The sequence below is a fragment of the Bos javanicus genome, chromosome 25 (assembly GCF_032452875.1).
Source record: "Bos javanicus breed banteng chromosome 25, ARS-OSU_banteng_1.0, whole genome shotgun sequence".
NCBI classification, from domain to species: domain Eukaryota; kingdom Metazoa; phylum Chordata; class Mammalia; order Artiodactyla; family Bovidae; genus Bos; species Bos javanicus.
In genome coordinates, this window is record NC_083892.1 from 12,958,327 (window position 1) to 13,246,684 (window position 288,358).

Genomic DNA, 288,358 nt, shown 5'->3' on the forward strand with positions numbered 1-288,358 from the left:
CTTTGCCACTTCTAGTAGTGAACAGAGAAGCAAGCAGGCTATAAACTAACTTTACCTTGGTCACCAACTCTTATTCAGTGTGATATAATAAATATGTATGGGACCACTCCTGGGGAGACAGAGAAAGGATGAGTCCTGAATGCTATCTTCACAGTCTAGCAGGGGACAGAGACCAATTCCTAGGTAACTGGTCCCTGGATTACCTACATCTCATAGCCTGGGGTTTCACAGGCTAACTGTTTCAGAGTCTGGGCAGGGACAGAATCCCAGCTCCACTGAGCATGTTCCTGGTCCCTCAGGAGTGGACAGAAGACATTGGCCATTCCTAGTATCCTGACACGCCGGGCCAGCCCCTACCCCACCTCCAAACACTCTCTAGTGCTGAGTAGCAGCTGCCTCCTTTTTACTGCACCTACTGAGTCCAGAGAAGTTAATGATTGCCTCAAGCTTACGCTAACAAATCATCTTTCTCTTTCTCTCTCTTACTTTTTTCTGGAGATTCCAGAAATCTGGCTTTTTATGTGAAATGTCCTGACGTTTTCATGCTAGCAACTAATTAAGATTAAAAACAAAAAAGCAACAAAAGCCCACTGCTGAGACCAAACAAAACACATCTGCAGGCCAGATGTGGCTGGTGGGCCACCGCTTTTGCCTTGGAGTCAGACGGGCACGGCTCTGTCCCAGCTCTGCCCCTCAGGAGATGAGCGACCACGTCATCGTTGGAAGCCTGGGTGACCTTGTCTGCAGAAGGGCAGTGATGATCCCCACTTCCCGTGATTGAGTCTGAGTGATGGATGATTCGTGTAAATTACCTGACATGTTGCTGGCGCTCAGGAGGTGGCAGATGACTGTTATTGTTATGGTAATGACATGAAATGAAAGTCAGGGCTGTGGTAGACAGATATTTCAAGGGAAGCTGATTTCATGTTGAGCTTGTCAAGTTTTAGCTGTTGGGGAGCCCCCAGATGGTGTTGTCCAGAGGTAATTGGAAATGTGTGTGCAGGAAGGAGATTTTTATGTGGGGGAGGGGTGTCTTCTATTGAGAGAGTTTCTCTTTCCATAGAGGTGAGACCTTTTTTTTTATTACCTCTTAATATACTTTTCTGAATTCTGAAAGTTCATAACCTTCAGGCCACCATCTTCACGTTGGGTGCTCTAAAGCTTGTCATCATCACTTCCTGGAAAACAGTACAATTCTCCAACTGGCTGCTCTTCTGATGGGAGGTGAACCTGGAATGAGAAAGTCAAACTAGAACTGGTTATTGGAAATTGCAGCCCATGAGGCAGAGGTGACAGAGACTGAGAGCAGTGGGTTCATCATGAACATGGAGCTCAAATGATGCCAACAAGCATTTTCTGAGAATTCTCACTTTTTGGAAGAAGCCATGGACTCCAGTTAGGAGATATGGGCTCTCATTGCTGTTCTGCTTTGTATTCTCTCTGTGACGTTGGTCAAGTCACTTCCACTCTTTAGATCAAGGGTCATTATTTGTAAAGCAAATATGTTAGGCTGTGTTTCAGTGTGCTAGGACTACCAAACAAAGTACCATCAATAGAAAGCTTAAACAACAGAAAAAAATTTTTAAATAATTCTATTTATCTTTGGCTATGCTTGGGCTTCATTGCTGCTCAAGCTTTTCTCTGGTTGTGGAGGGCCAGGGTACTGCTAGTGGTGGGTTGTGGGCTTCTCGTGGTGGCTTCTCTTGTAGCGGGCTACCGGCTCTAGGGCTCGTGGGCTTCAGTCGTTGCAGCTCCTGGGTTCTAGAGTGCCAGCTCAGTAGTCGTGCCCCAGTTTAGTTGCTCTGTGGCATGTGGGATCCTCCCAGACCAGGGATCAAACCCATGTCTCCTGCATTGGCAGATAGATTCTTTATCACTGAGCCACCAGGGAAGCCCCCAGAAATTTATTTTCTCACTATTCTGGAGTCTGGAAGTCCAAGATCAGGGTGCCATCATGGTCAGGTCCTGGTGAGAGTTCTCTCCTTGGCTTGTAGATGGCCATCTTCTCCCTGTGTCTTCCCATGGTTGTCCCTCTCTGTGTGTTTGTGTCCTAACCTTTTTGTAAGGACACTAGTCATACTGGATTAAAGCCCACCCTAAGAACCTCACTTTAACTCGATTACCTCTTTAAAGACCCCATCTCCACACATAGTACATGCTGAGATATTGGGGGTTAGGATTTTAACATATGAATTTGGGTAGGGGGCCCAATTAAGCCCATCACAGACCAGATCAGTGTTTCCCAAACTATGAACTCCTGCTGCTGGTTGAATTAACTTTATATCAAATGCAGAAATAAGCCTTAAAGAACAATCAATTGTTCTGATTACTTAAGGAAGAAAGTATTTGGCTCAGTACTACTGTGCCTCTAATGCCTTTCTGACATTTGCCAGAACAAACAGAAAGCAGGCCTCAGGCACAAAGCCATAGGCGTGAGACCATATCTGTATTAGCTACCTGTCACTGTGTAACAAGCTACCCTCAAACTTAGTGGGTTAAAACAACTCACATTTATTACATTATAGTTTCTATAAGTCAGGAATTAAGAAACAAGCTAGCTGAGAAGTTCAAGTCCAAGGTTTCTCATAAGCCATTGCCTAAAGGCGTGACTGTCACTGGTGGATATACATCTTGAAGGTGAATCAAGTTGTCACTGGCTATTGCAGGGAGCCCTCCGTTGTTTGTCATGTGGCTGCTTGAGCATCCTCACCGCATGGCGGCTGGCTTCCTCCAGAATGAGCAATAGAGAAAACAAGAGAGCAAGGAGGAAGCCACAGTGTCTGGTGTCCTAGCCTCAGAAGCCATCCACTGTCATTTCCACAGTGTCCTATTAGGAGACTGTGGGATGAACGGGGCACAAGCCCGCCCTATTTCTTGTGGGAAGGAACCACACAAGGGCATGAGTCCCAGCAGCCAGGGATCACTGAGGGCTAGCTCGGAGACTGACACAGTCCTGGTTACCTTATCTATATCTGTATACAGAGAAAATAGATATTGATGTTTTGTGTTCATTTAAATTATAAGTGATGTGCTATTAATGCGGAGGCTTCCCTGGTGGCTCAAACAGTGAACAGTCCACTTGCAGGCGACCCGAGTTTGATCCCTGGATCAGAAAGATCCCCTGGAGAAGAGAATGGCAACCTTGGAGAATTCTTCCCTGGAGAATTCCATGGACAGAGGAGCCTGGCAAGCTACAGTCCATGAGGTCACACAGAATCAGACATGACTGAGCAACTAACACACACATATTATTAATATACATAAATATATAATCTGCTTTTTTCCCCCCATCGATAATTGCTTGAGGTCAATCTGTATTGCCCTAAATAGATCTTGTTCATTCCCTTAAATTACCAGGTGCGTTTTCATTTATCCACTCCCCTATTAACAGCCATTTAGATTGCTTCCAATTTTTTGCTTTTATAACAATGGCTAAAACATCTTTATACATGTCTTAGGATAGATAATGAGAAGAGAAATTGGTGAAGTGTAGCATATGTGTGTTTCATATTTTGCTAAATGTGGCCAATTGCCCTTTACAACAGTTAAACTGATTTTACTGAATGACACTCCCTCACAAAAGTATTTCCACTGCCTCACGATATTACTAACTCTTGATGTTGCCAGACATTTTCATTCTTTAAAAAATTTGGGCTGCACTGAGTCTTTGCTGTGGCAAACAGGCTCTAGAACACGCGAGCTCCATGGGTTTACTCACTCTGAAGCGTGTGGGATCTTAGTTCCCCTATTAGGGATCAAACTCATGTCCCCTGTATTGGAAGGCAGATTCTTCACCACTGGACCACGAGGGAAGTCCCCCAGACTTTTTTTTTTTAATTTTTGCCAATCTAATGGATAGAGAAATGGTATCTCAATGTTTTAGTTATGATAAGAAACACATAAGGCTTCCCTGGTGACTCAGTGGTAAAGAATCTGTTTGCAATGCAGGAGACCCAGGTTCAATCCCCCTGGGTCAGGAAGATCCCCTGGAGAAGAAAATGGCTACCCACTCCAGTACTCTTGCCTGGAGAATCCCATGGACAGAGGAGCCTGGCGGGCTATAGCCCAGGGGTCACAAAGAGTCAGACACGACTGAGCAAGTAACACACACACACAAGAAACACATAACATAAAATTCACCACCTTAATTATTTTGTGTACAGTTTGGTCATGTTAGTTCTCTTCACATAACTGTGCAACAGCTGTCTAGAACTTGAATTTCACCTTGCAAAACTGAAACTCTACTCAGTTGGCCAATAGCTTCCTTTTCTCCCTCCTCCCAGCCCCTGGTACCTGCCATTCTACTCTGTTGTTTTGAGTTTGGCTGCTTTAGATAACTCATTTAGGTGGAAGTATACAGTATTTGTCTTTTTATAACTGGTTTATTTCCCTAGCAGAGGTCCTCAGGTTTCATCCTTGTTGTAGCATATGACAGGTTTTCCTTATTTTTTGAGGCTGAATAATATTCCGTTGTGTGGATATACTAAGTTTTGTTTGTCCTTTCATCCGCAGATGGATATGTGGATTGCTTCCACCTACAGGCTATTGTGAATAATGCTGCTGTGAACATAGACATATACATATCTCTTATTTTAATTCTTTTGGATATATACCCAGAAGTGGGACTGCTGGATCTCACAATAATTTTATTTTTAATATTAATATTTTACGGAACGTCCATTCTGTTCTCCATGTTACATTCCCCTCAACAGTGCCCAAGTGTTTCAAATTCTCTACATCTTTACCAACACATGTTATTTTCTGTTTTTTTTGATGGTGACCATTCGACATTTTAATTTTATACCTTCCTGAGTTGAGAGAAGCTGGACATTTTACATAATCCCACTTGAGCAGTGGAGAAAATATAGTTCTGGGAGATTAAGTCACTTGCCCTAAAGCCCAGGGCTAGTCGGTAGTGAAGCTGAGCCGGAGCCCAGCGTGGTGGGTCCATAGTTCCATGCTCTTCTCAGTCTGTGACCTGCCTTTAAACCTGCCATGCTTCTTTAAGAAAAGAAAGGAAGGGGGACGAGCAGCTCCTTGTTTCTGAATTCCTGCCTGTTCTGCCTCTGACAAGGGGGGAATCTACAGAGCAGTATTGTTCTTGGATCCCCAGGCCGAGTGGCGTTACCTCCACCTAGGAGGAAGCGGTGTCTCAGCTAATACCCTGGACGGGAAATGTGTGCCCAGAAGATTAGCTCCATTGTGTGAGGCTGGCCGCTTTCCACCGACTTTGTTTATGGGACAGATTGTTTTTGTGAAGTTGTTTGCTCCGGTGAGTCTCCAGGCTCTTGAGGCCTCCTGGCCGTGAAGAAGGTCAGATTTACGGGTAGCCCGGAGTGTGGCCAGGAAAGGCCACAAAGGCACAGGTCCCCTGGGGACTTCTGGAGTCTGTCTGAGGCTCCCTCGAAAAGCAAAACTGTGGCTCTGTTTTGTTTTATTTTATTTTACCTTCATTTATTTTTCTTTACCTTACTTTTAATTTATTTTAATTTAATTTTAGTTTATTTTGTTTTTGTGTGTGCGCGCGTGCTCAGTCTAGTCTGACTCTTTGCGACTCCATGGACTGTAGCCTGCAAGGCTCCTGATCCATAGAATTGCCCAGGCAAGAATACTGGAGTGGGTTTCCATTTCCTGCTCCAGGGGATCTTCCAAACCCAGAGATCTAACCCCAGTCTCTTGCATCTCCTGCAATGGCAGGCAGATTCTTTACCACTGTACCACCTAGGATGCCTTACTTTTATCTTACCTTACCTTGTTTGTATTTTAATTTACCTTTATTTTATATTACTTTATTTTAATTTACCTTACTTTATTTTTATTTTGTTTTTACTTTATTTTAAAAATTGGCTGTGTAACCGGGTGCTGGACTTCTCTCCCCTCTTGGCTCTTGGTGCTGATATTTCTGCATCACTGGCTTCCACATCAGCTCACCTCCACACACTTCCATATGTTTGTGATTTCGAAGTTGTTTTCTCCCCCGAATTCTTTCTGCCAGAAGCACCACGTATCTAACAGCACACACTCCCTTGCACCCATTTGTTCCAAATCAGTGAGCAGATGGCGCCTGTGGGGCACGTGGCTCACACTCCTCGTGGAGGCCGCCAGGCAGCTCTCCCGGGTGGTCTGGGAGGACGCCTGGTGTCTGGCCGGCACAGATGCCAATTGCTAACATGTGCTCCTTCTTCATTGTTCCATCTTCCATTCATTGTTCCTTCTTCCTACCCACCCAGCCAGCCACCCACCCAGCCAGACTGCCCCGTCACTCTGAGCTTCCATTCTGTTCCCCAGACCTCAAGAATTTAGGCCAGGCACTCTGGCAAAGAAGGGTGCAGAATGAGGAAGAGACAGAAAGCTTCTTAGCTCCTCTGAGCCTCCACTTTCTTACCTCCTCTGAGCCTCCACTTTCTTACCTGTCAAGGGCAAGAGAAGGCCACCCTGGCTCCTGGGGTTATTGCGAGTCAAGGACATTGGCCTCTAAAGCACGTTAGTGCTTTGTACTTGGAAAGCACTCACTAAGTGGTTCTTGTTATTTCCTGAGTACCCGCCTGGGGCCAGACTCTAGGTTTTAAGGACACGGAGAGATGAAGGGAGACAGAACCTTGTCTCTAAGAATTCACCTTCAACTGAGAGAACCACAGCTTAGTATAATAGTGCAGTGATAGACAGGAGCACAGAGGAGGTGCCTAACAAGCTGGGGGTATCAGGGAGGTCTTCCTGGAGTAGGTAACATCTGAACTGAGCCCGAAAAGTGACTCCCTCTGCTATTTAGGTGATCCTGCCAAAAGCATGCCAGAGCCTCATATGACATCAGTTAGTGGAATGTCCATGGAAGGCCTTTCCTATCCGCTCCAGCAATGGCTGACCTCCTTTCTTTAAGCCCCCACAGCTCTGTGCTGGAAAAAGAAACCTACACTTAACTGTTTCTTCTCTCCTATAATATGTTTTCAATGCATATGACTGTCTCTAAAGACACTATCTTTTCTTTTTTTGGCTGTACTGTTTCTTCATTATGGTGCGGGGGCTTTCTCTAGCTGTGGAGCATGGGCTCTAGAGTAAGCAGACTTCAGTAGTTGCACCGCAGGGGCTTAGTTGCCCTGCAGCATGAGTGATATTTGCTCCCCGACTAGGGATTGAACTAGGTTTTGAACTCATGTCTCCTGCATTGGCAGGTGATGCTTAATCATTGGACCATCAGGGAAATCCCTAAAGATAACATCTTAAAGGTTTCCATGACTCCCATCAGCTCAGTTCAGTCACTCAGTCGTGTCCAACTCTTTGCGACCCCATAAACTGCAGCACGCCAGGCCTCCTTGTCCATCACCAACTCCCAGAGTCCACCCAAACTCATGTCCATTCAGTCAGTGATGCCATCCAACCATCTCATCCTCTGTTGTCCCCTTCTCCTCCTGCCCTCAATCTTTCCCAGCATCAGGGTCTTTTCAAATGAGTCAGCTCTTTGCATGAGGTGGCCAAAGTATTGGAGTTTCAGCTTCAACATCAGTCCCTCCAATGAACACCCAGGACTGATCTCTTTTAGGATGGACTGATTGGATGTCCTTGCAGTCCAAGGGACTCTCAAGAGTCTTCTCCAACACCACAGTTCAAAAGCATCAATTCTTTGGCACTCCGCTTTCTTCACAGTCCAACTCTCACATCCATACATGACCACTGGAAAAACCATAGCCTTGACTAGATGGACCTTTGTTGACAAAGTAATGTCTCTGTTTTTTAATATGCTATCTAGGTTGGTCATAACTTTCCTTCCAAGGAATAAGCGTCTTTTAATTTCATGGCTGCAATTACCATCTGCAGTGATTTTGGAGCCCAGAAAAATAAAATCAGCCACTGTTTCCACTGTTTCCCCATCTATTTGCCATGAAGTGATGGGACCGGATGCCATGATCTTCATTTTCTGAATGTTGAGCTTTAAGCCAACTTTTTCACTCTCCTCTTTCACTTTCATCAAGACGCTCTTTAGTTCTTCTTCATTTTCTGCCATAATGGTAGTGTCATCTGCATATCTGAGGTTATTGATATTTCTCCCATCAATCTTGATTCCAGCTTGTGCTTCCTCCAGCCCAGTGTTTCTCATGATGTACTCTGCATAGAAGTTAAATAAGCAGGGTGACAATATACAGCCTTGACGTACTCCTTTTCCTATTTGGAACCAGTCTGTTGTTCCATGTCCAGTTCTAACTGTTGCTTGCTGACCTGCATACAGGTTTCTTAAGAGGCAAGTCAGGTGGTCCGGGATTCCCATAGTTTCCAGCAAAGACTTTCGCTATTCATTCACTCATTCATTTATTGTGTTAATCAATCTACTGATTCTCAATCCATACTGATTGGTGACACCAGCAGGAAGTCAGGTCCAAGTTCATTCAAATGAAGTCTGTCTGTTCCTTTCCTGTCACTGAGATGCCATCGAGGTCCCAGTGGCTCCAGGCATCCTTCATGGCAGCATCCATGACAAGACAGAAGGGGGAAAGGCGGCTGAGTTTTGAGGGCCCATGTTTCGTGTGTGACCTTTTTTATGCTCCTTCCTGGCTCTGACCCTCCATTTATGCTCATAATCCTGCAAGGTAGCATCTTTTATTCCCATTTTGCTGGTCACTCTCCCAGCAGGCCGGGATTGGGACATTTGGCAGTCAGCTCAGTGCACTCAAGGTGCGTGTCCAGCCCTACCCCAGCCCTTTCTGGTGCTGAATTTCCATCTGGGGTCTGGTTGCCACACCCGTGTGCCCCTGGTCTTCGCTGGTCACCTGGTAACTCTCAGTCTTGGAGCCACTTCATCTCTCCCATGGCAACTCCTATCAATCTCACCCAAGAGAACTGTCAGCTATTTTCTGAATCCTCCCACAGGACACGTGGAACTTTCTGGATGCAAAATTCAAACCTTCCCTCTACCTAACCAATAGGGTGTACTGATTTTGTTTTAATGTCATCTCTTCTCAAAGTCATATGGGAAATGTTGCTTCTTCTCTCTATATATGAGAAATGAAGCAAAATTCTTCTGCTCTGGGCTTTTTCTGCACCCTATCTAACAATCCTCTCATATGGGTCCTGCCTAAATGGACATTCCAGCACAGCTGATGGCTTCTGGCCTCTGTCCCTCTTCTACAGTCTGCACTCCACTGGATTGGAAGAGGGTGACCCTTAGGAGTAGACAGGTGAGTGGCTCAAGGAAGGAAGCCAGTTGACTGATAGGAGATGTAAGTCAGTAGATAATTGAAAATCTTAACTGTTACTCTGGGCTTCCCTTGTGGCTCAGCTGGTAAAGAATCTGCCTTCAATGCAGGAGACCTGGGTTTGATCCCTGAGTTGGGAAGATCCCCTGGAGAAGAGAAAGGCTACCTACTCCAGTATTCTGGCCTGGAGAATTCCGTGGACTGTATAGTCCATGGGGTTGCAAAGAGCCAGACACGATTAAGCGACTTTCACCTGTTACTCTACCTACCAAGGGTCTTGGGAGGGTTAAATGGGAGATGTATATACATGCTAGGCTTCCCTGGTGGCTCAGATGGTAAAGTGTCTGCCTACAGTGCAGGAGACCTGGGTTCCATCCCTGGGTCGGGAAGATCCTCTAGAGCAGGAAATGGCAACCCACTCCAGTACTCTTGCCTGGAAAATCCCATGGACGGAGGAGCCTGGTAGGCTACAGTCTATGGGGTCGCAGAGTCGGACACGACTGAGCGATGCTCTCTGTACACACGGAAATAGATTTTAAAAGTACAGAGTGCATAGGTTCTAGAATCAAACTGACCAGGTTGACATTCTACCCCATCAGCTGAAAACTGTATAACCTTCGGGAAATCACTTAAACTCTCTGAACCTCAGTTTGCTCCACTGTATAAAAGGGATAATATTAACTCCTACTTCACTGACTTGTGAGAAGTAAACAAAAGAATGCCTCGTATTCATTAGGATGTGTGTTTGGGTGCTAATAGCAAAAGTTGGGTGCCAATTTTATTTGAGGATATGTGCTCTTTGTTGTTACTCTGAATAAAAATGAGGGGTTTTTTAATTACTAGGGAAGAAGAAAGTGGGTGTTCAGTAGGTTTCTAGCAAATGAGTTTTGCTGTGCTTAGTAAAGTGGTCTCAGCATAGTGCTTAGCACTGAAAAGTGCTAGGTAGTGGTTATACTGGTCATGCACTGCAGTCAGGGGACCCGAAATTTGGACTGGCCACTACATGGTTACAAGGTAATTAGGGAGGAAACATTGTGGGGTCTTTTGGAAACACCCTGTTGTCATCACTGCAGGCAAGGCAGGTCTCATTGTTTCCTTGCCAGATCCCTCACTACAGGGCACAGAGTAGGTGCTTAAGAAGCATTTTGTTGTGCGAGTGAATGAATGAACGAACCCCTTTGGTTATGTTGAATCTCTGTGCGCAGAACCTCCAACTGACCTCTGAGTGGCTTTGCTTGAGCACTGGTGGCAAAGCCCAGCTCTGTTCTTCCCACGGTGTACAACAGCAAACTCTCATCTTAGATTTCATTTCCAGCATTTCCTGGCCTGAACTTTGGAATATGCCAGGCTTTATGCACTCTACCGTTTTGTGTGCCAATGTCTCTCTCCCACACCACCCCCTAAAGGTGCTAATCCAGTTGCTCACAGTAAATGGTGTGAATTTCTTCCAACCGCCACGGTCATGTTTCTTAATCAATAACCTGACTTGTCAGCACCAACTAAACACAGCTTTCATTTGAAGAGGAGGAAGCCAAAGGACAGTGCTGCAAAAGCATATCGAGAAGGAATCCTTTCTTCCGTACATTAATTAGTTCATTAAGTCAACAAAGAATTGGAATCCTTTGAGCGATGATTACGTGCCAGGCCCTGCTCTGAACATTATATGCGTTTGGACCCAGTTAATCCTTACAGTCTTTCAAGGTATTATGACTGTCCCTATTTTATATGTGAAGGAACAAGTAGCTTAATAGTTTTTAAAATATATCACAAGTCAGGCACTGTGCCTAGGGGCTGAAGATGTAGTAGTGAATGGGAGGAGACATGAACTTCTGTCTCTTGGTACTTAGAGTCTAGCGGGGAAATGTGAACAAAAAGAAAACAGCAAAGTCAACACAATCGTTTCAGACAATTGTTTCAGCTATGATGCTTTTGACTGCAGGTACCAGATAACCCAGTGGGTTCCCTGGTGGCTCAGACAGTAAAGAATCTGCCTGCAATGTGGGAGATCAGGTTCTATCCCTGGGTCAGGACTATCCCCTAGAGAAGGGAGTGTGTTACCCACTCCAGTATTCTTGCCTGGAGAATTCCATGGACAGAGGAGTCTGGTGGGCTACAGTCCATGGAGTCACAAAGGGTTGTACACGAGCAAGTGACTAACACTTGCACCAGATAACCCAATACAGTGGTGTAAACCCTAGGGATTTATTTTTCTCCCTGGAAAAGATAGTAAGAGATTGTTGGTACTGGTTATTTGGCTCAAGAATTCAATATTTGCCTGGTCTTTCCTTCATGGTCACAGAATGGCTGAACAGCTCCAGTCATCACCCCCGTGATTCAGCAGGAAGATGGGAGAGGGGCAGTACCTGCATCTCTCATTGCCCAGATCTGGGTGAGATGGCCAGCTCCACCTGGATGGTCACTAAGGAGAAGGATGCTGCCAGTGCAAGTCAGGTCAGCCAACCACCAATGTATGACGCAGGACGTGGCACAAAAGAAATCAAACAGGACAGTGAGAGGGAGGGCTCCTGGTCAGAGCAAGGGACATATGAACAGAAAGCTGATAACTAGGGGCCAACACTGCAAAGATCTGAGGACAGCGCAAAGCAAAGAGTCTTATTTGGAAATGAGCATGGTGCGATCTTGGGAGAGAGAAAAGTCTGGAGAGGCTGGAGCAGGAGAATCCTGGGAAGCAAGGCAAATGAAGGGCGAATAGGAAGCCAGGAGTTAGATCACACAGAGTCTCTTAGGTCCTTTAAGGAGTTTGGATCTTACTCTATATGTGATGGGAAGTTACTGGAACCTTTATTCAGGGGGCTGAAATGATCTGATTGTCTTCAATTACTGGGGCAGAAGAACTGTTGTGAGAGTCACGAGGCCTAAGGAGACTTAATTCTAGTGATGGTATAGTTTTCCCCAGCTCCCTCTTCTTGGGTTTACTTTTTCTGCCTCTTGGACCTCTTCTGCCTACTTCTGACTTCACAGCAGCTCCTGGAGAGCTGGACTGTGTCATCTCTGTGCCCCCAGCACGTAGGTCAAGGCCAGCACTTGGTAAACATCATCTGAGCTGAATGGGATAGAGGCAACCACTATACTCCAGGGTTCCCAAACTTCTGCCTCTCACACTTTGCTCTTGTGATTTGGGCCGGAGGAATGGCTCTTCACCGGTGAGTTTGCCTTCCAGGGGGCCTTTGGCAATGTCTGGAGGTATGTGTGGTTGTCACAGCCAGAGGGAGGGTGGGATTTGTTTCTGGCGGCCAGTGGGTAGAGACCAGGGGTGCTGCTCACCATTCCACAATATAGAGTTTTCCAGCCCCAAATGCCAACAGTGCTGAGGTTGAGGAAGCTCGGACTCGATCTACATACCTATTCTATTATTTCTTTAATCTTTGCTTTTACATTAGTTCACTTTAATTAAAAAAAAAAAAAAACATTTAGAGAAACCATGTATTACTATACAAGTAAGAAACCAGTGTCACTGGCCGTATATAGAAGATAGCCGGAAAGAAAAATACTCAGAAAACAAATATTATTACATCGTAGGTGGACATTGTTGCTAGTCAAGGCTCTGTGTTTTCTCTTTTGTTGAAACGGGAGTTTGGGGAATTCCCTGTCAGTCTAGTGGCTAGGACTCTGTGCTTCACTGCAGGGTATGTGGGTTAGATCCCTGGTTGGGAAGCTAAGGTCCCACACACAGAGATGTAATAAAAAATAAGTAGGGGCAGAGTTTGGTCCAAGTCATGAAAGATCAAGGAACTGTCTCAGATTAAATGGGAGTTAAGAGAAATAACAGATAAAGGTATATAATTCTGGGATGGATCCAGGACCCGAACATCAGAAATTATAGAAATAACTTTACTAGGACAATTCACTAACTTTGACTATGGACTATATTTTAGATACTTGTTAGGTAAGGGAATGTTCTTATTCTTAGGAGATATATGAAATATTTATGAATAAAAGATCACACACACACACAAAAGGTCATAACATTGGCAATTTATTCTCAAATGTTTTTTTAAAAGGTGTGTGTATGTGCATATTTGTGTGTGTATATATATGTATATATGTATGTGTGTGCATATATACACATACATATGGGCTTCCCTGGTGGCTCAGATGGTAAAGATCTGCCTGCCATGCAGGAGATCCAAGTTCAATCCCTGGGTCAGGAAGTTCCCCTGGAGAAGGGAATGGCTACCCACTCCAGTATACTTGCCTGGAGAATTCCATGGACGGAAGAGCCTGGTGGGCCACAGTCCACGGGGTCACAAAGAGTTGGACACGACTGAGCGACCAACACACACATACACAGAGAGAGAAAGCATAAATGACACAAATGTAAATGGTGATAAATGTAGATGAAGAGTCTAGGAGAGTCTGTTTTACTGTTCTTGCAACTGTGCTATAGGTTTGGATTTTTGCAAAATAAAAACTAAAAGCAGGGACTTCTCTGATGGTCCAGTGGCTAAGACTCTACATTCCCAATGCAGGGGACCTGGATCCACTCCCTGGTCAGGAGCTAGATCCCAGATGCCCCAACTAAGAGTGTGCATGCCACGAGCAACTGAAGATCCCACATGCCACAACTGCGACCTGGCACAGCCAAATAAATAAATATTTTTTAAAAACTTAAAAGCAAGGAGACAAACGAAGCATCTCTCCTGGATGTACCTCCGATATCACAACATTCTTAAATTTTTTAAAACCGCAAAAGGGCTTCAATGTTAATTTCTAATAAGTTGGACACTTCCTATTTCACTTCCAAAATAGGTAACAAAGAGTAAGATGTCTACCAAACGGGAAACTGACACTTCCCCTGCCATCATATTTATGTTGATAAGATAGACAAATTAACTCAAAAATGGTGCTAGGATTAGGGTGGTGTTCTAATGTGACATCACGTTTCTGGAGAAGTTAGTTATGTAGAGCTTTGAGACTGTGTTCTCAGTCAGTGTGCCTGATGAGGCTGTGATGTTCTGGGTACCCATTGATTGATTAGTAAAGGAAAAAATGTTCTTTACAAAAATATTAGTAGGTGTTGCCCAGGTGTTAAAGGACTACCAGCTAGAGACTTCTTCTGCAGAAGGACTGACAGTGGAGTGCTCTCCTCCCTCGGTGATTCCAGGGTTTCCAGCCCTGGGTGAACCATCCAGAGGCCTCCGGAGGTTCTTTGGTGCCATGAAAGTAATCGTGGTGAGACTTGGTTTTCTCAGCTGCAAAATGGAAATAACACCCAACACGCCAGGTGTCGATTTGGAGGTAGGTTGTCCTGCCGTCTGAACTCTCTAGACAGTACTGACCTGACTTGCCGCCCCCACCCACATTCCAAATCCCAGAGCAATTCCAGTGTCCTCGCAAAGATGTCATCGGATTCTCAGGGCCTGACACTGTCACCTGGGCCTCAACTGCCTCCTGTCACAGCAGACTTTTCGTTCTCCCTCTGGGTCTTGTGGCAAATCCTTTGTCTTCACTCTGCAGGCACTCAGCCCCTTGCTGTGATTTCCAGCATTCACATATACACAAAAGCACACACAAGCACAATCCGAGGCACATAGAAACAGACACGCCTAAGCACAGTCATAGAGATACACATAGACTCAGGTAGTCTAGACACACATACAGCTACACGCATGATGGACACACAGACATGTATCCAGACACAGATCTGAGTGTGTGGTAGACTTTACAAGGGTCTTGGGATGTGGAAGCAGTTTTCAATACAAACAACTGATAAATGTGTACCCGGTGTCTTCCATCCAAGTCCCCTGAACATCCTTCTCTTCCCCTCTTTTTCCTCCCATCCCACCCCCAATATTCTTCTCTATTTTTTTTTTTTTTTCCGGCTGTGCTGTGTGGCATGTGGGATCTTAGTTTCCTGACCAGGGATATTACCCATGTCCCCTGCATTGGAAGCACAGAGTCTTAACCACTAGACCAACAGGGGAAGTCCCTTCACTTTTTTTTTTTCTTTAAAAGAACAGCTTCTTCTTAGCTTCCTAATCTCCAGCTCTGCTCTGGATGTTGCCTCACGTGTCTCTTCTCTCACAGACATGCTCTGCTAAGGAACAGACCTTCCAATCTGGCCTCTTCCTCTCAGATCAGATTTTGTGAAGGAAAAGAGCAGCAGAGAGATTGATTTCACCACTGATGTGAAATATGTCCCATGCCCTCACACAACCTTACTATACTGTCTTTGTCTGTCCTGGCCACTATAACAAAAATACCATAAACTGGGAGGCTCCCAAACATTTACTGCTCACAGTTCAGAAGTCTGGAAGTCCAAGATCAAGGTGCTGGCTGATTCAGTGTCTGGTGACAGCCCACTTCCAGATTCACAGACACGGACTTCTCACTGTGCCCTCACGTGGTGAAAGGCGTGGGGGAGCATAACAGGGTCTCTGTTATCAGGGCACTAATCACCTCCATTGGGGCTCCACCCTCATGACCTAGTCACCTCCCAAAGGCCCACTCCCTAACAGCATCCCACTGAGGGTTAGTTTCAGTGTATGAATTTGGGAAGCAGGGGAGACATGCACAGCACATGATTATACTCTGTTGTCACATTTTGTGGGGGTGGGGGTTGGCCTGGTGGTAGAGGTGCTGATGGTTTTATTCACCAGCACTGAGTAGGGGTATTGGGATGACCAATGTGAAACGCAGTGGTAGTTGCAGTGATGGAGGATGCCGTGGATTTAGGGTTCTCTTCCAAATCAACTTAGGATTCTCTTCCAAGTCCTGGTGGTCGGTGCCCCATCTCCTCAAACACCCAAGCTCTCTGCCGGCTCAGGGTTTTGTACATGGTGTCCCCTCTGCTTGGGGTTCTTCTCCATTTTTAGTGTGTTTATCTCCTTCTCATCCTTTGTAATTAGTAAATATTTGGAGGGAAATACTTTGAGACCATCCTGTTTCTCCTCACACTTTTGCCTGGTTAAATTTTAGTATCCGTCTGTGGACTTTACCTGAGGAAATTATTACTGTGGTATTCTTTTTTTTTTTTTTTTAACAAGGAGTTTAGTTTAATTTTCTCTGGGTATTTGCAAAACACTTAGGGCCAACATAGAGGAAAAGAAAAAAAATGAAACAAAACCTCCTGTGAAAAAAATTATACTTACAAAAGCAAAGCCTGAGAGGGATTAGTGCCTTAGCCCCTTGAAGCTATAGCCACTCTGATTGGTCCAAGAAAGTGAATAGATACTGGGAGGCTACAACAGGAGGAAAGACAATGAGAAATCACTGGGGGAGAGGGCCTTGTAGTGGGCCTCAAGGGGGAACTAGAGGCTGGGGAGTGGGTCTGGGTGGAAGGAAGGTTCCCCGCTGGTAGCTGTAGGGTGGAGGTTGTGGAGGGCCAATGTATCCGTCAGTGGAGGAGGTCCACGCATACCATGCAGAGGCATAGGACCTGAGTGACCCATGGGAGAACCAAACAGAGGCCCTCGGGGCTGGGGGGTCCTTGCCCACTGGAGCAGGTCCAGGATGAGGCATTCCAGATGGTGGTCAAGGTGGTGGCTGCCCCCCAGAGCCAGGGGGCCCAGCGTGGGGGTGCCCTAAGCCATGAGGGCCATGGTGGGCCAGCTGCCTCTAAGACATCTCTGGATGGGGCATCCCACCCAGTAGGAATGGGTGAGGATGTGAGTGTCTGTGTCCAGGATATCCAGCTCCTGTGGTTCCTGCTGACTGGGGGCCATGTCCTCCAGCCCCAGCAGGCATAGGTGGTGGTGGCATGGCTGGGGGTATCTCAGGTGGAAGGGCTCCAGGAGGCAGTACTGGGAAGGAGGAAGCATGCCTGGTGGAGGAAGCCCAGACCCCAATGATAATATCACAGGATTGGGAGCAGACAGAGGAGGGGTTGCATCTGCAAACAGCTGATGAGGGCGGTCAGCCTGGGAGAGTGGGTTCTGTGCTGCCAGAAGTTGTTCAGTGCCTGAGCCATGACGCTCGCCCTTGGAGTCCTTGAATGCGTGGGACACAGTGATTAGGTGGTTACAGAGGTACTGCCTGTTCATGGCCTTAATCGCTGCATCCACAACATCACATGAGACAAAATTAATAACGGCATAACCTTTGGAGTTGCCTGTGTCAGGGTTCCGCATAATCCTGGGGGTTTGTAAGATGACCCCAAAGGTGCTAAAGGTATCATAAAGCAACTTACCAATCTGTGGGTCCAGGTTCCCAATGAAAATGTTGGCTCCCACATCCAGCTTTTTGCTGTGAGCTGATGCCTTATTCACCCTTGTTGGCTTCCCATAGCGTTTGATCATGTTCATGATCTTAATGGCATAGTCAGCATTTTTCTCACTCAAGAATTCCACAAAGCCGTAGCCTTGGTGCTGCCCCACAGTGACGCTATCCTTTGCCATATTCGTGTTCACTACTAGCCCTGCCTGGAGAAATAGTTCCCACAGCAGTGGTTCTCTAATCTTCTCATCGGGGCCCCCCACGTACACAGCGGCATCCTGGTTCCACTCAGAGATCGGCTGACTGCCATGGCAAAAACCCTCCCACCATTTCCAGGCAGTGATCCCACCCCTGACTATTACTGTGGTATTCTAGTGGTGGTTTTTTATCTCCCTCATTCTTTCTACATTTATTAATTGTAATTCATCTTTAAGGTAAGACTCCCTTCCTTCCATCAGTATGGACTCATGGGTATTTATTTTATTCTATGGCTTATAATCCAATACTATCATTATTTTGTTGCTCCGATCATTCCAGCTTTGACCACTGAGAGCTCCTATATCCTTAATAAGCCCCCAGCCTTTTTTTTTTTTTTTTTTTTTTTGAGCAATTCTCTATTTTCTGGCAATACATGGTGTTCCAGGCTGATCTTGTATTTTCCTTGCTCCAGCTTTGGAATCAACCACTTCTCCAAGGAGCCCTGGTTCCTTTCATTGAAGAATGGTGTTTAGAAACCAAGATCTGGGTGGTAAGTGTGCTCATTGCTACTGGGGATTCTTTGCTTCTAGGTCTTTTCAGTGTTCAGAGTTTGGAGATATATTATGTATACTAATCCAAGAACACACACTTCTATATTTATATTTGTATCTATTTTTTAAAACTTTAGTTCATACTGATACTACTGATTTCAATTCATCACTGTAGGGTCATTCATGTCTCCCTCCTTATTTGTAACTTTCTTGAGTTGTAACTTCATTTGTTTTTTGTAATCAAGGAGCTTGATAAATTGTGTAAAATGTTCCCTTTTCATCCCTGCTCTCTTCTTTTCTCCCCTGGAAATGACCGATGTGAGAATACAATACTGAATGCTAGATGTTGCTGTCAGAAGCTAGACCAAGAGATCAGATCAAATCAGATCAGTCGCTCAGTCGTGTCCGACTCTCCGCGACCCCATGAATCGCAGCACGCCAGGCCTCCCTGTCCATCACCAACTCCCGGAGTTCACTGAGACTCATGTCCATCGAGTCAGTGATGCCATCCAGCCATCTCATCCTCTGTCGTCCCCTTCTCCTCTTGCCCCCAATCCCTCCCAGCATCAGAATCTTTTCCAATGAGTCAACTCTTCACATGAGGTGGCCAAAGTACTGGAGTTTCAGCTTTAGCATCATTCCTTCCAAAGAAATCCCAGGGCTGACCTCCAAGAGAACCCAGTAGAATTCATGGTCCTTTTTAATGCAAAAAGCGCTAATTACACACTTTATCAGCAGTGGGGTGCAGGAGGCTCTGGAATGTGACCTCATTGTTCCTATGAAATGAGTCAGATGGGAATGCAAATTTTATTCAAGCAGCTGTATATCAACATGGTTCTGGAGAGGAAAAAAAAAAAAGTTTGCCTATTTTTTTTCCCCTCTCTGGAGAAAACGCTCACCTTGTGGTCCTCCTACCCTGACCGCCGTCCTTGCTCCTGGAAACCCTTTGCCTCTTGTGGGCAGCCCTCACCTCCTCACTGATTTCTGCCCCCTGCCCCTCCCAACACACAATGCTGTCCCCTTTCCCTCTGACTTCTTAATCTGTATTTCCACTTTCACAGACTTTGTGAATTTTCACTTACATGCACATCCCAGCAGAAACCATTCATGGCTGGGTCTTCAGAACCTTCTCAATCAGAAAAGCCAACTTTACATTTTTAAAAATTTTCTAGTCTGAGGTTTGGTTTTCCTCTTCCGTTCTCTGTTCCTGTTACACGTCGGGTGTGGGGGAATGTTCTGTTTTTCCGTCCTTTCATAACAGCCTGGAGTTGTTCAGCATGAAACCTCAAGGAATTCTTTGCTGAAAACCCGTGTTTTGCCCTCCACCCTCCGAACATGTAGGAAGAGCAAGGGTGGCTCACTCTGATGGCATATGAAGCACTTTTTTATTTGAAACTCAAGAGCCTGACTCTTTTAGCTCCCTCTGGGGAAAAACAAAAGCCTGTTGGAAGTATTATTCCTTTTGGTGTTATCAACAATTACAGAAGCCCACAGGCCTATTTGACTGGGATTCTGCCAATCTCACGGCCAGAGGAGGGAACACCTTCGCAGCGGTCTGGTCTAACCAGAAACGAACCCGGAATGAACCCAGAGGGGGATGATGTCAAGTCAGTGAGAGAGAGCCTCAGTCTAGCCCATATTTTCTTACCTATATCCAGGAAGCCTGGATGAAAAGGTACTGGCAGCCATAGACTTCCTCAAGAGTTGACTAAGCAGAGGGTGCCCTGGATGCTAAGTCATTGCGGGCACTGAACCATCAATGGGACAATGAAGAATCGCTTTCAAGAATTCTAAGGTTACTGTCTGTTCTTGGAAGGAATGCTCAGCAAAGACACTTAGGGCTGTTGGGAACGGAGGAGGATGTGGTGACCAATAATATTAACAATGATAGGCATGGGGGCATGCTGAGTTGTAGTAATAGTAGTAACAAGATGATGACGACAATGGTAACAATATGAAATTGACTGGAAATTAATCCAGTTCTTCCTTATGAGCCAGGCGGTATGTGTACATTTTAAAATTTTGTTTATTACTATTATTTTTTAAAGTTTTGGCTGTGCTGGGTCTTCATTGCTGCATGGGGGCTTTCTCTAGTTACGGTGCTCAAGCTTCTCATTGTGGTGGCTTCCCTTGTCGTGGAGCAAGGGCTCTAAGTCACTCTAGCTCAGTAGGTTTGGCTCACAGGTTCTAAAGCACGGGCTCAGAAGTTGTGGTGCAGGGCCTTAATTGCCCTGTGGCACATGGGATCTTCCCAGACCAGGCATCAAACCCGAGTCCGCTGCGTTGGCAGGCAGGTTCTTAACCACTGGACCACAGGGAAGCCCAGTTGTGCATAAATTTACTGTACACATTGTATCTCATTGAATTCTCACAACTATGCGAGGCAGGTACTGTCATTAGTCCCAATTTTCATCTGAGAAACTGAGGCTCACAAGATATTACAGATGGGGATTGCAGTCACAACACTACAAAGTGGCTAGTTTAGAACCCCAAACCTGCTTCCTGAAATACTTTGCTGTGTGGTCTTCTTTGGCCTGGCTTGTAAGCTGCAGGGCTTTGATTTCCCTGAGCTAGGTATTCAGGTGGTTGTGGCTGAAGCTTTAGCACAAGGGCCCACAATGCTAATCAGACAGCCTCGGGAAAGGAAGTGAAGGGTCCTCCTTCCACAGGCTGCAATCAAATGGAGGAGGCACTTGCAGGGCCATATGTAGTGCCACGCTGTGGGGGGTGGTCAAGCGTGGAGGCTGGGTCCTTCAAACTGAGGATGCAAAGAGTTGGCCAGTATTGGGAGACAGGGTGGTTGGAAGAGAGGAAAGGCAAGCCAGGCAGAGGGACCAGCAGGAGCCAGACCACCAAGGTGTGAAATACAGAGTTGGGTTAGCATGGCAAGTAGTTTGGTGTGGCTAGAAGCTAGGGTTCTAGGGGAAGGGGAAGAGAGTTCTAGATGAAGAGCTATAGCTGGAGAGACAGGCAGAGGCCTTGCGTGAACCAGCTACACCAGCGTTTAAGAAGGCGGGGTCTAGATACAGAAGAACCTGGGTGTTGATTCCAGTTCAGCCTTGTTACTAGCTGTGTGACCATGGGCAATGTTTTAGAACATCTGAGTTTCGATGTTCATATTTGGAAAACAAATAAGCAAATAAACGGAGACAAATAATACCGTATATATTAGGATGAGGAAATAGGGAGTCCAAGTACCCCCATCTTGGGTCACACCATTGATGGATGAATTTGCCAGGATGCACACTTACTTTCTATTACACAGACAACTGTCTAGTTCACGGTGGTTTAGTCACTGAGTTGTGTCTGACTCTTTGTGACCCCATGGACTGTAGCCCTCCAGGCTTCTCTGTCCATGGGATTTGCCAGGCAAGAATACTGGAGTAGATTGCCATTTCCTTCTCCAGAGGATCTTCCTGACCCAGGGATTGAACCCAGGTCTCCTGCATCTCCTGCACTGCAGCTGGATTCTTTACCTACTGAGCCACCAAGGAAGCCCCCCTAGTTCAGAGAGTTCCTAAATATACTCATTTAATGTTACAGATTTCAGGTCACAAAACCATATTTGCATTGTTAACTTTTCTGTCTGTAGCTGTCATCTCTAGTCTGTGTGGCCCTCAAGGGTGAGGACCCTGCCCTACTCTACTATCATACGGTGGGGCAATAGTAACGCAAGGGTCTCAGACTTGCCAGGGCATCAGAATCACTGGGGGGATAAAAGCAGAGGACTGGGCCCCCTCTCAGATGTATTGCACTAGAACCTTCAGGACTGCTGCCTATGCTTTCTTTCTTGTCCATTTGGGGTTTGAACCACAACAGAGAAGTGTTTCTTGAGCAAATGAGAAAATGACTGTACTGTATGTATCGATCAGTATAGGCTAGTATGTGCTTTGACAAACATCAGTTCAGTTCAGTTCAGTCGCTCAGTCGTGTCCGACTCTTTGCGACCCCATGAACCACAGCACGCCAGGCCTCCCTGTCCATCACCAACTCCCAGAGTCCACCCAAACCCATGTCCATTGTGTCGGTGATGCCATCCAACCATGTCATCCTCAGTTATCCCCTTCTCCTCCTGCCCTCAATCTTCCCCAGTATCAGGGTCTTTTCAACTGCCAACAATAATAGTTTGGTTTTTGCTCACATCATGTGTCCATGATGGACAGGCTGGGGGCTCTGCTCAACAGAACACCATGCCAGAAGTGACACATATTCCCGCCATTCACATTCTTTGGCTGGGACTACTCATGTGACTCCAACCCAGGGGTCCAGGAAGTGGGTTCCACTGTGTGCCCAAAAGGTGGGGAGCCAGAGGTCGTGGGTGAGTCATACAGATGACTGCCAGATTCTATGAGGTTGGCATCATTAACTTCATTTACATCTGAAAGTAAGTATTAAGAAGCTTGCTCAAGGCCATATAGCAAATATGGAGCTGAACTTGAGCTCTTCATCTGTTTTTTTTTTTTTTTCCTGGCTCAAGGCCACACTCTTTTTTTTTTTTTTAATGGAATGAGACTGGATGGGGTATGGCATTAAACATAGTGGTTAAAAGTCTGGGATCTGGCTTGCCTCCAGACCTTCAGCTCTGCCACTTATCAGATGTGTGAGCTGGGCAAGTGACAGAACCACTTGGTGCCCTTCAGAGAGACAGTCCAAGGCTGGGAAGGGCAATGTAAGAATGTGTTTCCTGGAATGAAGTGTTTGGGGCCAGGTTGGTGGCTCAGCTAGTAAAGAATCTGCCTGCAATGTGGGAGACCCGGGTTCGACCCCTGTGTTGGGAAGATCCCCTGTAGAAGGGAACAGCTACCCACTCCAGTATTCTGGCGTGGAGAATTCCATGGACTGTATAGTCCACTGGGTCGCAAAGAGTCAGACACTTCTGAGCAACTTTTACTCACTCTCACTCAGGGCTCGCCTGAGTGGGACTGATATTGGGTGGGGGTGAAGGAGGCTGGTAGACAAAGGTTCCCTGGATTTGGGTGGTTCCTGACAGACCCAGAAAAGATGCATGTCTATTCTCCATGCTCCTGCTGCTAAGTCACTTCAGTCCTGTCCAACTCTGGGCGACCCCATAGACGGCAGCCCACCAGGCTCCCTCGTCCCTGGGAATCTCCAGGCAAGAATACTGGAGTGGGTTGCCATTTCCTTCTCCAATGCATGAAAGTGAAAAGTGAAAGTGAAGTCGCTCAGTCGTGTTCGACTCTTAGCGACCCCATGGACTGCAGCCTACCAGGCTCCTCCATCCATGGGATTTTCCAGGCAAGAGTACTGGAGTGGGGTGCCATTGCCTTCTCCGCTATTCTCCATAAGTTGCTTCTTTCTTCCTGCATCATTGTGAATGTTTGGGCTGCATTCACAGAGAAGCCAACTCAGGTTGATTTGACATCATGCATTAGCTCAGGGAGGGGCTTACCCAGGTGGCTCAGTGGTAAAGAATCTGCCCACCAACGCAGGAGCTGCAGTTTCTATACCAGGATTGGGAAGATCCCCTGGAGTAGGAAATGGCAACCGGTTTCAGTATTCTTGCCTGGGAAATTCCACAGACAGAAGAACCTGGTGGGCTACAGTCCATGGGGTTGCAAAGAGTTGGACCCAACTGTGATGAGCACCATTAGCACAGAGAAGGAGATGTCCAGGGCCTTACAGGTCTGATATCAGTCTAGCAGCTTGGTGATGTAGTCAAGGATCCAGATCTTTTGGTTTCTCTGCTGTGCCAAGCAGACTTTATCGTATCCCTCAGTTGTGGAAACCCTTGATGGCAACTGAGATTCCAAGCCAGGCAGGGAGTGTCAGCTACAGGTTCGTGATCTTCAAAGGGAAGAATTCACTCTGGGATCAAAGGTACACAGTAGCTTGGGTCTTTTCAGCAGTTTAACAGTTGTATTTAAAGTCAGAAAGTAACAGAGACAGCTTCTGGCACAGACAACCAGAAGAGACCCACATGCCCAAGACATCTTATTATATACCTTTTGACCTGTTACTAAAAAGAGCTTTTGTAGAGGACTGGACAGTTAACATTAGGTCATTTTGTTTCCCTTAGATCTTGGGAGGTCTAATGAAGGTCAAATGAAGGTCTTCATTACCAATGAAGGTAATGAAGGTCAATCTCCTGACAACACCACGGAGACTGTTCCTATGACTCCTTTATTCTCAATTAACCACTTCCCCAGCTCTCGCTTCTGTTGTGGGTAAACCAGCCATAGATTCCAAATGGCCATACATTCTAAGACATAGGTGACTACATGAATGGGTCCGATGGACTCCCTGCCGACCTGCCTAAGGAATGCTATCAAGATCGAGCTGGTTTCCTGGGGCTCTTTCTTCCAACAGAGAAGGTTCCTCTCACCACGGCCCCAGCGAATCTCTCTCCAAGTCTCATTGGCTCCAGCCAGCTTCGGGCTGTAAGAGGTCAGCGTTCTTGGTGGAAATGCTGACTGATTTAAGCAGAAAGGGGAATGTAATAAAGGATGTTAGGTCTCCCACAGAATCATTGGGAGGGCTGGAGGAAAGAAATTGAGGCTAAGCTTCTAGGAAAAATGCCCCAAACCACACTGCACGCCTGGCCCAATCAGCAACCCGTGAGCCCGCCTGAATTTGCCGTCACCACGACCACCACTGCCATCAGCTCTCATGTGGCTTCTCCATTGGGAGCTCAGCCCTGCAACTGCCACCCCAAAGCCAGTCACTTTGGCCACCAGTCACATCAACAGAAATGAGGCTCAGCTTCACATGATACCTCTGGCCAGCAGAGCCTGTGTCATACCCCTTGTCCTGCTTGCGAGGGAAGCAGGATATTTGCATCCTGATTTCTACACTCCGGTGGTGGGATGTATTCATATGATGTGAGATTTCCTCAAATACAGATTGGCTGGAGGTAATGAGCTTGGATTGCCCAATGGGGAAGGATGGGTATGTGGAAACCAATGGCATTGTCCATGACACGCTCTCATCTCCAGTTGGGTTCTCTTCTCTCCACTGTCCCCATGTGCTCAGAGTATGTACCTGCCTGAGATGCCTTTTTAAAAAATATATAAATATATATTCATTTATTTGGCTGTGCTGAGCCTTTGTTGGGGCATGCGGAATCTCTAGTTGCAGCATGTCTCGTAGTTGTGCCACGAAGGATCTAGTTCTCTGACCAGAGATCGAACCCAGGGCCCCTGCATTGGGAGCATGGAGTCTTAGCTACTGGACCGCCAGTGAAGTCCCTGAGATACTTCATATGGCCCCAGTCCACCCTAATCTCCCAGTTTCCCACCCTCTTCTATTCCTTGCTGAGCCATCCCTATCTCCTATTCCTTGTTCTCTTCTTTCCTCTTTGCCTAGTTCATGCTAATGCACCCTCCAGAACTCAAATTCAAGCCAAGTTCTTTCCTACCCTTCCATTGAGGCTTTCCCCCCACCCCCGCCCCCCGGTCATTTGCTCTTCTTTTTCATTCTATTTATCACATAATATTTCAACATTTATTGGTTCCGTTATTAAATTAACATCCCTCTTCCCTCTAGGCCATCAATGTGATGAGAACCTGGACTGTGTCTTGCTCACAGCTACTAACACAGTAATTGGCACTTAAGTGCTTACGTTTTTATTGAGTGAATGAGCATGAAACAAATCCCATTATGGGCATTTATAAAGTTACTCTTGAATCAAAAACGTTTTAATAGTGCTTTCTGGAAACCACAGGTTAAACCCTTAGAGGTGTAAATATTTTAGAATCACCCAGAATTTTTTGGTCCATCTGTAATGCCCTCCACGGATCCTGTTACATCCATCCCTGCCCTTTGAGGATTAGTTCGGGGTGAGCTGAGCTGTTGTCATTGATGGGAACCTGTGACGTGTCTTGTATCAGGGTAGAAACCTAACCTAGGGTACTGTGGCTGAGGGTGGTGGCAGCTTCAATTCCTATACAAACTTTCCTCATGACATCATAGTACTTATATTAACCCCCAACCTCACAAAATTCTCTTACCAAGTTTCAGCTTAAACGTTTCTTTTTTTATTTTGATAACAACTTAAAAATATTTGGGTGGCTTTTCCTGTATAAGGGGAGGCTTTTATAAAACAGGTTGCCAGTCACCCAGGAAACTGGGAGGGGAGAGCACATCAAAGCTCCAGGAGAGTCTTCAGGTCTCTTTCCACCATCAGGAGGAAGGGTGGGGGTAATTTCATCCACTAAAAAGCAGTGGATTGTTTCAGGTGTGTTAGAAACTAATTTTATTCCCATGGCTGAGCAGATAAGGCCACATCCTCCAAATTGATTTGGAATTTATATTGGGAGATGAGGAAAGAATAAAATAAACAGCCTACCAATGTAATAATAGCTATAATTTACTGAGTGCTTAAGGCACTTTTTGCACATGCTTCACATATATTAACTGGGTGCATATTCCCAACAGCCTATTTACATCTTTATTTTATATAAATGGTATCTGAGATTGGAGTCTTGATCTTAGGAGATATCTAACTTTTCAGCTGTATGAAGATACAGGCTTTTGAGTCTGGAGAGAAACTTGTTGGTCACTGAGGCCAAAGTTTATTGGCCTGGGATAGACTGACTTGGTGGGAACCCCAGCCCTCCCACTTAGCACCTGTATGTACCCTTAGGCCCTTGTTTCCTTATCTGCAAAATGGGAACACATACCTCCCTCCCAATGGAAATTACCTAATGAATGGACAGCACCTGGCACAGTGCTTGGTAACTTGTCACTGCCCATGGTCTGTGATTTCCCTTCCTCTCTTTCATTCATTTCATTCATCAGGTGGATTTGGTGATGTTTGAACCTGGAGGGTATCTATAACCTCTGGACTGCAGTTCAGTTCAGTTCAGTCGCTCATTTGTGTCCAGCTCTTTGCGACCCCATGAATCACAGCACGCCAGGCCTCCCTGTCTATCACCAACTCCCGGAGTTCACTCAAACTCACGTGCATCGCGTCAGTGATGCCATCCAGCCATCTCATCCTCTGTCGTCCCCTTCTCCTGCCCCCAACCCCTCCCAGCATCAGAGTCTTTTCCAATGAGTCAACTCTGCATGAGGTGGCCAAAGTACTGCAGTTTCAGCTTCAGCATCAGTCTTTCCAAAGAAATCCCAGGACTGATCTCCTTTAGGATGGACTGGTTGGATCTCCTTGCAGTCCAAGGGACTCTCAAGAGTCTTCAACACCACAGTTCAAAAGCATCAATTCTTTGGCACTCAGCTTTCTTCACAGTCCAACTCTCACATCCATACATGACCACTGGAAAAACCATAGCCTTGACAAGACGGACCTTTGTGGGCGAAGTAATATCTCTGCTTTTTAATACGCTATCTAGGTTGGTCACAACTTGCCTTCCAAGAAGTAAGCATCTTTTAATTTCATGGCTGCAGTCACCATCTGCAGTGATTTTGGAACCCCCCAAAATAAAGTCTGACACTGTTTCCACTGTTTCCCCATCTATTTGCCATGAAGTGATGGGACCAGATGCCATGATCTTAGTTTTCTGAATGTTGAGCTTTAAGCCAACTTTTTCACTCTCCTCTTTCACTTTCATCAAGAGGCTTTTTAGTTCCTCTTCACTTTCTGCCATAAGGGTGGTGTTATCTGCATATCTGAGGTTATTGATATTTCTCCCAGCAATCTTGATTCCAGCTTGTGCTTCCTCCAGCCCAGCGTTTCTCATGATGTACTCTGCATATAAGCAGGAAGCAGTGTTATTTTCAGAGGGACTGGGCAGGCTTGCAGGGTGGGCAGGCCAGCGTTTGCTGAGATAGATTTGACTGTCAGGTGGGCTGGGCAAGCCCCTGCAGACCCTCATGCAAGGTAAAGGAATAGCTAGAACCTCCAAGGCTTTCGATTTTACAGCAGCTTGTTGGCCCAGACTTGCTAGTTCATGGGACTTTAGTGCGAGGCAGTACTGGGTTCTGGACTAAGATTCAGGTTCAAACCTCATCTTACAGTGGAGACTTGAGCCAATTTCTTCATCTCCTTGAGTCTCCATTTTCTTATGATCTGATTCAGAAGAATATTGGTAGTGACCTTGAAATGCCCTCAATAATTGCTAGCCCGTCTTTTTTTAGAAACAATTATATAAGGTTAAGATTTTATCCCAGGAAGAAGTCACACCTTTCTCGGAGCACCCTAACATCCATGTAAATACATTCTGGTTCTATGTCTTGTGTCCCATCCTACCGTGCTATCATCAAAACGCCACCAGTCTAAAGAGGAGACACGGTCTGGCACAGGGAGGCCTTAGGAAGTTTGGGTAATGAGAGAGAAGCATTTTCCTGACTGCAGCTTTATAAAACCAGAGGGACTGTAGCAACTGCCCTCCTAGGAGAGCTTGAACCGTGGGAGGGAAGTAAAGAAGGGCTGAGATTTGGCGCCCTCAGCGGAAGAAGGAACAGGGACAGGGCCTGGGGATCGTCATGGAGGCGGGAAATCAGGGCTTTGGTTTGAGTAACAGACAACCCCGGATGCCCACTCCTAGCTGCGTGACCCAGAGGTAGTTCTTAACCTGGCCAAGCCTCCGTTTTATCGCCTCTAGAAAGGAGAGCATGGTAATACCCACTTCATGGTGGAACTTGTGAGGACCCAGGAAGTTTTAAAAGTACTCGGTACCCAGGACGCATTCCAACACTGGCTGCAGGGATCACTGTTGTCACTCTGGTCAGAGCTTTTGCAAAGGCTCGAAGGTCCAGGGCCCGGGGCGCGCGCATGCGCACGCGCACCCGGCCGGCCAGGTGAGGAGGAGGCCGACCCGCACCTGGCATTTAACCCTTCACCTTCACGGAGGTGGGCGGGACGGACGCAGGGACCAGGACGCGAGCCCGCCTAGACTTAACCCGGAGGCGAGGGGGCCGCTCCCGAGGAAGGAGTCCAGCAGTTTCCAGGCCGGGGTCCGCGCGCGGCGCGGGGAGGGCGGGGGAGCACCGGGGGGAGTGAAGTCTCGCGAGATCGCGCGCGGCGGCGGCGGCGGTGGCAGCGGCGGCGGCGGTGGCGGCCCGGGAGGTGAGCTGCGGGCGGCGGCGGCTGCCGTTTGGGCTGAGGAGCGGGTGAGAGCGGCGGAGACCGAGGGCCAGGCGGGGGACCCGGCCGGGCGGGCGGGCGGCCCGCGTTTTGGGCGGCCACCTCCGTCGGCCCCGCGGCTGCAGCGGAGTCGCCCGGTCCGCGCTGTCCCGGGACCCGAGCGGGCGCGGCGGGGCGGGGCGGCCGGGCTGGGGCCGCGGGGCGGCCGGGCCAGTCCCCTCGTAGCCCGCGTCCGCTCGCGGGTGCGACCGCGGGGCGCGCCTCAGTTTCCCCCGGCGGCGCGTTGGCGCGGGAGGACGCGGCGCTGCCGGGCGCGGCAACACCGTTCAGTGAGCCTTAATCGTCTGCCGGCACTTAAGCGGTTCCGCTCGGGGCTGCACGCAGAGGTGAAGCGCCCTGCCCAGGGTCACGCCGCTGGGACGCGGTGGAGTCGGGGTTCACACCCGGGCACGGCGACTCCAGCGCCCCGCCCCGTCCTTGCCTCCCATCCTTCTCCCCGCCCCCACTCGCGGGGTTTTAGGGCTCGAATTCTCAGGTTCCGATTGAGCTGCAGAGGGTGTGTCTGGGGGGGCCCCTCTCCTCCTAATTGAATGCAGCATGGCACAGCAGTTTCTTGGAGGAGAGTCCTCGGCCTTTGTCAGCTTCCCCAAAGGGTCCCTGTTTCCGAAATGGACAAAAACTTTTCTTTGGCCCTGTGTGAGGGCAGAAGTGGGCTTAAAAGCAGCAGTGTGTGTCTGGGATAGGATGTCCGATCGAATGGAAGTGGAATATTGGAGCCCAGGGCTTGCTTTAAGCAAAGGAAACTTTTGTGTTTTTTTGTTCGGCACGTGATTCCAGTCTTTGGAGCGGTAGTGCTCAACTTTGTCAGAACCAAGGCCCCTCCCCTTTGCAGCAACTGTTTGTAAAGCCCCCTTTACAGCTCCAATGAAATTCATCAGACATAAAAGCTACCTACGTACGTAATTGAAAACCACTGTGATGCTCCGATTTAAATGTTAGAAATAAAAGAACAATACATGACATGCATTGCCACATCACGTCTAGCACGTTACTGCTGTGCTGCAGACTGGAGTGCTCCTACCTGTTTCTAGTAAATAAGCTTGGGTTGAAGAGAGGTAAAAATGTCAGGAGCTATTTCATACAAGGAAAGGAAAGATTAGAGGTCTAGGTAGACACGGGAGTGGAGGACACCTTAAGTATTGGAGTAACTTATTTAGGATTATGAAGATACACGCCTAGATTGAGTTAGGAGTAAACAGGACAAGACAAAGTACAGACTATCTCAGTCAACATAGAAATAATACTAATATAGCCCTTCCGTGAATGCCAGACTTCAAACAACATTGTAGGGCATCTTTTGTGCCGCAAGCTTTGAAGTACTGCTGCTTTGAGGCAACATGCTGGATTCCTACTGCTTCTCTCTGATAATAAAATATTAGCTAGATTGAAGGGTTTTTGTTTGATTCGGTGGCAGTATCTCACATAGGGTAGATAAGCTCAGTGTCGTGACACTGCAATTGTATGTTGAGTTAATGCTTGGTGTGTGGAAATAGTCACTAATTTTCAGACCCTAGTCATTCAGTCTTAACTTGCTTTAGCTACCTTCTCTTAAATTCCTAGGGTTTTTCCATAATTTCTTGTAAAGTATTTAGTATTATGTTCTGAAGTAAGGCCAGTTAAGGTGATTAATCTGGCTGGTCATTGAACAGTCTCAGGACCAGGATAAATCTTCATTATGTGGATCTAGTCCATGCATTGTGAGAAGTTGGAGCATCTTGGCTCCCAAGCTGTAAATGCTAGTGGTGTACCCCAATCACTTTGGTAACTAAGCATGTCAGAGGACCTCACATGTCTCAAGGTCTAGCTCCATTGAGAGTGCCTCTAAATTGTAAACTCAGTTATAGCAGGGAAGAGGGCAGAATTTAACTGACAGTTTTTGTTGGGAACATTTTTTCCCCTGTTCTTTCTGCATGTGTGCTAAGTCACTGCAGTCATATCCGACTCTTTGTGACAATATGGACTGTAGCCCGCCAGGCTCCTCTGTCCATGGGATTCTGCAGGCAAGAATACTGGAATGGGTAGCCGTGCCCTGTTCCAGGGGATCTTCCCCACCCAGGGATCCAACCCGTGTCTCTTGCGGCTCCTGCATTGCAAGCGGATTCTTTACTGTTGAGCCATCGGGGAAGCCATTCTTTCTTTCTGCTTACTAATATCCATGTTAGAGAATTTGGCCAATACATATTGAACAAGAGTGAAAATTAAAATGAACTATAGTTACATTGTCCTCTGTGCTCCTGATAGGATTCGTTAGAAATTCTGATTTCATTTGAAACTGAGTTAGTCTTACTGCCATGGGGAAAATGCAAATTGAGTTAAGATAGTTCAACTCCAGCTCTTATACAGCTATAGTGTAACAAGATGAATTTCTTCAACTTTTGTTAAATCCACACAGGAAGTTTATTTTTCCTTTCTGTTGGATAGATAAACTGACTTCTTTGCTGGAAGATGTTTGTTGTTCATTTACTTGTTACTTTTGAAAGGTGCTATGGAAACAAACATGTAAGGTTGTTGTCAGAATAGAAGGATGTATTTTAAATTGCCTAGAGATAGATACATTGAATCCTTCCAGATGGGAAAATTATCCAAATTAAGAATGATTACTTTTTATTACTTTGCACAAGCAGTATTATGTTTCAGGGTAAAAAGAGGTCACTCCTTTTTTGTCTTTTTTAATCACTACCTTTTAAAAAAATACTCCTGTACAAAAATGAACCGAGTCATATTATGTGCGTGTTGGAACTTTTCACTGTTTTAGGTATGGGGACAAATTGTTGAGTGAACAAAAATCCATGCTTCTATAGATGAAAATGCATAATTTATTATGTACATATCTCTGAGATTTATAATTAAGCCATTTCATTGATTTTTAAGATGCATGTCTGAGATAGACTCTTGTCTTAAATTGACATGTCAGGGCTTCATTGGCAGCTTTTGTTCTTAGTGTTACACTGAATAATAGTGTGTATGGAAATGATGGTGTCCTAGATGCAGTGAGGTAGGGATATGCGGAAATGTCAGCACTTTGATTCATGTTTAACACCAAAACCTTTGTCCAAAGAATGACTTGCAAAATGCAGATACATACCAGTTCCAGGTTCTTCCATCTAAATTAGAATTCTTTACTTGGAAGATTCCTATAAACATTTCTCCCCCATGTAAAGCAAATGGAGAATTAGTGTTTGTAAGTATAAGAACCATCTGAAAATATGTTTAGAAGGAAACAAACTGCTTGATCATTTTTCATGGAGAGAAGATGGTGTGGCTAATGTTTGAAGTAAAGGTAATCAGACAGTATAACCAGGTGGATGTATGAACGTGCCTTCTTTTTTCTTCCCCCATTCTGAAAGATTCCTACGTCCACTTATAAATGAAAGTTGTCTCAAATGAGACATCCTTAAGTTGAATTTCAACAATTCACTGTTATTTTAATAAGATATAGTGGCTCAGATGGTAAAGAATCTGTCTGCAATGCAGGAGACCTGGGTTCAATCCCTGGGTCAGGAAGATCCCCTGGAACAGGGAATGGCAACCCACTCCAGTATTCGTGCCTGGAGAATTCCACGAACAGAGGAGGATGACTGGCTACAATCTGTGGGCTTGCAAAGAAGTCGGACACGACTGAGCAACTTTGACTTTTTTCACTGAGTGTATTTATTCTGTGTTAAAGACAGAATTTATATGGGAGGCTACGTGGTGTCCCCCAGCCTAGAAATCTGTGTAAGGACCCTACTGAGGGCAGGTTTCATAGGAAACTCAACCACTGAAGACTGCATACCTTCTTCCAAGTGGATTTGAGCTTTTCTTTGTAAGTATGCTCCCTCAACCAGCTGCACACTCGCAGCTTCCTGGAGCTTGTTTGAAATGCCAGCTCTGGGGCTCACCCCAGACTACTGAACCAGAATCTGCTTTTTAATAAGATTCTCCTCAAGTGATGCATGAAGATGTATATCGAGCACTTGGCCAGATCACTGACTCTCAGACTGGGGTGCTTATCACCAGAACTGCTCCCTACCACTCCCAGAGTTTCTAATTCAGTGGGTCTGGACTGGGGTTTGAGAATTTGCACTTTTAACAGCTTCTCAGATAATGCTGATGCTGCTGGCCCAGGGACCATACTTTGAGAACCACTAGGCGAAAGCATCCTCGTTATACTTTTTCTACTCTTTTTTCTGATTTCTTGTCCTCCAAATAGTGCTTTTAGAGATTACTAAAATGTGCTTTAGCTTGATTAAAGAAAAACTTAAAAATTGTCTTGTGTGATTTTTAGTGATGGTCACACTAAATTTGCTTGTTAACATCTAATTCATAGAAAAATTATTTTATTTTTATTATTTTTTAAATTGAAATGTAGTGCTTTACAATGTTGTGTTAGTTTCAGGTGTACAGCAAAGTGATTCAGTTATACATACATACATATATATATATACACACCCACACATATGTATTCTTTTTCAGATTCTTTTCCATTTTAGGTTATTATAAGATATTGAATATGGTTCCCTGTGCTATACAGTAGGCCCTTGTTGTTTATCTTATGTATAAAAGTGTGTATCTGTTAATCTCAAACTCCTAATTTGGGAAAACATTCCCTTTTAATGTGTGTTGGATTTTGACTCTAGGTGATAAGTAGTTCTCTTTCTCTTTCTCCTATGAAGTACATTTTTAACACTTTAAAATTCTTTTTGTATATATAAAATGTTCATGTGATTCAAAAACTAAAAAAATCTATTTTGAGGAGTCTAATTTCCAGTATTGTTTTGGTTTAACATGCTGTCTCCAGCCTTAGAGAATGTTTTCTATTTGTTTCCTATAGATGTCTGTTGTTTCTTTGTGTAGATACAAGCAAATACTAGTATACTGTATATACCCACTCCTTTTATATGTAGGATGCTACATAAATTATTCTGACCCTGTTTTTTTTTTTTTTTCCAGTAGTGTACCTTTAGCATCTTTCCACACTAGTATATAGAAAACATTTATTAACAGATGCAGGATATACTATTGTGTGGCCTGTGCCATAGTTTATTGAAGTTAACCCCCATTGATGGATAGTTGAATGTTTTCCAGTCTTCCAGTCACAGCCTGTGGTGACGTTGTGCACACGTCAGTTCATATATGTGAAGTGTATCTGTGGGATACCTTTCTGGAAGTGGGATTGCTGGGTCCGTGAGCAGTGCGTTTATACATTTTGATAAATGCTGCCCACCTTCAGGGTTGTACCATTTTGAACCCTTGCAGGTATCTGTCTCCACAGCCTCTTGTAATAGGCTGATTTACCAGCCTTTGGATTCGTATCAGTCCAATAAGGTGGAAAGTAACTCATTGTGGTTTTAATGTGCATTACTTTGATCATGAAGGAGGCTGAGCATCTTTTCACATGCTTAAAGGCTCTTTCTTTCTTTTTTTACTTTACAATATTGTATTGGTTTTGCCATACATCAACATGCATCCGCCACGGGTGTACACGTGTTCCCCATCCTGAACCCCCCCTCCCACCTCCCTCCCCTTACCATCCCTCTGGGTCATCCCAGTGCACCAACCCCGAGCATCCTGTATCCTGCATCGAACCTGGACTGGTGATTCGTTTCACATATGATATTATACATGTTTCAATGTCATTGTCCCAATCATCCCACCCTTGCCCTCTCCCACAGAGTCCAAAAGACTGTTCTATACATCTGTGTCTCTTTTGCTGTCTCGCATACAGGGTTATTGTTACTATCTTTCTAAATTCCATATATATGCGTTAGTATACTGTATTGGTGTTTTTCTTTCTGGCTTACTTCACTCTGTATAATAGGCTCCAGTTTCATCCACCTCATTAGAGCTGATTCAAATGTATTCTTTTTAAGGCTGTTTCTTTTCTGTGAACTATTTGTTCATGCCCTTTGCACATTTTTCTTTTGAATTTTTTTCTTAACAATTTCTAGGAATTTATAAAATAGACCTTTGTGATGCAAATTCCAGTTTCCTCAAGCTTGTCATTTTTCAAAAGTTTACTTTAATGTATTTTGGTATAGAGAAGGCTTTAAAGTTTTTTCTTTAAATTTTAAGCAGTTAATATTTTATGGATTTTGAGTCATGAAAAGGCCTCCAAGAATTTGGATTTTGCCCATGTTTCTTTTCTTTAAGGATTTTTTTCCCTTTATGGTTTCATTTTTAAGCTTAAATCTTTGATCCGTTTAGAATTTATTCTGGTATTCAGGGGTGATATATAGATTCAGCTTTATCCATATGGCTACCACTAATTTTTAGCGATTTGTTTCAGAACATTATAGTCCAGATTTCCAAATATATTGGGAGACCTCTCTGGGCTTTCTGGTCAGTTCCATTAAGTCTTTCTGTTCCCGCACAAGCACACATTATTGGATTTATAAGATGTCTTAATGCCTGTAAAACTAGTTTTTCCTGTTGCCCTTCATTTTCCTGGCCATTCTTGCTTGTTTATTTTTCCATGTGAACTTTAGAATCATTTGTCAGTTCCAGAAAAGAAAAACACACTTTAAAAAAGTTGAGATCATGTTAAATTTATGAACTAACATAGGGAGAATTGATATCTTTCTGATATTGAATTTTCCATTCCAAGACCATGATGTATTTTTTTCATTTGTTTGGTTTTACTCCTGACTTCTAGAGCACAAATTTTTCTCATACAGGTTTTTCCCATTTCTTATTAAATGTATTATATGTGTGTATATTTATGTGAATTGGAGAAGGAAATGGCAACCCACTCCAATATTCTTGCCTGGAGAATTCCATGGACAGAAGAGCCCAGTGGGCTACAGTCCATAGGATCACGAAGAGACAGACATGACTAAGTGACTAACTTTCATTTTCATTTCATATTTATATATATGCCTATATATACATATGTGTATGTTTTTATAAGTGAAGTCTTTATCTTTTTTTAAGTGGTTTTGATTGTATGAAGGCTATTTATTTCTGTGTAAGTACAGAAGGTGATATACCTTGAAATTCTAATTAGTTTTTAACGAGCATCAAATTCTGCGGAATCCCTTATCCTTTTTTTGTCTGAAGAGAAAGAAAGCCTTGGAAGTCAGGCTTGCAGTTAAATTCTATAGCTGCATTTATGAGCTCAGTGGACATCTGGGGATCTGTTTGACTCCTCTGAGCCTCGGCTTCCTAATTAGTAACAGGAACAATTCTGGCTTGGTAAGAACATTTGGAGAATTAAGAAGAATGTGAAGTTCATCACTTAGTGCCTCTTCTACCACTGTCACTGCCAACAGCAGCTTGGATTGAGGTTGCTGTTCTCTTTTTTTCTTCCTCTTTCCCCTCTCACCTGTAAAAGAGAAAGACATTGTGAAGAAAAGTAATAAAACAATAGCAGACTTGAAATTAAAAATAAGCTGTGATTCACTCCGAGCAGGATAATCAGTGTCCTTGAGAAAAGAACAAACTCGACCCAGCATTTGAGGCCCCTCCTGCCTCTCTCTCTGACCTTGCTGCTGGTTGCCCTCTCGGATGCTCCCTGACCAGAGGCTGCGTAGCCTTCCCCAAAGGTCCCACGTTTCCTATAATGCCATCCCTTCCACTTAGGATGTTTTGCTACCTAATTCTGCCAGGTCAAACACGTGCTGCCCCGCACCCAATTAAAAACAGGATCTGTCTCCTTGTGTTGCTCATCTGTCCTATAGCTTAGTCCTGATAGACTGAAAGCTATGAGGAGAGAAAGTGTCACGTCCACCAAAGAATGCAGAATACCTGGAAAAGAGCAGACACTCAGATGTTTTTAAATAAGTTAATGGCTAATTGATTTAGATCTTTCTTTGACTCGATGGACATGAGTTTGAGCAGGCTCCGGGAGTTGGTGAGGGACAGAGAAGCCGGGCGTGCTGCTGTCCATGGGGTTGCAAAGAGTCAGATACGACTGAGCGACTGAATTGAACCTGCCTTGTGTCATATGCCTGGGTAATTCTGTCACGCACTACATTGTAAGCACGTTGAAGATAAGGATTATGCCATTTCTCAATAATTATAGTAAAGTAGGGAAAACCATTAGACCATTCAGGTATGACCTAAATCAAATCCCTTATGATTATACAGTGGAAGTGAGAAATAGATTTAAGGGACTAGATCTGATAGAGTGCCTGATGAACTATGGGCTGAGGTTTGTGACATTGTACAGGAGACAGGGATCAAGACCATCCCCATGGAAAAGAAATGCAAAAAAAGCAAAATGGCTGTCTGGGGTGGCCTTACAAATAGCTGTGAAGAGAAGAGAAGTGAAAAGCAAAGGAGAAAAGAAAAGATATAAGCATCTGAATGCAGTGTTCCAAAGAATAGCAAGAAGAGATAAGAAAGCCTTCCTCAGCGATCAATGCAAAGAAATAGAGGAAAACAACAGAATGGGAAAGACTAGGGATCTCTTCAAGAAAATTAGAGATACCAAGGGAACATTTCATGCAAAGATGGGCTCGATAAAGGACAGAAATGGTTTGGACCTAACAGAAGCAGAAGATATTAAGAAGAGGTGGCAAGAATACACAGAAGAACTGTACAAAAAAGATCTTCACGACCCAGATAATCATGATGGTCTGATCACTCACCTAGAGCCAGACATCCTGGAATGTGAAGTCAAGTGGCCCTTAGAAAGCATCACTACGAACAAAGCTAGTGGAGGTGATGGAATTCCAGTGGAGCTATTTCAAATCCTGAAAGATGATGCTGTGAAAGTGCTGCACTCAATATGCCAGCACATTTGGAAAACTCAGCAGTGGCCACAGGACTGGAAAAGGTCAGTTTTCATTCCATTCCCAAAGAAAGGCAATGCCAAAGAATGCTCAAACTATTGCACAATTGCACTCATCTCACATGCTAGTAAAGTAATGCTCAAAATTCTCCAAGCCAGGCTTCAGTAATATGTGAACTGTGAACTTCCAGATGTTCAGGCTGGTTTTAGAAAAGGCAGAGGAACCAGAGACCAAATTGCCAACATCCGCTGGATCATTGAAAAAGCAAGAGAGTTGCAGAAAAACATCTATTTCTGCTTTATTGACTATGCCAACGCCTTTGACTGTGTGGATCACAATAAACTGTGGAAAATTCTGAAGGAGATGGGAATACCAGACCACCTGACCTGCCTCTTGAGAAACCTGAATGCAGGTCAGGAAGCAACAGTTAGACATGGAACAACAGACTGGTTCCAAATAGGAAAAGCAGTACGTCAAGGCTGTATATTGTCACCCTGCTTATTTAACTTCTATGCAGAGTACATCATGAGAAACGCTGGGTTGAATGAAGCACAAGCTGGAATCAAAATTGCCAGGAGAAATATCAGTAACCTCAGATATGCAGATGGACACCACCCTTATGGCAGAAAGTGAAGAGGAACTAAAAAGCCTCTTGATGAAGGTGAAAGAGGAGAGTGAAAAATTTGGCTTAAAACTCAACATTCAGAAAACGAAGATTATGGCATCTGGTCCCATCACTTCATGAAAAATAGATGGGGAAACAGTGGGAACAGTGTCAGACTTTATTTTGGGGGGCTCCAAAATCACTGCAGATGGTGACTGCAGCCATGAAATTAAAAGACACTTACTCCTTGGAAGAAAAGTTATGACCAACCTAGATAGCATATTTAAAAGCAGAGACATTACTTTGCCAATAAAGGTCCATCTAGTCAAGGCTATGGTTTTTCCAATGGTCATGTATGGATGTGAGAGTTGGACTATGAAGAAGGCTGAGCGCTGAAGAATTGATGCTTTTGAACTGTGGTGTTGGAGAAGACTCTTGAGAGTCCCTTGGACTGCAAGGAGATCCAACCAGTCCATTCTGAAGGAGATCAGCCCTGGGATTTCTTTGGAAGGAATGATGCTAAAGCTGAAACTCCAGTACTTTGGCCACCTCATATGAAGAGTTGACTCATTGGAAAAGACTCTGATGCTGGACGGATTGGGGGCAGGAGGAGAAGGGATCAATGGAGGATGAGATGGCTGGATGGCATCACTGACTCAATGGACCTGAGTCTGAGTGAACTCCGGGAGTTGGTGATGGACAGGGAGGCCTGGCGTGCTGTGATTCATGGAGTCACAAAGAGTGGACACGACTGAGCAACTGAACTGAACGATAGTGAAAACTAACGTTCATCGAACATTTTATTATGTCCCAGAAACTGTTTTAAAGTCCGTGATGTGGATAATCTATCATAACCCTCAGCCGACTTAGGAGTTGAGTCCTATTATTAGGTACTCGGGGAAACCCAGGCACAGGGGCTTATGGACTTGCTCAGGAGCAGACAAGCAAGGACGTGGTAGTGCTGAGGCTCAGGCAGGTGTTCTTAATCTAGCAACCCAGCTTTTCACCTGCTGTGAGGTTGACTATAGTTAGGTATAGGTTCTTGAACCATTTAGGGAAAGTTATTCAATTCCACTTGAACCTGCTCACTTTTCTGCCCAATCTTCCCATTTTAGTAACTTCTATTTTATTCATTCTGATTCCTCTCAGACTTGATGTTCTCCGAGATACTTTCTCTGACCACCCTGCCTGGCATGCCGTAGATGTTGAATAAAAAGTAATTTTAACTTTTTTTCTCTCTAGGTTCCCAGTAAAGGTGCTAAGAAAGAATGTGAGACAGGAAAATAATTAAACATTTTTACTGAGGTAAGTTTTTTATGATTTAATTTTTTTTTTAAAGAAAATGTCTCTTATTAAAAAAAAATTTCCCTCCATACCTGGTTTCTGAAGATACAAGAGGGAGATTGTTGTTTTAGGAGTGTGTCAGTTGATAGAACCTGGGGTTCTTAAGGTGGTTGCCAGAAATGTGGGCTTCTGATTAAGGTCATTTGGCTTCCTTACTTCTTTGACTTGAATCTTTAATAAATTTCCGTTATCTCCTTGTTTTAAAGCCTGGTGCTGAGCAGGAGATCTCACAGGTGGAAATCCATAAGCTGTTTGGTGATTATACATACTTGCAATGTTCAGTGAAAACTTTTGATTTTAAAATAGGGAGCTGAAGGGATTTGAAGCCACTTGGTGAGATTGCAACACTTCATTTTCTTAAATGAAAATGTGTTTTTTTTTTCTTGCAGTAGTGAGAAAAAACTTCCATTAATGACACCTAACTCCTGCCACCCAGAAATGACTGCCATTGTTATTTTGATGAAACTCCATTTAGAAATTTATGAATATAGAAGTATTTACATATAAATCTTTAAGTAAATTGGTCTTTTATTTAATACAACAGTATATTCTATGTATCTTTGCACATGAATTGTAAAAGACATGTATAATTGTATACAGTCATTTTACTGACAATATTTGATTGTTTAGAGGCACCATACTTTAATTGAATCATTCATTTGATGACTGTTCGGATGGTTTCTAGTGGATAATAGTGTGTCAGACAACCCTGTACCTACATCATTATATGCTTGTTCATTTATCTTCTTTGAAGTGTAACTACTGGGTCAAAGATGATACGCATTTTAAATGTAGGTGCTTGTGGCTAAACTGCCCTCTGTAAATAAAGGCCCCTTCCCAACTGAAATTTACCAGAGTCCTGTTTTCCATGTCCTTACCCACACTGAGTTTTGTTCATGTGTTTAATGCTTACCCGTCCAATAGGAGGAAAAAATGGTGTCTTTTTGAGATAGCAGGGCTTTCTTGTTTTTAATTGTATTTGTTTGTTTTGGGCTGTGCTGATCTTTGTTGCTGCACTCGGGCTTTTCTAGCAGGGGCTACTCTTCAATGCAGTGTGCGGGCTTCTCGGGGCAGTGGCTTGTCCTGTGGAGCACTGGTTCTAGGGGCGTGGCCTTCAGTAGTTGTGGCATGTGTTATCTTCCCAGACCAGGGATTGAACCTGTGTCTCCTGCACTAACAGGTGGATTCTTTGCCATTGGGCCACCAGGGAAGCAAGATAGCAGGGTTTCTGACTGGAGTAAACCTTTCATGTTTAAAGACCTCTTTCATCTGATAGCCTTATTTACATAAAAAATTTCCTTGTTAAAAACATACATGTGATTCTTGTGTGTATGTGAAACACTCTTGGACTTTAAATGTGATGAAAATGTTGGAATATGTTGAGATCTTTGTTTTTAGGTCTATTACCCTGATTGAAAGTGAAAGTCGCTCAGTCGTGTCCAACACTGCAACCCAGGCCAGGATACTGGAGTGGGTAGCCTTTCCCTTCTCCAGGGGTCTTCCCAACCCAGGGATCGAACCCAGGTCTCCCGCATTGCAGGCAGATTCTTTACCAGCTGAGCCACAAGGGAAGCCCAAGAATACTGGAGTGGGTAACCTATCCCTTCTACAGGGGATCTTCCTGACTCAGGAACCGAACTGGGGTCTCCTGCGTTGCAGGTGAATTCTTTACCAACTGAGCTATCAGGGAAGCCCATTACCCTGATTAATTCAGTATAAATATTTTTAAATTGTTGTTGTTCAGTCACTAAGTTGTGTCCGACTCTTTGTGACCCCATGGACTGCAGCACACCAGGCTTCCCTGTCCTTCACTATCTCCTGGAGTTTGCTCAAGCTCATGTCCATTGAGTCGGTGATGCCATCCAACCATCTCATTCTCTGTCTTCCCTTCTGCCTTTAGTGTTTCCCAGCATCAGGATCTTTTTCAGTAAGTTGGCTCTTCACATCAGGTGACTAAAGTATCGGAGCTTCAGCTACAGTGTCAGTCTTGCCAGTGAATATTCAGGGTTGATTTCTTTTAGGATTGACTGGTTTGATCTTCTTGCTGCTCAAGAAACTCTCAAGAGTCTTCTCCAGCATGACAGTTCAAAAGCATCAGTTCTTTGGAGCTTAGCCTTTATGATCCAACTCTCACATCTGACATGACTATTGGATAAACTATAGCTCTGACTATACGGACCTTTGTCAGCAAAGTGATGTTTCTGCTTCTTAATATGCTATCTAGGTTTGTCATGGCTTTTTTCCCCAAAGAATAAGCATCTTTTAATTTTGTGGTTGCAGTCACCATCCACAGTGATTTGGAACCCAAGAAAATAAAACCTGCCACTGTTTCCACTTTTTCTCCATCTGTTTGCCGTGAAGTGATGGGATCAGATGCCATGATTTTAGTTTTTTGAATGTTGAGTTTTAAGCCAGCTTTTTCACTCTCTTTCACCCTCTTCAGGAGTCTTTAGTTCCTCTTTGCTTTCTGCCATTAGTGTCATCTGCATGTCTGAAGTTGTTGATATTTCTCCCAGCAGTCTTGATTCTAGCTTGTGATTCATCCAACCCAGCATTTCACATGATGTACTTCAAATATAAGTTAAATAAGCAGGGTGACAGTATACAGCCTTTATGTTCTCCTTTTCCAATTTTGAACCAGTCTATTGTTCCATGTCTGGTTCTAATTGTTGCTTCTTGACCTGCATACAGGTTTCTTAAGAGGCAGGTAAGGTGGTCTTATGTTCCCATCTCTCTAAGAATTTTCCACTATTGGCGACTAACTAATATTACTGAGTTAGGTGACTATGCATTCACATGTATACATATGAATGCCAATGTTGAGTTTCATCTGTCCAGAGGATTTTGCCAGTTTCTGATATGAATATGAGCTCTAATTTTATGTTTATTTTAGATTTTATTTCAAATAAAAGTTGCCTAAGGAAGGTCTCACATGAAACAAACATGTACTTTGTCATCGGCTTACTGTTTCTTTTTTGACTTAATTGAAAGCCAGTTAAAATTCATCTTTTTCCTTGATATAGAATGCATCTTCTTATAGATTGCCTTTCATGTGAAGGCTTTTCTTTTCACTCCAAGTTAACATTGTTGAGGCTTGGACCTAGTGTGTTTTATGCACCAGCTTATATCCAGCAACTGCTGTGATACCTGGCACGCACATGGCAGATACTCAAATCATTTTTGTAGGAATTAATGATTGGTCAGTATCATCATTGTTAAGTTAGAATTAAGAATCAAATGCGATGTGCCTTCAATTTTAATTAAGAAATTTAATTTCTTGGAGAAGAAAACTAGCACCTGTGATGTTTAAATGCACCTAAATCTAGATGTATATAATTGTGACATTTGCTACCGTAACCTCTTGTGATGTTTTGTTTGGACTGTTGATTTGGATTCTGTCCAATTTCTTCGCAGAATTCCACATACAACTGCATTTTAAATCTGCTTTTTTGTTTGTTGCTGTTAAGGGGAAAGTAACTGTCTAAAATAGGTAAAGTACTTGATCTACTATTTACGATATGTTTCATATTATACAGATGGGAATATCTTTGAGTTATTTGAAGACAAGGATAAAGTAAATTATAATGGAGAGAAATTGAGGTATATTTTAATTGTGTAGTTCAGCATTTGTTAAAAGTAGAGAAATGGATTGCCAGCCATTAAGAAGAATGTGTAAATCTTTGTCCAGTATCCTGCCTATTAAGCGTTTCTGACTCACAACCAGTTTTTCACAGCCAAAATAAACAGAGAGAATGGAACAATTATCTAATAGATTTAGGCAATGTTGAGGATTCTTGTTTCATACACTTTGTTTCCACTGGAGTATGGGATTCTAAAGAATGCATGTGCTAGCTTTAATTAGTATTTTAGCAGCAGCTATTTGCATGTAAAATTTTTTTAATTTATTAAATAATCCCCTAGCAATTTATTTGTACTTTAACTTTCTTAGCAGCTCCTTCCTTAATAAATCTAAAGTTTTTAATAAATCTAGGCAGGCTTGAAAGGAAATTATTGAGTCTTCATTTAGTAAGGTCTAAATTAATTATATTTTCTGGACTTTACCCTCTATCTTATTGTGGCTAATGGTATGATCCTGTATTTGTTTTCTAAAATAAGTGAAGTTCTATGTTATTATATCTCTTTTCTCCAGTAGTATAGGAAGTTCCTTATATTATAGCTTTCATTTCACTGATGACTTACTTTCTTTAATTGCATGCTTTAAAACTCTAATTCTAAAAATACTTCTGAAAAGTGAGGCATTACTAGTAGCAGTTAAACTGGAGTCTTAATTAAACTTAAGACTATCATTTATTTCTCCTCTGAGCTGCGTTTGTAAAAATTTTTATACTGTATTTAAACAGATTTTAAGACATTCTTATGCACTTAATGGGTTGGATTTTATGCATTTGCAACAGTTTCTTCCTATTTTAGGCATAAAGCTTAAAGTTTAGACTGGCAGTGTAAGTGGTTATTTGATTGGAAAGTTGGAAAGAAGAGAAGTTCTGTCTTCATATACAGGATTTGTGGTGGTAGAATATTCACATGAAACTGTTTCATGGTCAGGGTGAGAGTACTGAACCGCAACAGGAGGGCAGAGTAAGTGCTGATGTGTGGTATAGAGAACATCCCCCCAGCAAGGGCAACACTTGGCCCTCCTTCTGTAGCATTTACAGTGAGTTAGTCCCTCACAGAGGTTTTATTAAATTCGGAGTCTTAGGGGGAGGGTTTGGGGAAGAGGGATAGAGAACAGAAGCTTTGGGCTACAAGTTCCATAATGAACGTAGTGTTTGGTGGAGCTCCCCAGGGGTAGGCCTCTCCAGCCTCTTAACATCCCATCCCCCTTGAGACCCTGGACGCTTTGTGCTGTGAGAGAACTTGATCTGGAGCTGGGCGGAGGGAGTCTACCATCTACCACTGCAGAGTCTCAATTCACTTCAGTTCAGTCACTCAGTCCTGTCCGACTCTTTGCGACCCCGTGGTCTCACTGCAGAGTCTGGATGCAGAGTCTCTAAGTAGACTTCCGCCACGCAAGTGTGAGGTAGTGGTGTAATGACAAACACGAGAATTCCACACAAGCTTTACCTCTGTGCCTGTTTGTTCAGAGAGGACACCTAATTCATGGTGTGGCTTATGTTTGTGTCTGTTAAACCCAGTAAGTTTTGTTGTAAGTAGATTTCAGTCTGTTTTAATGTAACAAAGTTTTTTGTCTGAATCTTCTGGCAGCCATCTCTCAAATGTTAATGGTAATAGCTGTCAGTAGGAAGGGTATCCGCCTACATCTTTTCTGCAGTGCTTGAAACCATCCCACTTCCTTTTTCTTTTTCTTTAAGAACTGATTACTGACACTTGGGAATTATAATCAGATTTCATCAATCTTTATGGAAAGGTTACCAATTATTGCACTGAAAAACAGGCATTTGTCTCTAATAGTAAGTGTTTCTTTTGGTATGTCTCTCTCAGTTCATTGCTTTTAAATACCTCTTAGGTGAATGAATGCTTTGTGTCATGCCCTGATTTAATACATTTAAAGCAGACTTTATTGATGGCTTTCTTACTTTCAGTTATATGGGAGGGGGAATAATTTAATAGAGAATTTTCATAGGATCTTTTGGTTGCTTAGATGTCCTTGGGGTAGAAAAGAATGACTGGTGTCAGTTACTTCTGTTGTGATGCAAGCTCCAGAATCAATATTTGCGTTGAAGAGTTGAGAGCAGTGAGGGTTTTTATGGTGGGGATGTACATATTGAGCGTTGGGCTGTACCTTCGGTGTGTATTCTTTGATTTTGTTCTCTAATGACTCTCAGAGGCTAGATTCAGTCACTCCAGTTTTAGAGAATAGAAGGCTTGGTTATGAGATTTGTCCTTGGGCACTCAGCTAGTACATTAAAAACAAAACAATAACTTGAATCCAGATCTCTCTGGCTTTTCTTGTCACAGTTCTTAGAGTGTTTCCATTATCGTAGATGAGTGAAATGTTGGGCGGAACGAGGATACAGCCGCTTTATCAGCACCATCACCCTCGTTCTTACCCTCCTGTCTGTTTCTAATGTTCTTCAGCATTAACTGGCGAATTTTAGGAGCCTGCCAAGGTGTCTGGCTCATTGTGTTCAATACAACATAGGCTTGTTTAATTTAGCAGTGCTCTGAGATGAAAGGTTCATGACGGCCAAGTACAAACAGACCTTCTGTGGGATGTTAATTTTGTTATAGGAGAGAATACTTGTTTTTCCTTGCTCTGTGTTAATAAAGAAGCTGGCACATTTTCTCATCAGTTAAAAAGGACTTGAACTTGTTTAAATCTGTGTAATCAAAGGGAAGCGAGTGGTTCTGATAAACATTTTTCTTTGTGCAGTTTTTGGTTAATTCCATTTTATACCTGCCAGCAAATTGCAGTTTGTGTGCTCTTTTGTTCTTTTCTTCTTCTACTTTGAATTTGATTTTATGATTGGTCGCTGTGGGGATTTGGTGGTAGGAAAATAAATCATTTCCTCATTTGAACAGATTGTGTGTTTGTGTGTGTATGTGTGTGTTTACGACAGGTTATCCTGTAGTAGGCAGAGTGATTCAGTCAGGCCCCTGCATGGAGGTGTCACTATATGATTTTGTGTAGTAATTTTTTTTCATAACAGCTCTATTGACATGTAATTCACATACCATAAAGTTCACCCATTTAAAACATAAAATTCAGTAGATCTTTCTGTATTCACAGAGTTATGCATGGATCCCCAGTCTCATTCCAGAACACTTTCATCACCCCAAAAAGAAACCCCAGACTGAGTAGCAGTCACTTTCCATTCTTCCCTCTCTTTAGTCTCTGGCAACCACCGTTCTACTTTGTGTGTCTCTGAATTCAGAGTGTGTCATATAAATGGAATTATACAGTACGTGTGACCTTTTGTGTCTGACTTCTTTCACTTAGCATGCTTTTGAGGTTCGTCTGTGTCATAGCATATGTAAGAATTCATTCTTTTTTGTTGCTAAATAATATTCTACAGCATAGATAGATAACATTTTGTTTATTCATCCGTTGATGGCCACTTAGGTGGTTTCCAGGTTTTGGAAGTTGTGAATGCTACTGAGAACATTCATGTCTAAGTTTTTTGGGTGGACATCTGCTGTCGTTTCTCATGGATATATACCTAAGGGTAGAATTGCTGCCTTTCATGGTAACTCTATATTTAACTTTTTGAGGGACTGCCAAACTGTTTTCCAAAGTGGCTGTACTATTTTACGTTCCCATCAGCAGTGTTAGAGGATTCCATCCTGGCCAACACTTGTTATTTTTTGTTTTGTTTTTCATAGTAACCATCCCAGTGGGTGTGAAGTGGTCTCTCATGGTAATTTTGATTTGGATTTTCCCTAATGGCTGCTGCTGCTGCTAAGTCGCTTCAGTCGTGTCTCACTCTGTGCGACCCCTTAGATGGCAGCCCACCAGACTCCCCCGTCCCTGGAATTCTCCAGGCAAGAACGCTGGAGTGGTTTGCCATTTCTTTCTCCAATGCATGAAAGTGAAAAGGGAAAGGGAAGTCGCTCAGTTGTGCCCCACTCTTAGCAACCCCATGGACTGCAGCCTACCAGGCTCGTTCATCCATGGGATTTTCCAGGGAAGAGTACTGGAGTGGGGTGCCATCGCCTTCTCTGCCCTAATGGCTAATGATGTTCAATATTTTTTCATGAGCTTCTTGGTCACTTGTATATTTTTTAGAGAAATGCCTATTCACGTTCTTTTCCCATTTTAAAAACGGGATTGTCTTTTTATTGTTATAATGTTTTTGTGTATTCTAGATTTCTTTGCACCCCTCTGCCCTCCACATAGGTCTTTATCAGAGATATGAATTGTAAAATTTTCCTCCCTTTCTGTGGATTGTCTTTTCACTTTTTAAAAAGAATGTTCTTTGAAGAAATTTTTTAATTTTTGAGAAGACCAAACTTCTGTTTTTCTTTGGTTGCTTATGTTGTCTTGCCTCTGTTTGAAATTTTCTGCAAGTTAAAAAAAAATTGCACCTTATTTCTATACATCTGATTTTAAAAGTTGCTGCAAAATTAAATGATCAGCTGTTAACTATACAATGGATAGAGGTATTTAAACATCTTTCATATTTTCAAATATTCTCTTACAAGGTGAGAAGACCAAGTTTCCTAACCTAAAACTCAGTGTGCATTTTTTAAGTTAGAAAAAATGTCTTTCAATGTTCTGCCTAGCTCAGAATGCATGGGACATTCTGTGAACATTTTCAGTGTCTTGTATGTACTAAGCCCTTGACTAGGCTTGGGGATCCGGAGGTGACTGGGCCATGGCTCTATCCTCAAAGAACTAGAGCTCACATGCCAAGCTAGAAGTATCCACAGACAGTGGAGACCCATGGAAGGGAGGAAGGAGTACTCTTCTATATCTGGGTGAGAGTGCCTCACTGAAGAGTGGATACTTGAAGCAGCTCTATTGAGATATAATTCATGTACCATGAAGTTCACCCATTTAAAGCCTGTAACTCAGTAGATTTCAGTATATTCAGAAGAGTTGTGCTCAATCCGAACACAATGGCAATCAGGGTGGCAATCAGAACTTTTTGTTAGGGTCTTTGATTTTCTCCTCCAGTTTCTTGCTACTGTATACAGCGAGTGTCTAGACCAAGCATCTTGTAGCCATGGTATTTAGAATTCTTAGTGTAATAACATGTAGAAATGGATGTGACAACTTCGATGCCTAGATGTGAACCTAAACAAAACCACTTTACTTTCTTCAGGTTTTCCAGGTTTTCAGAAAGGAAAATTTCCTGCTTACCAGTCAGTTTAGCATTGGGCGGGGAGGGTGTATGTCTCTCTCTAAGCTAAAGCCCAAGTAATTCCATACAGTCAGAGCATAAAATGTGAGGCGAGGAGTAACAGGTGCGTGGCTGCAGAGGAAGATTGATTGTAGAGAGCTGGGTGTGTCCTGTTAAGGAGTTTAGATTTTGTCCCTGTTGATTCTGGAGCCACTCTCCAGCAGGGGGAGCGTGATATAGTCACTCTGGCCACTGTGTTATGGATGCTGCCTGCGGGGGCAGGACTGGAGACCAGAGTCCCATTAGGCTGTTGCGTTAGTCCAGTAAGAGTCAGTGAGGACCTGAACTAGGGTATTTGTGGCAGAGTTGGATAAGACCCAGGCTGGAAATGTTTAGGAGCTATCAGTCAGGAATCCTGGCTACAAGTAACAGAAATCCTCCTTAAGTTTAAACTATCTTAAGTTAAAAGAGGAATTAATTGGAAGGTTCTTGGAGAAGGTTGTAAAAGATATGAAATGCTGCAGAAACCAGAACAACCCAGGGTCCTTGGGGATTGGAAGAGGTCTCATCATCACAGGGACTCTTTCTCCCAACTCTGGGCCCTTGGGCTTCTGCATAGGGCAGGGGCTGTCTTCTTACTCTCCTGCCAAGAGGAAGAAAAAGCTCCTCTCTCCCAGCTCATTTTTAAAATCCCAGGGGCTCTCTTGGCTTTGAGTTTTTTGCCTTCACCAGGCATGGGGGTCTTTGAAAGCTGTCTACCACCATCACGTTGGGAGTTCCCAAAAAGAGGAAGGTTGTTGTGGGCAGAGCCAACCCTGCACACATGCTCGGGGAGTACTGAGATGGAGGAGATCTGAGGAGGAAGAGTGCTCCCACTTGTGTGTCTCTAGTAGCCTGTGATGGCGCCATTGCCACCGAGAACGCAAGTTCAGGGAGCAGGCAGACCGGAGTGCCATGAGTTCAGGTTTAGACCAGCTTAGACTGGGGCCTGGAACTAATCACAACTTGTATGTTACATATTTTTATGATTATTTGACCGGTTTGGCTTTCTTCACAATTAAAAGTCTCATGAGGACAGGAACTGTCTTCTTTTCTTCATTCTGAACTTCCAGAGCCCAGCATAGTATACTTGACACATAACAGGTATTCAGTGAATATCTGTGTGAATGATTCAGGTGAACACGTTCAGCAGGCAGCTGAGTGTACAGTTTGGATCTCAGTCGAGGACAGGAAATATAGATTTGGGAGTTATCAGTGTAGGGCTATGTAGTGGACATAGTGGCTAAGGAACTGTTATGAAAGTTCAGATACTGTGTAGACCTGAAATTTTCATGTCCAGGTAATGAAATTATGCCTTTTTTCTTTGCCATGCCAAGTATTATCAGTAATTATCTACTGACAATCCTGCTACTTAGTTTTTTAAATTTCGTGACTAAAATTAGATTTGTGATAGGTAGGGAAATAAAGGTGATAAAGACAGATTCTGTTTCCGTTTAAGAATAACTGACTCATAGGATGAAACCTTGGATATGATTTCAGATCACTCCTGTAAGCTCTCACAAAAGATGTTTATAAAAACACTTGGAACAATACAGATTGTACTAAGAAAATGTGCTTTGATCAACTCTGGAGATACAAAGCAGGGAACTTAATAAATCAAGTCCTATTTGTGAATGGAAAGGACTGGAAGTTCACCTTAAAAGTAAGAACTGAGTTCACAGCAAGACCTAAATTTTGTATTCTGAATAGCAGATGTTAACTTATTTTCATCTTTTATATATTAAAAAAAAGAATTGCAGGTTTCAGATTTTGGCATCTTGAAATCTGACTCCTGATTCCTATCTCTTAATAGCTTTTGGAACACTAGTCTAGAAATGGAATTTGACTTTGGTTTTTTACCCTTTAATTTTGAGGTGAATGTGCTGCCAGCTCTGTCTTTCCTCTATATTCAAGAAAACCAAATCACAGGTAGCTTGGATATGGTATAATTTTTATTATTTAAATATTAGAAAAATAGGGTCTTGTTTATGTAAAGTAGTAATGTTACGTTGACACTTGGGAAAGATGGTTTTTTGGTTTTTGTGCTTTTTTTCATTTTAGTGCATAAATAGAATTGTATTACTTTTAGGGCTAAACGCTCTCATCCTACCACCTTGCCATATGACAAGATATTATAGTAAATTGCATGTATTTTAAGTGTCTTTGTTTATTGCCTAGATTCCTTTCTTACCCTCCTAGTAGAAATGTGAGCCATATTTGTTTGTTTAATTTTTTGCCAAAGAACTTTAACTAAATTTGCCTGACTCCCAGTGCAGGCAAGTGTCTTTTAGCAAGTTAATTTAAAGGAGCATTTCTAAAAACTCAAATTGCATAGATTATAGCATTCCAGCTTTTTAAATTACTGTTAAGATATATGTTTAAAATATGACACAGATGATTTTCTTTTGGTTTATAGATTAATGCTTATTCTTTCAAATAGGTTCAACACATATCTGATAGACTAAGACTTTGTGCCTTCTGAATTTTACCAAGGCTCCTTCAAGACTGGGAAAGAGAATACATTTCAGTTCTTAATGATAAAGTCAAAATTATGAGTTTGACTCCTGCGTAAGCTAGTTAAGTTATAAATGGGAAAATCTCCATGCTGAGACCCCAGACCCCAGCAAACTGTATCCTTTTTGAAATCAGTTAGAGCTGAAATGAAAGAAGGTTGATTTCTGGAGGCTCCTGGAGAAAAAAAAAACTTTAAATACCTCTAATATAGTTTAGCTTATTCTGTATTCTGAAATGATTTTCATCAAGAGGTTCTTACCTTCATTCTTTTCTAGTTAATTTTTCAGAGGTAGAATCATTCAAAATAGAAAAGTTCACAGCCTAGATGTCAGAGGGGTTCGTCAGCAGCCCTTACGGATGGTGGTGCACAGTGGCCCTTGGGAAGAGGCCTGACTCGCTCGTGCCGCTGGGCCCGGGGCTCATCAGGGCCACTCCTTTGTTGCATCGCTTTCACATATGCCGTATCTCCACTCCTTAGTTCTTGGATTTTTTTGGTAACTAATAAATATAATTTTATCATATATGATAATATTACTTTGTCATATAATTTTATTACTGTATCATTCATGATGAAAGTGAAAAGGAGAGTGAAAAAGTTGGCTTAAAACCCAGTGTTCAAAAAATGAAGATCATGGCATCAGGTCCCATCACTTCATGGGAAATAGATGGGGAAACAATGGAAACAGTGAGAGACTTTCTTTTGGGGTGCTCCAAAATCACTGCAGATGGTGACTGCAGCCATGAAATTAAAAGATGCTTGCTCCTTGGAAGAAAAACTATGACCAACCTAGACAGCATATTAAAAAGCAGAGACATTACTTTGCCAACAAAGATCCACCTAATCAAAGCTATGGTTTTTCCAGTAGTGATGTATGGATGTGAGAGTTGGATTATAAAGAGAGCTGAATGCCAAAGAATTGATGCTTTTGAACTGTGGTGTTGGAGAAGACTCTTGAGAGTCCCTTGGACTGCAAGGAGATCCAAGCAGTCCTTCCTAAAGGAAATGAGTCCTGAATATTCATTGGAAGGACTGATGCTAAAGCTGAAACTCCAATACTTTGGCCACCTGATGCAAAGAACTGACTCATTGGAAAAGACCCTGATGCTGGGAAAGACTGAAGGCAGGAGGAGAAGGGGATGACAGAGGATGAGATGGTTGGATGGCGTCACCGACTCGATGGACCTGAGTTTGAGCAAGCTCTGGGAGTTGGTGATGGACAGGGAAGCCTGGCATATTGCAGTCCATGGGGTTGCTAAGAGTCGGACACAGCTGAGCGACTGAACTGAAAAATAATTATAAAAGGAACATTAAATAATGGGGGAGGAGGAACATCCAAATAGTTTACCTTTACCCAGATTTAGTCTAATTAAGGAAGGATTTGTCTGAGTTATGGAAAGTTTAAAACAATTGAAATGCACCTCTGATTAAGTGTGTGTAGAATTTAGGCTAATGTGTTGCTTAGCAGTTGTAAAGACTGGTGATTCTAAATAATATATGCATACTCTGTATGTAAACTGACATTTCTAATGGACTTTAGGTGTGGTTTCTGTAGTTTAAGTAGCTGATGAATCTTGATTATGCTCTCAGTAAACAGTCTTTCTCACTAGACAGAGAACGCAGACACTTTTCAACCAGCACGTGCTTCTGTGTTTGTCACACCTGAATTTAATAAGTTTTATTCTGCATCTCCGAAGTAGTGAAATAGTGTGCAGAAATGCTTTTAAGGGTGGAAGTGTGTGGTTTGTAGGCTTCTTTTACAGATGTGTTGCCATGAAACCTTGTATATAGAACAGCTCATCTTCAGATGACAGTAGAGGTCTGGACTGGCCCTCACACAAGCTCGAGGAGCTCCATTTGAAACCGTTGTTCAGGCTGTCGTGAATGAAAGGTCGAGTCTGGGGAGGAATGAAGGATAAATTACTTGTCTGTATATCCTATTTGTTAATACTTTATACTGTATTATTTACTTACGTGAAAAACACGGGTGCAATTTAAAATGTTTGACACCACCATACACATGGTCAAAAGTAATAATCACACTGGCAGCTACTCTACCTCATAACTTTAAGGCAGTCTTTTCCTCTTAGAGGAAAGACCTTGCCTGACTTGCCAAGATTATGATAATGAAGGGTACCCAAAAGCCAAAGCGAGGAAGAGAAATTATCCTATATACCTAGTCCTGTCAACAGTGTTGTTCTCTCTTCCGTGTTAAGACATAGTCCGATTAAAGTGAGTTAGAGAAGAACAATCACACTGAGAATAAACCACCAGTGCTCAAGGTTGTAACAGTCCCCATTCTCAGACACGTGTGGTCCCTGTGGGGGCCTGGCTGGGAGACTCACTGCTAAGGAGTTTACGGTTTCTTCTCTTCATCATGGGGAATAGCTCTGTCATCTTGGGCAGGTTCTTAAGGTCATTGGTGCTCTACCAGTCTGTGAAATGCCTCATCACAGAATTGCCATGAGGGCAAGTGGAAATGGCTGCATCTGAAGTGGTTAGCACAGTGCCTGGCTGTTATAAATCGTCAGTAGGTGTTAGGTGACGGACATTAACAAGGCAGCAGTAATGGACGGAGGAGATGCTGTGAAGAAGCACAGATTCGGCTCTCAGCTTTAGTGGACTCCACTGTGACAGCTGTCATTCTACCTTTTAAATTAAAGAAAATATTGGAGGCGAGTTGGAAAAGCTTCATAATGAAAACCTTGTTTACTCTAAGCTGTTGAATGTCTCTCCTTTTTTGGACATGTCTTACCCGTTTACCTTAAAAATTTTTATTTTCATTTTTACAAATCTGAAAAACAAAAATGAAAAGTTAAAATTACAGAATATGCTGGTTGGTTTTTCGTGTTTCATTTTAATGGTCATTGCTTCTCTACAGGAATGAAAATATTCACAAACTGTGCTCACAGAACTTGTGGTCTGGAATGCCGTGGTTACCGAATATTTAGGAGCCACCAGGGAAGTCTGTTTAGGAGATTAGCAGTGTTTAATGTGGATGTGAGTTTGGATATGATGTGTTTAGAACATGTGACAGAATCAGTGTCAGTCAGAATTTACTAAAAGCTTATCACCTGATAAAATTGTTCCTTTGAGAACAGAAAACATGATAGTTCAAAGACAGCTTAAAATTTTTAGGAAAGGAATAACAGTTTCTAGGGAAATCTGAAACACAGTACATCAACGGTTTTCTCTAACAAGGGATATTTATTGAATTTTTTTGTCCATTGCATGAGTTCATTGGATTCTTTTATTAAAAAAATCCTAAACGAGGAGCACCACTGCACAAGAGAAAATATAGTATAGATTTTCAAATGGATGCCCTTGATAAGCTGTAAACTGTCGTATATATTAATGGCAAGAGGTGTGGACCTATTGAGTTCTGTTTGTGATGAATAAATAAGCTTATGTCTTCTGTCAGATGTGAGTACCAGCTTTGGTCCAATTGACACGGCATTCTCTAAAATCAGCAGAAGAGAATGCGCTATGGTGCAGTATCTCGTCTGACACTAACAGGGACTTGACTTAAAGCTGCCTAGTTGTTATAGATAGTTAATTAATTAATTATGGGTCTTGCTATGTGTTTTTCACATCTTTTTATACTTCTAAACTGCCAGAATCTCTTAGAGATGACAAGTTCCACTCTGTGTATGGAAGTACTTTTTTTTTTTTTTTTTTAACATTTGTCCTGAATTCACTTAGGTTTCAAAAGATACCTTTGTTCTGGAATTTTAAGCTGTCAGTGTATAATTCTTTATTCATCTTATCACTGGCATTTATTATTTTAACTTTATATTAGAAGAAGAATCATCCTGTTTCCATTGATATTCTTTAGTTGTATTATTTAAGTGCAGTGACTAAAATCTTACAGACTAGATGCAGAATGGCTTTGTAATTTGCTGCTGACCGTGCTGCCTGAAACCCAGAACGTACAACAATGACAGACAGAGTACATGTGCAGTAAATGTTTATTTGAATTAATGAATTGCTCTAGGCTAACTTGCGGTTATAATATTTTCAAAATTGAGTGACCAAGCATTCAGTACTGTAGTTTAGCTAAACATTTGGGCTTTGTTTGAAGCCAATAAACAGACCGCCGTGTAATCCAGGGAGACCAGTCTGTTCACTTTTCCGTCCAATAGTAATTTACTTTTACAGTTGTGTTTATATAGAGTAAAGGTCAAAAGAAAAGATGTATTTGAGGCAGTTATATCAATTGCTTCACTACAATGAAAGATTTTCAATATGCTAATGAAAAAGGGGCAATTTAGAATGGATATTGTAAAATATAAGCAGCTATTTTTTCTCCAGCTTTATTGAGGCGTAATTGACCTGCAGTAAATGGCATGTGTTTAAAGTGTACGATTTCATCTGTTCTGACAAACACAGACACCCTTGAAACCATCACCACAGTAAGAACATTGAAAGTACCCATGGCCGGCGAAAGCTTCTCTGTGCTCTTGGTAATGCCACCCTCACACCCTTCTGCTTGTATCTCCATGCCGCCACTGACCTGTTGCTGTAGATTAGTTTGCCTGTTCTAGGTTTTATGTAAGTGGATTTATGTACTCTGTACTCATTTTTGCCTAGCTTCTTTCACTCAGTGTAACTATTTCAAGGTTCGTTCATGTTGCTGAGTGTATCAGTAGTTTTTTCCTTTATTCCTGAGAAATACAGATACTCCACAGTTTGTGTATGTATTCACTGTTGATGGTCATCTGGGTGTTTCCAGTACAGGCTATTATAAATAAAGCTGATCTGAAAGTTTATATACAAGTCTTTGTATGGACATGTGCTTTCTTTTCTCTTAGGCAGATACCTAGGAGTGGGATGGCTCTATCCTGTGGTAGGTTATGTTCAAGTATTTTAAAACCATCAAATTGTTTTTCAAGTTGTCATGTCCTTTTACATTTATCACCAGCAGTGCATGAGAGTTCCAGTTACTCCACATCTCTGTCAGCAGTTAATATGGTCAGTCTTTTTAATTCTAGTCATTCTAATAAATGTGTCGTGGTATTATCTCATTGTGCTTTTAATTTGCATTTTCCTAATGACTAATGTGTTGAGTACTTTTTTATGTGCTAATTTGCCATTTCTCTGTGAAAGGTCAGATCTATTATTCATTGATTATATTTTTTGTTTTCTTATTGCTGAGTTTTGAGAGTTCTTTGTATATTCTATATATAGATTCTTTATTAGATAAATGATCTGCAAATATTTTCTCCAAGTCTGATTTGTCTTTTTATTTTCTTAACGGTGTCTTTCAAAGAGCAAAAGTTCTTAAGTTTGACGTTCAGTTTATCAGTTTTTCTAATTTATGGGTTATGCTTTTGGTATCATATTTAAGAAATCTTTACCTAATCCTTGATCATAGAGATTATCTCCTGTTGTCTTGTAGAAGTTTCGTAGTTTTAGGCTTTTACATTTAGGGATATGATCCATTTTGACTTGATTTTTGCATGTGATACAAAGTGTGATCAGAGTTCGTATTTTTTGCATATGGATATCTGGTTGTTCCAGCACCATCTGTTGAAGTGACCATTCTCTCTTCACTGAATTGCCTTTGCACCTTAGTCAAAAGTCACTTGTGGTCTATTTTGGAGTCTGTTTTGTTCCATTCGTCTTTTGTCTGCCATTATGCTTCTACTATCTGGTCCCATCACTTCATGGGAAATAGATGGGGAAACAGTGTCAGACTTTATTTTTTGGGGCTCCAAAATCACTGCAGATGGTGACTGCAGCCATGAAATTAAAAGACACTTACTCCTTAGAAGAAAAGTTATGACCAACCTAGATAGCATATTTAAAAGCAGAGACATTACTTTGCTAACAAAGGTCCCTCTAATCAAGGCTATGGTTTTTCCAGTGGTCATGTATGGATGTGAGAGTTGGACTGTGAAGAAAGTGGAGCACCAAAGAATTGATGCTTTTGAACTGTGGTGTTGGAGAAGACTCTTGAGAGTCCCTTGGACTGCAGGGAGATCCAACCAGTCCATTCTAAAGGAGATTGGTCCTGGGTGTTCTTTGGAAGGACTGATGCTGAAGCTGAAACTCCAGTACTTTGGCCACCTCGTGTGAAGAGTTGACTCATTGGAAAAGACTCTGATGCTGGGAGGGATTGGGGGCAGGAGGAAAAGGGGATGGCAGAGGATGAGATGGCTGGATGGCATCACTGACTCGATAGTCATGAGTTTGAGTGAACTCCGGGAGTTGGTGATGGACAGGAAGGCCTGGCGTGCTGCGATTCATGGGGTCGCAAAGAGTTGGACACGACATAGCGACTGAACTGAACTGAACTGATGCTGTCTTATGGAGAAGAAAATGGCACCCCACTCCAGTACTCTTGCCTGGAAAATCCCATGGATGGAGGAGCCTGGTAGGCTGCAGTCCATGGGGTCGCCAAGAGTCATACACAACTGAGCGACTTCACTTTCCACTTTCATGCATTGGAGAAGGAAATGGCAACCCACTCCAGTGTTCTTGCCTGGAGAATCCCATGGACGGAGAAGCCCTAGTAGGCTGCAGTCCATGGGGTCGCACAGAGTCGGACACGACTGAAGCAACTTAGCAGCAGCAGCAGCATACTCAGGCTTGAAATTTGGTAGTATTAGTCCTCCAACTTTGTACATTTTTTTCAGAGTTGTTTTGGCTATCCATATAAAACTTAGCATCAGCCTATCAACATATACAAAACAGCCTTTGAGACTTTGTTCGGGATTGTACTGAATCTGTATGTCAATTTGGACTTCCCAAAATGAAAAATGGAAACAGTGACAGACTTTATTTTCTTGGGCTCCAAAATCACTGAAGATGGTGATTACAGCCATGAAATTAAAAGATAATTGCTCCTTGGAAGAAAAGCTATGACAAACCTAGACAGCATGTTAAAAAGGAGAAACATCACTTTACCAACAATGGTCTGTGTAGTCAAAACTATGGTTTTTCCAGTAGTTGTGTGAGATGTGAGAGTTGGACCATAAAGAAGGCTAAATGCTGAAGTATTGAACTGTGGTGCTGGAGAAGACTCTTGAGAGTCACTTGGATAGCAAGATCAAACCAGTCAGTCATAAAGGAAATCAACCCTGAATATTCATTCAAAGACTGACGCTGAAGCTGAAGCTTCAGTACTTTGGCCAACTGATGTGAAGAGCCAACTCATTGGAAAAGACCCTGATGCTGGGAAAGATTGAGGGCAGGAGAAGAAGGGGATGACAGAGGATGAGATGGTTGGATGGCATCACTGACTCAGTGGACATGAGTTTGAGCAAACTCCAGAAGATAGTGAAGGACAGGGAAGCCTGGTGTGCTGCTGTTCATTGGATTGCAAAGAGTTGAACAAGACTAAGTGAACGACAAAAAACAGAGATGGCACTAGTGGTAAAGAACCTGCATGCCAATGTAGGAGACATAAGAGATGCGGGTTCGATTACTGGGTCAGGAAGATCCCCTGGGGGAGGACACAGCAACACACTCTAGTACTCTTGACTGGAGAATCCCATGGACAGAGGAGCCCTCGTGCGCTACAGTCCTTAGGGTCTCAAAGAGTTGGACACTACTGAAGCAGCCTAGCATGCTTGCATTCGTATGTCAGTTTGGAGAGCATTGACTTCTTAGAACAGTATTAAGTCTTCCAGCCCATGAAGATGTTTTATTTCTCTCCTTTATGTCATTAACTGCTCTCAGCAGTGTTTTAAAGTACAGATCTTGCATATCTTTTGCCAGATTTAGGCTTATTTTGTGTATTTTGGCCTTATTATAAGTGGTATTTTTAAAAATGTCAGTATAAAATTGTTCATTACAATTCAGAAATACAGTACAATTTATGAAAATACAATTTGATATGTATATATTGGGATAGCCAAAAGATTCATTGAGTTTTTTCCATAAGATGACTCTGGTAATGCTTAATTGTCTTTAACTTCATACAAAACAATTTTCTTAGATTGTATTTTGATAGCTATCATCAGTGTGCATTAAAAAAAAACTTAAATTGGTGAATTTTTGTGTAGTCATTTTAGTATTTAAGATGGAAGGAAAAAAAGCAACATTTTTGGTGTGTTATGCTTTATTATTTCAAGAAAGGTAAAAACAACTGAAATGCAAAAAAAAACATTATAGCATATGGAGAAGATGCTGTGATTGAAAGTGTCAAAAGTGGTTTGTGGTTTCATGCTGGAGATTTCTCACTGAATGATGCTCTGCATTCAAGTAGGCCAGTTGAAGTTAATAATGATCAAATCAAGACATTAATTGAGAACAGTCTGTGTTACACCCTTCTGGAGACAGCTGACATACTCAAAATATCTGTATCAAGTGTTGAAAATCATTTGCATTGGCTTGGTTATGTTAATCACTTTGATGTTTGGGTTCCACGTAAGTTAAACAAACAAAAACGAAAAAACCTCCTTGACTGAATTTCCACATGTGAGTCTTTACTAAAATGTAATGAAAATGTTCCATTTTTAAAACAAATTGTGATGGGCAATGAAAAGTGAATACTGTACAATAATGTGGAATGGAAGATGACGGGACAAGCAAAATGAACCGGCACCAACCACATCAAAGACCGGTCTTCATCCAAAGAAGGTGATCTTGTGTATATGGTGGGATTGGAAGGGAGTTCTCTATTATGAGCTCCTTCTGGAAAACCAAGCAGATCCAACAAGTGCTGCTCCCAGTTAGACCAACTGAAAGCAGCACTCGAAGAGAAGCATCCAAAATTAGTCAACAGAAAACGCATGATCCTCCCTCAGGATAATGCAAGACCACATGTTTCTTTGATGACCAGGCAAAAACTGCTATTACAACTTGGTTGGTAAGTTCTGAGTCATCTGCCGTATTCACCAGACAGTGCACCTTTGGATGTCCATTTATTTTGGTCTTTACAAAATTCTCCTAATGGGAAAAATTTCAGTTCCTTGGAAGACTGTAAAAGGCACCTGAAACAGTTCTTTACTCAAAAATATGAAATGTTTTGGGAAGATGAAATTATGAAGTTGCCTGGAAAATGGCAGAAGGTAATGGAACAAAATGATGAATATGTTGTTCAATAAAGTTCTTAGTGAAAATGAAAAATGTGTTTTATTTTTACTTAAACTGAAGGAACTTTTTGGCCAGCCCAGTAGATCTTATATCCTGCAACTGTGCTAAACTCACTTATTTTCTAGGGTCTGTTACATTCTCTATATAAATTATTGTTATTCCTCATCTTAGAGGGAAATTATTCAGTTTTTCATCATTAAGTGTGATGTTAGCTGTAGTCTTTTTGGGATTCTCTTTATGAGATTGAGGAAATTCTCTTCTTAGTTTGTTAAGAGTTTTCTCAGGAATGGATTTTGTTAGGTATGTTTCTGCATTTATTGGGATAATTGTATAATTTTTATTAGTTTGTTAATATGGTAAATTACATTGAATATATTTCAGATTGTAAACCAGCCCTGCATTCCTTGGATAAATCCCATGAGGTCATGATATATTATCCTTTTTATATATTGCTGGGTTTGATTTGCTAAAATTTTGTTTGCAATTTTTGCATCTGTGTTCATGAGGGACATAATAGCTTCTTGTAATGTCTGCTTATCTTCAGTATTAGGTTAATGCTGACTTCATAGAATAAATTGGAAATTATTTCCTCCTGTTCAGTTTTCTGAAAGAATTGGTAATTTTCTTTTCCTTTAGTGTTTGTTAAGAGTTCATGAATAAGGCCATCTGGATCCAGAGTTTTCTTTGAGGGAGGATTTTAAACTATAAATTAAATTTTAGAAATAGATTCAGGGCAAAAAAAATAGATCTGGTTCTATTCAGGTTATCTGTTTCTTTTTGAGTGGGTTTTGGTATTTTGTATTTTTCAAAGAGTTTGTCCATTTCATCTGTCAAATTTATTGCCATAAAAGTTTTTATTGTAGTCTCACATAATCTTTTTCATATCTAGAGTGTATGGTGATATCACCTCTGTCGTTCCTTATATTGATATGTAATTTGTGTCTTATTTCTTTTTTTCCTGATCAGTCCATTTGGAGGCTTATCAAATTTATTTACCCAAAGAATCAGCTTCTGTTTCCTTTATTTCTCTTTTTAGAAGTGTCATTGATTTTCCGCTGTAATCCCCATTCTTTTCCTTCCTTCTCCATACTGTGTGTATGTGTAATTTTAATTATTTTTCTTTTTTGCTAAATTTTTCTAATTTTATACAATCTGGTTCTTTAAGGTCTTGATTTAGGTTGTTTCCTTCCCAAGATAATTGAGGATATTTAGGCTCAGAGAAGTTGAGACAACAGTTAAAATGCACAGCCCTCTATCCATTTTCTTAATGTCGTAAATGCTGTGATAGAGACAAGTAAAAATGCAATGGGAACATACAAGAAGAGAGATGAACCTGTGGAGAGTAAGAAGGCCTCTCTGGCGACTTTGATGTCCCAGGAGTTTTATTCTGTCGAGGTCTAGGATAAATCTGTAAGACCAAATGCAAAGTATTAGTTCCGACAGTTTATTCTGCATTGGTTGCCAATCTCCCTCTTGGTTGCTGTATTTCAAAAAATGAGTTAGAATATTCCAAGAGTAACTCTGTATATACCTAATACTCCCTTGGGGTTAATCGACAGATCTGCTTTTTATTTCTATTAAGACTGTTTGCAGTGGTCATGGTAACTCTGGCTGTAACAGTGGTGGCAGGTGTTGCTGACAAGAGTGTGTTGAATAGGAGGAAAACCTGGGGGCGGAATGTGAGGGGATTGTTAAAAAGATTTACATCGGTATCTCACTGCGAACTTAGTAACACATATTTCTCAAACTATTCCTTATTTAACAGGTTATAACTTTTTTAAAAGTAATTTTATCATTAAAAAGCCATAATTCTATAGTTATTTTATAAATGGAGTGAAACCAGCATAATGTAGTAACATCTCAGAGTCCATATTACAAGGTTGAGTTCTCCAATCTGAATCAAGGTCCTATATTTAGGGATTTTGAAAAATACATAACAGCTGTTTGCTGGGAGGCACTAATAGAACTTGTGGTCAAATGTAGGGAAGAAACAAAAGGGAAGAAAGTGGAGTTATTTTCAAGTGGCCACGAGGGCCAAGAATTATGTGTATTATTTTATTTTCTCTTAAAAAAAAAAGCAATGTGAACCTGAGCCTGTTTTTTTTTCTTTTTTTAAATTATGGTTGGAAGCACAAGCTACTCCTTTAACTGGTTGCTTCTCAAAATTGAAAAGTTTTCCATTCCATAAGTTTGTAGAGCAGAAAATAGCAGTGGGATTAAGCAGCTAGTTTTGATAGTGTCAGGACCGGAACCCAGACTCCTGAGTCAGACACCTGGATTCTAACACAGCTTCCCTCTTTTGTACTCTGTATAGCCATGAGTTTAGCTTAATGGTACTTTTCCTCTGGTTGTGGTTTAAATGAAAAACTGAATGAGTTATCACTCAGATGTTTAATACTATTTTGGGTAGGGGACCCATTTTCCTCTTCTCAAGGATAGAGGAAATAATTAAGGGTCATGCAGATAAGAAGCTACTTAGAGTTCTTGTGTCTGAAAGTGATTCCATCTCATCCACTCCATCTACTTTATTTTTTTAATTGACATATAGTTGATTTAAAATGTGTTAATTTCTGCTATGCAGCAAAGTGACTCAGTTATATACATATATACATTCTTCTTTATATTCTTTTCCACTATGATTTATCCAGGATATTGAATATAGTTCCCCGTGGTATACAGTCGGACCTTGTTGTTTACCCATCCTGTATGTAATAGTTTTCGTCTACTAACCCCAGACTCCCAATCCTTCCCTTCCCCTGTCTCCCTTTCCCCTTGGCAGTCGCAAGTCTGTCCTCTGTGTCTGAGTCTGCTTCTGTTTCGTATATAGGTTCATTCCTGCCATGTTTTAGATATAAGTGACATCATGTGGTATTTATCTTTCTGTTTCTGACTTCACTTAGTATGACAATCTCTACTTGCATTCATGTTGCTGCGAATGGCATTATCTCATTCTCTCTTTATCCACTTTTAGAATTACAGGTCTTTTTTAATTGGACAAACATAACTGAATGTCCATGCATTGTCTGTCTTCCTAAAAAAATTTAAAGTCAGGGAATTGATCATGTCCATACCCCAGCACCCAGCAAAATGCCTGATTGCAACTCCATCTTTATCCATTCATCTGTTAATGGATACTGGGCATTGTCTGTTTATTCGGATCAAGAGGAATCTATAAAGGCCTAGTTTGTGCAAATTATCTGGGCTGAGCATATTTTCTCATTCTTTCCTTTTCACCATTTCGTAGAGATTCTGATGGATACTTCAGAGAGCTATAGGACACAGCCTCCTAATTTATTCCCGAAATTCATGTTTGTCAGATGCAGCAGCACCCTGATGAGTGAACATGATGAATGAAGTGCATTGAGTAGGTGGATGTCTTTATTTTTCAGCAGGACAACGTAGTGAAGTTCTATTAGTCTATTCAGCTAACTGAATCTTAGCTTCTAAATGTATCAGCTATTTGAAGTCTTTGTTAAAAACTAAATTGTTGGGCTTTCACCAACAATTACAAACCGAAGAGCATCCAATTTGTCAAAAAGAATAAAAACAAAACAAAAATGAAAATTGTTTTTGTTAACACAGAATTATTTCCAGTGGTGAAGTCTGAAAAATACAGATTTTTAAATGTAATCTTTAAGTGAAAGTGAAAATCACTCGGTCATGTCTGACTCTGTGACCCCATGGACTATATAGTCCCTGGAATTCTCCAGGCTGGAATACTACAGAGGGTAGCCTTTCCCTTCTCCAGGGGATCGAACCCACCCTGCATTGCAGGTGGATTCTTTACCAGCTGAGCTACCAGTGAATCCCATAATCTTAAAGACACTTAAATGAGCTTTTCCTTTAAGATTTAATTAACTCATGAACTTAGACTCCACAGTCCATTTTTTTGCATAGCTGTCCCATTCACTGGGCAGCTTTCCCAGTTAGGATAGGTGATCACTATATTTCGTGGCCTCCATGATGTAGAAATTATAGTTGAGTGTGGTTAGCCCACCCTGGAGCTGAGGTGTTTTACGTTTCTACTTTGTTTCCTTTAAGGACTTGGGGCCATCACAGTGGCACCAGTGCTTTTGTTGGTCAGATAATAAGGGGTAAAGGTAGTAGGTGCCAGGAGGAAGGGACCTTGTATTTTTAAAAAAAAAGAAAAAAAATGAGATGTGAATGAATGCTCAGACATTGAAATTTAATATTATAGAAATCAGCAAACTTTCAGAAAGTAAGCAGCCTCATTAAGAATGAAAATTGAACCCATTTTTCCTTTCCTTTGAGTTGAAATGCTGAGCTCGGAGAGGCCTTGAGAAGGTTGTCTTATCCTACCACCAGCACCATGCCCCATTGTCTCATGGAGGCCATGTTTCAAATTAGCCCAGAGGGGCCTCTCCTCTAATCTCTCTATATACAGAATTGTCCATGACATATTTTATAAAAAGGCAGTTGTCAGGAAGGAGTGGCATTTATTACTTTAAAAATAAAATGTCACAATTTATATCTTTTGGGCTATGGGAGTCTGACATACAGCTATGACCTGATTAGGTGTATTGTTCTTGAGTAGACATTTTAGATTTGTTAAGTAATAAGATTCTGTCCTTTTGTTAATGGAAATTATGGTCTAGTTATGTTTGAAAAATTAAATTTCGATTTATCGTTAGTGGTAAAGCTAGAGTGTTTTTAGAGAGGAAGTTACGGAAAGTTAAATGCTGTCATTCTGTCTCTTCATACTAAGAACAAAAGCAAATAATTGTGAACTATTTCAGTGAGTTGAACCTTAAGTCAGAACTTGCCTTTTCCGGTATCATAAGAAGCACTTTGCTAGTTGCTATGGAAACACATTTAATTATTGAGTTGGAATTTGTGATGTAGATCCTCTATACAAATCTGCTGTGAAAGATAGATGTTGCAGACTAAGACTCTTAATGCTGCTCCTACGCCTGGGTCAAGAACAAACACTGACCACGCACTTGCTGTATGGAAGGTCCTAGGTGTACCCAAGAGACCTGGGTACACAGATGGGAAGACAAGGCTCTTAGCCTCGAGGAGCTCAGATTCTTGTAGGGAAACAGTGATCAGCCATGTGGACCCGAGCTGGACCCGTGATAGAATGCTGGTGTGTGCAGAGTGCACTGGGAGGGAACATGTGAGGTGACTTTGAGGATGTGTGAAATTTCCTGGTAGACAGGGAGTTGAGATGAACACTGTGCCCACAACGGAACTGCCTGGATAGGGGCTAAGAGGTGAGGAGTTTTTGGTTGTTGTTTTTAGTCACTATATATCTCCATAGCTGTACTATTGGGAAGTATTTGGGGAATCTTAAATTTTTAAATTCATGAGCCAGTTGAGTGTAGACTGTGGAGTCACCTTGCCAGCTGCCCACTTGACTGTGCCACTCTGAGATATTTAACTTCTCCAGTCCTCGTGAGGATGAAATGAGAGACTATTGGTGAAGGGCCTGGTTCAAAGTTTGACATTTAGTAAGCTCTGAGTAAATGTGAATTGCTTTTTTAACAGCATTAGCTTTATCATTGTTCATTCTAGCCTCCTGGTAATCTTGAATGTTTTTTGTAACAGTGAGGGGTCTGTATTTGTAAAACATGTTATGCTTGCTTGTCTTTTGGGTGTCTCACTGTGTGTCCTGTTGAGTACTGACTGTGTGCTCAGCACTGGGCTGGGACTCGATGTTGGGGAAGTGTGCCAGCTCCTGTCCTTCGGCAGCTTACAACTTAGTTGACAATGAAAACAGGCAAACCTGAGCTAAAGCAAGTGCGCACTGAACTGTGCTGCGTGGCGGCCTGTGCACACACCCCGAGTGTTAGAGTACAGGCCTCTTCCGTTTTGCTGCGCTTCATTCACTTTGAAAATCCTGCATGTTTTTACCACTGAAGGTCTGTGTCCAGCCTGCATCGAACAAGTCCACTGTTGCTATTTTTCCAATAGCGTTTGCTCACGTAGGTCTCTGTGTTGTATTTTGGTAATTCTCACAGTATTTCATACTTTTTCATTACTGTTATATTTGTTTTGCTGACTTGTGATCTGTCACCTTTGATGTTATTTTACTCAATGAATGCTGAGATGATCGTTAGCGGTTTGTTTTTTTTTAAGCAATAAAACATTTTTAAATTAAGGTATGCCCATTGGTGATGGACAGGGAAGCCTGGTGTGCTGCAGTCCATGGGGTTGCAAAGAGTTGGACACGACTGAGCAACTGAACTGAACTGATTGTTTTTTAGACATAATGCTACTGTGCACTTAATAGACTACAGTATAAAAAAAAAAATAGACTACAGTATAGAATAAACATAAATTTTATCTGTACCGGGGCCAGAAGATTCATGAAACTCACTTTATGATGATGCTTGCTTTATTGTGATGGTCTGGAACAGAGCCCTCAGTGCGTGTGTAGCCCGGTTACTTTTCCAGAGGGTCCACAAGAAGGAATAGCAACCCACCCCCGTATTCTTGCCTGGGAAATCCCACGGACAGAGGAGCCTGGTCATGGGGTCAAGAAGAGTCAGACATGACTGAGCGACTAACACTTTCAGGCATAGTTACCAGAGAGAGCCCAGGGGGTAGAAATAGGAATTAGGCAGAATCAAAATGACTGATGACTCGGGAAAAAAAAAGCCAAACAGAAAATCTCTGCGTGGTGGACGCACTAGATGTAAGAGGGAAGCAGTTGCCCCCGTGTGTGATCCAAAGCTGCCACCTGGGTTCTCTTTCCTGTTCACATCTGTGTAATTGAAACCTCCTCATTTTGCAGGACCCCTTAGGAGGTCAACCACGTATCTGTCATGTTTCTTTTAGAATGAAGGGATTTATTATATCCTTTGCTGAGAATAGTTTTTGATCAGGTATAGGAATGAGCGCTAACTATAGAATAGGAGGTGGGTGCAGTTGAGGGGGGTGAACACACCAGAAGACAGATTTCATTTTGGTCTCTAACAACTCTCCAACAAAAAGTTCCAGAACAAACTGCTTGCACCATCTGCTGTGCTAGAAACGAGGGATAAACACAGAGACGAAAAGATGAGCAGTTCCTTACCTCAGTGACCTTAGAATCTTACAGACTGGTGAAAAGACAAAGGTAAACAGATAAGTTAGCAGAATGCAGCTACCGGAGAGGAAGGTGCAGAAAGGTCAGTGGCAAAGTGCACCAGGAAGAGGGCACAGCAGGGGACGTTGGGCAGACTCCCAAGACACATTTTCCTTTGTGGTCCTCTCAAGTGTCTGATTCCAGGCAGGGACGGGATGCCCTGATCTCTCATTCCAGGCATCTGCCCCGACTGCCTCTCTCCCGGGCCTCCCTTTACTTCACGGGGGCCAGGGTGCAGCAGCGGACTGCAGCGCTTCCGCATGGGAGCTTACAGGGAGTCAAGCTGCTGTCCACCAGGCTTGGTCTCCTCCACCAGGGCCGCGTGCTTCTCTGAGCCCTGGATTTGCAACAGTTGCTGGGCCTGATGTTGGGTGCAGTGAAGGGGTACGGCCGGGACAGCTTAAAGAGTATCCAGGGAACCGTAGTATCTACAGTGTCGAGTGGCTGTATTGCTGTCTCCTACACAGTCCAAGTGTTTGGAATTCTCTAATATACTTGAGTCTTGAATATTTGTATAAGATGAAAGGCTACTATTCAGGAAATAATACTGTGAGAATGGGAGGTTGAATTTCATTATAAGCTTCAATTCACTTAACAGCTTCCCTGGTGGCTCAGCTGGTAAAGAATCCACCTGTAATATGGGAGACCTGGGTTCGATCCCTAGGTTGGCAAGATCCCCTAGAGAAGGGAACCCACTTCAGTATTCTGGCCTGGGGAATTCCATGGACTGTATAGTCCATAGGGTCACAAAGAGTTGGACACAACTAAATGACTTTCATTCACTTAACAGCCCTTGATAAAAATTCCTAAATGTATAGTAGTAACCTATTAGACTTAGGCACAGAGGGATCTTAGAGCCGATGGTCCTTAGGCACACCTTTCTGGCTACGTACTTGAGGGCAGGAGGAGAAGAGGGCGACAGAAGAGATGACTGGAGGGCATCACTGATGCAATGGACATGAACTTGGGCAAACTCCAGGAGATGGTGAGGGACAGGGAGACCTGGTGTGCTGCAGTCCATGGGGTCTCTGAGAGTCGGACATGACTGGGTGATTGAACAACAGCACGTGTGAGCTGATGAAATCCGTGTGAGAGAGATTGCCATGGAAACAAGGCTCCGTGGGTGACTGGGCCACTTCATGGAAATTTGGGAGTCAGTGTTCAAGGCCTGAATCCCGAGGAGCGAGCTTCTCTCTCCCCTGAGATTCAAGATTTTAAATGCATTTTATTTTTAAAGAGACTACTCAGTGATCTCTAGCTCAGAGTCTGAAAAGCCGTGTTTAATAATAAACTTGGTGTGTGTGTGTTTGTGTGTTTCAGTCAAAACAGCTTCATAGCAATAGCAGCAGCTACACCAACAAAGAAAAGCTTTGTACTGTCATATCTATCAAGTACTACAGTAGCATCACGTTCTTTGGGACTTTTAAAGCCAAAAGTCTTAATATCCGTTATTTACTGTACAAAGACATGAACTCCTTATCCTAATCTGAAATACGTATAATCCATTTTAAACTTTGTACCACATTACTATTTTATTAGTCTCTTCTGTTCCTGGCTTGTTTTAAATATAAAAATTATTGGAAGAAATTGTTTCTCTTTAAAGGATTTGAAGCTTAACTGTCTAAAGGCTTAAATATAATTTCTTCATTGTTCCTTTGCAATTTCTATAAAAATACAAAATTATTTTCATACAGGAAGCTGAAAAAGCGGGCTGTTGTAAAGGAAGCTGCTGTGCAGTTCCTTCCTTTCTAAACTTCAAGCTGAATGCGTTTCCTCACTCCAAGTTCAAGGGCTTAGTTTACGTGCCTGAAGATAAACTGAACAGCACCTGCCTCTTAGTCACAAAGGGAATGTCTTGAAGCTGCGAAGCAATCATGTGTACTCAGTTTCAGCTTTTGAGATTCTCAAAGCATGTGGAAAAAAAATAAATTCAGTAACGAATAGTATAGGACATTCCAGGGTTTCGGCAGCTCACCTTGGGCTTCCCTGGTAGCTCAGTAGGTAAGGAATCAGCCTGCAATGCAGGAGACCCAGGTTTGATCCCTGGGTCGAGAAGATCCCCTGGAGGAGGAAATGGCAAATCACCCCAGTGTTCTTGCCTGGAAAATCCCATGGACAAAGGAGCCTGGTAGGCTACAGTCCACAAGATCGCAAGAGTCCGACATGACTTAGCAACTAAACCACCACCATAGGAAATTAAATCAGAAGAAAGTATAAACCAAGGGGTCAGGTTTGATGCCTAAATTGTGTACATGTTAATCACAGTACTGTCATCACTGCAGGGACTAGTACTTGGAAAATCTGTCCTTGAAAACATGAAATTGTCACTGTTTTCCCAGAGAAGGATTTGGCATGTTTTATAGCTTTTTTTAATTTCTTTTAAAAAAAATTTGTTGTTGCAATTCTGTGGAATGGCAAGAGGAGAAAAAATAAACAATACTAAATACTTCTGCTATAAAATTATTCAGAGTTATCTATTGACTTCAGTTAGTTCAGGACAGACTACTCTAAATATCTCTCTTAATGTGGACAGCTTGCTGAAGTCCATGGTGGCTTGTTAAAATTTTTCTTGACATAGAAGAAATGAGATAGCCAACTTGTCCATATTTTTTTAGTGTAAATAATTGTGCTTGGTTTTCATAAAATACTGGAAGCTCTATTCATGTTAACTTCTGTCAAGGCTCAAAGTTCACTAGCAAATTACCTAGAAACTCCACTATTTTCTAATTGGGAAAATATGTAGAAGCCTTGCTAGAAATACTAGTGGCTGCATTTTGTTATCAGCAGAGTTCTGTGAGCTGACAGTATGAGGAATAACAAACACAAATTCCGGTCTTTGCCAAGGAATCATACAAGATTTCCATCACAGATGAGGCAAACAGCATCTGAAATTCTGTTACTGAGTCAGAATAGGAGGGGAAGAAGGAAACAATAAGGGTCAGTATGGTTTACCCTTTAATTTCCAGATCAGTTTAATGACCCTTAGGGCAGGACTTGTGTCTTGGTTACTCTGTTGCCCTGAGACTTACTAGAAACTTCAAAACTGTGCCTGAGCTGGGCTCCCCATGAAAGGACAAGGCAGGCTTATCTTCAGGAAGGTCCTGGATGGAGGCAGTCCAGCAGCTTTGAAGCTCTGATGGTTAAGAGCTAGCTCTCCTGGACCGGATACATGCGGAGGCCAGGCTCAGGCGGCCAGTTCCACAGTGCAGTTTTTGTCACTGAAGTGTGGCCCTGAGGGTCTCTGGGCAAATCGGGCTGTTGTGGAAGGCACTGCAGAGGTGAACAGGAGACAGGGGTCCCGTCCCAACCCTTGCAGCGACTGGTTTTGGGACTTAAGACCAATCACCTCACTTCCTTGGGCCTCTACTTCCTCATTTGTCAAGTGAGGGAGCTGAATCCTGTGCTCTGAGGTCCCAGCCCCTCCCGGCCCCCAACTGCTCTGATTCTGAGAACTTCACAGTGCAGCGTCCTGTCTTCCATCTTGTGAGGAGTTACACCCACCCCCTCTCCTGGAGTTGGGGTTGAAATTGTTTGACAGTATGTGGTCCATTCACCAGGTTCAGTTCATTTCTTTCTGGGAAATGTCTTTTTTCCTTTCCTTTCTTCCTTCTCATTGCCTTCACCTTTGACCAGGCTCTCACCATGCACATCAGGAATGTTTGCCTTCCTCTCTTGCCTTTCATCCCCCGTCCCTCCATCCCCAAGTGTAAATCCGTCCTTTCTCATCCCCCCTCATCCCACGCTGTGAGTCTTATCTCCCTTAAATCCTACTTTCGTCACAAGCATTTTCTTGTTCAGAAGTCATCAGCCTGACACTCTGTGGTAAGATTCTCTGTAATCTTGTCCCACCCTATCCATCTAACTTTGTGACTTCTACCACTTTCCAACACACCATGCTGTGTAAAAGACTGGTTTTAGCACTGTCATAAGTATTCCATGCTCTTTCCTGCTTATTTAACTTGTTCATTTTGCTTCTTTCATCTGGAATACTTTTTTCTTTTCATAACCTATACTTTTAGCAAATTCAAGATGCTCGAAAGGGGGATATCTGAATAAGGTGGCGTAGCTTGTGGTGGGGAGAGGTGGGTTAGCTGTAGCATGAAGGAAAGAACATTTGGGGGCCAGGCCCAGAAGGACAGTAGATGTTAAACACACACAGGTTTTGAGTCATGGAGACAGGAAGTTTTAAAGAAGCTCGCTCACATCAAGTGGCCTTTGCCCTCAATAAAATAGAAGCCACGTTCATCTGCTCCGAGTGACGGGGGGAGGGTGATGCTGGAGACTGAAAGAAAGTAGAAAACCACCGCTTGCCGTGGGCTTTGGATGGGCCTTATCAGAGGTAAATAAAGGATTTACTGAAAAACATTAAGAATCCAGTTGAAATGAATTAATGAGTTTGTGGTGGGCTCATTTCAGTTTTCTGAATCCGTTCAGTGGGGAAACCCTGACTTGCGTCTTGCAGTTGTTGAATGGGGGGGTATCCCACCGCTCCCCTCTGCCCCGTTCTAAGCTGGGTGCAGAGGCAAGTGAGGGCAGATGGGCTGGTGAGCTTAGCACAGGAAGGGCTGTGGCCTCAGAGACAGGCCGCATCGGTTCATCCTCTCACTCTGCAGTTTCTCCTTTCAGTCCTTGAACACTTCTTTCCTTGCCTCACACTCACTTGATGGCCTCGCTCCCATTCACTGAGAAGCAGCCAGAAGAGAATGTCCTCAAGCCTTTCCTGCGCAACGCACACCTGGCCTTTCCTCCCCACCGCCCCCCCACCCAAACCCTGCGCACAGTTCTCCGCTCACTTCGAAGGCATTGCTCTGCTAGCTTTCGGCTCCCCACCCCCGTCATTTTTCCGTGTTCAGGGCTAGAGTCGGGGTAGCATGAGTTTAAACAGCATTGAGGATCTCCTCATTGGAGTTGAGAGACTGACTGTGGAGTAGAGGAGGGGAGAGACCATCAAGGAACGAAGGGCAGTAAGAAGGCGGTGGGTCAGTGGTGTGGAGACCCCAGGAGGTGAATGGATTGTTGGATTCAGAATTAGAAAGAAAGTGAGCTGGGAGTCTGGGAGGCAGTGGCCAGGGGGTAGGTGCAGGGAATTGCGGTGCTGAAGGCTACGTCCTGGTCTGGTGAGTGATTGTGGGGGCAGGTGGCTGAGGAAGAGTGAGGAGATGTTGGATCACAGCCTCAGCAGTCGTGACAGAGTCTCAGGATATGACATTCAAAGCCGAGGGACCTAGGGAGGAGGGAGAGAAAGGTTTGGGAACCACAGTGATAAGCAGGATGGTGCACCTCAGTTCCAGCCCAGGAGCAGCAGGGCTGTGCGAGGCAAGCCCGGCACTACTTGAGAAAGCTGCAGGGGGGCCAGGTAAGAGCCCGGTCTGCTTCTGCTCTCAGCCCAGAGGCCAGAGCTGAGGTTTCCCAGAAGAAGCCGCTGTTCTCATCCCCATCTTACTCAGGGCACTTTTTTTTACTTTGACCTTCTTCTCCAGGGCTGGGTCATTCAGGTGTCTCCTTCTCTTAGCATTTCTGACACCCTCTTTGAAATGGTGACCTCTTGCCAGACAGTCAACCGCCCTTCCCTGCCTTTCTGTTTTTCTCTACAGCACTTATTACCATTTGACAGGAGATATTTAACTAACTTACTTTCTTCTTTGTTCCATGATGGCATCTGGAATAGCACTGACTCAGTGGACATGAGTTTGAGCAAACTCCAGGAGATAGTAAAGAACAGGGAAGCCTGGTGTGCTGCAGTTCATGGGGTCGCAGAGGCAGACGCACCTTAAGTGACTGAAAAATGAACAACAAGACTCTAAACTTCTTATGTCTTGTAATAACAAATTATGGCAGAGAGTTCATATGTGCTATTATATTTTAATTTGTGATGCTCCTTTCCACCCTGTACCTAGAACAGAACTTGGCGAAAGGCAGATAGTGAAGAGTAGTTGAATGTAGGATGGATGGAAGGAAGGAGGAGAGATGGGACAGGTACCAGAGGCTTGAGGAAGAAGGAAATGATGTATTCACAGGAAGCTCTTCCAGAATTCAGGTTCTGAGGTGGGTCTAGGATGTGATTGTTCTTGTGGGAGGTTGGAGAGAATGGGAACGTTCCTGTTACAGAGGAAATTGAATTACTGGGCATGATGGCAGAGATTACCGAGAAAGAAAAACTACAAATCAGATCCAGTCAGTGAAGAATTTAGGAGTGTCTGGGTGGTCAATAGATGATCATCAAAAATTGGGGAGGAGAGGATGTAGGAAAAAAAAAAGGGGTATCTGCAAAGAAGCTGAGTAACAGTTGTGAAATATTACTGCTTTCTCTTATATCAAGCTTGGTTCCCCCCTGCCCAGATTTTCACAGGTGCATTTAGTCAAATGTAAGCTCCTTTAGTTTTTCCAGTAGTCATGTGGATGTGAGAGTTGGACTGTGAAGAAAGCTGAGCGCCGAAGAATTGATGCTTTTGAACTGTGGTGTTGGAGAAGACTCTTGAGAGTCCCTTGGACTGCAAGGAGATCCAACGAGTCCATCCTAAAGGAGATCAGTCCTGGGTGTTCTTTGGAAGGAGTGATGCTAAAGCTGAAACTCCAGTACTTTGGCCACCTCATGCAAAGAGTTGACTCATTGGAAAAGACTCTGATGCTGGGAGGGATTGGGGGCAGGAGGAGAAGGGGACAACAGAAGATGAGATGGCTGGATGGCATCACCAACTCGATGGACATGAGTTTGAGTGAACTCTGGGAGTTGGTGATGGACAGGGAGGCCTGGTGTGCTGCAATTCATGGGGTTGCAAAGAGTCGGACACGGCTGAGCGACTGAACTGAACTGAAGCTCCTTTAGTAAATCTCTCAATGTTTTTAGGATAAAAAATATTACACAGAACTAAAATGTGCTAACACGTTACTCTGGCATGACATAATGAGTCTGTCGGTAAAAATAGCTACTATGGATGGCTAGTTCCTTTGGGTCTTTTGGGGTAGAATATTAGCATCTGCTTTTCAAGCTGTCATAGGTTCAAAATATAGCATATGATTTATACTGATGCATTTGTGGTTGGAAACTTTAATGTTGCCAAAGTCTTCTCAATTGATATCTGAATATCTCAATTATGTTTCTGGTAAATTTATTATTTAAAAATACCCTGCCAGACCATACTGCTTTACAAAGTTGGCAGCATATTGCTGATGACCTAATTTATTATTTAAACTCATTATAAGTGTTCTAAATGTTTCAATATACAACTATTCAATTTATCTGTTTGAGTACATTTTTGGTGTATTTTATTACATAGAAGGGTTGTTTTCCTCTAAACAAGCATAAAATAAATGTTTAAGTATTTTAAACCCCGCTTCCCACATTTGTTCTATTTTTAGATGCAAAGTACTTTCCAGAACATCAGAAAGCATAGTCCAGTTTCCAGTAGGATTTCTTCAGGGTAATAGCTTCTTTCGAGTCTACACTCAGGCTTCAATTTTCCCTGTTTCTGCTGGCTCTGAACTTCACTGAATTAAACCTGGTCTCTGGTTTCCTACAATTTTCTGGTTTGCTTCAGTTTCTTATTCTCCTCCTAGTCCCTTTAGATCAATAATTTAAAATGATCTTGTAGTCTTCAGTGTCACTTGCTTAGAGAGGCCTTTTTAGATTCTTTTCTTGCTGCTGCATTTGGCCCCACTGCTGTATGCTGTCGTCATGCTTTCCCGTCCTAGCTGTTTACACCTGATTGTAATTATGTGCTTCCTGTCTGTGTGCCCCTGTAAAATCCGCAACCTCTGCAGGGTCACATTTGTCTGCCTTACGCTTGCTGCATCCTCATCTGGAATAAACAGGGCCGGGCGCACAGAAACCTCTTCACAGACCGGTGTTGAATGAAGGAAGGAATGAATGAGAGTGACGTCCCCCTTGCCACCGCAGCTGTAGCCTGTGCCCACTTGACACAACACAATTGCAAAGCAGCCTGGTCTCCTTTACTAAGAAACGTCAGTCAGGGTGCTAATGTGTTTGTGGCTGTGCGAACAGCGATTAGGAAGGTGACCTCAATTCTCTCTGAACTCCTGACTGACTTTACTTGGAATTATTCTGCTAAACATGAAGATCTGTTTCTACTGATTATACCTATTTTTCTTCTGTGTGGCAGTCCCACAGGGGGAAGTTATGAAGTAAATACATTACTGTGAAATAATTTTTTAAAGTTCTTTCCCCAAATCCCACTACTGTGAGTCTGCTAGGGTCGCTTGCCAGATTTCTAGGGTGTTTTAAGGCAACATTCCATAAAATGAATTGTGTATGTGTATATGTGGTATCTGGAAGTTTCATACTGTTGTTAGAAAAATACTCCGAACAAATTATAGTGACCTGCTTTGCCTAATTTCATGTAGTTTGACGAAAATTTATTCAGCACCTTGTAAGGTCCACAATCCCTTATCTTAAACCCTGGGGCCCAACTGCATTTTGGAATACAGACTTCTTTGAATTTTAGAAAGTGAATATGCCACACAGTGAGGTCTGGGGCAGAGTCTTGAATCAAACATTAATCCTCTGACTTGAAGCATTCATATAAATGGGATAAATGTACTATAAATAACTGCAAGTCAGTTCAGGTTCTGGTTTTGCTGCCACATAATTCTAGTTAGGTTGGGCCACAGATGAATTGCAGAAAACTTGGCTTTTGGAATTTGAGAGCTTCGCAATAACTGGTTGGAGAACTCTGATTGGTACACATCACAACCTGTGTCCGAGCATCTCTTAAGTGCCTCCCTCTGTCCTCAGAACCACTGTGAGGTCAAGCCACGGCTCTGTCACAGGAGCTCCCTTCTGCTCAGTTCCCTGGCAGTTCATTCTCCTAGGCGATTGTCCTAAAACAAGTTTTGTTCATATCCCTCCTCTGTGTCAGTCCTTTCAGTGGCTTTTTATTGCCCTACAGTCTGCATTTCTAAACACATCACACAAGGTCAGCGTGATCTGGGCCCATTGACTTCTGTAGCCCTTCCACAGCAACTCCCCATGTTTGCGTCAGGCCAACTCTTTTCTTCCCCTCCATCGTGCCCTGCCTACTGGCTGTACCTCCCATCTGGAAGCTGCTTGATCCTGCTTCCGTCCTTCCATTCCATCCTAACTCATTATTTTTCGTGTTTTGAGTTAGATGTCTCTTCCCAGGAAACCTTTCTACCCCTGGTTCTAGACTAGGACCCTCCTCGCCTTGGTGTGGAACACCTTGTATTCCTGTTGCATTGTGGTGTGGTTACATTGCTGATTCTCTGGAGCCCGTTTCTCGACTGCTGCATGACTGACTGTTTTTCTTTTAATACACCTAAGGCCTGGCGTTTAGTACTCTCTGAGGCCTCTGGCACCTGACCCACCTGGCCTCTGGCCATCGTCTGCTGACATTTGTTCTGCTCGAGCAGTCAGCTTCTAGATGTGGTTCCCTGTAGCCTCTACCAGGTTTCTCTACCTTGGTGTTACTGACATTTGGGCCAGATAATTCTTTGTTTGGGGCTGGGGGGCTGTCATTGTAATCATCATATAGGATGTTCAGCATCATCCCTGTAGAGACCAGTAATGCCCCACTGCCCTCTGCCCCATTGTGACAATCAAAAATGCCTTCAGACATTGTTAAATGTCCCCTGGGGGACACAGTCACCCTAAGTTGATCCACTTGTCTAGAAGGAAAGCTCTTTTAGGCAGAGGTTATGCTTACGTGGATCTTCATAAACTTAGCTTGTCACACATAGTCCACTTAAATGTATTGAATTGGGTAAATGAGGATGAAGATACTGGGCAAGGAAGGGGATGGGTGGGAGAATGAAAAGAAAGGTTAGCCTTTCACATGAGGAGGATGAGAGAAGAGAAGGAAATGGCAATCTACTCCAGTACTATTGCCTGGAAAGTCCCATGGACAGAATATAGCAAGTGCTTTGTGAGGAGTTGAGTTACTACACAGTGGACTCATGCTCTGTTTGGCCTCTTCAAATGACCACTTCTTTTGCCTTTTCGGCCATCCCCTAAGGACTTCTTTCCTGCCTTAGAGCTGATTGCTCAGAGCTGTCTTAGAATCAACCAGGAAGCATTTGTTAAAGCACCATGAAAATCATGGGCACAGATACGGGTCAGAAGCGACCCTGTCCTGTTGCTTTAGGCTGGTGGGAAAGACACTGTCCAGAGGCCCTTCCACCCCTCCCTTCCTGGCATGTCCCTATTTCTCCTTTCCCGTGTAGATTGTTAGGCCTTTCCATTATGTCGTCCCATGGCACCTCTTCTTTTCCTTCATAGTATTCCTCACAATTTTAATTATTTTTTTCTTTATTTAATGTTTCTATTCTTTGAGACTAAACTCTATGGAGGAAGGAACGGTGTATGTTTTGTTCATTTATCTTTCTGTAGCTCCTGGCATAGTATCTGGTGCATAGTAGGCATTCAGTACATAATTTATGTGAAAAAGAGAATGTGTGTGTGGTGGGTCCTCCAAGAACCCATATTCCGGTAGAGGAGACAGTGCATACTACAATGTCAAGTTCTATACCAAAGGAGCAACAAAGTACAGTGCTGGTTTGGGAGTAAGATAGGAGAGTAAATTGGACTAGAAGTATCTGGGTTTTGGGGGAAGAAACTTATAAAATACAGAAGACCTGGAAAGAAAGAAGAAAAGTCATTCATGGCTAGAGGCTAATGTTGTTGTTCAGTTATTCAGTCATGTCTGACTCTCTGCAGCACCATGAACCGCGGCACACCAGGCCTCCCTGTCCTTCACCATCTCCCAGAGTTTGCTCAAACTCACGTCCATCGAGTCGGTGATGCCACCCAACTATCTCGTCCTCTGTCATCCCCTTCTCCTCCTGCCCTCAATCTTTCCCAGCATCAGGGTCTTTCCCGGCATGGGCTTCCCTAGTAACTCAGCTGATAATCTGCCTGGGGAATGCAGGAGACCCCGGTTTGATTCCTGGGTTGGGAAGATCCCCTGGAGAAGTGATAGGCTACCCACTTCAATATTCCTGGCTTCCCTGGTGGCTCAGATGGTAAAGAATCTGCCCGCAACGTGGGAGATCTGGGTTCAGTCCCTGGGTTGGGAAGATCCCCTGGAGGAGGGCATGGCAAGAGGCTCAATACCAGGAGACAACCATTTTGATAAATGTCGATGTCTGTTTCTCTTAATATTTCTTTAAAATACAGTTACTTTATGCTTTGAAATAGTTCATGAATACAGAAAAATATAGAGAATAATATGATCTTTGAACCGTTTTAGTCAAATCATATCATTTTACTACCACTGCTTTACATTAAAAGCTTAAAATTGTATAAAATAAAATATTGCGCATACATTTGATGTCCCCTGTGTAACCTCCCAGCTGCTATTTCCCCACCTTCCTTCTGCAGAGAACCATCGTCCTACAGTGGGTGTGTATCATTCCCATGCTTAGCTTTCTTCTTAATTACATACATATGTGTTAATCAACAATGTTTGTGGATCTTGAACTTTGTACAGTATGGTATCATCATACTGTGTATGTATTTCTGCAACTTGCTTTTTCATTTACCTTTGAGATGTATCTGTGTAGGAGTGTGTACCGGTAATTCTTCCTTTTTGCTGTATGTATTCTAGGATTAGACTATAGTTTGTTCCTTCTCTGTCAGTGGAAATTTGGTTATTTTCATGCTTTGCTACCAAGTGACGTTACTGTGAACATACTACCTTGTACGCATTTAAGAGCTTCTCTAAAGTTTGTAGCTAGAGGTGGAATTGCTGGTGCACAGGGCATGTGCCTCCTTGACTTCGCTAGCTGTTGCCAGATCATTCTCCAGTGTTGTACAAACTTCAGCCCTCAACAGCACCCTCTGAGAGTTCCTGTTGTTTTGTATCCTTGCTAATCCCTGGTATTGCCAGGTTTTCGAAGTTTTCCTAATTTCAAGTTGTGCATTTCCTTGATTTCTGGTGTGTGTGAGCATCATTTCTTATGTTTATTTGGCTGTTTCAGTTACATCTTTTGTGACTGGTATGGCTTTCTATTGGGTTGCTTTCTGCCCCCCCCCCTTATATCTTTAATTATTTGTGTATTCTATTTATCTTAGTTGGTATTTTTGCATTTCAAATATGTTCTGCCAGTAGCTTATCTTTCCACTTCATTTCTGGTGTGCTTTGTTGTGTTTAAGTTTTACATTTTAGTCAAGTCATACCTATTAGTCTGTTCATTTATGGTTGGTGCCCTTTAATACCATATTTAATAAATCTCTCTGTACTCTGAGTACTTTGGGATCATAAAGAGATCCTACCATATTTTCTTCCAAAAGTTCTGCTCTTCAGTGTAAGTCTAATACACATGAAATTTATTTGTGTGTGGGTATGAGATAGGGTTAGGAGACAGGTATCAAGACCATCCCCATGGAAAAGAAATGCAAAAAGCAAAATGGCTGTCTCGGGAGGCCTTACAAATAGCTGTGAAAAGAAGAGAAGCGAAAAGCAAAGGAGAAAAGGAAAGATATAAACATCTGAATGCAGAGTTCCAAAGAATAGCAAGGAGAGATAAGAAAGCCTTCCTCAGTGATCAATGCAAAGAAATAGAGGAAAACAACAGAATGGGAAAGACTAGGGATCTCTTCAAGAAAATTAGAGATACCAAGGGAACATTTCATGCAAAGATGGGCTCGATAAACGACAGAAATAGCATGGACCTAACAGAAGCAGAAGATATTAAGAAGAGGTGGCAAGAATACACAGAAGAACTGTACAAAAAAGATATTCATGACCCAGATAATCATGATGGTCTGATCACTGACCTAGAGCCAGACATCCTGGAATGTGAAGTCAAGTGGCCCTTAGAAAGCATCACTACGAACAAAGCTAGTGGAGGTGATGAAATTTCAGTGGAGCTATTTCAAATCCTGAAAGAGGATGCTGTGAAAGTGCTGCACTCAATATGCCAGCACATTTGGAAAACTCAGCAGTGGCCACAGGACTGGAAAAGGTCAGTTTTCATTCCAATCCCAAAGAAAGGCAATGCCAAAGAATGCTCAAACTACCGCACAATTGCACTCATCTCACACGCTAGTAAAATAATGCTCAAAATTCTCCAAGCCAGGCTTCAGCAATACGTGAACTGTGAACTTCCAGATGTTCAAGCTGGTTTTAGAAGAGGCAGAGGAACCAGAGATCAAATTGCCAACATCCGCTGGATCATGGAAAAAGCAAGAGAGTTCCAGAAAAACATCTATTTCTGCTTTATTGACTATGCCAAAGCCTTTGACTGTGTGGATCACAATAAACTGTGGAAGATTCTTCAAGAGATGGGAATACCAGACCACCTGACCTGCCTCTTGAGAAACCTGTATGCAGGTCAGGAAGCAACAGTTAGAACTGGACATGGAACAACTGACTGGTTCCAAATGGGAAAAGGAGTTCGTCAAGGCTGTATATTGTCACCCTGCTTATTTAACTTCTATGCAGAGTACATCATGAGAAACGCTGGGCTGGAAGAAGCACAAGCTGGAATCAAGATTGCCGGGAGAAATATCAATAACCTCAGATATGCAGATGACACCACCCTTATGGCAGAAAGTGAAGAGGAACTAAAAAGCCTCTTGATGAAAGTGAAAGTGGAGAGTGAAAAAGTTGGCTTAGAGCTCAACATTCAGAAAACGAAGATCATGGCATCCGGTCCCACCACTTCATGGCAAATAGATGGGGAAACAGTGGAAACAGTGTCAGACTTTATTATTTTGGGCTCCGAAATCACTGCAGATGCTGATTGCAGCCATGAAATTAAAAGTCGCTTACTCCTTGGAAGGAAAGTTATGACCAACCTAGATAGCATATTAAAAAGCAGAGACAAAAAAAAAAAAAAGCAGAGACATTACTTTGTCAACAAAGGTCCATCTAGTCAAGGCTATGGTTTTTCCAGTGGTCATGTATGGATGTGAGAGTTGGACTGTGAAGAAGGCTGAGCGCCGAAGAATTGATGCTTTTGAACTGTGGTGTTGGAGAAGACTCTTGAGAGTCCCTTGGACTGCAAGGAGGTCCAACGAGTCCATCCTAAAGGAGATCAGTCCTGGGTGTTCACTGGAAGGACTGATGCTAAAGCTGAAACTGCAATACTTTGGCCACCTCATGAGAAGAGTTGACTCATTGGGACAACCCTGATTCTGGGAGGGATTGAGGGCAGGAGGAGAAGGGGACGACAGAGGATGAGATGGCTGGATGGCATCACTGACTCGATGCACATGAGTTTGGGTGAACTCCGGGAGTTGGTGATGGACATGGAGGCCTGGCATGCTGTGAATCATGGGGTCGCAAAGAGTCGGACACAACTGAGCAACTGAACTGAACTGAACTAATGAGATAGGGAACGGTTTTCCATGTGAATCGAAACAGTTGCACGAGTCTGTGTCTTTGATTGCAGAGTTTATTTCCCCCAGCTGGTTTGTGATGCCACTCTATCCTGTTTCTAGTTTGCTCAGCGCACATGGGCTCTGCTCCGTCAGTCTGTAGTGCATCCTTGTGGCAATTCTACACTGTCCTAGTTACTGTGGCTTTCTCTCTGTATATATTATGGATGGCCCCGTAGTAAGAACCTTCACTGATGGCTGTGATTGGAATTTCGGGTCTGGTGGTTGCATTAGGAAAGTAGATGGATGTGATGCTGTGGAGGGTTTTGAGGAGGACTTTAGGGCACAGGTTAGATCTCCCGTGGGACCTCATGGGTCACTGGATGCTGATGGGGATTCCAGCAGGGACTGGGGTTGCGATTTTCCATCAGTAGTTAATGGTTTTTCAAAGGGGACTTGGAGTCTCCTGTATGTGGTTTTACCTGTATATTCCTTATGAACTTATATATGTGTCTTATTTTTTTCTCTGGAGACCTTTTCATTAACTTTTCATTTAAAATGTTATTCTCTTAAAATCTCACTAGATGCTTCAAACTTCTCTTACCTGAGAAAGCCCTGAGGAACTGGTTATTATGAGCATTCATTGCTTTGGTGTTACAGCCTTCATTTCAAGACTTGTTCTTAGCATTGCCATTTTCTTTTTCAGTTAAAATGGCACTTTTTTTTTAAAGCTTTAGGCTTGTTTTTCTTCTATACTTTGTACTGAATTGAATCAGGAAAAAAAATGAATACTATTTTTAAATGCTATTATTCTTTTGAAGAAAACCTTCAATTTAAATGTTTGTCTAAACTGCAGAGGGTTTCTGTCAACTGTGTTTGCTTCTACTGAGAATGAGTAACATGACCTTTTTTAGATGTTACAGAGCGAGAGCAATATCACGATGCTTCAAATTATGACATTGTCTTCCTTCTTTTGGTGGCATCTGAAATCTTGTTAAGTAGAACTGAATTGGTAAGAATTAAATAGCTTAGAGAAAATTGGCCGAATAAAGGTCATTATGGATATGAGAGTTGGACCATAAAGAAGGCTTTAGCACCCAAGAATTGATGCTTTTGAACTGTGGTGTTGGAGAAGACTCTTGAGAGTCCCTTGGACTGCAAGGAGATCCAACCAGTCCATCCTAAAGAAGATCAGTCCTGGGTGTTCATGGGAAGGACTGATGCTGAAGCTGAAGCTCCATTACTTTGGCTACTTGATGTGAAGAACCAACTCATAGGAAAAGACCCTGATGCTGGGCAAGATTGAAGGCTGGAGAAGAGGGTGACAAAGGATGAGATGGTTGGATGGCATTACTGACTCAATGAACAAGAGTTTTAGCAAACTCTGGGAGATAGTGAAGGATAGGGAAACCTGGTGTGCTGCAGTTCATGGGGTTGCAAAAAGTTGGACACGGCTTAGCAATTAAACAACACAAAGCTTCTGGTGCTTCTACAGTGTTCAAAAAATAACTTATTAAAAGAGATACAGAATGGGGAGAGGGGGGGACCAAAACCTGTTTTTTTTCCCCTCCCAAAGTGGAAATATCTTTTTTCCTTTGAAAAAATATCTTTTTTTTCTCTTGCTATAAAGAAATTTATACAATGCCAAAGAATACAGAGTAGCACTGCCCAGGAGCACGTTGGGCAGTGATGGGGATGTTCTGTTCCGTGTGGCTAGGCCAGTAGTAATGAGTCATGTGTGTCTGTTGAGCACCTGAAATGTGACTGGTGTGACTGCAGAGCTGAATGTTTAATTTTATTGAAGTATTCAGTTGCTCAGTCATGTCCAACTCTTTGCGACCCCATGGACTGCAGCACACCAGGTCCATCACCAACTCCCAGAGTTTACTCAAACTCATGTCCATTGAGTTGGTGATGCTATCCAACCGTCTCATCCTCTGTCATTCCCTTCTCCTGCCCTCAATCTTTCCCAGCATCAGGGTCTTTTCAAATGAGTCAGTTCTTCGCATCAGGTGGCCAACGAATTGGAGCTTTCAGCTTCAGCGTCAGTCCTTAATGAATATTCAGGACTGATTTCCTTTAGGATGGACTGGTTGGATCTCCTTGCAGTTCAAGAGTCTCAAGAGTCTTCTCTAACACCACAGTTCAAAAGCATCAATTCTTCAGAGCTCAGCTTTCTTTATAGTCCAACTCTCACACCCATACATGACTACTGGAAAAACCATAGCCTTGACTATATGAACATTTGTTGGCAAAGTGGAATCTTTGCTTTTTAATACTTTGTCTAGGTAATGCCGGGGTCCAGCCCCAGCTGATCCAGGGTATTCGAAGCGGGGACGGCGTCGGCGAGGATCAGGATACAATAGCTTCAATTAGATATTAATTAAAGATGTAAAGAGTAATAGAATGAGGATAGCTCAGTGGGAAAATTCAGTGGAGAAAAGAGGCTGAGTAGCTTGGTTTACGCGGGAGACCAATAAAACTTCAAGACAAGAAGTCTGCACCACTTACGTAGGCCGCAGGCGTCCTTCTGTTCTCCCGAAGGAGAGGAGACACTGAGGCCTCCCCGGTCGGATCTTAGAAGCCCAGGCATAATTAGTAAGCATGGCGGGTTCCGCGCTCCAGATGGAGACTCAGCTCGAGTGAGAGAGAGAGCGACATGGGGAGACCAGTATTTCGAGAAACTGATCCCAATTCTTTATTTTCCATGGTCTACTTTTATACACTGAGATGTTATGCAAAAGTCACGGGGGGTCAGCAGTCCTGACTTTTATCAAAGTTAGGTGCTTCATACAAATGTATACAGAGGTCTTAGAGGTGTTACATCATCTTCTGGCCAGGGGCCTGCTGACAATTTATGACCCTCTCCTTGTGACAGTGGTCAGTCAACCAGGACACTTATTTCTCCAGGGGTGATTATTCTTAAAATAGACGCCACCCAAATAAAGTTACATTCCTATAGGGTGAGGGTGTAGTGGGTTTTAGTTAAGGAAAGAATTTACTTAGCCTAAGGTCTAACGTGATTAATATCAAAGGTTAATACTTATTTCTTCTATATATTCATTAATGTGTGTAAGGGCAGGGGATATGGAGACTTAGCAACAAACATTGGCTCAACAAATGAAAAACCCTTCACCAATACAATTTCTAATCAGCCCACTATACTTACACTTATAGTTTTCTAACTTTTCTAAGGAACCTGTTTTTAGAAGGTTTAAAGCATCTCGTGCCTCTCACGGTTGGGAGGCTGTGAGCAATCACATGTGGCCAGACGAGCCTGTCAGGCAGGCTAGAGAACCTTCAGAGGAGTTTGTGGGTTAAAACACTCTTGTCACGCCCAGGAGTTTTTATTAACTGGAGCTCTAAGTTAACTCCTTCTCCGAAAGAGGTGGTGGGGGACAGCCCCCCGTAAAGTCAGAGGTGTAGGTGAGAGCACAAAGTAGTAAAGTAGGCAGGCTCTGGTTATGGGGGTAGATGCTCGAGGATTTCCAGGGGGACTCCTGAGGCTCGATCCCGCCTTTGCGTATGTCGAGCCTCCTTCCTCATGACCTTTGCCACGGGCAGAGTACCTCACTCTGGCCCCCAATAAGGTTAGACATAGCTCTTCTTCCAAGGAGCAAGTGTCTTTTAATTTCATGACTGCAGTCACCATTCACAGTGATTTTGGAGCGCAAAAAAGTAAAACCTGTCACTACTTCCACTTTTTCCCCTTCTGTTTGCCATGAATTGATGGAACCGGATGCCGTGATCTCAGTTTTTTGAATGTTAAGTTTTAAACCAGTTTTTTCAATCTCCTCTTTCATTCTCATCTTCACCTTTTTAGTTCCTCTTCATTGTCTGCCATTAGAGTGGTATCATCTGCATATACAAGGTTGTTGATATTTCTCCTGGCAGTCTTGATTCCAGCTTGTGATTCATCAATGTGGCATTTTGCATGATGTACTCTCAAATATAAGTTAAATAGGGTGACAGTACACAGCCTTGTCACACTCCTTCCCTAATTTGAACCAATGACTTGTTGCATTTAAGATTTTAACCATTGCTTCTTGACCCACCTACAGGTTTCTCAGGAGACAGGTAAGTTGGTCTGGTATTCCCATTTCTTTAAGAATTTTCCATAGTTTGTTGTGATGCATACAGTCAAAGGCTTTAGCGTAGTCAGTGAAGCAGAAGTAGATGTTTTTCTGGAATTCCCTTGCTTTCTGATATGATCAAACGAATGTTGGCAATTTGATCTCTGGTTTCTCTGCCTTTTCTAAATCTAGGTTACATCTGGAAGTTCTCCATTCATGTACTGCTGAAGCCTAACTTGAAGGATTTTGAGAATAACCTTACTAGCATCCAAAATGAGCACAATTATACAGTAGTTTGCCCTTCTTCGGGATTGGAATGAAAACTGACCTTTTCCAGTCCTGTGGCCACTGCTAAGTTTTCCAAACTTGCTGACATATTGAGTGCAGCACTTTAACGGCATCATCTTTTAGGTTTTTAAATAGCTCATCTTTTAAGTTTTTAAATTTCATTACCTTCACTAGCTTTGTTTGTGGTAATGCTTCCTAAAGCCCACTTGACTTCATACTCCAGGATGTCTGGCTCTAGGTGAGGGACCACACCATTGTGATTATTCCTAGTTATTTTTTGTATAGTTCTTCGTGTTTTCTTGCCACCTCTTCTTATCTTTTCTGATTCTGTTAGGTCCTTACTGTTTCTGTCCTTTATCTTGTCCATCCTTGCATGAAATGTTTCTTTGATACCTCCAATTTTCTTGAAGAGATTTCTAGTCTTTCTCATTCTATTGTTTTCCTCTACTTGTTTGCATTGTTCATTTAGGAAGGCCTTATCTCTCCTTACTCTTGTCTGGAACTCTGCGTTCAGATGGGTATATCTTTCCCTTTCTCCCTTGCTTTTTGCTTCTTTTCTTTCCTCAACTGTTTGTAAAGCCTCCTCAAACCACCAGTTTGCTTTCTTGCATTTCTTTTTCTTTGGGATGGTTTTGGTTACCACCTCCTGTACAGTATTATGAACCTCCATCCATAGTTCTTCAGGAACTCTATCAGATCTAATCACTTGAATCTATTTGTCACCTTCACTGTATAATCATAAAGCATTTGATTTAGGTCAAACCTGAATGGCCTGGTGGTTTACCCTATTTTCTTCAATTTAAGCCTGATTTTTGCCATAAAGAGCTCATAATCTGAGCCATGGTCAGCTCCAGGTCTTGTTTTTGCTGACTCCATAGAGCTTCTCTGTCTTCGGCTGCAAAAGATATAATCTATCCGATTTCGGTGTTGAACATCTGGTGATGTCCATGTGTAGAGTCTTTGCTTGTGTTGTTCAAAGAGGGTGTTTGCTAAGATCAGTGTGTTCTCTTGACAAAACTCTGTTAGTCTTTGCCCTGCTTCATTTTGTACTCCAAGGCCAAACTTGCCTGTTACTCCAGGTATCTCTTGACTTCCTACTTTTGCACTCCAGTCTCCTGTGATGAAAGGACATCTTTTTTTGGTGTTGGTTCTAGAAGGTCTTCAAAGAACCGTTCAGCTTCTTCAGTATCACAATATTACTGTGATATTGAATGGTTGCCTTGGAAACGAACCGAGATGATTCTGTTGTTTTTGAGATTGCACCCAAGTACTGCACGTGAGGCTGCAGACAAGTGTGTTGAGTACTTCAGTGATGTGCATGGGGTTGAGTTGTTAAAAACTGAGAAATCTGCGTTTTGTTTTGTCCTGTTGGAATTCCCTGTTCCAGTCACCTGGTGGAATTGCCTAGGAGATCATATAAAGACCTGTCTGGAGTCACTTCCCTGCAGCCTCAAAGACCATTTAAGGCTGACAGGCTTTACTAGTGCTTTGTCTAAGGAGAGGGAGCTGGATGTCATGCTAACAGGGGTGTCTGCCCTCTGCATGACACCTTGGATAGGTTGGTGGTGGGGGCTGCCTCTAGCCTACCTGAGGGGCAAGTGTGTGAATGGCTACATGGGCACACTCTCTGACTTACATCACCCTCTGCCCAGCCCTTCTGGAAAGGCCATCTTTGCTTCATGGTCAGAATTCCACTGGGGATAAATACTTGGGGCTCTCTCTCATTTGAAATGAAGTCTTAATTCCTACCCAAAGTTTAATGGAAATCCTGGCTTGGCAAAGAGAGAATGGTTATGTCAGCCAGGATCTCCTAGAATTCTCTAAAAATACTCTGTTGTTGCTCATCTGATAGTCTTTTTCTTCTTAAAATAATTTGATTAGTAATCCCATGTAACTAGTTGCTTTTCTCATTTGGCAAATGAGTTTTCATGCACTAAATCTGTTTTAGAAGGTTTATAATATGCTGAGGTCATTTCCATCATGTTCCAAATGATGATTAAAGGTTTTTAGTCTTTATCTGAAAAATATTTTTCTTAAGGACATTGATGTATTTACAGGAAATAATTAAAATGATGCTGCTTGAAAAACAAAGGTCTTATGAAACACAGAAACCTGAGCTCCTTCCCCTTCATTGGTTTAGTCATTTCCAGTACAGAAATTGTAACCCTAAACAATTACTTTCAAGGCCTAAATTCAAAATCCTGAACTTTTCTGGCTACTTTAGGAAAAAGCTGAAGAGATAACAAGGTTATAAGAAATAAAAAGTATATAGAGTGTTTTTGTTTTATTAATTGTACTTTAAAAAAAACTTGGTAAATTCTTAAAATCACTGAAATTAGTTTGAGTACCTAGTTTTTTATTTTTTCAGAACAACCCATATATATAGCCATGTTATATTGCCAAATATCTAGAAATCTAAAACCTGTTAAATCCCAAATATTATAGGAAACAGTATAGAATATGAATATTGATTTCAACCTCCATTACTTTTAGAGCTAGCTTGTGTATGCCTGTTAGGGAAATTTAAAAAGCATATTATCATTTATTCATCAGAATGTTTTTGTATGTGTGTCACAACATGTGGTAGGAATAAACTCTTTTTTGCTTGGAAGTTTGAAGTAGTAGAAGGTCAAGACAAGCTAGAAATGAGGTTTAACATGAAGTTTTTACAAAATTCCCATAATAATTGCATTGGGAGACCAGGAGTTGCTAATATTTGTTGACTACTTAATATGTGCTCAAAGCTCTGCTCTGCACCTCAAATCCATTCAATTGTCCTTTTAATCCTGTGACATAAGTACCTTTGTCACCCTATTTTTAACTAAAGATCCCGAGGCTTTGGAAGTTTAAGTGGTTTGCCCACCAGCTAGAAAATTTCAGAGCTGAAATTTGAACCCAAGCAGCTTTCACCGTCACAGGTCTCGTGTGACAAGGTCTCTCGTGAAATGTGGGCTGAACACTGTGACAGTTAGGTGAATACATCTGCCAGGAACCAGCCATACCTAAAAACAAAGCCAATGTGCAATTACTGAATACCTGCTCAGTGCCAACCTTGATTCCAAGCACTTGACGGGTACTGCCACATTTAATTTGCACCCCGACTCAGTGGACAGATTTTGAGTCAACTCTGGGAGTTGGTGATGGACAGGGAGGCCTGGCGTGCTGCAGTCCATGGGGTTGTGGAGAATCAGACACAACTGAGCAACTGAACTGAACTGAAGAGAGATATCATTTACACCCATTTTACAAAGAGGTTTAGGGAAGTTAAGTAACTCGCCCACAGTTGTGCTTCACATAACTCATGAAGTTAGGATAGCGTGTAGTAATGGATTAACATCAGTTTAAGAAAGATTTTTATTAATTTATTGCAAGGATTTCCCTAGTTCTCTTCAGTTTTGATTTTAATCATTGACTAAGATGAATATGCAATAGACAAATTTCAGATGGCACAGCACTGAGTGTGTATATATTGGAAGATGGAACAATATTCAGAAACTGATTTTTGTGTTAATTTGTTTCTTTTTTTACCATTCATGTCTTCAGACATCCCTGGAGAAGGAAATGGCAACCCACTCCAGTATTCTTGCCTGGGAAATCCCACAGACAGAGGAGTCTGACAGGCTACAGTCCATGGGCTCGCAAAAAAGCCAGATACAACTTAGCAACTAACCAACAACAAAGTTCAAAGATAATAATCAAACAGCACTAGCATCTGCTCTCCCCTCTGACCGCAGGCACCCTGTTGCACATGCCGTTCACACTCACGCAGTTGGAAATGGTCCTACTGCTTTCTTGTGTCTTTATTCAGAGTTTCAGTTTAGCAAAATGAATATGTGTATATTCTTCTTTTTTTCTAGTTCATTGTTTCACTTACCAACAAATCATATATCTTTCCATGTCAGTATTGTGAGAGCTTCCTCGTTCTTTCTTATAACGGTGTAGCAGTAATATTTTGTTTGGGTGTACAATAATTTAACTCATTTCTTATTGACCATGACTGGCTGCTGCTGCTAAGTCGCTTCAGTCGTGTCCGACTCTGTGCGACCCCGTAGACGGCAGCCCACCAGGCTCCCCCGTCCCTGGGATTCTCCAGGCAAGAGCACTGGAGTGGGGTGCCATTTCCTTCTCCAGTGCATGAAAGTGAAAAGTGAAAGTGAAGTCGCTCAGTCGTGTCCGACTCTCTGCGACCCCGTAGACGGCAGCCCACCAGGCTCCCCCGTCCCTGGGATTTTCCAGGCAAGAGTACTGGAGTGGGGTGCCATTGCCTTCTCCGACCATGACTGGAGTTGTTTCTAATTGGTTGCTATTGAAAATCATATGCAACAAATACAATATCATTGTTTTAAATTTATTTTTAATATTCACATGATAACACTTTTTTTAAAAAGTATTTATTAGGACTTCCCTGGGTCTTCGTTGCTGCACTTGGACTTTTTCTAGTTGCAACAAGCAGGGGCTACTCTGTAGTTGCAGTCTGTGGGCTTCTCATTGTGAGGCTTTTCATGCTGCACAGCACAGGCTCTGTGTGCTTGGACTTCAGTAGTTGCTGCACTCAGGCTCATTGAAGCTCATGGGCTTATTAGTTTCTCCAAAGCACGTGAGATCTTAGTTCCTGGACATGGAATTGAACCCATGTCCCCTGTATTGACAGGCAGATTCTTAGCCACTGGACCACCAGGCAAGTCCCACAGTCACTGTTTTTGACATACAGTTCTGATTTTTGACAAATATATAGGGTTGTGTAACCACACCCATAATCAAGATACACAACAGTTTCATCTCCCCAAAACTCCCTTGGCTTCCTGTTTGTTATCAACCCCACCTCTGCCAGCCAGGGATCTGCTCTCTGTACTTTCCCACAGTGTCCCTGTACCGAAGCCTCTGAGGGCGGCTTCTTCGACTTAACGTAATGCATCTGAGGTTCAGCCTTCTTGTTACAGAGGATGTTGCTCATCCCTGTTATTGCTCAGTGGTATCGTATGATATGCATGCACCACAGTGTTTTATTCTATCCAAACCGAAGGGCTTTGGATTGTTTCCAGTTTTTTAGACTTATGAATAAAGCTCCTATAAGCATTCATACGCAGATTATAGTATCTTTTTAAAAGCAGCCTTATTGAGGTATCATTTACATACCTTAAGATTAACTCATTTAAACGTGTAAAATTTAATGGATTTTGGTAAATTTACAGAATCAGGCAGCCATCACTATAATCTGATTTTACATTTCATCACACCAGAAAGAAACCTTTGCCCATTTACAGTTAATCCCTCTTCCCACCTCCAACCCTGGAAAACCACTAGTCTGTTTTCTGCCTCTACAGATTTGCTTTTTCTGGAAATTTCATGTAAATGGAATCATGCAACATGTGGTCTTTGGCATCTGTCTTCTTTCATGTAGCATAATGTTTTTTAGTTTTGTTCGTATTATATCAGTGTTGCTTTCTTTTTGGTGGCTAAATAATATTCCACTGGAATGTATATCACATTTGGTTAATCTATTCACTAATTAATGGACATTTAAGTTTATGGTTTTGAGTTACTATGAACAATGCTGCTATGAATGTATGTTTACAAAGTTTTGTGTAGATTTTATGTTTTCATTTCTTTTGGATAGATAACTAGGAGTGGAATTGCTTGATCATTATGAAATTTTATTTAACACTTTAAGAAAATACCAAGTGGTTTTTCAAAGTAGCTGTATCATTTTACATTCTCACCAGTACTATGTGAAGGTTCTGGTTTCTCCGCACCCTTTCCAACACTTCTGATTGTCTTTTTTGTTATAGCCATTCTAGTGGGTGTCAAGGGCTGTCTCATTGTGGTTTTAATTGCACTTCCCTGTGCAAGTGACTGATGATACTGAGCATATTTTCATGTGTTTATCAGAATTTGTATATCCTCTTTAATGAAATGCTTATTCAAATGTTTTGCCCATTTTTAAATTGGAATTTTTGTCTTGTATTTTGAATTTTAAGAGTCCTTTACATACTGGATCAAGCAGTTCATTACCTGATATGTGATTTGCAAAATGCCACAGAATTTTTTTTTTAAAAGAAGATACAGTAGATTTTTTTATTGAATAAATATTTCTGCACTTGTTATATGCCTTTGGTTAGTTTCTGGAGTTTTAAAAAGGTTATTTTTGGCAGTGTTGTCTTGTTTTGTCATTGCCTTTGGGGAGAGGACTTTCTGAGCTCTTTTCTCTGCCTTTCTGAAAGGCCCACCTACAGTTTCATCTTGAACATGTAAATTCCCAGAAGATAAATTGCTGGATCAAAGAGTTTGTGTATTTGTAATCTTAATAGGTGTTGACAAATTTTATCCGTAAAGGTTATATCACTTTATAAAGGTATATTTATTCCATAAATTAGAATTATACCTTCTAATTTATAAGGTAAGGCTCAATTTCGCCAATCTGTGTTATTAAACTTTCAGAATTTTGCCAGTCTAAATGAAAATGGTTTCCTGTGGTAGTTTTAACATTTCTTTCTTTGTGAGGAGGGTTGGACATCTTGTCATATTTTAAAAGAACATTCCTTTTCTGTGAGCTTTACTCATATCCTTTGCTCATTAAAAAATTTCGATTATTGATCTTTTCTATTTATAGGAGCTTATTCCTTTGTGTGACAAGTTGCAAATACAGACTTCCTGGTATGTCATTTTGATCACTTTGATCTTGTTTATGGTTTTCCTGGCATGTAGATGTTGATATGAATATACATATAAATACATATGCATATGTTTAGTTGTTCAGTCATGTCTGACTCTTTGCCACCCCATGGACTGAAGACAGCCAGGCTCCTCTGTCCATGGGATTCTCTAGGCAGGAATGCTGGAGTAGATTGCCACGCCCTCCTCCAGGAGATCTTCCCAACCCAGGGATTGAACCCAGGTCTTCCCCATTGCAGGCAGATTCTTTACCGTCTGAGCCACCATATATAATTATATAATTTATTCATCTTTTTCTGTGGCTTCAGGAGTTGGGGTAATAGGTCTCCCCCACTCCCAAGACAATGGAGGGGCAATGGCATTGGCAAAGAAACGGCAATGGCAAAGAAATAAATTTTCTTCTATAACCTTTATGATCTCTCATTTTAACCATTAAATCTCTGATTCATGAGCAATTTATCCTGCTGAACTATGTTAAGTTTTTCTCCCCCCTTTCTTCAAAAAGTCCATCTCTTAAGCTCGTAATTTGCAATTCCAATACTGAATTTCCATGCATAGATGTATCAATGTTTAGACCTTCTCTTCTGTATCATGTCTTTCTGTCTCTCACTTCAGACACTAATGTCATACTGTTTTAATTATTGAGGTTTCATAATATATTTGCGTATTTGCTAAGGCTAGTAGCACTCTTGCCTCTCTTTCAGTGGTTTTCCAGGCAACTTCTGCTTTTTTTTTTTCTTTTCTTTTCCTTAAGGGCTTTAGCATTAGCTTGCCCAGTTTCCCTACTCCACTTCAAAGGAAAAATGATCCTTTTTGTACTTTTATTTCAATCATTTAAATTTTATAGGTTGAATTAGGCAGAATAGACATCTATGTGATATTGTCTTCCTGTCCAAGAATATAATATATTTCTTCAAGTCTTCATTGCAGGTCTTCAGTAATGTGTTAAAATGTTCCTTATAAAGATTCTGTACATTCCCAGTTACATTTATTTCTAGATATTTTATCTTTTTCATTGCTATTGTTAATGGGTGTTTTCTTCCATTACATCTTCTATTAATGGTTATTTGTTTAAAAGATAATAAATGAAGCAATAAGTATAAGAAGAGCTTTTTTAATAGAGATAATTGTGAGGCTCTGACCTGGAATTAAAACAAGCAAAAAATCAGTTAAATAGGAAGAAGATGATTGGAGAAACCATTATAATAGTAGCTACTTATATGCTGACATTTAAACTTTGTCATAATCTCATTAATTTAAACTAGGGTGACCTGTTTATAAGTGAAAGAATGAAGCTTTATTGAGTTAATACACCTTGCTCAAGGTTATATAGCTTCTTAGTGATATTGCTGAATTTTGTCTCCATATCTAACTCCAGAACCTTAACTCTGAACTGATATCCTGTAGTATACCATTCCCTGCATAAAAGGATTTTGTTAAAGGTTCATACTTATAAATTCACAGCAAATTAATAAAAGCCTCACCAGTGAGTGAAATAGTCTTCCTTCATTTTTTAGCAGTTCATGTGTACCATCATTGGAAAACTGGATTCAGTTCTGGGTCTCATAATTAAAATGTAGATAAGCTATCTTTTAATTAGTTCATGCTAGTATGACCAGAAAAGTGAAACTGTGATTTAAAATAACATTGTCCCAATAAAATTTTTTTTTATTAAAAAAATTAACACTGTCAAATGAATTGATAGTAAGCTCACAGAACACTGAGAATGAGCTATGAATTTTTTAGTATTTCCACTGTTCGAAAATTAATTGAATTTTCTCTTCCTGGTGCCAAGTATAGACCCTGGATTAAGGAGTACATGTTACCTAGAGTTAAGTATTCAAGTTACAATTGTTATGTAACATATCACCCGAAACTTCCTGGCTGAAACCCACAGTAGTTACTTATTATCTTCTATGGGTAAGGGATTTGAGGAGGGCAGTTGTGGTTTCGTCTCCGGTTTGGTTGCAGTCAGACAGTGGCTGAAAATACAACAGCAAGGGGAGATGACTGAAATAGGGGGGCTACCCAGGCATTTCTGTCTCTTCACCTCATCTCAGGGCTGGTATGTGTTCTTCATGGGCTAGTTTTGGCTTCCTCACCATGTAGCAGCCTCAGGGCATCTCAGCAGCTCCAAAGATGAATATTCTGAGACCTAGGCAGATCTATTATGACCTAATCTTATAAGTCATGTACCACCCTTTACCCTATAGCACAGACTAGCCTAAATACAAGCAGAAGCAGCTTAGGCCTCACCTTTTGATGGGAGGAATGCCAGAGTCACGTTGTAATAAGAAGATGTAGGAATGAAGATAGTGTCATGTCTTCCTTTTGAAAATACAACCTGCCACAGTGATGGTTTCCTTTCAGTACAAGAAAGGAGCTTGTGATAGAATTCTGAGGTGAAAAAGGACTGTTTGTGGAGGAATAAGATGTTTTCCTTATCGGGTATGTTCAGAAGAAGTCAGGGTATCCATAAGGTAGTATGGTTGTAGTGTCTGAAATTATACTCCAGTGTTGTAGAAATGATTCTGGGAATGTTTAACCTTAACTACTTTGAACATAATAATAAGTGTTTTTTTTAATTTATGAGTGTGGTTACTGTGCATTAAGATGCATATTATATCACTTTGTGAAAAGTTTAGAACTTTTCTAGATAACTTTCTTTTCTAGTTTTCTAATTTTCCTCCCTAGTTTTCTAGATAACTTTTTTAGATAAGAATATCTTATCAAAAGAACTAAATCAACAACCTAGCTTTCCATCTTAATAAAACCAGAGAAGAAGAACAAACTAAACCTAAGGCAGACAGGAGGAAGGAAGTAATAAAATTTAGAATAGAAATAAATAATAGAGAAAATAAATAATAGAAAAATCAGTGAAACCAAGGGTTTTGATTAGAGTTTTTTGAAAAAAGGGACAAACCTTTAGTTAGACTAAGAAAAAAAGAGGAAAAATTCAAATTACCAGAATCAGGAATGAAAGTGGGAACATTACTACTAACATTACGAAATAAAAAGAATTTTAAGGGGATACTGTGAACAGTGAAATGTCAACAAATTAGGTAACTCAGATGAAATGGACCAATTTTTAGAAAGATGCAAATTGCCAGAACTGATTCATGATGAATTAGAAAATCTGAGTAGACCTGTAGCAAATAAATTGAATTAGTGATGATACAACTTGCCAAAAAGGAAAACCCAGAACCAGATGGCTTCACCAGTTTAAAGAATTAACTCCAATTTTTTGTAAACTCTTCCAAAAAATAGAAGATAAGGGAATATTTAACTCATTATTTGAGGCTGATATTACATTGATACCAAAACCAGACAAAGAGAGCACATGAAAAGAAAATCACAGAATATCCCCCTTGTAAATAAAGGTTACAGCAACCCAAGTCCAGCAGCTTATAAAAAGGATCATGTACCATGACAAGTGGGATTTATCACAAGAATGAAAAATTTATTTAACATCTAAAAATCAATGTTATACACTATATAGCAGAATAAAGAGGGAGGGACCCACAATTTTCTTAATAAATACAGAAAAAGCATTTGACAAAATCTAACATCGTTTTGTGTTAAAAACACCCCAAACACTAGGAATACAAGAGAGTGTTTCCAGCCTGATAAAGGGCATCTGTGAAACACCTGCAGCCAGCAGCATACTCATGGTGAGAGACTGAACGCCCCCGCACTTGGATTAGGAACAAGAAAGGACGTCCGCTCTTGCCACTTCTGCTCAGCATTGTACAGTGTCTAGCCAGGGAAACAATGCAAGAAAAGAAATAAAAGGCATCTAGATTAGAAAGAAAGTAAAACTGTTTAAATGAAATGTCTAGAATATAGGCAAGTACACAGAGACAAGAAAGTGGTACCAAAGGCTGGGGGAAAAGGGGGATTTAGGAGGTGATGGCAGAAAGTGAAGAGGAACTAAAAAGCCTCTTGATGAAAGTGAAAGTGGAGAGTGAAAAAGTTGGCTTAAAGCTCAACATTCAGAAAACGAAGATCACGGCATCCGGTGCCATCACTTCATGGGAAATAGATGGGGAAACAGTGGAAACAGTGTCAGACTTTATTTTTTGGGGCTTGAAAATCACTGTAGATGGTGACTGCAGCCATGAAATTAGAAGATGCTTACTCCTTGGAAGGAAAGTTATGACCAACCTAGATAGCATATTCAAAAGCAGAGACATTACCTTGCCAACAGAGGTTCGTCTAGTCAAGGCTATGGTTTTTCCTGTGTCATGTATGGATGTGAGAATTGGACTGTGAAGAAAGCTGAGCACCGAAGAATTGATGCTTTTGAACTGTGGTGTTGGAGAAGACTCTTGAGAGTCCCTTGGACTGCAAGGAGATCCAACCAGTCCATTCTGAAGGAGGTCAGCCCTGGGATTTCTTTGGAAGGAATGATGCTAAAGCTGAAACTCCAGTACTTTGGCCACCTCATGTGAAGAGTTGACTCATTGGAAAAGACTCTGATGCTGGGAGGGATTGGGGGCAGGAGGAGAAGGGGACGACAGAGGATGAGATGGCTGGATGGCATCATTGACTTGATAGACGTGAGTCTGGGTGAACTCCGGGAGCTGGTGATGGACAGGGAGGCCTGGCGTGCTGCTATTCATGGGGTCGCAAAGAGTCGGACACGACTGAGTGACTGAACTGAACTAATGGGGGTGGGGTCTCTTTTAGATATCATGAGATGTTCTGAAATTAGGTAGTGATGGTTGCACACCTGTGACTGCTGAAGATCTTAAAATTGTACACATTAAAATGATGGATTTTATAGTATGTGAATTATATCGCAACAACAAAAACCACTTATCTACAACTGTTGTTTCACAGCTGTTTGAAATTGCAGTTTTATAATGTATGCTAAAGTGTTTAATGGAGAGAATTCACAACAATTTTGAAAGGACCATGCTACAGTGAGAATAGATTATTTTGTATTTAACTAATGGCATTAGAAACTTAGGTAAAATTATACCATCTGCTAGAGTGCTGTTGCAAAACTCTGAATATTAGCTTTCATTTGGTTTGTACTCTGAACTGTTGTCTCAGAGTGCAGTATTAACACATTTTGCATAAAGTTAGACAGTGATGAAATAATATCTAAGAAGTAATTTGTATTAACAGATTCCTGAAACCTTGAGAAGACCAAGTTTCCAGTATGAGGTGCCCTTGGCATCAACATCAATTTAAAAATGTTTCGTGGTTGAACCTGCCTTATCCATCTTCCTCTTGCTCAGCTTGTGGGATGGGCAGCCTTCTCCCACTCCTGGACACACTGAATGGGCATGTTGAGGAGGTGACACTGAAGTCTAGTGATGGATTTCTGCCCTCACTAATTATTAAGTTATGTGCTAACCAAAGTCAGCTGTGTTTATTCTTAAATATGTTTATTCCAGTAGTAGTAGTAATCATAATTATGTAGTTTAACCAAATATTATGTAAACTGATGAACTGTGCATGCAAAAATGTTAAATGTCTGGGACCACAAAGCCATGTTACTTAATACTTTTAAATTGAGTGTGGGCAAGAAACTAAATTGGCTTCAGAACTGTAAAAATATAGACACACACTGTGCTCAAAATCCTTTAAATTTTTGTTCTACTTTAAATAAATGGAAACTAGGAGTCATAGACAGTGGTGGTTTATGCCAGAGAGCTGACATCTACAGAGAGACGGCCTTGACTCTATATTGGAAGACTGGCAAACACATGGGTCTTTCTTTCTGCACTCCGACTTAAAGAAAATGTCTGACAATTTATGTATATCAGTTGTAATGATTCCTCTGTTAACTGAGTTTTTCATTTTACCCAGTATCTAGTGTGGTTGCCTCAGACAAGAGGGTTGCTCTTCTGAGTACTGGATTATAAGTTAGAGGACTTGTACAGAGGACTCGTGGTTCCCAGCTATGCTACTTAACTAGTCAAGATAGCTTGGATAAGTAAATTAAGCTTCATCTTTTTTCATGTATTAATATTTTGCAATACTTTGTTTAATATCTTTGCTTAAATTGAAATTCAAATTCTACTGATTTCTGATATCAGAAAGAGTAAAGAGCTTAGAAAACAGCAAAAAAAAGACCACCCTCCTAAAAGGAGGAGGGGCCCTTACTCGTCCCCTTTCTTTCTGTTTTTCTCTTTCTCTCTTCTCTTCTTCCTTCCCCTCACAACTCCTCTCCCTGCCTTATAGAACTTAGAAATAGGAGTACAGTATATATTTTTTATCTGTTAAGTAAAACATTTGTTTAATCTGTTTATAAATGTTTACTTTTAGCTTTTAAATCAAATGCCAATTTATGGTTCAACAAAACTAGAGTTTGTTTTTAACCTAGTGTTTGATAAATGTGGAAATCATTTCAGCTTAAAATTAATCCTCCAATCAGTTCTTATTCTCTGAGAATCATTCATTTTGGATCAACTTGGAAAATGTAATTGTTCAAGCTAAAAAGATTTGGGTTTTGGCTGTTTTACTTGTGGAACAAATAAAATTTTCTAGCTTTTTCTGTCTTTTTATATAGTGATTTAAAAGCCACATGTATTTTAAACTTTTGCTAATTCAAATTTTTATTTATAGATTATAATGAATATTTCAGAAACACTCTTTACATAAATGTTAGGTACAGTACTTCAGAATGCATTTGGAGAGTGTTAAGTATGCACTTTGCTCCATGTTCTGTTCATTTGAAACATGTCTGCAGTAAACAAGTTAAAAAATAAATCACCATGTTGGCATTTTTACAGCTACAACAGCCACTTGAAGCACAGAAGAGCAGTTATGTAACCTTTTCTATACAGTGTATTGTCAGTGTTCAGTATATTTGTAGTACATTTCTGCTATGTATTTAATAGCTGCACATAAAACTTCAACTGCTACAAATGAAAACCCTGCCTAGAAGTTGTTTATTTGAAAAAGTTATAACCTGATGTCAAAAACATGTCTTGTTTATGTGCAGTACATCTACAGCTTTAGATTTCATTTTCTTCTGCTCTAAAGTTTAATTCCGGCTACACCTTCAGGGTTTGCTAAAGTGGAACAGTAAGAGGAGAGAGTTTCCTTCATCCGCCCTGAAGCAGATGAGGCCACTGGCTTCTTTCCAGCGCTGATGTGTCATAACTGCGTGCTCGACAAGGTCTACGCACAGAGGTCACGGAACCCAGGTGCCCAGCACAGTGCCTGAGGCTCTGGACCTTCAGTGTGTGTGTGAAGAACGGTGCACGAGGAGCATTCCACAGCTGCCTTTCCCTCCTCTGCACCACTGCCTTCTCCCACAACATCTGTCTCTCCCAATTATTTGCTCCAACTTACTGCACTTTGGCACGTAAATGTTGTGTTATTGTGCAAGGTATATGGGCTTTAAAGTTGGAATCCTGGCTTTTATGCGAGTCTGTCCATTTGCTTCATTTTTCCAAGCTTTGATTTCCTCATCTGTAAAGTGAGAGTAATAACCTACCCACAGGGAGGGTGTGAGAGCAAAATTAAGGAGAGTGTAGAGCAAACTTAGTTTCAGACTGAGTAGAAATGTAGTAGATATTCTTCCCTTTCCTTCGTTTTGTCATTTTCAGAATTAGAAAACCAGATCCCTGAGAGGTTAAGTGATGGTGGTGGTGTAGTTGTTAAGTTGTGTCTGACTCTTGTGACCCCATGGACATGCCTGCCAGGCTTCTCTATCCATAGTCTTTTCCAGACAAGAATACTGGAGTGGGTTGCCATTTCCTTCTCCAGGAAATCGTCCTGACCCAGGGATCAAACCCAGGTCTCCAGTACTGCAGGCAGATTATTACGGACTGAACTATCAGGGAAGCCCAGTGATTTACTTCACTAAGTAAAGAAAGTGAAAGTGAAGTCTCTCAGTCATGAGTGAAAGTGAAGTATCTCAGTCATGAGTGAAAGTGAAGTCGCTCAGTCATGAGTGAAAGTGAAGTCGCTCAGTCGTGTCCGACTCTTTGCAACCCCATGGACTGTAGCCTACCAGGCTCCTCTGTCCCTGGGATTTTCCAAGCAAGAGTAATGGAGTGGGTTGCCACTTCCTTCTCCAGGGGATCTTCCCGACCCAGGGATTGAACCCGGGTCTCCCACGTTGTAGGCAGACATTTTACCGGCGCAGCCACCAGGGAAGCCACGAGGTGGATCACTGGTTAACGGATTTACTTCAAGTCAAATAGCTCTTTCTTCAGCCACACCCTTTTTCCAAAGTGCCCTCGGAGGGGCCTGCGGTTTCTCACGGTGAACACTCATTCCTGCTTGCCAGCTTTTCCAGCTCTCCAAATCAGCCGCCCTCAATTCTTTATTCTCCCTTACTTTTCGTATGAACTCATTATGAAGCCTTGACATTTTGTCTCTGAAGTATTTTTAAAATTTATTCCCCTTTCTTTATTTCCACTGTCTTAACCTAGTCCATCAGTCTTTCAGCCTGAGATTTTTTTTTCTTAACATCTTGAACTAATCAGTAATCATTTTATTTGCTTTTTTATTGAGGTAAATATTGATTTACAGTATTAGTTTTAGATGTACAACAAACATTGTGATTCACAATATTTATAGATTATACTTCATTTATGTGTGTTAGTTGCTCAGTCGTGTCTGACTTTTTGCGACCCCATGGTCCATCCATAGAACTCTCTAGGCAAGAATACTGGAGTGGGTTGCCATTCCTTTCTCCAGGGGATCTTCCCCACCCAGGGATCGAACCCTGGCCAGTCCTGCACTGCTGGCAGATTCTTTGCCATCTGACCTACAGGTGAAGCCCGTACTTCATTTATAGTAATTATCAAATATTGGCAGTATTCCCCGTGCTGTACAACATATCCTTGTAGCTTATTTTCTTGTAGTAGTAGTAGTTTTTATCTTTTAATCCCTGACTCCTGTCTTGCCCCTCCCCCCACTCCTAACCTGTATCTGTGAGTCTGTTTCAGTTTTCTTGTGTTCACTTGTTTTATTTTTCAGATTCCATCCATAAGTGGTAACATACAATTTTTGTCTTTCTTTGTCTGAGTTACTTCACCAAGTGTAATACTCTCTAGGTCCATCCATGTTGTTGCAAATGACATTTTCCATTCTGTTTTGTGGCTGAGTAATACTCCATTCTATACATATACTGCATTTTTATCCACTTGTCTGTTGATTGGTCCCTAGGCTGCTTCCATACCTTGGCTACTGTAAATAGTGCCGCTGTGAACATTGGTGTACATGTATCTTTTCAAATAAGTGTTTTCATTTTCTTCAGATGCATACCCAGTAGTGGAATTGTTGGATCATATGGTAGCTCTGTTTTTAGTTTCTCAGGAGCCTCCATGCTGTCTTCCATAGTGGCTGCACCAGTTTACACACTCACCGACAGTGAACAAGGGATCTCTACATCCTTGCCAACACTGGTTATTCCGCGAGATTTTTATCAGTAGCATACTTGTGCCAGAATGATCTTTCTAAAATACACATCTGATCATATCACTGTTTCTCAGAATCCACGTTTCTTGACAGTTGTGCTTTAACTCGCTTGTCTTTGCACAGCCTTGTCTTTGCTTCTCCATGTTTTGCTCTTTCTATACTGGCCCTGTCAGACGTTTTGGTATTAGGTGATAGCTATTCATGCCATTGCACTCTTACTAGTGAGAAAAGAACTTCTGTGTCTGCAAAGTCCTCTTCACCCTGGGAGACTTTCCTGACTTACCCAAATACAATTAGACATTTAATTCTTTTGGTTTCCACAGCACTTAGTACCTACTTATATTCTATTGTTTTTTACACATGCTATAATAATTTGCTTCTGACCTCTCGTCTCACTCATTGGGCAAATGATTTATCCTGTCTTTAAAATTAGGGAGTTCCACTAGATCAGTGATTGTCAGCACTGGCTGCACATTAGAATCACTCTATTCGAGCGGTTGTATCAAAATCTCTAGAGATCCTCTCCTTTATCCTACCTATTAGGAATTTTAAGTTACTCAAATGATTATCATATTGTGAAGAAGATTGAAAAGCACTTATATTAGACAGATTCTAAGATACCTTTCAGCTAAAATGTTCCGTTATTCTGCAAACTTGTATAGTCTGAAAATATAAATGCATTCAACTGATCAAAACAGGAATTAAATTAGAAAAAATAAGGGAACAAAATACTTTTCATGGTAAGAGTTAATGAAAACAATATGTAGTGAAGTAATATTTGTATTGAAAAATGTGCTTTTAGAACTCTGATTTTCTGGTTTCATCCTAATTGCTAAAAGTGACCATGGACAGATGGGATAAAATGTTCTTTTTTGTGATTCTTTTTTTCCTCGGTTATAAAACTGGAAGGTGAGTGTTACTTACACAAAAATGTAAACAGACTTGATCCTAAATTCTTGAGAACATTAAGGAATTTAACGTTTAATGTTAAGGAATTTAACAGTATAGAAACAGCAGCATAATATTTAGAAAGCATCTTCACATATACAGTTGACAGCAGCTGTATATATATTTTCTTATATTTGTAGATAAATCTTGAGCTCTTAACATTGTATGTTTAGCAAATTGCCACCAGGAGCTTTGAAGGAAAAATTGATAGCATAAAATAACCCAGGGTTGCTACCACTAACTTAACCAGTACAGTGACTCAAAATTGTGTTTCTCAGAAGTCATTTGATACGAAAATTTCAATTTGTTTGATCATAAGACCTCATAGTAAATACTCTTCTAATGCAGAGATTACTTTTTGGTCAACTTTGTCTTTGAACTTCTTGGTCTAAGTTTTATCTTATTTGAGTTTAGAAATTTATGTTTGCTATCTATTAGCCAGTGTTTCCCTAACGTTTGTAATTTGGGGGCTTTAAAGGGCAGGGACAGCAGTTTGCTGTCACTAAAACATTTTTCTGTTGTTGAGTGTATTTGGATATTCTACCTGTCTGCATTTGGCTGATTATATGTTAAACTTCTGAAGTTTGATATTCTTTGAACCCTTTATTATTTTGCATTTCTTTTATATAGCAGTGATTATATACTACTTAAAATCTTTCATTTGAATTAGTCATTATGAGCAATAAGGTACAGTGAAGAGATACTTGACTTTGGACTTTGCTTGATTCAAAACATATTTGATTGGGGAACTACCTTAGCCCAGCATCTTTAAACTATATTAATAAGATCATTATTGGTGTTATTTTGACTCCATTGAGAAAAAAAGATTTGAGTGAATCAATAGATGAACAAATGAGAGTAATGCCTCTTGTTTTTTTCCTGTATTATATTCTGTCTCTGGTGTAGTATCTGACAATAAAGAGGTTTGGCTTTTGAGAGCAGAAGCCATATCCCAGCTTGATCTTGCTAGTGTTTTGTGTGCTTTGACCTGGTATTGGATAAATGTTGAATTAGTTTCATTTTGGAATAAAGTTATGTATTAGGATATGTCAGATAGAAACTCCATGCTCATTCATTCTGTCAGTTCTAGACAAATTAATATTTTATCACAGTTTGTCTTATTAAAGTGGAATGATTGCTTTACTTTCATAACTATTAATAGATTATGACCCAATGAAAGAATTCATTCTAAGGCCGTTTCTTTCATATCTCAATTAGATACTATTGGACAGAGAATGTTTCTTTATGTATGATATTGGATTTCAATTTCAAAAGAAAATTATCAAGCATTTAAGTAGATACTAGATGACATCCTGCAAATTTGGTAGTAGAATTTCAGAATAGAAAGAATATGTACTCCATCAAAAATGTTCATGAATATTAAGTTAAAAATTTTGAACACTTTCTTTTGCTACATTTTGTTAAGATTTTCTTAACTTATAATTTTCTTAATTTGGAGGAATGTGTGGGAGTTTAAGGTGAGCATAATGTCAAGATATAATAAGTTTGAAAAAAAAAGTTTAATATGAGGAACAGATAATAGTGCATGAAAATATTTTAAAACTTTATGTTTAAAGAATTTTCCAAATCATTAGTGCTGATGTTCAGAGTTTGTACATCTTGCCATTAAAAGGGCATTATTGTACTTGTGTCTTAGAATTAATTTGCTATTAACAGATCTTATTATATGAATAAATAATTTGGAATGAAAATTCATAATTTGGAAAAAATCTGAGTCATTTTATTATTCCATAGCAAAATAAGTCATTTTATATGCAAATTCACCTACCTAACACATCCTTTTTTAAAAACTTTCTTTATATATTTTTTAATTTATTTATTTTAATTGGAGGCTAATTACTTTACAATATTGTAGTGGATTTTGCCATACATTTGCATGAATCATCCATGGGTGTAGATGTGTTTTCCTGAATCCCCTAACACGTCCTTTTGAGATTGGCTTTAATTGATGTAAATGTAGTTATTCCAGCCTTTCTGGGCATTTTGTTGTATGACCTGTCTTTTTCTATCTATATACTTCCACCCTATTTATGCTTTCATATTTAAAAGTGACATTTCTACATTTTTAGACTTTGAAAAATCCATTCTGTCAATCTGCCTCTTAATCATTGTATTTATTAGTTCATTTACATTTAATATCATTATTGATAAAGTTGAATTTAGGTCTCCTGTTTTACTGTTTGCTTTTGTTTGTCCCATCTCTTTCTTGTTTTTCTGTTCTTTCTTAAATTAAGTGAGTATTATATAGAATTCCTTTTTAAATATTCCTATTGGCTAAAACTGGGTTTTTTATTTTTAAATGTTTTTCCAGAAATTATAATATACAACCTTAACTTCTCAGTCTGTTTCAAATTAAAATCATACAACTTCCTTATAATGTATATAGAAATATAAAAATGTTGTAATGTGATTATCCCTCCCCCATCTTTTATACTATAATTGTCATATATGTTACATCTACATACATTATAAACCCAATAACACAGTGTTATAATTTTTACTTAGAAAGCTAATATTAAGGAAATCAAGAGGAAAAAACTAGTATATTTATCTACACGTTTACCACCTCTGATGCTTTTCATTCCTAAGATCCAAGTTTCTATGTGGTGTTACTTCCCTTCAGCCTGAAGAAATTCTTTTAGCATTTCTTGTAGTGTGTATCTCCTGGTGACGATTTTGCCTTCATTATTAAAGGGTATTTTTGTTGGGTATGGAATTCTGGGTGGACAGTTGTGGAGACTCTGGATTCTCTAGAATAAGGTTCCCTCTTAGAGCATTATTTTATTTTAGCAGGCCGTTAACTTTGCTAAACTCACTTTTGCAAACTCTTATCTTTCCAGTGGTGAGCAGCAGGTAAAATCTCAGCTCTTTCCTTTTTGCTTTAATAAAAGGAGTTAGGAGTTTGTCCTGCATGTGCATAATTTACGCGTCAGCCAGAGAAGTGGGCAGTTAATACACAGAATTTAGAACCTCCTCCTCTATGGGTCTCTCCTTTTTGGAAACTCTTTTAATATACAGTGTGTCAAGAGGTGGATCTGCATGTCCACGGTCAATTGGCTTGCAACAAAGGTGCAGAGACAGTTCAATGGAGAAAAGATAACCTTTTCAACAAATGGCGCTGGAACAAAAAGATACCTATGCCAGAAACAAAAAGTTATAATTCATATATTGTAGCAGATATAAAAGTTAACTCAAAGTGGATCATGGACTTAAATGTAAACTATTAAACTATAAAACATCTAGAAGAAAACATAGGAGATCATCTTTGTGATCTTGGGTTAATCAAAGATTTTTATGTGATACATAAAAGAAAAAATTGATAAATTTGGCTTCATAAAGTTAAAAAACATCTGTTCTCTACCAAGCACTGTTAAGAACACACAAAGATAAGCCATAGACCAGGGGAGAGTACAGGCATACCTCAACCACACTGCAGGTTTAGTTCCAGACCACTGCGGTAAAGCAAATACCGCGAACAGCAAGTCATACAAATTTGGGTTTCCCAGTGTATATAAAAGTTTACACCATACCGTAGTCCACTACATGTGCAAGAGCATTATGAGTGAAAAGACAATTGATATATCTTCATTAAAAATGTTGTTGTTGTTGTTCAGTCTCTAAGTCACGTCTGACTCTGCCACCCCACGGACTTCAGTACACCAGCCTTCCTTGTCTTTTACTGTTTCCTGGAGTTTGCTCAGACTCATGTCCATTGAGTCAGTGATGCCATCCAACATCTCATCCTCTGTCGTCCCCTTCTCTTCCTGCCCTCAATCTTTCCCAGCATCAGGGTCTTTTCCAGTGAGTCAGCTCTTCACATCAGGTGGCCAAAGTATTGGAGCTTCATCATCAGTCCTTCCAATGAATATTCAGGATTGATTTCCTTTAGGATTGACTGGTTTGATCTCCTTGCTGTCTAATGGACTCTCAAGAGTCTTCTCCAACACCACAGTTCGAAAGGATCAATTCTTCAGTGTTCAGCATTCTTTATAATCCAGCTGTCACATCTGTATATGACTTCTGGAAAAACCATAACTTTGACTATACGGATCTTTGCCAGCAAAGCAATATCTCTGCTTTTTAATACAAGGTCTAGGTTTTGTCATAGCTTTCCTTTCAAGGACACCTTCATAGATCACAGCCTTGTTGTGGCGAAGGGGCTTGCATAACTCAATGAAACTCTGAGCCATGCCATTCAGGGCCACCCAAGATGGATGAGTCACAATGAAGAGTTCTGGCAAAGCGTGGTCCACTGTAGGAGGAAGTGGCAACCCACTCCAGTGTTCTTGCTTGGAGAACCCCATGAACAGTATGAAAAGACAAAAAGATAATATCAGAAGATGGTCTTCACACGTTGGAAGGTGTCCAGTATACTGCTGGGGAAGAACAGATGGCAATTGCTAGTAGCATATTTTAGTGATAAGTATTTTCCACAGGACTGGAAAAGGTCAGTTTTCATTCCAATCCAAAAGAAGAGCAATGCCAAAGACTGTTGAAACTGCCGTAGAGTTGTGCTCATTTCACTTGCTAGCAAGGTAATGCTTAAAATCCTTCAAGCTAGGCTCCAGCAGTATGTGAACCAAAAACTTCCAGATGTACAAACTGAAGTTAGAAAAGGCAGAGGAATCAGAGATCAAATTGCCAACATTCGTTGGATTTTCCTGTAGAAAAAGCAAAGGAATTCTAAAAAAAGACCTGCTCCTGAGAAACCTGTATGCAGGTCAAGAGGGAACAGTTAGAACCCTACATGGAGCAACAGACTGGTTCGAAATTGGAAAAGGAGTATGTCAAGGCTGAATATTGTCATCCTGCTTATTGAACTTCAGTACAGAGTACATCAATGCAAAATACCAGGCTGGGTGAATCACAAGCGGCAATCAAGACTGCTGGGAGAAATATCAATAACCTCAGATATACAGATGACACCACTCTAATGGCAGAAAGTGAAGAGCCTCTTGATGAAGGTGAAAGAGGAGAGTGAAAAACTGACTTAAAATTCAGCATTCAAAAAACTAAGATCATGGCATCTAGTCCCATCACTTCATGGCAAATAGACGGTGAAAAGTGGAAACAGTGACAGATTTTATTTTCTTGGGTTCCAGCATCACTGAGGATGGTGACTGCAGCCATGAAACTCTTACTCCTTGAAAGGAAAGCTATGATAAACCATACAGAGAGAGAGAGAAAGAGACCGAGTAATGGCCATTGCTAAAGCCATCAGAATGTATAACATTTATCAGTGAAGGTGGCCATCTTATGTGGCACCCCAGAATAGTTTCAACAGTAATATTGAAGATCACTGACCACAGATCACCATAACAAATTTAATGATAAAAAAGTTTGAAATGTTTCAAGAATTACCCAGCACCACAAAGTGAGCAAATGTTGGAAAAATGGCGCCAGTAGACTTGCCTGATGCAGGGTTGTCATAAACTTTCAAGATTTGTTTTTTTGTTTTTAAATGTAGTATCTGCAAAGTGGAATAAAGTAAAGCACAATAAAACAAAGTATGCCTATGTTTACAAGTCACATGTCTGATAAAGAACTTTTGTCCAGAATATGTAAAGAGTTCTTGAAACAATAATAAGAAAATAAAACCACCTATTTAAAATTAACTGAAGATTTGTTCAGATACTTACCTCAAGAAGATATACAGATGCCAAATAAGCACATTGAAATATGCTCAACATCATTAGGGAAATGCAAATTAAAACAAGATACCACTACACACCAATTAAAAAACTAAAGTTTTTAAAACTGGCCATAATCAAGTGTTGGCAAGGATGTAGACCAACTAGAATTCTCCTCACTGCTGGTAGGAATGCACAGTGGCACAGCTATTTTGAAAAACAGTTTCTTTAAAATTTATACATGCAGCTGTCATACAATCTAGCCGTTTCACTGCTATTTATCCAAGAGAAGTGAAAGCATCTATACATATAAGAACATTGATAGCATCTTAATTTGTAAGAGTCAAAAACTGGAATTAACTCAGATGTCCATCAGTAGGAGAGTGGATGAACACACTGATACAGGATGCTGCTAAGCAGCAGCCTGTCAGATGCTTTGCCATCACTTGATACGGACCATCATCCTTTTAGCTTTCAGCTTTCTATACAGTTTTCTTTTTGCCTGCTGCCCAGCCCCTAAGCCAGTGTCACATATTTAGGGTTTTAATTGTGGCTTCAGTACTTCTGTTACCCAGTTTCTGTATTAGTCAGAATGAGCCAGGTTATGCTGTGATAGTAAATAATCCCAAATCTCACTGACTTAGTTTGTCTCTTTGATGTGAACTGTATGTCTATTGTGGGTTGGCTGAGAGTTGTGTTCTCTGTTCTCACTCTGAGACGTAGGCTGATGGAGGAGTCTTTTATCCGAAATATTGCTGGTTGCTGGGAATGTGGACTTAAGTATTAAGTCCGTTGATAAAAGTATACAAAATACCTTTCAGTATTTATTTACCTAGGTAAACATGTTTTTAAATGGGAGGTATATTATTCCTGTATGTTGGACAAGGAACCTGAATCCAAAAAGGGTAAATGAATGGCAATTGCCACACAACAGTGAAACGACGAGAACTCAGGGTTCCCATTTTAATACTTCTGTGCAAATCAGAAAAAGAAATGTACCATCTATTCACACGTTCTTTATTTTGTCAGTCTCTCCAGCAGACCACGTTTAAGAGGCGTCTCATACCCGCTGCTGCCGGTGGCCGGGACACAATGGATCACACAGGGGCACTGGACACCGAGGATGAGCTGGGACCTTTAGCCCATCTCGCTCCAAGTCCTCAAAGTGAAGCCGTTGCCCACGAATTCCAGGAACTCTCCTTGCAGTCCAGTCAGCACCTGCCTCCTCTTAACGAAAGGAAGAATGGTGAGTTCAGCGTGTGCTTCGGAGCTTGCCTTTTTGTGAGCCAGTGTATCCCTCTGGTAGTAATTTGTTGGTCAGTTCCACTGGGCAGCCTGTTCCTGAGGAGAGAAGCTCAGAGGGGTGCCGGCTGGTTTTGAGTAGCAGCCAGGGTTTCACGTGCCATTCAATTCTTTAATCATTTCCCCAGCATCTCTGGTAGTAACATTATCTTTGGAAATAAGCTTTAGGTTCAACCACTTTAGCACAAGCAGAAGGTCTCAGGCTAGCATAGCATTGGAAAGCAGCTTTCTGTGCTGACTCCAGGGAGAATAGACCAGACTGGACTAGATTGTCCTGCCATGTTCCCTGTCTCCAGTGTGCTGCACCTTAACTGTAGAATTGCCAGCATTTGTGCTCTCAGTGATCACTAAGAAAACAAGAATTTCTTGAGTATTTTTTATATTAATGAGGATAGGATATGGCCATATTCTCAGTCTTCAGCTGGCTCATACTTGTATACAAAATGAATAATTTCTGTTCTTTGTTACCTGTTCAGAAAATTCTCTTGATTAATCAGAGACTTTCTGGAGTCTCCAGAAGGCACAATACTGTCAGTTTTTAACAAAAATGAATAGAGATAGATGAGATACATCTATTTTATAATACTTAAAACATAAAAACTAACAAAGTGTTAAAATTTACAAACTCACTAAGCATATATATCAAAGGGCAGAATTAAGAATTTCAACTGGATTTGCCACACTTCCATAGTTCTCATGAATCTTCCATTCTCAAATGTGTATTTTAATTAAAAGCCAGAAGAAATAAAACTTGCCCTGTGGAGCACTTCCTTATGTATCTTGTTATATCTTTCTGGGTTCTAAGTGTTTCCTGATCCTTTTCAAATAATTGCCTTATCTTATTCAGGAAAATGGGTTTAAGACACTGCTATTCTCAGCTCTTCAGTACCTGGTTTTGGGTGGGGTGTCCTTATTCTCCCTTCTAACAAGATATCTGATGGGTATTGGGCACAACCCTTGTCTGTGCACTTGGTATAAAGCAGCGTCTTGCTCAGGCCTGTCAAAGCCATCTGGAGGCTATGGTTAGGTGGTAATGGCTTTAGAACCTTCAATCATTTGGGAGCCTAGCTTTGTCTTAGACAGTAGGGTAGAATATAACCACATTTACTGAAACATGATAAATTGACCACATTTACACAGTATACTTAGACCAGTATCATATTCAAATTATTTCCCTCAAAAAAAAAACAAAATGAATTGAACTTGTATAAAATTTCAATAATATACAGTTGCTCAAGAAAATAGTCATATGTAGCAGAGGAGGGAGGTGTAAGGGGAAAGTTTTTGCTTTGTGGGAATTTTACTTAATACAGCTTGCTGCATTCCCTTGCAAGAGTGTTCTCTTGAATATTTATGCCTGAACATAAGGTAAGCCCCAGATATGAGCTGGTTTTCCCCTTATAAAGTTTTAGAGTGAGGGAGATGAAATGGTAAAAATTTGAATTTGTTAATTTAGTTACATGTATATAATTAACACCACATATTATGAAGCAGTGCAATAATATAGAGGATTTGTTTTGTCCACACTCATATTTCATAAAATCATCTTGCCTAAACTCTGTGTGTCTGTGTGGTGTTTTTATCATCAGTAGGAACCCCCCTGCATCATTCGTGCAGCACTGAAATCCAGGGTGTATCTTCATTTGTGTCTCTCTTGTTTGAGTTACACCGGTTTTTAGATACATGCACGATCTGACACTGAAGGTTTTATGTCTAAACCGCAAGTACCATTCCCAGAACAGTGGGGCTGTTTTTCATGTGTCCTACAGTGTTGTGTTTGTAATCACTCATGTTTGATTTGCAATTGGTCATAACATTTTATGAGGCTGTAATTTCTGTTATAGAATTTAATCATCTTTTTTTTTTTTTTTCTGAGTGGGTAATACATGTAACTGGTTTAAAATGTAGGGGATACCAGTGACTACACAGTGAAAAGTCAGTTACCCTCCCAGTCTTGCCCGTCAGCTACGCAGTTACTTCTCCAGAATTAATTGCTCTTACTTGTGTCCTTTCTGAGAGAATGGTGTTTGACTACCTTTTTAAAAGCAGTGTCTGAAAATCTTTCTTTGTAACAACAGCCAACACTTCATTTTAAGGTTATCTGGAAATAATGTGTTGGTTCTTTTCTTCCTTTTTTTTCCTGATTCTATTAAAACATTTCTATAAACAGACTAAAACCAGCTTCTAGGGAAGTTGATTTTTAAGCTAACGTGTTTTCGTCAAGTACTTTTTTGTTCAAGATTAAGTAAATGAAAGAGCATCTCATTATACACTGTGTAAGGACTCAAATATAGACAGTCTCCTTCAGAAAGTTAAAAATCTTACCTTATATTCAGGCATATTATACTCTAATTTCAAGCTTAGGAAATGTTAGCCTAATTTGCATATACCTTCCAAGACATAAATGAATTGTTGTACAGCTGTCAAAAATACAGGTTTTTGGATATGGGAATGTGAAGAGAGTAGAACAACATCAAACAATCTATAGGTAGAAAAACTGTAACATTCTTACCTTGGTGATTTTTTAATGTTTATTCTTCATCTTTTTAGGTCTTCTTAATGCTGTCTTTAAATCATACCGTGTACAAAATGTAGACGTTAGCCTCAAAATTAATTAATAGAAAGTACTATATTGGGCTTCCCAGGTGGCGCTAGTGGTAAAGAACCCGCCTGCCAATGCAGGAGACATAAGAGATGCGGCTTCGATCCCTGGGTTGGGAAGATCCCCTGGAGGAGAGCATGGCAACCCACTCCAGTATTTTTGCCTAGAGAATCCCATGGACAGAGGAGCCTGGCAGGCTACAGTCCATAGGGTTGCAAAGAGTCGGAAACGACTCAAGCGACTTTAGCATACATAGCACAGTACGTTTAGATATTTTGAAATAATCAAATATAGATTTTTTGTGTGTGTGATTATGTTTTATTGTTGTTTGCTAAGCTTTTGAATTTTGCTTGTTAGAATTACTTTCTTTTGGAGAGGAAATGAAGATATTTCAATTTGGGGTTGGTGGTATGTAGACAGATTGTATCACTAAATAGTTTGTAAATAAACTTTATAAGGAAAATGAAGTTGATACTTAAGTACAGTAATGAGTCTAGGGTCTTCCCTTATTTTTGATTAAAACTTACATTGGCAGTGGTGGTGGAGTGACAGAATATTCCCACTGCTGGGGTAAATATGAAAGATGTTTAGTAAAGGTAAGCTAGGGCTTTCCTTTACCCTTGAATGTGGGCAAAATATTTCTCAAGGTAATGGCATTTCAGCAGTAAGTGTACCATTTAGGCAATTAACTCTTCCCAACAGGACAGTCTTCCATAAAGGAAGGTAGATATACTTTTACTAAATAACGTACCTTTCTAAAAGAATGCATGTTGTTCAGTTGCTAAGTCATGTCCATCTTCTTGCGACCCCATGGACTGCAGCATGCCAGACTCCCCTGTCTTTGACTGTCTCTCAGAGTCTGCATACACAGGAAAACTGAGCTTTGTTTTGACATAATATATACATAATAGATCCATTTTCACGTTTCCGTGTCAACATTCCTTTAGATGGTTAACACTGAGAAAAAGAGGGATTTCAGTCAAAGGGAAAGTTAGTTCTTTTATTGTTTATAAAAGAAAGCCTTAGGTGCTCTAAGGTGAATTTCACTTATAAAAGCAGGGAAGGGCAGAATAGATGGAAACAACATGCCTGAAAGAGCTACAGCTCTTTGTCTGTGCCCACGCTTAGATGAGACCATGAGGAAGAAGCTTTTCATTCATGAGGTCATTTAAGACTGATAAGTGTGCTGGTTGGTGAACTTAAGCTTTTAGCTCACTACCAGCATTATCACAGAGTAAACCAGTAAGTTGACATAGATTCCCCCCTCATAAAGAGTTCCTGATTTTGGTACTTCTTTGCACGTCTCTGAAGATCTCATCATGTTAACATGACTGTAGACATCCCACAGGCCAGCTGTCCATGTCACGTACTGGGAAAATGGGTATCTGCCACCTTTCCCTTTCCGTATTAGCGGGCTTTTTGAAACTGTATATACTACTGAGTAGTCACTGTGTTTTAGGCCTTCATAGAGAAGAGTGACTTATTTGTTATTCTTTCTTTAAACTTTGGTATCATTGGTTACTGCACTTATTAGGTCTTTGAGCTTGTGGGCCCATCTTGAAAACTTTTTAAAGATTTTCCGTCTGTTAAATAGGTCACACTGAACAGTTTTAGACTTCACTTGTTCTGTTCCAGGTGACCACTTATTAGAGAGAAAATAATTTATTCCAAAGTTTCTTACATGCAGGGAATTCAAGGTGGCTCTTTACATTGGATCCAATAGAGGTGTATAATACAGAGGCAAACAGTCTGAACTTGGCATGGAGCCCAGCAAAGGAAATTGTGCGCCTTGTACCATAGAAAGTAAGCTGTGTATGTTCACAGCTGATCTTTTCTATGGGTTTTACTTTGAAAACAATTCCCCACACCTCATTAACCTTTAGACTTTACTGTCAGTCTAGGTGTTTGGAAGAGCACAAAGGTGCTCAGGATTTGTCTTGTGTAAAACCCTGTTTTGTAGAATATGCACCAGCTGATATGGACTAGTAAAGGTTGGTGAAAGAGAAGATAGTTCTATTTTTCTCTGGAGCAAACAGCGAGACATGAAATTCTCATAGTGTCACAACTGGGAATGAAATAATTGGATGCTGAATAGCCAAGATGTGAAACTGTGGGATTCTTGCTTTCCCTTTCTATAACTAGAGGTAATAGAAATGAATAATTTTATGTAAAATTGTTTTGTCATTGACTTTATAATTAACATATTTAGGTTCTTCAATATTTGAAATAATTCTCAAGGATATTGATAAACATTCTGATACATTTAGATAGTAGATTTCTTTTCTGACTCTCAAGAGTTACTGAGGAGTACTTGGACTAAGAGAAATATGTACTCTGTAACTGTAATTTTCCTTAGTTTTTATTATATTTTTAAAATTAGTCTTTAGGAATTAAACTAAACACAATTAAAAGTTTTAAAATTAGCTACAAACTTCTGGGCAGCTGCAAATGAAATTCTTGATTAATTGTGGCAGCTCTCATTCTTTTTGTTTGTGACAATTTCTTGGAGCCTTCAAAATGAAAAGGAAGCCATGTAAGTAGCTTAAGGGTGAGGTTGTCTCTTCCACAATGGTCTTTATGGTCTCCTATTAAATAGCATGTTTTGTTTTACAGTATAAATAAGCACCTGTAACCCTGTCCACCTTCCTTTTTCTACTGTGGACTTCTTATTTGGATAGTTTTGCTGTTACTGAGAGTTTGGTTTGCTTCAGTGCATTGCTGGACACACCCAGACAAAGCATATGTGGAGGGAGGGTGGAGGCTGGACGTGAACTCACGGCCTCCCTTTGTAGCCGGCAGTGTCAGAACACTAACTTAGGAGTGCTTTAGTTATCATTATCACCGAGGGGATGCGTGAGGCTTACTACAGTTTCAGAAACACATCAACAAAACCACAGGCCCCAGTTACAGTGCTCTTGAAGCCTCATTTTGAGTTATTGTTCCAGTCTTAAAAATTGTGTCCTCTTGCAGAAATTCCTTTGAAATGTCAACAGTTAACATTTATTATAAGTAAGCTTTGGAACATAATAGTAATTAGCAGTTTAATCCAGTATGAGACTTCATTATCTTAAACCACATTTATGTAAGATTTTTATAAGACTTTTCTAGAGTCATATAAGTACATTTTTTATTATATAGGTTTGGTAATTTTTGTAAAACTAGAGTCCACCATATGATGTATATTAGTCACTGGAGCAGTGAATAAACTGAAATCAATTTATTAAGAAACAGTCTCTCTCCTGTCCCTCAGAATGCAATTTTTAAAAAGAACATATGTAATATGAATGATTAGTTAATAAATGTTACTCAGTTATAATTCCCTATCTACTTAGGCCTTTCAAGGCTACTTGGAATTGAATAGTTTATAATCAGACCTTTTGCTGGGCTGAGAGACTTTGTTGAAATTAAGTCAGGGCTCTTCTCACTTAGGTCTGACCCTAATCCAACCATAGGACCTCCTCTAGCTACAAAGGTAGAGAAGGGGTAGATAAGGGATGCCTGCTCTCTACCATAACCCAATAAATATACAGAGTATACTAGAAAAAAGTGACCTATGATTTTTTTCTTTGTTATTATATTTTATTTTAAGGCATCAGTAATGAAGTATTATTGTGAAAGAAAGCAAAAGGACAAATATGTTGGAGTAGCAAATGAGCTGTAATTTTCTCTTTGATTTATAGTTAATAATCACCCAGACTAATTAGCAAATATCCTATCCAGTGTTTATCTAACTCCTTTAAATTAATCCATACTGCTGGCTACCCTCACCTGCTGCCCTCACTATTATTAACAGGAAGTATAGTCTTTTGGGAGTCAGGACTCCAGTCTCCTCTGCTGACTCAGTCTGTGAGCATGGGTAAGTCTCGAGCTCTCTATGTTGCGGTTATGCCCATTGTAATTGTAATATTCATATGGTAGCTTTCAGCCCATGTGTCTTTCTCTGGCTGCCCTTCCTCGTTACATCATGTGTTCTTATATCTCATCTATCACTTTCGCCTTGTGCTGTTCATTGGGCAGCAGAAACAGAAAGAATGGAAGATAACTTCCATCTCAGTTAACCAATGAAATTTTCCATAGATATGAATTAGTGATGTCACTGTTTTTAATATGTTCCTCATAGATGTATTATTAAACATACATGCCAGCTCATTCAGTTAGTCAGACTCCCCTCCCCCCATGTTTAAAGGGAAAGAGAAATTGGCTCAATTTGTGTTATCCTAAAAAGATTACATCTAATGTGGAATATGCAGTGTCATTCTATTCATGGTTTTCAAGGGTTGGCAGGTATGTGTTAACATTTTTATAACAGGATCAGACTCAATTAAAAGACAATATTTTAACTTTATATTAAGCCCGAATCATTCATGTCCTTTTCTGGTTGCTTATGTTGTTGTTTTTATTAAGAAAATGCTAATCGTTGGGTATCTATTTGATTAACTTAAATTTTTGATCTATGACCTCTGTGTTTAGTAAAGTCTGATCATAGCCTTTTGCCTTTGGTTCTTATAAGTTAAGTTTAAAAACTGACAAATGTTAGAATTTGTCAGTACTCTGCAGAATTGAGATTTATAGCTACAAAATAGGAGACGTTCTTTGACAATCCTTGTTCCTGACACAGCAGTTTAGAAGTGTATCGATTAGAGCAGCCGTCATATACTATATAAGAGAAAAGTTTGCCATATCAGAATGCTCAGCTTTCCCAAAATATTAAAAGAAATTTGTATTTCAAGAGTAGAAATGGGTTTACTTTTTATTATTAGAAAATATTGATTGAATGAACATTGTGTCTCTTACCGTAAATAATTCTTAGATCTTAGGCTTCGGTACAGTGTTGGCAGTTCAGTAGGAAATTCTCATAAAATTGTTAGACTCATAGATCTTTCAAAGTAGTTCCCTTAGCTAAAGAAATTAATTTAGAGATGATTCTCTCAGATAACTGGGAGGAAGAAGAACCTAATTTAAAAGAGCGAGTGCAGAGATAAGCCTGCTCTGTGGCACTAGATGTCTGGTCTGAGGGCACACAAGCGTGTGTCTGTCATGTGTGAATAGGAGTCAGGTTAGGTGTGCAGCCCAGGTTACTGGAGGCTTGAATGAAGTAAAGCACTGATGATAACTCCATGTACATGACACAGTGTAAGTACTGAGTACACGCCATAGGCACCCAGCATTGCATGCTTGATGTTAAAGTAAAATACCGTGAAATAAGCAGCGAAGCATGCACAGTAGGTCAGGGCACCAACTCTGGAGCCATCCCGTCTGGTTCACCGTTACTAGCTGTGTATAACTGAGATGAATTAATTGTCTGCTTTTTGCCTCAGTTTCCTCCTCTGTAAAATGGGGACCATATAGTACCTGCCTTATGGGGGTTGCTGTGGGGGTTGAATAAGTTCATATAAGTCAAGTATTTAGAACAACATGGTCATATAATTAGCACTTTATAACTATTCATTATTATTGTGTATATTTTGATAAATTCATACTTGGGAAATAGTTTTTCAGGGTTCCATCATGGTGTTTGATACCTTACTGTTTCTTGCAATAGTCCCAGTAATTTTGGCCCCCATTTGCATACATATTTCTTTTTAAAAATGTCAAAATGACGTGCAGTTTTTGAATGTTTCGCTGTGTACCTACATGACATTTGAAGAGCACTTATGTTGTGGGAGCTAAGCAGGCGAATGTAGTAGGCACGCGTTTCCCATGAAGTTTGTCTCCCTTGTTGGTACTGCCAGTTCCCACAATCCTAGCATTCCCTGGGCATCAGTCAGTGTCTGCAAGGAATGACTTTCAAATATTAAAGCATGTGAAAAGACAAACAGGCCAAAACTCAGAGCTCTCTAGGGACTGTGACCTCCAAAACAGACTCCGTTCTGACATTTTCACAGGCCGCTTGAAGGAATTCCAGTAGGGTCATTCCATTTGGTAAACTCCTAAACAAACCCTCTGTCATCAAAGACTGATTTATAGATTTTTCTTCTTCTTACGTAGTTGTTCTGAAGAGATTAAGACAGTAGATATGATTGCCGAGACTCTTTCAAGCCGTCTGATGGTATATGATAAGTACTGTACAGAAGACTTTTGGTATTTTGAAGTAATAAAACAGTTATTTGTTATGTTTAAAGAGAGTTCTTGCTCTGAGTTGTCTCTTAAATTTTTTTCTTTTTTGTTTTGATTCCAGGAAATCTATGTCTTAATCACATCTCTAAATTAAAATTCTTTCATTTATGAGCCCAATTATTTAACAGCAAAATTAACTTCAGAAATGATCTTTTAAAAAACGAATGTATGTATTAAAAATATGTATATAGTGACTTGTCTCACAATGACTTTTGAAATATGTGAAAACAGAAACAGATCTAGTGATGTATAATGTTCTTGGTTGTGATGCTTCAAGGTCATAGAGTGGGGGGACAGATCTGTAAATTGTTTTTTAATTAATCTGAATTCTGTTAATATATTGTGCATTATGAGGCATTTCTTTTAAAAAATAGTGGTAAACATAAATGAGAAGGGCAGAACCCAAGAGATTTGAAGGCTGGACAACTTAAGGAAATGGGTAATTAGGTTTATTTGGTTTATAGTTGACCTTAAATGCTATAGCCTCACGGTTGTCCCGGTCTGAAGTCTAAGCGGCATGTATGAAATTCCAGGGGTAAACAGCGTTTCACATATGAAGGATCGGGTTTATTGGGGGACTTTGTGTGATTGGTTTCCTCCTGTGCATGTTTCTTTTCAGTGAGTTAATCCTTTAACGCACAATCAAAAATTGCTTATGATATGATATCTGAGTCTGTTGTAGGATTGTAAAATGTTTTAAACAACTTTAAAATGGAAAAAAAAAATGAAACACAGGAAGTAAATTGATATATGACCTTAAACTGCTTCATACCTTAACAGCTTCACACAGGACACATTTATGATCTGAACAGTTTCTGTGGATCAGGAATTCAGGCACAGCTTAACTTGGTACCTCTGCTTCACAAGCCTGTAGTCAGGTTTCAGGCAAGGCTCTGGTTCATCTGAAGGTTCAACTGGGGAATGATCCACTTCTAACCTTAGTTAAGTTGTTCTTGGCAAGATTCAGTACCTTGAGGGCTGTTGGACTAAGTGCCTCCGTTCCTTGCTGGCTGTTGGCTGGAGGCCACCCTCAGTTCTTGCCACATGGGCCTCTCCAGCATGGCAGCTTATTTTATCAAAGTCAGTAAGAATAATGCTAGCAAGACAAAAATGATAATTTTTTGCAACATTTCCTTAACATTGTCCTGGTATATTGATGGGCTTCCCTGATAGCTCAGTTGGTAAAGAATCCGCCTGCAATGCAGGAGACCCCAGTTCGATTCCCAGATCTGGAAGATCCGCTGGAAAAGGGATAGGCTACCCACTCCAGTATTCTTGGGCTTCCCTTGTGGCTCAGCTGGTAAAGAATCTGCTGCAATGCGGGAGACCTAGGTTCGATTCCTGGGTTGGGAAGATCCCCTGGAGAAGGGAAAGGCTATCCACTCCAGTATTCTATTGATTAGAAGCAGATTGCTCAAGGGGAGAGGATTATTTAAGACCATAAATATCAAAAGGTTGGGATCATTGAGGATTGTCTTAGAGGCTACCTACCACAATTGAGTTTGAATCTATTATTTTGTTGTATGTAGAACTGAACTGAACTGAACTGAATGTTTGTCCATTCTGTTCTTTATTCCTCTCTTCTTGCCTGTTTAAGTTATTTATTTTTTTTTTTTTAGTATTTCATTTCATTATTATTTTTACATCATCTTATTAGTTGTGCTTCTTTATTCCCCTGAGTTTACTGATCTTTTCTAATGCAGGTCTAACATGTTATTAATGCTATCCAGTAAAATGTTTATCTTAGCTATTATATTTTTATCTCTAGAGGTTCCTTTTTGCATTGTCCATTTCTGTTTTCATTATATTCCCTTTTTGCTTTAAATATTTGCACATGGTTGTCAGTGTAAATAGTTCCTTTTTTCTGTCATTTCTGGGTTTGTTTTTATTGATAAATTTTTCTCATGTTCAAGAAGTGTTTTCTTGCCTCTTTGCAGGTAGCCTTGTAATTTTTTATTGGAGATCAGTTCAGTCACTCAGTTGTGTCCAACTCTTTGCAACCCCATGGACTGCAGCATGCCAGGCCTCCCTGTGCATTATCAACTCCCAGAGTTTACCCAAACTCATGTCCATTGAGTTGGTGATGCCATCCAACCATCTCATCCTCTGCCATCCCCTTCTCCTCCTCCCTCAATCTTTCCCAGGATTAGGGTCTTTTCAAATGAGTCAGCTCTTTGCATCAGTTGGCCAAAGTATTGGAGTTTCAACTTCAACGTCAGTCCTTCCAGTGAATATGCTGGTTGGATCTCCTTGCAGTCCAAGGGACTCTCAAGAGTCTTCTCCAACACCACAGTTCAAAAGCATCAATTCTTCGGCGCTCAGCTTTCTTCACAGTCCAACTCTCACATCCATACATAACCACTGGAAAAACCATAGCCTTGAATAGACAGACCTTTGTTGGCAAAGTAATGTCTCTGCTTTTCAATATGCTATCTAGGTTAGTCATAACTTTCCTTCCAAGGAGTAAGCGTCTTTTAATTTCATGGCTGCAGTCAGCATCTGCAGTGATTTTGGAGCCTCAAAAAATAAAGTCTGACACTGTTTCCACTGTTTCCCCATCTATTTGCCTTGGAGTGATGGGACCAGATGCCATGATCTTCATTTTCTGAATGTTGAGCTTTAAGCCAACTTTTTCACTCTCCTCTTTCACTTTCATCAAGAGGCTTTTTAGTTCCTCTTGACTTCCTGCCATACGGGTGGTGTCATCTGCATATCTGAGGTTATTGATATTTCTCCCAGCAATCTTGATTCCAGCTTGTGCTTCTTCCAGCCCAGCGTTTCTCATGATGTACTCTGCATAGAAGTTAAATAAGCAGGGTGACAACATGCAGCCTTGACGTACTCCTTTTCCTATTTGGAACCAGTCTGTTGTTCCATGTCCAGTTCTAACTGTTGCTTCCTCACCTGTATATAGGTTTCTCAAGAGGCAGGTCAGGTGGTCTGGTATTCCCATGTCTTTCAGAATTTTCCACAGTTGATTGTGATCCACATAGTCAAAGGCTTTGGCATAATCAATAAAGCAGAAATAGATGCTTTTCTGGAACTCTCTTGCTTTTTTGATGATCCAGCGGATGTTGGCAATTTGATCTCTGGTTCCTTTGCCTTTTCTAAAACCAGCTTGAACATCTGGAAGTTCATGGATCACGTATTGTTGAAGCCTGGCTTGGAGAATTTTGAGCATTACTTTGCTAGCGTGTGAGATGAGTGCAATTATATAATAGTTTGAGCATTCTTTGGCATTGCCTTTCTTTGGGATTGGAATGAAAACGGACCTTTTCCAGTCCTGTGGCCACTGCTGAGTTTTCCAAATGTGCTGGCATATTGAGTGCAGCACTTTCACAGCATCATCTTTCAAGATTTGAAATAGCTCCACGGGAATTCCATCGCCTCCACTAGCTTTGTTCATAGTGATGCTTTCAAAGGCCCACTTACTTCACATTCCAGAATCTTTGGCTCTAGGTGAGTGATCACACCATCATGATTATCTGGGTCTTGAAGATCCTTTTTGTACAGTTCTTCTGTGTATTCTTGCCACCTCCTCAGCATAGGTCCCTCCTTTTCTGCACTGCAGCTTCTGGCTGCCTTAGCCTCCCAAAGCTCTCATCTCTGTCTCAGTTCAGCAAGTGTGTTTGAGTTTCAGTCTAGAGATTGCCTCCAGACAGAAAGCTAGGTTAACTGTAAGGCCCATCTCCTTTGTTTCCCTACTCCTGGGGGCCACAGTCCTAAGTTGCGTGCTCTATGTAGGAGAGCAGTCGTTTCATGTATTTTGTCCAGTCGGGCTACCTAGTTTCTTACAGTGAGAGGTTAAGAGTAGTTCTGTTATTCCATAATAGCTGAAGATGAAGTTGGGAATTGGGATTTTAACTTAAGGCCGGTGCTTTTCCCGTGAGGCATGTTTCCTCTTTGGATACAGGTAACCTGGCTTTCTGATTAGACTGCAGCTGCAGTGTCATTTTATTTTCGGATCCCACCAAACATTCCAGCCTTATTGGACACACCAGGGTGCTCCTGGCTGTTTGATCACTGAATGAATGAAACCAGATTTTTGGTTAAAAACTAAGTCTGAGTTTCGGTTGGTTCTCATGACAAGTAGCTTTCCAGCTTCTGCTCTTGGCATGAACAGTCAGTTAGCAAGGTTATCGTAAAGATATATGTTAGAGCTTCTTAGATAACAAGGAGCCAGTGACACAGTTATTCATTTGGTTCAAGAAATCACCTTTTTTCCTGAACACCAGTGTTCATAGCAGCATTATTTACAATAGCAAAGATATAGAACCTGTGTAAGGGTCCATCAACAGATGAATGGATATAGAAGATGTGATTATATGTAGTGAAATACTACTTGGCCACAAAAGAGAATGAAAATTTGCATTTTCACAAACATGGATGGATCTGGAGGGTATTGTGCTTAACAAAATAAGACCGAGAAAGACAAAGACTTTATGTTATCACTTATATGTGGAATCTAAAAAATAAAACTAGTAAATATAACAGAAAAGAAACAGGCTCATAGATACAGAGAATAAGCTAGTTGTTACCAGTGAGGAGGGGCAAGATAGGGGTAGGAGAGAAAGAGATACGTACTACTTGTAAACTAAATAAGCTATAAGGATATATTGTATAGCACAGGGACTATAGCCAATATTTTATGAAAACTATAAATGGAGTATCATCTGGAAAAATTTTGGATCACTGTGTTATACACCTGAAAACTACTATAATAGTGTAAATGAACTATACCTCAATTTAAAAAAATAAAGAATCATTAAAATTTGGGCACCTCAAGGAAAAAAGTTTTCATTGATGGCAGAATTCATTCTTTGTTAATAAAGAAATGATTACATATTATTTTCTCCTTAAAATATTGAAATTTAGAAAAACTCTTTTTGCCTCAGTATTCTAATTTGATTCAGCTTGGCAATATGCTGTTTAATGGGTAATATCAAAGTGATTTGATAGCTCATGGTTATGTAAACATGAGTGAGATTCTACTTAGAGCTAGCCAAACTTCATGTTGAATCTTCACAACACATCATAGACCCTCATCCTTTGTTGACAATCAGAACTTTAAAGGAGAATTTATGTTGATAAAGAACTTTATCGTGGTGGTAAGGTATAAATAGAAATAAAGCACACTATCATCTAGGAATCACAGAAACACAGTTTAATCCAAATCTCTGTAGTCTGGCTCCCTGTAGTCAATCCTTCCTGCATTTCCCTGGGGCTCAGCGGTGGAAGGCTCCCACCTCTGTTCACAGGGCCACGCTTGCTGCCCATCTGTGGCCCGTGTGGCTGTCTCAGTCCCTGGGAAGCCTGAGGGGTTAGGAGACAGAGAACAGAAGGGAGGAGTTGGGAGTGGGTGGAGGGACTGAGGCTTATGTGTCAAAGCTGGCCCCAGAGACCCAGACGAACAAGGCAGGGTGCTGCCCTTGTCCATCTGCCCTGAAGAGCTGCTGGGGTTGGTTGTCACTCTTACTTCGTCCAGGTGACCTGTTGACCACAGGTAGAAACCAAATATATGATAGTACTTAATACCAGGAAAGTAAAAAGACTATTACATTTTTGAAAATTAGAATTGTCAATATATACTCATATGTATATATGTATATATACTCATATGTAATATGTACTTTAGAATATATAATACTTTTTTTTTAATCAAATAAGTTTTTTTTTTAAATTTTTGCTTGAGTTTTGCTTCGTTTTTCTGTATCTTGAGAGACAGTTTGGGTGGAGCTATCCAAAATAAAGTTAAGAGTGGTGCCTTAAGAATTGCTTTGTAAATAATTAACTTCAGAGAATCCCTGAGCCCAGAAACTCAAAGATTGATAGAAGTCATGCCTTTGTTGTCCCTGATCCGTCTGTCACCAGCTGAAGTTTGCCATTTCACAGTACCATTGGCAAGAAATGCTATTTTTTCTACTTCTTATATGATCATTTTAAAGAGAATGAGACAAAATGTTAATGACCCTGAGGAAAGCCTTTCACCCAAACTCTCCCTGTATCATCAGAATCACTTCAGAGTACTAACAGTGAGCTTTCCTCTCCAGATGTCTTTTCCATTTGTCAAGTAAGTTTCATGTATGCAACTCCATTTTGTTGTCCCAAATGTTTGAAAACATAATTATTTGAAATAATGTTTTAAGTTATTTAAATATGCTAATGCAGATTGTTTTTATGCTGGAATTTTTATTTTTAAGCTGCATACTCTTTTTTTTTTTTTTTGCTGTATACTCTTTATCAAGTGTTATTCCTTACCTTTGCTTTTTTAAGGAATATAATCATGTAAATTAAATGATGACAACCTGACCTTCTTGTACGCTGTGTCAGAGAAACAGAACACTTGTTGGCCTCCCTCCCTTCTGTGCTATAACCAGTCAGTTTATAGTTTTACTCCACCTCCACCGAGGCACTGTGTGTATTCTTCCACATGCTTCTTCTACACGTCACTGCACTCTTCCCCCTCGCTCACACAGTGGGCCTGGAACCCAAAATGGTAAACAGTCAAGCTAAAGTGCTGAATTCTGACAGTAAAGAGAGGTTTTCTTCCCAGAATAGGTAGACATTTTACCTTATTTGGTACGTTTTAATTGTTCCCATTTTATAAGACCAGTAAACTGAGAGTCAGAGGGCTTAAATAACGCACAGGTAAGCAGCTAAAAAGAAAGTTGTAAAGATCCGACCTCAGGTCATGTACGGATGTGAGAGTTGGACTGTAAAGAAAGCTGAGCGCTGAAGAATTGATGCTTTTGAACTGTGGTATTAGAGAAGACTCTTCAGAGTGTCTTGGACTGCAAGGAGATCCAACCAGTCCATCCTAAAGGAGATCAGTCCTGGGTGTTCATTGGAAGCACTGATGTTGAAGCTGAAACTCCAATACTTTGGCCACCTGATGCAAAGAGTTGACTCATTTGAAAATACCCTAATGCTGGGAAAGATTGATGGCAGGGGGAGAAGGGAACAACAGAGGATGAGATGGTTGGATGGCATCACCGACTCAATGGATATGGGTTTGGGTAGACTCCGGGAGTTGGTGATGGACAGGGAGGCATGGTGTGCTGTGGTTCGTGGGGTCGCAAAGAGTCAGACATGACTGAGCAACTGAACTGAACAGGTTATAAAGAGCACTGTTACAATAGGAAAGCTAGAGTGTATGGCATCCCACTCCAATGTTCTTACATGGAGAATCCCCATGAACATAGGAGCCTGGTGGGCCACAGTTCCATGAGGTCACAAAGAGTTGGACATGACTGAGCAACTAAGCACAGCACAAGTTTTATTTAGAAGAAAGACAGTTAAAAATAAAGGTATTTTTAAGATAAATTATCGTTCTTAACTTTGTATATAAAGAAAGTAGTTACAGAAGGTATACTTGCTAAGTCATGTCCAACTTTTTGCGACCCCTTGATCTGTAGACCACCACATTCCTCTGTCCATGGAATTCTCCCCTTATGCAGGGGATCTTCCCAACCTAGACATCAAACCCAGGTCTCCTGCATTGCAGGGAGATTTCTTTACTGACTGAGCCACCAGTTCAGTTCAGTCACTCAGTCATGTCAGACTCTTTGCAACCCCATGGACTGCAGCACACCAGGCTTCCCTGTCTATCACCAACTCCCGGAGCTTGCTCAAACTCATGTCCATTGAGTCAGTGATGCCATCCAGCCATCTCATCGTCTCTTGTCCCCTTCTGCCTTCAGTCTTTTCCGGCATCAGAGTCTTTTCCAGTGAGTCAGCTGTTCGCATCAGTTGGCCAAGATATCGGAGTTTCAGCTTCAGCATCCGCCCTTCCAATGAATATTTAAGACTGATTTCCCCTAGGATTGACTGGTTTGATCTCCCACAAAAGGTATGCATGTAACCGTGTATAAAGCTAAATTAATTTTAAGCTAAAATTTTAAGATTTTACTTGAGCAGATTTACCTAAAAACTTGTTGAAGATTAAAACATTCTATAGTCACCATCAACCTCTTTGAGTCTGTCCAGACTGCCTCCCATGTCAGCTTACCAGCATGTGTAATGGGTTCTGGGAAGTTCACTCATGTGGACATTCATACAAATAACAAAAAACTCACAGTCATGTTCAGTATTCCCTTCTCATGTCATATTTCACTTTATACTCTTTCTTTGAAAAAGGTAAACAAAACCAGAGAATTTACATTACCAGATATTAAGATCTCCTATAACATTATAGTAGTTTAGACAGATAAACAACCTGACCAATAATAGAGAAATCAGACAATATTCTGTTACCTGATTTGTTACAAAAGTGCCATGAATAATACATGCAGTGAGGAAAAAATCATCTTTTTAAACAAATGGTTGCAGGTTAGTTAAATATCCAGTGGAAAGAAATTAATCTGGAATTTATATTGTACACAGAAAATTTCAGCTCTGAAAGGTAAAGCAATAAACCTTTTGGGGGAAGAAATTCTCCATAACCTTAGGGTGATCAAAATATCTTAAATAGGACACAAATAGCACTATTCATAAATGAAAAATCTGATAGACTGTGCTGTAATTATATGGATTACTCTTCCGCACCTAAAGACATCATTGAAAGAGAAAAGGCAACCCACGGAGTGGGAAGAGATAATTCATAATACATATATTTAACAAGATTCCTCTCCAGGATATATAAAGGTCTCCTATAAGCCAGTATGATTAAATGGGCAAAAGCCTCAACACAGACTTCACAAAAGAGAAATACAAATGGTATACATAGATATGGATATGGATTTATTAGGAAGGAATGATGCTAAAGCTGAAACTCTAGTACTTTGGCCACCTCATGCGAAGAGTTGACTTATTGGAAAAGACTCTGATGCTGGGAGGGATTGGGGGCAGGAGGAGAAGGGGATGACAGAGGATGAGATGGCTGGGTGGCATCACCGACTCAATGGATGTGAGTTTGAGTGAATTCCGGGAGTTGGTGATGGACAGGGAGGGCTTGGCGTGCTGCAATTCATGGGGTTGCAAAGAGTCGGACACGACTGAGCGACTGAACTGAACTGAACTGAGAGCTATGCAAATGAAAACCACAGTGAAGAATTATGGCAGCTAGAATGGACGCATGGAGAAAGAAAACATCAGTTACATCAAGGATATAGAGCAATTGGTGGACATGTAAACTGGTATTAAACCATTTTAGAAAACTGTTTGCTTAACCCGAACTGTCAGCAATTCCACTTCTAGTATTTACTCAACAGGAATATATACATATGTTCTTTGGAAGATGATGTATTAATTTGAATGACATGAAATTGCCATTTTTTTGTAGGTACTATCAGCAGTTTCAGTCTACTGGAATGTAGACTGAACCATTCAGCAATGGTTCAGTGTACTGGAATGTTCATAGTAGCACTACTGGTTATAGGAAAAGACTGGAAACTCCCCCAATGCCCATTTGCAGTCGAATATTCTAATTGTGATGTGTCACACAGTGGAAAATAGCCGCGAGAATGAACAGGCTACAGCTGCATGTAAGAACATGCACAACCTCACAAAATTAATATTGTGTGAAGGCAGCCAGCCACAGAAGAGTACATACTATATAATTCCACTTATATAAAGTACAAAAACAGGCAAAACTAGTCTGTGATGTTAGAAATCAGGGTAGCAGTTATCCTTGCTGTTGGACAAGGAAACGGGAAACAGAAAGCAGGAGTCTGAGGGTATGAGAAATGTTTGGTTTCCTAGTGCTTGTTGCATGGGTGTGTTCAGTTTGTTGACACTCAGCAGATTGTACACTTATATGCACGTTTTTTGTATGTATATTACATTCAAATTAAAAGTTAAAAAATAAAAATCCTAAACCTAACTTCAGTCTTAATACCATTGGCTTCTTCCTCTCTTTTCTCCCATTCTTACTTATATATTCTTTCTCCTTGATTCCTGAAATATTTATTTACTCACTAGCTCAGTCCTACATGTATGAACTGATTTCAGGATTACACTCCAGTACGTGTACTAACAACAAACATAAAATCCTAAATTTCTTTGTAGTTTGTTTTGTTGTTATATATTCCATTGAAGGTGGATTGTTATGACTGTGTTTAAAAGTTTCTTAGATTCTTTTCCTTCTTTTGTGATTTTATCAGTTTGATAGATAATTAGGTTCATTTCTTTTTGCTTGTATAAAATTTTAATTTGTTGCCAACTCTTATTGATTTAATTTCATTTTTTTAAACATGCAAAAAATGACGATGGTCCACAGAACAGTATAAAAAGGATACTCAGATAAGACTCTTTTCTTTCTGTTCTTCTCCTCTACTCACACTTATCCTTTTGCTTTTTTTCATTATTATTCCTTGCTCATTATTATATATTGTTATTGAAATAGGTAACATTTCATAGTGTACCATTTTTTATACTTTCATATCATTTGGATAGATTTTCTTGGAACTCAGTTGGGAACAAATCAAGCATGACCATTTTGAAGAAACTTTTTACAGAGGTGGTTCACTTCCCAAGGAAAAGAAATATTTCAATTTTCAGGGAAATCAGTAGTCATTACAGCCTTGATTTCTGTTAACACATTTCCTAATATTTAGCATTATCTATCAATTTATCTAAGCCCAAGCTAGATTTTAATTTAATGTAGGCATTTACTTTTCAGTAATGTTGTTTATTGAGAGATAAAGCCCATGTAAAAAACATTTTCCAAGTAGTTCACACATGTTTATATTGTACTTGCAAAAGCAAACTTTTATCTTCTTTTCTCTTAGTTATTTTCACTGGAAATCGTAGGTAAGAAGAATGGAATAGGCGCCCGTGTTTATTGGCAGCTTCTTATAGTGGGGGCACTGTACCAGGTGTTGTACTTGCATTACTTCATTAAATCCTCCCTGCAGTTGTGCTAGAGAGGTAAGAGTTCTCTCTCCTATTCTACAAATAAGGGACTTACCTTACTGCTGTTGTTGTTCAGTTGCCCAGTCATATCTGACTCTTTGTGGCCTGCGACCCCATAGACTGCATCAAGCCAGGCCTCCCTGTCCCTCACCATCTCCGGGAGTTTGCCCAAATTCATGTTCTCTCCATCGGTGATGCCGTCCAGCCATCTCATCCTCTGACACCCTCTTCTTCTGCCCTCAATCTTTCCCAGCATCAAGGACTTTTCCATTGAGTTGTCTGGGTGCATCAAATGACCAAAATACTGGAGCTTCAGCTTCAGCATCAGTTCTTCTAGTGAATATTCGGGGTTGATCTCCCTTAAGATTGACTGGTTTGATCTCCTTGATGTCCAAGGGATTTTCAGGGGCTTTCTCCAGCACCACGGTTCGAAGGCATCAATTCTTCAGCGTTCTGCCTTCTCTGTGGTCCAGCTCTCACACCCATACATGACCACTGGGAAGACCATAGCCTTGACTATACAGACCTTTGTTGGCAGAGTCCTGTCTCTGCTTTTCAACACACTGTCTAGGTTTGTCATTGCTTTCCTGCCAAGAAGCAATCGTCTTCTGATTTCATGGCTGCAGTCACCATCTGCACTGATTTTGGAACAAGGCAAAGGAAATCTGTCACTACTTCGTTTTCCCCTTCTATTTGCCATGCAGTAATGGAGCCGGATGCCATGATCTTAGTTTTTTTAATATTTAGTCTTAACCTGGCTCTTTCACTCTCTCCTTCACCTTCATCAAGAGTCTCTTTAGTTCCTCTTCACTTTCTGCCTTACTATTACCTTATTAATATTTGGAAATTTCCCAAAGTTAAATGCTTGGAAGTGGCAGGTTGAGATTTGTCTCAACCCAGATCTTGATGCCTTCAATGAATTAGCTATGGGACTTAGTTATGGGCATCTTTCCCATTTTTAGAGTTGTTGCTCTGTTGCTAAGTTGTGTCTGACTCTTTGTGACTCCATGAACTGTAGCATGCCAAGCTTTTTTTCCTTCACTATTTCCCGGAGTTTGCTCAAATTCATGTCCATTGAGTTGGTGATGCTATCTAACCATCTCATCCTCTACCTTCCATCTTTCCCACCATTAGGGTCCTTTCCAAGAGTTGACTCTCTGGGTCAGATTTTAAGGGTTTAATCATTTTTAGTTGAAATTTAGGATTGATTTCTGTATGAAAAAGAAGAAAACTGAAGACAAAAATAAGATTTTGAATTATGTCTTCTTTTCTTTTCAAGTTTCAGGTTTGAGATTTTAGCATTTTTTTCCAGTCTAAAAAAGATCAGACTGTTGCTCCCTTGGCTCCAAATATAGTTTGTATGGTACTTGCTGATCTTTTGTCCCAGTATTGAGTTTCCTTTACGTTAAGGATGTATCTAGTATGAGTAAGTTGTCAGTATAGATAATTTAATTAGTGCCCTAAAGTCTAATCACCACCACCATTTGAGGATAGATCATGTGGTCAGTAGAAGGCCTGTCTGAGAAACCACAGGAAAATGACTTCTGATCTGTTCCTCCTCCTCCGTCTTTGCTGCCTTGGAGAGCTTGCAGTTAGCTGCTAGTTGTCTGTTCGTCCTCCCTGCCTCATAGCTGCCAGACCATGTTTCCACACACAGGTGTGACACCCTTGCCCACGGCCAAGTGACTCCACATTGTCTTTAGGATAAATCCCAGACGCCTTATGGACTCTCAAGTCCTTTTATGGCCCAGCCCTTGCCTAGGCATCCCACCATCTCTTGTGCCCTCCCGTACCCTGTGCTCCAAGCTCTGCTGAACCGCTGGCTCTCTCCTGTACCTTGTCTGCCACTCTTGGGACTCTCTGTTGTGCAGGTTGTTCTGTCTGCCTTGTACATGTTCTCCCCTCTCGACTGCACAGCCTTGTTTGTGTGGCACCATCTTCTAACACTCCTACTTCTTGTCCTGTACCATAAAACACCTTTCATCCAACTACATGACTCAGAGTCAACTGCTGTTGGTCATTCTAAACCATGAAATGGTTAACAGTCTCTGCCTTGAGTATTAAACCTGAGTTTGTGAGTCTTCTCAGTTCTGGTATACTTTGTTATATAAAACATTCAGTGTTAACTGGTTTTTTAGGTACTACTTTGTAATTTAACCTTCTTTGAATGCTTTGCTTTTAAATGACAGGAGGCTTAGTTTTTCTGCAGTTAGAGCCATTTGTTTCTATTTCTCCTTCCCCATAGTTGAAGCTAAGAAGTAGAGCATAATAACTTTGAAGAAAGAAATGTGATAATATTTGCTTTCTGTGCAACAGAGCAGCTGTTTCCAAGTATGCATGTCAAAAATTAACAAGAATAGGATGGCATATTCTCTGATTGTGGAAATTAAAAGATACCCTAAGGTTTTTATTTGGCTGTTGGCCAACACTTTATTTTGAAAAACTTCAGTAATCCTGAAAAGCTGAAAGAATTATATATGAAATATAACAAATACCTAAATTCTATATTAACATTTTTCTGTATATCCTCTGTTCATTTACCAATCCTATCACATTTTTCATGTACTTAAAAAATAACTGTGGATCTTAGTACACGTCAACTCTAAACACTTGAGAACGAGCATCATTATGAAAAGTTCAGTAGTGATTTACATTTTCTGGTGCAAAATACATATTTATACATGGGTGTGATGAAATGCACAAATCTAAAGTACACCATTATGGCTCCGTGATAAAGAATCCGCCTGTCAAGCAGGAGACATGGGTTTGATCCCTGGGTCGGAAAGATGCCCTAGAGAAGGATATGACAACCCACTCCAGTATTCTTGCCTGGGAAATTCCATGAACAGGAGCCTGGCAGGCTGCAGTCCATGGAGTCAAAGAGAGTCAGACACAGCTTAGTGACCAAACAGCAGCAGCAGCAAAGTACACCATTAGGTGAGGTTTTTCATACGCATAGTATCCCAGACCCTAACCAGTCAGGATACAGAGTGTTGCCATCACCCCAGAAAGTTTCTTCATGCCTCTTCCCAGTCAGTCTTCACCCCAGCCCCTCAGAGACAATCACTGTTCTGGCTTTGTTCACCACAGATGAAGTTTGTCTTTTGGGGCATTTTGTATAAATGAAATCATAAAATAGGTACTCTTTTTAAGACTTTTTGCACTTGGGATTCACAGTATGTATCAGTACTTCATTCTTTTTCTTGCTTAGTAATGTTCCAGCCTGTGCCACAAAAGTTGTTTATCCGTTTTCCTTTTAATGGACACCTGAGCTGTTTCCAGTTTGGGGCTGTTATGAATAAAGCTGCTATGAATATTCTTGTATAAATATTTATTTCTTTATATATGTGGGAGAAAATTGCTGGATATTTACTACATTTTATAAAAAAGTATACCTTTTTCAAAAGTGGCTGTACATTTTGCACCCCCAAAAATGTATGAGAGTTTTAGTTGGGCCACATCCTCACCAACATATGGCAAAGTTAGTCTTTTTAAGCATTCCAGTGAGAATGCAGCAGTGTCTCATGGTGGTGTTAATTTGCAGTTTTATGATAGCTAATGATATTGATCAGTTTTCAGTGTACTTATTGGCTGTTTGTGTGAAAGGTTTTTTCCAAACCTTTTGTGCATTTTTCTAAGAGTTTTATAGTGTACTCATATATACACCACCCAAGTTCTACCATTAGTATTTCTCCGTGCCTGTTTTATCTCTTGTGTACTCATCGGTCTTCTTCCAACCATCAGTCTTTTTTTCACATGTTTCAAAATAAATTGGAGGCATCTGTGCATATCAACTTGGAGCTCAGAATCTGTTTAAAATGTCCTTGTTTTGAGAACAAATTGTTCGTGCCTCTCTTCCCACTTTCCTTCACCGCCGTGCACTGCCTGTCTCAGGCCAGGTGTGCTCTGAGATGACAGTCAGCCCTGCTTAGGCCTGATTCTAATTATGACTTAAAGCACAATAGTACTTCCTAAAGCACATCTGTCCATTTTTAACCTGCTTGTTTGTCTTTTTATTATGAGATTGTTGGAATTCTTTATATATGCTTAATACGTGTGAAATATGTGTTTTGCAAATATGTTCTCCCAGTCTGTGGCTTTTTCATTTTCTTAAAATGTGTTTTGATGAGCAAAAGGCTTTATTTTTGATGAAGTCTAGTTTTTCAGTTTTTTATGATGTTTGTTTTCTCTGTCCTCAGAGACCTCTGCCGACCCCAAGCCATGGAAGTATTTTCCTTTATGCTCTTCTACAAGTTGTATCGTTTTTGATTTTATGTTTATGTCCATAGTGCACTTCACATGGACTTTGATGTCCAGGATGAGGCCGGGGTGAGACATCTTTTCCCAGTAGATTTCAGGTTGTTTCAGCAATGACTCTTGAGAAGTCTTCCATTCCTAATGGGGATGCTTTGGCATCTTTGTTTAAAATCCAGTCATCATTTAAATGTGGATCTGTGTCTGAGTGCTTCATTCAGTGCCATTGATCTATTTCTTAATCCTTTTGCCAGTCCTGTCCTGATGACTATAGCTTTACAGTCAGTCATGAAATCAGGTAAGGTAACTCCTCCAACTTTGTTCTCCTTCTATAATATTGCTCTGGATATCCTAGTTCCTTTACATTCCATTTCTGTTTTAGAATCAGCTTGTTTTAAAAGAAAAAAGTATCTAGCAGGAATATGATTGAGATTGTGTTGAATCTATAGATTAATTTGGGCTTAATTCTAGTCCATCAGTATAGTAGCTATCCACTTAGTTAGTTGTTCCTTCATTTCTCTCAGCAAAGTTTTCTAGTTTTTATTGTAAAGACCTTATGCATAAATTTATTTCTAACAATGTTGCCAGTGAAATAGTCCTCAAATTTCATTTTGTTTGTACTCTGACTTATGACCTAAACGCTGCTTTCTATTCCGCTTTGCTATGATTTTGTAGACTTTTGATAACCCTTTGTTAACTAGTTGTCACTGAGGTGGAAAGTTATGTATTAATTTATATTTCTGTCAAGCATAAGTTGAAAACCCCTTTTAAAGACAATTCATTGTGCATCAATTCAGATTAAGATGTATTTTGTTGAAACTGCTAGAAGCCTCTAAGAATGAGTTTATTTGTGCCTGTATGTTAATGGCCACTTAAGTGTGTATGGATATCTTAAAGAAAAAAGAATAGATTGCTGTTAATTACCATCCTTGTCAGTGGATGCATTTTGACCTAATTGGTTTTATAATTATTGTTTATTCATGTAGCAGATTTATTAAGTGTGGGACGATGTGCTAAATGCCAGGGTTACAAAGGGGGAAAGAAGCAATCCTTGAGTTTAGTTCATTCCACAGCCATTGGTAAGTGTTATTGGGGTTGTGTTTGCTATGGAAACAGATCAACCAAATATAAAAACACCGAAGAAAGTTGGCTTAATTTTCATCATATATTTTTGAAAATATTATTTTCAAAATGCTAAAAAGAGGGCTTCTGTGTTATTGCTAAGCAGTATACTTTTATCTTTAATTTGTTTCAGTGCTTAAGTGTATATATATATATATATATATATAGCCATTTGTGACTGAAAATTTCTGTCACTGAGCTAGCATATACTTTAAGAAACCTACCTTTTTCCCCACTCTGGCTCACAGCACCAGCTCCAGACTCTGGGAATGAAAAGTTCCTGCTTGAGCCCTAGAGGATATTCATCTGTTCAGATTGTGTGATGCTTGTGAAGTTCTATGCTATTATGAACATGGTGAAGTGGTAATGAGCCTCATTTTGAAAAAGAATTGTTGATTACTGGGAACATTAATATCATTCTGAGCTGTATGTATTTAATTATACACAATTTAGTGCTTTACAGATCTCTGTGTTCAAGAATTTGCCCTGTTATTTTAAGATTTTTTTCTAGAATATTCTGGTTTCCCAGTCTTTTTATATTGGTTCGTTTGAAAATTGTGTGTAGTCTAATAAAAACAGAGATGTACTTGGTCATGGTGTTTCCCAAGGTTTCTTATCCTTCCTTATTAAATTTATGCTTATGTGTATGTGTAAAATGTTCATAGTACATCTAGTATTCCCACTTCTTATTTTCCTCTTTTTTGTTTATATTTGTATTCTGTGTATAAATAGTCTCTAACATTGTGACTTAAGAAAATGTTTCTGCTTGACAGTGCCTTTGGTAAATTTGCCCTATTTCCTATTTTCTTTCCCGTTTATCTTTTCTCTGTGAGAAGTTCTCACCCTTCTCTTTGAAACTTCCTAACTCTTCTTAAGTTCACATGTAAGTAGTGTTCTCTAAGGTTTAAAAAAAAAAAAAACTACTTCATGTTTCTAAAAATAGTATCTAGGGGGAAAATTTAAAGCGCAACAAACACAACACTGGAAAAGAAACCATTGTGACCTTTCATAACTAAAAAGCCGGTATCAGTTTTTAAGGGAAGTGTTCTTATTGTCAGTCATTGTTTGCACTTCTCATTCTTGGCTTTGCATTTTCTTTGGTTTGTGTGTGCACGCGTGTGCACACGCACACTGCTTGGCTACTTGTTAGTGCTTTTCAAAATAGTTTGACTATTCATTATAATACCACTTCAGTATTCTTGCCTTGAGAACCACTTGAACAGTATGAAAAGGCAAAACGATAGGATACTGAAAGAGGAACTCCCCAGGTTGGTAGGTGCCCAATATGCTACCGGAGATCAGTGGAGAAATAACTCCAGAAAAAATGAAGGGATGGAGCCAAAGCAAAAACAATACCCAGGTTTGGATGTGACTGGTGATAGAAGCAAGGTCCAATGCTGTAAAGAGCAATATTGCATAGGAACCTGGAATGTTAGTTCCATGAATCAAAGCAAATTGGAAGAGGTCAAACAGGAGATGGCAAGAGTGAACGTCGACATTCTAGGAATCAGCGAACTCAAATGGACTGGAATGGGTGAATTTAACTCAGATGACCATTGTACCTACTACTGCGGGCAGTAATCCCTCAGAAGAAATGGAGGAGCCATCATGGTCAACAAAAGAGTCTGAAATGCAGTACTTGGATGCAATCTCAAAAACGACAGAATGATCTCTGTTCGTTTCCAAGGCAAACCATTCAGTATCACAGTAATCCAAGTCTATGCCCCGACCAGTAACACTGAAGAAGCTGAAGTTGAACGGTTCTGTGAAGACCTACAAGACCTTTTAGAACTAACACCCAAAAAAGATGTCCTTTTCATTATAGGGGACTGGAATGCAAAAGTAGGAAGTCAAGAAACACCTGGGGTAACAGGCAAATTTGGCCTTAGAATACGGAATGAAGCAGGGCAAAGGCTAATAGAGTTTTGCCAAGAGAATGCACTGGTGATAGCAGACACCCTCTTCCAACAACACAAGAGAAGACTCTACACGTGGACATCACCAGATGGTCAACACTGAAATCAGATTGATTATATTCTTTGCAGCCAAAGATGGAGAAGCTCTATACAGTCAGCAAAAATAAGACCAGGAGCTGACTGTGGCTCAGATCATGAACTCCTTATTGCCAAATTCAGACTGAAATTGAAGAAAGTAGGGAAAACCACTAGACCATTCAGGTATGACCTAAATCAAATCCCTTATGATTATACAGTGGAAGTGAGAAATAGATTTAAGGGCCTAGATCTGATAGATAGAGTGCCTGATGAACTATGGAATGAGGTTCGTGACATTGTACAGGAGACAGGGAGCAAGACCATCCCCATGGAAAAGAAATGCAAACAAGCAAAATGGCTGTCTGGGGAGGCCTTACAAATAGCTGTGAAAAGAAGAGAAGCGAAAAGCAAAGGAGAAAAGGAAAGATATAAGCATCTGAATGCAGAGTTCCAAAGAATAGCAAGGAGAGATAAGAAAGCCTTCCTCAGCGATCAGTGCAAAGAAATACAGGAAAACAACAGAATGGGAAAGACTAGAGATCTCTTCAAGAAAATTAGAGATACCAAGGGAACATTTCATGCAAAGATGGGCTCAATAAAGGACAGAAATGGTATGGACCTAAGATATTAAGATATTAAGAAGATATTAAGAAGAGGTGTCAAGAATACACAGAAGAACTGTATAGAAAGGATCTTCACGACCCAGATAATCACGATGGTGTGATCACTCACCTAGAGCCAGACATCCTGGAATGTGAAGTCAAATGAGTCTTAGAAAGCATCACTACAAACAAAGCTAGTGGAGGTGATGGAATTCCAGTGGAGCTATTTCAAATCCTGAAAGAGGATGCTGTGAAAGTGCTGCACTCAATATGCCAGCACATTTGGAAAACTCAGCAGTGGCCACAGGACTGGAAAAGGTCAGTTTTCATTCCAATCCCAAAGAAAGGCAATGCCAAAGAATGCTCAAACTACCGCACAGTTGAACTCATCTCACACGCTAGTAAAGTAATGCTCAAAATTCTCCAAGCCAGGCTTCAGCAGTATGTGAACCGTGAACTTCCAGATGTTCAAGCTGGTTGTAGAAAAGGCAAAGGAACCAGAGATCAAATTGCCAACATCCGCTGGGTCATCAAAAAAGCAAGAGAGTTCCAGAAAAACATCTATTTCTGCTTTATTGACTATGCCAAAGCCTTTGACTGTGTGGATCACAATAAACTTTGGAAGATTCTGAAAGAGATGGGAATGCTAGACCACCTGACCTGCCTCTTGAGAAACCTGTATGCAGGTCAGGAAGCAACAGTTAGAACTGGACATGGAACAACAGACTGGTTCCTAATAGGAAAAGGAGTATGTCAAGGCTGTGTACTGTCACCCTACTTATGTAACCTATATGCAGAGTACATCATGAGAAACGCTGGGCTGGAGGAAGCACAAGCTGGAATCAAGATTGCCGGGAGAAATATCAATAACCTCAGATATGCAGATGACACCACCCTTATGGCAGGAAGTCAAGAGGAACTAAAGAGCCTCTTGTTGAAAGTGAAAGAGGAGAGTGAAAAAGTCGGCTTAAAGTTCAGCATTCAGAAAACTAAGATCATGGCATCTGGTCCCATCACTTCATGGGAAATAGATGGAGAAACAGTGGAAACAGTGTCAGACTTTATTTTTGGCGGCTCCAAAATCACTGCAGATGGTGATTGAAGCCATGAAATTAAAAGACACTTACTCCTTGGAAGGAAAGTTATGACCAACCCAGATAGCATATTCAAAAGCAGAGACATTACTTTGCCAACAAAGGTCCGTCTAGTCAAGGCTATGGTTTTCCAGTGGTCATGTATGGATGTGAGAGTTGGACTGTGAAGAAAGCTGAGCGCCGAAGAATTGATGCTTTTGAACTGTGGTGTTGGAGAAGACTCTTGAGAGTCCCTTGGACTGCAAGGAGATCCAACCAGTCCATTCTGAAGGAGGTCAGCCCTGGGATTTCTTTGGAAGGACGGATGCTAAAGCTGAAACTCCAGTACTTTGGCCACCTCATGTGAAGAGTTGACTCATTGGAAAAGACTCTGATGCTGGGAGGGATTGGGGGCAGGAGGAGAAGGGGCAATAGAGGATGAGATGGCTGGATGGCATCACTGACTCAATGGACTGAGTTTGAGTGAACCTCAGGAGTTGGTGATAGACAGGGAGGCTTGGCGTGCTGCAATTCATGGGGTCGCAAAGAGTCGGACACGACTGAGCAACTGAATTGAACTGAAGTGATTCATTATAAAAATGGCAGTGGTATGTACTATGGCAATTGGTGAGAAAGAACGGGAGAAACAAGTTAATATGTATTCCCACTCAGATACCACTCTTAAATACTCAAATGTACTCAGGTAGCACAGTTAAATTTTTTAGTGGAGGCTAGTTTGGTCTTAAAATGTGGTGTCATTTATATAAATTTGTTTCCTGGGTTTGTTCATTTTCATACGTTTTTGGTAATTTTTAATATTTTATTTTATAAACATCAGTTTAATCACTGCATATCCTGTCAAATAAGTGCATCAGATATAGTCCAGTTAACCAGATCCTCACTCTTAGACATTTAAATTGTTTTGATTTTTGTTTTTTTGCCATAGATTAAAATGTTTGTATATAGTAATATACTACCACTTTAAAAATGGTTAAAATACATTTTAACTCCATTAGTTAATGTATTCCTTAATTAATTAGGTCATGTAAAGTCTTCAGATGTATCCTGGCTGAGACCAGGGAATTTGGGTGCAGACAGCTCTGAGTTTAAGAATCCCAGCCAATTACCTTACCACTGTTTTGGTTTCTTCATCTGTAAGTTGGGATAAAAGTAACATAAATATCATTATCTGTTATGGTGGTTTGAGGGAATGAAATGAAATGGAGTTCTTAGCATTATGTCTTTCTGAAATTATTTATTTATTTTTGGTTGTGCTGGGTCTTCGTTGCTGTGCAGGCTTTTCTCTGCTTGTGGAGAGCAGGGGCTACTCTAGTGCTGTGCCTCGGCTTCTCGTTGCAGTGACTTCTCTGGTTGTGGAGCCCAGGCTTTAGGGTGTGCAGGCTTCAGTGGTTGCAGCCCATGAGCTCCGGAGTTGCAGTTCCAGGGCTTTAGAGCACAGATTCAGTAGTTGTGGCACATGGGCTTAGTTACTCTGTGGCATGTAGGATCTTCCCAGATAAAGGATCAAACCCATGTTTCCTGCATTGGCAGGAGGATTCTTTACCACTGAGCCACCAGGGAAGGAAGCCCCATAGTGTCTTACATACAGTCAGTCCTCAATAAATGTCTGTAATGATTATTATCATTGAATTGTTTCTGTTTACAGGAATAAAGGAATTAGAGATTTAGTCTTATTTATACATTATGCCCTATATGGTGAAAAGGACATCTTCTTTTGGTGTTAGTTGTAGAAGGGCTTGTGGGTCTTCATAGAACTGGTCAACTTCGGCTTCTTTGGCATTAGTGGTTGGGGTATAGACTTGAATTACTGTGATGTTGAGTGGTTGCCTTGGAAACGAACTGAGATCATTCTGTTGTTTTTGAGATGGCACCCAGGTGTTGCATTTCGGACTCTCTTGTTGAATATAAGGGCCACTCCATTTCTCCTAAGGGATTCTTGCCCACAGTAGTAGATATAATAGTCATCTGAATTAAATTCACCCATTCCCATCCATTTTAGTTCACTGATTCCTAAAGATGTTGGTGTTCACTCTTGCCATCTCCTGCTTGACCACCTCTAATTTATCTTGATTCATGGACCTCACTTGCTGGGTTTCTGTGCAATATTTATTGTTCTTTACAGCATAAGACTCCTTTCGCCATCAGACACATCCACAGCTGAGTCTCATTTCTGCTTTGGCCCTGCCTCTTCATTCTTTCTGGAGCTATTAGTAATTGCTCTCCACTCTAACCAGTAGCATATTGGACACCTATATGTAGAGTACATCATGCGAAATGCCAGACTGGATGAATCCAAAGCTAGGATCAAGATTGCTGGGAAAAATATCAACAACTTCTGATATGCAGATAATACCACCCTAATGGTAGAAAGTGAAGAGAAAATAAAAAGCCTCTTGTTGAAGGTCAAAGAGGAAAGTGAAAAAACTGGCTTATAATCCAACATTCAAAAGCGAAGATCCTGGCATCTGTTCCCATTACTTCATGGCAAACAGATGAGGAAAAAGTGGAAACAATGACAGATTTTATTTTCTTGGGCTCCAAAATCTCTGTGGATGGTGACTGCAGCCACAAAACTAAAAGACTCTTGCTCCTTGGAAGAAAAGCTATGACCAACCAAGACAGTGTATTGAAAAGCAGAGATATCACTTTGCCAGCAAAGGTCCGTATAGTTAAAGCTATGGTTTTTCCAGTGGTCATGTACAGATGTGATAGTTGGACCATAAAGAAGGCTGAACGCTGAAGAATTGATGCTTTCAAATTGTGGTGCTGGAGAAGACTCTTGAGAGTCTGTTGGGCTGCAGGGAGATCAAACCATTCAATCCTAAAGGAAATCAACCCTGAATATTCATTGGAAGGACTGATGCTGAAGTTGAAGCTCCAGTACTTTGACCACCTGATGGGAAGAGCCAACTCATTGGAAAAGACTTTGATGTTGGGAAAGATCAAAGGCAAAAGGAGAAGGGGGCAGCAGAGGATGAGATGGTTAGATAACATCACCTACTTAATAGACATGAATTCAAGCAAACCCCAGGAGATAGTGAAGGACAGGGGAGCTTGACATGCTGTAGTCCATGGGGTCACAGAGTCGGACATGACTTAGAGACTGAACAACAACAACAAATATGGTATGCCTAAAATGTCATCTTCTCTCTTTGATGTTCGTCAGAATATGTTTACACTGTAAACAAGAGAGTTTCAATTTGTGAAATGGTAAAAGTTCTCTTGTTGTAAATTAATTTTGTAGCTCAGAATTCTGGGATGCTTGTTCTTATATTTTAGCCTTCTCATTAAAATATTTTTCCTCTAATTAGCATTCCTAGCCTGCTTTACTGAATTGTGGCTGTGGGGTTGGTGGCAGGGGTGTCATCTGCCCCTCAGACACTCAAGCTGGGTGCAATCCTCCATAATTTATAATGGAAGCATTTTTTTAAAATCTTGTTAATTCTTCTCAAGTGGATTCATTTTTAATGTTTTTAAAGAAATATCAGGCATAATTTATTTGCCAAAATCACAGAGAATGATGATAGTGTTTAATATATGAGTCATTTCCTAGAACAATATCAGAATTATATGAGGTAAGAAAATACCTATTTTGCAAAGAGTCAGAATACAATGATTTGCTGACAGGTCTGATGAAATAAAACACTCATTTCTTTCCCATTTAGAATCTGTAGAAGTTCTTTATAACTGTAATAAGTATTTTTTCAATGGTTGTCTTGCTCCTGTTTATAGAAGTCTCTATTTGCTTATCTAGAATTACAGTACCTTAAAATTTAAGTGAATTACATACAGACTGCTATTATGAGGAAGCAGCTTAGATAACCAATTCAAGATATTTTAATATAAAAGATATTTTGTTAATAAGGCTTAGTTTTTTCAATCATAAATATAATGCATAATCATTTTAGACCACTTTTGAAATTTGGGAGGATAAAAAGCATAGCATGTATTAATAAAATTAGTAAGTCCTATCGCTCAGTATTTTCCCCTAAACTTTTTTTTTCATTCATAGAATTTTTAGAAAAACAAAATGGAGACCATACTGAGTATCCATTTGTATGGCCCCCTTTTCTCCCCTCATCTTCACAGTATACATTCTCCCATGTTATTAAATATTCCTGTGAAAATGAAATCAACATTTTACTTCTTTGGCTCACTGTGGTGTGTGGTAGTGTTCGTCGCTCAGTCGTGTCCAATTCTGTGTTGTGTCCAACTCAGTGTTGGCTCACTGTAAACAGCCAATAATTATTTTTTTTATTTTGAAGCCATTATTTCAGTGGCTGTACAATTTATTGTTATATATTTGCCATAATTTAATCACTCCTTATTGGTTAACTTTGAAGATCATGTCCTGGGCTTTGCTGCTGTAGTTAATGCTAAGATGAATAGCATTGCACATAAGTCGTTTTACTTCTATATTTATTCCAGAATATTTCTTTAGAATAAAGTCATAAATATTGAATTACAGGGCCAAAGAATTTAGATCTCTTTCTGGTTTCTTTAACATGTTTCCAGGGACTCTCTAGAAACATAATACCAATTTATACTTTTATTGGCAGTGTTTGACAGTATTCACAGCATTTTATCTATTTGAAAAATTTTTGTCATTAAAATTTTTTAAAGTTGAGTCATGTTTTGTGTTGCATACACTGAAATGCACAGCCCTAACATGTACAGTGGGCTGTTTTTAAACTTTATTTTGAAATAATTTCTGATTTAAAGTTACCAAAAAAATACAAATCCTTTATACCCTCCATCCAGATTCCTCAAATGTTAATGTCTTAATTAAACTTGCTTTTTCATTCTCTTTCTATATCTATACATAATGTGTTTCCCTGAACATGTGAGAGTAGGTTGCAGATGTGTTGCTTTTTTACCTGTAAACAGTTAGGTGTGTGTTTCCTAAAAGTAAAGATATTCTCATTTAAACAAAGTACAATTATTTAAATCAGAAATTAACATTGATACAGCATTATTGACCAATCCCAGACCTTATTCAAATCAAGCCAGTCATTCCAGTAGTATCCTTTGTAGCAAAAGAAATAAGGTGAATTTTCCCTGTTTCACAATATAGTCCAGGATCACATGTTGCATTTAGTTGTCTGGTCTCTTAGTCTCCTTTAAAAATGGAATCTTTTCTGTAGTCCTCTACTTTTTCTTTTTTTGTCTTTTATAAAGTTTTTGAAGAATACAGGTCAATTATTTTGTGGAATGACACTCCATCTGGGTTCATCTCTTTTGACTCCTCATGATTAGACAAGGTTGTTCCCCTTTGGCCGGAAGATCACAGAAATGATGCTCTGTCTTCTCAGCTTTCTTTTTGTAATTTTGTAATTAATATTAAGCTGGTGCAAAAGTAATTATGGTTTTTGCATTGTTGAAATTGCCGTTTAATACCTGAGTGCATTTTATTTTTTTTTATTTTATTTTTTTTTCTGAGTGCATTTTAAAATATGTGGTTATGTTATGCATCATTTTAATACACATTTCTCACTTTATGTTTTTTTGTTAATGACTTATTACTTACTGCTTATTTTATATTTACTTTAGGGAAATGATGTTAGGCAAAAAGCAGTTTCGAGAAATTTTCTTATTTGAGTTCAACCGTAAAGTGGCGGAGACAACTTGAAATGTCAACAATGCATTTGCCCCAGGAACTGTTAACAAATATACAGTTCAGTGGTTTTCTAGAAGTTTTGTAAAGGAGACCAGAATCTTGAAGATTGACAATCAGAAGTTGACAATGACCAATTGAGAGGATCATTGAAGGTGATCCTCTTACAACTACATGAGAAGTTTCCAAAGAACTCAGTGTCGACCATTCTATGGTCGTTTGACACTTGAAGCAAATTGGAAAGGTGAGAAAGTTGTATAAGTGAGGCCTCATGAGATGACTGCAGTTTAGAAGAATCATTTTGAAGTGTGGTCTTCTGTTACTCTGTGCAACAACAGCAAACCATTTCTTGATCAGATTGTGATACACAACAAAAAGTGGATTTTACATCGACCAGCTCAGTGGTTGGACTAAGAAGATGCTCCAAAGGACCTCCCACAGCCACACTTGCACCAAAAAAGGTCATGATCACTGCTTGGTGGTCTGCTGCCTGTCTTATCCACTACAGCTTTCTGAATCCTGGGGAAACCATTACATTTGAGAAGTATGCTCAGCAAATCCATGAGATGTGCCAAGAACTGCAATGCCTGCAACCGGCATTGGTCAAGAGAAAGGACCCAATTCTCCACAACGCCTGACCACACATTTCACCACCACACATAGCACAAGTTGAACAAATTGGACCACAAAGTTTTGCCTCATCCACTATATTCACCTGCTCTCTCACCAACCAACTTCTTCAAGCGTCTCAACAACTTTTTGCAGGGAAATGGCTTCCACAACCAGAAGAAGGCAGAAAATTCTTTCTAAGAGTTTGTTGAGTCCCCATACACGGATTTTTACACTACAGGAATAAGCAAACTTATTTCTCATTGGCAAAAATGTGTTGATTGTAATGGTTCCTATTTTGATTAATAAAGATGTGTTTAAGCCTGGTTATAATGATTTAAAATCATGGTGCAAAACCACAGTTACATTTGCGCCAACCTGAGTCACCCTGCTTATTTAACTTCTATGCAGAGGACATCATGAGAAACGCTGGGCTGGAAGAAGCACAAGCTGGAATCAAGATTGCCGGGAGAAATACCAATAACCTCAGATATGCGGATGATACCACCATTATGGCCGAAAGTGAAGAGGAACTAAAAGCCTCTTGATGAAAGTGAAAGTGGAGAGTGAAAAGTTGGCTTAAAGCTCAACATTCAGAAAACTAAGATCATGGCATCTGGTCCCATCACTTCATGGGAAATAGATGGAAAAACAGTGGAAACAGTGTCAGACTTTTTTTTTTTTTTGAGCTCCAAAGTCACTGCAGATGGTGATTGCAGCCATGAAATTAAAAGACACTTACTCCTTGGAAGAAAAGTTATGACCAACCTAGATAGCACATTGAAAAGCAGAGACATTACTTTGCCAACAAAGGTCCGTCTAGTCAAGGCTATGGTTTTTCCTGTGGTCATGTATGGATGTGAGAGTTGGACTGAAGAAGGCTGTGTGCCGAAGAATTGATGCTTTTGAACTGTGGTGTTGGAGAAGACTCTTGAGAGTCCCTTGGACTGCAAGAAGATCCAACCAGTCCATTCTGAAGGAGATCAGCCCTAGGATTTCTTTGGAAGGAATGATGCTAAAGTTGAAACTCCAGTACTTTGGCCACCTCATGCAAAGAGTTGACTCATTGGAAAAGACTGATGCTGGGAGGGATTGAGGGCAGGAGGAGAAGGGGATGACAGAGGATGAGATGGCTGGATGGCATCACTAACTCAATGGACATGAGTCTGAGTGAACTCCAGGAGTTGGTGATGGACAGGGAGGCCTGGTGTGCTGCGATTCACGGGGTCGCAAAGAGTTAGACACGACTGAGCAACTGAAATGAACTGAACTGAGTCCCATCTTGTCTGTCACCGTATATATTAAAAATTAGGCATCCCCACTGCTGTCCCCGTTCCCACCAGCATCACAGGTTCAGTTTAGTCTTCTCCCTTTCCATATTGACTTTTTTTTTAAGAACTTTCATTAAAAAATTAGTTTATTTTTGGCTGTGCTGGGTCTTCGCTGCTGTGAGGGCTTTCTCTTTAGTTGTGGCGAATGGGGGCTACTCCCTAGTTGCAGTGCGCAGGCTTCTCACTGAGGTGGCTTCTCTGTTTGAGAGCACAGGCTGTAGGTGCACAGGCTTTAGTAGTTGTGATGCATGGGCTCCAAAGCATGCAGGCTCAGTAGTTGTGGTGCATGGGCCCAGCCGCCCCACAGCGTGTAGGATCTTCCCAGACCAGGGATCGAACCTGTGCCCCCTGAGTTGGCAGACAGATTCCTATCCATTGCACCACCAGAGAACTCCCCATTTCCATATTGTTAACACCATTCTCCGACAGTGAGACCCTCCTCCCATCATCTGCAATATGTTTTCTTATATATTTAATTCTTAAATTCACATAGTTTCAAAATCACTAACTCATACCACTGTAAAAAATAAATTCACAGTGTAAGTTTAAGCTGTTCAGCATGATGATTTGAATTACATACATCATGAAATGTATAAGCATGTAAGTTTAGTAAACATCATCCCATATAGATAACAAAATGAGAGAAATAGAAAAAAAGGTTTTCCTCTTGAACTCTGAGGAATTACTCTCTTAAGTTCCATGTATAACATAGAGCAGTGCTAATTATATTTATCATGTTGCACATTACATCCCTAGTTCTTATTTATCTTACAAGTCGAACTTTGTGCCTTTAGACCAGCTTCATCCAGTGCTCTTCCCCTACCCTGACCTCTGTTAATCACAAATCTGGTCTCTTTTTCTATGAGTTCGTTTTTAAAGTATAATTGACCTACACCACTAGGTTAGTTTCTGGAGCACAATATAGTAATTCAGTATTTCCGTATGTTTCAAAGTGATCACTGTACAAAGTGTAATAACCATTTGCCACCATACAAAATGTTACGTAATTATTGACTCCATTCCCTACACTTTACCTTCCACGCCTGTGACTCATTCATTTTGTAATAGGGAGTTAATACCTCTTAGTCGGAGAAGGCGATGGCACCCCACTCCAGTACTCTTGCCTGGAAAATCCCATGGACAGAGGAGCCTGGTAGGCTGCAGTCCATGGGGTCGCTAGAGTCGGACACGACTAAGCGACTTCACTTTCACTTTTCACTTTCCTGCATTGGAGAAGGAAATGGCAACCCACTCCAGAGTTCTTGCCTGGAGAATCCCAGGGACGGGGAGCCCGGTGGGCTGCCGTCTCTGGGGTCGCACAGAGTCGGACACGACTGAAGCGACAGCAGCAGCAGCACCAACACTTACTGTTTTTGTTTTTTTTGATAATAGCCATTCTGGACAAATGGGTGGTGATAATCTCATTATGGCTTTGATTTCCATTTCTCTCCTGATAAGGAGTGTTGAGTATCTTTTCATGTGTCTGTTGGCCACTACATATGTTCTTTGGGAAAAAACATATATTCAGGTCCTCTGTCCATGTTTTTCTTGGGTTATTTTGTTGTTGTTGTTGTATCTTTTTGCCATGCTGTGTGACACATAGTATCTTATTCCCCAACCAGGAATCAAACCTGTGCCCCCTGCATTGGAACCTCTGGACTGTCAGGGCATTCGCTGGGTTGTTTGTTTTAATGTTGAATTGTATGAATTCTTTGTATATTTTGGATATTAACCCCTCATCAGATACATCATTTGCAAGTATCTTCTCCCATTCCATAGGCAGAATTTTTATTTTGTTGAAAGTTCCCTTTGTTGTACAAAAGCTTTTTGGCTTGAGGTTAGCCCCTCTTGTTTACTTTTGCTCCTGTTGCCCTTGCCTAAGGAGACATGTCCAGAAATATTACCAAGACCTATGTCAAAGAGCAGACTGCATATATTTTCTTCTCATTTTATAGTTTCAGGTCTAACATTTAAATCTTTAGTCCATTTTGAATTTATTTTTGTATATAGTGTACGAAAGCAGTCCAGGTTGATTCTTTTGCATGCCTCTGTCCAGTTTCCCCAACACCATTCATTGAAGAGGCTGTCTTTCCCCCTTTCTGTATTCTAGCCTCCTTGTGGTAGTTTAATTGGCATATAAATGTGAGCTCATTTCTGGGCTGTCTGTTCTGTCCATTGATCTGTGTGTTTTTGTGCCAGTACTCTAATGTTTTGATTACTGCATCTCTGTAGTACAGTTTGAATAGGGAGTACTATACTTCCAATTTTGTTCTTTCTTTAGATTGTTTTGTCTATTCAGGGTTTTTTGTGTTTCCGTACAGATTTTTAGAAGTAGTTGTCCGAGTTCTGTGAAAAATGCCATTGGTATTTTGATAGGAATTTCATTGAATCTGTGGATTGCCTTGGGTAGTGGTCATTTTAACAATACTAATTTTTCTAATTCATGAGCACAGTATATCTTGCCATTGATTTGTGTCTTCTTCAATTTCTTTCAGTTTCTTTATCATTTTCTGAGTACAGGTCTTTTACCTCCTTAGATTTGTTCCTAGGTATGGGATTGTTTTCTTTATTTCTTTCTGATAGCTTGTTTTTAGTGTATAGAAATGCATCAAACTTATTTGTATTAATTTTGTATCCAACAACTTTACCAAATTGATTGATGGAGCTCTAGTGGTTTTTTGATGGCATTTCTAGGATTTCCTGTATATGGTATCATGTCATCTGCAAACAGTGATGGTTTTACTTTTTCCTTTCCAGTTTGGATTTCTTTTATTTATTTTTTTTCCCTTATCTGATTGATGTGGGTAGAACTTTTTCAATACTATGTTGAATAAACGTAGTGAGAGTGGGCATCCTTGTCTTATTCTTGATCTTACAAGAAAGGCTTTCAGCTTTTCACCATTGAGTGTAAGGTTAGCTGTGGGCTTATCAAATATAGCTTTTATGATGTTTAGTTATGTTCCCTTTGTACCCACTCTGTTGAGTTTTTACCATGAATGGATGTTGAATTTTGTCAGTAGTTTTTTCTGCATCTGTTGAGAAGATCATGATTTTTATTCTTCAGTTTGTTAATGTGGTGTATCTCATTGATTGATTTGTGATACTGAACCATCCTTACATCCCTGGAATAAATTCCACTTAATCACGGTATGGTCCTTTTTAATTTATTGTTAAATTCAGTTTGGTAATATTTTGTTGAGAGTTTTACATCTGTGATCATGAGTGATGTTGGCCTATAATGTGTGTGTGTGTGTGTGTGTGTTACATTCATCTAGTTTTGGTATTGAGGTGATTCTGGCCTGGTAAAATGAGTTCAGAAGCAATCCTTCCTTTGCAGTATTTTTAGAATAATTTTAGGAGAGTAGGTATTAACTCTTCTTTAAATGTTTGGTAGAATTCACCTGTGAAACTGTCTGGTCCTAGACTTTTATTTGTTGGGAGTTTTATTATTACTGATTTATTTTCTTTCCTGGAAATCAATCTGCATACTTTTTTTTCTTCTATATTCCTTCTTGGGAGATGGTGTATTTCTAGGAGTTTGTACATATATTTCTTCTAGGTTGTTCATTTTATTGGCATGTAATTCTTCATAGTCGTTTCATATGATCCTTTTTATATTTGTGATGTTGATTATAATTTCTCCTTTTTTATTTGATTTTATTGATCTAGGTCTCCTCTCTTTTTTTTTTTTTTTTATGAGACTGGATGAAAGTTTATCACTTTTGTTTATCTTCTCAAAGAACCAGCTCTTAGTTGCATTGATCTTTTCTATTTTTCATTTGGGGTGTTTTGTCTTTTTCATTTATTTCTTGTCTTGTCTTGTGCTAACTTTGGGTTTTGATTGTTTTTTTCTAGTTCCTTTAGGTGTAAGGTTAAGATGGTGTGTTTGAGATTTTTCTTGTTCTGAGGTAGGCTTGTATTGCTATAAATGTCCTTCTTAGAACTGCTTTTCTCATCCTGTAGATTTTGGACTGTTAAGTTTCTGTTTTCCTTTGTCTCCGAGATATTTTTAAATTCCTGTTTGATTTCTTAAGTGATCCATTTGGTGGTTTAGTGGCATATTGTTTAGCCTCCACGGGTTAGTATGTGTGTGTGTTTGTTGTGTTTTTGCAGTTTTTCTTGTAATTGATTTCTAGTCTTATAGTGTTTGTGGTCAGAAAAGATGCTTACTGTGATTTCAGCTTTCTTAAATTTGCCAGTGCGTGTTTGTGGCTCAGCATGTGATACAACCTGGAGAGTGGCCCATGTGCACATGGAGTGAATGTACATTCTGCTGCTTTGGGTGGACTGTTCTACACCTGTATCTGTTAAAGTACATTTGGTCATTAATGTGTGTTTTAGGCAAGTGCTTCCTTATTGATATTCTGTCATGATGGTCTGTCCATTGATGCAAGTGGGAGTGTTGAAGTCCCTACTGTTGTTTTACTGTCATTTTCTCCCTTTATGTCTGTTAATGTTTGCCTCATGAATAAGTTCTCCTATTTGGGGTGCAATATTTTTACAATTTTTTTATAACTTCTTCTTGGATTGATCCCTTTATCATATGTAACATCCTTATTTATCTCTTGTTACAGTCTTTGTTTTAAAGTCTATTTTTTTTTAATATAAATATCACTATCCCTGCTGTCTTCGTTTTCAGTTCCATGGAATACCTTTCCCCATTCCCTCACTTCTCTCTGATTGTCTTTAGATCTGAAGTCTCTTGTAGGCAGTTTATATATGTGTGTGTGTGTCTTGTTTTTTTAGCCATTCAGTGTTCTGTGTCTTTTGATTGGAGCATTTAGCCCATTTACATTTAAAGTAATTATTGATGTATATGCTATTTGCCATTGTGTTAATTGTTTTGGGGGTTGTGGTCTTTTTTGTAGTTCTTTTTTGGTTCCTTTTTTCTTTTGTTCTCTTGTGATTTGATGACTGCTTAGCATTATGCTCAGATTCTTTTCTCTTTTGTGTGTGTATCTGTTATAGGAGGAGGGCATGGCCACCCACTCCAGTATTCTTACTTGGAGAATCCCCATTGACAGAGGAACCTGGCATACTGCAGTCCACGGGGTCACAAAGTCAGACACTGAGCGACTAAGCACAGCACATCTATTATAGATTTTAATTATGCTTAACCGTGAAGTTGTATATGTATATACACACATATAATTATTTTAAGCTGTTTATCTCTTTTGTTGTTGTTGCTTATTTTTTAATTTCAAACTCATTTTAACAGCCCTGCATTTTTATTCCCCACCACCACCACCCACACTTAGTGTTTTTTACCTCATATTTTACATCTTTTTGCTTTATATGTCTCTGCTTATTGTGGATATAGATGATTTCACAACTTTTGTCTTAACCTTCCAGCTAACTTTATAAAGTGCCTGATGTTCTGCCTTTACTGTATATATCCCTTTACCAGTGAGATTTTTTTCTTTTGTAATTTTCATATTTCCAGTTGTGGCTTTTCTGCTTAGATAAGTCCCTTTCTTGCAGAGCAAGTTTCATGGTGCTGAACTCGTCTTTTGCTTGTCTGTAAAACTCTTGATCTCTCCTTCAAATCTGAATGATAGCTATGCCAGGTGGAGTATTCTTGGTTGTAGGTATTCCCCTTTCACCACTTTAAACATATCATGCCACTCCCTTCTTGCCTATAGAGTTTCTGCTGAGAAGTCAGCTGTTAGCATTTGGGGAGTTCTCTTGTAGATAACAAGCGGCTTTTCCCTTTCTATGTTTAATATTCTCTCTTCTTATTTAACTTTTGCCATTTTAATTACAGTGTGTCTTTGAATTGACTTCTTTGAGTTGATCTTATTTGGAATTGTTTGTGTATTTTGGACCTAGACATCTATTTCTTTTACCAGATTATAGAAGTTTTCAGCTGTTATATCTTCAACTGTGTCTCTGCCCCTTTCTTTCTGTCTTCTCTTTCTGGTACTCCAATAATGTGACTGTTAGGACATTTGATGTCTCAGAGGTCTCTCAAACTGAACTCATTTTTCCCCACTTTGTTCAGCTTGCATGATTTCTCCTGTTCAGTCTTATAGTTTCTTGATCCATTCCTCTGTGGCATCTAATCTGTGGATTCCTTCTAGTGTATTTTTTTATTTCAGTTATTATATTCTTCAGCTCTATTTTGTTCTTCTTTATAATTTCTAACTCTGTTAAACTTCTCATTGCGTTCATCCATTTTTGTCTCAAGTTTTTTGAGCATCCTTATGAGTACTGGCGGAGAAGGCAATGGCACCCCACTCCAGTACTCTTGCCTGGAAAATCCCTTGGACGGAGGAGTCTGGTAGGCTGCACTCTGTGGGGTCGATAGAGTCGGACATGACTGAGCGACTTCATTTTCACTTTTCACTTTCATGCATTGGAGAAGGAAATGGCAACCCACTCCAGTGTTCTTGCCTGGAGAATCCCAGGGACGGGGGAGCCTGGTGGGCTGCCATCCATGGGGTCGCACAGAGTTGGACACGACTGAAGCGACTTAGCAGCAGCAGCATGAGTACTGGCAACCCACTCCAGTACTCTTCTTGCTTGGAAAATCCCATGGACGGAGAAGCCTGGTAGGCTGCAGTCCATGGGGTCGCTAAGAGTTGGACACGACTGAGCGACTTCACTTTCACTTTTCACTTTCATGCACTGGAGAAGGAAAGGAAATGGCAACCCACTCCAGTGTTCTTGCCTGGAGAATCCCAGGGACGGGAGAGCCTGGTGGGCTGCCGTCTATGGGGTCGCACAGAGTCGGACACGACTGAAGCGACTTAACAGTAACAACATGAGGGTTACCCTTTACTGCCTATCAGATAGATTGTTTGTCTCAATCTTGCTTAGTTCTTCTGGAGTTTTGTCTTGTTCCTTCATTTGTAGCACATTCCTCTGTTGCCTCTTTTGGCCTAATTTTGTTATTTGTGTCTATGTTTGGTAGGTTGGTTACATTATCTAATCTTGGAGAAGTGACATTAAGTAAGAGATATCCTTTACAGCTACATGCCCTAGGGCCCTCTATGTGGGCTTCATGGGCCCTTCTGTTGTGGCGAGTCAAACAGTATAGGCATGATGGTAGAGGTGATTGGCCCCTGACCTGATTGCTTGTCTGGCCTTGCCTGGTATGGAGGCTGCCAGGCACTGATAAGTGGGACCGCGTCCTGACATGGCTGGATGCACAGTCCAAGGAGCCCTGGTGCTGGTGGGCAGGGCTGGGTCACAGGGTGGCTGGCTGCAGGGCCTAGGCTTCCTGGATGTGGTGTCATCTGCCCAGGTGGGCAGCCTGGGCCCAGGGCTAGTGCTGGAGATGGGGCTGGATCCCAAGGCAGCTGGTTGAAAGGCCTAAGGTGTCCCATAGCTGCTGGCATAGGCTGCTGGCAGAACCAGTGCCCAGGAGGTTCCTAGGGCTGGTCCCCACCCACTCATGGGTGAGGCTGGGCCCAGGAGCTTGTGCCAACCCACTGATAGGCAAGGCCAGGTCCTAGAGCTAGTGCTGGCTCACTGGTAGGCCAAGATCCTGGGGTCTCTGGTTATGGGGCCTGGAGGTCCTGGAGTTGGTCCTCCTGGTGGCCAGGGCCAAGTCCTAGTGTAATAACCTACAGGGAGGACTCCAGAATGGTGCTTACCAGCACCGGTGTCCTCAGGGAAGAATGAATTCCCTGGAACGGCTGTTGTTGTGTCTGTACCCGCAGGATGAGCCCCGTTGCCTCATGCCTCTCTGAGGGGCTTTCTAGGATCAGCAAGTAGGTCTGACTCAAGCTCTTTTCAAATTCCTCTTTCTGCCCTGGATCTTGGAGTGTGTGATATTTTGTGAGCACTCTTTCAAAGTAAAGTCACTGTTTCCTTCAAAGCCAAGTGTTCTGGGGTCTCTTCTTCCCAGTGCAGGACCCCCAGGCTGGGAAACAGTGCAGACCCAGTACTCCTTGCGGAGAACCTCTGCATTGTGATTATCCTCCTGTCTGTGGGTCACCTCCCCAGGGGTCACCGCCACCTCTCCTCCTTATGTTGTGTTTCCTTCTTTGTATCTTTAGTTGTTGAAGATCTTTTGCTTCTTTAGGTCATTGTCATGGATAGATACTTTAAACAGTTGTAATTTGTAAATAGTAATTTTGTTTGTAATTCTGTTGTGCCCATGGGAGGAGGTGAGCTAAGGGCCCATGTTATTTATTCAAAATATAGTTTAGTGCATTTATTGCATTTGTATTCAAATTTGGGTGTTCCTGCATCCTTGCAGATTTCATTAATTTATTTTTTTGACTATCTGATGTATTAACAAACAGAAAAAAATCTATTTCTGCTTTATTGACTATGCCAAAGCCTTTGACTATATGGATCACAATAAACTGTGGAAAATTCTGAAAGACATGGGAATATAAGACCACCTGACCCGCCTCTTGAGGAACCTGTATGCAGGTTAGGAAGCAACAGTTAGAACTGGACATGGAACAACAGACTGGTTCCAAATAGGAAAAGGAGTACATCAAGGCTGTATATTGTCACCCTGCTTATTTAACTTATATGCAAAGTACATCATGAGAAACGCTGGGCTGGAAGAAGCACAAGCTGGAATCAAGATTGCTGGGAGAAATATCAATAACCTCAGATATGCAGATGACACCATCCTTATGGCAGAAAGTGAAGAACTAAGAGCATCTTGATGAAAGTGAAAGAAGAGAGTGAAAAAGTTGGCTTTTAAAGCTCAACATTCAGAAAACTAAGATCATGGCATCTGGTCCTATTACTTCGTGGCAAATAGATGGGGAAACAGTGTCAGACTTTTATTTTTTTGAGCTCCAAAATCACTGCAGATGGTGACTGCAGCCATGAAATTAAAAGATGCTTACTCCTTGGAAGGAAAGTTATGACCAACCTAGATAGCATATTCAAAAGCAGAGACATTACTTTGCCAACAAAGGTCCGTCTAGTTAAGGCTATGGTTTTTCCAGTAGTCATGTATGAATGTGAGAGTTGGAGAATAAAGAAAGCTGAGCGCCAAAGAATTGATGCTTTTGAACTGTGGTGTTGGAGAAGACTCTTGAGAGTCCCTTGGACTGCAAGGAGATCCAACCAGTCCATCCTAAAGGAGATTAATCCTGAATATTCATTGGTAGGACTGATGTTGAAGCTGAAACTCCAACACTTTGGCCACCTGATGCAAAGAGCTGACTCATTTGTAAGGACCCTGATGCTGGGAAAGATTGAGGCCACCAGGGAAGCCCATATGCCAGAAGTTATTCACTACAGCAATTTGTTTGTAACTGCTTAAGATTGGAAACAACTTAAATGCCCACACACAGGAGAATGGCTGAATAAACTGTGGTACATCCACATCATGAATATGACACGGCTGTAAAAAGGACCAAGGAAGAGCTCCATGAACTGATACCAGAAGATCTTCAGAGTTTAAGTGGGGGAAAAAAGCAAACAATGAAACAGTAGCAGTGTTACTTCTTATTTAAAAGAGAAGGGAAAATAATAAAATGTGTACTTATAGCTCTGGAGAAGGAAATGGCAACCCACTCCAGTACTCTTGCCTGGAGAATCCCAGGACGGAGGAGCCTGGTCGGCTGCAGTCTGGGGTCGCACAGAGTTGGACGCGACTGAAGCAACTTAGCAGCAGCAGCAGCATACTTACAGCTGATTCAGGAGAGAAAAAAATGAAAGGAAGGGTAAACTAGAACCTAATGAGATTAATCACCTTTCGTGGTTAAGATTTAGGGGATGACAGTGGGATGCGAGAGAGAAGCAGGCAGCAGCACATTTCTGAGAACATTGCTTTTGGTATAGTTTTGACTTTCAGAACCTTGTTAATATAGCACATACTCAAAAGAATAAAATCTGCAAGGATGAGGGAACACCCAAATTTGAATACAAACACAATAAATGCACTCAACTATTTTTCAAATAAATAACATGGACCTTCAGCTACCATTTTATAATGTTGGAGGTATATAATTAAGGTAAATTCCTAGATATGGAATTGCTGAGTCAAAGGTAAATGCTTTTGTAGTTTTGTTAGATATTGCTAAATTCCTCTTTCAAAGGGCTGTACCAGTTTCCATTCCAATTAACAATGTGTGAGAATGTTTATTTCCCCGCAGCCACACCTACAGAATGTGTTGTCATACTTTTTTGCCATCTGGTATTTTGATGTAATTTTAATTGCATTTCTCTAATTATAAGTAAGTTTGAACATCTTTTCATATGTGTAACAGCCATTTTACAATCTTTTTTTTTTTTAGAAGAATGTGAATTTTCTGTTCATTTCTCTGTCAGGTTTTTAAACTTTAATTTTTAAAGAACTATGTATTGAAGCAATTAGCTCTTCCTCTTCAGTATTTTTGTTGTGTTTTGCACATGGCCAAAATTTATCACTTTTCTTTTTATTGTATTTGGATACAAAGTCATAGAAAACTTTTCATTATGTCCAAGGGTCATCAATATTTAAAGTACTCAGGGGTTGATTTTTTTTTAGTGTTTTCATTCCTTATCTTCTTGGAGCTTATTTTTATCTAATCAGACTCTTTCTCCCTCCTCTGTGTGGCCTTTGTGTGTGTGTGTTTTCCCAGTTCCCCTCGGGTGTTTTTACTTTTTCCAGATGTACTTAGATATCAACTTGTCTAGCTCCATTAAAAAGCCTTGTGATATTTTCATTGAAATTGCATTAAATGTGTAAATTTACTTAGTGAAAGCAAACATTTTTATGATGTGGTATTATCTTATCCATGAACAAGGTCTGTCTGTGTGTTCAAGCCTACTTAAAGGTTTTTTCTAATTTTTGCAAATTGCTTATTAAGCTAATTCAGAGTTTTTGTCTTTTTGCTATTATTAATGAAGTTTTCTCTACTATTATGTTCTCTAACCACTTGTTTATATATCTGAAGGCTATTGGTTTCTGTATGTGTTTGAATTCACACTACTTGGAGTTTGCCAGGTTTCTTAAATCTGAAAATTTATGTATTTCATCAGATTTGGGAAATTTTCAAGCATTATATTTGCAGTTATGTTTTATGCCTTGTTCTATCTCTACCCTACTGAAACTCCAGCTGCACAGAACCTTATGATATCATCTCATGGGTCACGTGGGTTCCCGTTCTTTGTTTTCTTTATTCTTTTTTTTTCTCTAAGGCACATAATTTATTTTCATTCGTTAATTTGTATTGATACTATGATTTATGGATTTGAAATTTTTTCTGCTCACTGCTTTAAATATGTGCCATAATTTCTGACTATACCCAAAGAACTGTCCTTTTTAAAACAACTTTCATTTCATTTTGTGGTTTTCCTCTTTTCTGTGAACTAATTAGAAGACGTTATTAATTTCCAAGTAGATAAGCCTTTTTAATTTTTTACTTTATGAATAATTTTTAGCATTATTACACTGACATCAGAATGTTGTTTATAGTATTTTTCATGTTAGGGAATTCACTCAAGTGTTTTTGTGACCTAATATGTGATTGTCTTTTGAACAGTCCATGTGTTCTGTGACGGTGTCTTCACTGTCATTGGGTGTGAAGTTGACTATATAACAGTGAGATCTTACTGATGATGCTGTTTGGCCTTATATACCCTTACTTATTTTTTGTCTGCCTAATCTGTCTTTTTCTGAGGTTGGGAGATTAAAGTCTCCTGTTATTTGCATGTTTTGTCTGTGTCACATTGCATCTCCTGTCCTTTTTGTTTTATAACAGTAGTTATGTTTGTTTTGTATTATACACAGTCACAGTGATTATCGTCTCATTGTTGATCATGGCTTTTAGCAGTAAAAGATATCCTTTGTCACATAAAACATATTTTACTTGAGTTTTATATTTTCTATGTTCAGGATCATTCCCACTTCACCATCTTCATCTGTAACACACCTCAGTCCACCAAAATCCTGTGGGCGCATCACAGTGCACCAGGTCACACCAGCACCACATGTGTGAGGTATCATGCAGTTATTATACATGAGACTTATTTATTTCATTGGTTTGCTGGTTTTTTGTTTTTGTTTTAAGATTCTCTAGGATAATTCTGCTGTTCAGTTGTTTTCAGAGTTCAGACACCCAGGTAAATAATCTTCTATTGCATTAAAATTTTGTAAATAGTAGAGAGACTGTTTGAGAGTTGTTGTGTTACATAAAGGAATTCGTCTGTTTTCACAAGTGCCATTGCCTTTATAAAATAACAACAACAAATTTATTGAAATCTAACTAAATACAATAAATTGCACAGATTTAAAGTATTCAACTTGAGAAATTTTCATTTCACTGTAATCAGGACAGCATTTTCATCACCCTTAAAAACTTCCTCATGCCACTTTGTAATCTTTCTTCTTTCCACCACAGTCTTCAGGCAACCACTGATCTGCTTTTTTGCTTCTATAGATTAGTTTGCATTTTCTAGAATTTTTTTTGTAAATGGAATCATGTATGCATGTGTTCTTTTTTTGTTTGTCTTCTTTGCTTCAGCCTAGTAATTTTGAGATTTATCCGTATTGTTGTTATTCTTTTTTATTGATGGTTAGTATTCCATTGTATGGATACACCAAAATTTACTTATTCATTTACCTATGTATTGATGGTTATTTGCAATTTCTAACTATTACAGATAAAGCTATGAATAAAGTTCTGTTGAAGAAACCATAGTTTTGAAAGCTAAGCATACACCTACTATATGACCAAGCCTTTATTCAAATGAAAGGAGAATAATTACCTACACAAAGGTTTATTAAAAAAAATGTTCATGACAGAATTATTCATAGTATCTCAAAGCTGAAGACTACCCAAATGTCCACTGACAGATGAATGGATAAACAAAATGCAGTCCATCCATACAGTAAATTATTGCTCGGTAATAGAAAGGAACCAACTGCTGATGTATGCAGCACCGTGGATGACTCTCAGAATTGTTATGCTTAGTGTAAGAACTCAAACACAGGAGACCACATGGTATAAGATTTCATTTTCTTGCAATTCTGGAAATACGAACTATCCCATAGTGATAGAGAGCAGATCAGTGATTCCTGAAGCAGAAGGATGTACTGCAGAGGCGTAAGAAGAAATTTTGGAAATGATGACAGTGTTCCGTACCTCAAGTGGGACCGCGGCTTCACCTGTATAAAACTCATCAAATCACACACTTTCATTGGACGTATCTGACTGTCTTTATACCTCAGTAATCTTGATTTTTAAATTCCTGTCAGACACAACCAAGACAGAACAGGTAGTTTCCGTTGTTAGTTTCCTGTAAGGAAGATGCTTGTCAACTAGCCTGGACTACTGAGTGTAAGAGTTAGAGAGAAATGTGACCATGTGACGTGGTTTAAACATTGGGATAGATCTCATAGGGACAAAAAGGTGAGTGAGATCCAGTTGCAGCTTTTAAAGACGGGAAAGTTTACTAAAATGGGGCAAGGGGTATCAAGAATGGGAAGAGCATCCAGACGTGCTGAGAGAAAGCCCGGCGGAGCACCCGCTGCCCCAGAGGAGTTCCCTCCGGCTCTTCCAACGAGAACTGTTTACATGGAGATACTTGCTGTTCATGAATACACTTGATTGTCAAGGATTAAGACCTGCGGAACAGTTTTTACTTTTCTAATTAAATTTTTGGCTTAAAAAAATTTGTTTTCAGCCAAGTTTATGTGAGAAAATTAATCCCTACAGATGCGATTAGAGTGAGTCTTTACTCAGTTATCCCAAGGATGACATAGCTCATACTGTTTTAGACAACAGGAGAGAAGTTAGTTTCATACAGTGGATGCCTTTGTGCATTAGGGCTTAATTCTCTTGCAGACCTCACTGAGAAAAGCTAGTAGTCTGCATATGTACTGCCTAGGTTACAGATCTCTCCTCTACTCCTTACAAGCTTTGTAGCTGGACAAGTTACTTCACCTCTCCATGCTTCAGTATAAAAAAGAGACAGTAGTAGCCAGCAGAGAAGGCAATGGCACCCCACTCCAGTACTCTTGCCTGGAAAATCCCATGGACAGAGGAGCCTGGTGGGCTGCAGCCCATGGGGTCGCTAAGAGTTGGACACGACTGAGTGACTTCCCTTTCACTTTTCACTTTCATGCATTGGAGAAGGAAATGGCAACCCACTCCAGTGTTCTTGCCTGGAGAATCCCAGGGAGGGGGGAGCCTGGTGGGCTGCCATCTATGGGGTCACACAGAGTCGGATACAACTGAAGCAACTTAGCAGCAGTAGCAGCAGCAGTAGCCAGAGTTATTGGAAAGAGTACACTGAGTGGGGGTATGTGAAATGCTTAGCACCATGTGGAAATGCAGTGCTTCGGTGCACAATAAATGATATACAAACAAGAGTGACCAACATCATCATCTTTTTTATTCACGAAGGCGGAGTCCTCCCATGATAGGTATCATGAGTCTTCAGATATGACTCTTTGGTGGTGTTGAGAGACATCCTGAAAAGCTTCTGAAAGAGATTAATACTGGAGTTAGTTCCTGCTCGGGTACAGTCTCCATGGGCAGATGTCAGAATTTCAGATGGAAAAGCTTGAGCAAAGACAAGGAAGTCTCAGAGTCTGTCGGGGTATAAGCAGTTTGATTCAGCTGAAGCACAGGAGCGTGTTCAGGGTTAATAATGCTACCTAGGAAAGTGAGAAACAAAGTGGTGATGGCTTTGAATGCCAAGCTAAGAAGTGGAGGCTGAATTAGGTTGGTAGGGAGAGGCCTGGATGAATGTGGGTCAGTTGAGTGACATTGTTTTATTTATCCAAGCAGCATCGATGGAGCAGTCAGTGAGCCAGGCACTGGGACTGTGCAGATGAGTGAGACAGCAAGCATTGGTTTTTAAGTGCATTGTTTGGAGCTAGATTATGTGAGGTCTAGGCTAAGCCCATTGCTTGTCTTTAAAAAAAAAAAAAATCTTTGTTTTTCCAGAAAAGCCTATCTTATAAAATTAGAGATGATTTCATCCTGAGTATAGCATATAATCTTAACATCAAGGGTGTTTTAGCTGCCGAGGGAAAACTCATTTAGGATCTGCTATTCAGAAAGCAAGAATTGCCTAAATCCGAGATAGGGTATATGTGTTCCTCATGCAGTGGTGGGTGTTTAGCATTGATGGGTGATGCCAGTGAAGTCTCAGTGGGCACAACAGATCGTCAAGGAGAAGTTCCATTCACTGATCACAGTTTTGTAAGTAGGTGGGAGAGAAATGAAATCCTAAATAAAGTGTCTGGTTTCTCCTCTGCTAGAAAAAAAGATTGCTTTTTCCTCAAAGACAGGAGGTGGGATGGGAGTGGTAAGGTGGAGCGCAGCATATGTCTGAAGCCCGTAATATTCATAAATCTAGTAGCCCAAGTTACTTGCTGACAAAGGTGTAAGGGTAGTTAGGTAGTGTGGCCTTGAGGAAAATGGAGACGCTCTGGAACAGTGGTGCAGACAATTCAGAGTCAATAAGAGATAAAGGGAACATCTTGGAGCAGGCGTGAGGGCATGGCATGGTTTTATATTGAATTTGGAGAGTCCTCCTGCTTCCTTAATTTCTCAAGCCCTTCTTGGTGTCATTACCGCTTTTTATCATGACTCCCAAGATGGCAAAATAGGATCCCCATTCAAATTAGATAAACAAAGACAAATGCTTCCTTCTCACCTCAGGATAATGCTGTGGAAGCCAAGCCACAGACAACGTGGGCCCCTTCTCCCCATTTGAGTTACATGGTGAAGCAGCGGTTCACAAACTTAAGAAATGTACTGACCCTTTAAGAACAGTTAGTAGATGACTTAATTTTTACTAGTGTAGTGTTTCAGAATTAGGTACAACTGTAAAAGAAGTTTAAAACTCCTTGTGCTTAGTAGCACTTGCACAGCTACAAAACAAGAACACTTCTGTATGTTATTTACAGAAATCTGCAAAGCTAATGAAATTCAAATCGGTATTAATTTACTGTGACACGTGCATTTTTGCATAAATGTGACTGCTGCTGGACATGAGGCCGCGGTGCCCCAGCACCCTGGCAGGAGCTGGGAGCCTGCGCTGCCTGCTTGCACAGCAGCCCACTTCTCCCCCCGTGCCTCTGTCAGACCACTGCAGGCTGCCAGCATTCTGCCTTCTCTAGGCCTGATCGTGTCATCACCGCAAGGTCCAGCTCTCTTTACTTTTCATTCTTACATGGCAACACTTGATTCTTTTCTCAGGGTTAACAAAATGAAAACACGAAATTTTTACATTTTCCACAAAGGACTCATCCAAGAAGACAACTTGGATTCCTAAAACTATGTCCCAGGGTTTGTTCTACTCACTTCTCAGAGCCGGTGGCTCACGACTTGGCTGAGATTAGACACCTGGAGTGGGTTTTCGATTTCATTATTCCAGTTAAGTGGAAAAATATCAGCAGTGTTCGCTGCATGTATAAAAACCTTTCAAATTTAATCTAATACATGAAATCTCAAATAGTGGAAGGACACCAGAAGGTATTAAGTGCCAAACCAAAAAATGATGAACTTTATCTGCATCCTGCTGCAGCCTCAGAGGGTGGGGTTGGAAAACAGAATGTGGTGTGGGGTGTGTGTTGTAGGGGGCAGGGTGGTTTGCTGGGGGGTGTGTGTGGGTATGTGTGTGTTTTTGCTGGAGAAACCCTACACTTAGCAGACAGGGAGCCATGGGGGAAGCAGACAAAGGAGATCATTCCAAAAGTGAGCCCCAAAAGACTCCACCGTTTGGCAAGTGCCTATCGTGCCTGTCCTAGGAATTTTATATGCATTTTCCCCTGATTTTTATAATCACAGAAAACAGCTACTGCTGTTATCATCGTTAATGCACTTCTATAGATGAGGCAGCCCCAGCACAATGATGTTACCACTTTTCTAAGATCTCGCAGATTTCAACAGCCGAATTTTGTTTAACTCTGAAGTCGTGTTCCTTCCCCAAAACCATCCTGCCTCTAACCTTCATAAAATCCATATGTGATCTTATCCTCCTCCTGAAATCAAATTACCAATTTTTCTTAATATATGCCTCTGAAAAATTACACGTAAATTTAGTAAAAAGAAAAAACCCACAAGGTTTCACTTTTGGTAAAAAAGAATGTTGGAGTGAGGAAACCAGGATTAAGGATATGTGTTCACCAGCAGAGCAACTTGAAAACACATCATTTCATAGCTAAACTGCACTTTTTTTAAATAAACCAAATATCAATATGCGTTTCCCTCAGAGCTGCTGAGGGTCATAAAGACCCTCAAAGTCCTGCTAAATTTACTTGTGATCTAAAAACCATTGTCACAGATGGTGAACATTTGTTATTCTCTCATTGAGGGTTTCCTGCACACAGTTCATTCTTATTGTTATTCTTATTACTTGTTTTTTTCCCTCAACAAAAAGGAAAAACTGGCTTTTTTTCTCATACATTAAGCATTCTCAACAGAAGTGAAAAATGGCTCTTGGAAGATGGGCAAAAAAAAAGTATTTTTTAATATATAATGTACAGATAATATATAATGTACAGGGGCTTCCCTGATAGCTCAGTTGGAAAAGAATCCACCTGCAATGCAGGAGACCCCAGTTTGATTCCTGGGTTGGGAAGATCCGTTAGAAAAGGGATAGGCTACCCACTCCAATATTCTTTTGGCTCCGCTGCTAAAGAATCTGCCTACAATGTGGAAGACTTGGGTTAAGCCCCTGTGTTGGGAAGATCCCCTGGAGAAGGGAAAAACTTCACACTCCAGTATTCTCGCCTGGAGAATTCCATAGACTGGGTAGGCCATGGCGTCACAAAGAGTTGGACACGACTAAGCAATTTTCACTAATGTACAGATATACATAGAGCATATAAATGTATACAGTGAATCTGTGGTGTTAAAGTTTCAAGGAAAAGTGATTAGGAAAACTTATATTTAAAAGGGTCAGGAGCTAAAATGTGGAAAAGATCGAGAAACACTGTGCTCATCAGTCTCTTTGTCGCAGGTGCGGACCTCGGCCCCACACAGGTCGTGACCATCTGGCCTTCACAGGGCCTGATCCTCTTCTCACTCCCCCTTCCATCTCTGCTAAACCCTCAAAGCTGTCGTCATCTCATTCTCCCTTACATTCCATAACTCAGTGTAAGGAGGTCTGCTTTGAAGAAATACAACCTAAGAACACTCTTGGTTGTGAATCTTCAGCCAGTTGTCTATCTGTATGTTTATAAAGTAACTCTCAGACTTAGAAGTAGAGAAAGGATTTGGATGACTTTCTTAAATCTGATAAAGTATATCCTGTCCTCTCTTGATTATCCTGATGAAGGATTTGGGCAGGAGGAGGCAAAGGGCCCCAGTCTCTGAGATGCAGTCAGAATACTGCCATTGGGTGGTGCCACTGTCCCGTGAGGACTCACCTGGAAAGAGCGAGGAAACCCCCAGTTGCCCTGCCCCACAGAAGGTTATCTCCCCTCAGCTTAAGCAGATGTTAGTCAGCAAAGTGTTACTGGTACAGTTCCAGTCGTGACAAACCTGGCCACATCTTCAGAGAGGATAAAACAAACACAGGAGGGAAGTGCCGTTCGTGCCAGTCCTGGCTGCTTTCTAGGATGGAAGAGTATGATAGGCACAGATTACAAACCCAGTGATTATTAGGCTGTTTGGCCCCTGGTGGCTCAGACGGTAAAGCGTCTGTCTGTAATACGGGAGACCCGGGTTTGAGCCCTGGGTTGGGAAGATCCCCTAGAGAAGGAAATGGCAACCCACTCCAGTACTATTGCCTGGAAAATCCCATGGACAGAGGAGCCTGGTAGGCTACGGTCTAAGGGGTCGCAAAGAGTCAGACACGACTTAGTGACTTCACTTTTTGGCCCTTTTGCAGTGTTGAGTTATGCTACCGTACTTAGTTCTTCAAATCACTGATATTCTTTCAAAATCTTATTATCTTGGAAATGTCAGAAAAACGTATCCTTGTGAACAGTCATTTCTATAATCTCTTTGTATATGCAATGGATACAGTGTCCATGGATTTAAACAGTGGTAAAAATGAACAACTTTTAAGATATGTTGCCTGATTTCACAGGCAGCACTCTTAACTATCCTTGTTTACAAAAAATATTTTAAGTTATCAGGATTATCTACTTGGGCTTAATAATTATGAAATCATTGGGATTTACCATTTAATAATCATCTAAAATGTGATATTTTATTGTGGTATTTATAATGTTAAAAAGGAGAAAATTAGGGATTGTATATGCATCTCACTGAAAATATGGTATCTTGAGGGAAAAAAACATAGGTGTCATCTGGACTGAAACTTTTCCTCCCTAAATGGTTCCAACCTGACTGACTGTGTCTCTACAAATGTCATGATACTGTGCTCAGACTGTGCAAAAGAAGCCCCAGAGTGCCCACATGTGATTCAGTGAATGGCCCCCTGCGTACCTGTTCCAAAGAACCAGGAGGTGGAAGACAAGAAGACGAGCATCCTCCTCAATCCCGGGGCCCAGAATGCTGCAGAAGTACACGCAGTCTTTAGCGGTCTCCTTGCGTTCTGCTGCTAATTACTTTACTCATTACTTTTGAATGTGTTTTACGTTGGGGGAACATTAACACCCTCAGGTTTTTCCTTATTGAAGCATAGCATCATCACACTGATGGTCTTTTTCGTCAGCAGTTTTATAAGCGTATGTTGACTCTGCCAAGTTTTTGTGTAGGTCCCTTGAGCCACGTTTGTTTCTGTTCTGATTCCTGGAAGCCTTTCTTGGATTGTTCCTAGTCTCAAGCCATACAGCTTTTCTCACGCTTATTAAATATCTATGCTTGGGGTAGTGGGAAAATTGACTTGATTTATGGTATTCTCTTTCATACTAAAACAACTCTTTTGAGTATAGACACAAACACTGTGGAAGCAGATTTATCATAGCCAAAGTGAATTAAGTCACTTATCATTTGAAGTTAAAAGCCACTTGTGACAATAGAGCCAAGTGCCACATGCTGATGATAGAGCACATTTAGTAAAGAACAGGGCAGATGTATTGGAAAGCAGTCCACGTGACAACTGTGGTCCCTTCTTACCGGGCAGGAAAGCAAGTCTCCTTCCTCTCACCAGCCCTAATTTGATCGGAAAGACATTAAGTGGGGCTGAGCAAGGCAGCTGCCCTGTGGGAGTGGGGGCAGAAGTCCAGTGCAGGGCTTCAGAGCCTGTGGGCAGGGAGACATACCTCCCTGGGGTTTCGCCACAGCGGTGAATGGGGTATCCATGAGTGGGGTGGCAGAGACCCATGGGACAAGATCCTCACTATAGGAGGAGGACCCTACAAATATAGAAAAGAAGGAAACTGAGTTGACCCAGTGGGGTTGGATTGGAAGTGGAGGCATTGGGGTGAACTCATGGTTTTCAATATATATAAATAAATAAATAGATGTGCATACTTAAATATAGGTCTATATTTACATCTGTTAATAGACACATAAATACATTTATGCTTACACACACAGATACACATAAACTCAGACATAAATCCTACGTCTGACTCAGAAAAGGCCTGGGAATAATGACACCCAAATAGCATTGAGCACACCCAGAATTCACACCTTAGTTTCTCAACAGAGCAGGAAAAGTAAAAGGTGAGCTTGGAACATCTTAATACCAAAAAGTAAGAAAGTGTTCAAAGAACGATGAAATCAGAACAGTAAGAAACTGAAGCCAGCTCAAGGGGATTCCCATGGGCCAAATCTGAAATTATTTGAGCATCAAAATAAGGAATGATTGGAACATTTTATAACCCATTGAATAAAATTTGAATAGCTGAGTCCTTACTGTTATAAATAGATAACATAAACTGAATAAAGAGAATTTTTTCTTACAATAGGATGCACCACTAATAAATGTAGAAGGAATGATAGAATTTTCAAAACCATCATTTGTCAGTCATGCTAGTAATAAATAACTCAGCCCCGTGAAATCATTAATTACCAAGAGAAAAATTAATTTTTCAGTGAAGAAAGCTGGCCGTTGCCACTTTAACAAATCAATCAAGATAAACACCATCAGCTATCAGAGAAACTGAATTTGTCCCCTACCACCTAGTGGGATGGAAAGAACACACTGCTTCTATGGTATTCCTGCCAAAAATACTCCTGTTATGACTTGTATCTAATCTTGAAGACACATCAAAAGAACTGAGAGTAACTCTACCAAGTAACCACCCTGTAATCTTCAAAAGTCAAGAAAGAAACATTGAGAAAGATGGAAGAACTGTTCAAGATGGAAGAAAACTAAAGAGACTCAGACTCTGTGCCATATGTGATCCTGGCTTGGGTCCTTCTACTATAAAGGATGTCCTGACAACTGGCAGAATGTGAATGGAGTCTGTAGGTGGCAGTGATATGTCGGCATTAATTTCCTGATATTGATGGTCATATTGTGGTTCCTTTGGAGAATTAGCCTTGTTTGTAGGAATTACAGACCAGAGCACGTAGGGTAAAGAGCTATTGTGTCAGAGCCTCCTTGCAGATGGTTCATGGAAATAGGGCTCTTTGAATTTGAAATTATTTCAGATTTTTTAAAATAGCAAAATAAATGTCCTTTCAGGCCTATTCACTACTAGAGAAATTATTATTCCCTTTCAAAACTACAGAGGCAGACTTTTAATACAAATCTACAGCCAGAAAATATTTCCTTATTTTGAGATCTTTTATATTTATCAGATAAAAAATAATAAGTTTGCAGATGATCCCTAAGACTGTTTTCTGTTTTAACATACTAAATACACACACAAACATGGCCAATAAAGAATTTTTAAATGGCTGATGGAGCTTTGAATATACTCAGGCTTCTAAACCTGGGGCCAAAAAAACAGTTGAGTACAATTTTAAAAGTAGCATCCCTGCAAAAGAGAGTGTTGGGCTTTATTGTTTTTGTTGTTCCTTTGGAGTGCAGTTAAGAATGTGAACCTGCAAAGCTGCCTATTTGGAACCGTGGCCATCATTTACAAGATACGTGACTCTGACAAAATATTTGATTTTTCTAGGCCTCAGTTTTCACACCTGTAAATTAGGATCGATATATATGCATGCACGTTCAGTTGTGTCTGACTGTTTGCAACCCCATGGACTGTAGCCCACCAGGCTCCTCTGCCCATGGGATTCTCCAGGCAAGAATACTGGAGTGGGTTGCCATTTCCTTCTCCAAGGGATCTTCCTGACCCAGGGCTCGTATATGTGTCCCCTGCATTGGCAGACAGGTTTTTTTTTTATCACTGAGCCACCTGGAAAGCCTGTAAACTAGGATACCAACATTGAAATCACAGGTATGTCAACAGAATGAATGTGATAATATATGACAAGCACTGAGACTGTGGCTCATTGTAAGCACTCAGCAAAGTTCGCTGCTGTTAGTATTTCAAGAGAAGTTAAACTGATTCATCAAAACACTCTAGTATGATTATGTTGCCTTCATTCTCCCTCACCAGGAGTAGAATTACTCAAAGGCAATAACCAGTAATGGTCTCTGCTGTTAAACCTGTCCCAAGATCAAACTAAAGCCTAGAAACAGAGCATGTTTTAGAAGACAGCAGGCACTGTAGTGCCAGTGTTGGTTGAATTTCAGATTGGCTGCTTACAAGCTTACAAGACTTTGGTCTTGGTCTATAAAATGTCTAGAATGTACAAATAATCATAGTGATTGCAAAGGACTATTGGGGGTTAAATGAGATAATCTTTGCAAAACTTTCTTTGAACTGGCCCAAAGAATGTCTGCCAAAAACGTGTTGTTGTTGTTTTTTTCTTACTCCTTTAAAGGTGTGAAGTGAAGTCACTCAGTCGTGTCCGACTTTGCGACCCCATGGACTGTAGCCTACCAGGCTTCTCTGTCCATGGCATTTTCCAGGCAAGGATACTGGAGTGGGTTGCCATTTCCTTCTCCATTTAAAGGCGTAACTCCATTAAACAGTTAATTTAGAAGAATGGAGGCCTTAGCATTAGAAGTAGTAGCAGAGCATTTGAGGGCATGTTTGAGAATTGTGTTAAGTTCGTCGCTGTGTGTTCCTGCATGGGTTTAGACTACCAACGCTGGGCTTAAATTGCCTCCGAAGGAATTTCAGTTGACAAGAAGCATGCCACATGTTGTGTAATCCCATTCTCGAGAGACGCTGAAGAAGGGTAGATACCCATCTTTGTAGAACAGCATGGATTTAGGGCACGCGAGCCCTGAAACCAGGGACAAAGGAAAGAATCTTGATCCAGTCCCCCATCTCTGTTAAATGAGGAAGAGAATATTCATTTTTCCAGGCTGTAAAAATGTAAGCCTTTCTTCTTGCCAGAAAGGGGTCATGTCATATGCACAAAGTGTATGTGTGTGGTTTCTTTTAAAGAGAAGATGTGCTTCCTTTAAAGAGCATGTAGTTGTTCATCTAGAAGTTAGTGACTCTTGGTCATTGATCTAGGACTTCTTCAGAACTCTGAGTTTCACCAGAAGAGCTCTGAATATGATTTTCTGCCTTCATTCATTCACTCAGTCACGCAACAAGTATTTGTTGAGAACTCCCTCCTTCTATTCCAGGCACTGTTAGATGTTGACTACTTAAAAAGTAAACAAAACAAAAACAGATTGCTCATGGAAGAGGACCAGTCTCCTCTTAAAATTTCTAATGGGTTTTATGGGAGCTCTTTTCATAGGAGCTGACTTCAAACCGTGAAAATGAGATTCTTTTGGCTCCAGCTCTGGATAGATCGGTGTTTGGTGTGTGTAAAAGCAGGCGTTTTGACTTTGCCTGGAGTTGCCTTCCCTGCAGATTTCCTTCAGGCAGCTTCCCTCTGCCTAGTGGAAGCCAGTGACCCGGGGAGAGGTACCCATTGTTGATAGCTAGTGTGAAATTAAACGTGGCTGGTTGCTGGTGGAATATGTTATGAACTAGAAGCTCTCTGTGTCTGCCTTCAATACAGGGGAGGAGATTTTTCCTTCCCACAATCATGGCGATGTTAACTCTCTCAGCCGACTAGTGGCACAAAGGAAAACTGCCGCCTGGGTCTGCACTGGCGAAAGCAGAAAGCTGCAGTTACGGGCATTTCCCTGCGACAGGGAGCACTGGCAGTGGCTGTGCCGGGAGAGCCGGACGCGGAAAAAGCACCCCACGAGAGCAGTTGGTGGTGACATGCCTCTGTTTTTATCCAGATATGCTAGAAGCATGTGTATTCACTGTGTTGCGTCTGCTGTGATAAGACCCTCTTCCTTCGGATGCCCTAGACCACCGTTTGTTTAGCTGGAGAACTTAATGAGTAATGGATGTGCTTGGCTGGCTGATAGAAAGTATTTCCATAGCCTGCGACTGTGTTTATAGAGAGCCGGAGAGAGACCACAGGCAGCAATTTGTCTTCTTAGGTATCAGCAAAGTCTTCTCTTTTAACAACTAGGGGATTTATTTTTAACTGCTTGAGTCAGTGTTTGTCAGATGATGCGGACCATCAAACTGCAGATTGAAGTCCCGGGTGCGGGGGAGGCTGGAATGGCAAGGGAAAGGGGGCTGGCTGGGAAAAGGGGTGGGATTTCAGCATCGTGCCTCCGTGGCTCTGCCTCCCAACGTGGGAGAGAGTTTCGGGCTTCCAGCAGCAGGAGTGGATTTGCAGGTCAAGCTGGGAACGAAAGGGTAACGGCTGCCTTCAGCTGCTTAAAGATATAACTGCCCAGGGATCGGGGTATTGTGAGGAGGTGGCTGGCGGCCGGCACCCGGCAGGGGCCAGAGGATTCCCAGTGCCGGCCTCTGCTGGTCGGCAGATTGAGCTTTTCCTCTGCTGGATGCTGCCTGTCTCCAAGAGCCTCTCACCATGATCGATAGCTCCAAGAAGCAGCAACAGGGCTTCCCGGAGATTTTAACTGCTGGCGATTTTGAGCCACTCAAAGAAAAGGAATGCCTTGAAGGGAGCCACCAGAAAAGTCTCAAGGAAGGTCAGTCTGTCTGTGGGCAGAGGGGCAAAACGGTCACATTTACCCTCCCGTGAACCAGGCTGAGCGTGTGTGTCTCCTTCCCACGCCGTGTGTCTGCCCTCCGTCCACTCATGTACCTTATACACTCTAAGTTCTTTGAAATGAAAGCGTAATGCTGTTCTCGGTAGCTCTTTCTGAAGATTCATTAACTGATGGAACTCTAGGGATTTGGCAGTAATACAGTAAGGTGACTTAAGAAGCCAGTCCTCATTTCAGTAAGATGCTTCCAGGTTCATTTTGTCTATTTTCTCACGTTCTCCCATTTTTCTGTGCTCCTCACCCCCACTTTAGGAGAGGCCATTTCCTTTTCGGTCTTACTCAGAACCCTGCTCCTTTTAGGTTGACAAAACACATAATTCCAGGAAAATGGTTTTGGTTTTTTTTCCAATTAACATGTGTATGACTTTTATTGTTTAAAACCAGGAATGTAGCTAACTCTTTCGTAGTTATATCTTTAAATGATTAGTTTATCTGGTTATAATGCACATTGCATCTTTTTTTTTTTTTTTAAAGCACAGTGCGTAGTCTTGTGGTTTTTTTTAGCAAAGCATAGAATATACTTATGAATGCTGTCAGTTATTGTTAGCGGCCACTGCACAGGTACCTCCCTGCTTAAGAAAATGTCCAAAGGCCTGGGCACTGCTGTCCTGTGTCCTGGCACACCAGTGTGGCGAGGCCAGTGCCCAATGTGCTTTACTCTTGGCAGCTGGAGACCGAGGGCCATGGAGTAAGAGATTCAGAATCTTCTGAGAATAAGTTTTTCCTGAATTTGAGATTTGAAAATCATCCCCCCCCCACCAATTGTTGTTTAATTTGAAATTTGTTTCTAGTATTCTTCAGGAGGAAAAAACCCCCACAATAACCTCTCTTCATTTTATCTGCCTTCAGCTCCTGCCACCAGCCACCCTCTCACCTCTCCACTGGCTCTTCCTCGTCTTCTGGAGACCCAAACAGTAAATGTAGTTATCTTCCCCAGCTGCAGTTTGAGCTTCTTTCAAAATGATATTCCGCCTTTTTTTCATACATTTAGAACTATGAGAATATGATGATAGATTGTTGCGTATTTAAAAGATAAGAAGAAACTGGTTGTTTCTTATTGGAGTTGAACTTTTGGGTACTGGTAGGAAAAAAAAAACCCATCTAGATGGAAACAGACGACACACAATGAAGTATAAATAGCTGTTGCCAGGAGCCAGACAATGGGGTTGCCTCTGCTCCTGGCTGGAAATCGTCTTGTAGATTTCTCATAAAATCGATACCAGTGAAGTTTTTAGGACACGTTCTAGTGTCTCACTGAGGGGAACCTACATTTTTAAAATCATTAACTTAAAAAAGGGATTAATTATGTATCGTATAAGTCAGGTTCTAGCGTTAAGCTCCTATTAGCACCATACATTTTTAACTGTTTTTATGCTAAAAACTGGGAAAGTAGAGGAAAATGGAATTGGAGAAATAAAAAGATGTCACAATAGCAGTATGATAAGGAGCATAGAGAGAAAGAATTAAAAATAAACAGCGTAGGAGAATTATCAACAGGAACAACAAAATTGCCTTGAGATGTACCAATTCTTTCCCTAACCACTGTGACCATGCTTTGAATTTATACAAATTTATACATGTACCACAGTATAATGTCGCAGAGCGAGAGCACAGACCCTAAGTGAGGTCTACTCGGGAGCAAATCCCATTTTCTAGCTCTGTGACCCTGGACAAGCTCACTGCTCTGAGCCTCAGTGTCCACCTTTGCACAGTGAAGATAAACAGTACCTACTTGGCAGTGTTTTTATGAGATGCCTAGTTTAATGCCAGCGTAACCATCCCTCTTATTTTTTCACCCTTTGTTGCCTTTCCCTTCTACTTAAAATTTAATGTTTAAAATCCTGTATATATTGACAAAGTAGAGAAGTGTTTATATCTATTGTTGTTCAGTCGCCCAATCACACCCAACTCTTTGTGACCCCATGGACTGCAGCACACCAGTCTATTACTTTCATGTAAATTCATCGGTTTAAAGAGGTATACGGGAAGAGAACTTTCATGTTTTTAAACGCTCCACAGAAATGATTGGATGATAAAATGAATCTGTCTCACCACAGCTGCACTGACTATGCTTTGCTTTCTATCTTAACAGATTGTACTTCTGCTAATTTTTTGCTAGATTTGGGGCGGAGGGCAAAAATAACAACCAAACAAAAAAATTAGATATCAAAGGTGATCTGTTACCTCAAAGGTAGTGATACCGAAAGAGGATTAGACCTGAATTTTAAGTAGAACAGAAAAAACTAGGAGGAATTATGCAGAAAGCTTCTGTTTACCTGGCTTTGTGAAAATGGCTAGATTCCTATGCAGGTTTGAACCCCTGGAATTCAATGTGTCACAGTCACTGTCTGCAGATGAGCACCACCAGTCAGCTTGTCAGACTCGGGCGACAGGCCGCTGCTGAGTTCCGTCTGCTTCTAGGTCCCGGGTCATGCATCAGTTTTATGAATCCGTGAAAGTTGACCGATGTGGCAGCAGTGTTCAAACACTAAAATGCCCTGGAGGCTAATTAGGTCCAATGCCCTCTTGTCAAAAGACAAATTTCGGACTATCAGTCACGTCTATGGTTTATGCCTCATGTTGAGGGATACTAATTTGAAATATTTATTATCTTTCACATGAACCGTATTTGGTGTTCATGTTCATTTTTGGCAAAGTTAGGTTTTGCATTTGTTTGAAAGAACAACTTCTGTGATTTTTTTAAATGCCTGAATCAAATGTTTTCAGGTAATGAAGGAAGGATAGATTTTGATCCATTCAGTTCTAATCATCTAGCCACCTCTGGGTGACGGTGTCTGCTGCAAGGGGTGGGCAGTCTGCTCCGCTTCTCAAGCAGTTGCTCTAGCTCTTACTTATTTGGGGACATATTAGAATTCCTATTGTTGTTGACAGTGCTAGTTAGCTGAAATTATTATAAGGGGGAAAGCAGGTAATCATGGGTTTCAAAGTTTATGTGACACATTAACAAGAAAATTTAGTAATACCTGTTGAAACTTTATGAGAAAAATGTTCCAAGTGTCAACTGCCTGTGAATAGCTGACACCACATATTAGAAAATTGTTTGGATTATAAAGCACATCTCCTCACAGTTTTATTAATGCTTACATAAGGTTTTTTGATAAATACCTACCTATGGGTATAGTTGGAGAATGTAATTGTTTTCTACTTTAGATGAGAAATAGCAATAAATGTCATAAATTCTTATCAGATTCAAAATAGGACATTTTCCTTAGACTAGTTTCTTTTCTCAAAGCAGCAGTAAGGAATATCAACTTTTGATTTATCCATGAAAAGTTCAGAACATTTTCTAATAGTGCTCAATGTAGATGAGATTTAATTTAATTTCTGGTTCTAACAACTAAAGGATGTTACAAATCACTGACTTGACAACTTACAAATTAATAATCACAAAACTTGAGGGAAATTCCAATAAATTGAGATGATTTAATTCAGATAAGTGGCTTAATATGAAGCATTATCGAGATAGTAAATCATTATGCCAGTGCTACCAGCTAGTTAGTGATATCCCATATTTATCAAAGACAAAATGGTATTAAATTAATTGAAAGAGGAAGAATTGATGTTCAATATACAGAGCTTTCTAATGGTGAAAATAAAATAACCAAAAAAAGAAAACTGATTTGTATGTTACTTACTTTGGCTAAACTACATGCTCTGACAGACAGCCCCCAAACTCAATGTTTTAACTAATGAAAGTGCATTTTTTGCTTGAAACCTAGTCCCAGGTGGGTTAGGCAGCTCTCCTAGTCAGTGGTCCTCTAAGAAGTGATTCGGGGATCTGGACTGCTTTCATTGTGTGGCTCAGCTGTGGATGTTGAGGGGAGGAATTATAGGTTTAGGGAACCAGATTCCCAGTTCCGTCACAGACTGGGAATAGCAGTCAGGATAAAGTTTGTGGAGTTTGTGGAAGATTGCATCATAGACAGAGAGGTGGATTAACATGGTGCCCTGGGACATGGCCATAGGAGGTCTGTGTGTGGAAAAAAGCACATGTGAGATGTTCTGAGTAGTTGAGCCTGGGAAAAACATTAAATAAACACCTTTATCAAAGCACCAGAACTCTTCTGAGTGACAGGAGTTACACATACTGTACCTGCACTGCACGTTAGCCTCATTTAAATTTAAAATCATTAAAAATGAAGTAAAATCATTATCCACATTTCAACTACTCAGTTGCCACTTGTGGTTAAGAACCGTGCAGCTTATAAACCATTTCCATCACCGCTGGAGATTCTGTTGGGAGACTGCTCATCCCAGATTTGCAGGTTCACAGTGTCTTAAAACCCAATCCCTGTGCCATTTCCTAAAGAAAGTCATCTGAACCTGTCACCTAAAGTTAATTTCTTCTCTGTCATATCCTCCCAGTGACTGGCTCTGCATCTGTTTATGGCATGTCACCTTTTGCTACTGTGACAGGTGTCTGTACTGTCTTCACTGTGAGACCATACTGTTTCTTAGAGATAGTGTCACTGTTTGAATAATTCTTATGCCTCACCTCCAGTGTCCTGCCTCTCACGGATATATTACTATTATGCATTAAGTATTTGGAGGATATTATATCCCTCCCTGCCTTTTTAAACAATGTAATCGTTTGAATTATTACCTTCAGATATAATTTAAAATTCAGTTATAAATTAATGGCTACCCTAGAACATAAGGCATTGGGGCCTTAAGTCATTGGTGAGGTGTATAAAACCATTTGCCTACACAGAGAATGATCTCTGGATCATTGCTAGATTCATCGAATCTTTATTATTTGATCTTTGTCATCTGCCGCATTCTGCCTTTTTGATATGCTGCTTGTAATCTTGAAAAGTAAGCAACAAATAAGAGGTAATAGTGAAATCCTGATTCTGTTGTTAATGCAACTAAAATTTATTGTCGTACTAGGAGAAGCAGACAAATAGGAAGTGAAATAGCGCATGCTAGCTAGCCTTCTTCTAGAAATAAAGCACGTAAACTTTGCAACATCTATTTTTGCTTCTTGGGGAGTTTCTTCTTTTTTTATTTTCTGCCAGTGTTCTACATAATTAAAAGTGTTGTACAAGTGAGATATCACTAAATTAATTTTTTTTTTTTACTAAATTTGAAGTGTAAGATAGGTTCTTAAATTCAAATAATATACAGATATGGAGGGAAAAAGTAAAAGATTCCTCTTCCCAGATGTAATTCAGTGTCTTTTTAAAATGGGTATATGCTACCTGTGAGAGGAAATTATATAATTTAACTTTTTATTGGAAATCATAAAATCATAAATCATTTTTTTAGCAGAAATTTGAGTGCTTCTTCATAGCATCATGCCAGAGGTTATAAACCTCTGTAAGCTATGGCGTTCAAGGAGCTCAGAGCCTGGAAGGCAGGAAAGTGAGTGATAACATAGAAGTTAAAATACACACAGAGACACACACACACACACATGTAAAAGAGATAGAGGAAACCTCTGTGTGCTTAGGTCCAAACAAGTGAGGATCGAAGACTCCTAGTGCCAGGCGTCTCTCTCATGCTTTGGGCCTTCACTCATCACCATTCCTGAGGCTCACTTCCTCCAGGGTCTCCTGTCTCGGTTAGCAGCGCCTCTGTCCACCCATAGGCTTATGGCGGGAACCTGAATAGGAGGGATCCCTGACACCTTCCTTGACCTCCTCTTCACAGCCTGTCACCAGATCTGGTTGCTGAATCTGTCAGTCCTGCCTCAGAAATACTTCGTTTGTCAATAGCTGTGTTTCACCGCAGACCCCACCCTTGTCCAAGTCCCTTTCCTCAAACAGAATCTTAACAGGAATCTTTCCTCACGTAGAGAGAGCCGTCCCGCTGATCTCTGCCCACACTCCGGTCCCTTCAGCAAGTGGAGCCCAGCCTCCGTCTTACTTGTCCCTCCTCAGCTGTTCTCTCCCAGAAGGCCTCTCCCACCCCAGCCCACCCCATTGGCCTGAACAGCTGCAGCTCATCCTTTGACCTGCATCATCGCGTGCAGTTGCTGTGACATCAGGGCCACACGCAATTTGTGACAGTTCTCTGCTCTCCTGCCTTTGTGGGCAAATTGGCGTGCATGTGTGTGTTTGTGTAGGCAGGTAGGCATACCCTTGAACAGCATGCGAGTCAGGAATGGCGAGCCCCCACGCTGCACGCAGTCAAAAATGGGAGTACTGCTATCTCTGCCTCAGAAACAATGGAGTTGATAAATGAGTCAACCAAGAGCAGGAACTGAAACAGTTTAGGCAGAGGCAGGACTCAGTCCCTGATTCTTTTGATTCCACATATCGTGATCTCTGATTGAACACAGACACCCCCCTTCCACCACTTAGTTAACTAAAGATCTGTAAAATGAAAGTACTATAATACAAGTACTATATTTATTGGAAAAAAATCACACATAAATGGACCTGTATAATTCAAACCCATATTGTCCAAGCCTTGTTCAGCTGTGTGTGATGTTTGTGTGTGTCCCATTCCTGAATCCACAAAATGGGAATAAAAACCAAGATATTCAGCCAGGATCAAGAGAGGAGCGTGTGCTTACTATTCTGGGAAAAACTGGAGGTAAATAATATCCTACTGTTTTCCTGTTTTGTTGTTAATTGTCTTTTTATTCAGAGAGGCTGCCTAAGGAGTTTACACTAAGACATTGCAGAATGTTTTGTACAGCGTACATTTTCCCATTTTAGAGGGATTAGGAAAGAGCTCTCAGCTGTCAGCACCTCTACCTAGAGCTGCACACTGAAAGTCTAATGTAGCAGGGAGACAGAATCTTCGATTAACCCCAAATAAGAAAAATAAACATTATTTTTTTTGGAACCATGGAGGGTTAAGAATCATCTAGGCATATAATGGGTGCAGAATGAGCATGGTCCTACAGGTTAAAAATTGTCTGGAAAATCAAGTTTTTTTAAGCCTCTTTACAGTGCTGGTGATAACCAATTAAGCAGATGATTTTACTTTAGAAGTGCCTGTTATTTGTGGTATACTTCCATTTTCCCACTGTGTCCTTTATTTCCACTTTTTAACCAAGTGAGATTTCTTTAAATGCACATAGGTACATATAATATCTTTCTGTATGTCTGCCACAGGCTAATGTTGTCCCTGCCGTTCTGTACCAGGTTCCCTGCCTTGACATCCCATTGTCATAGCATGAGAAGCATACTTTAAATTCATTCCAACTTTTGACAAAAAGGAGAGGGGAATTTGTGTGAAGGTATGATCAGTTTAAAGAAACATGCCCCATTTTTAGCAGCCTGTTTCCATGGAAACAGAAGCAGCAGCCAACCACAGAGTTATCAAAGTGCCTGTAAATTTCCAAGGCTGAGTGTTGAAAATACTGTTTTCCTGACCTCATGATGCAGATTAATGCAGGAAACCTACAGTGCGTCAGCCTGGACTGCTTGCATGTTTAGTTTTTACTTCATTTTTGCTCTTTCATTTCTAATAGAGAGTAAATGCTGCATTCTTGACTGTGACCTATTCCACAGTTTGTACCACCTGCCTCTTCTCCCACACCCCTCAGCCCCAGTGGACTTCGTAAGGGTGCAGTAGACTTTTGGATGAAAGGCTGTATTTCTGTCTGAGGCAGTCTAAGGCTAACTTTCTTTTTTATGTATTTGTTTGTTTGGGCTGCACTAGGTCTTCATTGCTGTGCGTGGGCTTTCTTTAGTTGCATTCGAGCGCCGGCTCCTCTCTAGTTGCGACGTGCAGGCTTCTTACTGCAGTGGCTTCTCTTCTTGCAGAGCACGGGCTCCAGGCAGCCAGGCTTCAGTAGTCGCAGCACACTGGTGCGATATCGTGGCTCGTCCTCTGGAGCACAGGCCCAGTAGTTGTGGCACAGGGCTTAGCTGCTCTGAGGCATGTGGGATCTTCCTGGACCAGGGATCAAACCCATGTCCTCTTCATTGGCAGGCAGATTCTTAACACTGGACCACCAGAGAAATCCTAAGGTTACCTTTCAAACACTTACTTGCATGGTTTTTTTTTTAATTAACAATGTTGTCTTTCCTTTTTCTAAATGGAAAATAATCATGATATAAAAATTCCTGCTTAAAATGCTGTTTGTACTTGGTAGTATCAGAGGTTTAGATTTATGTGTATACTGTCACTCTGATTTTGCTTCAGACAGGGGGTGGTGGTTGGAGTTTGCTTAATCAGTGCAGATAGCATGACTCTTACAAGACAAACCACCATTTTATTTCTGGCCCTTTTGTATTCCTTTATTTTAAACAACTTGAAGAATAACTTTATTTTATAACTGGCAAATTAGACCCATGAAAATACAACAAAAGGTCTGTAATCTTCGGTTGCTTCTTTTTACCATCTATGAGAGTACTTAAGTGCTTTTTGTTGTTACTGTTCAGCTGCTAAGTCATGTCTGACTCTTACAACTGCAGCATGCCAGGCTTCCCTGTCCTTCATTATTTCTCTCGAGTTTGAGTCCGTGATGCCATCCAACCCTCTCATCTTCTGTCAGCCCTTCTTCTCTTGCCCTCAGTCTTTCTCAGCATCAGGGTCTCTTCCAGTGGCCAAAGTATTGGAGCTTCAGGTGGCCAAAGTACTGGAGCTTCAGCTTCAGTACCGCCCTTCCAGTGAATATTCAAAGTTGGTTTCCTTTAGGATTGACTTTTACACTTCTCTAATACAAGTTGAATTTCACATTAATTGTAAATGGAGGTGAAATTACTGTCTACCAGTTTTCCAGGCTCTTCTTTACTCCATTGCCCTTAGCCTTCCCTTTTTCAGTCGTCTTTTACCTTCAAAACAATATAATTAGATTTAAATATAATTAGATGTCACCAACATCAATTCCAAAATGTCTGAAGCCTTAAATTCATACAACTAAGCAAGACAAGTGTTAGTTCTGTCCCATGATAATCACTTGCCACATACAAAATCCTCTTGGTATTATTCTTAAATTTGGCTAGAATTCTCTTTCTATAAAAAATAGTAACTCAGTTATATGCTGTAAGTACATCATGCAACATTAAGTAAAACACATTTATTTATTAAAGTTTCTATATGGCGAGCACTGTAAAAGGTGCTATAGAATATAAGGACAAAATCTAGAAGGGGAGTTAGAGGCCCCACCCAGAACAACAAAACCTAGAATTTGGTGTGGCAGGGAATGCAATGTAATATATAGTTGTTATTGTAGTCATCAAATCATTAGAAGACAAAGTCACCATTGATGGTTAATGGAATTATGATGGTGAGGGAGGCTAGCCAGCCATGGGTGGGAATTAAGAAATTTGATTATCGAGTAATTGGTTTCTTAAGGTCTGTTGTTCTGCCAACTGTTCCATTTTTTCTGTTGAGATAAAATTCACTTAACATAAAAGTAACTATTTTAAAGTGAACGATTTCAGGGGCATTTAACGTATTCACGGGGTTGTGCGACACCTCTATCTACTTCCAAAATGTTTTCATTAGTCCAAGGGAACACCCTGTGGTCATGAAGCAGTTACTTCCCGCCAGTTTCAGGCAGTCACCAGAGTAGCTGTCTCTTTGTATTTACCAGTTCTGGATATTTCACATCTATGGAGAAGGCGATGGCACCCCACTCGAGTACTCTTGCCTGGAAAATCCCATGGACGGAGGAGCCTGGTAGTCCATGGAGTCGCTAAGAGTTGGACACGACTTCACTTTTCACTTTTCACTTTCCTGCATTGGAGAAGGAAATGCAACCCACTCCAGTGTTCTTGCCTGGAGAATCCCAGGGACGGGGGAGCCTGGTGGGCTGCCGTCTCTGGGGTCACACAGAGTTGGACACAACTGAAGTGACTTAGCAGCAGCAGCAGCATGAAATCATATAATATTCGACCTATTGCCATCTAGCTTCTTTTACTTAGTGAAATATTTTTCGAATTCATCCATGTTGTCACACATACAGTGCTTCACTTCTTTTACAGCTGAATAATATTCCACTCTATGGATAGACTAGATTTGCTGGTCCGTTCATGTGTTGTTGACATCAGGACTGTACTCACCTTTTGGCTGTTGTGACTAGTGCTGCTATGAACATGAGTGTGTATGTGTGTGTTTGAGAACCCGTTTTCAGTTCACCTAGAAGTGGAATTGCTGGGCTGCAACTGTTCTTAACTTAAAAATTTTATGTGATGAGCTTGAGAAAGAACTGCCAAATGTTCTAATTTTGTATCTGTGGTCTTTTTCTCTGATAAAAAATGATATAGTTCAGAGCCATTGAGTGACTTGCTTGTTTCTGGACTGACTTCTCTCCCCTAAGCTGTTACATTATGAGTTGGAGCATTTTAGGGAAAAATAACCATGTTTTTCTTTTCCAACTTGTTCTTCACAGTCTGCAATGAGTATTTCAGACCTTCTTCACTGGCCTCAAACTGACTTTTCCTTCATATGCATCTCATTTTGAACAGATGATCTTTCCTCCTCCTCCTCTGAGAAATTAAAAGCCATCATTTGAAACTTTGCTGGACATGCCAGCCCAAATCTGTAAGCCCACCTGCAGCGACAAGCAATTCTCTGTGCCCTCCTGTCACGGGGGAAGTGACGTTCTTCTTTCCTCTGAATCCCACCCCGCTTCAGGAACCCTGCTGCCTCTTACTCTCTCTCTTGTTCTCATTCATATTCATTCATTTCCGTTCTCTCCCTCCCCAACCCCACCCCCTTTCCCTCTTGCTCTTTATCACTTATAAACCTGTTCAGGTATGTTCCAAGCTTAAGTTACACACCTCTCAAGCCTTCACCTCCCTCCCACCTTGCTGCTCAACGTCTTGAAAGCATTTCTTCCATTACTGTCATTCTCACACTCACCCCTCCTTCCTGCCTAACCTCTTTGAGTCCCATTTCCATTTATCACTCCACAGACCAGCTCCTCCATGTAGCAGCAGCAGCAGCATTGGGCCCAGTTGGTCATGAGTGCCTTCTGGAAACACTTTTACACACACTCTCCAGGCTCCTCCTCTTCCTTGGGCATCTTCCACTTGTTTCCTTTTTTGGACTTTCACCTCCATCTGACCTATAAAAGTGGGCTTTAAGTTGCATTTCCAAGGAGCTTGCTCCTGGGTTTGCTTCTTGCTTCCTCTTCCTATATTCTATTCTCTACCTTGGCAAACTAGGCTTCAAATACTACATAAGTGACAACTTCCAAATTTTAGTCTCCTGCCAAGACCTACCTTAGAAATCTGGAACCGTGGAACCAATTGTCACTTTGCCATCTCCACTTCTAATTCAGGCATATCTAAGACTGAGCTCCCTAAATGGCCACCGTGTGTTCTTTATCTCAGTTAATGGTCTACCCAGGTTCTTAAGCCAGAATCCCAGGCACCATCTTCATCTTTTCTCCTTCAAACACAACATCCAGTCCTTTACCACATAGTGTTGATTTTGTTCTAAGTATGTATCAAATCTCTCCATTACATCTCTCAGCTGTGTTGGAGTTGAAGGAAAAAAAATGAGAAGCGTTATGCTTACTAGGTTTCTATCCTGGAATATGAGAAAAATTCTACCAAATTTATAAATCAATATATGGTTTACAAGCGAGAACTTAACCAGTTCTTCTGACACCCACTGTAAATATCTCTGCATTCAGTCAAAAACCAGCCCCATCAGCCTCACTGATGCTTTTGATCGCTCTTGTTCCCTTACTGGTCACTAGTTATATCAAATGTTACTGTTACTTTGGCATGATATTGTTGGTAGTTGTGGCTAAGAGTAAGTGATCTTTGTTTCTGAATTTAAAAATTACTTTACGGCCTGATGATGTATACTGTGGGGAAGGGATGAACAGAAAGGTCCTCTTTTATCTTGTAAATGGGGAAATAGATTGGTGTAACCATTCAGATTGCAAAGTGACTGTATCAAAATTTCAGATGTGTGTATTTGTATTTAAGTGTTTATACACAAGCACAAACATATGGGATGCCACAAAATGAAGAAAATCATTGCAGCACTGTTAATAACAATAATAGCAGGAAATCTGGGACTTAAGAGTATACGATTGATACATCCACATGTTAGCTATAGCCATTAAGAAGAATGACCTAGATTCCATGTTGGTTTTTTTTTTTTTTTTTTTTTAAGTAAATATCAAACTGTGTGAATGGCATGATCCCATCCCATGTATTTCCTTTGCATAGTCTATATTTAACATTGCCAGAATATTCACAAAACATTCTCTAGAACCATAGAAATTTAACAGTGGTTACCTCTTTGGAGGAGGACTGGAGGTCTCTGGTAGGATGGACTAGCTTTCACTTTTTTTTTTAATTGAAGTATGGTTGACTTACAATATTGTGTTAGTTTCAGGTGTATCACAAAATGAGTCATATTTTTAGATTATTCTCCATTAAAAGTTACTACAAGACATTGAATGTAGTTCCCTGTGCTATACAGTAAATCTTTATTGCTTATGTGTTTCTTATAGTAGTTTGTATCTGTTAATCTTATATATATACCACATCTTCTTAAATCAGTCATCTTGATTGTCACTTGGGTTGTTTCCATGTCTTGGCTGTTGTAAATAGTAAGCTGGGGTCCATGGGTCTTTTTGAAATAGTGTTTTCATTTTTTCTGGATACATATGCAGGACTGGGATTGCTGGATTATATAGTAACTCTGTTTTTGGCTTTTTAAGGAACCTCCATTCTGTTTTCCATAGCAACTGCACCAATTTACATTCTCACAAACAGTGTACAAGGGCTGCCTTCTCTCTATACCTTCTCCAACATTTATTATTTGTAAACTTTTTGATGATGGCCATTATGATCAGTGTGAGGTCATTGTGGTTTTGATTTTCATTTCTCTAATAATTAGCATATTGAACCTCTTTTTCATGTACCTCTTAGCCATCTGTATATCTTCTTTGAAGAAATGTCTGTTTCGGTCTTCTGCCCATTTTCTGATTGGGGTGTTTGATTTTTTTTTTTTTTTAATATTGAGCTACAGTATGATCTGTTTGTATATTTTGGGTATTGTCAGTAGTGTCATTTGCAAATACTTTCTGCCAGTGCAATAGACTGGGTTTTCATTTTGTTTATGATTTCCTTTGCTGTGAAAAAGCTTTTGCTTCTTTTGCCTACAGAGACTGATCTGAGAAAACATCTTTTACTTTTTTTAATGCCCTTTTTTATGTGCATGTTTCACTTTTATTTTAATAGAAATATTCTTACAAAACATGAGTTTTTAAATAGAGAAATTATTGGTACATATATTGATACATTCCTGAATCCCAGGCTTAGAAGGAAAGCATTCAAGATGTGACTGCTTACTCTGTGACTACAAAATACCCATTCACAGTAAAGCACTAAAAATATGGGAATCTTTACAGAACTAACCTCATGGACTATAGCCCGCCAGGCTCCTCTGTCCATGGGATTTCCCAGGCAAGAATACTGGAGTGGGTTGCCATTTCCTCCTCCAGGGTCTTATTTAGAGGCCAGTTAACCCCTCCTGTATCTAAGTTCAAAAGATAATATGAAGATGTGGTTTTTCTAAATTGTTTTGTTATTCTAGGACCAGGCACCTAAATACATTTAACAATGCATAATAAATTTTTGCCAAAGTCCAACTACTTCATTCTCTTAACTAGTCAAACATCTTAAAAAATAATTAAAAAAAAACTGGAACCAGGTCTGTTTTTTACCTAATATTATCTTCAGAGTCAATACATAGTCAACACTAGAGTATTCTTTAGTTTCCCATCTTTGCTTTTGCCGTCGATTTACCCAGCCTTCATTTGACTGGCTCAGGGTTTGCCTGTGTTTTTTCTCCCCTCATAATTCTGTAGTTTATTCTGTCCTGTGTCTTGTGATTAAATAACATACATTAAATCTTCTCTCTGCCTTGCAGACAAACACTCATCTCTCCCCACACCTACTCATCCCACCCTCCTTCATACCCCATAATTGAAACTAGCTGTTTATAAAGAATTTCTAAGACCATGGCTGCCTGCTATACTGCTTCCCAGAAAGTGTCATTTCCGCCTTGTTTCTGTAATATACAGTCCTCAGATGTCCCCTTGCAAGTCCCCTGGCCAAAACCTGTGCTTTGTTTTGGCTCATTCAACTCATGCTAAACTGCTGTATGTTGTTTAAAATGCTGCTAATATGAGTTTTTTACTTTAGAGTGAAAGGCACTTTAATTATGTCATATTATGGAAACATTTCAAACATTCTAATTATAGAAACAAAAGAGAATAGAGATAATCATCTTGGCTCAGAAAGCAGCTAAACATTGGAAGGGGGTATAAATATTATATGAAAGACATTAAGGGTTTTGTTTTTGTTTTTAAATATTGGAAATTAATCTTAAAATCTTGTTCTAGAAGTGCTTTAATCCATTTAAGATTCAGGAGAAAGGAACTAAAAGATGATACTTTTTACTATCTGAGCTATTTCTGATGGTGAAGAAGAATGACATTTCCTCTTTGCTATTAGATAAGCTACCTTTCATTTTTCAGAATGGTGGTTAAAATAAAGTTTTTACTTTTCTTGTATATAAAAAAGAGCAAGTTCAAAACATTTATGTTGGGACTTCCATGGTGGTCCAGTGGTTGAGAATCCACCTTTCAACACAGGGAATGCGAGTTCAATCCCTGGCCAGAGAACTAAGATCCCATGTGCTGTTAGGCAATAAAGCCCACCAGCCACAACAAATACCCAGCACAGCTAAAATAAACAAACAAAAACCACATATGTTGACACAGTATTGTTTTTTGTCTGTTGTAACAAGGAATAACACCAAGAATTTTCAAAATTATATGCATTTTTCTCTTTGTTGAAATGTAGTAGGAAACATGAATGTTAACCCTAAGAGGTAATAACCCACATCATCTTGGAAAAATTCACAAATTAGTTAGAACATTTTCCTCTAAATGCAGCAGATATGAAGTCGTCTGTATTCATGTTTTCACGTGTCTACTATAATTTCAAAGATGATGGTTTGCAAAAGTCTGCTTGCTTTATGGCCACGCCTTATATGGACCACATAAAGATACTCCTCCTTTTAGGAATTAAGGAAATAACTGGAAATTAGGAATAAACTTTACCAAAAAAGTCCACCATAGCATTAGCTATGGGAGTTGCAAAAATTGGAAACAACCTACGTGATCAATAATAGGGATATGTTTAATAAAGTATGCATGTCCACCCTCATTCCAAGATGCCATTTGCCTAAAACTATGTATCGTGTTTGACACATTTGTCTCACTAATATGATGCTTTGTTTGTTTGTTTTAAACCAAACAAGGGGGCTGTTGATGTTTTCTTTACCCTTTCTATTTTACTCCTTTCTTTGAAGACTCCCTCACGAGGAAGGAAAAATCCTACTGCTGGGGACTCTCCAACAGACAGGGACCACCATGTTCCAGAAGTGTCAGCCTTTGAACTAGAGAGTGTTCTGACCCTTTTCTCTTCTCAGTATTCTTTTCTTGGGATTCTGCCTCTTGAATATGACCACCCTGATTTCAGACAAGCATTAACTTCGGCATTCACAAAAGAATGTCAGAGTATGCAGACATTTGGGTGCTTTCAGATCCACAGGTCATCTCTCTGGTTATTTTTGTTCCTAGTGAGGTACAGTGGGAACATACTATTCTCAATAAACTGTAAGTTATCAGGGAAAAGATCTTCACGTTAGAGCATAATTGATTCAGAGAATTGCAAAACATTCTAATATGAGAACCATGTGCATATATTTTTTGACTCATTAATTTTTTCTTTGCTGTGTGTAATAGAACCTTATCTCAATTGCTTCAGTTCTAAATGAGATGTCAGTGAAGTTTTGTGGTCCTATGGCCCCCAAAAGAAGTAGATAAAAATTTTTTTTTGGTATTGAGTAAAGAATGACATTTATATTTAGCAATGAATACAAAAATATATTTAAAAGCCATTTTACAGTCACATCCCTTTTTGAAGTATATGTAAGAGTGGGCTGTGCTCTGCAGTTCAGCACAAGCAAAAAGCAAGGCTGTGACGTGAGGGCTGCAGCTCCCACAGATCAGGCCTTGGGGTTAACTGCAAGTCGGAACCATTATGGGCATTTCATTTGAGCCTGGTCCAAACAGGCTCATCACACACTTGCTTTTTTAAAAAAAAAAAAAAAAACTGTCTTCCTTCCCTACCGTTTAAGAAATACACACAGGTAATTTTTTTCTTTTTTTGCATATTGACACCCCTAAAGTGTGCCCTTAATAATCCTAACCTTGGTTTTCACCCATGGTCTGAAATAAAAATTAAATGTGGAAACTTAAAATTGAATGTAGGGTCAACCAAGGAAAATGTTTTTCATAGTTACTTCATTTGTTACTCTTTTTTGAAATCAGTTCACTTTCCGGATAGAAACAGAGATGCTATGAAAGGAATCTGCCTGAGAAATCTCGGGGAAAATATATATATATTATTAAATTTGGCCAACAGGATTTCCCCATTTTGTGATATGTACCTTGTTTTCTACACATTTAGTGATTCATTTACTCTTTTAATTAAAATGATTAGGTATCAGTTGATTTATGGCTTTCTTAGAACTTCTAGAATGAGGTACACTGTTATGTTTGTACACAGATTATTAAACTTAAAGGTCTTAATTCAGAAATTTTCCCTTGGATCATTAGTAGTATCTTATAAGTCTAATTTTTATTATGAAGTTGGCCTTCTTTAAAGCTATTTAAGATTTATTCCAGATGGAGTAAGTTCCTCCAGATACATTAATCTTTCCTTAAAATACATTTTTGCTATTAACTTATTTTTAAAAAAACTAGGGAATCTTACATTAGTAAGATTAGTAAGACAATGTGTAAGCCAACTATTTTTGTTTATTTGCTAAGTATGATGTGATTTTATTTATTAAAAAAATACTAGCTTTAATCATTAACTTAAAATTATTAACTGACTAAGCAAAAAATATGCCGAAAGAACTTCAGAGGTCACCCAACGGGCAAAAATCACAAACGGGTTTTTTGTTTTTGTTTTTTGATGGGTTGAATGGTGCCAGGTAATATCCCTATTCAATTCTGAAATAGAAGATTAATTAAGCTTAATTATACCTCCTCTGGACCCTACGGTTGCATGTAAACTCCAATGGTGATTATTTCCTTTTTACAGTGCTCCAGCTGAGGCTGCAACAAAGGAGGACGAGAGAGCAACTAGTGGACCAGGGCATCATGCCACGTAAGGCTGACGCGTCCTCGTCATTCTAATGTGATGTAACAACACGGGCATGTCTGAGAAGAAGCTGCATCACACTCTGCTTTCAGTGTTGTCCATTTAATCCATATACAATTATTCAGTGAATTTACAAGGAAAAACCAGGCATCAGCATTGCTGATAGAATCATTTAAAGTACATTCTGGAAACCAGATGCAACTTAAAAGATGGACTTGGATTTTATATTATCAAAAAGCACCTTTAAATTTCTGTAATTAGGGTAATACCAGTTCTTCAATTCAAATTCCAGCCATAGTTTTAAAATAACTGAAATAATTACTCTAAATCTAAGTGAATCCAAAGATACTTGCGAAAGTAGCATAATAAATTAATTCAAAACCTTATTTAATTCAAATTATCTTTGCTAGATGATGGTCTGTATAATTATGCATCTCAATTACAGGATGAATAAACATCCTATTTATAATTAATAAAATCTTCCTTGCCCAAGTAAAGATATTTTCCCAAGTAGCTTTAAGCTTCATCCCTTCATTTTTGAGTTGATTAATTTTAGAATATTTGTCCAAGGTGATTCTTTCCCTTTAATCACCAAACACAGCACTGCCCATCAACAGAAAATTAGATTAAAGATTTACTGAGTATGGCCTTGCTCATCAGAATAAGACCCAGTTTCCCCCTCAGTCAGTCTGTCCCATCAGGAAGCTTCCATAAGCCTCTTATTCTTATCCATCAGAGGGCAGACAGAATGAAAATCACAATCACAGAAAACTAATCAAACTGGTCACATGGACCACAGCCTTGTCTAACTCCATGAAACTATGAACCATGATATATAGGACAACTCAAGATGGGCGGGTCATGGTGGAGAGGTCTGACGGAATGTGGTCCACTGGAGAAGAGAATGGCAAACCACTTCAGTGTTCTTGCCTTGAGAACCCCATGAACAGTATGAAAAGGCAAAAAGATAGGACACTGAAAGATGAACTCCCCAGGTTGGTAGGTGCCCAATATGTTACTGGAGAACAGTGGAGAAATAACTCCAGAAAGAATGAAGAGACAGAGCCAAAGCAAAAACTACACCCAGTTGTGGATGTGATTGGTGATGGAAGTAAAGTCTGATGCTGTAAAGAGTAATATTGTATAGGAACCTGGAATGTTAGGTCCATGAATCAAAGTAAATTGGAAGTGATCAAACAGGAGATGGCAAGACTGAATATTGACATTTTAGGAATTAGTAAACTAAAATGGACTAGCCGCTGCTGCTAAGTCACTTCAGTCGTGTCTGACTCTGTGTGACCCCGCAGATGGCAGCCTACCAGGCTCCCCCGTCCCTGGGATTCTCCAGGCAAGAATACTGGAGTGGGTTGCCACTGCCTTCTCCAAAACGGACTAGAATGGGTGAATTTAAATCAGATGACCATTACATCTACTACTGTGGGCAAGAATCCCTTAGAAAAAATAGAGTGGCCCTTATAGTCAACAAGAGTCCAAAAATGCAGTACTTGGATGCAATCTCAAAAATGACACAGTGAGGTCTGTTCATTTCCAAGGCAAACCATTCAGTATCACAGTAATCCAAGTCTATCCCCCAACTAGTAATGCTGAAAAAGCTGAAGTTGAACAGTTCTATGAAGACCTACAAGACCTTCTAGGACTAACATCCAGAAAAGATGTCCTTTTCATTATAGGGGATTGGAATGCAAAAGTAGGAAGTCAGGAGATACCTGGGGTAACAGGCAAATTTGGCCTTGGAGTACAAAAAGAAGCAGGGCGGAGACTAACAGAGTTTTGCCAAGAGAACGCACTGGTCAAAGCAAACATCCCTCTTCCAACAACACAAGAGAAGACTGTACACATGGACATCACCAGATGGTCAATACCAAAATCAGATTGATTATACTCTTTGCAGCCAAAGATAAGAAGCTCTATACAGTCAGCAAAAACAAGACTGGAAGTTGACTACGGCACAGATCATGAAATTCTTATGGCCAAATTCAGGCTTAAATTAAAGAAAGTAGGGAAACCACTAGACCATTCAGGTATGACCTAAATCAAATCCCTTATGATTATACAGTGGAAGTGACAAACAGATTCAAGGGATTAGATCTGATAGAGTACCTGAAGAACTGTGGACAGAGGTTCGTGATATTGTACAGGAGGCAGTGATCAAGACCATCCCCAAGAAAAAGAAATGCAAAAAGGCAAAATGGTTGTCAGGAGACCTTACAAATAGCTGAGAAAAGAAGAGAAGTGAAAGGCAAAGGAGAAAAGGAAAGTTATACTCATTTGAATGCAGAGTTCCAAAGAATAGCAAGGAGAGATAAGAAAGCCTTCCTTAGTGATCAGTGCAAAGAAATAGAGGAAAATAACAGAATGGGAAAGATTAGAGATCTCTTCAAGAAGATTAGAGATACCAAGGGGAAATCTCATGCAAAGATAGGAACAGCAAAGGACAGAAATGATATGGACCTAACAGAAGCAGAAGATATTAAGAAGAGGTGGCAAGAATACAGAGAACTATACAAAAAAGATCTTCATGACCCAGATAACCATGATCACAATGCTGTTGTGATCACTCATCTAGAGCCAGACATTCTGGAATGCAAAGTCAAGTTGGCCTTAAGAAGCATCACTAAGAACAAAGCTGGTAGAGGTGATAGAATTCCAGTTGAGCTATTTCAAATCCTAAAAGATGATGCTGTGAAAGTGTTGCACTCAATAGGCCAGCAAATTACTCAGCAGTGGCCACAGGACTGGAAAAGGTCAGTTTTCATTTCCAGTCCCAAAGAAAGGCAATGCCAAAGAATGTTCAAGCTACTGCACAACTGCACTCATCTCACATGCTAGCAAAGTAATGCTCAAAATTCTCCGAGCCAGGCTTCAACAGTATGTGAACCATGAGCTTCCAGATGTTCAGACTGGATTTAGAAAAGCCAGAGGAACCAGAGATCAAATGTCAACATCAGTTGGATCATCAAAAAAGCAAGAAAGTTCCAGAAAAACATCTATTTCTGCTTTATTGATCACACCAAAGCCTTTGACTATGTGGATCACAACAAACTGTGGAAAATTCTTAAAAGAGAAGGAATACCAACCCATCCTACCTGCCTCCTGAGAAATCTGTATGCAGGTCAAGAAACAACAGTTAGAACTGGATATGGAACAACAGACCAGTTCCAAATCAGGAAAGGAGTACGTCAAGGCTGTATATTGTCACCCTGCTTATTTAACTGATATGCAGAGTAAATCATGCGAAATGCTGGGCTGGATGAAGCACAAGCTGGAATCAAAGATTGCTGGGAGAGATATCAATAACCTCAGATATGCAGATGATACCACCCTTATGGCAGAAAGCAAAGAAGAACTAAGAGCCTCTTGATGAAAGTGAAAGAGGAGAGTGAAAAAGTTGGCTTAAAGTTCAACATTCAGAAAACTAAGATCATGGCATCTGGTCCCATCACTTCATGGCAAATAGATGGGGAAACAATGGAAACAGTGTCAGACTTTATTTTCTTGGGCTCCAAAAATACTGCAGATGGTGACTGTAGCCATGAAATTAAAAGTCACTTGCTCCTTGGAAGAAAAGCTATGCCAAACCTAGACAGCATATTCAAAAGCAGAGACATTACTTTGCCAACAAAGGTCTATCTAGTCAAAGCTATCTATGGTTTATCCAGTAGTCATGTATGGATGTGAGAGTTGGACTATAAAGAAAGCTGAGCACCGGAGAATTGATGCTTTTGAACTGTGGTGTTGAAGACTCTTGAAAGTCCCTTGTACTGCAAGGATATCCAACCAGTCCATCCTAAAGGAGATCAGTCCTGATTATTCATTGGAAGCTGATTATTTCATCTGAAGCTGAAACTCCAATACTTTGTCCACCTCGTGCAAAGAGTTGACTCATTGGAAAAGACCCTGATGCTGGGAAAGATTGGAGGAGGAGGAGAAGGGGATAACAGAGGATGAGATGGTTGGATGGCATCACCCTCTCTATGGACATGAGTTTGAGTAAGCTTTGGGAGTCGGTGATGTACAGGGAACCCTGGCACGCTGCAGTCCATGGGGTTGCAGAGTCGGACACGACTGAGCGACTGAAATTAACTGACATAATCACCAAATTTGGACGTGATTTTATATTTTAGAGTAGAAGAGTGGTTGTTTTTATAGGCTGTTAGGATTATTTGGGGGCCTTAGTCTAAAATTTGATTTTCTCCTAAGAAGTAATTCATTTGGCTTAAAAAACTAGAAAGAAATTACGTAATGCACTTACACTTTCCAGTCTTCACAATCATTGCTGTTGGCTTTTTCTAGTTTGTGATAAGGGTCACACAGATTTTTCTGTGTGATAAGATGTCTTTCCCAGTGAAAACTTTTTATTCTAAAATGAAAATGAAAGTCGTTCGGTCATGTCTGACTCTTTGTGACCCCGTGGACTATACAGTCCACAGAACTCTCCAGACCAGAATACTGAAGTGGGTAGCCATTCCCTTCTCCAGGGATCTTCCCAACCCAGGGATTGAGCCCAGGTCTCCTGCATCGCCAGCATATTCTTTACCATCTCAGCCACCAGAGAATCCCAAGAATACTGGAGTGGGTAGCCTATCCCTTCTCCAGTGGATCTTCCTGACCCAAGAATCTAACAGGGGGTCTCCTTTTTTTTCTGAACTACTATTAATTATCTACATATTTTAAATCTTGTGTTTTAGTAAAACCAGGTATCAGAAACTGGTTTGATAGGGACTTCCACGGTGGTCCAGTGGTTAAGAATCTGCCTGCCAGTGCACGGGACATGAGTTTGATCCTGGGTCCAGAAGATCTCACAAGCTGTGTAGTAACTGAGTCTGTGCTCTAGCGCCCTTGAGCCGCAACAAGAGAAGCCACAGCAATGAGAAACCTGAGCACTGCAGCGAAGAGTAGCCCCACCCACTGCAACTAGAGAAAGCCCATATGCAGCAACGAAGACTCAGCACAGCCAAAATAATCGTTTTCTTTTAGAAAAAAGGCAGAGGATTCATGTTGATGTATGGCAAAAACCATCACAATGTTGTAATTATCCTCCAATTAAAATAAATGAATTAGAAAAGCCTCCCCCCCCCCAAAAAGGCCAGAGGTTATAAAAGAATTTTTTAAAGAAACTGGTTTGATAATCTGCCAGATTTTCTCACCACTACATACTTGATATGAGCCAGTCAAACAGGATCAAAGTATGATGCTTTAAACATCACTGCAAAGCCAGCTATAGTCTGCTTTTAGGAACTGGTCCCTAGCCAAATCTGTCTGGGCTGGACTTATGTGATCCTTTGCTGTGCATTATGTACCAGAGTTGAATGTTACCAAGAACTGATTGCTCAATTCTGAGGTGACAGCCCAGGTAAGCCTAGTCCTGTATCCCATCCCTGTCCCCTGACTACCCACAGTGATGACTGCAGGGACTGATCAGAAAGTGATGGATATAAACACTAACGATTTTTCAAAGATTATGATTATTGATAGAAATACTGTAGTAGGTAATACTTTTAATAAGTACTGCCTCTCTGGGACTCTGGAACATTTAATGTACTAGCAGTTAACAGATTAAGGAATCACTGTGTCTTTAGAGTGAGTTGCATTGTGGTATGGTAGGAAGAGCACGAACCTGCCAAATTCAGATTTCTAGGTTTAAATTCCACTTAGACGACCATCTAGCTGTATAACTTCAAAACTTCACTGAACCTCTTTGAGCCTTTCATCTGTACTGGGGCTAATATGAACCTCACAAGGCTGTTGTGGTGATCAGCAGCAACGTAACTGTAAGATGGACCACAGAGCATGGGACTAGTGCATTGTAGGTTCTCGGTAAGTGGTAACTCCGATCTCTAAGACACGGACTGCAGAGTGTTTTTGTGGTCAAGGCTAGAGCACTGCAACGTTAAATGCCCTGAGGACCTGTGGACTTTCTCCAGTAGCTTGTATGACCATAAGAGCAAAGACCTGTTGAGGAACCATCAAACAGTTCCCTTGGTAATGGTAATTTGCCCCAACTACAGGCTGGAACCAGTCTGACCTAATATATGAGTTGTCATTATGTTTATAACTCTGTTTTAAATGTTCACTTGTTTTATTTGTGAAACATATAATTTTAATTCTGAAACATTTAAGGTTTCAATTTTGCAACTGTCCTAAAGGAACTAGGAAATAAACGGAACTGTAGAGGCACACTAATAAGATTAAGAGGAAATATCACCATGATAATACTGTAACATTTAACTGAAGTATTAACTCCTCTATCTATACCACGCAAATGATTTCTTTTCCTCTCACAGCTCTGAAGAGCCCCGCGGCATTCCATGAGCAGATAAAAAGCTTGGAACGAGCCAGAGTAAGAGATTTTCATTTAAAATGTTCTGCCTCTTTCTTTTGTGTTAGAATACCTGTGGACAAGTAATAATCTTATTCCTACATATGTCAATAGAGAAAATAGAGTGTATTTTCAAGATACATGGTATATGGAGCAGTGTAGCCTGGGGTTGTTTTATCTTGAAGGTTTGTAGAAAATACAGGACATTCAAATTTTGTTCTTTAAAGCTAGTAACCTAGCTTTGTATGTAAAGGAAAAATCACACTTCTTTCTTGCTTTGGGCATAACAAGTTCTTAGAATACTGATGGAACATCTCTGCCAGTTGTTAGCCCTGCAGATGGATAACCCGAGGAGGGGATTTACACCAGATCCTTCCTTGGGTGGTTTCCCTCCCAGGTCTGTGTTAGTGGGACATTTGACCAGGACTTGGGGAATTTGACTGAAGGAGCAATGTTGCCATATTCAGCTCTGTTTTATTCTTTGAGATGACTCCATCATAGTTGCATTAAAGTGATGTTTATTATTTTTCTTTAAAGGGCCACTATTTGTTCTTTTCAATTTATAGGAAACTTCTATCATGCAATATAAAAACAAACATGTTCCACAAATTCCTTAAGAGTTTTCCCAGGATGCAATAATGATCTCTTAGAGTCATATAAACTACAAAACTCATTTTAAAGCCATACTGTTTAGAATTGAGTACAGTTCTGAATAAGAAAATATGGTTAAAGACATGAATTCATCAAAGACAGTACATTGGAATTTTTAGGAAATGTGTTATCTAGGTGAATTTTTACTTGACCTGAAGTGTAGATTTTTTTTTAAGATACTTATATGTTCAAATCCTCTGTTCAGAGGTCATCTTTAAAATTATGAGCCTCTGCTTTTCCAAGTTTTAAAATAAAAGTCTATAAAGTGCTTACTTTATGTCAACATAGACTTCAAATCCCTGTACAATTTTGAAGGCTGCAATTTAAGTCCTGTATTGGATAATAGTTTCTCACAAAACTAATTTCTACTCTTTTCTTTCTCTCAAAATCATGACCAAAAGCATATACAATTTATTTAAATGGAGTTACCTTGAGGTAAAAAAAAAAACACACAATAAATCATAAATAATTTATGGTAAGACTTTCTCTTTCTCTCTCTATCTAAAAGACCGAAAACTTTTTGAAGCACAAGATTCGGAGTCGACCAGATCGTTCTGAACTTGTCAGGATGCACATTTTAGAAGGTAAAAGTTCTGTTTCTGCTTATCTTGCTACATTTTCTCAAGAAAACAAGTGAGACTTACACCATTTCTGTTTATTCCGATTTTAATAACTTTTAACCCCACAGGCTGACATCCTGTCAATTGGATAGCAGCATGAAGACCCCAAGCTAAAAGTGTTATGTTAGATACACGGGGTTATACAAATAACCAGATGATGGACTGAGTCTTCCCTGCCCACTGAGGGCGCTTATGGGTCTCTCTGCCATTCTGTTCTGGAAAAACATTTTCCGTCCAGATTTCTTCACCAGTGGGTGATGTGTGCCCACTCATCATAAAAGGTCTGATAGACACAAGTCTAACCCTAGATTTTAAACCACTTGGACCCTGTTGTGTCTACCTGGGGCAAGCCCATACCTAACATTTTTCTTTGTTGCTGCTTACCCACAACAGTCCAGCTTGATCTGACCATTATCACAAACAAACTCCCCTCAGCCCACCACATTTTCTGCATGCCTGAGCCTCATCTTTTACAAAGCTGGTAAGGACAGTTCTATTCCATCTTTGGTGAGGCATGTGGCTCAGGTCGTGGCTTTTTCTCTCTAAAGATAAAGCCTTCTTGGAAGGTGGTACTTCTACCATAAAGTCCCGAGATAAATTTTCTTCCATTGTTTTGCTTCACTGACTTAATTTGTTGAGCAAGACGAGGAGCCTGACCTTGTGATAGCCTTGAGAGTGTGAAACCTTGAGAAGATACAGCAACTTCTCAAACATTTAGAGACAGTTATTAGGTAGGAGGAAGATTAGATTTCTTTTCTCTGGCCTAATGATAGAGTTAGAATTAGGTTGATATTACAGAGTATTAGATTTTAGCTCAGCATAAAGGTCAGTCAGATGTCTCCAGATAAAATCTTCAGGAAGTGACATGGTTGTCCTTACTAGAGGTGTTCGTTTGCTCCAGCAAGCTAGGCACCAGTCAGATTTCCCCCTTCATGGAGCTTATTACAGTCTAGTGGCAGAGAGATTATATGCAGGCAAAACAAGTCAATTACAGATTGTGAAAAGTGCCCTACGGGGAATACAGACAGACTGACACCGTGTAGAGAACGTTGTAAAGCAGTTCCGAGTATCAGGCTGGTCCCTCAAACCCCAAGTAGAGTCTCTTCTAATCCAGATAATCTATGACTAGGTAACTATCTTCGTGTCTGGGATGGGAGGCAAGAAGTCTATGCCTTTCTCCACTTCGACTGGACTAAAAAAAGCTTTTCCAGAACTCCATTGGTAGGGTAGGAGCAGCCACCAGCTGTCAGGGATAAGTGAATCTTCAGAGAAGCAAGTTTGCTGGTAAGTAACTTAGTAAATGACTCCTTCTGTGCCTGAAAATATCTTGACCTGTAAGAGACATTTTTGTAGAAATGACACTGCCCGTTTCAACTTGTCGTCTGACTGTAACAGGCTTTATTAACATAATTAAAACTAAGGCAAATGCATTTAACTATCAAAAGAAATCATATTTGCTTTTTCTAAAATCAGACTCTTCAGCATTTAAAAGCCTAATTATATATAGGAATAAACCATAAGTGATGTCTTTACGACATCTATTCTAAAGTTGAGATTTTTGAAGTAAGAATGTCTCATCTGTAATTTTAAAAATACCTTAAAACCACCAGCAACTTATTTTGCCATCATCCCAGTTTTGATTGAATTGGATGTTTGGCAGGCAGAAGTCTAAATTATTTCCTGAAGTTTTACCTCCGCCTCATGGAGATGAAGATGCACTTAGACCAGAATAGAAGCATACTGAAATGCCAGCCTCTACTACTTGCTTTTGGAATATCTTCTTCCCAAACATTCCTGATATCACTTGGATAGTGTCAGTGGAAGGGAGGCAAAGGCAGGAGACTGTCCTGCCTGCATCTTAACAAAAGCATCTTCAGAATGATTTGCATGATCTACTTCCCCCGCTTGTCTTCCTGTGCAGTTAGAAGGGCTTTATCTACTAAGATTGGGGCCAGAGTTGTTTTATACAGGAAAATTATAAAAATGAGATGAGCACATGTGTTATTTTAAGTTACAGAAACATGCATTTATTTACCAATATGCCGACTTAGGACTAAGAACTTCACATGAGGGGAATCATCTGCAATTTCCATTCATGGTGGATCAAAATGTAAAGATACTTGAAAAGCAGTCTGAGTTTAAAAATCTTAAATTTTATCGTTTTTCCCCAAATCTTTATAGTTGTTAGTTGTCCTGATGTGACAGTGATTTTTTTTTAATGACTTGCTTTTATCAAGTCATGCCAAAGCATTTAACTCAGGTTTCCAAGAAATAATCATTTTTGAAGTTTATGATTTCCCCGTAACATTTAAATTATGAGTGACGATGGCAATCACAATATGGCACTGTTTTGTGGACAGCCAAGGTTAATTTTTGGTAAGCACATAAGGTGAAAAGAGAAGTGCTCAGCTGTGCTGAAGGGTAGTTTATTGGCCGTGGGGTCTCAGTGTGCTTTGGGCCTCAGCTAGGACATCTAACCTACAGAATGAAAAACATCAGACAGTCCTGAGGTTACTTACAGGGAGTTTCATTAAAAGATCTTCTACTGAATAATTTAAGAAGCAAGCAACTTTCAACGCAATATTGAGTTAACACCAACAGTCAGACTAAGTATTATTTAGAACAATTTAATAAAATGTTAATGAGCATTACCAGAAACACAGGAATTATGCAAAGTTATGCTGTTTATGAGTTATGATATTTATAGTAGTTTCACGTCTATTATACAACTTTATGCATTTGTGGGTACATGAGTTGATGCTTCTATGTGACAATGAATTACTATGTAATTGAATGTCTCAAGGTTATTTATTCAGAAATAAATCCAAATTTTAATTCTTATGAAGGACTCTGTGCACAGGAATATGATTTGTAGCTTTTCCCAGCAACTCCTGCAGAGGAGCTTGTAGTCTGAGATGCAGTGTCACCCCTTCGCAGAAATGGGTTTCCAGTGAAGCCCAATCTAAAACTGCAAACTTCTTGAGCATGGACCGCATCTCTCTCCTCTGTATCCCCAATACCTAATAGATGTGAATTTGACCCTCCTATCATAAATAAGCAATAGCAGCACCTCAGTTTTGGCTTGAGTTCATATTAATTTGAGTCCAGGGACATCCACATTGTGTAGACAATATAAAGCTTTCCAGGACTAGAATGTAAATTGCAGATGGGAGCATTCTCAAGCAGTCGTTGTCTTTCCATAAATAAATTTACACCAGTTGAAATTAGTTGGCCTGAAATAACATTATGGAATTCAGATTCAGATTAGTCACTCAGTCGTGTCCGAGTCTTTGCGACCCCATGAATCGCAGCACACCAGGCCTCCCTGTCCATCACCAACTCCCGGAGTCCACTGAGACTCACGTCCATTGAGTCAGTGATGCCATCCAGCCATCTCATCCTCCGTCATTCCCTTCTCCTCTTGCCCCCAACCCCTCCCAGCATCAGAGTCTTTTCCAATGAGTCAACTCTTCGCATGAGGTGGCCAAAGTACTGGAGTTTCAGCTTTAGATCATTCCTTCCAAAGAAATCCCAGGGCTGATCTCCTTCAGAATGCACTGGTTGGATCTCCTTGCAGTCCAAGGGACTCTCAAGAGTCTTCTCCAACACCACAGTTCAAAAGCATCAATTCTTCGGCGCTCAGCCTTCTTCACAGTCCAACTCTCACATCCATACATGACCACTGGAAAAACCATAGCCTTGACTAGACGAACCTTTGTTGGCAAAGTGATGTCTCTGCTTTTGAATATGCTATCTACGTTGGTCATAACTTTCCTTCCAAGGAGTAAGCGTCTTTTAATTTCATGGCTGCAGTCACCATCTTATGGAATAGAGACAGTAATTCAAGTAATAATTAAACCTGTGTTTCCTCTTTCAGAAACATTTGCGGAGCCGTCCCTGCAGGCTACTCAGATGAAGTTGAAAAGAGCTCGACTAGCTGATGATCTGAATGAAAAGATTGCTCAAAGACCTGGTCCTATGGAGCTGGTAGAGAAAAACATCCTTCCTGTAGACTCCAGTGTTAAGGAAGCAATTATAGGCAAGACTCTGAAATTTTACTGTTTTCTGAGAGACAAACTTGGAAGTTTTAGATAAGAAAAATCTACTTTTAAAGCCAGCACCAATCATGATTATTGTTTTCTGGATGATTTAGAAATCAACATTTGTACTTATCTCCATAGTATTATTATTGTTATTATTAATACTAAGTATGATAGGATTAGCACCAGTTAACACAGATATTCCTCTAACAAGAGGTTTAAGCTACCATGACCTATGGAAATTAGGCAGTCTGTATTCAGTCATTTTATGATTCCATTCAATTCCAAAGAAATGGGCCCCAAAAGGGAAGGTGTCAGTACAGCAGCGCTGCTCCCTGAGGTGGGACTTAGCAACAGGTACCCCAGTCAGAGCCCCATTTGGCCTCATAATGTTTTTCAACAGCTGGATCCAAGCAAGCTCCGCACATTGTCTTTAGCTGATGTATCTTTTAGGTCATTTGCTGATGAATGAACTTATTTTGTCCTTTAGCACTTCCACACTCTAGGTTTTTTTGAATGCATTTGCATCCCTAGGTGTCATTTAAAAAATCTCTTGTCTCCTGTATTCCTATCAGTAGTAGTCTGATCCAAAGGCTTGATCTGACTCAGGTTTGGTATTTTCCCCCAGGTATTCATCATAGGTAGTTGTGTATTCTCCCACTGAGAAGTACATTATGTCCAACTTTGTTTTTAAACAGCTTTCTTTAGTCCTTATAATGAATAATATTTCTCCTTTTTCGTTTTAACCTTAGTATTCCAAGGCCAAGATCAATTAAGAATCACTTCTTTCTTTAGGCGTTGGGAAAGAGGACTATCCCCAAACTCAGGGCGATTTCTCATTTGACGAAGACAGCAGTGATGCTTTGTCTCCGGACCAGCCAGCCAGCCAGGAGTCGCAGGGGTCAGCCGCGTCCCCAAGTGAGCCAAAAGTTAGTGAATCGCCATCTCCTGTGACTACAAACACTCCAGCCCAGGTATTGCTTTTCTTGTTTTTAACCCCTAAACCAAGAAAGTGCCTTGTTTTTATGTATCTAGGTAATGCATCTTCACTAGAAAAAAAGTCTGAAAGTGCAGAAAAGCATAGATTTTTCACATGTAATCCAGCTATTCACATTTTCAGTAGATTCTTACATTTTCTTTCTGTTCTATGTACACATTTTTACTTTACAGTTTTGTAACTCAATTTTTTCATGTAACTTTTTTTTGAGTTACAATTCACACATCATAAAATTCACGCTTTTTTCTTTTTAACCATCTTGGTCGTCTTTAAGTGTACAGGCCTGTAGTCTGTATTCACACTGTTGTGCAGCAGATCTCTAGAAGCTTGTCTTACAAAACTGAAGCTAAATCCATTAAACATCAACTCCCCATCCCCCCAGGCCTGGTAAGTACTTTCCTTCAATCTCAATGAATTTGATTACTTTGAATATCTCATATGGCTTATATTATTTAAGTGTCCTTGGGGTTCATTTATGTTGTAAAATGTGACAAGATCTCTCTCAGTTTTTAAGCTGCATAATATTCCATTTTATGGATATACCACATTTTGTTTATCCATTCATTAGTGAACATGGGGTTGCCTCCATCTCTTGGCTGTTGTGAATAATGATGAGTACACGAGTGTGAAAATCTCTCTTTGAGACCCTGCTTTTAGTTCTTTGGGCATATACCCAGAAGTGGGATTGTTGGATCATATGGTAGTTCTATTTTTAATTTTTAAGGAACCACCATACTGTTCTCCATACTGGTTGCAACATTTCACACTCCCAGCAGCAGTGGAGGAGGAAATGGCAACCCACTCCAGTATTCTTACCTGGAGAATCCCATGGACAGAGGAACCTGGTGGGCTACAGTCCATAGTGTCGCAAAGAGTCGGACACGACTGAGACACTAAACCACCGCCACCAGTGCACATATGTTCCTATTTTTCCACATCCTCACCAACACTTGTTAATTTCTGTTCTTGTCATAGTAGCTGTTTCAGTGGAATGAGGTGATCTCACTGTGTTTGTTTTTATTGAAGTATAGTTAATTTACAATTTTGTGTAGTTTCAAGTGGACAGCAAAATGATTGTTATACATATAAATATATATGTGTATATATATTTTCAGATTCTTTTCTGTTATAGTATTATAAGATATTGAGTATATTCACTGTTTTCTTTTTTTCAACTGGAGTATAGTTGGTTTACACTGCTGTGACTCAGCCATACGTACACCTAGATCCCCTCTCCACAGAGCACCGAGCAGAGTTCCCTGGGCAGTAGCTTCTCATTAGTTACCTGTTTCATGCACAGTAGCGTACATGTGTCAGTCCCAACCTCCAAGTTCATCCCACCCCCACCCCCCCTCGGTATCTATACATTTGTCTCTATTTCTACTTTGCAAATCATCTCTACCATTTTTTCTGGATTCCATGCATATGTGTTAATATAAGATACTTGTTTTTCTGGCTTCATTCTTTATGACAGCCTCTAGATTCATCCATGTCTCTGCACATGGCACAATTTCATTCCTTTTTATGGCTAATAAATAGTCCATTGTATATATGTACCCCATCTTTATCCATTTCTCTGCTGATGGACATTTAGGTGACTTCCAGGTCCTGGCTATTGTAAATACTGCTGCAGTGGACACTGGGGTGCATATATCTTTTTGAATTATGGTTTTCTCTGGGTATATGCCCAGGAGTGGTACTGCTGGGTCATAGGGTAGTTCTGTTTTTAGTTTTTTAAGGAACCTCAATACTGATCTCCATATTGGCTGCATCAGTGTTCATTCCCACTAACAGTGTAGGAGGGTTCTCTTTCTCCACATCCTCTTCAGCATTTATCATTTGTAAATTTTTTTTGATAGTGGCCATTCTGACTCATGTGAGGTGATAGCCTCACTCTAGTTTTGATTTGCTTTTCTCTGACCATTAGTGATGTTGAGTCTCTCTCTTTTAATGTATTTGTTGGCCATCTGTATGTCATCTTTGGAGAAATGTCTATTTAGGTCTTCTGCCCATTGATTGTGATGTCTCACTGTGGTTTTGATTTGCATTTCTCTAATCATTAGTGATGTTGAGCATCTTTTCATATGCCTTTGGTCATTTGTATATCATCTTTGGAGAAATCCCTTTTCAAATCCTTTGCTCTCTTTAAAATCAGGTTGCTTTTCTGTTGAGTTGTAGGAGTTCTTTATATGTTCTCGATATTAACCCCTTATCAGATATATGATTTGCAAATACTCTCTCCCATCTTTTCACTCTGTTGACAGTAACCTTTAATGAACAGACGTTTTTAAGTTTGATCTAGTCCTCTTTGTGTATTTTTGGTTATGTGACCTGTGTTTTTGGTGTCAGACTATGAAATCATTGCCATAATTTGGTGTCATAAATTAGATTGTTTTGGATTGATTGGATCCTGTTTTTTTTTCTAAGAGTTTCATAGTTTGGGGGTCTTACATTTAGGTCTTTAATTCATTTTCATTTTTGTATATAAGATAAAGATCCAACTTCATTCTTTTGCATGTGGATATCCAGTTTTCCCCAACACCATTTGTTGAAAAGATTGTTCCATCCCCACTGAATGGTCTTGGCACTGTTGTCAAAGATCATTTGGTCATATATAAGAGAGTGTATTTACATGCTTTCTATTCTTTTGCATTGGCCTGTATCTCTGTCTTTATGTCAGTATCATTTTGATTACTAGAGCTTCATAGTAAATTTTGAAATCAGGAAGTGTGAGATCTTCAAATTTTATTCTTCTTCAAGATGATTTTGGCTACTTGGGATCCCTTGATATTCTGTGTTAATGTTAGGATGAATTTTTATATTTCTGTTAAAAAAAAAAAAAGGCACTGGGAAAATTCAACCTTTTAAAGTGTGTAATTCAGTGCTTACTAGTATATTCACAGATTTGTGCAACTCTCACACTATCTGATTCCAGAACACTTTCATCTTTCCCAAAAGAAGCCTGTACATATCAGCAGTCACTCCATTTGGCCCTAAGCAACCATCAATATACTTTGTCTGGATTTACCTATTCCAGACATTTTTTTGTAATAAATTCTGGAATCATACAATATATCATCTTTTGTGATTGGCTTCTTTTGCTTAGGTGTAATGTTTTTAAGGTTCATCCATGTTGTAGCATGTATCAGTACCTCATCCCTTGTTGTGGCTGAGTAATATTCCATTGTGTTGATATACCACATTTTTTTTTCATCAGTTAGTGGACATTTGCTATTATGACTAATGGTGCTGTGAACACTAGACAAGTTTTTATGTGGACATATGTTTTCACTTTTCTTCGGTATATATCTTGGAGTGGAATTGCTGTGGCATATGGTAACCTTATGTGTACCTTGCTTGTATACCTTAGTATTTAACTGAACTGATACACTGTATCTCTATTAACCAATTCCTTATTGTTGGTTAGTGGTGTTTTAGTCACTAATTCATGTCCGACGCGTGGGATCTCATGGACTATAGCCCACCAGGCTCCTCTGTCCATGGGATTTTCCAGGCAAGAATACTAGAGTGGGTTGCATTCCTTTCTCCAGGGGATCATCCCAACCCAGGGATCAAACCCCAGCCTCCTGCACTGCAGGCACATTCTTTACCAACTGAGCTGGGAAATCCCTACAGTTGTTTCCTATTTTTCACTACACCCTGGTTTTTTAATACATGCATAGTGGGCACTGATTATCTCTTTGAAGAATTACTAGATACTAAATGAATTTGAAACCTTATGTTAGGCAAAAGGTAGGCACTTCATCTGCCTTCCAAGAAAGAGTTCCACGGTGACTATGTCTTTACCACAAATAGGTAATATCATTTCTTCAAACTCTGCACACTGGAGACTGGAATGTTTTATTTGGCCACTTGATTTTGGTTATACTGAATTTATTCAACAAATACTTATCAAGCACCTACTATGCATCAGATTATATATGAGTATTCAATATAGTACATGCAAAAGAATCTAATATTTTTTAATAATTGCATTAGAAATTCACATTTCTTATTTCCTCAATGAGCATTTGTGTTTCTTTTGGTTTTAAAGAACTTTCATGCTGCACATAATTTGTTTTTCCTCTTTATCATGTTTTTCCCTTACTGAAATTTTAATAGTATTTAGTTATTTTAAAAGTCAAGACTGTTGAACTACTTAATGTGATGGGTCAAGTTCAGTAGAAAATGTTCTTACTAAAACCAAGCATCATAGAATTTTTGAATTGTACAGGAATTGAGCAATTATCTGGCCTCACCCATTCACCAGGGGAGGCCTCGGTTCAGAGCAGTATGGAAGTTTGGGGATTAAAAATGTTTGGATATTTTCTTACAGCATTTCTTCTCATTCATGAATATCTATTTGTTAGGGACTGTATGTTTCAACATTATCTTCTTTACTGCATTTATCACCATTATCTGAAATAGAGGTGTGTATCTTTAACACCTAGCACAGGGCCTGGTACAGAAAGAGTACTTAGTTGAATTCAGCACCATGAGCACTGACTAATGCCAGCTTGTAGAAGCAATATGTCTCCCATACTGCTTCTGTATCCCATGTATGTCTCCTGTACTGCATCCTGTGATGCCAGCCTGTCTCCCACTTGGAACCATCAGAGGTAGTCAGAGGAGCTACACGTTATACTCTCCTGTCAGAGTTTACAGGGCAAGTGTGACTGGCCCCTCAGCTTCATTGGAACCTGACCTGGAAGAAATGAGCGTCAGCGACCAGCCCCTACTGTCCTTACATACTGGCTGCACCCTGGTTTTCAGCTTTAAAAATAGGGCTAAAAAGAATGTCAAATATGCAAGTTAATACTATTAGAAAACAGTTCTACTTACCCATTTGGGTTGTTTGTTCTCTGTTTCTGTCTGAGTAGGTCAGGACATCAGACAGCTATTAGCATGGTCTTAGCTTTTAGTAACAGAGAATTTCTGTCACCTCAGCTATCTGCCTGGTAACAGCTTCATGACGGTTCCACCTGTAAGAAACTGTAAGTTTATAAGTGAGAAACTTCAATCAGAGGCAGTCCCACCAGTAGGCTGACATTCCAGAATTCCTTGAAGGAAAAACAGAAGGGAGAACAATTGCGTTTCTTGAAGAATAAATACAGCCTATTTATTGCCAGGGCAGCACACATGAAGCCTGAGGTCATTCATGAACTTAAACATTAATTTTCCTAACACTCTTTAGTGTTGCTCCAGTGCCACTTCTGTCTGCTTTTTATTTGTCACGAGTGCCTTTGGAAAGAGACCCACTTTAGAGAATGGTGCGTTTCCTACTTATACATTCAAGTAAAAGAGCCTAGAGTCAGGGCTGGCTTACGGCACCTTTCCCATTACATAATTCCTACACTGTATACCTTGAAACCTTCTTAAATTGTGTGTCCTTTATAAAATTCCCTTTCAGTATTTTACTATTTATAAATAAGGAATCTGACAAAGATTCTTAATATTATACACTTTATTCATGTAATTAAATAAGCATCTCCATGTTAACTGTACTATACTGATGTCAGAGAAAGATAATCCTTAAGTAGGATTGTAAGTATGTTGTAGATATTTGTTTTTGGCTTTTTAATCAACTACAGAGGCCAATTTTATGATGCCTGTAAAGTCTGTGGTTTTTGTGTCTAGAAGTGATAATTATGTTTTGCTTTGGGAAATTCTGTACTTTATTTTCACTGTTATCTCATGTTTGTTTTTAAAATTTGTCTAGATATCCCACTTGATATATAAGTAAAATGTATTAATCTTCCTAAATATAATTACTTTCACATTTATAGTTTAAGGGAAAGTATCAATACCTGAGGGACTTCCCAGGTGGCACGAATGGTAAAGAACCCGCCTGCCACATCTGCAGCATAAGAGGTGTGGGTTTGATCCGTGGGTCGGGAAGATCCCCTGTAGGAGGAGATGGTAGCCCATTCCAGTATTCTTACCTAGAGAAGCCCATGGACAGAGGAGCCTCTCAGGCTACAGTCCTTAGGGTCGCACAGAGTCAGACACGACTGAAGCAATTTTGCATGCATGCAGATCAATACCTGAAAACATTGCTTCTCATTAGACATCAAGTTTCCAGAGAGCAGGGATGGCCCTCATTTTGTTTTGGATGTTCTTTGAGATTCTGAGTTTTTAATCTTTAAAATGGAAATTCAGAAAAAGGAAATTCAGTACAGGAGTTTGATGGTGAATTTAATTACTATAGACCAGTGGTCCTCAAATTGCCTGTAGTGAAGGGATAATATGTTTTTTTATATAGTTTAATTTCCAATGTATTATGGACTAGTCCTTTTGTAATATAAAGTAAAAGTGGAGTGACATCAGCTTTCCTAAGACTTCTGTGCTTGTCACTGGCAGGTAACTGAGGTCCACAGACTATACTTTTGAGTGGCTCTAACATAGATTTCACTTGTTTACCAATGAACCAGGTTTTTCTCATATGGTGATTGATCATCATTTTATGCCACACATTTAATTCTGTGGCTTAAACACATTTTTCTAATTTTCCTGTTCAATTCTTTTCTTACTTGGCCTCATATAAAGTCCAAGACTTATTCAGGGAATTTCCTTAAGGTTCTTTAAAAGTTATACTTATGGATAATTAGTTGAGAGAAAATTAGGCTCAAGATTTCTATATGCCTTGCTTTATTGCAAAATGTCTCATGACATATAGTCTCCTTAATTCTTTTTCAGAACACACAGATACCAGAAGTTTAAGTCCTACAGGAAAAGTATTCAAATAAAAGAAACATTTCCTCCAAAAAATTTTTTTAACACATAACATCTAGACAAAAAACATTTTTCAGGCACTTTTACAATCCCAGTGCTAAAAAGCTAATGACCTCACAATGTGAACAATATACCACTACATCCTTCCTTCAAGATGTAAATTCTTTGAAATATGTATTTCTGTGTGGTCTGTAAAGAGACTAAAACTGCTTTTCCTTGGACTTTTGTCTTTTAATTCTGATCAAAGTACATCTGGAAAGGAATTTGCCAAAATATTAATAAATGACACATCACATACCAGAGCTCTGTTTTACGCTGAGGCAACTCTTGAACAATGGAAAGCTGTAGAAAATTAAGACCAGCAAGGCACACGTGTGTACCAGGAGCTGTGACACTGGTCCTTTTAACTGGAGGACTTTTTTTCTCTCAGTGATTTCTTAAGTCATTTAAATAATCATTTATTATAAACACCCAGATGTTTAACTGTAAGTATGATCTGACAGGATCTGTGTTCATTTTCAAATTCAAAGTAGTACTGAAAGGAACCTTGTTCATCTCTTATTCTGTATCTTCAAGAAGACAAGCTTAAGGGAATTTGGTAAAATATTTTTTCCCATTGTTTCAAGTAATGTTCAGGTAGATGACCATTTGCCAGATAACAGAAATTTTAGGTTTAAGCTAACAAAGAGAATGAGCAAGGTCTAATATGTAAGCCCAGGTACACATATAGTAAATAATCAAAGTTAGACTTTGCAATTCTTTGCAAATATTCTTTGCAAATATTTATCAATAAAGGCCTGAGTAGAACATCAAAGACATTAACTGTAATTTCTATTATTACTCCTTCAATTATGCTTTTTATAACTTACATATTATGAGGAAGGAGTCTGCCACTATTCATAGAGTTTTGAGCTGAGTTCCAACGTTAACTGTGAAATTGTTTTCCATCCCAGTTCTTGACTCAGTTCTGTGACCAACAGGAAAGTGCCTAAAATAGTGCATTATGCAGAATAGGCCTTTCTCGTTTATTAATAAATCTTTATTGAATATAATTGAGATGATAAAAATAATGGCCAACGTTTGCTGAGCGCCTAAGTGTCGTTCAGGCACTGAACAACTTACTTCGCATGTATTATCTGGGGCAGATGTCATGAAAAAGCATCTGTCTGGCCTGTATAGGATTTGAACTAATGACTTAGTTCTAATTAGGCCAACAGTGTGATACTTTTCCAGCACATCATCCTGTGTTATCCCGTTATGATTGATAGTGACAACTATTATTTCTATTGCCTAAGAAGTACATACATAACATTTTTTTGTCTACTATACAATCTCACATAGTTCAGATACCAAAAATGAATAACAGTAATTTTATTATTTATTATACTTTCACATTCTGACCCCCTAAGAGGTACTTTAACTAACTTGTGAATCACCAACATGGTCACACCAAGGTTGTAATAGACATTCCACGTGATTCTGTAGAATATAATAAATAATATGTGACAACTTTATAAAGAGGACTGTATTTTTAAAAAGTGGACATTGGCTCTAGGTTTTCCAAAGTTGATCCTAAAGTATATGAAATTGTTATGAAGTTACCACCAAAAGTAACAAATTCATTAATGATTAGAATAGTTGGTCCTCTGACTAATCACTCTTCTGCTATGTGGTTCTACTTTATAATTATTAATAGCATTAGTTATAATTGAACTATAAAAAATCAGAAATACTAAATGAATAGATTCACACTGAGATTATTACACAAGTATCTGCATACTTACCACTATCTCACTGTGAAAGATAATACACATCAACAAAGCAAGGTCCAGGCCCTCATTCTCTCACAGATGCAGTAAGTAAACCACAGGCTAAAATGATTGTATAGAGCTCTGGAAACCAGTCAGAGATCTACATCAACCAAACACCCAATTAAGAAAAAGCCACATCAGAAACATAGAACATGCCATGGTGTTTTCACTCATCCTTTCCCACCCTTAACACGGCACAGAGGAAGTCGCCCAGTACCCAGTTCCCTCCCTCAGGATGGAAGGTATGGAGCAGAACTTGTTAGCAGTATTCTGGCCTGTTGTGGGCTAGTTGAGGAACTAGTTTCTGAAGTGCGTAGTTTGGATCTCAGGCTAGCAGAAGCTATAGAAGGTAGTGGCAGGAGCCATTATCATGTGAAAACTGTAGAGTAACCGCAGACCCACAGACACCTGAGGGCAGCAGATTACAGATCAAAGAATGCAATGAAAGTGTTAGTTGCTCAGCCTTGTCAGATTCTTTGTGACCCCGTGGACAGTAGCCCACTAGGCTCCTCTGTCCTTGTAATTTCCCAGGCAAAGGAATGAGTTGCCATTTCCTTCTCCAGGGGATGTTCCAAACTGAGGGAATACAATAGAACTCTTAATGCCCAGAGAAGTCATGATGAGACTCTGGGAAATGAAGACATGCGAGGCCCATAAAATTAGTTAAGGTCTTCAACAACTGTCTGCAAAGACTGGGAGAGGTGGATGTTTTTTCTCATGCCCAATTTTAAACCAAAGATGAAACCAAAAGAAAAAAACAGGCATACAAAGCAACGGAAATATAGCCCATTCAAAGCAACAAAATAATCTCTAGAAACTATCCCTGAAGAAACATGTCAGACTTCCTAAACAAAGACTTTAAATAACTGTCTTAAACATGCTCAAAAAGCTAAAGGAAAACACAAGCAATGAACTGAAAGAGATCAGGGAAACAATATATGAACAAAATGAAAATATCAACAAAAATTGTTTTTAAAAATTCATGGAGCTGAAAAATACACTAACTGAAAAGTCCATCAGAGGGTTCAATAGCAGACTCAGACAGCAAGCTTGAAGACAGATCATTTGAAATTATGGAGTCTAAGGATAAAGAGAATGAAAAAAGTAAACAGAGCCTAAGGGACATGTGAGATACCATCAAGCTGATCCATTGGGGCATTATGGCAGAGAAATTAATTTAAGAATGATGGCCCAAAACTTTGCAAATTTGAGGCAAGAAATGGACTTATGAACCCAAGAAGCTCAATGAACTCCAAAGAGAATAAACCCAAAGAGATTCATACTGCTGCTGCTGCTAAGTCGCTTCAGTCGTGTCCGACTCTGTGCGACCCCATAGACGGCAGCTCACCAGGCTCCCCCAACCCTGGGATTCTCCAGGCAAGAACACTGGAGTGGGTTGCCATTTCCTTCTCCAATGCATGAGAGTGAAAAGTGAAAGTGAAGTCGCTCAGTCGTGTCCGACTCTTAGCGACCTCATGGACTGCAGCTTACCAGGCTCCTCCGTCCATGGGATTTTCCAGGCAAGAGTACTGGAGTGGGTTGCATGCTGAGACACGTTATATAATCAAACTATCAAAAGTCAAAGGCAGAATCTTAAAAGCAGCAAGAAAAGTCACTTGTTGCATATAAGAGGAAATTCCCCAGTAAAAATATAAGTGGATTTCTCAGAAGAACACTGCAGGCCAGAAGACATATTTGGATGATATATTTAAGTGCTGAAACAAAATTTGTCAACCAAGAACTCTATATCAGCCAAACTGTCCTTCATAACTGAGTGAGAAATTAAAACAACAAAGCCAGACAAATATCAAAGGAGTTCATTATCATTACACTTGCCGTGTAAGAAATGCTAGAGAGTCCTTAAGTTGAAATGAACGGATGCTAGACAGTTAACTCAAAGCCATTCAGAAACATGAAGTTCTTTGGTAAAAAGTAAATACATGGACAAATATAAGGAATAGTGTTATTATAATTTCTGTATATAACTCCACTTTTTATTTTCTATGGGATTTAAGCAATTTAAGCAACAGATGCACAAAAAATTATAAATCTGTTAATAACTGCATAATATATAATGATGTAATTTGTGACAATACAAAGTGGGGAGGTGTGGCTATAAAAGTAGTTCTTGTATATAACTGAGATTGGTATCAATATAAGTTAGATGTCATGGCTTTAGGATGTTATGTGTAATTCACATGGTAACAACAAAGAAAATATCTATAGGATATGTATCTATAAAAGTAGTTCTTGTATATAACTGAGATTGGTATCAATATAAGTTAGATGTCATGGCTTTAGGATGTTACGTGTAATTCACATGGTAACAACAAAGAAAATATCTATAGGATGTTTATCTATAGGAAATGAGAAAGGAATCACTGCAAAAAGTCAACCAAACACACAAGTGTAAAGACATGCTTATGGATTAGAAAATTTAACATTGTGCTGATGTCAGTACTACTGAAAAGCAATCCATGGATTCAGTACAATGCCTATAAAAATCCCAATCACAAAACAGTGTGGTTTAGGCATAAAGAGACACATAGACCAATGGAACAGCATCGAAAACCCAGAAGTAAGTCTTCACATATATGGTCAAATGATTTTAAGATCAAGTGTCAAGGTCACCCAGTCTCAAGGAAACAGGACAGTCTTTTCAACAAACAATGTTAAGAAAACTGGATGTCCACATGCAAAAGAGTGAAGTTGGATCCTTACCTAACACCATATATGAAGATTAACTCAAAATGATCAAAGACCTGAACATAAGAGCTGCTGCTGCTGCTGCTAAGTCGCTTCAGTCGTGTCCGATTCTGTGTGACCCCATAGATGGCAGCCCACCAGGCTCCCCCGTCCTTGGGATTCTCCAGGCAAGAACACTGGAGTGGGTTGCCATTTCCTTCTCCAGAACATAAGAGCTAGAACTGTTAAAATCTCTGAGGAGAGGGGGAGGAATAGGAGAAAGCCTCATGACACTGAATTTGACTATGATTTCTTAAATATGACACCAGGCAACAAAAGAATAAATAGATAATTAGGCTTCATCAAAATTAAAACCTGCATCAAAGCACACTATCAACAGAGTGAAAAGCAACCCACAGCATGAGAGAAAAAAAATCTGCAAATCATGTATCCAGTAAGGGGCTAATATTCAGAATATGTAAAGAACTCTCACAAATAACAGGGGGAAAAAACTGATTTTTAAATGGGCAAAGGACTTGCATAAACATTTCTTCAAAGAGGATATATAAAGACTAACAAATGAAATGATATTCAACAACACTAATGGCTAGAGATTCAACTCAAAACCACAATGCCTCATACTATTAGAATAGCAAATATCAAAACGAACAGAAATTAACAGGTTGTCAGCAAGGATGTGGAAAAATTAGAACCCTTGTTCACTGTTGGTGGAATTGTGAAATAAATGGTACATATTGCTATAGAAAATGGTATGGCAGTTTCTCAAAAAGTTAAAAACAAAATTACCTTATCAGCAATTTCATTTATGGGTATATGGCCAAAAGAACTAAAGCAGTGATTTGAACATCAGTTTGTACACCCATGCTCCTAGCAGCATTAGAAGTAACCCATGTGTCCATCAACAAATGAATGGATAAACAAAATGTGGTATACATACAGTGGAGTATTACTCAGCCTTAAAAAGAAGGAAATTCTCCATGGCTGATTCATGTCAATGTATGGCAAGAACCACTACAATATTGTAAAGTAATTAGCCCCCAATTAAAAGAAATAAATAAATTTTTAAAAAAGAAGGAAATTCTGACAAGCTACAAAATGGATTAATCTTGAGGACACTATACTAAGTGAAATAAGCCATCCACAAAAAGAAAGATGTATGATTCCACTCTAAATGTAGTTAAATTTATACATATAGAAAGTAGATGGTGGTTGCTGGGGAGAGGGGAGAATGGAATATTGTTGTTGAATGAGCACAGAGTTTCAGTTAGGGATGATGAAAAAGTTCTGAAAACGAATAGTAGTGATGGGTGCAGAGCAGTGTGGATGTATTTAATGACATACAGTTACATCCTTTAAAATGGTTTAATTGGTAAATTTTATCTTACATATATTTTACCATTATTTTTAAAAATAATAGATTTTTAAAATGAGTGACGCATGTCAGTCCTCACTACTACCAGGTATTCAAGCACCACCCGAACGTCCTCAAGCTACCATGCCAGTGGATTTTAATGTTCAGCTATTTTTTCTACAAATGACATGCTTAAACTTACAGCTATGTAATACAGAAACAAGGGGTCAGTGTAAGGTGATCTGTTTTAACAAAGCTGGAATTTTACATAAACTATCCATCTGGTAAATATACAAAGCATATATTTTTGATTTGTATTTGACTCATTTTATCTGAGGCTTTAAATTTAAAGAATAATTGCATGTTGAATCTCTTATTTGCATATTGTCCTCTTAAGATCTCTGCTACATCCTAAGTTGCAAACACTTTTATTGTAGATTTAAAGTCTACAGTACAAAACACTTTTGTTTTTAAATATCTAGTTTCTACCTCTCCAGATTGTATAAAGAAATTCTAATGAAAAAGGAACTCACCAGAGACAAATGATTGGTCTTTGGCAAGTGTATCGTCTTTTCAGAAGGAGCCAGTGCAGATACCTGAAACATCATAAAACTCTAATCAGCTTAAACACTTGCTCTGAACTTACTTTTTTCTTTTGTAGCAAACTTTTCTATAGTGATTTCTAATATGAGAAAGAAAGTGAAGTCACTCAGTCGAGTCCAACTCTTTGCGACCCCATGGACTGTAGCCCACCAGGCTTCTCCGTCCATGGGATTTTCCAGGCAAGAATACTGGAGTGGGTTGCCATTTCCTTCTCCAGTCTTTAATATTTGAAGTGCTTTCTTTTGAGTTTTATGTAGAGTGTAAATATCCATCATTAAAAAATAATGTTTTCCTGATATTTCTTGTTAAAATTACAACCATTGTCACGAGACCAGAAGTTGTGAAAAGAACAGTGTATCAGATCCAATAAAACAAGGCAAAGTTTGCAACTTTTTTTTTTTTTTTTGGAGAGAAGATTCTCAATCATTTTGAGATTAAATTTTTAATAGTCCGTAAGGTGAATTTAGATCTTGATGTCGATGAAGCATTAAGATTTTAACATATTGCTCAATTTACTGTGGAACAAAATAAGTGTGGTATCCTCTATGCCTTGGATATTCTTTTAGTCCTTTTTGGAATACTTTCATTTCAAAAATCGTAATATTGAGACTTTGGGGGTAATTCTAGCCACTGGAATTCCAAAATCTAGATATATGAAGGAAGATGGGAGCGTAGGGGAGGTGGAGGTTTCCTTTCTAAGGCACATAAAAAAGACCAGCAATATGTAAAGAAGCATTTAGATATTTCTCCCTTTTTAACCAGAATTTATCTTCCCTTTAGGTAAAATTAACAGTCAGTTTATCTCAGTTGAGTTATGCAGGAGGGAGTCTGTGGTTTTCTAGATAGCAGAGTCAAACTAAAATGCCAAAAAAGCTAAAAGATGGGAGCACTAAGGCGGAAGTCAATCAGACGAGGTCTAGAAATAGAGGCCATACCTTTTCATAAATATTACAGTTGATACCACATTTATTAAGACTGTTGTCTAATAAATCATTACTGTCATATCAGTCAATAGGGGCTAGACTGGCAAAACAGCTTACTAGGTTAGTAGAATTTATCTGCAAGGAAATCTATATATATATATATATATTTCAAAATTCAAATATCTGGTTCTGCTTCATATGCCAGTTATTTAATAGCCAAAGAATGTTCTTCCCCTGTGTGAAAACTGACCCAAAGATATGTATTCGCGTTTCCAAAATAACAAAAAAAAGGACATGAAAGAGAAATAGGTGACATAAAGCTACATTCTATAAAGCAGGGATCAGCAGGTCATCATCATTCACTGCACGTCAGAGGTTCACTGAGGAGCCAGCCATCTCAGGGCTCTCTGGGGACAGAAGTCACCCTGGAACATAGGTGTCAAGACTCATGGAGGAGTCCCTTCATTTCTGTTTGAAAATGAAATTGAGTGTGGCCACCTTTAAAAAGTTGTCTTGTATCGTCAACATTTACTGTTAACTAATAGTTACTTATAAATGAAAATCAATGACAAAGTGAAAACACAGTTCAGGGAGAGAAGTGACACGGGCACGGACACCTGGCTGCACCCACCCACATCTCCCAGGCTCTTCGGGCCTGGAGTGACCCAGCATGAGTAACGCCACCAGGAACTTCCATTCACCCATTAAACAAATATTTATTGAGTAACTAGTATGTGCCAGACAGTAAAGAATCTGCCTGCAATGCAGGAGACGCAGGAGACTTGGGTGTGATCCCTGGGTTGGGAAGATCCCCTGAAGAAGGGAATGGCAACCCACGCCAGTATTCCTGCCTAGAGAATTCCATGGACAGAAGAGCCTAGCAGGCTACACAGTCCATGAGATTGCAGAGAGTCAGACATGACTGAGCAACTTCACATCAGATGAGGCAGTATGTGCCAAGCTTCATATTTCTTGCTGCTAATAGCCCTCTGAGTTTTCAGGTCATTTATTTTAAGGAGGGAAAATACAATTTGCTATTTTTAAACCCGAATACTTCAACAAGAGAACTGATTTTGATTGTTGTTACGAATTTGAGAGTTGTTCAGGGAAATAGAAATGATAAAGACATTTTCTCTTAAGGCAAGGTCCAAGTAGTAATCAATATGCAACATTTAACTGATTTATTATAACAGTACTCTCTCTTTCCAGTAAATGAATACTTACACTGTACTTACAGAAGATTGCTGGTGGGAATAGTTTTTTGGGGCTGCTGATGGCTTCCTTTATTAATATATGACCCCAAAGTGAGATTCAGTAATTGCTGAATTTGGCCTAGGCAACAAATTCACTTCTTGCTCTAAGTGTGAGGGGACTGTCAATGCACAGGTCAGTCCTATTAGTATATATTCTTCAGATTTTCTTCTGTTGCAAGAACTGGGAGGCGGTGGTTCACAAGAGCACTAATCAGGTTTGGAAACGGGAACAGAAGCTGTCTAGCACCTTTAAGGACACGTGCATGGATCTGACCTACCAGAAGCGGAAGCTTTCTTACCAGAGGCTGCCTGACAGTGCACCTAGGGTGAGATCAAGGGGAGTCATGGGCCAGTAACGACGACTAAGCATCACGTCTGAAGTAGCCCAGATTAGTGTGACCTATAGGGCAAAAAAGCCTTTTGAGTACCGTGTCCTGTTTTGATAATTTTTATGAGTTTGGGACTTTCTTTCTGCCAAAAAATGGTGGTTCTGACCATAGTTCTGAGAAAACACTAGAGTTTTGTGAATCCAGCCTTATTTAGCTTTAGCTTTTCGTTGTCAGGGCAAAGACTAAATCGTTGGCTCAATGGATGTAAAGCAAGTTATTCCACCATCTAGGTCTCAGACATAATACTGTATTTTTCTGTTTCTTTTCTAGCTTTTCTGTTTTCACTGTTAATGATTTCACAGACTTGTCTCCTTTCTGCCTTTTCCACCAGTTTACTCCAGTGTCCCCAGCAGTTCCTGAATTCTTGAAAACTCCTACTGCAGATCAGCCCCCGCCACGGTCCACAGCACCCGTCCTCCCCCCAAGCACTACATCCTCAGCGAAGCCTGGGCCAGCACTGGTGAAGGTAGGTACCCTACATGCGTGCAACCCTCAGCGACGTCACCTTCAACTGTGGTCTCTAGCCCTGAGCACGGAGGACAGAGGCTGTGTCCAGAGCCTGCCTTTTAGTCAAGCCTTGAAAACAAAACCTCAGAAGGACTGGCTCACCCCAGCTTTCATAACTGAAACCTCCACCTTTAACAAATGACCTCTCGTTTGATGGTCACAGAAGAACAGAATAAAATTCAGTCTGTATAAAACAACTGCAGCAGCGCAGAAAGAGTTTAGAAGTCATTTTATCAACAGTTCCCAATTCAGCTTCCACCCAGGCCAGTAAGATAAAACTCATGGGGAAGAAACAAAGAGAGAGACTTTAGCACTTGGGATTCATGATTCTCACACACAGATGTCTGTAATGGTAATGTGATTTCAAACGTCTATACACAAGGTCAAATTCAGCAGTATTGGAGATATATTATGTGACAGGTTAAAGGTTTTCAAGAAGAAAATACCTTTTTTTTGTTTGTTTTTTAGTAGATTTGGCCTGATACAGCTTGGTTTGTTCTTCAGAGAAGCTGCAGATTTATGGCACTGTTCCTGCATTTTACTTGGTCAAAATAGTTTTTTAATGTGGATTTAGAACTGCTAGATAAAGGAGGGGGAGTTATAACCTGAGGAATAGTTTAATCATTTCAGATGTGGCTTTTGCCAAAATGAGCAGAACATAGATCCCAAACTTTTAGAACTAAAAAAGGACCTCGGAGAGCTAGCTTAGCCTTTCAGCACCTTTCAGGTGAGGATACCAAGGCCCAAAGAAAGGAGGCTATAACAAGGTCAGGACCCTGTCTCTGAATCCCTGTCTGGCCTTCGTCCTTCCCTCTCACTTAGCTGCAGTGCTCCTCCTTGGAGGCAGTTAGCCTGGGTGTGTTCCTCACTCCCCTCTGTCCCCAGGACCTGTTTGTCCTTGGTCTTCCTGGAGAGAAGGCTCTTGCTACTCCAGGCTGGTTCCTCTGTGTGGCCAGGTGTCCGTGCCTTCAGGGCACAGATCAGTGTATTTCACCCTATTCCATCACTTAGTATCGGAGCCACAAATTCCAGAGTGTCTGTGCAACTGAGCCAATAAAATCAGCTCTTGCATCCTTGTCCCGCAACCCCCATTGTGTCTTTGTACCTAAAGCCTCTCAGAAACAGTTTCCTATACCTTGTTTTGTGTTCTTGTGGACCATTCTTTAAAAAGATGAATTTATCTTACAATATGAATATTAAAAAGTAGAAAGTGATCTGATAACTTATAAATGAAGGAGATGAAAACCCAGAAGAGACATCTGATTCTTAACCATAAGACAGGGTCTCACACCCCATTTTTCAAAATAAAAATGTAATGTTTTGGAAAAAAAGTTTTAAATTCATGTTCATATCACTCAGCATTTTTTGTGTGTATTTGCCATGGAAATTGGTAGCTTTATATTCTGCTTTATTCTCAGTTAGAAGCACTTTTCTGCTTTTATATATTCACCATAGATTTTAATGATCACAAAATATTTACAGAATATAAAAGATTTAAGTTATATTTGTGATTAAGTGAAATATACTTAATCATTTCCCTATTGTATGTTTAGTGTGAAGCCTGTTTTTTCACAAGGAGGTAATAATATGTAAGCAGTAGACAGTGTCTACACAGGAACCAAAGTAAATGTTTGTTGAACTTGCATAGATGATGCAGAACTGAGCATCTTGCCCTTAGTCTAAGGGAACAACGCAGCAGAAGTTCTTAGGAGCACACGAACGTTCTCACAGCTCCTGAAATGTGTTTAGTATATTGCTTTCCAGAGAGGCAATCCCGATTTTCAAGGTGCGTTACTTTTTCTTTTCAAATCAGATATACACACAGTAGAATAGACTGCTTTCTCTTAAAGTGTTCTTTTTCTCGAAAATAGCAAAGCCATCCCAAGAATCCAAACGACAAACACCGCAGCAAAAAGTGCAAAGACCCCAAGCCCCGGGTGAAGAAGCTGAAGTACCACCAGTACATCCCGCCAGATCAGAAGGGGGAGAGGAGTGAGCCGCACATGGACTCCAACTACGCCCGGCTGCTCCAGCAGCAGCAGCTCTTCCTGCAGCTGCAGATCCTCAGCCAGCAACAGCAGCACTACAACTACCAGACCATCCTGCCCGCGCCACTCAAGTACGGCTTCGTAAACTGGGTTCACTGTGGTTTTTGTGAGCAGCCCTTAGTGTCTGAAGATGGGATGCTATGATTTATTTGTGCTCAGCGATTGTTTTCATTCTGTTGTCATCGAAGCTCATAGTGTCAGAAGTCCACATAGTGAGAAAAGTCTGCATTCCAGTTCACTTTTTGTCCTCTATAACAGGTTCTGAACTTTTCAAGTTAGAAACAACTTTTCACATTTACTCATCCAGGAAAGATTTGCCTGTTTATTTACTTGAATATTAGATGCAATGAGAAAAGCAAAAGAAGTGTAAACCTGGTATAAGCACTTTAAATTAAAAAAGACAGTTGAGCATAAATGCTGGAGCGGTCAAGAGAAGTTTTATGGAAAAGGCAGGAGGGAAAGGGCCTGAAACTTGGGAAGGACCCTTCCAAACCAAGAGGAATGGTCTGAGTACAAATACAGATGACGTTAGAGCAAACAATGCCTGTTTATATTGCATGATGAGAAAAATGGCCTGAGTAACATATATGACTAATTTTTAAAGCAGAAGGCAGATTTGAGCAGAGCCAATGTCTAGAGAAATGTGAAGTTGGGAAGACTTTTTTGGGGGGGAAGACTTTAATCTTGATATGGTGGATGTTTCAGAAGACCATGGTGACAATGTAAAATCAAAATGCAAGAAGGAACAGTGTGGTGCCAGTGTTGGAGGGGAGTCTGCAAGTAGGAAAGCCAGTTAGAAGCTTGGCAATAAAGCAGATACAAGAATAAGAAGGGACACTGAGAATGGGAAGGAAGGAGCAGGTGGCAGGAGTCCCAAAAGACGATAAAAGGTCTCAGTGACCAACAACTATGAAGAAGGAACATGTGCCCAAAGTTTGAGCCCAAGCAGGAAGGACAGAGGGAGTGAGTCCTGATAGTTTCTGAAACTGAATTCTCACAGCAGGACACCCACAGCTAATTTTGATTATGTACTAGAGGAAATCACTGGTTACACATCCTCAGAACACTGTTCTGGAAAACAGATAAAAATACAGTCTCTGTCCTTCATTTCATTCACTTTTCAGGAAAAAGGAAGTATTTACAGTCAACTGGAGAAAATAAACTCTAGAAAAAGATCCAAAATCTCATGACAAGGAAAAAATTATACTCTGATCCAACCACTCAATTTATGATCATGTGATCTGTAGAAGCCTATGTTTTCTACACGTAGGCTAAGCCTTCCTCCATGGAGAGCCCGTAATTTCTAGGAGTAGAAAAGGATTAAGGCTTACTAAAAAGCTTCTCTGTAAGAAATAGTCTCCTCATATGCTAAGAATTATCAATTCACTTTTTTCTTTGAAGACCCAAATATCTTGAGGAAGATTAGACCTATTAGTCATTCAGACCTTCCTGTGAAGTGCTTAAATCTGAAACATCAGGGCAACAGAGATGAAGGAAGAAAAGAGTGTTTGTAGCATGTTTTTATTTTAAGAGGAGGCAGGCCCGAGAGAGCTGTTGACATTGGAAGGGACCCAGGGAAGGCCAGAGAACTGGACGAGCATCAAAGACAAAGCACTGCTGCTTTACAGCTTCATCCAGGCCCGGGGAGGCGGCCCCCGGCCTGCCACCGCGGGACCCCATGAGGGAGGAGGACAGCAGGGGTGCTCTCGGTGCCCCGGCCGCGTGCTCAGCAGCACCCTCCTCACAGCGACTCTCAGAGGGGCCGACAGGACTGCCCCCAAGCCCTGATGAGGGAACTGGTAACTGAGGAGCCAGTAAAAGGGGGGTGTCTAGCCATGAAATAATCCTTTCTGTAATGTAAGAAATTGTGTGGGGCCAGCTTTGCAGATGGGAAGAAAACATCTGGCTGGGGTTGGGGGGGCACCCAAATGCGAAAGTTCTTTGTCTTTCTATGAAGGCTTTAGTTCCCTCCTCCTCAAACACTCCTGCCACTGAAGTCACCAAGCCACCTGCCCCAAGAAAGCGTCATCCAAAAAGACCCAAGAACTCAGAGGAGGAAGGAGCTGTCATTTCTGTGTTTATTTCACCGGATGGAAATGGAACACCAGTTTTGTTTAATCTCCAGATCCTAAGAATGGAGATGTTTTCAAACACATTGTTTCCTTTTACCAAAATTCAGTATAAGAAACCAAATGTGGGAGTTGTGTAGGGCCCACAGCGGTGGAACTTTACTGATAACAAAGCCCTTTGGTATCTTGGGAGGAGCAGGAGCCTGGAGACATGGGGCTTTAGTTCCCACATGGCCACTTACTGACAGAAGGGAAGGGTCCCAGCAGGTGTCTGGACCTCAGGATCCTCAACTACGCAGTGATTACATTCATCAGGTATCCACCCTCCTCCTCTCTCTTTTTCCCCTCTGTTGATTTGGGAAAAAAATAAACCAATTTATTTTTGTTGTTTTAAAAACTGAATTAAACACTATACTGTTAATCATATTAATGAGTATTATAGAATCTCAGCATGAATAAAATAATTAATTTAAACCATGGGGACTTCCCCAGTGGTCCAGTGATTAAGAATCCACCTGCCAGGCAGGGGACGCAGGTTCGATCCCTGAGTGGGAACTGAGATCTCGCATGCCGTGGGGCAGCTAGCCTGCGCGCCACTACTACTGAGCCCGCTTGCTTTAGAGCCTGTGCTCTGCAACAAGAAAGTACCCCAGTGAGGAGCCCCCACTTCACCTGGAGGAAGCACATGTGCATCAGTGAAGACCCAGCACAGCCAAAGATACATTAATTTTTAAAAATTTAAATTATGCATTCTCAAGGAGAAGATATCATTCACAAAGGAGCAAAAGTTGGAGGCATTTTACAGTTTTTATGTAATAAAGCACAGACCTATGTACATGAATGAGAATGTAGTACATCTATGGTATTAAAATTTCAGAGAGAGTGATTAGAAAAATTATCTAGAGAGCTTTTCTGGGGGAGAGTAATGAACATAAGGCTGAGAAACAGTGATTAAAATGATTTCATAATTTGAAAATACGGTTTTTAAAAGTTGACTCTTAGAAAGAATAGTGATATATTTTTAAATATTTGTCATTTCATCCAAACTTCAAAATACTTCATATCAAATACTTCAAGTACTTAATTTCATCATAATCCAGGCAGGTTTAAAAAGCCTCAGATGCAAGTCAAGAGTTAGCGGTTGACAAGGCCAGCACTGGCTTCAAACACAGGCTTCTTAAAAACTTATTTGAGAAAGTTCATCCAGCCATGGACCTCACCCCAGAGACCCCGTCACCTCAGATCCCTGTTTCAGGACATGGAATTCAGCATCTTTTCGGTACCAAGCTTCAGTACCAAAGCTTATACTGACAGTTAAGCCTGAGGCTGCAATGGAATTGGTTGTAGAGCGTCAGTGACCACATGCACCTTTCTCTAATGAGTATCAACCAACCAGAAAAGAAAATGCCATTGTTGCCAAGCGTATCACAGCCAGAAGGCATTGGAAGGACCTGGCTTCAACATGAAAAGTTTAGGGGGATTATTACGAAAGTATAACAGATTCACCAACACTTTTTAAATAAGCTTTTAAAAATGTAGTATAAGTTAGAGAAGTCCATAAATTATAAGTGAAAACCAATGCCAAAGCGCACTGCTACATCAAGAAGAGGAACACTGTCAGCTCCATTGTCATTGGCTCACATCCCCCCTTAGTGACTTCCCTGATTGGAATCCATGGATTAGTTTTGCTCAACGTGTTTGTGAGTCATATCTTTATTCGTGCAAACAGCAGCAGTTAATTCTTGTTCTTGCTACTTCATGGTTCATCCACCCAGCATCCTCTTGATGGGACAGCTGGTTGCTTCCAGCTGGGGCTCTGATGAATTATGCCATAGTAAATCTCCTAAGCTGCATCTCTTGGTTCACATACGTGTGGCTTTGTCAGGTGTTGATCTAGAAATGGAGTTGTTGGATCAGATGGGTATGGTGTTTCTTTAGTAGATACTATGAAACTGTTCTCCAAAACAGTCGTACTAACTCTGCTTCTCCCAGTTGTGTATGCGGGCTGTGGTTGTTCCAAGTACTCGGTGGTGTCAGTCTTGCATGTTACAGCAGCAGCTCTGCTGGGTGTGCAGTGCTGTTTTGCTGTGGTTTTCATTTTCCTCATACCTGATGAGGTTAAGCATTCGTTCATATATTTATTGACCATTTGTGCTGTGTTTGGTCACGATTTTCCCATTAGGTTTTTCTTTTTCTTACTGTCAATAATTTGCAAGACTTCTGTGTGTATTCTAGATGAGGCATTTGTCAGAAGTATGTTATGACAAACATCTTCTCCTGGGGCTTGGTTTTTAACCCTGAGTGCTTTTTCTGTCCTAAGAAATCTTTGCTTATCAAAAGCTATGAAGATACTAGGCTAAGTTTTCTTCTCAAAGTTTGTTTTCCAGTTCACATTTAGGTTTGGGGATGGCGTGAGGTAGGGGCTGATCACGAGCCCTGTTCTTCTCACGTGACTGACCATCCAGTTTGGCCCGTTGCCGCTGATGGAGGGCCCACCCTTGCCCACCACACTGCCGTGTCACCTTTGTCCTTGTACGCAGCATCTGTGTCTGGATTTTCTGACCTCTCCCATTTGTTGTCCTGTCCTTGCATCAGCAGCATCTTCGTAACTGGCTCTGTAATAAATTTTGCTGTCTGGTAGTATGATGCTTCCAGCTTTGCTTTTCTTCTTTAAAGATGCCGTGGCCGGTTTTGGTCCTTTGCATTTCTATATAAAGCTCTGAATCATCTTCTAAATTTTTACCAAGCAGACAGACAAAACCTGCAGGGATTTTGAATGGGGTCTAATTTGACTGACATCTCTTCCATATTGAGTCAGCCAACCCATGACCGGGTAGTTTTCTCTTTGTAAGTTCACAGATTGTTAACAGGAGCAATGTCAACCCCAGAAATCATTTTATTAGAAAATCTGATTTTCTTTTTCTTTTGAAGGCCACTCAATGACAAGAACAACAACAGTGGGAATCCAGCTTTGAACACTACCACATCTAACACACCAAGACAGAATACACCTGCTCCTGTGAGAAAGCCAGGACCTCTGCCATCGAGCTTGGATGATCTAAAGGTGATCATTGCAAGTGGGGTTTATTCACCCGTAAGAACCACAGAACTGTAAACTATGCCAGATCTGTCCAGCAGATGTAGGCAGTTTCTAATAGGCCTTCAACTCTACCAGCACAAGGATAACCATTACAGAAGTACTTTCTTTTTACATCCATTAAGTTTCCTTTAAAATGACCAGTAATAAATTTCCATTTATTGAGCAGATGCCATGAGCAAGCACCTTCATCCCTGCTTGTTGCGAAGTTTGGGAGAAGAGGAAGATGTAACAGTTAAGAACACCATCTCCAGGACCCTCTTTACTGGGTTCCACCCCTACACAGCCTTCTGTTATCTATGATAGCTTGGACCAGTGACATACCCTCTCTCCCCATCTGTAAAACAGGAATAATAATATCTACACCTCATGTGAAGGTTAACTGAAAGAGTAAAGTACTTCTGGCACTGTCTGGCCCATGGCAGTTACACAGTAAATGTAACTGTTATCATTTCTGGTAGTAAATCTTTTGAGGTAGCAAAGGAATTAGCCTCTAATAACCCTTGCTTTGTCACTGGCCTTTCAGGTCCTTTATGTCTATAATTCTGTGTTTTTGTGTGTTTAAAAAAAAAACAAACTGTCACACTTACACGCAGTCATACAGAGCTGTCTGACAGATGTAGGCACCTTTTCCAGCACACAGGTGTGCTATAGATTTGTCAGAGGGTCGTAACACCAAAAAAAGCGATCTGATTGATTTGTACTTCCAGGTATCGGAGCTGAAGACAGAGCTGAAGTTAAGGGGTCTCCCTGTGTCAGGCACCAAACTGGACCTCATTGAACGCCTAAAACCCTACCAGGAAGTGAACAGCAGCGGCCCTGCTGCCAGTGGCGTCACAGCCGTGCCCACACCCGCCGTCGTCCCCAGCAACCCCGAAGTCACCGTGGCCCTGCCAGTGACAACACGACAGAACTCTGTGACCAGCTCAGGCTCCACTTTCAAGGCAGAGCTGCCCCCCGCCAGCAGCAGCAGCGTGGCCCACGTGGACAGCGGTAGCTCCCCACTGCCCATCTCACCCGCACCTTCCGAACAGTCCAGCCTCAGTGCTGAGGACACGAGCATGGCTGATACATTCACCGAGATCATGACCATGATGTCCCCATCGCAGTTCCTGTGCTCGTCGCCCCTGCGGGCAACCAGCACTGAGGACAGCCTCAGCCCCACCAGCAGCACGCTGTCCACCCTGGAGCTGGACGCAGCCGAGAAGGACCGCAAGCTCCAGGAGAAGGAGAAGCAGATCGAGGAGCTGAAGCGGAAACTGGAGCAGGAGCAGAAGCTTGTGGAAGTTCTGAAGATGCAGCTGGAGGTGGAGAAGCGAGGGCAGCAGCAGCAGCGGCCCCTGGAGCCCCCGCCCCCGGCCAGCACCCCTGCCCCTTCGGTCTCCAAGGCCGACCAGACGCGGGGCCCCACTGCTTCCGCCACCAAGGACGAGGCCCCGCTCCCCGATGGCCCCGGCCCAGTGGCCGGCCAGTCCCTTGTTGCCAAAAAGGCCATAGTGATCAAGCAAGAGGTGCCTGTGGCCCCGGCCGAGCCACCGAGCCTCGTCCCACAGTTTTACGTGAGTTCCCAGGGCCAGCCGCCCGCCGGGGTTGCTCAGCCGCAGGCTTTACTGACCACGCAAACTGCACAGCTGCTGCTCCCTGTGTCCATCCAGGGCTCCAGTGTGACCTCAGTGCAGCTCCCTGCAGGCAGCCTCCAGCTCCAGGTGTGAAGCATGTCTTCTAACTCCTTGCCTTACAGCCTGCCTGACCCAGAAACGGCTCGTGGTGAGCACAGACCCGAGCTGCTTCATACATGCATCCCAGTCAGGCTGCCAGGTGGCAGGAACCGCATGCATGTGTCGGGGGTTGTTCGCGGATGTGGACAGCTAGCACAGTTTTCAGAGTAAAATCAAACGAGTGCCTTTCCTTCCTGCTGCCTTTCACCCTTAATGAACACAGTGTGGCATGTGGAGACATGTTTGAATACCAGTGCCATTCTCATAATGATGGCAGTGACTGTCACTGGGTACTTCTTGGGTTCGAGGCACAGCACCAAGTATAACACTTTAGGTGGCATGCTTCATTTAATCTTCCCTTTCCCTAGAAGACCCAAGTGAGAAAGCCCCTTCTAGAAAGGAAAGCGAAGCCCTGAAAGGTTGAATAGTTTGTCCAAGGTCAGAGCCGGCAGTCGAGGCCTTCTGACTGCAGGGCTCCTGCTCTCACGTCCACTCTCTGCCTCCTAAGTGTAGTTCCTGAAAGGCACCACTAAGGTGAAGATGCTGAAACTAAGGAGAATGTGAGCACAGACTCAGGAGTGAGCCTGGTATTGACAGAGGATAAAACACTGGTGAGCATGAAGTTTCCTTTGAGGCCAACCATTACCTGAAGCCATTGTGTACAACTTGACTTTGGAAGGTTTTTTCAACAAAAGGTGGGCCGCAATCCACAGAAACCATCTGGAGTCCTGCTCCCCTACCCTGACCGCCCAGAGAGGAGCAGTCTTGTCCCCCACGCCAGGGTGAGAAGGCACGACCCAAGGGCCCTGGGTGTGTGCTGAAATTCTGGCTCCCCTGTTTAATCTTTAGAGTGTCTGTGAAACTGAAAGTCCGCTGTATAATATAGCTTTTCTAAGCATTCATTTTCCTGTCCAAATCTTCCATGAGAGGTGATGTTTGAGGAAAAGGAATTGCGTTTTATTCTAGGCCTCTGAGTACCCAGCACATGGCTGGCTGTCCCCCTGGGGAGCATAGACGCTGCAGCTCAGAAGTAGGAATTTGGACAGTCTGGCCTCACAGATTTCCTTGCTGCTGCTAAAGTTACTACACCTGACCTATTATGTATGGAACTGCTGTCAGTTCTTTTGACTTTCCACAAACTTTCAGATGAAAATCTCAGCCACTTATGAAACAGTAAAAGCATGAAAGTAACTGGTCTGGTGTTTAACTCTCTGGTTTCAAGTTAGGGTTCAAATTTATGTACCAATGAATTGAAGTGTGTATAAACATTTTACCTTTTTTTTTTTCAGATGTGAGCCCCATGTGACCAGTTATTCCACATCTAAACTCTTCATTCTAACCTTGATTTGGACATTTGAGTTGGTTTTTCTTTCCTCCTAGACTCCACCACAAACAGGACTCCAGACGCAGCCTCAGATAGCAGCAGCCACCCTGTCCTCAGGCCTGGCCCAGGCGGCGCCTCAGAAGCAAGACGCCTTCCCAGCACGCACGCTCGGTCAGCCTCAGCAGGCCAGAAAGGTGGGTGACGCTGGCAGTGACAGACTCTATTACATATTACCATCCGCTCAGCATTTAGTGAGCATCTTTATAGGCGCCTCTTCCGTGGGGAGCTCCTGTTCTTTTCTATGCTGCATCTCCCACCGGGTGAGCCTCAGGTCAGACGGCATTAGGCTGCTATCTGAAAGATCGCTCATCTTAGCAGTTAAGCTCCTCTTCCAAGTTTCCAAACTAGTTTTTCAATCTTCATATAAAGAATTTTCTACGGTTTTCAAGTTTCTTTTCAAAATAATCATTTTGTAGGGGAAAAGTGTCCTGAAGATGAAAAAGTGTCCTGAAGATGAAAAAGACTGTTTTTGAAATGTTTATCTTGAGCAAGATCTTTACATATTTTTAAGAGTCTGCCTTCTCAGACAGTAAGAGCCAGGCAGCCTATGTCTGGCTGCCATTCTAGCTCACCACTTCCTCTGTGCTGTGCCTTATGCAGGACTCTTGAGTATTGGTTCCCCATCTTTAAAGTGATGCCGCTGACCTAGGCCTCTGTCCTCTACAGGAATTCTCTAAGAGTTCTGCTGAACAGTCCCAAGTGTCACCCAGACTCCCTCTTATCCAGTAGGGGGAGCTATGTGCACATCTCCTTGCCAGAAAAATATTAAGTCCTCGAAAATAGGTCTTACTATTTTAAACCTGGAGAATGATTAGTCTCTGAGTTTTAATCTTTAGCATAAAAGAGCCTAGATAATTAGGTGTACCTGTGATGTGCCCAGAGTGCTGTGGACTCTGTGGGCTAAGTCAACCGGAGGAACAGACAGAAGTGACCTCTTGGGACAGCGACTGTCACGTTAACACACCTGCTCTCTTGGAATATCCTCTGAGGAGTGCAGTGAGCAAGGAGTTACTCAAATAACAGTCTAATGCAGTGAGAAGCTTAGCAAATGTTCAGATGGTAGGACTGAAGTTTTCTTTTAAGGAAGAGATAGAAAAAGAGTATACAGACAGATAAGAAAGTATAGCTATAGACCTCATCACCCAGAAAAGCTGTACTATTTAGAAGGATACACACTCACACAAGTGGATTCTTTACAGTCTGCGCCACTAGGGAAGCCCCAAGAAATACAAAAATAGAGGGTAAGTTTTTCTCTCTCAGAACACCAATAGTATAAAGTATACTTATGAGCAAACCAGTTGTTCTGTGAAATACAGCTACAAAATAACATTTTAGCCATACATTTGCAAAAGGCCCTAAAACCTTTGGCTCTTGATGAGGAGTTAAACAACAAACTTCGTAATTCCACAGGAAGAAATTCTCACCTCTGCCTAACTGAGCAGAAGAGAGCTGCTCAGAAGGGGGCAGACTTTAAATGGGGCTTTGCAGTGATTTGGAGAAATGTTCAAGAATTGTGGAAAACTGACTGTGGCCTCTCAGTTAGGAAGGAAAGGGGGCCTGGTAGCAAGAAGGGCGGGCCACCAGCCAAAGATTAGATTTTGCCCAAGGGCAGGAGAGCCAGTGAGTGTAGGAGGGACACGATGGCGGGCACGTGTGCATGTGTGTGTGGAGACTCGTCGTCGAGGTGGGTTGACAGGCAGGGAGGCGCAGCTGGACCACAGAGGCAGTTTTCTAGTGATGGACAGTGAGGACCTGGATCAGGACAGCAGACCACAGGGCCCAGCCCAGGAGGCGTGTCTGAGATGTGTGAGCGCTGAGGGCAGAAAGCAGAGCAGACTGATGGCTCCATTTACCTCCATTAAGTGTCAAAGGCAAAACCAACAATTACTTTCCCTCAGAGGCTGGGGGCAGTGGGAAAAGGGGGAAGGTTTAATTTGGAACATATTAAATTCAAGATGTTCCAAATGGATGTGTGTAAATGTGACAAGTGTGGCTTTGGCACCTGGGAGCATGATTGGAAGAGAGAGGTGGGCCTGGTGGTTATGAGCTAAAGAGCCACGAGAGGAGATGAGGAAAATCCTACCCACAACACGCTGCCGTCCAAGACGGACCACAGATGCTGAGGAACCGGGGCCAGTGGGCCGCATCCAGCCCACCTCTGTCTGTGAACAAGCTGTGCTGCGCCCCTCCCCATTTGATGTCTCATCCAGGCTGCATTTGGGCCGCAGGCCAGGGCAAAGCAGTTATGATGGGGGCCACACAGCCCCCCAAACCCTAAACTGTACATTTTGTGGCTTACACAGAAAAGATTTGCTAAGCCTTGTTCTAAAACACGGTTTTCTTTATAAGGTAAAGCAAAAGGACAAACTGACGAACAAATATTTATTCATGACAGGTTTTCACCAGCTCGGCATCCAGTACAGTTCTGCCCTATCAGAGACCACCTGCTCCAGCGGTGCAGCAGCCCTTTATCAACAAGGCGAACAACAGCGTCCTTCAGCCCCGAAGCACCCCGCTGCCCTCCCTGCAGAACGGCCCCAGCCCTCCCAACAAGGTAACCCAGCCCCCTGGGCAGCGACAGTGCGCACAGGGCACAGGTTCATCCAGAGTCCAGGCCTTCGGGCCTGTACGGGTGAGCGTCGGCATTAACGGGGTGGCAGGGTGAGGGGGGAGACCAAAGTCCTGGGGTGCACTTACTCCAGGGCAGCTTAGCGGTCAGCACAGTGAAGGTGGCCCCGTCCGCCGGCACCCCCAGTCGGGGACAGACTACTGCCCAAGCCCAGCTAACTGGTTCCTCCTCTGTCTGCCGCAGCCCGGCTCGCCCCCTCCGCCCCAGCAGTTTGTGGTCCAGCACTCTCTGTTTGGGAATCCAGTCCCCAAGACGAAAGACCCTCCCCGCTATGAGGAAGCCATCAAGCAGACGCGCAGCGCCCAGTCTTCCCTTCCAGAGGTGAGGAGGCCAGGCTCCATCGTGGTAGGTCCTCCTGAGCTTGAAGCCCTGGTCTAGATGGACTTGCCTCCCAAGAGACACAAGTTTCATGACTGGGAGCCTTGCTTGCCTTTTAAATGCTATTTGAAATCAAAATATCATTCACATCGAAGACTCCCAAGGGTTTTCAGCGGCCACATAACCTGCAGTTCCCTCTTACTCAGTTTCGGTGTTTGTCTTTAACTTCCCCTCAGAGCCAGAGGCGGGTCGTGTGAAGGATAGATGTGTATATGTGTGAGCAGGGCATGTGTGTTATACAGATCCCTTTCCTAAAGCCACCATCTGTCAGGCCAGCATCAAACTGACCCCCTCCCAGCTGGATGGCCTTCTAGAGCACCCAGCACCTGCATCCACTCTGTCCCTCGTCACCACTCCCTCACCTCCAGCAGGCCAGCCCACATGAGCAGCTCTGCTCGTGTATTGAGCAGACGCACTTTAGAAGGACAGAGGCCCTCCTGACCTACCATATCTATCCCAGAGATGGGAAAAGGCAGAGTTCCTGTCTGTAAAAAGCATCTGGCCTCAGGTGGGTGCCCGATGACAACAGCCGCATCAGACCTTACCCTGAACACGCCTGGGCTTACTGCCTGTCTCAGCTTAAAACTCAACTCACTGTCAAGGAAGAACCCCGGCCTCATAAGAGGCTGCAGCGAATGGACCTGATGCCACTGCGTGGATGCTGACGGTGAACGAGGAGGTGTGCGGATCAGAGCTAGACTGTCTGCTCACACAGCCACAGCAGACGCGCCTGCAGGGTCATGCCGCTCTCCTTGCCCCCACAGTCCATGTGCGACTCCGTGGGGCCTTCACGTACGGTTGAGGGTGTGTGGGGCCGAGGGTTCAGCATTCTCCAGCAAGCAGCAGCCACGCCACAGCCACCTTGACCTACTTGGTTGCCCCAGCGAGTAGCTGCAGACACTGCTCAGCACCAGCAACAGGGCCCACTTTGGTACACTCACAGACGGCGAGCAGGGTGCCCAGGGCAGACTGCTGACTCGAGGAAGCAGTTTCCAGTGCTTCTTCATATCCACTTAGTACCAAAGGAAGATAACTTTTCTAGTTGTAAGATGTTCCTCTAGTTCCAGACTCAGCAGGGGCGTTTATTTATGAGGAGAAAGCTGAGTTTCAGAACTCGGTTTAGATATCACAAGAAGACTTGAAACAAATGACGCTGGACTAGACTGTGATCCCCTCGGTCCATCCAGAAGGAGCATGTTTTCAAGAAAATCCTTCCAAACCTGTTCTCACATACGGGTTGCTACATACCATTTAGTTGATCAATGTAACAACACAGACTCATCCTCACACCTTAACCTAAGAGCTGATTTTAATCCCTGCCCTCTGTCTGTCTCTGGCTCATGCATACAGACTAAGGGAGTCAGGTTCTGTTTGGATGAGTAGCTATCTCATTCCTCTCTATACACCACTGAGCATTAAACTAGGGATTATGAGGTTTTTAAAATACATTTACTTAGACTTCCAATTCCACTACTTAGGGCCTTACTTGGGCCCTACCAGTTCAGTTTCCCACAAATAAGAGCTATAAAGCCTGGTCATAGTAAAGTCACTGAAGAGTGAACAGGTAGAGTCATATCCCCAGGAAAAGTCTGCACTGAGAGGGAGTTCCATGGCATGAGTGCTCCGTTTTTGCTGTTTTTATTCTGGGGTCAAGCTAAGTGGTGAGGTTACTGGTAGAAAAACCACAGCCTTTATGCCTTGGGAATCCAGAAGACTGGTTCTTCCCCTTCTGGGTTGCTCTCAACTGAGACAGGAGATCCCCAAATTCTGTCTGCCCACATCTCTGGGTCACCCCTAAACCACACAGGCATTGACTAGAGTCATAGCAGATCAGCTAAAGACAGAAGATCTGACCTGAGATTGGATCTTCTGCCCAACAAACATTTTGAGGTTCAGGTCCAACCCGAGTTAACTGCCTACTAAAATAAAAGAAACCTCATCTGAGAAAAATAACAGAATACAGTCTCTACAACTTGGTATCCATGACAGCCATTCACAACACGGCAATATACAAAGAATCAGGAAAATGTGACCTTTTCTCAAAGGAAAAAGGCAATCAGCTAGGACTAATAACACCCAGCTGATTTGAGTCACAGAATTTGCACAACTATTATAACTATCCTCAATAATACAAAAGAGAATTTACTTGTAGGAAAAAAAGAGAAAGAATGTTAAGAAGATATAGAAAAGATTTTTTTAATGAAATAGAAATTCTAAAACAAAATTACAGAGTCTGAAAAGAAAAAAATTATAGATTGTCTTAGCAGAATGGAGGTGGCAGATGTTTAAAAAAAAAAAGTGAACTTGAAGAAAAATTAGTAGAACTTGTCAAGTCTGGATAACGGAAAAAAAGATTAAGGAAAAGGTGAGCAGAGTCTCAGAGACCTATTATTTCATATCAAACAGTCTAACATGGCTATGGATGGTAGTCCCAGGAGAGGACAGAAAGAATGAGGCAGGTAAATATTTTAAGAAATACTGATCAGATTTTTTATGAATATGATGAAAAAAAGTTTATAGCTTTAGGATGCTCAATAAACACCAGCAGGATAAATAGATGGCCTAGTCATATCATAGTGAAATTACTGAAAGCCAGATTTAAAGAGCAGATCTTGAAAGCATCAAGGGCACAGTAATACAATATACACAGGTAACAACTGCTCTTGACCCTTGAACACAAGTGTGAACCACACAGATCCATTATATACAGATTTATTTCAATAAATGCATAGTACAGCACTGCACAATCTGTGGTTGGCTGGAGCCACGGGTATGGAGAGCCAACTGTAATAACGTGGATTTTCAGCTGCTCAAGGGAGGAGGGCAGTTCGCCTGACCGCTGTGTTGTTCAGGGGTCAGCTGTATTTGATTTACAGTGGACTTTCCATCAGAAACCATGGAAGCATGAAAAGAATGGAGCAACATCTTTAAAGTTCTTGGGCGGAGGGGTGGGGGAGCCGGAGAACACTGTCAACACGGCATTCTCTGTCAAGTAGAAATATCCTTCAGTTCGCTTTCCTTCTTATGCAGACCAGGAAAAATTAAGAATTCATCACTACAAAACCTGTATTATAAGATTTTACACTAACTTGAGGGGGTTATAAAATATATAGCTATAATACTTAAAAATAACTAATAAAAGATGGAGGAAATCAATGATCTTTATGTTTACTGGGGTTTTATATTTTATATGAAATGGTACATTAAGTAGCCTATGGAAAATTAAGGGTATATATTGTATATCTACAGTAACAACTTAATTATTGCTTTTTAAAAATAGAAAAATTAAGCTAGAATTCCAAAAGATCAATATTTTTAAAGGCCAGGCAAAGAGGAACAAGAAACAGGACAAATATTATAGAAACAAATACTAAAATGATAAACCCAAACTTAACCATATCAATGATTGCGTAAAACATACTAGTAGAATAAATAATTGTTAAAATGCAGGAATTATCAGAATAGGTGGAAAACTAGACCCAAATGCATGTTGTGTACTTGGACTTAGTGACTTGCTTCTAACAAATGGAACTGGCAGGAAAGATGGTGTGTGGCTTCTGAAACTGGGTCATAAAGCCACCCAGCTTGCGCTGTCTTAGATCTCTGGCTGTGGAGAGAGCCAGCTCTCATGCCGCATGGACAGTCCAGCAGCACCCTGCAGAGGCCCACGTAAAGAGAACCTGAGGCCTCCCGTCAACAACCTTGTCCTCACGAAGTCAGTCACCTTTACAAGGACATTCTTCAGCCGTGAGATGGCTGTACCCTGGCCAGAATATTGACTACAGCACCATGTAAGAATCCACACTAGAACTACCCACCTAAACCACTCCTAAATTCCTGACCCTTAGAAACTTAGTGTTTTAAGCCACTAAGTTTTTTGCACCGATGTAATACTGCAGTAGATAATACTACATGCACACATAAGGGGCATACTTTAAATACAAAGACAAAGGTTGAAAGAAATAATTGGAAAAAGATACCATGCAAACAGTATGCATAAGAAATTCTGGCCAGAGACTGGGACAGACATTTCACCATAGAAGATACACAGATGGCAGATAAGCACATGAAAAGACGCTCAGCATCCTTGGTCATCAGGGAAGTGCACGTTGAAACAAGGCAGCGCCACTACTCACTGTCAGGTGTCCACCATGACTGCCCACACCAAGTGTTGCTGAGAATGGAGAACAACTAGAAACATCCATTGCCGTGGAAATGTAAAACAACATCATTTTGGAAAATGGCCATCTCTTAGAAAGTTGAACATACACCTATTCTATGATTCTGGCATTCTACTCCTCGGTATTTACCCAAGAGAAAAAAGAAAACGTGTCTATACAAAGATTTGTACACAAATGTTCACAGCAACTTTATTTGTAATAGCCAAAGAGTGCCGACAATCCAAACAAACTGACATTTCCATACAGTGGGATCCTCTCAGCAATAAAAAGGAATGAACTTTTCCTGCTGTACTCTACAACATGGGTAAATCTCAAATTCATTATGTCAAGTGAAAGAAGCCGCCGCTACCCCTCTGCCAAAAAGCACAAACTGTATGACTCCATTGATACGAAACTCTAGGAGATTAAACTCTTCTGTGTTCAAGGAGAGCAGGTCATTGGGTTGCCTGGGGCTGAAAGGAGTATTGCAAAAGGGCATGAGGAAACTTCGGGGGAAATGGGTATGTTCACTACCTTGATTGAGTCGATAGTTTTGTGGATGTATACATATGTCAGAACCTATCTAATTGTCTGCCTTATGTAAGTGTAGTTTATTGTGTGTCAGGTAACTCTCAATAAGGCTGGAAACCTTTAAACATTTTTACATAAATGCAAATGAATGAAGACATTTTTAGAAGAAAGTGTTAGAAGCCTCTCAAAATGCAAACAGTGATAGAATGTAAGTGTATTCACCCCATTCTCGTTCTATTAACCAACCAGCTCTGCCACGCAGGGTGGGGCTTCATGTCTCAGGAGACCTCAGAATTTCAAAATTATCGAAGGATGGGTTAGACGGGATGTTCTGTAAGGTTGCTAGTGCTCCCAGTTGTCTAATGCTCCCAGGTTTGTACAAAAGAAAGCTAACATATATCTCCTTTGTTGTAGATTTCCAATGCACACAGTCAGCAGATGGACGACCTCTTTGACATCCTCATTAAAAGCGGAGGTAGGTCAAGGTCACATGAGATCCCTAGAGAGTCGTATCACGAGTCTATGGCAGTTTTCCTCTAGAGCCCACCACACATCTGCTAAGTACTGAGAAACATGTTATTCTGCTTCTACCTCACTTTATTCTTTTAAATCCAATCAATTTAGGCTATTAAGACAGAGCAGCCATTGTTTCAGTATAACACAGTAATGTAATAGATTTGACAATAGATGTATGCCTGTTGAAAAAGATAGGCCATCTCAAAAGACAGTAGAACCATATTTAAATCCCACATTGAAAAACTTCAAAACTTGCTCCAAGTGTGTATTGTTGTGATGGGATAAAAACATTCCAGTTTGTTATTTTGCAAAAACCAAGTTACCTTGAAACATGTAAAGTAGAAGACCAGTCCCAGTTCAATGCATGAAGCAGGGCACTCAAAGCTGGTGCTCTGGGACAACCCAGAGGGATGGGGTGGGGAGGGAGGTGGGAGGGGGGTTCAGGATGGGGGGACACATGTATGCCCATGGCTGATTCATGTCAGTGTATGGCAAAAACCACAATATTGTAAAGTAATTAGCCTCCAATTAAAATTAATAAAATTTTTTTAAAAACCAAGTTACCTAGCTTGGGCCCAAGTAGCTTTATTAAAATTCAAAGGCAAAGCACTTTCTACACATGATTGAACATCTTAGATTTTTTATAGTCTTGTCATCTTAAATAGGAATAAGGGAATGTTAGCCACAAAAAAAAAAGAAAAAAAATTCAAGGATCTCTCTGCCTAAACTTACATATATCTAAAAATAAGTATAAGTCATTGCACAAAGAGAAGATAAGTGCCCTAATGAATAGAAGTGTTTAAATAGTACAAAATCACTGCTAATTATGAATTATTTTACACAGAGATTTCCCTCCCTATAAAAGAAGAACCTTCTCCTATCTCCAAAATGAGACCAGTGACAGCCAGCATCACCACAATGCCGGTCAGCACCGTGGTGTCCCGGCCACCACCCCAGGTCCAAATGGCACCACCCATATCCTTAGAACCTATGAGCAGTCTATCTGCCAGCTTAGAGAACCAACTCGAAGCCTTCCTGGATGGAACCCTGCCTTCAGCTAATGAAATCGCTCCCCTGCAAAGCGGCAGCGAGGACAGAGAGCCCTTCTCCCTGATTGAGGACCTCCAGAACGACCTGCTGAGCCACTCAGGCGTGCTGGACCCCTCACACTCGCCCATGGAAACGGCTGAGGCCCAGTTTGCTGCAAGTACGCCCTGCCTGTCCCTTGACCTCTCTGACTCGAACTTGGACAACATGGAGTGGTTAGACATTACCATGCCCGGCACGTCATCGGGACTCACACCGCTCAGCGCCACCACTCCCAGCATGTTCTCTGCCGACTTCCTAGACCCACAGGACCTGCCGCTGCCATGGGACTAACAGCACAGATTTCTCGTCTCAGACTTTATGAGGTTTGAAGACAACGACGATGTTTCAAAAAGGTCAGATTTTAGAGACAGATCCAGAGTTGCATCATTGCAATTATAATATGTTGTCACAGAGGAATGGGATGGATGGTCAGAGGCTGGAAACCAAGTTGAAAACATTTCATTGCATCCAGCAGTGAATGCCTGTGATTTAATATAGCACAGAGCCTTCTGAAAAAAACACTACTCCAAGAAGACTCATCTGTTTCTCCAGACTTCAGTAAAGAACGAAAGGTACCTTTAGATTAAAAACGTGAAGAATAAGGTATGCAGGGTGACAACATGAGGGCCTCTGGTCATCAGCTACAGTTAAACCTCTGTGGTCATTTTAAGACCTTAAATAAAAGGCAGACAGCTCCACTCAAAAAGAAAGGTGAGCGATCACTGCACAGGGTATCTCCTAGAAATGGCCTGAGCCCGGCCCAAGATGCAGCCAGGGTCAAGGGCAGTGGCCAGCACCAGCCAGTTCAGTGACAGCTTCCCGCTGAAGACTTTTGGTTCCATTCAGAAACCAATGTAATTTTTGTGTGTGTTCTAGTTTATTTTGTGATTTGGGGGAATCTTACTTCGGATCTCCAGATTTAAATTGAAATGGGAGATCTTTCACCATTACCAGACAATGTCTACAAAATACTGTCATAAACAATCCACTCTAAGTCCAGGTGTATTGATAACACTGAAAAGTCTATTAGCAGCCCTCCGGGTTGATTACATTGATTTTAATGTGTATATTAGACACTTGTATGTATGCTCTGACATTGTGATTTGTACAGCCTACATTGGAGTAAGGAATTGGATACCCAGTGGTCCTACTTGTTTTAATAACTCGAATATTTCTAGAGTACCTGAGCCATGTCTATTTCCGTATTTAAGGAATTGCTGACTAACTTTCAGGTAACCAGGTCCATCTCAAAGAACCAAGAAAAGGCTTTGGCATGAAATATCTTTCTGCGCTGGTAAGCTGCCAAGAGAAGGCAAGGCAGCAGTCTGTTGTCCCCCAAGGGCATTCCCAGCATGGTTCAGGCGGCACAGTGGCACCAGGTCGGCCAGCAGACCCAGCCCTGGCCTTCTTCTTCTCGGTCACCAATCCCTGGTTACCGTTTTCCAGGCTTGTAACTGGATGTCATACCTGAGCTCTCACTGTATCATCAGGCTGAAGGTTGAGAAACTGGAGGTTTTATTAGTAGTTTTTTATATTGAAAAAGTCATATTTGTTGAGTAGGATAGTTTCAGAGTTTTCTAAAATGCCAACTGTCACAGGATTTCCAAAATTATTTCAGTCAATTGCTAGTCATTTAAGTATATGACAAGATATAAAATAACTGAAAAAAAAAAAAAACCCACCCGAAATCTACTTATAAGTGTTGAGACTTTTACTAAATAAGAGCGTTGTGCTCTCACCTCACCTTGGGTAAACCGTAGTCAGGTTTTCTGTGGGTCGGTAAACGTTGAATGTTCCCACAGTGACGGGCAGCCTGACCCATTACCTGGAAAGAGTCTGTGAGTCATTTCTAGGTTTTGTGTTTTGCCCAAGAACTGATCTGACTTTATATTTTTATCTCAGTTTGTGAATTTTACTCTGTAAGAAAAGTCCATTTTCCCAGTGTTCAGTTGCCCGGCACCCTGGAGCCCTCAGTGGAAAGCCCTCCCAACTGGAAAGTGCTTCTGGATGGTTCGGGCAGAGGTGGTCAGGCGCAGCGTGGTCTGTAGTAGGTATTTTGGGTGCTTAGAGATTGGTCATCCAACAGGTGGGAAATCGTAACCATTGAGCAGAACACCACCTTCTGACCAAGCCCAGCGAGATGGTCAGCATCCTGGGCGTGAGTAGGTTCCTCTCAGAAGGCCCGTCTCCAGGGCTGGGGCTACTGACTTGGAAATGTGCTTTTCTTAGGGGGGGTCTGGGCCCTGAGTTTTTGTCCAGGGCTTGTCTGGCCCACACTTAGACTCTGAGCATCGTATTCATTTAGATTGAAATATGTTATTAAATTAGCAGCAGGTATCAGTGGGACTGTAGGAAGCAACTGAACAGCTAGTGGTATTGGCTCTTGTTGACTTAACTTTCTATCTCTGTCATCCTGCACTGTGTATATAGATTGTTCTTTAGCCCTCAGCTCCCCTTATTGCTTTGCTGAGATAGGTTTGAAACATGCCACAGGAAGGTTGCTCTCCAAAAACACACACTGCAGTGCACAGAATGCCATCTTATATATAGCCTGCTCTCTCCTGACGATGACTCGCTGAAGCGCCCACTTCACCTTCACGCAGCAGCATCTCCCCTGAAGGCAGCAAGGAGTGTCCAGTTACTGACGCTCGCGGCTGCCGCCTGCCCTCCCGTCCTGGCGCATGTGTAGTTGCGGGGAGGGGGTGGTACTGTTGTGTACCACCCTGCAAAGTACCATACTGCCCAGCAGACAGCCACCTTCTAGAAACATTATCTCACGTCCAGTCTTATTTCCTAAGTACTCCTGAAACACAGTAGTATCGAGCTTACCTTACTAGTGTATATAGGTGCCAGGTCACGTCATTAAGGATGGGAGGAACAGAAAGTTACATCGAAGATGCTGCAGAGCCTTGGCAAGTCCAGGCATATGTGGTCATCTTGTACATTTCAGCAAAGCATGTACTAGAAAATCTCATAGGACACTGCGTGCTTCACGTCCTAGTGTTTTTCCTGAAATGTGCAATCTACTGTATAGTATCTGCCACGTATTTGTACATAGATGCAGTCTGAGTTCATGCAACTTCGTGCTCAGATACTGTTTGTGTTTGTTTTATATGAATATTTTTATGGCACTAAAGAGATCTTATTTAAATTTCCTTTTTGCAAAAACTTCACGGTTCTGTGATCCATGGATGTGCATTCTCAGAATTGTGGTGAAGGCAACATGGTGTGGTCCCCCAGCTGCCGCCCGTAGAGGCGCCGTCACGAGCTGTGAGGTCAGTGGACGCCAAGTGACAGCTGATGAGGAGTGTGTCACCTATTTGGTCACCAAAGCTGACTCAGGCTTCCTCCACCCCAGATCATTCTAGCCATACAAGCTTTCTCCAGAGTCCCTTTCAGGATCCCAGGCTGAAACTGGCCACCACAGCTGGCAAAAGAGCTGTCCGCGCCAGGGCCGGACCGTCTCGTTACTGTCCACAGCCAGCCTGCGGCTGGGTTCACACCCCTCACTCACAGGCACGTCCGGGCGCGTCTGGTGGCTCCCGCCATGAGTCAGCTGGAGGGTGTGCAGCAGCACCAGGGGCTGTCTCGAGAACTTCCCAGAGACCGACTGTCAGCATCCATCAGCAGAGCCACCGGGCCACACAGCTAGGCCCACAAGAAGCGCCCCACAGGCCACCACCCGTCACCGCAAACGTCAGTCCTGACCGCTGCCACCAGGCAAAGTGACCCCCACCTGGAGGCCACACAGTCAGCCCACACTCTCAGAGAACACTAACTGGAAGGTCAGGGTCACCAGGAAGCAGCTCACACGTGCGGACGTGTGTATCTGGAGAGCAGCCTCACTGCGTTTCCTCTCATCTTGTACGTGGTTTCGGTCAAAACTGGAAAATGACAGCTCAGATGTAGTCATTCTTCTTCTCGGTTCAAACCTTTGATAACTTGCTCCTTCAGTGACCTTTCCGGGCTGCGTTTTTATCCGTGAAGTGGCTGCATGGCAATAAGCCGGCCTCCGGCTGTCCCCGTTCGCCCTTTCTTGCAGTATTTGAGGAAATGCATCATTACAAAGGGTCTCTACCTGAACTCTCAGATTCGAGGCCTGTAATTCCAAAAGCTGCACATGTTTACAAACGAGCTCTTCCCCTCCACGCAAACATGTTGCTCCGTGAATCACATCAGAAAATGTCACGGCCCTGTGATAACAGGGTGGCAATCTCAGACCTGCAAGGTGCTGTCTGGAATCAAACACATCATGTCATTGGCGATCTCGACGCAGCTGTCATGTTTTAACAGAGCTCTGTGCCAACCACTAAGACAAAGCTTTAACCAAGTTCTAGAATCACCGAGACTCGTAACGATTACCTCTCCACATCATGCTGTAAGGAAACTTGCTGGCTTAGGAGAAGGAAGCATTTAGGAAAGGGTTTAGTTGCTACCAAAAGTACTTAACCTCGAGTAACTACTAGTAATGCAAACTTGCTTTAAAGGAACCAAAGGCATTGCCAAGTATTTGCCAAAAGAAGGCACTTTTTATTTAAAATTTGAGACTAATGAGCTCTCAAAAATCAGTCCCAAAAAGGTATTATCCATTTAAGGTTATAATTTTCACAAAGATGTAGATATTCCTCTACTGTTTTCATGTAAAATAGTATAGATTTGTTTTGTTGGGTTAAGAATAATACATATTTAGCAGTAATACAGAGTTTTTTCCTTTCTACATACAAATTCATTTTCTTGTTTTCTTGCTTGCAATAGAAATGCAATGAGATAGGTGTTTCTCTTCTTATTTTCATTGTCACATTATGTCTTAGCATCTCACTCTATGAAAAACAAGGAGAAAGATACCAATCTACAGAGCCCTGCTTATCAAAGCACTAGTTTAATAAACAAAAAATGATGGCAATCGGGGGTCCATTCATGTATTGCCTTTATGTTGTTTTTTAAAAGAAAAACCATGATGCCTTTGTATTTGCTGTTTGCACCCCTGAAATCAATTCCGTATCATGTTTGAATGCCATACATTTTGCACATGTGCTGTACATAGGTAATGCGTACTGTATTTTTATATGTGTGCACATTTATCATCTGATCTTCTGTACATAGTGGCCGTATTGGAGCTGATCGGGAAATGTTTGATATCTCAGCAATTTTGCATTTTTGTGTCTCAAATAAAAAAAAACAACATTTTGATTTACTATGACTCTCGCTGTGCAGAGGAAAGACCACATGCTGTGGGTCACGGGAGCTGCAGGGTGGGGGCCGGGGGCCAGGAGGAGACCCCTTGTCCAGAACAAGCTTTACAGCCAAGTCACCAGACACGACCAGCGGGCTTGCGGAGGCAGCCTCCGTGAATCACACATGCGGTGCACCCTTGCCCCAGGTCCAAACAAGCAGGGAGCGGCTGAACTCGACCATAACAAGACTTACACCAAAGACATGTCCATTCTCCCACAGGCATGAGGAAATCCCAAGTGAGGGCTCTGGCAAAAGCCTTGGTGCCCAGGGATGAATGCACACACGCGTGCCTGCAGAAAACCAGCTCTCGCTTTGACACTAATAAATGAGCCACCGACAGGATTCCTCAAAGACCCGGGTCATCCTTCAGTTCAGCCTCGTTTCAAAAGCATATATATTAGGCATTTTTATAGACCAAAAGAAATGGTCTTTAGAATTCAATTTCTTTGAGAAAGATGTAATTTGATTTTCAACCCAGAAGCCTATGGTTAAAATATAGTTTTGAGAACAGTATTATATTTTCCTCTTTGTTTTGATGAAATAAAACAGTAATGGGTACAACTTCATTGGCAGCCATCACTTTCATATCAGTATCTTATTGTGAAGCGGGTGTTTTACCACCCTCAGAGAGGGAGAAAGAAAGATCACTGGTCACCAGCATACAATGAAATTTCATTGTCTGTGGCCTTTTGGGGACCAAGAGATCCGCCTCAGTGGCCCAGTAAATAGATGATGCTTCCAAGGGACGAAGACGCTTGTAACATCCCATGTTGCCAGCCAGGATCCTGCCCTCAGGGAGAGAAAACCACGTCTGAGGGGACAGAAGGCGCCCCAGGCGTTCCCAGGAGTGAGCAAGGGACAGAGCCGGGAGCTTTAGGGGAGAGAGATGTTAGGACATGTAAAGGACAGTCCAGCAGAGGAGACTCCTCGGGCGAGGTCAGAGTTATGGGATTTTGGCTGAGGCCCTGCTCTGTGCCAGGTGGAGGGCTGGCACCAAAGTGTGGCTGCAGGACAGAGTCTGGTCAAGAAATGCTGAGAGGGGGTCACCAAGGGCGCGGGGACAAACCTAGTGCTGAGAAAGTCTGGAAGGGTCGACAGCGGGGCATCTAAGGCTCCCAGACCCCAAAGGGCTGAAGACTTCTGGAGATAATGCTGTTTTCTTTGGGAAGTACAGGCCTCCAGAAGCCTTGCAAAGTGTGGACAGAGTCACCATTTAGCATCTCTACAATCCTCTGCAGCACACTTGCTCTCGAATCAAAGCGACTACCCAAGCCTTTGTAAACAGACACACCCACACACGTGATGCTGGAGGTGAATGGCAGCTCCTCCACTGAGTCCAGGGAAGACCGGTTTCAGGAAAATGCAAACTACATGTGTGTCACCAACAACTTTCTGTGTCACATAATCCCAAGTCACCTACCGACCGTTCCTTCATTCCTCCTTCCACAAATAGCTTCCCTTTCTGATGGATTCAGAAAGAAACTCATCTGGACATCCTGGCTGTCTTTTCTGCTAATTTTTATGACAGGTTATTAAAATTAAACATACAGTGTATACTTAGACAAAAAGCAAGGCCACTCATCAGCTATCTGACTGCCCTTGTGGATACGGCCATGTGACAGATCATTTGAGGAGGATGCTACTGACAATGGCCCTGTGTGCTCTAACCCCAGTAAATGTACCCACCCTTCTCCCCACTCCCTGGTACACAGCACCAGGGCACAGGAATGCAGTTGAGACACAGGTTAATAGAAATAGCAGCAAATGTATTAAATGCAGCTAGATGCCAGGCCCTGTGCCAAACACTTTGTATATAACCTCATTTAACCATAAGCCTAAGAGGGAGGAACTCTTACTGTCCCCATTTAACAGACGTGGCAGTTCAAGACAGAGAAGGGAAACGTCTTGCCTGGAATTAGAAAGTAGAATGTGGATTTGAGACCAAGCTTCTAACATCCCAGAACCCAGACCATTTCTGTACATTCGGCACACACAGTCCAACATCTTCTGTTCAGATACATGACGAAGTCAATTGATGACAGCAGATTTGGCTAATGTCAGTCTCACCCCAACTGGGGGTCTCAAGTCTCCTCAATCTCACACATTTGACAAAGTAGCTAGCTACTCACATGGATGGTTAACAGCGTGTACTAGGTAAGCTCCAATCAGAACGTGGGTTACAGGACCGGTATCTTAAGTGAAGCCCATGGCGGGGCCACGCCCAATGACTCACGAAACTGCCCACCTGGACAGGGACTTCTGGAGCCACCTGCACACATGCGTATGTGCTCAAGTCGCTCAGCCGTGTCAAGACTCTTTGTGACCCCATGGACTGTAGCCTGCAAGGCTCCTCTGTCCGTGGATTTTCTAGGCAAGAATACTGGAGTGGGTTGCCCTTTGCTCCTCCAGGGGATCTTCCCAACCCAGGGATCAAAGGTGTGTCTCCTCCATTGGCAGGCAGGATTTTTTTTTTACCACTGTGCCACTTGGGTGGAGCCACTTGAGCATATCCAAAAACCTAGGAGCTATAGAATGATTTTATGATATCTAGTAAAGTTGAAGATACAAACCCTGTGACTCAGCAGCTCAACTGTTTGATACTCATCCTTGAGAAACACATGCACACAGGCAATCACATGCAAGAATAAACACGAAAGCATCGTTTACAAACATCGAAAACAACTTGTATGTCTTTCATTTTGCAAATATTTAAACATAGCAATTTACATAAATGAACTATATCTAATGTATCAATGTGAAAGAATCTCAGGGTGCTGAGGATGAGTGCAAAATGAAGCCTACATAATTCAAGTAACATTTTAAATCAATAATGCTGTTCACTTTTTTATATAAAGTATAAAAATATGGATTTATGTCAATACCAAGATTCAAGATACTTCTGGAAGAGAGGAGTTAAGATTGCAAATAAAGTAGGCTTCAATTAATACTGAATGTTTTAATTTTTTCTATATTTTATTTCTTTAGTAATTCTATAGCCATATAGCAAAATATTAAGACTTATTTACTGATACTTGATTTCTTTATTTGCCCTTATTCTTTACTATGAGTTAGAAAAAGATAAGCTTAAAAAAAAAAAAGAATTACACAGGAATCCCATGAAAAACTGCATGCCAGTTAACTTAGATAAAATAGACAAATTCCTTGAAAGATACCAACTACCAAAAATTGACTCAACAAGAAAGAAAAACTGAAAGCCTTTCCTTTAAAATGAGGAACAAGGACTTCCCTAGTGGCTCAGTGGGTAAGAATCTGCCTGCCAATGCAAGGAACACAGATTCAATCCCTGATCCAGGAAGATCCCACATGCCTCGGAGCAACTGAGCCCATGCACCACAACTACTGAAGTCTGCCCGCTCTAGGACCCTCACGCCACAACTACTGAGCCACAGTTACAGAAGCCCGTGCACCCCAGAGCCCAAGCCGGAACTACTGAGCCCACGTGCCTCAACTACTGAAGCCCGTGCACCCTAGAGCCCAAGCCGGAACTACTGAGCTCATGTGCCTCAACTACTGAAGCCCGTGCACCCTAGAGCCCAAGCCAGAACTACTGAGCCCATGTGCTGCAGCTACTGAAGCATGTATACCCAGAACCTGTGCTTCACAACAAAACAAGCCACCACAATGAGAAGCCCTATACCGCAACTGGAGAGTAGCCCCCGTTCTATGCAGCTAGAGAAAACCCGTGTGCAGCAACAAAGACCCAGGACAGCCATAAATATAACAGTATGCACATGTCAAAAAAAAAAAAAAAAGAGCAATAAGTTGCCCACTCTTACCACTTGTTCAACATAGCATTGGAAGTCCTAACCAGAGCAATTAGGCAAGAAGAAGAAATAAAAGTCATCTAAATTAGAAAGGAAGAAGTACAGCTATCAGTATTTGAAGATGACATGTTATATAGAAAAACCCTAAAGACTGTTAAATTCAGTAAAGTTGCAGGATATACAATTAATATACAAAAATAAGTTGCATTTTTGTACACCAATAATGAACTATGAGAAAGAGAAATTCAGGAAATAATGTTTAGAATTGCATCAAAAAGAATAAAATACTTCAGTATAAACTTAACCAAGGAAGTGAGAGACTTGTTTACGGAAAGCTGTAAGACACTGATGAAAGAAACTGAAGACACCAATAAATGGAAATATATTCCATGTTCACGGACTGGAAGAATTAATATTAGTAAAATGTCTATACTACCCAAAGCAATCTACAGATACAATTCCTATCAAAATTCCAATGACATTTTTTCACAGAAATAAAACAATCCACAAATTTGTATGGAACTACATAAGACCCCCCAAATAGCAAAAACAATTTTGAGAGAGAAGAACAAAGCTAGTGTCATCGCATTTCCTATTTTCAAACTATACTCCAAAGCTATAGTAATCCAAACAGTAAGGTACTGGCATAAAACAGACATGTACGGGAGTTCCCTGGTGGCCTAGTGGTTAGGATAACGGGCTTTCACTGCTGCAGCCTGGGTTCTATCCCCAGGCGAGGGACTGACATCCCACAGCTGCATGACACAGCAAAAAAAAAAAAAAAACTATATGGTCAACTAATGTATGACAAAGGAGCCAAGAGTATACAATGGGGAAAAGAAAGTCTCTTCAATAAGTGGTGCTGGGAAAACTCAACATCCACATGCAAAAGAATGAAACTGGACCCTCACCTCATCTGACACCACACACAAAAATTAATTCAAAATGGATTAAAGCCTTAAATGTAAGTCTTGAAACAATAAATCTCCAAGAAGAACACATAGAGGAAAATCTCTTTACCATGGGTCTTGGCAATGACTTTAGATATACCAAAAGCACAGCAACAAAAGCGAAAAAAGAGAAAGTGGAACTCTATCAAACGACAAAGTTGCTGCACAGCAAAGGAAACAAGAAACATGACAAAGCAACACAACAGAACAGAAAATATTCACAAACTATGTATCTGATAAGTTAATACACAAATCATACAACTCAACAGCAAAATCAAAAACAAATAACCCATCTAATAATAGGCAAAGGATATGAATAGACATTTTTTCCAAAGAAGACATATAAGCAGACTTTGTGTTGTTGTGCTTCGCTTTACTGCACTTCACAGATACTGCATTTTTTTTTACAAATGAATATTTGTGGCAACCCTTTGTCAAGCAAGTCTATTGAGTGCCATTTTCCCAATAGCATTTACTATTTTTGAGTCTGTATGTCACATTTTGGGAACTCTCGATACAAACTTTTTCATTATTATTTGTGATCTTTGAATTTATACTATGACTTGCTGAAGGCTCAATGATTAGGATTTTTTGGCAATAAGTATTTTTAAAGTTTAATGTACATTATTTTTTAAATATAATGCTATTGTACACAGACTACAGTATAGCATAAACATAACTTTTATATGCACTGGGAAATTAAAATATCCATGTGATGCACTCTATTTACTTAGGAGTGGTCTGCAACTGAACCTGCAATATCTGTGAGGTATACCTGTACAAATGGCCAACAGGTATATGAAAACATGCTCAACATCACTAGTCATCAGGGAAATGCAAATCAAAACTACACACCTATTAGGATAACTGTCATCAAAAAGATGAGAGAGAGAATTCCCTGGTGGTCTAGTAGTGAAGACTCTGTGCTTCCAATGCAGGGGAAGCAGGTTGGATCCCTGGTTGGGGAACTAAGATCCAACATGCCACTGCTGCTAAGTTGCTTCAGTCGTGCGACCCCACAGACGGCAGCCCACCAGGCTCCCCATCCCTGGGATTCTCCAGGCAATAACACTGGAGTGGTTGCCATTTCCTTCTCCAACATGCCATTAAGTGCAGACAAAGATCAAAAAATAAATAAATAAATAAAAAGACAAAAGATAACAAGTTTTGATGAGGATGTGGAGAAAACGCAACTATTGTGAACTGTTCAGATCAGATCAGATCAGTTGCTCAGTCGTGTCTGACTCTTTGCGACCCCATGAATCGCAGCACACCAGGCCTCCCTGTTCATCACCAAATCCTGGAGTTCACTGAGACTCACGTCCATCAAGTCAGTGATGCCATCCAGCCATCTCATCCTCTGTCGTCCCCTTCTCCTCCTGCCCCCAATCCCTCCCAGCATCAGTCTTTTCCAATGAGTCAACTCTTTGCATGAGATGGCCAAAGTACTGGAGTTTCAGCTTTAGCATCATTCCTTCCAAAGACATCCCAGGGCTGATCTCCTTCAGAATGGACTGGTTGGGTCTCCTTGCAGTCCAAGGGACTCTCAAGAGTCTTCTCCAACACCACATTCAAAAGCATCAATTCTTTGGCGCTCAGCCTTCTTCACAGTCCAACTCTCACATCCATACATGACCACAGGAAAAACCATAGCTGTTAGTGAAAATGTAAATTAGTACAGTCTTTATGGAAAACAGTAAGGAGGTTCCTCAAAAACTTAAAAATAGAACTACCATATGATATGGTCATCCCACTTCTTGATGCATATCCAGAGGAAATGAAATCAGTATTTCAAAAGAGATAGCTTCACTTTCATGTTCATTGAAGTATTATTTACAGTAGCCAAGATACAGAAACAACCTCCCTGTCCATCGACATATGAACAGATAAAGAAAATGTGATACACACACACAGGAATATTATTCACCCTTATAAAAGACGGAAATCCCGTCATTTCCAACAAAATGGATAAAACTTGAGAGCATTATAGTAAGTGAAATAAGTCAGACAGAAAATGACAAATACTATGATGATATCCCTTAATATATGATATTAAGGCCAACCTCACAGAAACGGAGAGTAGTGATGACTATCAGGTACAGGGGTGGGGGGAGGAATGGCAAGATATTAATCAAAGAGAACAAACTTGCAAGTATAAGATGAATAAGTTTTGGGGATCTAATGTAGAGCATGGTGAAAACCATTAACAATACTGTACTGTATTGAAATTTGCTAAAAGAGTAGATCTTAAATATTTCCATCACATTTCCAAAAAAATGGTCAGTATGTGAGATAATGAATGTGTTAATTAGCTTGACTAGGATTATCCTTTCAAACTGTGTAAATGTATCAAATACACCATACATATATACAGTTGATTATACCTCAGTAAAGCTGGGGAGAAAATGAAAAAGTGCTTAAAAAAAAAAAAGTCAACTGAAAATTCTAAATACAACAAAGTATCCATCAAAAATGAGGAAGAAATTAAGACATTCCCAGATAAACAAAAACTAAAAGAGCTATCACCACTAGCCTAGTCTTATAAGAAATGCTTAAAGGACTCCTTCAAGTTGAAATGAAAGGATGATGGACAGTAACTCAAAGTCCTATGAAAAATAAGATTCTCTAGTAAAGGTAAATATTGGTATACGGACAAGTAAAAACATGTAATATTGTCATTTTAGATCTTAACTCCAATTTTTATTCATTCATAATAAGCTTTAAAAGAAAAAAGCATCATATTAACTCTAAGTCTATATTAGTGCTGCTGCTGCTAAGTCGCTTCAGTTGTGTCTGACTCTGTGGGACCCCATAGACGGCAGCCCACCAGTCTCCCCGTCCCTGGGATTCTCCAGGCAAGAACACTGGAGTGGGTTGCCATTTCCTTCTCCAATGCATGAAAGTGAAAAGTGAAAGTGAAGTTGCTCAGTCATGTCTGACTCAGCGACCTCGCAACCTCACGGACTGCAGCCTACCAGGCTCCTCCGTACATGGGATTTTCCAGGCAAGAGCACTGGAGTGGGATGCCATTGCCTTCTCCCTATATTAGTGGGTACATAACAAATAATGATGTAATTTGTGACATTAGCAACAAAGGTGGGTATAGAGGAGCTGTAAAGAAGTAGAATCTTGTATGTGAGAAAAGTTTAATAGTTCTCAGTTTAAATGGATTATCCTAACCTTTTAGGATGTTAAATGTAATCACTATTTTTATAACCTTAGAATGTTAAATATAATCACAGTGTGTTTTATACAACACAAAGAAAATACACGAAGAATATACACAAAAGAAAATGAGAAGGGAATCAAAACATGTCACTGCTGAAAACAAAACCTGTGTAAACACAGAGGAAGGCAAGATGGAAGGGAGGGACAAATAAAATGGCAATTCCCTATCAATAATTAAATGTAAGTAGATTAAATTCCCCCAATTAAAAGACACAGACTGGCAGAATGGATTTAAAAAGAGAATCCAACTTGATGCTGCCTATGAGAGACTCACTCCAGAGCTAAGGAAACACACAGGTTTAAAGTGAAAGGATGGAAAATGTCATTCCATGCACACAGTAGCCACAAGAGAACAGGAGTAGTGATGTAATATCAAATGCAACAGACTTTAAATTTTTAAAGAAAAAAACTACTGCAACAGATAAAGAAGGACTTTATGGATGAAAGGGTCAACTCACCGAGAATAGAATGATTACAAACATGCAAAAATCACAGACTCTAAATATATAAAGCAGACATTGACAGGATATATCAAGAATTTCTGCAATTCAATAACAAAAAACAAAAAAACAGCCCAATTTAAAGACGGACAAACAACCGAAATGGGCATTTCTCCAAAGAAGGTATATTAATGGTCAATAAACTCATGGAAAGATGCTCAACATCATTAATCATTCAGTCAGTTCAGTTCAGTCGCTCAGTCATGTCTGACTCTTTGCGACCCCATGGACTGCAGCACGCCAGGCCTCCCTGTCCATCACCAACTCCTGGCGTTTACTCAAACTCATGTCCATTGAGTCAGTGATGCCATCCAACCAACTCTTTCAGAAAAGCAGAATAACAGGTACTGGTGAAGATTTGGAAAAGAAATTGGGATCCTTGTGCAGTCATTCATGGGAATGTAAAACGGTGCAGCTGCTATGTAAAACAATATGGCAGTCCTTTCAAAACAAATTAAACACAGATTACATGTGATCCACAGTTCCACTCTGGGTATATACCCAAAAGAATTTAAAGCAACATCCTAAAGAAATATTTATACACACCTATGCTTAGCAGAATTATTCACAATAGCCAATAGGTGGCAGCAACCCAAGTGTTCATTGATAAATGAATGGATAAACAAAACCATACACATACCATGGAATATTATTCAGCCCTTTAAAAAGGAAATTCCAGTGCACTGTACATGGATGAACATTGAGGATCTTATGTTAAGTGAAATAAGCCAGTCAAAAAAGACAAATATAATTCCAGCACATGGTACTTTCTCCAGGATAGATCACATACTAGGACACAAAACAAGCCTTGGTAATTTTAAGAAAATTGAAATCATATTAAACATCTTTTCTGACCACAGCACTATGAAACTAGAAATCAACTACAAGGGAAAAAAATGAAAGAAAAAAAAACACACTAACATGTGAAGGCTAAATAATATACAACCAAACAATCAATGGGTCACTGCAGAGATCTAAGAACACATTTAAACATACCTGGAGACAAACAGAAATGAAAACATAGCAATCCAAACTCTACGGGATGCAGCAAAAGCAGTCCTAAGAGGGAAATTCATAATGATACAAGCTTACTTCAGGAAACAAGAAAAATATCAAATACACATCCTAACCTTACACCTAAAGCAACTAGAAAAAAAAAAAGAGCAAACAAAACCCAAAGTTAATAAAAGGAAAGAAATCATAATGAGCAGAGATACAGAGTAAAAAAAAAAAAAAAAGAAAAGCTCAATGACATTAAGAATTGGTTCTTTGAAAAGAAACAAAATTGATAAATCTCTAGCCAGGCTCATCAAGAAAAAGAGAGGGCCCAAATCAATAAAATCAGAAGTGAAACAGAAGTTACGACCAATATCATAGAGCTACAAAAGGTCATAAGAGACTACTATAAACAATTATAGGCCAATAAAATGGACAACATAGAAATGTACTCTCTCTCAAAGCTGAATGAGGAAGAAATAGAAAATATGAACAGATCAATTACCAGTAATGAAAATAAATCAGTAATTTAAAAACTCCCAATAAAAGTCCAGGACCAGATGGCTTCATAGGTGAATTCTACCAAACATTTAGAGAAAAGTTAACACCTATTCTTCTCAAAGGATGCTTCACTTATTTAACTTAATCCATCCATGTTGTTACAAATGGCAACATATTCTTTTTTTATAGCTGAGAACTAAGGAACCTCCTGATGAAAGTGAAAGAGGAGAGTGAAAGAGTTGGCTTAAAACTCAACATTCAGAAAACTAAAATCATGGCATCTGGTCCCATCACTTCGTGGCAAATAGATGGGGAAACAATGGAACCAGTGAGAGACTTTATTTTGGGGGGCCCCAAAATCGCTGCAGATGGTGACTGCAGCCATGAAATTAAAAGACGCTTGCTCCTTGGAAGAAAAGTTATGACCAACCTAGACAGCATATTAAAAAGCAGAGACATTACTTTGCCAACAAAGGTCTGTCTAGTCAAAGCTGTGGTTTTTCCAGTAGTCATGTATGGATATAAGAGTTGGACCATAAAGAAAGCTGAGTGCAGAAGAACTGATGCTTTTGAACTCCAGTGTTACAGAAGACTGGAAAGTCCCTTGGACTGCAAGGAGATCAAATCAGTCCATCCTAAAGGAAATCAGTCCTGAATATTCATTGGAAGGACTGATGCTGAAGCTGAAACTCCAGTACTTTGGCCACCTGATGCAAATAACTGACTCACTGGAAAAGATCCTGATGCTGGGAAAGATTGAAGGCAGGAGGAGAAGGGGACAACAAGGATGAGATGGTTGGATGGCATCACCGACTCAATGGACATGAGTTTAAGCAAGCTCCAGGAGTTGATGATGGACAGGGAGGCCTGGCGTGCTGCAGTCCATGGGGTCACAGGGAGTTGGACACGACTGAACTGAACTGAACAAACCACTGGTCACATACACCGTGTCTGTGTCTCCTCAAATCTCCTAAAGTTTAACTATTTAAACAAAATTAACAACAAAATGGGCTTTACAACATATGTAAAAGTGAAACACGTGAAAACAATAACACAAAGGTCAGGAAGAGATACGGGAGCATATTACTGTAAAATATGTTATATGTTAAGTGGTACAGTACCACTTAGTGGTGGACACTAATAAATTAAAGATGGATATTGTGAATCCTATGAAAGTCACTCAGTCATGTCTTTGTCACCCCATGGACTGTAGCTCACCAGGCTCCTCTGTCCATGGAATTCTCCAGGCAAGAATGCTGAACTGGGTAGCCACTCCCTTCTCCAGGGGTTCCTTCCAACCCAGGGATTGAACCCAGGTCTCAGTTGCAGGCAGATTCCTTACCATCTGAGACTCCAGGGAAGCCCTATAGCAAACAACTAAACTTAAAAAAAAATAATTTCTAATAAGTCAAACAAAGGGATTAATTCAACTATAAAATCTAACAGAATCAAAAATGTATAAAAAGACAGAAAAGGGAAGGAAAAAACAGATGGGACAAGTAGAAAGCAAATAGTAAAATGATAAATTTAAACTTACTCATATCAAATTGTCTCATTAAATTTAAATGGTCTAAATAATTCAGTTAAAAGACAGATTTTCAGAATGCCTAAAAAAGCACAACCAAACTCTGTGTGGCTTATAAGAAACACTTTAAATATAAAGACACAGATAAAGATTAAAAAGAAGCATATAGGAAAGGTATCCCATGCTAATACTAATCAATTATTAGAATGGCTATATTTATATAAGACACAATTTCAGAGATTTCAGAGCAAAGAATATTATCAGGGATAAAGAAGGTCATTTCAACCCACCTCCTAGAATAATGGAATCAAACACAAAAGTGAACAAGTGGGACCTAGTTAAAAGCTTTTGCACAGCAAAGGAAACTATAAATAAGGTGAAAAGACAACCCTCAGAAGGGGAGAAAATAGTAACAAATGAAACAACTGACCGATGATTAGTTTCCAAAATATTCAAGCAGCTCATACAACTCAATACCAGAAAAACAAACAACCCAATCAAAAAGTGGGGAAAAGACCTCAACAGACATTTCTCCAAAGACATACAGACGGCTAACAAACACATGAAAAGATGCTCAACACAGCTCAGTATTAGAGAAATGCAAATCAAAACCACAGTGAGATACCACCGCACACTGGTCAGAACAGCCGTCATCAAAAAGTCCACAAACAATAAATGCTGAGTGTGGAGAAAAGGGAAGGTGTGGAGAGGGTGTGGAGAACGCTCTTGCACTGTTGGTGGGAATGTAAATTGACACAGCCACTACAGAAGACAGTATGAAGATTCCTTAAAAAACTAGGAATAAAACTACCATATGATCCAGCAGTCCCACCCCTAGGCATATACCCTGAAGAACCAAAATTGAAAAAGATACGTGTACCCCAATGTTCACTGCAGCACTATTTACAATAGCTAGAACATGGAAGCAACCTAGATGTCCATCAACAGATGAATGGATAAAGAACCTATAGTACATACACACGATGGAATATTACTCACCCCTAAAAAGGAACGCATTTGAGTCAGTTCTAGTAAGGTGGATGAACTAGAGCCTATTATACAGAGTGAAATAAGTCAGAAAGAGAAAGATATATAATGTACATTAACGCATATATGTGGAATCTAGAAAGATGGTACTGATGAATTTATTTGCAAGGCAGCAATGGAGAAACAGACATAAAGAACAGATGTATGGGCATAGCAAGAGGGGGGAGAGGGTGACATGTATGCAGAGAATAACACATTATTACCTTACCATATGTAAATAGACAGCCAATGGGAATTTGCTCTGTGTCTCAGGGAACTCAAACAGGGGCTCGGTATCAACCAAGAAGGGTGGGATGGGGAGGGAGCTAGGAGGGACGTTCAGGAGGGAGGGGACATGTGTACACCTATGGCTGATTCATGTTGATGTTTGACAGAAAACAACAAAATTCTGTAAAGCAATTATCCTTCAATTAAAAAATAAACTTAAAAAAGGAGGTCATTTCATAATGACAAATTCATGAAGAAGTCGGAAGAATCCTAAATGTTTATGCACCTAACAACAAACTACAGGAAACAAAAAAATTACAGAACTTCACAGAGGGATAGAAAAATCCATAATTACAGGAAAAGATGTCAATAACCTCTCTCAGTAATTGACAGAACAAGTCAAGAAGAAATCAATAGGATTTTATTTTAAAAAAGATTTAAACAATACTATTAGTCAGTGTGACATTATTGATGTTTATACTGTACAGTGCTTCACCCAGCAACAGAATACACATTCTTTTCAAAGGCACATGATCCCCAACCACAGGGAAATTAAACTAGGAATTAATAAAAGGAAGATCTTTTAAAAATCCCCAAATATTTAGAAATGAACATACTTCTGTGTAACAGTAAGCCAAGGGAGAAAAGTATTTTGAACTGAATGAAAATTTAAAAAACACAATATATCAAAAGGTATGATATGCTGCTAAAGCAGTACACGAAGGGTACTTTTGTGGCGCCTTAAGGGAACTTTTGAATGCCTTTATTAGGGGAAAAAACAAAAACAAAAAAGTTCCCAAATCAGTGGCCTCAGCGTCCACTCTAAAAAAAAAAAAAAAAACAACTAGAAAAAGAAAAGCAAAGTAAACCTAAAATGGAAAAAAAGGAAATATAAAGGCCAGAGCAGAAATCAATAAAATAAACAGAAAATACAGCAATACAGAAAAACTCAGAATTGGAAACTGATCCCTGGAGATCAGCAAATTTGACAAACCTTCCATAAGTCAGACAAATCCGAAAAATTAAGCAAGAGGGCACAAATTGCCAATATCAAGAATGAGAGAGGTGATGTCACTACAGATTCTACAAATGTGAAATGGATAATATGGAAATATTATGAAAAATGTTATCAATAAAGTCAACAACTTAGATCAAACAATTCCTTGAAAGAGTCACACTTCATTCACTTAAGAAATAGATAACCTGATTAGCTCCATATCATTTAAAGAAGTTGAACTAACAGTGAAAAACTTTTCATAAGGGAAAACCCAAGCCCAGATAGCTCTCCTATTGAATTCTACCAATCATTTAAGGAAGAAATATTACCAGTTGTCTGCAAACTAGAAAACTGAAAAGGCGGCAACTTATTATCCCCTCAACTTATTCTATATGATGATGCCAGTATTACCCTGACGCTGAAACCAAAGACATTACCAGAAACATAAATAAAATTGACCGATATCTTTCATGAACATACAAAATATCTAAACAAATTTTACAAAATTGGACCCAACGATATATAAAAAGGATAATATATCCTGACCAAGTAGAATCTGTCCGGAATGTAGTGACAGTTGAATGTTTAAAAATCAGTGTAATTTACCATACTGGGCTTCCCTGGTGGCTCAGACAGTAAAGAATCTGCCTGCAATGTGGGAGACCCAAGTTCAATCCCTGGCTGGGAAGATCCCCTGGAGAAGGGAATGGCTACCCACTCCAAAATTCTTGCTTGGAGAATTCCATGGACAGAGGAGCCTGGAGGTCTACAGTCCATGTGGTGTCTATATGGGGTCTCAAATAAAACTAAAAAAAAATTTTAAGATGAAATTGATCATATCAATAGACACAAAAAGCAACTGAAAAAGCTGGCTTTCATTCCTGATTAAAAAAAAAAAAAAATCCCTCACTGATTAGGAGTAGAAGGGAATTTCCTCAACCTCATAAAGGGCATCTGTGACAAACCCACTGGGAACACCATGCCTAATACTGAAAGACTGCTTTCTCCTGAATATCAGAAATAAACTAAGAATGTCCTCTGAGAGTGTCCTCGCCACTTCTACTCAATATTATACTAGAAGTTCTAACCAATAAAGAAAAACAAATAAAGGCATTCAGATTGGAAAGGAAGAAGTAAAACTGTTACTATTCACAGACTACATGATGGCCAATAGAAATCTGAAAGAATCTACCAAAAGACTACAAATAAGTGAGTTTAACAAGGTGGCAGAATACTAGGCCAGTATAAAGAATTCAAGCACACTTCTATTTACCAGTAATAAATAATCAGAAATTGAAATTTTTAAATAGTATCATTTCTAAAACTCTCCAAAATATTATATGAAAAATAAATCTGACAAAAGATGTTAAAGATGTGTACACTGGGAACAACAAGAACACTGCTGAGAAAATTAAAGAGTTTGGTCACTCAGTCATGTCTGACTCTGCGACCCCATGGACTGCAGCACACCAGGCCTCCCTGTCCACCACCAACTCCTGGAGCTTGCTCAAACTCATGTCCATCGAGTCAGTGATGCCATCCAACCATCTCATCCTTGTTGTCCCCTTCCGCTCCTGCCTTCAGTCTTTCCCAGCATCAGGATCTTTCCCAATGAGTCAGTTCTTTGCATCAGGTGGCCAAAGTACTGGAGCTTCAGTATCAGTCCTTCCAAAGAATATTCAGGACTGATTTCCTTTAGGATTGACTGGTTTGATCTCTTTGCAGTCCAAGGGACTCTCAAGAGTCTTCTCTAACACCACAGTTCAAAAGCATCAATTCTTCAACAATCAGCTTTCTTTATGGTCCAACTCTCACATCCATACATGACTACTGGAAAAACCATAGCTTTGACTAGATGGACCTTTGTCAGCAAAGTAATGTCTCTGCTGTCTGTCTAGGTTTGTCATAGCTTTTCTTCCAAGGAGCAGAATTTTCCAAGGAGAAAAGTAAAGAAGACTTAAATAAATCAGAAAATAGATCATGTCCAAGGATTGGAGGATTCAATAGTGTCAATATGCTAAATTCTCTCCAAATTGACCTACAGGTTTAATGCAATCCCAAGAGGCTTATTGTATAAATTGTTACCAAATTCTAAAATTCACATTGAAATGTAAAGGAACTAGAGTAGCCAAAAGGAAGGGCAGAGGTGGAATACTAACACTACCTGATTTTAAGATTTATTATAAAAATATGTTAAGATAGTGTGGAACTGGTGTAAAAATAGATTAGTGGAACAAAATAGAGCACAGAGACATGTGAACAACTTATTTTCAACAAAGGTGCAATGCCAATTCAATGGGGAAAGAATGATTCTTTCAACAGAAGACATTGGAACAATTTGATATTTATATACAAAAAAGTGAACTTCCATTCATAGCCCACATCATATACAAATTAACTCTAAGTTGGTCATAGAACTAAATGTAAAATCTCAAATTACAAAACATCTATAGGAAAACATACAACCACCACAAAAAAATTGTTAGTTTGAGTTAGACCAAGTTTCCTAGATACAAGAAGAAAAGAGTGATCCACAGGACAAATAAATTGGATTTTATCAAAATTTAAAACTCCTGCCCTTAAAAGAACACTGTTAAGAGAAGGAAAAGAGCCCCAAACTGGGAGAAAATATTTGGAAATCATACCTGATAAAGGATTTGTACCCAGAATATATCAAGAACGTTCAAAATTCAATAATAAAGGGTTAAGACTCTGCACTTCCACTGCAGGGGCCACAAGTTCAATCCCTGGTCAGGGAACTAAGATCCCACAAGCCATGTGGCACAGCCAAAAGAGAACCCAAGAAAAAATGCATAAGGCGTACGAACAGACAATTCTCCAAAGAAGACAGAGGAACAGTAAATAAACACATGAAAAAATGTTCAGTTTCATTCATCATTAGAGAGAAATGCAAATTAAAATAGTGAGATACCACTGCACACCTTTCAGAACAGCTAAATTAAAAAGAACTGACCACACCAGGTGTTGGTGAGGACGTGGAGGAGCTGGACCGTCCAACACAGCCGATGGGGATGCAAAATGGCACAACCGCTCTGGAAAACAGTTTCCTAAAAATATAAACATGTGATCCAGACATTCCACTCTTATATGTTCACCCAAGAGAAATGAAAGCTTTTTAACATCCTTTCAAAGGTTTGTACACAAAAGTTCATAGCAGCCTTATTTGTAATGGCCCCAAACTGCAAACAACGCAAATGTCCATACCACCCATCAGTAACAAGGAACAAATTCTTGGCTCTCAATAATGCACAACATGGATGGGTCTTGAAATAATTAAACTGAAGGAAGGAATCCAGGAAAGGAATACGTAACACAACAAGGTCCTGCTGAATAGCACAGAGAACTATATTTAATATCCTATGATAAACCATATGGAAAAGAATATTTACAAAAAGAATATATATATGTAAAACTGAATCACTCTGACGTACAACAGTAATTAATACAACATCGTAAATCAATTTCTTTTTTAAAAAAAAAGGAAAAGAATCCATACTGTTTAGAGTCCGTTTATATAAAATTCTAGGATATTTAAACCAACAGACAGTGACAGAAAGCATAATGTTGTTGGACGGTAGGGGAGACGGTTAACAAAAGGATGACAGGAAATAACCAAAACCCCAATTCAAAAGAAAAAAGCCACCCTAGATTTCTATGGGTGTTTTTACCTGAATGGAACTAGGGCTTTTATCTGAGATAAGCTGAGGTCTGGATATAGTGTTTAAACTTTCCCTAAACGTTTTGTGTTTTCTTTAGAGCTAGTACAGGATTAAACAGCACTCCCTAATATACGGCAACAACTGGCAAACACACAGGGCTAAGCAGAGAGAAACCATTCACACTTGGCACCCAACGAACAGCTGCCGAGACAGAGAGCGTCACAAGAAAACACAGCGAGAGCTTTTTAAGAACCGTGGAAGAGGAGAGAGAAACAACCGTTTCTGATAAAATCTTACTCTTGTTTCCATAAAAGCAATTCTAATGTGTCCATAATGGAACGAGGGAAAAGGTCGTCTTTCGTGTTCAACGTTTTTCTCCCGGCTTTCTACGCCTGCACAGATGGTTTTACAGCACGACAGCAGAACCAGGAGGGGAAAATGCAAAAGGTACGTTCTGCTCTGTAAGTTCATCAGCACATCTGCTCTCATTTCCTTCCACCCATTTATCTTTTCAAGTTGCCAAGAACATCCCTGGGAATAATCCCCTCCCACACCAAAAGCTGGGGATAGGATAATTGGTATCTGATGATGGAAGATGACATTTTTAAATAGCCACTTTTAATTTCTTAAGCTACATTTCGTCTTTAACCATGTATAGACTGCTTCAATGCTTAGCTTTAAAAATGGGGGTGGGGTGCGGGTAATGTGGAAGATGCCCCAATAACAAGCATAAATTCACCAAAATTTAGCAATGGCTAAAAAAAATATGTTTTTGAAACCCGTTAGATCAAGTGTCACTTATGCAACAATGATCTTAAAATACAAGGCCTAGGAAAAGGGCACCATCTATCAATCAAAATGACTTCCTGATTAAGTAAACGTTTGAGTTTTTGAAATATCCTGTAATATGAATAAACCTAAAGGAGGACTTTCCCTGGTGGCCCGGTGGTTAAGACTCTATCCTCCCAATGCAGGGGGCCCAGGTTCAATCCCCAGTCAGGGAACTAGAAAAACTACATGCTGCAATTAAGACCTGGCACTGCTGAATAAAACAAAACAAACTTAAAGGAAAATAATGACTCTTTGCAGTACTAAGAAACACACACCATGTACCATTCATGTGAGATGCTGATACTACTTTACAGAAAGTGGCAACATACGTGAAGGAATCCACTGAGGACATTCACACAATGTTTCCTATAAGCTTACAGTACTAGATGGAAGCCACAGGAACTTGTTAGATTTGTTATCACCACGCGCACACCCGCAGCGCGTCTCCACCACACTGGGCGGACCTCGGCCAGGACATCACACGAAGTGTATGGCTGATTGTTTCTGCCTCCTCCCAACCAAACTACACAAAGTTGAAAATGAGAGCCTCATGTAAGAGCAAATAGCACGCCCGTAGCCCGTAGTACCAATGGCCAGCTCACTCACCAGCAAGCAGAAATGCGTAGAACTGTCTGCTTGAGGCTGCTACAGTACAGCAGAAAGTTAGCCTAGGAAAGCAATGACCCTGACATCTCTGCTCAAGAAGCTTCCACACGTGTGCTCAGGGAGCCACAGGCAAAGATGCAAGAGCAGCTTTGCTTGCAGTGAGGAAAAACCTGGAAACAACACAGATGGCCAGCAATAGGGGATTTATTATTACTGAGCTACAGTCCCCCAGCAGACTAGAAGGCAGCAATTAAAAGGAGGGACTTCCCTGGTGGTGCAGCGGTTAAGACTGTGCTCCCAATGCAGGGGGCCCCAGTTCGATCCCTGATCATGGAACTATATCCTACATACTGCAAGTAAGACCGAATAAATAAATTTAAAACGTTTTAAAACAAATGGGGGAGAAGTGAAGAGAAAGTCACTCAGTTGTGTCCAACTCTTTGTGACTCCATGGACTGTAGCCTGCCAGGCTCCTCTGTCCATGGAATTCTCCAGGCAAGAATACTGGAGTGGGTTGCCATTTCCTACTCCAGGGGATCTTCCCGACCAAGATCGAACCCAGGTTTCCGGCATTGCAGGCAGATTCTTTACCATCTGAGCCATGAGGGAAACATTGCATTTCCTACGTATGAATGCATATCAATACAAAAAGACAAAGATGTGGAAAGATCCAAAATAAACTCCTGAGAGTGGTCCCCCTGGAAAAGAGGAGGAGGATAGAGCGCTGAGAGGGCGGGAGTCCTCTACCAAATGCAAAACAAATAATGAGAAATAGTGATTTTATTTTGTTACTGTAAACTGCTTTTCACATACATAAAACCATTGTCAACTCTGGATGCTCGTATTTATACCTCAGATAATCTAGTTGACCCCTCAGAGCGTATCTGGGGAAAAGTAAAAGGGAAAAGAGAAAGAACCCAACTTTATATTATTCATAGCTGCCAACGTGATCTTATCCTGACCCTGGAATGAACCAGTTGAAACATGATTTCCCAGGGTTAGAGGCTCTAAGATGGATTTGATGAGGTGATACCAGGGCATTCCACTCAGCTGTAATTTTTCTGCAGAATTCATCTTTATACCACTCTGTGACCGGTTGGCATTATTTGTGAAAGGGGGTGGAAACAACTCCTGACTCTCTTTCCAAGGAGAGCTTTACTTCTGAGTTTTTCAGATATTACACAAGTGATCCACTCTGCTTCAGTCCTCAGCTTGCTACGTTCTGCAGGGGCCTCCACGTGGCAGGGATCTGTGGTTGGACGGAGAGACGAAAGAAGGTCGACACAGGTACCACGAACATTCTAGCTGCTCTTCCACTGAAAAGCACAGGAAACTCACATGGCACAGGAAACAACTGAACAAGAGCAGCAAACAGCTGAAATATTCAAGGATGAGGGGACCTAATAGTGTTAAGATATCAATTTCTCTCAAAGTCAATTACAGCTTCAATACAATCCCAATCAAAATCTCAGCAGGCAATTTTGTAGAAACTGACGAGCTGATTCTTAAAAGTATATAGAAAATCATACAGACATGAATGACTAGAATAGTCAGACAGTTTGGTAAAAAAAACAAAGTTGGAGGATTTACAATACTTGATTTTAGGACTCATCATAAAATGCAAAGACTGTGGTAACTGGTATAAAGACAGACATGTAAATCAGTGGAACATAAACTCCAAGAACAGACTCCATGTTCACAGTCAAATGAATTTTAACAAGGGTACCACAACAATTCCATGGAGAGAGGATAATTGTTCCAACAAGTGGACATCAAGCCCACTTTCACACCATACACAAAAATTAACTCAAAAAATGTTTGCACTTTTGCTCTTCCCCGGAGGTCCAGTGGTTAACAATCTGCCTTTCCACGCAGGGATGCAGTTTCGATCCCTGGTCGAGGAACTAAAATCCCAGATGGCACAGAGCAACTAAGCCCACATACTGCAACTACAGAGCCCACGCGCAGGCTCACCACAACTAGAGAGAAGCCCCCGCACTGAACAAAGACTGGACGCAGCCAAAAATAGATATTTTTTAAAAATTAAAACTTCTGCATTTTGAGAGACTATTAAGAACATGCAAGCCATAGCGCAGGAGAAAATACTCAAAATACAGATATCTGAAAAACGACTCATATTTAGAACATACAACAAGCTGGTCATTCAAAAACAGGAAGGCAAACAAACTACAAAAATGGGCAAAGAATCTGAGTAGACGCTTCACAAAAGATGATGTAACAAATGGCCAATGAGCACATGAAAAGGTGCTTAATTTCTTTAGTCATCAGGGAAACGCAAAGTAAAATGAGATACCATATACTGACTAGAGTAACCAAAATGAAAAATACAGATGGACTTAGAGATTACCATACTGAGTGAAGACAGAGAAAGAAAAATATCGTTTATACACAGAATCAAAAAAAAATCATACAAATGAACTTGTATACAAAACAGAATTAGACTCATAGTCATAGAAAACAAACTTTATGGTTACCAAAGAGGAAAAGTGGGGTAGGGATAAATGAGGAGTTTGGGACTAGCAGATATAAAGTAAGTGTGTGTGTGTGTGTGTGTGTGTGTGTGTGTGTACGTACGGGAATGCACACTAAGTTGCTTCAGTCACGTCCCACTCTTTGCAACCCTATGGACTCTAGTTCACCAAGCACCTCTGTCCATGGGATTCTCCATACAAGAATACTGGAGTGGGTTGCCATGACCTCCTCCAGGGGATCTTCCCAACTCAGGAACTGAACCCACGTCTCTTATGTCTCCTGCATTGACAGGTGGGTTCTTTACCACTAGTGCCACCTGGGAAGCCTATATATATATATGCATATTAATATATATAAAAGCAGATATAACCTATTATATATAAAAATAAACAAGGTCCTACTGTATAGTACAAATAACTACATTTAGTATATTGTAATAAGCTATAATAGAAAAGAATCTGAAAAAGTATATATGTATGTGTATGTATAACTGAACCACTTTGCTATATACCTGAAATTAACAACATTGAAGTCAACTATATGCCAATCAAAAAAATAATAATAGTAAATAGAGAAGTTGAAAGATGTGATTTAACTGGAACTCACGTGTTTCTGGCAGGAATGAAAACAGCACCACATCCCCCAGCCCCCCACCCCTTATTCCGTGTGTCCTCCACCCATTCAGTTCACAGGTTCATATAATATAACCTGCGCAGCCCCACCAAGCCGTTGAGGTGCTCAGCCTGCTCTAAAATCCTGATTTTATCAGATAAAGCAATGAAAGGGGGCCGTGGCCTCCGTCTCTGGGTCTGGGTTCTAAACTGTCCATCCCTGGGACTTCCCTGGTGGTCCAGTGGCTAAGACCCTGCACTCCCAGAGCAGGGGGCTGGGGTTTGATCCCTGGCCAGGGAACTAGATCCCACGTGCCACAACTAGGGGTCCTAAGAGTTCGCATGCCAAAACTGACCATCCCACGTGCTACAACTGAGGCCCAGTGCAGCCAAAGAAGTAAATAAATATCTATACAAAATAAACGATCCATCACTGACAGTGAATCACGGGGATGCTGTGAGTAGCTAAGTGAGCCTTCTTCAGGTGAAGTCTTGATTTAGGTTATCAGAGAAAACCCTGCTGTCATCACCTCAGCTGACCTAAATATCCAAGCCTGATCGGTTGGGTTTTTTTTAACCCTCTTTTGCAAGAAAATGAATTTCTCCAAGAATACTTTAGCGCGGTGGTTCTCAAAGTGAAGGCCCAGAGACCAGCAGCACCAGCACAGCCTGGGAGTTGTGAGAAAGACAGAACCTCGGCCCCACCACAGTGTCTGTCTGCATTTTCCCAAGATGTGCAGGTCCAAGGGCTGAGCATGCCAAGGCACAACCAAGGCTCCATGGAGCTAATGCAGGTGCGAGTCCCTTACACACTGAAGCACTGCTGAAGCAGATGGAGCTCTTGCTCTGGGAGGTGGGGGGGAGATGGGCAGCAAGCGGGGTGAGGGCGGCCAGGACAACAGCCTGGCTGCAGGAGTCCTGCCCAGAAGGGGACAGCATTTTCGAGATACCTTCATTTTTTTTAAGCAACCTCAACTGTGGTGAATCAATTTTAGACGCCACTGCCTCTGAGTCCGATCTGGGTGAATCATGAACCATAGGAAGAGGAGGGAGGGAGTAAAAAGGCTTGGCGGTTTCAAGGACCCTTAGCAGGCCTTTCTTAAAACCTAATAAAAACTGTGACATCCCTTTGCCAGAAACACACACATTTTACATACACTTCTGACCAAGACTTCTTGGTCTTGAGTGCAATGGGTACCAGATTAAGAATCCCTGCTCTGGGGAGAGGCACAGAGAATTAGAAGGGCAGGAAAATAAAAGATTTTAGAACTACTTTTTTTCTAAAGTGGAAAAAGGTAACAAAATTTCAGCACATAAATCAATTATTCAGATCTAGGCTAACTCAGTTACATAGATGAAACCCAAAAGATCAAACGTACTCCATCACGTCACCTGGCTTCATCACCAGATCAATTTCAACACTTTCTCACTTAAAACGGCACTTTCCCAGACTCCTCAAAGCACCATCTGTTTCAGCCAGCCCTAGTTCTCCCCCTAGCATCTGGGGAGGCCTAAGATGGGGTCACAGTCATTTGTGTGACATCAGGCCCCCTGCCCCAGGGACCCTGTAAGGGCACAAGAAACATTTACTGGATTTAAGTTCCATCCATAAGGGTGAACAGTGGACGACTCCTTATCACCTAAGAAGGTGAAAGTTTCTCCTTGATCAGGGAAGGGCTTATTGGAAGTTCAGCACCAGGACTGTCTTGACACCGTGGTTGGAAGACGCTGTCCAAGGAAGTTCTCCAGTACCACAGAGAAATCACACTGAAAGGAACCCACATGCTAATTTCCCCAACAATACTTTTGAAGACCCAGCTGTGCAGGGGCCAGGACAGATGGCTCCTTCAGCCAGGTGTCCGAGATCTGTGGCTTCTCAGTGCTCCTTACACCTGTGAGATAAAGAGGCTCAGACCTGTGTTCTCTACTTTAGGGCTCAGGGATGGTCAGAGGGCCAGCCTCCCTCAGGACACCCCAGACCCTGAGTACCATGGGCATCCCACCGGCCCATCAAGATACACAGATGCATCTCTATTGTTTAACACCCTCCCTCCCCTTGGAGGACAAAGCTGAAAAAAGCACCTGTTAGAATCTAATTTCCATTCCACCAGCCAGTTAGTTCTGGGCTCAGCCCGCACATGATGTTCTCTCATTTGCTAATTTCTTTACCCTTTTTATAAGCCCCGTCCTTTCTGCATAATAATTTCAACTACTCAATCAACACCAAAAAGATGGATGGCGACAGTGGAACCAATTTTATCCTCAACTATTTGAAAGCAATGCTCAGAAATACATGTTTTAATTATGAATATGTTCAATTTTTTTAATTTAAATTAAGGAGCTACAGTGTGGTGTGCACCCAGACCTCAAGCCCTCCTGGCGCAGAGTCTCAGAGTTCCTATCCCTGTGTCCGAGGGTAAATGTCAGAGCCTTTTCCAGTCGCCTGACCAAACCCTGTTGTTTAAAACAACTTGGTGAACACAATTTTAGGATTTCTATTTGCCTAAACACCTGCACTGTAGGCTGTGGACATTCTTAACTTACATCTCCTTACACCCTACAAACATCACTGGTACCAGGCCGACAAAGGCTCGAATAGTAGAATGTTCTGTGCAGGGGCGGGGCGGGCGGGAAATAAGGTGCAAACAACCCAAAGCCTTACTCCCAGAAACTGATTAAATCAACTATGATACAGTCACTGGGTGGAAAGCCGAGCAGTAATTAAAGAGAATATGGCATCCCATCCATGCATAGTGATATTATAGTATATAATGCAGTATATATAATTTAAAACGCAATATTGTAATAGTACACATCACATTAATGTATGAGAAATTTAATTCATTTTAAAAATAATATATGCTATTATCTATCGCGATTATATTATGCACTGCAAGCCATTGTCTTAGTTAACACATTAACTCATAGAAAATCAAAGAGCAGAGAACTGTCAAGTCAGTCCACTTGAATAAAAACAAAAGGACACGTTGGAGTCTATAAACGTGAATATGCGTATCAACTGTCCAGAGCATTGGGGCTCAGCCTTTCCCACGCATCAGCATCACCTGGAGAGCCTGTTACCGCCCAGATTACTGGGCTCCAGCAACTGGTCTAATTCGGCAGGTCTGGGGCGAGCGGGGGTGAAGCTGCAGTTCTAACCGGCTCCCAGGTGCTGCTGCTGGTACTGGGGCCAGGCACATATCCGGGGCTCAGAGGAGGAGTTTGGGAGTTTTACTTCAGAAAACTTACACGTACACATTCATTCAACAGCTCTTGTTGAGCGTCAGCTCCGTGCAGGGCAGCGGTGGACCGCCCCCAAGGGTCAGCAACCTCTCCTCCGCTTCCTGGGTGTCTCACCCGAGAGGGGAAACTGAGGCCCCGAGACCGGTCATCCAAGGTCGCCAAGTCTCTCTGGCGGAGCTGGGATTCGAACCCCAGACTATAAAACGCCGGCGAGCGTCCCGCCCGCTCCCGAGCTCCAAACGAGTCTCCCCAGGTCTGGAGAGCCAGCGAAAACCCGGCGGACTCCACCCGGGCCCGGCTCGGACAGGCAGGAGCGGCCGGACAGCCCCGCCGGAGGGGCCGGCGCGCGCACGCTGGAGCCCCGCCCCGCCAGCAGCAGCGAGGGGGCGGAGCCGGGCGGGCGCGCGCACTGGGCCCGCGCTCGTGCTCGCGGCGCGAGCGCAAGGGAGCGGCGCCAGGATAGAGGCTCGCCGAGCCGCCATTCTAACGCAGGCGCGGTGGCCAAGTGGTAAGGCGTCGGTCTCGTAAACCGAAGATCACGGGTTCGAACCCCGTCCGTGCCTGTGGTGTTAAATCTTCCCTTTCTAGGGGAGACTTTTTAGGGGTGTGACATCACAACGATCATCGATTTTCTACCCGTCTTGGACCCGGTATTTAGGTCCTCGCCCAGGATCCCAAGCGGGCCAAGTGTTTTCACTCAGTTTAAATTCAGGCTCCCTCTCCCGCGCAGAAGGTCCAAGTCCGGGTGGTCTGACCTCTGAGTTCGGGATGGTGGGGGGCGCCTGGCGGACTGGGGTCGCGGGCTCCAGGGATCACATTGAAACCGTGGTCCGAGCGCTGACTTTAGCGCAGAAAAACCTACGGCTGATGGCACTTGGCTCAAGAGCCACTAAGCATTTTTCTGAACATTAAAGTCCAATTGAATCCACTCTCCTGAGAGAACTGCCGTTGCCTGTTCCTGAGCCCACACCCAGAGTCAGCTGGTGTCTGGCTTGCTATTTTTAAAAGGAAATCCATTGTAGGCACTGCATTAGAGGGAGGAAATCCTGCCCAGACTTGGAGCTGGTCCGACAGGAAAATCTGCACCTTTCTTTCTCTCTCTGAGCCTCCTTTTGCCCCCCCAGTAAAATGGGTCTCTGGTCAGCACTGGCCGAGAGACTGGCTGTAGTTGCGGCCTCAGTCAACGCAGCTACCGTCGTTGGGCACCTGTTTTCTTTGCATCACCACGGGGCTGCCCGCCTGCATTTAAAGAGGTTATGCAAAAAGATTATGCAATTACCCCTACCCTCCAGGAGCTGGCATATTGTATAATCTGAAAACCAGCTTGACCTAAATTGGGGAAACCTGTTTTCAGCGCGAGATGTCTAACGGAAGAAAGCATTCATGGAGCTCCTGGTGTGGGCCGGGTGGAGCCGGACTCTGGGGGCTCTCTCAGTGCAAGAAGGTGGGAGAGATGGATGCGAAGAGGGTCGGAGAGCCTGGCAGGAGCAGCTGGGGCTGAGTCGTCCTCTGCCGCAGAGCTCTCCCACTTAGCAGTATTCATCAGCATCACCTGGAGGGAAAGTTAAAATGCGGAGCCCTGGGCGCCACCCCAGAGCGTCCGCATTGTGTTAGTCTGCGCTGGGGCTTGACATTTGCATTTTTAAGGAGCCCCCAGGTGATCCTGATTCTGCTAGTTCCCCGGACCACCCATCCAGAACCATTTCCCCGAAAATAAGGGTATTTTATAGCCACTTTCTAAACCTAGGAGCACGTGTGTATGCGTGAACACAAATATGTGAGTTACTACATATAAAACAGTGAACACCAGGGCTTCTCACACTTCAACCTGGGGATGATGTGAAAATGCAAGTCTGACTCTGGGACTCTGGGGTGGAGCCTGAAGCTCCGCGTGCCTAACTTGTGTTTTGGCGACGCCAACGCCCGCTGGTCACCGCCCCCGTCACTGAATACAGGGGGAAAGAAGGATCCTGACCAAAGTACTGAAACTGATCAGGACACTAGGGAGCCTGGGGAAGGGAGACCTTCCTCCACACCTCTGCTTTAGCTCCTCCCTGAAGTACCTAGATTATAGTAGCTAATGCACTTTTCCTGAGTTATTTTACAGATGTGAAAAACCTCCACCAAATGGAAGATGTCAACTACAGTACTTGATGACCGAGCACATAGCCCCCAAGCCTCCTAGAGCTTAAGGATTGATAATGTCAACCCCTGTGACACCGCCCTGTAACCTCACCATCAACCAGAGCGTTTGTGTGCAAGCTGATCACATACGCTGGGACACCCCAACCCCCAACCTGGCCTTTATAAATTCTCTGCTGGTGGGACTAAAGAATCCATCTGCCAATGCAAGGAACATGGGTCGATCCCTGGTCCAGGAAGATCCCACATGCTGCTGACCAAGCCCGTGGGCCTGTCTTCCAGAGCCTGGGAGTCACAACTGCTGAGCCCACCATGACACAGCTACTGAAACTCTCACCTCCTAGAGCCTGTGCTCTGTAACAAGAGAAACCACTGCAGTGAGAAGCCCGTGCCCTGCAACAAGAGAAAAAGCCCATGCGGCAACCAAGACCAGCACAGCCAAAATTAAGTAAATAAAAGTTTTTTTATAAATGCTTTGCTGAAACCCTTCAGGGAGCCTGAGGGACTCAAGGGCAGAAGCCACGCGTCTCCTTGCATAGCCCTTGCAATAAACCTTCTTCTGCTCTAAACGCTGATGTTTCACTTTGTTTGACCTCCCTCTTCATCAGGCACATGAACTTGGGGTCACTAACAGTTGTTACCTTTCTGGAAGGAAGTAGGATGGGGGAGCTGTCCAGAGGATTCCTTCACTTCTCACCCTGTGAACTTTCACACTGCTTGGATTTTCTACCAGATGATCACCTCCTAGAATCACCTCCAAAGTCCACAAAGGCAAAGATAACCTATTAGGCTGCAGGCAAATTACACAATCCAGAATTGTCACATAAATGCTCGAGTGTTCTCTGCTCTCCACTGGGGTGTTTCATCATTTCTTTTTTAAGTGACACAAAAGTACATTATGTTCCTCCCTATTAAAAATATCCCCAAATAGTCCTCTCCATTAAAAGACCACACTGCCCCCAACAGGCAGGCCAGTATCTGTGGCGCTGCTTAGAGGTCCACACAGATTTTCCTGTCCTTCCCTCCAGAACAATGAAGCAACACTCCTCTGTGACACCATCCCAGGAAAGAGCTCATTCTCATCCACCACCACCACACCCCAGACCACCCCACCCTGCAGAGGGTGCTCCTCTCTCTGCCCCAGGTGAAGAAGGACTTTAGAAAGTTTACCCAATGGACTGTAGGCTTCCACTTATGCACAAACACACACACAATGCATAAAATATCTATTGAGAGTCCCTCGGACAGCAAGGAGATCAAACCAGTTAATCTTAAAAGGAATCAACCCTGAATATTCATTGGAAGGACTGATGCTGAAGCTCCAATACTTTGGCCACCTGATGTGAAGAGCTGACTCATTGGAAAAGACTCTGATGCTGGGAAAGATTGAAGGCAGAAGGAGTAGGGGGCAGCAGACCTTATGTCTGAATAAGCAATATGTTCTGTGTTGATTTAAACTGCTTGTATTCATGAATATATAAAGTCGTATTTGGATCTCAGCAACTTTTGTATGAATTTCATGTCTGAAAGTCACTTTGAAGCCAGAGGTCTTTGTTCTATGAAGGATCATATTCTGATCTCCCTTAGAAATGCAAAGAGAATAGAAGACCCCCAAGGCTGGGATTATGAGGAAAGAGAGGCAGGTGTCACTGACCCTAGAGGGACCTCCTGAGACCCTGCTGTGCAAACTGGACCACTGGGAAGGAAATGGGTTTGCATAAGGAGCCCAGCACTTTCTGGGAAAGTAGAAATTAAATTAGAGATCTCTTCAAGAAAATTAGAGATACCAAGGGAACATTTCATGCAAAGAGGGCACAATAAAGGACAGAAATGGAATGGACCTAACAGAAGCAGAAGATACTAAGAAGAGATGGCAAGAATACACAGAATTATACAAAAAGATCTTAATGACCCAGATAACCACGATGGTGTGATCACTCACCTAGAGCCAGACATCTTGGAGTATGAAGTCAAGTGGGCCTTAGGAAACATCAATATGAAGAAAGCTATTGGAGGTAATGGAATTCCAGCTGAACTATTTCAAATCCTAAAGATGATGCTGTTAAAGTGCTGCACTCAATATGCCAGCAATAATGGAAAACTTAGTAGTGGCCACAGGACTAGAAAAGGTCAATTTTCATTCCAGTCCCAAAGAAAGGAAATGCCAAAGAATGTTCAAACTTCCACACAGTTGCACTCATTTCACATGTTACCAAGGTAATGCTCAAAATTCTTCAAGTCAGGCTTCAAGAGTACATAAATGGAAAACTTCCAGATGTTCAAGCTGGATTTAGAAAAGGCAGAGGAACCAGAGATCAAATAGCCAACATCTGTTGGATCATAGAAAAAGCAAGAGAATTCCAGAAAAAACATCTACTTCTGCTTCATTGACTACACTAAAGCCTTGACTTGTGGATCACAACAAACTGTGGCAAATTCTGAAAGAGATGGGAATACCAAACCACCTTACCTGCCTCCTGAGACACCTGTATTCAGGTCAAGAAGCAACAGTTAGAGGCAAAAATGGAAAAATGGACTGGTTCTAAATTTGGAAAGGAGTACATCAAGGCTGTATATTTTCACCCTGCTTATTTAACTTACATGCACAGTACATCATGCGAAATGCCGGAATGGATGAAGTACAAGCTGGAATCAAAACTGCCGGAAGAAATATCAATAACCTTAGATATGCAGATGATACTACCCTTATGGTAGAAAGTGAAGAGGAACTAAAGAGCCTCTTGATGAAGATGAAGAAAGAGAGTGAAAAGCTGGCTTAACACTTAACATTCAACAAACTAAGATCATGGCCTCCACTCCCATCACTTCATAGCAAATAGGTGGAGAAACAATGGAAACAGTCACAGACTTTATTTTCTTGGGCTCCAAATTCACTGAAGATGGTGACTGCAGCCATGAAATTAAAAGACACTTGCTCCTTGGAAGAAAAGCTATGACACACCTCAACAGCATATTAAAAAGCAGAGACATTACTTTGCCAACAAAGGTCTGTCTAATCAAAACTATGGTTTTTCCAGTACTCATGTGAGAGTTGGACCATAAAGAAGGCTAAACATTGAAGAATTGATGCTTTTGAACTGTGGTGTTGGAGAAGACTCTTGAGAGTACCTTGGACTGCAAGGAGATCCAACCAGTCCATCCTAAAGGAAATCAGTCCTGAATATTCATTGGAAGGACTAATGCTAAAGCTGAAACTCCAATACTTTGGCTACCTGATGCGAAGAGCCAACTCATTAGAAAAGACCCTGATGCTGGAAAAATTGAAGGCAAGAGGAGAAGGGGACGAGATGGCTGGATGGCATCACTGACTCAATGGACATGAGTTTGAGCAAGCTTCGGGAGATGGCGAAGAACAGGGAAACCTGGTGTGCTGCAGTCCACCAGGCCGCAAAGAGTTGGACACGACTGAACAACAATAACCCACTTTCCCATTTTCTAAAGTTAGAGAGACCTGTAAGGATAGCTCATGATAGTCAATGGCAGAAAAAGGTTCAATAGGACTTTTGAAGCCAAAGAGGGAGCCAGAATCCTAGTGTTAGCAAGGGAGGGCTGTTTGTCAACAGAGGCTGCACAGGAGCAATCTTCAACAGCGACACCACGTGGCAGCAAGAAGCAAGAGCAGCACTAGACGGATCCCCCGCCCCCCCCCGCCCCGCCCCACATCTCCAAGAACCAATGGGAGACACAGGCTAGCACATAACCTCTCTGTGCCTCGATTTCTCCATAACATTGGAGTGCTACACTTTCAGTGGCTTCCCCTCTCATGCAATTCTTCTGGTGACAACATCATAAATATTCACCAGACAGAACGGTTTAGTAAATGGTGAGCCATCTGCCTCATGGCATAATGTTGTTTTAGTCACTAAGTCATGTTTGACTCTTTGCAACCCCGTGGACTGCAGCCCACCAGGCTTCTCTGTTCATGAGATTTCCCCAGCAAGAATACTGGAGTGGGTTGCCATTTCTTTCTCTAGGGGACCTTCCCCAGCCAAGGATCAGACACAAGTCTCCTGCATCTCCTGCATTGGCAGGCAGATTCTTTACCATTGAGCCACCTGGGAAGCATGATGGGCAGACATTAAAAGAAATGACTGGTGGTCCAGTGGTTAGGAATCTTCCTGCCAAAGCCGGGGACATAGGTGCTATCTCTGCTCAGGGAAGATCCCACATGCCTCAGAGTAAATAAGCCCACAACTGAGCCTGTGCCACAACTACTGAGTCTGTGCTCTATGAGCCAGCGAGCAGCAATTACTGAGTCTCCATGCCTAGAGCCCATGCTCCACAACAGGAGAAGCCATGAGAAGTTTATGCACCGCAACTAAAGAGTAGCCCCTGCTCATCGCAACTAGAGAAAGCCACACACAGCAACAAAGACCCAGCACAGTCAAAAATAATAGTAAGTAATAAAAAAATTTTAAGGGGGAAGGAACAAATAATTTTTAAAAAGAAATGACTGATTTATTGGTTTGAAGAAGCGATAATGAGATACAGCTAATTGAGGAAAGTTGGTAATCTGGTTTGGGGCTTTTGTCTTACAGTTTTACTGAGGTATATAACTGAAATGGTGCATATTTTATATATCCAACTTGATGCATTTGGACATTTGCATACCGCTGGGACATAGCCCCATAATCAAGGTAACAGACGCATCCATCATCTTCAAGTTTCCTGTGTCCCTTTGCTTTTTTTTTTTTTTTGTATGTGATAAGAACATTGAATGTGAGATCTACCCTCCTAACAAATTTGTAAATACACTTTATAGTACTGTTAACTATAGGCACTCTGTTGTACAAAATATACCTAGAAGTTATTCATTTTTTCTTTTAAAAATTTTTTTAATTAAAGTACAGTTGATGTACAACACTGCGGTCATTCATCTTGTGTAACTGTAACTAACATCCTGTTTTTTTGAAAAAATAAATAACTATAACTACTATATAAACAACAGGTAAACACCAAAGGCCTACTGTAGAGCACAGGGAACTCTACTCAATATCTTGCAATAAACCTCCTAAAGTTTGGGGATGCGTGTATAGGTATGGCTGATACATTTTGCTATGCAGTCCATGGGGTTGTGAAGAGTCGGACAAGACTGAGGGACTTTCCATTTCACTTTCACTTTCAGAAAGGAACACAACATTGCAAATCAACTGTAGTCCAATAAAAATTAAGAGGAACTTCCCTGGGGGTCCAGTGGTTAGGTATCTGCCTTGCAATGCAGGGTACAGGGTTCAACCCCTGGTCAGGGAACTAAGATCCCACATACTGAGGAGCAACTAAGCTTGCAAGCCACAACCACTGAGCCCATGCACTCTGGGTCTGCACTACAACGAGAGAGTCCGTGTGCCACAGCAAAAGAGCCACACAATGCAATGAAGATCCCACATGCTACAACAAAGACCCAAAACAGCCATATAAATTAATAAACATTTAAAAATTAATAATTTAAAAATATATCTTATAATAAATCCTAATGGAAAAGAATCTTAAATAAGAATATATATATGTTGGTTAGATGGCATCACCAACTTGATGGACATGAGTTTGAGCAAGCTCCAGGAGTTGGTGATGGACAGCAAAGCCTGGCGTGCTGCAGTCCATGGGGTTGCAAAGAGTCAGATACGACTGAGAGACTGAACTGAACTGACTGAGGTGTGTGTATGTATATGTACACACACACATATGTATCTGAATCACTTTGCTGTACACTTGAAACAAACACAACATTAACTATACTTCAACAAAAAACTTTTTAAACATATGTAAACCAATCAATCCTAAAGGAAATCAGTCCTGAATATTCACTGGAGGGACTGATGCTGAGGCTGAAGCTCCAATCCTTTTGGCTACCGAAGAGCCAACTCATTGGAAAAGACCCTGATGCTGGGAAGGATTGAAGGCAGGAGGAGAAGGGGGAGACAGAGGATGAGAGCGTTGAATGGCATCACTGACTCAATGGACATGAGTTTAAGCAAGCTCCGGGAGTTGGTGATGGGCAGGGAGGCCTGGCGTGCTGCTGTCCGTGGGGTGGCAAAGAGTCGGTCATGACTGAGTGACTAAACAGCAAGATGCCATAAATAAATAAGCAACTGACCAATACAAGTAGTGCAGTGTATACTGTTTTTTGAATGTGAAGGATGTCCACACCCCAGGCAGAAGGCTCAATGTCATTTGTACAAAATAAGTCAGCATAACTACTGCATATACAATAGGTAAAGAACAAGGACCTACTGAATAGCACAGGGAGCTATACTCAATATCTTGCAATAAACATCCTAAAGGGAGAAGATATTTGTATAGGTATGGCTGGTTTATTTTGTCATGCAGTAGAAACTAACATAACATTGTAAATTGACAATGAATTTGTGGGGCAAGAGGCGGAAGGGAATTGCAGGAAAAATAACTAATATTTTCCCCGTCATATCGTGGCATTGGAAAGAAAAACTGTGTTGCTTTGGATTCACTAGTCTCAACAGAAACAAGAGAAAATGTAAAGAAGCTAGAGATGGCAGGCTCTGGGGAGCGCAGGCGCTAACACAGAGCTGGCGCCGCATGCAGGAGACACCGAGCGTCCAGCGCCATGGTTCTCTCATCCTCCGCTCTGAGCCCCTCCGAGGGGAGCCTCCCCTCCACTGCCCTGGCACGTCTCCCATCTGGGCTGACATCATGCGCTGAGAAAACCTACATTAAAGAATAAAAAATGGGACGCTTAATAAGGGAGTGAGTGGTTTGTAGCCGAGCAGGAGCCGAGAACCGCATTTCAAAACCAGACGTGTATTTCAGGCGTGAGTAGCACTTAAAAGAAAATATTGTGGCAGGCCTCTGGAAGCAACAGACGTTGTTTATGTCACATCCACTTGAGTTTTGCTTAGCGAATCACCAGGCTGGCGCACGACACGCTTTTCCCGAGGCTGTGTTCCCTTCGGCCCCTGCCCTGCCCTTCCAACACAGGTGAGCTGCGCTGATCTGTACTTACTGGGGGGATTAAAAAGAATCCCTGAACCCAAGGCCCTGCTGGATAAAAAAATACATATCTGTAATAATTCTCGAAACAGGCCCCAATAACAAAGTCCACACGTCCCTTTGAGACGTGCTGGCGAATGGACTCTAAGAAATCCATTACCCTTGCCTTTTAGGATCAACACCCTTGTGTTAATCCCTTCCTCTGAAATGTGAGTGGGGCCACAACAGCCCACAGGCTACAGTAGAGGTGTCACAATGTCACATCTCTGTTGTCACATTAGATGGCAACACCCATCTTGCTAGAAGACTCTCTCGCTGTTGTGGGGAAACAGGCGGCCGTGGGAGGGAGCCCCAAATGACAAGAAACCGAAGCCTTCTCGCCAAAACCAGGAAAACACGGAGGCCCTTAGTCCAACAGGCTGCAAGGATGTGAGTTCATCAACAGCCACATGAATGTGGAAGCAAGTCCCCCGCTGGGTGCTGTGGCCTGAATGTTTGCAGCCCCCCAAAATTCACGCACTGAAGCCCTAACCCCTTGTGTGATGGTGTTTGGAAGTGAGGCCTTTGGGAGGTGACTGGGGGTCGATTAGGTCACGAGGGTGGGACCCTCATGGTAGAATCAACGTCTTACCAGGCGCTCTATCTGATATGGAGTGAAGTCAGTCAGAGAAGGAGAAATTTCATATGACATCCCTTCTATGTGGGATCTAAAAATGAAACAATACAAATGAACTTACTTACAAAACAGAAAGAGACTCACAGACTTAGAAAACAAAGTTATGGCTGCTGGGGTGGGGGTGAGGGGTGTGTAGTGGGGAGAAGAGGCAATTAGGGGCTTTGGGATGGTCCCGTTCGCACGGCCATTTATAAAATGAATAACCAACAAGGACCTACTCACGGAACTCTGCTCCATGTCCTGTGCCAGCCTGATGGGAATGCAGTTTGCGGGAGAATGGATACATTTTTGTGTATGGCTGAGTCCCTTTGTTGTTCATCTGAAACTATCACAACATTGTGAATTTGCTACACCCCACTACAAAATGTTTTTGGTGTTAAAAAAAATTTTTAATTCAAAAAAAAGCTCTCTCTGGGCTCTGTGAGGACTCAGCAAGAAGGCAGCCATCTGTACACTGGGACGAGAGCCCTCACCAGACACTGAATCTTCTAATACCTTGATCTTGGACTTCCCTACACTCCAGAATTGTGAGAAATAAATGTTTGTTGTTTAAGCCACCCAGTCTGTGGTACTTACTTACATTGAACTGACAAGGACCCTGGCTGGGCATTGAGAACTCAGCCCCAGCCAACACCTGGATTGTTGCCTTGCAGAGAATGCAGCTGTGCCATGGCTATTCTCTGACCCCCGAATCTGGGAGATAACGCACATGTGCTGTTGTCAGCTGCTACGTTAGTGGTAATACTATTATGCAGGAAACGTTTGACAGGGAATACCAAAATCTGATTGTCTGAGTTCCCACGTGGTTCACGATGACATGTACCCAGTAGCCCAGCCAGAAACCTGGGATTTATCCTTGTGTCTGTTTTCTCCTGCTGGTATACCAAGTTCCTACATCCTTAGTGGCTTAAAAGAGCACACTTTCTGTAGGTCAGAGTCCAGGTTGACTCGGCTGGTTCCTCTGCTCGGGGGTCTTTCAAAATCAAGCAAAAGCAAAGTGTTAGTCGCTCAGTCATGTCTGACTCTTTGTGATCCCATGGACTGTAGACCCCCAGGCTCCTCAGTCCACAGAATTCTCCAGACAAGAATACTGGAGTGGGGTGCCATTTCCTTCTCCAAGGGGTCTTCCCAATCCAGAGATGGAACCTGAGTCTCCTGCACTGAAGGCAGATTTTTTTTTACTGTCTAAGCCACCAGGAAAGCCTGTCTGACCAGATGAGCTACTCCAAGGAGGCTTATCCAGGTTGTTGGCCAAATCCAGTTTCTTGCACATATAGGACTGAATCCTCTGTTTCCTTGGCTCTACAAGTCTCACCATAGTGGCTGCACTTGGGGTCCCCACATCTGGGTCAAATCCTTCTCCTATTTCAAATCTCATTGACTTCCCTTTCTGCCTCTTTCTCATGCAAGCCAAAGAAAGTTCTCTGCTTTTAAGAGCTCATGGATTTTGGGACTTCCCTGGCAGTCCAGTGGTTAAAATTTTGCCTTCCAATGCAGGAGGTGAAGGTTCGCTCCCTGGTCAGGAAGCTAAGATCTCACATGCCTTGTGGCCAAAAAACCAAAATGTAAAACAGAAGCAATATTGTAACAAATTTAATAAAGATTTAAAAAAAAGAAAAAAAGCTCATGGATTTAGATTGGGCCCACTTGGATAATCCAGGCTAATCACTTAATGGATTTCAGAGTTGAAAGGCTTAATCACATCTTTGAAATCCCCTTTGCCACAAAACAGGACATAGCCAGAGGTTCTAGGGATTAGGATGTGGACAATATTTGGGAGATCATTATTCTGCCTACCCTAACCCTTGCCTGACCCCTCCTCCTCACCTGACCATCTCATTAGTCACTGCCTTAACCTCTCTTCAAATCTGTGTTGCTCTGGCTTCACTGTCCCCTTTCTCCTTTGCTGTCTGGCCTCCGGACTCTTGCAGGAGACTCCTAACTGGTCCCCTTACTTTCAGGCTCGCTCTTCCTTCATCTCTTCCCACGGTCCCCTGACCTCTCTCAGACATAGCAGTGAACATGTCACTTACATCCTTTGGTCCTTCACAAGGAGCCCACCACTGCCACCAAGATAAATCCTCCCTCCCTCCCTCCTTAGCATGGCATTCTGGGCCCAGGTGTCCCTTCTGCCACCCTTACTCTTGCCCCACCAGCCTTTGTCAGTCCTTCAGTTCAGTCCTCTGATGATGTTTAGTCCTCTGTGTATATGCTGTTCCTTCAGCCTATAATGCTCTTCCTTCACCCCCATCTTGGAAAACTTCTACTCATTCCTCAAAACCTTGCCTAACTATTACTAACTTTTTTAAACCTATTTATTTGGCTGCACCAGGTCATATTTGTGGCATGGGGGACTTTTAGTTGCAGCATATGGTATCTAGGTCCCTGACCAGGGAATCCAGGCCTCCTCCATTGGGAGCTCAGAATCTTGGCCACTGAACCACCAGGGAAGTCCTGAACTATTACTAACGTCACTATGATTGGGACCCATTCCTCAGCCTCTTAGTTGGAGTTAGTTGCTGTCTCCTGTATCTACCACCAGCACCTTGGGTGTATCACTTTGATAGCACTTATCACAGGATGCTACAGTTACCAGCTCACAATGCCAAATATCTCCTAAGAACCTAGAAGTTGAAAGCCCAGATGTCCACAGGAGCCAGATAGATCATGTGAACACATGAAACGGTTTGGGGACAAGACAACAGGGACTAGTGCAGACAGAGAAGAACTCGAGAGGACGTGCCAGGTGAAAGGCCACCATATTTCTGAAAACCTCATGTAGGCAAGACCCAGGAATCCTACTCTGAGATGCAAACCATGCAGAAATTCTCATTTACATTCACCAGGTTGCTCAGAGCAACGTTGTTGGGAAGAGCTGTGTCCCTCAAGGGAAGTGGAAGAGTATGCAATGGTGGATCCACAGGGTGGAATCAAGTTCAATGGTTCAAACACATAAACTATACTTCCATCATAAGATGTGGGTAAAACTCACAGAAAGGGGCAAAAAAGGCAGACATAGAAAAATGGTTCACCATGATACCATCATACAGAATCAACATTATGCAAAGAATGCCCTTTTTGTTGTTTCTGGCTATGGAGGTAGTAGAAGCATAGAAACAGGCTCAAGAGTGACGAAGTCTAGATTCAGAACAGTGTTATCCATGGGGGTGTCAGAAGATGGACCGAAATGGAAAAAGGTCACACAAGGTCTTAGCTGAATCTGGATTTATGTATTAATTCAGCTGGGTGGTAGGCACATGGGTGTTTGTTAACTTATTTCCCCTCCTTTTCGGTTGGCCTGAAATAGCTCATACTTAAAAAAACAAAAAGTGGGTCCACTTCAGTCTAACCCACATCTCATCTAGCACAGAGCCTGGCACAGAGATGGTGAGGGAAATACTACCTCCACTTCACAGATGGGATGACTGAGAGGAAGAGAGAGGAGGCCCTCTCCCTGGGGCCTGGGGGATGCACTGGTGTTGGGTGCCAGGCTGGAACAGCCTGGGCAGGTATAGGAGTGGCTCATCTCTGGGCAGTTTCTGAGATCTCCCCTGGAACCAGCCCGCCCTGGCTCAGGCTTATTCTGATCTTTGCAGAATGTGGCATTTCCAGGCAATAGCAATCCAATATTGAAAAGGAACTGCCCAGCTTTATTGGCTGCACTACTTGGCATGCGGGATCTTAGTTCCTGGATCAGGGATCAAACCCAGACCCCCTGCAGTGGAATCATGGAGTCTTAAGTACTGGACCGCCAGGGGAATTCTCTGACCAGCTATTTCAGTGTCCACTGTGGGCTCCCAGAAGGTACCAGAGGGGCTGGGCGTGGCAAGCACTCCACCGAGCACACCGCTTGGCGGCTTCTCCACTGTCCACCCACCTCAGTGGGAAGCAGCCCCTGGCCTCTCCCCAGACTGTCCCAAGCACCAGCCAGCCAGCCCCCCACACCATGAGTTATCTTCCTCAGACTGTCTCTCGCGGGTGTATCTCCGACCTGTCCAGGTTCCTTTTGACCTGTCCCCTCACCTGTTATCCTGACAGACCTACCGAGAAACCTTGTTCCCAAGGCTAAGACAGAATTTTTCTGAGTCTTTGGGGGAGAGGCTGTGGCTATTTAAAAAAAGAATACTTCCTTTTCACAAGGCTGACCACTCTCATGGATGTGACCCAGCAACTCTGTTCCTCCCAAATCCGCAGCCCAGGACAGCCAAGGACACTCCCCGCCCATCCCTGTTCGCCTGGGACTATCCCAGCTTTATCCCCGGAAACCTCTCAATCCTGGGCAAACCAGGATGCTGGGATCTCCCCACTTCCTTCCTTGCCAAGGAAGCCAGTTTGAATGTCATCTCAGGGGCTCTGTTAAGAGGCTTGGGGACAAGCCACAGCTCTCGTCACTCCTGTTAGGAATGACTGCCAGCTTCTGACTACCCAGAAAGGCCCTGCTCCTGCTAGAACCCCAGGCTCCACAGTTTTGAGAGGACGTGCCAGGTGAAAGGGCACCATATTTCTGAAAACCTCACGTAGGCAAGACACAGGAATCCTATTCTGAGATGCAAACCATGCAGAAATTCTCATTCACATTCACCAGGTTGCTCAGAGCAACATTGTTGGGAAGAGCTAAGTGTCCACCAAGGGAAGTGGAAGAGTATACAATCGTGGATCCACAGGGTGGAATCAAGTTGGGGCCCCAACTGATGAGGGCCCAAGCTCAAGTCTTTCACACCCCACCATCTTGATTTCCACCGTATCCTGTGCCTCCCACACGGTGTTCCGCTAATATTTTCCTTTCACTTTACTCACCTTGATAACTTGGATGATTTTTATTTCAAAAGAAACATGTTATCTCAGTTACACAGATGGAAAAAGAGCACCATTTGCCACAAATAGATGATAATTACTTTAAAATGCGATGAAAGCAAAATGGTGTTGGTACATTGCATATCAACGCTGCTACCAATGAAATGTTCTAAGCCAGAAGCTTGGGCTCCCTTCCTTAACAGAGGGCTTAATAAGGGTTGCTGCTGCTGCTAAGTCACTTCAGTCATGTCCAACTCTGTGTGACCCCATAGACGGCAGCCCACCAGGCTCCCCCGTCCCTGGGATTCTCCAGGCAAGAACACTGGAGTGGGTTGCCATTTCCTTCTCCAATGCATGAAAATGAAAAGTGAAAGTGAAGTCGCTCAGTTGTGTCTGACTCTTTGCGACTCCATGGACTGCAGCCTACCAGGCTCCTCCATCCATGGGAGTTTCCAGGCTAGAGTACTGGAGTCGGGTATTAAACACAGAGAAAAACCCAACTAAGACTTTCTTCTTCACAAGATCAGAAGAGGTATAGGAAAAGTGAAAAGGGAATGGTTATTCAGAGCCTCCTCCATGCAGGATCTAAAATCAACCTAGTTCTACCATATAGGCCTTGTACATTAGTGGGGTGTACTTAGTCACCCAGTCCTGTCCAACTCTGTGAAATTCCACGGACTGTAGCCTACCAGGCTCCTCTGTCCATGGGATTCTCCAGGCCAGAATATTGGAGTGGGTTGCCATGCCCTCCTCCAGGGGATCTTCCCAACCCAAGGATGGAACCCAGGTCTCCCGGATTGTAGGCAGATTCTTTACCGCTTGAGCCAGCAGGGGGTGTTAGAGCTGCTGCTGCTGCTAAGTTGCTTCAGGCGTGTCCGACTCTATGTGACCCCATAGACGGCAGCCCACCAGGTTCTGCCATCCCTGGGATTCTCCAGGCAAGAACACTGGAGTGGGTTGCCATTTCCTTCTCCAATGCATGAAAGTGAAAAGTGAAAGTGAAGTCTCTCAGTCATGTCTGACTCTTAGCGACCCCATGGACTGCAAGCTACCAGGCTCCTCCATCCATGGGATTTTCCAGGCAAGAGTACTGGAGTGGGGTGCCATCGCCTTTTCCGGGTGTTAGAGCTAGGTCTCTCCAATAAGCCAATGGAGTGAGTGTTAGTTGCTCAGTTATGTCCAACTCTGTGAGACCCCATGGACTGTAGCTTGCCAGGCTCTACTCTGTCTTGATGTTCTCCGGGAATCTTCAAAATACTGGAGTGAGTTGTCATTTCCTTCTCCAGGGGTTCTTCCTAACACAGGAATCGAATCTGAGTCTCCTGAATTGGCAGGTGGACTCTATCTGAGTCAACAGGGAATACTCAAAAGAGTAACCTGGTCCCTAACGGGGAATCGAACCTGGGCTGCACCAGTGAAAGCCCTGAATCCTAACCACTAGACCCCAGGGAGGGTAGTAGGACAATAAGCCAATAGCTGGCAACGAGCCATCTGATCCTTCGGAGACTCTCAGAGTATATCGACCCCACCACCAGCCAACATCTACTGTGAACTCTCTGGATGCTGAGCCTGGGAGAAGGACCTTTACATGACAAGTCACCGAATCTTCCATCAATGCTCATAGCAACCAGAAACGGAAGCTGAGAGAGGTTCACGGGCTTGTCTAAGTTCACCCAGCTAAAAACTGGCAGAGCGAGGGTTCAGATCCATATCTGCTCATCTTGCGGTCAGTGTCCCCCAAGGATTGCTGTATCCCCAAGAAGCAGGTAGAGATCCAGACCCTGGATGAGCCCACGTTGTCCCAGAAAGCGCTGAAAATTGCACATTGCATCCGTTAGTGGTAAAACACTTCAAGTCATGTGAAGGTCAGCTGGCCAAACTGACCTCAGCTCCAACTGGAAAAAGAAAGCATTTTAGGTCAAGAGATCAAAACTCGAAAACATATATAGCCAGGCAGGTGACCTAAGTGGATCAGTTTGGATACTTTATTCTATAAGGAACAGGAATTTCTTGGCTCAAGCTAGCTTAAACAGTAAGATAATTTATTATGCATTTCTCAAGAAATCTAGAAGTAGGGTATGTTTCTGGATTAGTTATTTGAGCATCTCCATCAGGCCACTGAAGAACTGATGCTTTCAAACTATCGAGCTGGAGAAGACTCTTGAGAGTCCCTTGGACAGCAAGGAGATCAAACCAGTCAATCTTAAAAGAAATCAACCCTGAATACTCATTGGAGGGACTGATGCTGAAGCTCTAATACTTTGGCCACCTGATGCAAACAGCCTACTCACTGGAAAAGGCCCTGATGCTAAGAAAGACTGAAGGCAGAAGGAGAAGGGGCTGACGGAGGATGAGATGGTTGGGTGGCATCACTGATGCAACAGACATGAACTTGGGCAAATTCCCAGAGATGGTGGGGGACAGGGGTTTCGAAGAGTTGGACATGACTTGGCAACTGAACAGTAACATATCAGGCCACCAGACACACAGGTTCCTTCTGGCTCTCTTTTCTGCCATCCCTGTGTTGGTTTCAGCCCCCAAGGCCGGTCCCCATATGGCTCCTGATGTTCCAGGCACTGTATCCAAATTCATCTTGTCTCATTGGTTGGGATTGTAGCACATGACTCTTCTCCAACCAATGACAGTTTCCCTTGGGCCCAGTGACTGAGCTGGGGAGAGGCAGAGAAGGACAATGGGAAGAATAGAACTCCCATGACTAAGGGGAGAAAGGGCAGCCACTTGCAACGGGGATGCTGCTGCTCATAAGCCTCTGTGTCCTCCTCTTCCCCCTTGTCCCAAGCCAGGCACCACATTTCATAGCTCTGTTGGGTCCCTGTTGGGCCTCATGACTGGTTCCTACCAATGTGGGACACTTCCCAGTTGATGCAGTCAAAACCTGGTCTGCTTTCCTATAGCCTCCTTCCTGATCCTCCAGCTCAACGAAGGAAGAATGAAGTCCTTGAAGACAGAGCCACAAAGTGGGAGACACTTGGGTGCCTAAAAAACACCCCCAACCCCTACTTCCTGGTGTGATACTGTAATAAGGAATTTATAATCTATTACAAATTAATTCCTAAGGGGATATTGCCTACAAGCTTAAATTATACATAATAGCCCTTCTCTGGAAACCCTGTTTCTCAAGTAATGAGCATTAAGCTAAAATACCTTTGTTTAGCTCACAGGAAACATACAGTCCCGCCTATGAATGACTACAGGAAGGAAGAAATTAACTCATCTCCTCTGGAGGCTGATGGGAACCAGGAAACCTTTGACTTTACTCCCTCCCTTTTAGTATAAAAGAAGCCGGAACTCTAACTCAGGCAAAATGATTCTTTGGGACACAAGTCCACCATCTTCTTGGTCTACTGACTTTCTGAATGAAGTCTCTGTTTCTTACCCCAACAACTCATCTCTCCATTTATTGGCCTGCTGGCGAGCAGTACGAGCTTGGACTTGGTAACAATATGAGCAAGAAATGAACTGATATTGTGGTAAGCCACTGAAAGCTTGGGGATGTTAGTTATAGCTGCTGGCCTTTCCGGACTAACACTTTTTTATCCACTATTCTGCTCCAACCAACTGTGGCCCTTGCAGGAAGTCAGGCCCATAACTGCCAGATCTTCTGCCCATCAGTTTTTTTTTTTTTTTTTAAGCAGCTAGAAATCTGGATTTTTAAATATGAAATTTCCTGATTTAAAAATGTTGGCTACCAAATCGAATTTATTATTATCATCTCAAAGACTCTGTAGGCCAAATGAAACACATCTGTGGGCCCTGCTTGGCCTGTGAGCTGCCATTTGCAACCTCACATCAAAAAAACTCCAAATTCAACAGCATTTATTTTCAAATCACTACTGGTCTGAGAGGTGGTACTGGGTCCACGGTCATGTGAGTTCCAGAGAAGAATTCTACGAAGGAGACGTTGGTCAACACTTTCATTTCCACCTGGGGTGGATGTGGAGCATTGTTCTAGTTTTGTGACACAATTTGGCCACCCATGTTGAAATTCCAAGAAGCCAACTCTGGGTGACACTTTCTGGGTGAGCAGGTCTAGGGGGCAGAGCTGGCCCACCCACCCAGACCCTGGAGCTGCTTCCACTTTGGCTTCATTGGGCTGAGAGGCGACCGCGGATGAAGCTGATGGCAGGGACACCAATCACATCTTAAAGGAAAAGCCCTTGCACTCGTAAATCTATTCCTACATCCCAGCCATGGCTGCTTCAACACCCCTATTGAAGAGCTAATGATAATTGCTACAATTTATTGAGCACTTAGTATCTGCCAGACCCAGACAAGCACTTCATGAAAATCATGCAATTTAATACTTTTAATATCCCCACTGCCAACAATGAGGAAACAGATTCGAGAAGACTAAGGATTTGTCCCAAGTCAGAGCCTGATTTCTACCTTCTCTTTTTATTTTTTTACTTTAAAAATCCCATGTATTTGGAAATTAAATGTCTACTTTTAAATGATGGGTGTACCTAAGAAGCCATAACAAGGAAATAGAAAATACTTGTAATAGAATAAAAATGAAAAGAGAATTTATCAGAATTTGTTGCATGCGGCTGAGGCTGTTCAATGCAAAACAATGTGGAGTCTTGAATAAGGTATGAAAACAAATAATTCTACCTTTTCTTTTCATTACAAAGCCTCTCTTAACCAGCCTCTTGAGGACTGGGGTCATGATCCCCTTAGCAGGAGAAGATCTTGTTCCTGGCCCACCAGGAACCACGCATCCCTTGGTCTCACCAATGGCACTTCGTCTTTCTGTCCACCCAGGGCCTGAAGTTACCCACCTTCTGGCAAATTTGACATTCCAGGTTCACTACCTCTCTTTCAGTACTTTTCCTTCCTTCTCTTATTCATTTTCTAACAAATCTTTATTTTGCCCTACCACATGAGAGTTGGACCATAAAAAAGGCTGAGCGCCAAAAGAATCGAGGCTTTCAAACCATGGTGCTGAGTCCCTTGGACAGCAAGGAGATGAAATCAGTCAATCTTAAAGCAAATCAACCCTGAATATTCATTGGAAGGACTGATGCTGAAGTTCCAATATTTTGGCCATCCGATACAAAGAGTCAACTCATTGGAAAAGACCCTGATGCTGGCAAAGATTGAGGGCAGGAGAAAGGGGCGACAGGGGATGAGATGGTTGGATGGCATCACTGACTCAAAATGGACATGAATTTGAGCAAATGCTGGGAGATAGTGAAGGACAGGGAAGCCTGGTGTGCAGCCCATGGGATCGCAAAGCTTAGCAACTGAACCACAAATGTGCCAGACAGGTCAGGGTGGTGGGGCTACAGGACCTGAGTGAGTAGATTGCCCTCATGTTTCCCCATTTCATAAAGAAACACAAGGCTACAGGCCTACAAAAGACTGGTTCAAAATGGGGAAAGGAGTACGTTAAGGCTGTATATTATCATCCTACTTATTTAACTTATATGCAGAGTACATCACGAGAAATGCTGGGCTGGATGAAGCACAAGCTGGAATCAAGACTGCTGGGAGAAACATCAATAACTTCATATATGCAGTTGACGCCACCCTCATGGCAGAGAGCAAATAGGAACTAAAGAGCCTCTTGATGAGGGTGAAAGAGGAGAGTGAAAAAGCTGGCTTAAAACTCAAAAAACTAAGGTCGTGGCATCCGGTCCCATTATTTTAGGGCAAATAGATGGGGAAACAATGAAAACAGTGTCAGACTTTAATTTCTTGGGCTCTAAGATCAGTGCAGATGGTGACTGCAGCCATGAAATTAAAAGATGCTTGCTCCTCGGAAGAAAAGCTATGGCCAACCTAGACAGTGTGTATTTAAAAGCAGAGACATCACTTCACCTACAAAGGTCTGTATAGTCAAAGCTATGGTATTTCCAATAGTCATGTATGGATGTGAGAGCTGGACCATAAAGAAGGCTGAGTGCTGAAGAAGTGATACTTTTGAACTGTGGTGTTGGAGAAGACTCTTGAGAGTCCCTTGGACAGGTAGGAAATCAAAGCAGTCAATCCTAAGTATTCATTGAAAGGACTGATGCTGAAGTTTCAATACTTTGGCCACCTGATGCGAAGAGCCAACTCATTAGAGAAGATCCTGATGCTGGGAAAGATTGAAGGCAGGAAGAGAAGGGGACAACAGAGAATGAGATGGTCGGGTAACATCACTGAATTTGAGCAAACTCTGGGAGATGGTGAAAGACAGGGAAGCCTGGCGTGCTGCAGTCCATGGGGTCACAAAGAGTTGGACACAACTGAGCAACTAAACAACAGGCCCACAGGGACCTGTGACTCTTGGTGGCCTTAATAAAACTCAGGCAGGGGACTTTCCTCATGGTCCAGCGGCTAAGACTCTGCACTCCTAATGTTGAGGGCCCTGGGTTCAATTCCTGGTCAGGGAACTAGATCCCACATGCCACAACAAGAGTTCACATGTCGCAACTAAGACCCAGTGCAACCAAATGAAATAAATAAATATTAGAAAAAGAAAAGAAAACGCAGGTGGGCCAGGATGTCTCCATCTGCCATCACAGAGCCCGAGGGCCAGGGCCATGGAAACTGGTTTCCCTTTCCTGCTCTTTGCCCCCAATTCCTGTTGTTCCCTACGGGGCACAGGCACCACTGTGGCGGGTGGGCAGGGCCAAATGTAAGGCCTTGCAGTTGCT

At 41.2% G+C, this 288,358-nt stretch overlaps 1 protein-coding gene, 1 non-coding gene and 1 pseudogene across 19 annotated transcripts; 2 read left to right on the top strand and 1 right to left on the bottom strand.

The window, feature by feature from the left end:
- Positions 1–16,335: 16,335 nt before the first annotated feature.
- On the bottom strand, positions 16,336–17,686 carry LOC133237962 (splicing factor 3B subunit 4-like; annotated as a pseudogene).
- Positions 17,687–18,030: 344 nt separating this feature from the next.
- On the top strand, positions 18,031–241,859 carry MRTFB (myocardin related transcription factor B). Of its 18 annotated transcripts, none has more exons than XM_061401159.1 (18): positions 29,031–29,093; positions 39,732–39,794; positions 43,248–43,323; positions 109,626–109,842; positions 188,064–188,129; positions 194,429–194,484; positions 195,623–195,698; positions 199,612–199,773; positions 200,570–200,748; positions 216,871–217,005; positions 218,918–219,165; positions 224,095–224,227; positions 224,971–225,966; positions 227,359–227,496; positions 229,758–229,916; positions 230,175–230,336; positions 235,475–235,535; positions 236,421–241,859. In XM_061401159.1, exons 4-18 carry the CDS (start codon positions 109,689–109,691, stop codon positions 236,954–236,956), a joined length of 3,261 nt encoding a protein of 1,086 aa, XP_061257143.1. In that variant the 5' UTR covers positions 29,031–29,093; positions 39,732–39,794; positions 43,248–43,323; positions 109,626–109,688; the 3' UTR covers positions 236,957–241,859. The 18 variants fall into 18 exon arrangements, with proteins under 18 accessions (XP_061257149.1, XP_061257154.1, XP_061257138.1 ...); XM_061401158.1 differs by lacking the exon at positions 43,248–43,323 and adding an exon at positions 92,546–92,589; XM_061401156.1 differs by having other exon boundaries at positions 29,048–29,137.
- A 25,732-nt stretch (positions 241,860–267,591) lies between these two features.
- Positions 267,592–267,663, top strand: TRNAT-CGU (transfer RNA threonine (anticodon CGU)). Its single transcript has one exon. It is a non-coding gene; the product is annotated as a tRNA-Thr (tRNA).
- The last annotated feature ends 20,695 nt before the right edge of the window (positions 267,664–288,358 follow it).

Excerpts from the sequence above, each read along its gene's own strand:
- MRTFB (XM_061401154.1), top strand. The coding sequence starts at position 109,689 with ATGGATCACACAGGGGCACTGGACACCGAGGATGAGCTGGGACCTTTA. Across the intron at positions 225,967-227,358 it reads CAGGCAGCCTCCAGCTCCAG|ACTCCACCACAAACAGGACT; the intron begins GTGTGAAGCATG and ends CTTTCCTCCTAG. Across the intron at positions 227,497-229,757 it reads AGCCTCAGCAGGCCAGAAAG|GTTTTCACCAGCTCGGCATC; the intron begins GTGGGTGACGCT and ends TATTCATGACAG.